This window comes from Lissotriton vulgaris, chromosome 1_2, assembly GCF_964263255.1.
Source record: "Lissotriton vulgaris chromosome 1_2, aLisVul1.2, whole genome shotgun sequence".
NCBI lineage: Eukaryota > Metazoa > Chordata > Amphibia > Caudata > Salamandridae > Lissotriton > Lissotriton vulgaris.
In genome coordinates, this window is record NC_141686.1 from 188,176,185 (window position 1) to 188,464,542 (window position 288,358).

At 47.2% G+C, this 288,358-nt stretch overlaps 1 protein-coding gene across 1 annotated transcript; it reads right to left on the bottom strand.

The window, feature by feature from the left end:
• Nucleotides 1-15,487: 15,487 nt before the first annotated feature.
• Nucleotides 15,488-241,326, bottom strand: LOC147734874 (alpha-N-acetylgalactosamine-specific lectin-like). The gene is made up of 7 exons (XM_086953087.1): nucleotides 241,200-241,326; nucleotides 236,805-236,852; nucleotides 202,489-202,592; nucleotides 141,828-141,968; nucleotides 79,504-79,618; nucleotides 47,867-47,942; nucleotides 15,488-15,658 (listed from the first exon to the last, which is right to left on the bottom strand). The coding sequence occupies exons 2-7, from the start codon at nucleotides 236,845-236,847 to the stop codon at nucleotides 15,631-15,633; spliced, it is 507 nt and encodes a 168-aa protein (XP_086809213.1). The 5' UTR covers nucleotides 236,848-236,852; nucleotides 241,200-241,326; the 3' UTR covers nucleotides 15,488-15,630.
• Nucleotides 241,327-288,358: the final 47,032 nt, after the last annotated feature.

Consider the following 288,358-nt stretch of genomic DNA (forward strand, 5'->3'; position numbering starts at 1 on the left):
GGTGGTCAATCCAAATATTGGCATTCAAGTCGTGCAAATCCACACACATCCTGAGGGACTTATGAGGCTTACGTGCAAGAACAATGGGAGCCAACCATTCTGATCCCTCGATGCCCTCAATGACATCCATGCGACACAAACGTTCCAGCTCCTCTTTAAGTTCGGCATACAAACTCAAAAGTACTTTACGCACTTTGTGTGCAACGGCTTTAGCGCCATCTTTTAAAACAATGCAATGTTTAAAACCTTTTAGTTTCTCAAGATTATCGCAAAAAACATCGGGATGCATCTCGATCCACTGATCACCAGACAAGTGTTTCACGACTACATCATCTAGTACGTTAGGAGATGAAGGAAATGAGTAAAACTTGGAAGCTTCATGCCTGGATATAACCATGTCAGGGTGGTTAGGATCAAGGATGATTCCCAGTTCCCCTTGTTCTTGCCAACCCAGCAAATTTGCACCATCATTAACCACAAACACAGGACCTGAGGCTGTATCTCCACTGAATTCTAAACTTGCATCAAGTTTGCCCAAGACTTCCACTCTTTTTCTTTGATAAGCAAAAATGTTGATATCGGATTTCTGGAACTTGAAGTCGCCAGATGTACCAAGATCTTTGATATTAACAAGAGTGAAAGGAGACCCCGAATCAGCCAAGAAATTCACACTCACGCCATTCACAAGAATTACACAAGTGGGTGGTTTTCTCTTGCGTAAACAACTCATGGATGCAATCTCTACAACACCATCCGAATATGTAATGGATGAGGACAACATTAGTAACATATTATAATTTTCCTCACTGGAATCAACAAACTCTTCTTCAATTGACTTGACTTAGGCAGCACTTTTGTTGAATGTTGGATTGAACACTGTAGCTTTGCAAAAGCGAGAAAGATGCCCTTTTTTACCACACTTAAAACGCGTTTGATTCAGAGCATAACAGTACTTTGCGTTAACAAGATGGTTCCTGCTGCCACAACGAAAACAAAAAAACTGTGCTCTGTCCGTCTTGGACTTAGATGGTAAAGCAGAATTACGCAAAGAGTTATCTGAAGGAACTTTTGTGGCCTTGAGACTGTGTTTTGTTGATAAGAGTTTCACCTCCGAAGATTGAGAAGAATTACTCATCTCCTTCATGCAAAATTGTGAATGTTCGATACTTTTGGCAAGAGTAATTGTGGTTTCAAGGTCTGGGTCATCTGAAGATAAGAGTTTCTCCTGAATTTTCTTGTTGCAAGTACGTTCGATTAATTGATCACGTATGATCTCATCCCTGAACTCTCTGTAATTGTACGTGAGAGACAAAGTTCTGAGAGCAGAGACAAAATTATCAATAAACTCTCCAGAGATTTGAGCACGTTGTAAAAATCTATGGCGTTCAAGAACAAAATTCTTTCTAGGATCGAACCTTTTTTCCAAGGTTTTTATCAAAGATGCATAGTCATCCACAATTAAGGAATCCCCATAATCACTACGAGAGCTAACAACTTCAGGAGTTAAGCTTTTCACAATACTTCTACTCTCGGCATCCAAATTGTACATAAGAAGTGCCTTTTTCTTTTTGTTGGTGAATGTGTCACCATCAATGGCCTTCAAATAACTTTCGAAAGTGTCTTTCCACTGTTGCCATAACATAGGAGGTGTACCAGGAGATTGAAGAAATGGTGGAGGGGCCGCAATATGATCCATGGTCACAGATAACACGTGGGTGAGTTGCTGCCCACACTAATAAAGATAGAAAAGCACTGTAGCGAAAGATAATTCACAAAATAACGTCAAAACTGTGTGCACCATAGAAAAGAAACAAAAATGAAGTTGTGTGCATCAGCGCTGATTCTAATTGAAACAATCCAAAGGAAAATACCCAATAAATCCACAAGATGGCACAATTGGAAAAACTATCAGCAAAATTGTCTTAAAAATAAATACAACTGTCGTGTCAAATGCTGTTTACTTAATGCTGTTCATGCAGTTTAAATTGGACATTGATGGATATGGCACATGAAAAATGCCTTGGCAATAAGTCTTCGCTTACCAAAATTACGAGCAACCTTGAGGAAATTGTGAGAAGTTGACCTGGTATATGATGCTCACTAGTTCTAGTGATCACCTTGTACCATGCCAAGCAACCCTTATGATGATTGGTTGTAAGTCAACCTTATAGACCAGCTATCCTAATAGCGTGGACAAAGCAGTCTTAGGCTAAACTCTGTAAAGGCATGTGAAGCAAGCTGTTTTACCATACACAATCCCCTTGAATACCAAATGAAAGGACACCACACAGATATATATTGAAAATATATATATATATTTATTTACTACAAATATCCCCTATACTCTTTATGAGCACAGAAGCAAATGCGTTAAAACAAAACACAGTTTAAATATACAAAAGTTGCACAATATGGATGAGCCCTAGGGACCACCTAAACCATATACTAAAATAGTGGTATAAGTACCACGAATCGGAAAGGAAGTAGGCCTAGGGCCTGGAGAATCGCTGGAGCTGTTCGGGACTAACAGTGAAGAAGTCGGGAAAGGCCCGCGGTACTCTGGTGCAGCACTTAAAGCACACGCATGCACCAATGCAAAGTCAATGGTACGTAAAAGTTACAAAGTTAGTGAAAAGGGAACCTTCCGGATGACCTAGAACCTAGCAACTTGGAACATAGACACTAGAGGTGTATTGCTACACAGGGGCACTGGAGTGCCAGGTTTACCTCACCCACAAGAAGCGGGTGCAGTCTCAAAGTGTGTCGGGTTTCGTTGCGCTGGTCTATGGAGCCTGTAGATGAAGATGCTGCAGGCGGGTCGTCGTGGAGAGTTCCGGTGGATCCAAAGGTGGATCTGAAGAGGTGAAGACCTGAAGCAGAGGGGACAATGTTCAAAGTCACTAGCCAGTGACCACCGTGGAACCAGGATGGAACCAGGCGATGTTGGGTGCAAACAGGCGATGAGGTGCAGCTTGTCTCCTCAGCCACGTGGACACGTGGACACGAAGAGGTCGAGGACGTCCAGGCGTCGGTCAAGAGCTGTCCCACAAAGGCTCTAGCTGATGGCGGTGTCGGCCTCTTGATTGGAGCAAAGAGGCCTTGACTAATGCAAGCCACGCAGGAGACGATGCAAGCTTCTCACTCGGACCAGCAAGGTCAGAGGGGGTGCTCCTTTTTACAGGAGCGAGGGCCAGTCTGGAGCAACCAGACCAGTGGTGTAAATGTCGGATTTCAACGCCAAGATGGCCACTAGCCAACAGACTACTAACCGGGATGGCGCGTTGAGTGGCAAAGTGCAAAAGGGCTCCACGCAGATCGTGGAGATGATGGGGGCTGATCTTCGGTGCAGATGCTGCTCGGTGGTGGGGCTTCTCAAACCCCAAAGCACAGCGTTGAGGGTGCCTCGGGTGCTGTGCAGTCAGCTTCTCGGGGGTCTTTCGAGATGGCGGGTCCCACGTCTCTCGGTGCCTCCACGGGTCTCTTCTTTTCAGGGACTGTGGATCGGGCTGGGAGTCTGGGTCTCGTTGGGCTCTGGGCTCAGGCTCCGGCAGGAGGCTACGGCAAAGCAGACGTCAAATTGCTGGATGGTGCCTGTAGTCACAGGGTGGTCACTCCTTGGCCACAAGGGAGATGCTCTTCAGTCTTCTGTGCAGCAGAATGTTGAAGTCCAGTTTTCTTCTTAGTTTCAAGTTGAGTTCAGGATGATCTTGGGACACAGCTCCTACTCTTATTCTCAATCTGGGGACCGGATCTACTGCTAGGTCCCTCCTCTGGGTGGGGCCAGGAAGGGGGGCGGTTACACCCCCTTTCCTTTGTCCAGCTCCGCGCCAGGACTGGGGCTGGAAAGCCCCAGCACCAGTTTGGAATGGCTTATGCACGGGGACACCTTGTCCCCGTGCATAAGCCATTCTATTCAGCCCTATCCTACCCAATACACAAAATCCTGTCTGGGGTGGTGCTCGCAACTGCCAAGGCAGGAAACCCTTTGTCCAAGCCTCCCTCGCTGGAAGGACTCCCAGCAGCAGGAGGTCCGACTTGTGTCTGTTGTGGCAGCATCCATTTTGTGATTCTGAGGCTCGAGTTTAACTTTAACCAGGGATCAGGTTATGTACATGCTGTATCCCTCTAGAAGGGTGGAATGCTAACCCCGTCGCCAGAATTGGTGAGGGGGTAGTATCCCAATTCGTATGACACCTTACTCGGTATGTTTTGATAAAGCCAAACCAAAGTTAGCAAGTAACCGCGAGGATTATATTGCACTCCAATTCGTAATGCACCTAGAGTGCATTGGCATTAATTTAGAGAGAGAACAGCAGGCTGTGGGTCTGATTAGCAGGCCCACAGCCACATTAAGTCATAAACCAGTGAAGCAAAAAGCAAAAATTTGGGGTGACTGTAGGATAGCAGACCCTACTCTCCTACACAACCCCCCCAAAACGCAGGGACATTGGACTAACCTTGAACAGTTGTGTCTTCATGTTCTAAGTGGAAGTACCTGGAGAGACCATCTTCATTACCATGGTCAGTCCCTGGGCGGTGCTCCACTGTAAAGTTCATCCCCTGTAGGGAAATGGACCACCTGAGTAGTTTGGGGTTTTCACCCTTCATCTGATTAAGCATAAGAGGGGCTTATGGTCGGTCTGAATCTTGAAGTGAGTGCCAACAAGTGTGGTCTCAACTTCTTCTGGGCCCACACCACAGCAAAGGGAACCCTCTCAATAGCTGACCAATGTTTCTCCCTGGGGGTCAGCCTTCTGCTAATAAAAGCAATGGGCTGGTCTTGACCATCTACATTAAGGTGTGAAAGCACAGCTCCCACTCCCAACTCAGAAGCATCTGTTTGGATAATGAACTCTCTTGAGTAGTCAGGACTCTTCAGGATAGGTGCAGAGTACATGGCCTTCTTCATCATCAAATGCCTTTTGACAGTTTACTGTCCACTGAACCTTTTTGGGCATCTTCTTGGATGTCAGATCATTAGGAGGAGTCACAATGGACCCATAGTTCTTAACAAACTTCCTGTAGTACCCAGTCGGGCCCAAGAAAGCTCTGACCTGAGTCTGGTAGTTGGAGGGGACCAGTCCTTTATGGTCTGGATCTTACTCTCCAGTGGTTGCACTTGGCCTCCACCTACAAGGTGGCCCAAGTACACAACCTTACTCTGCCCTATCTGGCACTTTTTGGCCTTGATAGTGAGGCCTGCCTTTTGCAGAGCCTCTAGCACTTCCTTCAGGTGGACCGGGTGATTCTCCCAAGTGGAGCTGAAGACAGCAATATCATCCAGATATGCTGCGCAAAAGTCATCCAACCCAGTAAGGACTTAATTCACCAACCTTTGGAAGGTGGCAGGTGCATTTTTCAAACCAAAGGGCATCACCACAAATTGGTAATGACCTCCTGGGGTAGAAATTGCAGTTTTGGCTTTGGATTCCTCAGCTAACCTGATTTGCCAATAGCCAGCTGTCAGATCAAATGTGCTCAAATATTTGGCAGAAGCCAACTTGTCAATGAGCTCATCTGCCCTTTGAATAGGGTGTGCATCTGTCCTGGTGACAGCATTGAGTCCTCTGTAATCCACACAGAACCTCATCTCTCTCTTGCCATCTTTGGTGTGAGGTTTGGGGACCAGAACCACTGGGCTAGCCCAGGGGCTCTCTGAAGGCTCAATAACACCTAATTCCAGCATCTTTTGCACCTCAGTCTTTATACAGTCCCTCACATGGTCAGGTTGCCTGTAAATCTTGCTTTTCACAGGAGGACTGTCACCAGTGTCCACCACATGGGTACACCAGTTAGTCTGACTGGGTGTCAAGGAGAACATATGTCTGTATGACTGTAAAACTTATCTGCAGTCATTTTGCTGATGTTCAGTGAGGCTGCCATCTAAGGCCACACCATCAACTGAGCCATCTTCAGGGTTCTGAGTCAACAGGTCTGGGAGAGGGTCACTCTCTTCCTCCTGCCCCTCATCTGTAGCCATGAGCAAGCCTATGTCTGCCCTGTCAACATATGCCTTCAGTCTGTTGACATGGAGCCCCCTGTGGGGGCTCCTGGGAGTTCCTAGGTCCACCAAGTAGGTAACCTCTCCCTTATTCTCAACAATTGTATGGGGTCCAGACCATTTGTCCAGGAGTGCTGCTGTGGCCACTGGCTCCAACACCCATACTTTCTGTCCAGGCTGGTACTCAGTCAAGACAGCCTTTTGGTCATGCCAAGCTTTCTGTAATTCTTAGCTAGCCTCAAGGTTTTTGGATGCCTTCTCCATATACTCAGCCATCCTGGTCGGAGACCAAGTACATAGTCCACTATGTCTTGCTTAGGCTTTTTGAGAGGTAACTCCCATCCTTCCTTCACCAGACACAGGGGTCCTCTTACAGGGTGCCCAAACAACAATTCAAAGGGGCCGAAGAGAGGTCCCTTTTGTGGATGTCCCATCTCCGCCTGAGCTTATCAGGTAATCCTTTGATCATACCCTTTAGGGACTTGTTGAATCTTTCAACAAGCCCATTACACTGTGGATGGTAAGGAGTGGTGAACTTGTAGTTGACACCACATTCCTTCCGCATAGCTGGTAAGTATCCTGACATGAAGTTGGCATCTCTATCAGATGCTACCTCCTTAGGAAACCCCACTCTGGAGAAAACTCCAATTATGGCCCTGGCCACAACAGGAGCTGTTGTGGTCCTAAGGGGAATCACCTCTGGGTACCTGGTGACATGGTCTACCACCACCAGTATGAATCTGTGCCCAGATGCTGTAGAGGGATCCATTGGACCTACAATATCAATCCCCACTCTTTCAAAGGCAACCCCCACCACAGGTAGTGGTATCAGGGGGGCCTTTGTTGTGCCACCTGCTTTACCACTGGCTTGGCAGGTTACACAGGGGCCACAAAACTCCTTGGTGTGAGGCCAGTGAAAGTGAGGGACAAGCCTGTCCCAAGTCTTGTTCTGGCCTAGGTGTCCTGCTAAAGGAATATCATGGGCCAAGGTTAGAAGGAAGCCTCTAAATTGCAGAGATATAACCAACCTCCTGGTTGTACCAGGCTTGGGGTCTCTACCCTCTGAATAAAGGAGCCCATCATCCCAATATACTTTATGGGTACCTTGAGCATTCCCAGCAGCCTCAGCAGCAGCCTGCTGTTTGAGGGATTCAAGGGAAGGACAGGTTAACTGAGCCTGCCCCAAGTCTACCCTAGAAGGTCCCCCTGTCCCCAGAAACTCAACCTGATCAGGTTCAAGTTCTTCAGGGGCAGTTCCTTCCGGGGTCTCAAGATCATCTTCCTGTGAAGGCTGATCCTCACTTGTAGGCAGGTGGGAAGGCACAGCCTTTACCCTCCTGTTCTTCTTCTTGGAAGATGCTTGGTCCATTGTTCCAGGATCCAAGACTTGAGGTTCAGAGAGGCACTTTTTGGCCTGTGACCTGGTCCCAGCAAGGACATGTGATGATATCCCTAACATCTCTGCATGAGTCCTGTACTCAACCTCTGACCATAGAGAGCTCTCCAGGTCATTGCCCAACAAACATTCACCTGGGAGATCAGCACTAACCACAACTCTTTTTAGGCCAGTTATCCCTCCCCAGGAGAAATGAACAATTGCCACACTATGTGTAGTAGTGACATTGCTGGCATTGGTCACCAGGTAATTATCACCTGGTATGTATTGTCCAGGGTCCATAAAGCTAGGTGTCACCATAGTGACACTGGTACATGTGTACCTGTATGCTTGAGCCACTTTTTCATTAATCAAAGGTGTCTGTCTGTACTTGCCCAGATTACTGGGACGTATAGTAGGGGTCAAATCTATGTCCCCATCACAAATCAGAACAGCCTGTGTAGGGGTTCTGACTGGGCCAGAATCTCCCTCAGTTCCCAAGGTGATACCCACTACCTCCTTAGTTTGTGAACCAACACTGCCAACTGTACTAGTGGGTGCAGGTGCCTTAGGGGCTGCAGTGTTGGGGGCTCCACCCTTTTTACACTCACTGGTCCAGTGAGAGGTGTTTTTACATGTACTACACCAGGGCTTTCTTTGACCTTCTTTCTTCTTCTTCTTGGAAGTTTGGGACCTACCCTCTGTATTAGTTTGGGGCCCTGTAGAAGACTTCTGGTCTTTAGCTTTCTGCTCCCCACCCTTCTGGTCTGTTTTCTTTTGGTCACCACCCTGGTTCTGGTTCTGGTTCTTTTGCTTAACCCTGGTTCTAACCCATTTGTCTGCCCTCTTTCCCAATTCGTGGGGAGAGGTCAGATCTGAATCAACCAAGTGTTAATGCAAATGCTGGTTCTGACAATTATTTAAAATGTGTTCTCTCATAAGCAAATTGTACAATCCTTCATAGTCTGTAACCTTACGTCCCAGCAACCACCCCTCCAGAGCCTTAGTGGCACATTCAACAAATTCAGACCAGTCCTGAGTCTGTGTCTTCTGGGTCTCTGTCTCTCTGAACATTAACCTGTACTGTTCATTGGTTAAGCCTAACCCATCAATCAGAGCACTCTTCAGGACCAGGTAGTTTCTAGAATCCCCATCACTAACTGTGAGGAGTCTGTCTCGGCCTCTACCTTCAAAGGAGAGCCACCAGATTGCTGCCCACTGCTCCTGAAGGATCTGCTGTACTCTGCAGGCTCTCTCAAGTGCAGTCATCCATTTGTGGATATCATCCCCAGCTTTGTAGGGGGGCACAATCTTACTCAGGTTTCTATTGTCATAGGACCTGTCTTTATCCTTAGGGATAATGCTGCCACCAGTGGATCCTAATCCACCCTCTCTAGGCTGTCTTGCTCTAGCAAGTTTCTCTTGGGCCAGGGCAACTTCCAGTTCTCTCTTCTGGATCCTAAGCTCAGCCTTTCTCATGCTGGCCACATGTTCCCTTCTCTGAGGGCTAGTCATCCCCCTTCTGGAGTGACCATGAGAACCTCTAGAAGCTTGGGAGGTGTTGGATTCACCTGAGTGATTCCCCCTCCTCCTGTGCTCCTGGTTAAGTCCACTTGGGGGTCTGAGTGGGGTTACCCCTGACTCAGTCCCAAATAGCCTTAAGTTAGCCATGCTAAGCCCTCTGGCTGGCATCTGACTTTTTCTGCCATCATCAGAATCACTGCTCTCCCCTTCTGTCTCCTCTTCTTCCTCCTCCTCCTCAGGCTGAGTATCTCCAGTGACTTGGTCTTCCTCATCTATCTGGACAACAGGGACAGGGGGGTCACTACTATCATCTTCAGTGGGAGAGCCTCCTTCAGCATTCCCTGTGGGGTCTACTTTAGAGGTCTTTTGAGCTTCAGACTGTTCTAAAAGCTCTCTGAGGTGGTCTGCGGTAGGGGTTGGACCCGTCTTGAGACGTCTTAAGGTACAGACCTGCCTCAGTTCTTTAAAGTTTAAAATAGCAAATTTTGATGGTGCCCTTGGAGGGTCACTCTCAACAGGGGCAGGTCCAGTGGACCCCTCTGCTCCAGACATTGCTCTAGTGTGGGTGGATATGTTGCAATCTACCTACACTGGTGTTTACCTACTAAACCTATCTAGTAGTTGTAGTCAGGGTGTGCTACTCCCTATCCTCTACAACAATTAAGTTCAGTAGAAATTAAGTATACTAGTCTTGTTTTATATGTACCTAACAGGTACCTGTATGATCTTTCAAATGATACTCTCAAAGATTGTAATGGTAAAACAACAGCAAGCTCAAATCCCAAACGCTGCTCACCAATGTGAGAAGTTGGCCTGGTATATGATGCTCACTAGTTCTAGTGATCACCTTGTACCATGCCAAGCAACCCTTATGATGATTGGTTGTAAGTCAACCTTATAGACCAGCTGTCCTAGTAGCGTGGACAAAGCAGTCTTAGGCTAAACTCTGTAAAGGCATGTGAAGCAAGCTGTTTAACCATATACAATCCCCTTGAATACCAAATGAAAGGACACCACACAGATATATATTGAAAATATATATATATATTTATTTACTACAAATATCCCCTATACTCTTCATGAGCACAAAAGCAAATGCGTTAAAACAAAACACAGTTTAAATATACAAAGGTTGCACAATATAGATGAGCCCTAGGGGCCACCTAAACCATATACTAAAATAGTGGTATAAGTACCACGAATCAGAAAGGAAGTAGGCCTAGGACCTGGGGAATCGCTGGCGCTGTTCGGGACTAACAGTGAAGAAGTCGGGAAAGGCCCGCGGGACTCGGGTGCAGCGCTTAAAGCACATGCATGCACCAATGCAAAGTCAATGGTGCATAAAAGTTACAAAGTTAGTGAAAAGGGAACCTTCCGGATGACCTAGAACCTAGCAACTTGGAACATAGACACTAGAGGTGTATTGCTACACAGGGGCACTGGAGTGCCAAGTTTACCTCACCCACAGGAAGCGGGTGCATATGTCCAAAGTGTGTCGGGTTTTATCGCGCAGGTCTATGGAGCCTGTAGATGAAGATGCTGCAGGCAGGTTGTCGTGGAGAGTTCCAGTGGATCCAAGGGTGGATCTGAAGAGGTGAAGACCTGAAAGCAGAGGAGACAATGTTCAAAGTCACTAGCCAGTGACTACCGTGGAACCAGGATGGAACCAGCCGATGTCGGGTGCAAACAGGCGAAAAGGTGAAGATTGTCTCTGCAGCCACGTGGACATGAAGAGGTCGAGGACGTCCAGGCATCGGTCACGAGAAGGCTCTAGCTGATGGCAGTGTCCTCTTCTTGATCGGAGCAAACAGGCCTTGGCTAATGCAAGCCACGCAGGAGACGATGCAAGCTTCTCATTCGGACCAGCAAGGTCAGAGAGGTTGCTCCTTGTTACAGGAGCGAGGGCCAGTCTGGAGTAACCAGACCAGTGGTGTAAATGTCGGATTTTGTCGCCAAGATGGCCACTAGCCAACAGACTAGTAACAGGGATAGCGCGTCGAGTGGCAAAGTGCAAAAGGGCCACACGCAGATAGTGGAGAGGCTGGGGGGCTGATCTTCGGTGCAGATGCTGCTCGGTGGTGGGGCTTCTCAAACCCCAAAGCACAGAGTCGAGGGTGCCTCGGGTGCTGCGCAGTCAGCTTCTCGGGGGTCTTTCGAGATGGCCGGTCCCACGTCTCTCCGTGCCTCCACACAGGTCTCTTCTTTTCAGGGACTGTGGATCGGGCTCTGAGATGTCTGGGAGTCTGGGTCTCGTTGGGCTCTGGGCTCGGGCTCTGGCAGGAGGCGCCGGCAAAGCAGACATTGAGTTGCTGGATGGTGCCTGTATTCACAGGGTGGTCACTCCTTGGTCACAAGGGAGATGCTCTTCAGTCTTCTGTGCAGCAGAATGTCGAAGTCCAGTTTTGTTCTTAGTTTCAAGTCGAGTTCAGGATGATCTGAAGTCTTGGGACACAGCTCCTACTCTTATTCTCAATCTGGGGGCCAGATCTCCTGCTAGGTCCCTCCTCTGGGTGGGACCAGGAAGGGGGGCGGTTACACCCCCTTTCCTTTGTCCAGGACTGGGGCTGGAAAGCCCCAGGACCGGTTTGGACTGGCTTATGCACGGGGACACCTTGTGTGCCCCAGGCATGTCTCATTCTATTCAGCCCTGTCCTACCCAATACACAAAATCCTGTCTGGGGTGGTGCTCGCACCTCCCAAGGCAGGAAACCCTTTGTCCAAGCCTCCCTCGCTGGAAGGACTCCCATCAGCAGGAGGTCAGACTTTTGTCTGTGGTGGCACCATCCATTCTAGGATGCTGAGGCTCGAGTTTAACTTTAACCAGGGTTCAGGTTATGTACATGTCGTGTCCCTCTAGAAGGGTGGAATGCTACCGCCCGTCGCCAGAATTGGCGAGGGGGTAGTATCCCAATTTGTATGCAACCTTACTCAACATGTTTTGATAAAGCCAAACCAAAGTTAGCAAGTAACCGCGAGGATTATAATGCACTTAAGAGTATATGGTATGTATGGCAATATCGCGGAACAGCTTAGGGAGTTGTTCCCGACAGCTGCAGACGGGCTCAGCTCATGCCAGAGCACCATCTCACATGAAACCAAGGACTCTGCATCCAGGATTGTTGAGGCCTTCCATAGGAGTGGCTTTTAGGTTAACATGTGTCCAGATAGGTTTAGACATAGGGATACTATATCTAAGTAAGAGGTGATTACACCAACTTACTCCAGCTGAGTGATCAGCCAGTTGTGTCAAATATGGAGGCCAGGCCAGGTGTGGCACAATACATGCTGCAGCCCCTGGTAGGCCTTGGATACACCTATGCCCTGGGTACCTGAGGTACATTGTTACAGGGGCCGATAAGGTGAACCAGTTCCAATTCGTAATGCACCTAGAGTGCATTGGCATTAATTTAGAGAGAGAACAGCAGGCTGTGGGTCTGATTAGCAGGCCCACAGCCACATTAAGTCATAAACTAGTGAAGCAAAAAGCAAACATTTGGGGTGACCATAGGATAGCAGACCCTACTCTCCTACACAACCCCCCCAAAACGCAGGGACATTGGACTAACCTTGAACAGTTGTGTCTTCATGTTCTAAGTGGAAGCACCTGGAGAGACCATCTGCATTACCATGGTCAGTCCCTGGGCGGTGCTCTACTGTAAAGTCCATCCCCTGTAGGGGAATGGACCACCTGAGTAGTTTGGGGGTTTCACAGTTCATCTGATTAAGCCATAAGAGGGGCTTATGGTCGGTCTGAATCTTGAAGTGAGTGCCAAACAAGTATGGTCTCAACTTCTTCAGGGCCCACACCACAGCAAAGGCCTCCCTTTCAATAGCTGACCAACGTTTCTCCCTGGGGGTCAGCCTTCTGCTAATAAAAGCAATGGGCTGGTCTTGACCATCTACATTAAGTTGTGAAAGAACAGCTCCCACTCCCAACTCAGAAGCATCTGTTTGGACAATGAACTCTCTTGAGTAGTCAGGACTCTTCAGGAAAGGTGCAGAGCACATGGCCTTCTTCAGGTCATCAAATGCCTTTTGACAGTTTACTGTCCACTGAACCTTTTAGGGCATCTTCTTAGATGTGTTCTATTCCACCGCTTTGCCTACCTCAGTATTACATTGACCGAAATATTTCCTTTGTTTTTTCACTTTTTAATTTTTTATGTATTTGTCATGTATTTATATGTATTTGTTGTAATATACCAATGATTGTAAAATATAACAAACAGTATGAAAAAATGATCTAATGTATATATATATATATATATATACACAAAAAAAAGAATATATAAAATAAAATGAACACAAAGTTCTTCGAACTTTTAATATGGTTGTGATCTGTTCCTTAATCATTGAAAGTCGCTTTGATATTTTTGAATATTGATCATTTAAAGGGCAGTTGTTAAACAGTTGTTTGCTATAGAGAGGTTCTCTCTTTTTCCCTATCTAACCATAGCCACATTAAGTCATAAACCAGTGAAGCAAAAAGCAAAAATGTGGGGTGACCATGGGATAGCAGACCCTACTCTCCTACAGAAATTACACAAGTTCATTTAATAGCGTTGCGCTCTTGTAATTCCGTTGTCATGGAAACAAAAGGACACGGAGAAAAGTGAACAAAATGGGTGCCACGTCGTTCTGATTTCCTTTTGTTGGGAAATTGACCTTGTTTCACAGGCGTGGTATCGGTGTGGTTTCAGCAGGCAATTGGGCTCACGTGACGTAATGCTGCAGCAACTCGAGATCGCCACAGTTCGCCACCACCAGCTCGCGCCCAACACAGTATCGACGGCTCCTCTTCTCCAAATGCGGTTTCACTGGCACTCTGCAAATTTAGCCACACAAAGCACTTCCAAGACAGTGTAGCCACAGGACGCAAAACACAGCGTCTGCACAGAATCGTCGGAAGAGAAGTCGAGCTCCACACAGCACTAGATGCGAAGCAGAAGCCTGAAGCAGGAGCACAGGAGGATTGCTAGGAGACAACACAGAAACGGGAGAGCAGGACTGGCCAAATCGTCACCAATGAAAAGAAGAGGGAAACTCAGGTAAGTTAGAGCCTCTTTATTATTGACTAGTCCCGACAACTCCCAGGCAGCAACTGCCAGAGCCCCCACATTCCATATTCCACGCAGGGAACATGGATGTAAGAAGGTTCCATGCAGACACAAAGGAAGGACCCAACGGCTATGTCACAAAGGCAAAGGTACGGTATTTGATTAACACTAAAATAGCATTAAGTTCAAGAAGTCATTTAGTACCATTTCCAATACAATTTAGTCAAAAGAAGCAAAAAGTAGTGAATAGCTCAATAACCAAATGCCAACAACTGGACAATGGAAAAGGGGATAAGGTATTTTGAAGGCAATATTATTAAGCCCACAGGATGCAAAGTTGATATTAAAGCTATTGTATTGTATTGTATTTGAATTTATATATCGCTTACTACACCTGACAAGGCGTCAAAGCACTTTTTTAGTGAGTAGCACGCTACTCTGGAACCCAATAAAGGATTATTAGAACATTGGAATGTTGGGAGCTCCATTGAAGACAATGAAGTGCTCTGGGCTTCCAATATGGCCTTATACCCCACCCTAGCGGGCTATACCAGTTATTAAAGGCCCGCAGCAGCATTAAAGTTCTGAGCCGAAGGTGAGGGACTTTAACAAGGCAGCTGGCCTTTATTAGCCTGTATAGCCCTGCTACGAAGGGCTATAAGGCTATTAGAACATTCTGCCACTAGAGGAAAGAATGTTCTAAACAAATTACACAAAGGCTTGAGGGAGCGCAAGGGGATTGAAATCCCCTCAAGCTCCCTTACACCTTTGTTCACAGCCACAAAGAAGCATTGGAATGTTGGATCCCCGGGCTTATACCAGCCATTATAAGCCCAGAGCTACTCCATTGTTTTCAATGGAGCCTTCAAAGTTCCAATGTTCTAATGGCTGGTAAAAGCTCTTAGCTCCAACATTCCAATGTTTGTCAACCACAGGTGTTGCTGTGAACAAAGGCCTCATGGAGCCCGAGTAGATTGAAATCCCCTCAGGCTCATTGAGACCTTTGGTTTATTTGTTAGAACATTCTGCCCTCTAGTGGCGGAATGTTCAAATAGCCATATAGCCCTCTGTAGCTGGGCTATTGGGCTATACCGGCCATTAAAGTCATGTTCCCTTGTTAAAGCCCTCGATTAGGGCCTTTAATGCTGGAGCGGGCCTTTAATGGCCGGTATAGCCAGCTACAGTGAGCTATAAGGCTATAGCCAGACTAGTGAGGAGTCAGTGACCCAGACTGTGTGAGTAACGTAGTGGAGGGTACATGGGAATGACTAAGTAGAGTTGAGTATTAGGGGAGGTGGAACAAGCAGGGAATGTGATAGAGCAATTATAACTAGTGGAATTGAGGTGTCTAATGGTAGATAAAGAATGTAGCAAGCATGAAAAAAATGTTTTTTTTTAAATTTATTAAAATTTCATAGAGAACATATATATTGACTATGATTACTCTGACATATTGACTATGATTACTCTGACTAAAGAAGCACATGATTTAAAGACGGATTTGCTTCGCAAGGCTCTTCTTTGTGCTAAAGGTGTATCGAAAAGGTAACATGAAATTTCGGAACACAGCCCACATTTCATTTACAGTTGCATGCATACTTCAATAGCAGATGTATTCCGAAGAGAATCTTGAGTGATTGTTACTTCTTTTTTTGATGTGACCCATGGACATATCAGTTGTACCATTCAATACGGCATAGGCTATAACAAAAAAGAACATAGAAAGATGGATGATTAATGTCCAAAGACAAACATGGGACCATATTTTTCAAGGTGTGGTACAAATAAGACTTGTTACCCTCACCTAACATGATTCAGTTTAAAATGTACCTCATTTTAATAACTATTATTGAGATTATTATATATTCGTACCTATTTGCAAAATGTTTTAAATGCATCATGTCCCAAAGGTCAATATGAACAATGGTCTACGTTCAGTAAATTGTATGAACTCTGTGTGATCCTTATGTAAACATCTTCAGAAGCAACAAGTTAGAAGCTAGGGAACAGCAGCCAAAAGGAAATGTATTGCTCAACCTTCAGTCTGTTTCTTCCAATAAAAAGCCCAAACCCTGCATTGTAAAATATGGTTGATAGGGATGAAATAAGCAGATAACGATGATAAGATCCTCCCTGTATGTTTTTCAAGTGAATACCATTTCTGGCAAACTGGCTTTAGCGAATAGAGAATCCTCATCTATTTGCATATTTAAAATGATATTATGAATTAGTGAGAGTTATTATACTTTGAGAAATTGGCTTCATGATTGTATAAAACTCTACCATGCTTATATATGAAAAGTGAGGAAATTAGTCATATCTTCAACTGACAGAATGGGGACTTGCCCCTCCCTACTTGATTTGTCAGATATAGTGTGAGAAGTTGGCCTGGTATATGATGTTCACTAGTTCTAGTGATCACCTTGTACCATGCCAAGCAACCCTTATGATGATTGGTTGTAGGTCAACCTTATAGACCAGCTATCCTAGTAGCGTGGACAAAGCAGTCTTAGGCTAAACTCTGTAAAGGCATGTGAAGCAAGCTGTTTTACCATACACAATCCCCTTGAATACCAAATGAAAGGACACCACACAGATATATATTGAAAAAATATATATATATATTTATTTACTACTAATATCCCCTATACTCTTTATGAGCACAGAAGCATAAGCGTTAAAACAAAACACAGTTTAAATACACAAAAGTTGCACAATATGGATGAGCCCTAGGGCCCACCTAAACCATATACTAAAATAGTGGTATAAGAACCACCTAGCTGAAAGGACGTAGGCATAGGGCCTTGGGAATCGCTGGAGCTGATCAAGAATAGCAGTGAAGAAGTTGGGAAAGGCGCGCGGGACTCGGGTGCAGTGCTGAAAGTGCACGCATACACCAATGCAATGTCAATGGTGCGTAAAAGTTACAAAGTTAGTGTTTAAGGAACCTTCTGACTGACCTAGAAGGACAAAACTTTAGATCTAGGCACTAGAGGTGTGTACCAGTGTAGGAACACCGGCATTGCTGAGTTACCTCACCCACAGGAAGCGGGTGCATAGGTGCGAAGTAGTGTCGGGTTTCGTCACGCAGGTCGATGGTGCTTGTAGCTGAAGATGCTGCAGGCGGGTCGTTGAAGAGGGTTCCGGTGGATCCAAGGGTGGATCTGAAGTGGTGAAGACCTGAAAGCAGTGGGGACAATGTTCAAAGTCACTAGCCAGTGACTACCGTGGAACCAGGATGGAACCAGGTGATGTCGGGTGCAAAAAGGCGATGAGGTGCAGCTTGTCTCCTCAGCCACGTGGACACGTGGACACGAAGAGGCCGAGGACGTCCAGGAGTCGATCACGAGCTGTCCCACGCAGGCTCTAGCTGATGGCGGTGACGGCAACTCGTTTGGAGCAAACAGGCCTTGGCTAATGCAAGCCACGCAGGAAGTGGAAAAAGCTTATCACTCGGACCAGCAAGGTCAGAGCGGGTGCTCCTTTTTGCAGGAGCGAGGGCAAGTCTGGAGCAACCAGACCCGCAGTGTAAATTGTAGGTTTTGTCGCCAAGATGGCCGCTGACCACGTGGCAAGTGGCCGGGATCGCGTGTTGAGTGACAAAGTGCAAAACGGCCCCACGCAGATCGTGGAGCTGCTGGGGGGCTGATCTTCGGTGCAAATACTGCTCGGTTGTGGGGCGTCTCAAACCCCAAAGCACAGCATCGAGGGTCCTATGGGTGCTGTGCAGTCAGCTTCTCGGGGTCTTTCAAGATGTCTGGTCCCACGTCTCTCGGTGCCTCCACCGGTCCTTTCTTTGCAGGGACTGTGGATTGGGCTGTGAGAAGTCTGGGAGTTTGGGTCTCATTGGGCTCTGAGCTCAGGCTCCGGCTGGAGGCGGCGGCAAAGCAGACGTTGAGTTGCTGGATGGTGCCTGTGTTCACAGGGTGGCCACTCCTAGGCCACAAGGGAGATGCTCTTCAGTCTTCTGTGCAGCAGAATGTCAAAGTCCGGCGTCTTCATATGTTTAAGTTGATTTCAGGATGATCTGAGGTGCCATGGCACTGCTCCCACTCTTATTCCCAATCTGAGGGGTGGATCACCTGCTAGGTCCCTCCTCTGGGTGGGACCAGGAAGGGGGGTGGTTACACCCCCTTTCCTTTGTCCAGATCTGTGCCAGGACTGGGGCTGGAAAACCCCAGGACCGGTTTGAACTAGCTTATGCACGAGGACACCTTGTGTGCCCCGGGCATGTCTGATTCTATTCAGCCCTGTCCTACCCAATACACAAAATCCTGTCTGGGGTGGTGCTCGCACCTCCCAAGGCAGGAAACCCTTTGTCCAAGCCTCCCTCGCTGGAAGGACTCCCAGCAGCAGGAGGTCAGACTTGTGTCTGTGTGGCAGCATCCATTTTGTGATGCTGAGTCTCTGGTTAACTTTAACCGGGGTTCAGGTTATGTACATGTCGTGTCCCTCTAGAAGGGTGGAATGCTATCCCCGTCGACAGAACTGTCTAGGGGATAGCATTCCAAATCGTATGACACCTTACTCGACATGTTTTGATAAAGCCAAACCAAAGTTAGCATATAACCGCGAGGATTATAATGCACTTAAGAGTATATGGTATGGCAATATCCCGGAACAGCTAAGGGAGTTGTTCCCGACAGCTGCAGACGGGCTCAGCTCATGCTAGAGTACCATCTCACATAAAACCAAGCACTCTGCCTCCAGGATTGTTAAGGCCTGCCATAGGAGTGACTTATAGGTTACTATGTGTCCAGTTAGGTTAGATATAGATATACTATATCTATGTAAGAGGTGATTACATCAACTTACCCCAGCTGAGTGATCAGCCAGTTGTGTCAAATATGGAGTCCAGGCCAGGGGTGGCACAATACATGCTGCAGCCCCTGGTAGGCCTTGGCTACACCTATGCCCTGGGTACCTATGGTACGCTGTTACAGGGGCCTATAAGGTAAACCAGTTCCAATTCGTAATGCACCTAGAGTGCATTGGCATTAATTTAGAGAGAGAACAGCAGGCTGTGGGTCTGATTAGCAGGCCCACAGCCACATTAAGTCATAAACCAGTGAAACAAAAAGCAAAAATTTGGGGTGACCATAGGATAGCAGACCCTACTCTCCTACACAACCCCCCCCCCCAAAAGCAGGGACATTAGACTAACCTTGACCAGTTGTGTCTTCATGTTCTAAGTGGAAGTACCTGAGAGACCATCTGCTTTGCCATAGTCAGTCCCTGGGCATTGCTCCACTGTAAAGTCCATCCCCTGTAGGGAAAATGACCACCTGAGTAGTTTGGGGTTTTCACCCTTCATCTGATTAAGCCATAAGAGGGGCTTATGGTCGGTCTGAATCTTGAAGTGAGTGCCAAACAAGTTTGGTCTCAACTTCTTCAGGGCCCACACCACAGGAAAGGCCTCCCTCTCAATAGCTGACCAATGTTTCTCGATGGGGGTCAGCCTTCTGCTAATAAAAGCAATGGGCTGGTCTTGACCATCTACATTAAGTTGTGAAAGCACAGCTCCCAATCCCAACTCAGAAGCATCTGTTTGGACAAAGAACTCTCTTGAGTAGTCAGGACTCTTCAGGATAGGTGCAGAGCACATGGCCTTCTTCAGGTCGTCAAATGCCTTTTGACAGTTTTCTTTCCACTGAACCTTTTTGGGCATCTTCTTGGAAGTCAGATCATTAAGAGGAGTCACAATGGACCCATAGTTCTTAACAAACTTCCTGTAGTACCCAGTCAGGCCCAGGAAAGCTCTGACCTGAGTCTGGGTAGTTGGAGGGGACCAGTCCTGTATGGTCTGGATCTTACTCTCCAGTGGTTGAACTTGGCCTCCACCTACAAGGTTGCCCAAGTACACAACTTTACTCTGCCCTATCTGGCACTTTGTGGCCTTGATAGTGAGGCCTGCCTTTTGCAGAGCCTCTAGCACTTCCTTCAGGTGGACCAGGTGATCCTCCCAGGTGAAGCTGAAGACAGCAATATCATCAAGATACGCTGCGCAAAAGTCATCCGACCCAGTAAGGACTTGATTCACCAACCTTTGGAAGGTGGCACGTGCATTTTTCAAACCAAAGGGCATCACCACAAATTGGTAATGTCCTCCTGGGGTAGAAAATGCCGTTGTGGCTTTGGAGTCCTCAGATAATCTGATTTGCCAATAGCCAGCTGTCAAATCAAATGTGCTCAAATATTTGGCAGAAGCCAATTTGTCAATGAGCTCATCTGCCCTTGGAATAGGGTGTGCATCTGTCCTAGTGACAGCATTGAGTCCTCTGTAATCCACACAGAACCTCATCTCTCTCTTGCCATCTTTGGTGTGAGGTTTGGGGACCAGAACCACTGGGCTAGCCCAGGGGATCTCTGAATGCTCAATAACACCTAATTCCAGCATCTTTTGCACCTCAGTCTTTATACAGTCCCTGACATGGTCAGATTGCCTGAAAATCTTGCTTTTCACAGGGAGACTGTCACCAGTGTCCACCACATGGGTACACCAGTTAGTCTGACTGGGTGTCAATGAGAACATATGTCTGTATGACTGCAAAACTTGTCTACAGTCATGTTGCTGATGTTCAGTGAGGCTGCCCTATAAGGCCACACCATCAACTGAGCCATCCTCAGGGTTCTGAGTCAACAGGTCTGGGAGAGGGTCGCTCTCTGCCTCCTGCCCCTCATCTGTAGCCATGAGCAAGCCCATGTCTGCCCTGTCAACATATGCCTTCAGTCTGTTGACATGGAGCACCCTGTGGGGGCACCTGGGAGTTCCTAGGTCCACCAAGTAGGTAACCTCTCCTTTTTTCTCAACAATTGTATGGGGTCCAGACCATTTGTCTTGGAGTGCTGCTGGGGCCACTGGCTCCAACACCCATACCTTCTGTCCAGGCTGATACTCAGTCAAGACAGCCTTTTGGTCATGCCAAGCTTTCTGTAATTCTTGGCTAGCCTCAAGGTTTTTGGATGCCCTCTCCATATACTCAGCCATCCTGGAGCGGAGACCAAGTACATAGTCCACTATGTCTTGTTTAGGCTTTTTGAGAGGTAACTCCCATCCTTCCCTCACTAGACATAGGGGTCCTCTTACAGGGTACCCAAACAACAATTCAAAGAGGCTGAAGCCAACCCCCTTTTGTGGGACCTCTCTGTAAGCAAACAGAAGGCAGGGTAGAAGGATGTCCCATCTCCGCCTGAGCTTTTCTGGTAATCCTTTGATCATACCCTTTAGGGTCTTGTTAAATCTCTCAACAAGCCCATTACACTGTGGATGGTAAGGAGTGGTGAACTTGTAGTTGACACCACATTCCTTCCGCATAGCTGGTAAGTATCCTGACATGAAGTTGGCATCTCTATCAGATACTACCTCCTTTGGAAACCCCACTCTGGAGAAAACTCCAAGTAAGTCCCTGGCCACAACAGGAGCTGTTGTGGTCCTAAGTGGAATTGCCTCTGGGTACCTGGTGGCATGGTCCACCACCACCAGTATGAATCTGTGCCCAGATGCTGTAGGGGGATCCATTGGACCTTCAATATCAATCCCCACTCTTTCAAAGGGAACGCCCACCACAGGTAGTGGTATCAGGGGGGCCTCTGTTGTGCCACCTGTTTTACCACTGGCTTGGCAGGTTACACAGGAGCGACAAAACTCCTTGGTGTCTTCAGACATGTGAGGTCAGTGAAAGTGAGGGACAAGCCTGTCCCAAGTCTTATTCTGGCCTAGGTGTCCTGCTAAGGGAATATCATGGGCCAAGGTAAGAAGGAAGCCCCTAAATTGCAGAGGTATAACCAACCTCCTGGTTGTACCAGGCCTGGGGCCTCTACCCTCTGAATAAAGGAGCCCATCATCCCAATACACTTTATGGGTACCTTGAGCATTCCCAGCACCCTCAGCAGCAGCCTGCTGTCTGAGGGGTTCAAGAGAAGGACAGGTTAACTGAGCCTGCCCCAAGACTGGCCTAGAAGGGCCCCCTGTCCCCAGAAACGCAACCTGATCAGGTTCAAGTTCTTTAGGGACAGTTCCTTCAGGGGTCTCAAGATCATCTTCCTGTGAAGGCTGAGCCTCACTTGTAGGCAGTTGGGAAGGCACAGCATTTACCCTCCTGTTCTTTTTCTTGGAAGGTGCTTGGTCCATTGTTCCAGGATCCAAGACCTGAGGTTCAGAGGGGCACTTTTTGGCCTGTGACCTGGTCACAGCATGGACATGTGATGATATCCCTAACATCTCTGCATGAGTCCTGTACTCAACTTCTGCCCATAGAGAGCTCTCCGGGTCATTGCCCAACAAACATTCAACTGGGAGATCAGCACTAACCACAACTCTTTTAAGGCCAGTTACCCCTCCCCAGGAGAAATTAACAATTGCCACACTATGTGTAGTAGTGACATTGCTGGCATTGGTCACCAGGTAATTATCACCTGGTATGTATTGTCCAGGGTCCACAAAGCTAGGTGTCACCATAGTGACACTGGCACATGTGTCCCTGTATGCGTGAGCCACTTTTTCATTAATCAAAGGTGTATGTCTGTTCTTGCCCAGGTTACTGGGACTTATAGTAGGGGCCAAATCTATGTCCCCCTCACAATTAAGAACAGCCTGTGTAGGGGTTCTGGCTAGGCCAGAATCACCCTCAGTTCCCAAAGTGATACCCACTACCCCCTTGGTTTGTGGACCAGCACTGCTAGCAGTACTAGTGGGTGCAGGTGCCTTAGGGGCTGCATTCCTGGGGGCTCCACCCTTTTTACACTCACTTGTCCAGTGAGAGGTGTTTTTACATGTACTACACCAGGGTTTTCTTTGACCTTCTTTCTTCTTCTTCTTGGAAGTTTGGGACCCACCCTCAGTATAAGTTTGGGACCCTGTTGAAGACTTCTGGTCTTTAGCTTTCTGTTCCCGACCCTTCTGGTCTGTTTTCTTCTGGTCACCACCCTGGTTCTGGTTCTTTTGCTTAACTCTGGTTCTAACCCATTTGTCTGCCATCTTCACCCAATTCTTGGGGAGAGGTCAGATCTGAGTCAACCAAATGTTGATGCAACTGCTGGTTCTGACAATTATTTAAAATGTGTTCTCTCATAAGCAAATTGTACAATCCTGTATAATCTGTAACCTTACTTCCCAGCAACCATCCCTCCAGAGCCTTAGTGGCACATTCACCAAATTCAGACCAGTCCTGAGTCTATGTCTTCTGGGTATCTCTGAACATTAACCTGTACTGTTCAGTGGTTAAGCCTAACCCATCCATCAGAGCACTCTTCAGGACCAGGTAGTTTCTATAATCCCCATCAATAACTGTGAGGAGTCTGTCTCGGTCTCTATCTTCAAAGGGGAGCCACAAAATTGCTGCCCACTGCTCCTGAGGGATCTGCTGTACTTTGCAGACTCTCTCAAGTGCAGTCATCCATTTGTGGGTATCATCCCTAGCTTTGTAGGGGGGCACAATCTTACTCAGGTTTCTATTGTCATAGGACCTGTCTTTATCCTTAGGGATAATGCTGCCACCAGTGGGTACTAACCCACTCTCTTTAGGCTGTCTTGCTCTAGCAAGTTTCTCTTGGGCCAGGGCAACCTCTAGTTCCCTCTTCTGGATCCTAAGCTCAGCCTCTCTCATGTTGGCCTCATGTTCCCTTCTCAGAGGGCTAGTCATCCCCCTTTTCGAGTGACCATGAGAGCCTCTAGAAGCTTGGGAGGTATTGGATTCACCTGAGTGATTCCTTCTCCTCCTTTGCTCCTGGTTAAGTCCACTTGGGGGCCTGGGTAAGCTCATCCTTAGCTCAGTCCCAAATACACTTAAGTTAGCCTGGCTAAGCCTGCTTGCTGGCACCTGACTAAGTCTACCATTATCAGAATCACTGCTCCCCCCTTCTGTCTCCTCTTCTTCCTCCTCCTCATCAGGCTGAGTGTCTCCAGTGACTTGGTCATCCTCTTCTAACTGGACTACAGGGACAGGGGTGTCAGTATTGTCATCTTCAGTGGGAGAGCCTCCTTCACCATTCCCTGTGGGGTCTGGTTTAGAGGTCTTTAGAGCTTCAGACTGGTCTAAAAGCTCTCTAAGGTGGTCTATAGTAGGGGTTGGACCCGTCTTAAGACCTCTTGAGGCACAAAGCTGCCTCAATTCCTTAAAATTAAGCATAGCAAATTTGGATGGTTCCCTTGGAGGGTCACTCTCAACAGGAGTAAGTCCAGTGGACCCCTCTGTTCCAGACATTGCTCTAGTGTGGGTGGATATGTTGCAATCTACCTACACTGGTGTTTACCTACTAAACCTATCTAGTAGTTGTAGTCAGGGTGTGCTACTCCCTATCCATCTACAACAACTAAGTTCAGTAGAAATTAAGTATACTAGTCTTGTTTTATATGTACCTAGCAGGTACCTGTATGATCTTTCAAATGATACTCTCAAAGATTGTAATGGTAAAACAACAGCAAGCTCAAATCCCAACCGCTGCTCACCAATGTAAGAAGTTGGCCTGGTATATAATGTTCACTAGTTCTAGTGATCACCTTGTACCATGCCAAGCAACCCTTATGATGATTGGTTGTAAGTCAACCTTATAGACCAGCTATCCTAGTAGCTTGGACAAAGCAGTCTTAGGCTAAACTCTGTAAAGGCATGTGAAGCAAGCTGTTTTACCATACACAATCCCCTTGAATACCAAATGAAAGGACACCACACAGATATATATTGAAAAAATATATATATTTATTTACTACAAATATCCCCTATACTCTTTATGAGCACAGAAGCATAAGCGTTAAAACAAAGCACAGTTTAAATACACAAAAGTTGCACAATATGGATGAGCCCTAGGGGCCACCTAAACCATATACTAAAATAGTGGTATAAGAACCACCTAGCTGAAAGGAAGTAGGCCTAGGGCCTTGGGAATCGCTGGAGCTGATCGGGACTAGCAGTGAAGAAGTCAGGAAAGGCCCACGGGACTCGGGTGCAGTGCTGAAAGTGCACGCATACACCAATGCAATGTCAATGGTGCATAAAAGTTACAAAGTTAGTATTTAAGGAACCTTCCGACTGACCTAGAAGGTCAAAACTTTAGATCTAGGCACTAGCGCTGACTACCAGTGTAGGAACACCGGCGTTGCTGAGTTACCTCACCCACAGGAAGCGGGTGCACAGGTGCGAAGTAGTGTCGGGTTTCGTCACACAGGTCGATGGTGCTTGGAGCTGAAGATGCTGCAGGCGGGTCGTTGAAGAGGGTTCCGGAGGATCTAAGGGTGGATCTGAAGTGGTGAAGACCTGAAAGCAGAGGGGACAATGTTCAAAGTCACTAGCCAGTGACTAACGTGGAACCAGGATGGAACCAGGCGATGTCGGGTGCAAACAGGCGATGAGGTGCAGCTTGTCTCCTCAGCCACGTGGACACGAAGAAGTTGAGGACGTCCAGGAGTTGATCACAAGCTGTCCCACGCAGGCTCTAGCTGATGGCGGTGTCGTCAACTTGATTGGAGCAATCAGGCCTTAGCTGATGCAAGCCACGCAAGAAGTGGAAAAAGCTTATCACTCGGACCAGCAAGGTCAGAGCGGGTGATCCTTTTTACAGGAGCGAGGACAAGTCTGGAGCAACCAGACCCGCAGTGTAAATTGTAGGTTTCGTTGCCAAGATGGCCGCTGACCACGTGGCAAGTGGCCGGGATGGCGCGTCGAGTGGCAAAGTGCAAAAGGGCCCCACGCAGATCGTAGAGATGCTGTGGGGCTGATCTTCGGTGCAAATGCTGCTCGGTTGTGGGGCGTCTCAAACCCCAAAGCACAGCATCAAGGGTGCCTCTGGTGCTGCGCAGTCAGCTTCTCAGGGGTCTTTCGAGATGTCCGGTCCCACGTCTCTCGGTGCCTCCACGGGTCCCTTCTTTGCAGGGACTGTGGATCGGGCTGTGAGAAGTCTGGGAGTCTGGGTCTCGTTGGCTCTGGGCTCGGGCTTCAGCAGGAGGCGGCGGCAAAGCAGATGTCGAGTTGGGGATGGTGCCTGTGTTCACAGGGTGGCCACTCCTAGGCCACAAGGGAGATGCTTTTCAGTCTTCTGTGCAGCAGAATGTCAAAGTCCGGCGTCTTCTTAGGTTTAAGTTGATTTCAGGATGATCTGAGGTGCCATGGCACTGCTCCCACTCTTATTCCCATTCTGAGGGGTGGATCACCTGATAGGTCCCTCCTCTGGGTGGGACCAGGAAGGGGTGCGGTTACACCCCCTTTCCTTTGTCCAGCTCTGTGCCAGGACTGGGGCTAGAAAGCCCGAGGACCAGTTTGGACTGGCTTATGCACGAGGGCACCTTGTGTGCCCCGGGCATGTCTGATTCTATTCAGCCCTGTCCTACCCAATACACAAAATCCTGTCTGGGGTGGTGCTCGCACCTCCCAAGGCAGGAAACCCTTTGTCCAAGCCTCCCTCACTGGAAGGACTCCCAGCAGCAGGAGGTCAGACTTGTGTCTGTGTGGCAGCATCCATTTTGTGATGCTGAGGCTCTGGTTAACTTTAACCGGGGTTCAGGTTATGTACATGTCGTGTCCCTCTAGAAGGGTGGAATGCTATCCCCATCGACAGAACTGTCGAGGGAATAGTATTCCAAATCGTATGACACCTTACTTGACATGTTTTGATAAAGCCAAACCAAAGTTAGCATATAACCGCGAGTATTATAATGCACTTAAGAGTACATGGTATGGCAATATCCCGGAACAGCTAAGGGAGTTGTTCCCGACAGCTGCAGACGGGCTCAGCTCATGCTAGAGCACCATCTCACATAAAACCAAGCACTCTGCATCCAGGATTGTTAAGGCCTGCCATAGGAGTGACTTATAGGTTAATATGTGTCCAGTTAGGTTAGATATAGATATACTATATCTAAGTAAGAGGTGATTACACCAACTTACCCCAGCTGAGTGATCAGCCAGTTGTGTCAAATATGGAGTCCAGGCCAGGGTTGGCACAATACATGCTGCAGCCCCTGGTAGGCCTTGGCTACACCTATGCCCTGGGTACCTATGGTTGTTACAGGGACCTATAAGGTGAACCAGTCCTAATTCGTAATGCACCTAGAGTGCATTGGCATTAATTTAGAGAGAGAACAGCAGGCTGTGGGTCTGATTAGCAGGCCCACAGCCACATTAAGTCATAAACCAGTGTAGTTAACCTTTGCTCATGGTGGTCCATTTACTTGCAATGTTGAGATACTCACCATTGGCAGCTGATTAGGGGCCACACTAATAAGTCCATATAGACTGTTACATATATTGAGGCTACCCTCAAAGTTTGTGGTGAATATTCCCATTAAACCTGCTTTTCTATTGTTGTTCCTATTTTTTTCAATTTAGTTTAACTTTTTTATTTTAATATTTAGTTCTTCAGTTCTACAAGAAATTTCATAGGTGACTCTGGAGGTGGAACCTTTAGAAATTAAATTATGGAGGAACTTTAGTTGTTGGGAATGTAAATCTATATATTTTTTTACTGCTGTTAACACACACCAAGGGCCTTATTTATCATAGTGTTGCATCACGTTTGCACTATGCAACAGGGTGCAAAAGCAACACAACCTGTAAAAAGCAATTTATCAAGCCATGCAAGGCCCTGAGTGGCTCAATAAATCCAGAGTAAGGCAATGCAGTGCAAATCACTACGATGCATTACTCTGCCCAGGGAGGTGTTCCATGGGTGGTGTGTGGGAGTTCCCACACAGAATCCATAGATTTTGACGCAATCCCAGATTTACCGTAAGTGGTAGACCTGGGATTGTGCTAAAACTGCTACCCCTCAACAGGTGAGGCGTAACAAGAACAAATATGTTTATTTCTCCTTGTTATTTCCTCTTTCTAAGTGTGCTGCATTCTGCCACACACACAGATAGAGGAAAATGCTTAATGGGATTGTTTTTGTGCAGGAAGAAGACCCTTCCTGCACATAAACAATCATGCTTACAATGTAGACACTCTTGCACCATGGCGCACGAGTGCCAGCTTTGGCTCTAGGAAGCACATTGTGGGCCAGCACAGCACATTCCTGCCCTTTCCTAATCATGCAGCTCAGACCAGCAAGGTGACTTGTTGAGGGCTTTAATGATAAATATGCCCCAAAGTCTGCAAGCCACAGTGAAAGATGTCATGGTTCATGTTAAACATATCTAAAACTGTCTGAAAAAATCTGCTGTCAAGCCCTATAACACTGGACGTTATTGATAGGCTATTGCACAACAGGAGTTAAGGCATGCATAAAAAGAAGCAAGAACCAGAGAGTATAACAAATAGGTGTCAGACTTTACTGAAGGTTCAGCTTAGTGACCATCTTAGATACAACATGAACACTACAACTAAATACATTATTAGGCAATATAAAGTTATTTCCTTCACCGAGTGACAAAAATGCACTTATGCCTATGACCATGATAAAAAGTGTCCTTAATATAACATTTCATGATAAATGCATTGCTACAATAAGGTCCTGGAGTGACTGCCCACATAGGCATCATAGAAGAAATCACAGACTTCATCACAACTATTACTTTGCAACACTCACACACCACCTTACTTGGAAACTTCGATGTTCACGGCACCCTCAGCACCAAAACCATGGAAGATGCCCTTCATTGTGTATTTAACATATTGGAAACAAAACAACACATCATCAAGTCGACTGACTCCAAATGCAACACAATGGACCTCATCCTCTCTGTGTCCATCCGCTGCCAGGCCACTCTACTCTTGGACTGAACTGATATCTTGCTGTCCCTTTGCCTGAGTCACTTAAAGCCACATTCTATAAAGATGATGGACTTCTGTCCCCATTATCAATTCACTTTACGGAAAAGCTATCACTCTTACTTATATTGTCAACACCTTGATATTCCAGCAAACCTTCTCAGAGATCCTCAAGACCGAATAGATCCTCCTCCTGCTTAAAAAGCCCACTCTTGATCAAGCAACCTTGACAACTCAAGTCGTACAACCCAACTCCTATTTGTTCAAAAAAACCTTTGAGAAGGCAGTAGCCACCCAGCTACAGAATAATATCACAAGAATAACCTAGTGCAAGACTCCAATAGGTCTCAGACGATGTTGCAGCATTAAAACAGCCATACTCCAAGTAGCCAACAATTCCCTCTTCCTCTGACCCCAAAGAATGACCCTTGTCTCACTGTCCTGCTCAACCTTTCCACATCTGTGAACACTGTCAACCATCAACCATTGACCCACACCCTGAAACTTGCATGACCGTAAACAGCACAATCACGCAATCATTTATATCATACCTCACGGGCCGACAGCCAGATAGAAGCTGCCAAATGTCAGAGTCCCCCATATCGTTCAGAGTCCCTCAAGATTCCATCTTGTCACATTTTCAACCTATATTGGGATCCCATGAGAATCCTTGCAGACATCAACAACAAGATCCACCAGCATGCCCATGGCACCAACTTCGATCTCAAAATCTTCTCAACTAATAACATACAAAGCCTCAACCTCTGTCTTAATCTCCTCCAAACGTGTATGTCAACAAACTACCTGATGGTAACCTCTGCAAAGATGACATTCCTTCTGTTTGCCCACAGCGCCAAACATTCAAGATAAACTCAGGACTCTCGGACTTAAACTTAATGAGCTTCACACCCTAACTGACAGAACAGGCCAAATCCCTAGGAGTCACCTTTGTGACTCAGATCTCTCACCCAGAGAACTCATTTGCAAGAATTCCAAAACAGCCTGGTACCAACTCACTTTCTTGAAAAAAGTGAAATCTTTTCTCCCATGTCTTCAAGTCCTAGTCCTCTCTCACCTAGATGATGGCAGCGTAACGGCTTCCCAGAGACCATCTTCGTTCACCTGAGAGGCATTCTTCACACGGCTTACTCATTGAGGGGATGAAGAAACCCAGTCACACATCACCCCTATGTAAAATAATTTACACTGCCTCGATCTGCAAACCTGGATCTAAATTAAGGTCAGCTTCAACACTTACAAGCCCTCCAAATCCAGACCCTGTCTATCTAGCTAACACGATATGTCTGGAGATATAGCTGGAGAATATCTGAGCTCAACTCAAGCACAGGATACCCCTCAACCATTTACATGCCCTCTAGAGCTGCAAAGGCTTATTCATGTCGTTGTTTTTTTTTTAAAACATATGGTTTAATATACTGCAGGTACATATGCTGCTCACTTTTAAATTATAATATTTATTTATAATAAAATGCATATAAATCTTAACACTGCCATTCCTAAATGCTGTAAATTGTGCTACTGAATTTATCTCCCTCTAAAGGATGGAATGCTGAGCATGCCTTTCCTGATATTAAAGCTCTTGGCCTTATGAACACTGCATAAGGTCCAGATTAAGACCCTGTCTATCTAGTTAACACGATATGTCAGTAGATATATCTTGAGAATATCTAAGGACAACACCAGCATAGGATGTCCCTCGACCATTTACATGCCCTCCAGTGCTGCAAAGGCTTGCCTATGTCATTGTTTTTTTAAGACATAAGGTTAAATATACTGCAGGTAAATATACTGCTCCTTTTTAAAGTAAAACATTTATTTTTTAATAAGAAGTATGTAAATCTTAACACTGAACGTCTGCCATTTATAAATGATGTAAATTATGCTACTCAATTTATCTACCTCTGAAGAATGGAATGCTGAGTATGCCTTTCCGTATACTGGAGCTCATGACCTTAGGAACACTGCAGGGGTTATTTAGTAACAGTTTGCACTGATGCGTCCATGGTGCAAAGCAACACAAAGAATTGCAAAGGCTCACTGCTTTCCTGGAAGTTAAATATGAACAATTAATTTAAATGCCTTTGTACATATTAGATGCTCTTTTGTTTTGCGGAGCTCATCTAGGACTCTGTTCCACCAGTATTCCGACAAAATATCGAGTACAAAAGATCGTAATATGGAAATATCTTATACAAGAATATAGATATCTAGAATGTCGATTTTAAGGTAAGTAGTATCGATTTTTAAAATATTGAAGTCATTAATGTTGTTTGCAAAAATATAGTTGTTTAAAATATCGTTTTTTAAATTATTAATATGTGTATAAGTATATATTTAAAATGTATAGGATGTAATTGTTTTGTATAAATATTGTTTATGTTTTTTAATATATTAGTACATTTTTTAGCATTTATCACATTTAATTTAATTAGATTGTGTTTTTTAGTTCAGCAGTGGGCTGTGGGTTTATAGGCATACAGGGTGGTAAGTCATTTAATTGAAATGATGAATTATTACTTTTTATTTATTATTATTTATTTAATTATGTTAATTGTGCTATTATTGTTTTTATTAATGTTTTTTGTGTCAATTTTATGGCCGGTTGTGGGATTATAGGGCTAAAGGGTGAAAGTAATGTCGTTTTAATGAACAAATAAATTGTTGTTAATTGTAATGTTATATTCATTAATGAATTGATAATTAATTAGGTTCATTTTGAAATTCATTTTTTAGGTGTGGGTTGTGGGGCTTAGAGGGGTAAATGGTGGGCGGGAAGTAAATTAAGTTTAATTTATTAATAATTAGGGGCCAATTTCAATGCGGTTTAAATGTCCTGTTCAGATTCCTTTCCGACCAACCCATTACGATGTGCTTGTTCAGAAAGGAATCCCAATGGATTCCAAATGGCTTCCGAAGGGCTGCCATTCAGAAAGGGGCCCGTAATCCCAAGGGCGGCTCTTTCTGCACGAGGGATTACGATGTTGAATTTCAACTGCCTTTCTGTACAGGCCTATTCGACACAGAAAGGCTGTCAGAATCCGACTTCGGGTTCCCTCAGCAGGGCCCCCATGGGTGTAAGGCCTTCAGATGGTGGATGAGGGGGCACCTATGGTGCCCCCCTGTTGATCCATGCACCCGGTGGCAAGCACCATGAGGTGCTTGCCATGGAGTGCAGGGATGAAGTGCACCTCAGTTCTTTACAATGAGAGCATGCATTCCGATCAGAATGCATGCACCCATTGTAAAGAATAGGAGTGGTTGCATCCTAATTTTTGGTTTGGGACCACCAACAGGAAGTTTGCCGGTTCCAGTTCCAGATCAATGTTCGGACGGACTTAGGTCCGTCTGACATTGAAATCAGCCCCTAAATTGTTAAATACTATTCATTATTTAATTGACAATTGATACATATTATAGTGTAATTTTTTGTAAAAAGTTTTTAGCTGTGGGTTGTGGGTTTTGTAGGGTTATGGGGTCGAAGTAAATACATTTTAAGTAATCAATAATTTGTTTTAATTAATAATTATTGATTTGATAATTGTGTTAATTGTGTGAAGAATTATCTGTTAAATGTTATGAGTGTGTTGTGTGTTTTGTAGGGGTAAATTGTTGAAAGTACATGAATTATAATTAATTCATAGTTATTATTTAATTAATGATAATTAGTTTGTTGATACATATTTATATTAATAGTGTAAAAAATATTTTTTTTAAGTTACATTGTAGGTGCAGGTTGTTTGTTTTGTGGGGTTATACGGTGGGAAGTAACTAAATTAAATGTATGTAATACATATTTTTTGGGTAAGAAATAATTTCCAAAGAATTGTTATTTGTATGAAAATGATTGTTGTATTTTATTAATAGTAATATTTGAAGGTATTTATGATATGTGTGTAACATTGAAATATGTTTTTATTTTAAAAATATTTTAATACTAAATATATTTGTATTTTTAGCAACATATTTATATTTCTCTTAAATTACTTTATTTTTAAAATAGTATTATTTGTTCAAGATATTTTGATTGATGTTTGCCTTTTCCTTTGAAAAACCTTTAAAAACAAATTGTTATTGGATTTGATATTTGTTTGCCTACTGTTGTACTAACCGGAGTGGGAATAGTACATTTTGCCCCTCCACAATCCAACACTTTCCCTACTGCTGCACTTATTGGAGTGGGAATAATAAATGTTACCCCTCGGCAAACCTACACTTTCCCTACTGTTATACTGGCTGGAATGACTATATTAATATTATCTATTCACAATCAAACACTTTCACTACTGTTGTAATTACTGGAGAGTGATGTTTTACATTTTACCCACTTTTATTATTTTTGCGTTGTGTGAAGTAGGACTAGTACATTTTTTATAATTTTCTATATTAGTTTGCATAGTTTTGTATACATTATAGTGGGAATAGTATATGTATTAAATGTTATAATATATTTTATATTATAATTTATTATATGTTTTTGCTTATTTAAAGTTATATTTTTCATTATTCATGTTTTAAATCTGTAAAATATTTTTTACTACGTTTTATGAATTTTAAGTTGTTTACGTTTTTTATTTAGTTAGAAATTTTTATTTTTTAAAGATTTTGGCTCTGATTACGATGTCTGGTGGAATAGCATCTGCCCAACACCATATCAGTCTGGAAAGGACTGCAGCACAAGCTGCCATAGTGAAATTAATGTTTGTAAACATCCCTGCACCGTGTAGCAGCCACCATAGCCCCACAGTCCCCCAGACCTCATAACCCTCTAGCAATAGGGGAAGTGGGTCCTGCTAGGGGCCCCAAAGTAATTTTCTGACAGCCTTTCCATGTCGGAAAAGGCCAACATGGAAAGGCTGTCGAAAAATGACATCATAATCCATAAAGTGGAACCGCTGTCACTAAGGTATTATGGTGTCTTTCCGACGCAAAGATGAGCTCCTTGAGCCAGTCGGAAGTGCGGCAGACTGCCCCTCTTCCTGCTGCAACAAAGGTGGACCGTAGGAGCATATGTCGGTGGGTCCGACACTGATGGACCCACCGACATTGTAATCAGCACCTAAATGTTATTAGTATATATAAATATACATATATATGTATTTGTTATATTTTTACATTATTTTTTTTTTTTTAAATATAATATAAATTAAAATTATTAGTTTAATGGTTGTGTTTTAAGTAGATATATGTTAATATACAATAATTATTCTACACATGAGTTTAACTTTTTTAGATTAAGATTATTTTTTATTTTTTTAAATGAGTGTTACTATTTAATATTTTTAATATGTATAATTGTATTTCATATCTAGTTAAAAAATTATGTTTAATACAACTAAATTAATTACATTGATATTCAAGTAGATATATGTAAATATATATATATATATATATATATTACGTATTATATGTGTTTAACTTTTTTTAAATTACGTTTATTTGTTATCATTGCTAACATATATATTAAATCTTTTTTATATTGATGTTACTATTGAATATATTTATTATTTAATTTGACATATTGAAAACACGATATTTAATACAACAATATTAATAAAATCAATATTATTTTTTCAATATTGTGGAGAGGTGTGGCTCACTGGTTAGAGGCGGCAGACCCGAGAGCAGAGAACGGCCCGGGACCAGGGTTCGATTCCCGACGCGGCAGGGTCTTGGACTAGGATCAGCGGACTGATAATTCTCGCATCGGTGCCTACTCCGGCCAGGGATCACACTCGGCAACTCTGGGCATTAGCTTGCCTCATCTCCACAACGGCCCCACACAAACGCCGGGATGCCTGGTTTCACCTTGGAGACCCCCAGGAGGGACTATCTCACAGGGAAAGCCAGGACGGGTTCCCCAGCGGTCTATAGCGCTACGAGGCCTGCGGTGCGGGTAGCAGTGCGCTTTACAAGACACAATTTACAAATTACAATATTGTTATACTTACCATTCTGAGTATAGGATGACAATAGTTATAACATCGATATTTTGGTCACAATATTTTTGTATGGAGATATTTTAAAGGTCGATATTTTGTCAGTGACCAGTCCCAAAGCTTTGCTGTACAAGCTCTCAAGAGCTCTAACATCTCAAGATTTGTTTAAATTTGAACATTGCTATAAGAGTTACTGCTCCCAATCCAAGGTTTAGCCCAGTCACATAAATTAGGAGTGTCCCACTTGACAGACTTCGTGGAGGACTAAATAAAACAGCTTACTCTCAACCCAGGAAACCAGCTGGTGGCGTAGAGGTGCTAGACACAATGCTAAAATGTGATGTACTCCTATGATGACCGCTAGAAAGTGCCTAAGGCACTGCAGTAATCTGCAGAAAGGACTTCTGTCTGTTTTTTTTTACTGATTCTTGTTTAAATTCTGTATTTCGGTCAAAGACCTCATACGCAGATTTTTCTAAAAAACATTACATTGTTTTTTTGCTAATTCTCTGCATCGTACATAAAGCATTAATCATAAAGGGGTCGATTACAATACAATTTAGTGCTGCATCGTAATGGGCCACTCAGTTTCCTTTTCGACTGCCTCATTATGTTATGTATCGGGAAGTAAGTACGGGACACCGGAAGACACCGGAAGTAGTTTGCTCATCTTCCTGGTCACACCAGGTTTCTTTCATTCGAATAAAAACCCCTCCCCCTAATTAGAACATTCACATCACCTGGGTATATATACAAGAGGCGGTTCACATCTACCCCTCCGGGTACGGGACCGTCCGTGACCACACTACACTCCTCCTTAACCCACAAAGAAAAACAAACAAAAGAAAAAACAAAAGAAAACAAAAACAACCACCAAAACATAATCTCCAAAAATTAGAAATGCAATACAAGTTCTACTTTGAGATGTCACATAGTCTTTCAACCTCAAAGATCTGGTAGGGCATGGTCAAAGCTTGGAACCAGACACCCCCTCGCTGGGATCCAGATTCAGGCCCCGGCGAGCCAGCAGGACAAACATTGGCACAGATTCACATAACACACTAGAAGATGATACAGAAGGAACGACACCACCTTGTTCGGGCGCCACACCATTATCCACTACCGGCCCAGGAGGCAGTCCCCCACCATCTGGATCCATACCATCTATGGATGCTTCATCAGAAAACAGAATACCACTACTTGGTGCCATAATGTTCTCCACCAGAGTACAGCTAGGAGTCCGGCAAGCTTTGAAGAAGGACACATTCCGAGAGATGCTCATACCATTTCTCACCGCAGTGATCTTAGTTCCATGAATGAACAGGACAATCCAGGGTTCAGGCTCAAAGGGCAGACTACATTTTCCTTTTGGATGTCGATTCTGCACCATCCCAGTGTCCCCCACTTTCATAGAACCAGTTCTTGCACTGCGCCTCAAAGAGACCTTATCATTCTTCAGCTTCCATTTCTGCAGTTCATCTGCAACCAAAGCATGTTCACTGGACACTGCCTCCATCTGTGGGACAAAATCACCATTGGCCTGTTCATGCACAAAGACATCGGACTAACTTGAGGAGTCATCCGATATTCCCTCAAGAAAGCATGCAAAGCACAATCCAGATCCTAACGGTCAGCCACAGCAATCCGAATAGCTTTGTTAAGGGTGCGCATAAAACGCTCAGCCTCCCCATTGGCTTGAGGCCACAAGGGAGTAACTTTCAAGTGACAAACACCCCTGGAACGTAAATAGGCTGAAAAGTCCTGACTGGAAAACGGAGGGCCATTATCAGTACGGAGTTCAGTGAACAAGCCATGGGTCACCACGATCTTTTCAAACAACGGAAAAGTGCGGCAAGCTGTGGTGGTGTCCAGTAACTCAACTTCTGGATATGTAGAAAAGTCATCAATAACCACCAGCATATGACGCCCTTCCGGCAAACACCCAAAGTCAGCGCTTGCTCGCTGCCAAGGAAATGAAGAAATATCTTCCGTGATTATAGGAGCTGGAACATCACCAGCCCCAGTAGCTTGACAGAGTGCACAACGCAATACAGCATTCTCCATTCAGGCCAGGAAACCAGACCTTGCACCTCATCTTGGATTTGGTTCACAACACCCCTTGGTGAGCCAAATAGGCCAAATCCACCACTCTTTGTTGGAGGCAACGAGAGATCACCAACCGTGGACCCCTCATTAGACATCCCTTCGGGGACATAACCAGTTCATCCCGCACATTATAAAGAGATCTCAAAGTTGATCTAGCATCCTCCGTATGACGTTTGGCGAAATCAACCAGCACATTCCATTTTCCAGAACACACAGCCATGATACAAAGCTGGAGACACTCATCCTGTTTTGTAGTTGCCAAAATCTCCTCCAATGAAATAGGTAGAGGTCTAGACTGCTCCACTACCAAACGTACATTCTCCTCTGTATCCTCAGCATCAGACTCCTCACCAGGAGTAGCAGGACAAAGGTGCCGGGAAAGATAGTCAGCAGGATTTAAAGTCCCAGGACGAAACACAACAGTGAAACAATAATCCTGCAACTGCAAGATCCATTTCCCGATCCATGGGGGAGGTTTAGATGAAGAGCCCATGTATAGCGGAACAAGTAGCTTAAGATCCCTATGCACGACAAATGGTTGACCATATAAATACAAATGGAAATGACGACACCCCCAATGAATGGCAATATGAGAATACCATTGTTCAGTTGCAGTTAATGCACGACTGGCATACGCCACGGGGGCCCTTTCTCCATTTCTCTGCTGCTGAAAAAGCACAGCCCCCAAATCCAGGGGACTGGCATCCACCGACAACTCAGAATCCAGTACACCAAAGTGGTATCCGCAGAAAGGGCCTGCTTCGTGGCTCAAAAAACACATTCCTGCGCTGGGCCCCAATCCCACGTAACATTAGCCTTAGTAAGGTCCCTCAAAGGAGCAGTAAGATCAGTGAGATTGCGAATAAAACGGGCCAATAGTTCACCATCCCCATAAAACTCCACACACCTGAAACATTAGTGGGAGCGGGAGCAGTCTGAATATCACACACCTTCATGGGACCCAGTGACACAACATCCTGTGAAAAACAATACCCAAAAAACGAGATGTCAGTCTTCAGAAATTCACATTTCTCTTTATGAAGTGTGATTCCATTGTCCACCAAACGCTGAAACACACCTTTAAGACAACAAAAATGTTCATCCAAAGTAGGGGCATGCACCAAAATGTAGTCACTGACATTAATCACACCATCCAAGCCAGAGAGAACCCCCCGTTGGTATCCTGAAAAACTTCTGCAGCACTGGAGACTCCAAAACTCAACCGCTTATACCTTCGCAAACCTACATGCGTAGAGAATATAGTAATTGAACGGGAAGCGGGGTCGAGCATCAGCTGATGATAACCAGCACGAAGATCCATCTTGGAAAACCAACGTGACCCACTCACCTCCACCATATTATCATTCACGGTAGGGGTGAGGTGTCTCTCACGTTTGATCGCAAGATTAGGTATCCGCATATCCACACAAATGCGGCCTTCACATAGGCTGCTTAGGCTTACGAGCCACCACAATAGGGGATACCCAGGGAGTGGGACCATCCACCCGTTCAATAATGTCCGCCAGTTCCAACTTCACCTGTTCTGCTTCTACCTTCGGCCAGAGAAGAAAAGCCACTCTCCTATGGCGAGAAGCGACCAGCTGGACGGAATCATCAATATGTAGTTAGATCATACGATCTTTTAAACAGCCAATCCCATCAAACAGAGATGAAAACTGGGCCAACAACTCCTCCACATTCCATTGATGCACACTCAGAGCAAAAGCAACTAATTGTACACTTTCTGCTGTCTGACAACTTAACAACATTCCATGACCCCCTGTTGTGACACATATCCTTATCCGTATCACATGAGAACCATGTGCCACATCAGCGGTGAAACCCCCCCCCCCAGAGAAAGGGTTTTAGAGGATCCATAGGCAATAACCTTTGTAGCAGTCGAGGTCAGAATGGGAGAAACAGGCAATGTTAGCATCATCGATTGAGCCATTACATTTATTGAGGCACCCGTGTCAATCAAAGCAGGCACCTGGTGACCGTCCAACATCACATGGCACTTAGGGATACCCTTCCTCACATGACCTCCAGGTTGTAAAGCATGAATGACATGTATGGTCCCCTCCGCATCATCATCATCCATGTCTCTATCGGCCGGCAACTGAGCAGCAACATACACCCGACCAGATGATCCAGGAGTGGAACCACGGGCAGGGGCAGAGCAACACATCTTCGCAAAATGGTTAAGCCTATTACAAGTGGAACATCTCTTCCCAACCGCAGGACATGTCTCTTTGTGAGGAAAAGGACCCCCACAACCATAACAATGCCGGGTACGTTCCACTGTCCCCTGGTTCTGCTGCTTCCTCCTGTCAGGAACCCCAGCCAAAATAACATTCACCGGCTCAACTTTCACTACCTTCTGGAGTGCCGCCGCCGTATGAGATGCTCTCACTTTGGAAAGTTCTTTAGACCTGCCCCAGGTCAACATATCAGCCATCGACAGACCTGGCACCTGCATTATGGCTTCACTCAATTTACTGGAAGAACAACCCTGCCTAAACAGGGCTGTGATCTCATACTGAGCATCAGGTAGCGTACAAGTACTGGCCAGCTCACGCAGACGGGCATAGAATGTATCCACGGACTCATCCGGTAACACCGGGCCTGATGCAGTAAAAATCGCTCATAATCCTGATTAGCCAGTGGTTCAGTGTGTGGTAAGAGCCTGCTTCAAAGTTCCATAAGTGTATGGTGGTCCATCTTCAACCACCGACCGCCCTAAACGATAAATAGCTGCTCCCCCCAAACGCAGCAGCATTGGGCGCCGTCACTTCTCCTCCAAAATTGATTGCATCAAAATAAGTCTCTAAACGGTCCACCCACTCCTTCCATCGGGCTGCCTGGGCAGACAGAGGTCCGTCCACCAAGAAATGCTCCACAGGAGGGACGACTGACATGGCACCTCTGTGCCGGATGCACCACACAGGTCAAATACCGGCAAAAAGAACCCAGCTCACCTGCCAGGCACACAAAGCCCCACACCAGTTACAGCAGGAGCACCTCCACAGGGCCGTTTCACAGACGCCCTGCGTCCAAACAGCGAAGAGGAGAAATTTCCATACCCAGCAAAATGCCGGGCATCAGCAACACAGAAAACCGGCTGGAACACTGCAAGGCAGCTCCGTCCCCCGCACTAGCAAACAGCAACAAGACGCCTCCTGACGCCGAGAGCCATCCGGCCTGCTCCAACACTCAGCACGTCATCAGCAGGCCACGCCCCCTGGATGCAGCCGAGGCAAAGCGGAAAATACAGCAGAGCAGAACCCGACACTCCACCCGACACCACCAGCAGCATCAGGGAAAGGAGGCAAAACCGCCAGGAAAACAGGAGCAGGGCACAGGAGCAGAACAGACACAAGATGTTATGTATCGGGAAGTAAGCACGGGACACCGGCAGTAGTTTGTTCATCTTTCTGGTCACACCAGGTCTCTTTTATTCGAATCAAAACCCCTCACCCTAATTAAAACATTCATATCACCTGAGTATATATACTAGAGGCGGTCCACGTCTACCCCTCCGGGTACGGGACCGTCCGTGACCACATTACAATTATGATGGAGTAGGTCGGAAAGGAAACCAGCCGGTCATTCTGGCTGGCTTCCAACAGCCTCAGAGAGCCCACCTGCCAGTCGGACGTCAGCTAGTAATCTCAAGGGCGGGCCTTTTCACCATTGAGATTGCAATGCACGTTTCTGACAAGGTTTCCAAATTGTACAGTATTGAACCATGAAGACTGGAAAATACTGATAGACGTACCATTTGAAGAGCCAAGTCACATAATACAAATTGGTATTGATAGTTTATTATCTCTTTCTTTTTCGTTTGAACCATTTGCACTATTAGAACTACGACTCCTTCCACGTTACTCATAAGGAATGTTGGTTGTGGATCACATATTGATTTTATGTGGTCACTTTGGTAAAATGGGCACTGTCCTTTTTTCCCCCCTGTAGTACTTATAGTTTTGGTGTATATTTTATTTTGCACATAGGTGTGTAATATGTAAAAGATGCCTTACCACTCCGAGGATTTTTAGAATGACTAGACATTGTCTCCATGTATAGGAGTTGTGTATATAAGAAAGATCATCAGTCCCTGTTGTATATATGGTGATTTGTAAATGTATTTGTTTTTTGATTCTTTAGGCGGAACCTTGAACGCCCTAGTCCTGATGAGGCCTGAAAATTAGAAAGGCTGAAACTCGTCAACACTTTTGTTTTAAGGCACCAGTAAGAAATATTGAATATAAAAAGTAAACTATAGGGAGTATAAAAAGTAATAGAGGTTTAGGAATATACCTCTCATACTCTCACTTTGGTTTGGTGACCTTTGTTAGCAAGGAATGCTTTTGTTTATATGTGGTTTGGAAGCATCCTTTTGTTAAACATTTAAGGGCGAAGACTCTTGAAGGTTAAAAAAAAATATATATATATGTATGTTAATTTGTGAAATACAGTGTGTGTTTGTATAGAATGTTGTTTGTATATATATTGTATATTTATATGTATTAATGTTGTGTATTTATATATATATGTTTACAAAATAGTGAAAAAACGATATATATATTTTTTTGAAAGAGAGGGTGAAATAAATAGAACAAAGCCTTTATAATTTGGAAAGTTCTATCTGGGTTGCCATTGTTTGAAGAGGTTAAAAATACAGATTTATTTCATAAGTGAGTGAACACAATAGGAAGAGATTATTAGTGGTATCTTTTTCCGTGACTGAGTTGTACTATTAGCCCCAAGGCATCATTTTCATTGTTCTTTAAATTATTACCCAGGTCCCGTAGGGTTACTTGGGTTCCCCCTGTATTATAAGTAAGCATGGGCAAATTTTGCGAATTCGGGATTCGCGAATTTGCGGATTTGCGAATTCGCGATCCACAAAATTTGCGAATTTGTGCGGATTTTTGGTTTTTGGCTTGTTCGCTGGGTTTTTTGCGTGTTTGCAGCGTTTTTTGCGTGTTCGCAGGAATTTTTGCGTCTTCGCGAGCCGCTTGCATAGAGAAGTTACCCATGCAGTCGTTTATGGGAGAGGGAGAGATACATAGATAGATAGATAGATAGATAGAAAGAGAGAGAAAGAGAGGGAAAGAAAGAGGGAGAGAGAGAACGAGAGAAAGAAAGAGAGGCCGGATCTCTGAAGGGCCAGATTCCTGAGTTGCCCCTACAGAACATACAGCTTTTTATTTTTAGCAAAATGCATATGAAAATTGTGCTGTAAAGGTCTCTTTTAGTTTAACCCCTCCTGACAACTCAAAATGGGTGTATTTGCCATCCTCTCCCTTCTTCCTGTTTTTTATATCTGTAAGTGCTTCCTGATGAGGTTTAATTCCTTGGACAGGTGCCTCGTTGCCTACTTGTAACTATTCTATGACCCTGCTTCAAGGGTCAGAGCAGGGTCAGAGAATAGTTGCAAGTAGGCAACGAGGCGCCAGGAAGCAATTAGCAGCAAGTGTCCAAGTTGAAGTTAATTTGTTTGTAACCCTTTTGTAAACGGTTACAAAGAAATTAGGTTCAACTTTTGCACCTGCTGCTGTAACCCTTGCTTGGCTGAAAATTCGTCCCCGCTGATTCGCGGATTTTACCGCGGTTTCGCGAGATTCGCGGATCGCGAAATCGCGGAAAATCCGCAAATTCGCCCGCGAAACGGATTTTACGCCCACCCTTAATTATAAGGCAGCTGTACTACTGTGGCTAGTTGAGTGGAATATTTTCCATTCATGATCTCAGAAAGCATTTTTTACCTTTTTGCAGAGGAGGTCCTGCTGGACTCAGAACATTGTCAAAAATCAGGAAATCCCAATATATAAAGGGTCTGTTTGACATACTTTAACCCTTGCAGTGTGGCAACACTCCTGGGCATACTAAAAATATCCCTCAGTCCATTCCTAATATGTTCCAACTCGGGAATCAACCATAGTCAGTATAAAATAGGTTTCAATTGTGCCACGGCAGTAATCAGTTGGATGTCCAAATTCAATTTAAAAAAGACCAGGGGCGTCCTTTGAGGGAGTTTTAATGCTACTCTCAGAAACATGTTTTCATCTACCTCCAGAGTCTGTACGTTACTGAGGCCCCATCATTCAGAACTGTAGATAGCTGCAGTCACGGCTTGAGCTCTCTAAATTTCCATTAGTGGAGACATTGGATGAAAAGTAGCATTTGTTTGCGAAGCTCAGCATGGCTGCTGTTCTATGGTTATGGAGAAACTCACTCTTAATAACCTGACTATTCCATAACCTGGTACTGGATAATCGAATACCCAGGTAGTCGAAATCTGCAACCCTCCGCAGGTTTGCTTCCCCCAACCTTACAGTTTCACAAATTTGAACATGGATTGCCATGAATTTTATTTTATTGGCATTTATAGCTAACCCCGTAGTTAGTGCAAAATAGGCTGAATCTAGTCAGCACAGTTTCAAGATCCTTTGGAGTTTTTGACACCAATAGGGTATCATCAGCAAAAGAACAGGGCTGGAATCTTGGTACCACCCTAGACCAGAGAATCATTTTCACATTCCATTAAATATTCAACACAATTGTTTATAAATAGTAGAAAATGAATTTGGGAAATTACACAAGCCTGTCTTACACACTAATCAACCAACATGTGGTCTGCTGTTTCACTTTTAGGGTCCCATCTTATTTGCGTGAAATTCTCAGTGTAAAGTCGTACAATAATTTCCAATAATTCAGGTGAAATACCCAGATCCCTCAAGACTGCCCAGAGTCTAACGTTGGGAACCTAATCAAATGCAGCCTTAAGGTCCACAAATGCTGCATAGAGACTTCCTCTGTATAATCAGACTGATGTTTTCCACCTCAACACTTGGTCAACAGTGCTAGTTTTTGTCCGAAAACCTGCTTGGAATTGGGACAGTATGTTATTGTCTTCTATCCAGGAATTCATGTGGGCCAAAACCTATTCATTAAACATCTTCTGGGCAATGTCAATCAGGCTTATAGGTCAATAGTTAGCTGGGTAAGATTTCAAACCCTTCTAATGTATGGGGACTAATTCTGCTTCCCTCCAAGTATCATGGATTGGCGCACCAGCAAAAATGGCATTGCAAATTCTATGAGCTCACAAATACCTTGCTGTATCTCTGCAAAGGTGAATGACACTGTAACATTAGTCAGCTCTTGTGGTAGCCCACGAAAGTCATCTGTTTGGATGTTTAAATCAGCAGACAACATATCTCGTCGACCACATCCAGGTCGACATAAGTAGTAGTATCTGTACTATAGAGGGATTGAAAATGGACAACCCAGTGCTAAGGTAAGATTTTAGATTCAGGTCTAATCATAGTGGTGTTCTTCCACAACTGAGAACATGCCAAAAGGTTGCCTGGTTCTTATTCCAAATAACATCTAGGACATCCCCCCATATGGAAGATGTCTTGGAATGTTTAAGGGACCCTTTGTATCTAACCTAGCTGCCTGAATTTGGGATTGAGGCCCACTTTTAATACTTTTGACCAGAAGGGTTTTTGCTTCTTTACACTCTTTATCATACCAATAATGATTCTCATTATATGTTTGGCATTATGTCTCAATGTTGTTTTGGTAAAACAGGTGTTTCTCAGTATTTCAAATCAATCATCATGGAATTTCATAACAGCAAGAGTTGAGAGATCAGGATCACCCAGTGCTGACAAAAAGAAGGTAGGCAAAAATATATTTGGCCTAGGAAAATATGCTTAGTAACAACAGTGTCCCATCTAACAATACTCCTGTTGTTGATGATAAACAGTTCCTCCCTGGGAAAGCCGGAACAAGAGGCTACAAACAATAGCTGGGCTTCCCTTAAGGGTTGAAAACAGAGAAAAGGATCACTTTCCTATCTAGTCTGAACGTCCCTATTAAAAAGTGCTAGCCACGAGTTGAGATCTAAAAGAAAGTAATCAATATTACTCATGGAAGCTCTCCTTCTAAATATCGGTCCCCTCATTAGATCCAAGGGGGTGTGACCGTTACTGGCTCTCAAATTGCATGAAATTGAGAGTTCTATCATTTGTAAGGCAACTTTAGATGTAGTTGGAATACAGGGCCCAAGTTGTTGGGTCATTCCCTTTTGCTGGTCTTCATGACTTGCTATATCCCTAGTTAAAGCTGAGGGTTCAAAACATTTATTAAAGTCACCTCCAACTAGAATAGAAATATTTCAGTTAGCTAGTGGTATGCATCTTCTCAGTGGAGCTATCACCATAGATTCCATTGCTCTCTAGTTTTTCTATTATAAACATTGTCACAAGTGCTAACTGGACATAGGTTCTGCTTGATATTTCTCCGGATCCGTACAAGTAGCTTCCTTTTGCGGGATACTAGAGCCAGCTACAAGAACTGGAAGTCAATCCACCTCAGATAAAGTGGAGAGTGGTGTGAAATGGTTGGAAGTTGCATCCTCCAAAGACTGGTCTCCTTTTGATCTAACCGGGAGGGGCCTCGGCACAAGAGCCAAAGTGTTATAGAAATAAGAAAGTGGCAGAAGATGGATTGATTTTGTTTGGGGTAGGCCCCTGTTAGCCTGGGACAGCAACCCACCCACTTGTTGGGGACTCCAGAAATTCACTACAACACAGTCCCCCTTAAAACACTTTTGCTTGGCCCCACCCACCCAATCCCTTAAACAGTTAACATATAATTGACAGGGCAATCAGGGCGTACTGGCAAAAATTAAGCTTGTTCTTCAGACAACAAGCAATCATATTTCTCATTTCAGCGGTTGTCTCACCATTCCTCAAAGGTAACACAGGAACATTAGCCAAAACGACCACATAAGGAGATGAAGCAGGCGGGAGATGTAATGTAGAGGTTCTGTCGCTAAAAGGTAGTGAGGCACCGACCCCCAATGGCTGTGATGTACCGAAGTGTAGCGTCCTTTCTCATGCCAGCCTTGGTGACCTCATATCGATCCCTGGGACCAGGCCTTCTGATTGCGGCAGGGCAGTAACCCAGACCAGAAGTAGAAAGAGTGCTAGTGCTACTTGAAACTGCGTCAGTGGTATGGAGGGTAGCATTTTCAGACTTTCGCTGCTCCGAAGTGGCACCCACTCCTATCTTTTTGATGTACAAATCTTTTGAGTCCACACGGCGCCTCAAGTTTAGCTCAATAGAGGACACTTGAGAGATAACTGGTTTCATTTAGCTTTCAAAATAGCCTCAAATTTAATTTTCAGTGAGATAATTAAAACCCCACATCATTCAAACCATGTTAGGATGGAATCCGAGCACTAAGAGATAGTCTGTCTGGCTTGGTTTCCCTGTACTGTCAGCGGACCTCCACCTATCCTTTATCGCTGGGATGGAGCTTGGAAATACACCAGGCGCCTGTATTAGCGGAATTGTGTTTGAGGGGAGGTCGGAGGACAAGTAGGTTCTCACAGGGCTAGACTCGTCAGCGGACTCTGACAACTCCCTCCTAGTCAGTAGCTTAAGATTCTTTCTGCACAGTAGGGGACCATCCCCCGACAGAGAAAATATGAGCTCATACAGCTCTATCTTTTTTAGAGACTACCACTACCGCCCAGGCCAGAAAATCATTGATAGAAGAGACTTATAAGCACTGGGGAAGGTAACAGTTTGGCTGGGGCAGCCTTTCTTATCCCCTTGCATCAAGCAATAACTTGTGGAGTAGCAAAATGTTCCCAAATGTTAGTTTAGTGGAACTAGAACTGCACATTACCTACCTTTACCCAGAGCCCAGAAACAAACCAAGGGGTTGGCCCAGCCCAGCCTCTTCAAGTCGATAACTGGCAGAAGATGGGCCTGCCATTAACCTGGGCGAGGCCCTTGCTGCAGGAAATTATCTGGGCTTTTGAAGCACTACTCCTCTCCCTGCCACACACTAGAACCTTCTGGTGTGCCGGAATGTGTGGCAGAGAGTCTCCTTACCTCTGCAAAGGCATTGAGTGCCCTGTGGGAATTGTCAATGCCTATCAAGTGCTGCAGGCTCCTCCCCCTCTCAGACACAAGCACCTTCCGGTGTGCTGGAATCTGGGTCAGAGAGTCCCTTTAGTGATACATAGGTGTCCTCTAACTCAAAGACCTATATCTGACTCTTGGGACCTCTCCTACAGCCTAAGGTACTGCAGCCGGCATTATTAAAAATCTAGCTGCAGCCATTCAAAAAAGAGAGGACATGTGAATGCCAAATTTGGAGGAGGATCTTTGTGCGCTTTTTGTTTATTGACATTGCATGTCTTTTGTGGGTGCAGCATATGAAAACTAATTAGTAGGGCTAAGTGTGCAACATGAAAACAATATTCCAAAGCACATTATGTCTAGCTTGTATTTTCAGTTACAAGCCAAACCTACTGACCTTGTCAAGTATTGTCAGTGCTTGTTTTTAAGTAAGACATATTACCATTGCCAACGGGTGTTTTTTTTTAAAGTTATTTTTAAGCAGTAATCCTCATTGCATCACTTTATGTCTTGGTGGCCCTGCAAGGTGTATTTTTCCAAAATGTTCTTTGCTTTTGATATCTAATCAAAAAAACAAAATAGGACAAACAAAAGGGGTAAAACTGAGGCCTATGCCAAGACAAAAACTTGGAGTTTGGTGCATTGAATACTCTGTCACAAATATGACAGATATCCTGTCTTCAGTAATAGAAGTACATTGTATCCCAAGCCACTGTAATACGGCTGATAGGACATCCATTGTGCTTGAAATGGAGTATCTAAGCCACACAACTCTAAATAGGGATCTAGCATTTGAAGATGAAGTGTATGAATATCTGTGGCAGGCTCACTCAAACTGATGGTGGTTTACAAATGGCTTCCTCCTCCACCATCAATTGATGGATCTACACTTTGTCCATCACCACAAACTGATGTAACAAGCTTATCATTGGTGCTCCTAATGATTAAAGAATCTAAACCTCTCTGGCAAAGGGTATACTCTAACCTATTTAAACCTCACATGATATCAAATAATAATCCCTATATGAAATAGGCATCATAATAGATGATTTATGTAATTTGAACTGGGCTATAAAAACATGATAAATTAAGGGATTACTATTGAAATGGAAAATGTTTCAATGTAATGAAAATCCTAATCATTATAAGATTGTGCATTTTTTTCCAGAAAACTTTAGAACGTAGAAAAGCCTTACCGATTGCCCAGATAATATTTGCAGACAAAAGGAAATACAAAAGGAGTCAGAGGGTAATCATTCCAGGTCACATGCCCTATTGGAAATGAAAAATATATGTTATTGAAATTGCAACCAAAAGCATGAAAAGGTCTGCATGGATACTTGCATTCATTTACAGAATTATTCTGAGCATGCTATATATTTTTGTTTATACAAATGTACTACTTTTTTTTAATGTCTTCACCTATGTTCTGTGCTCGTATAGAGATTGTTATTGTTCAATGTAGACACGAGCAAGAAGTTGTTATGTTCATCTCTGCTTTTGTATAATGCTTATGATGAGCGGTTTGGGATAGGCTTCTTTTGAAACACAGGTTGTATATATGTCGGAGATGAGTAAGGGGGTTTGGGGGGCAGCCGGGCCCCGTGAGTTCTACCCCCGGGCAGTTTGGGAGGGAGGTGGCCGGGGGTTTTTGGGCTAAGTTTGGAATAGCCTGTTGTAATTTGGCAGCGATTGGGTTAGCATTAGCAGAAGCCATCCTGTATTTAGAGGTTATCTTATCCGTTTTGTAGAATCCGTTTTGTATTTCTGGCAGCCATCTTGTTTGCCATGTGCTACCACGTGCGTGCCATGTGCTCTGTCCTACCTTGCTGTTGTCTGCTCTTGGAATCTGCCTAGAGACAGGTTATATTTAGTTTCTTCTGCTTCGCACATGCTCAGTTGAGCTTGCAGCTGTCCATGCAGCTGCTGTTAGTCGGTAACTGTCAGGATGTGTTCACTAGAATTAGAAACTGTTAGCTCCTCCCACTTGTTGACTGTGCATTTCCTGTATGGCCTTATATGTACCTAAAAGCTTCTTTTTGTACTTGTATCGCCTTCTTTTGAGCCCCTGTGTGGGTATAAAAGGACCAAGCTCCTTCCATTCAGTGTGCTACTTCATACATTACCGAAGGGTGTTGTGTGAATGTAGTTCCACCTCATGAGGTTTAATAAATCTTGTATTTTCTATTCCAGTTTCTGTGCCAACTTTTATTCTATGGTCTGAGGACTATGTGCAGAGAAGGGCGAACCCCCAGCAATGGTAGGCCTTGCTGAGGCCCACTACTACAAGCCCACACGTAGCCCAACTCCTTTTGATAGCCCAAGGGCAATAAGGGGTTATCCCTCCCTCTCCCAGCCACCACGTTAGGTTTTGGTGACCTGGTGGCTGGGAGCGTAGCAGGGATTCCCTTTTTGTCAGGGATTAGATTTTTGTGTTAATTGGCTTTGTGATTAGTTGAGGGTAGAGCATTTGACTGCAGATAGCAGGAGAGGACTATAGAGTCTTGGAGGCAGTTTGGTTGCTGAGTGAGGCCGGCCGGCTTTATTTGCTGATGCCGGAGGCCTAGGGGAACACGCGCCCTCTGAGGTGTGCATCTGCGGGGTGGCGGCCGCAGTCGCGGTCTGCTCGTCCTCCAAAAGGGTGAAGCGAGGTCCGTTACCCGGGCTGCAAGGGTAGTGTACAGGTGGCCTGGAGTGTCGTCCGGAGCCGCAGCCTCTGGCGTTGAGGCTGCGGCAGGGCCCGCCGGCGGAGCAAGTCATGCATCTCCCCGGTCAGTCTCCAAAAGTTTGGGGCTCCTCCAATACATGGAGAGCAGCCACACTTGGGGGGGAATGCACCGGAGCCTCTTGGCAGATTGGAGGCTTCGGCAAGTGAGAATATGGGCGGGCCCGTCGGAGGAGCGGGCCGCATGGTTCCCCGGCCGGGCCCCAGGAGAGCAGTGTGCGGTGAGGAGAGGAGAAAAGGCTCCCAGGGCACGGGTGCAGTTTTTGAAGGAGGAGAGGGGGGAAGTGGACACTTTGTACCACCAGCAGGGCTGCTCCTCATGAGGAGAGCTTGCCGAGTAGGGGCGAGCTGGGGGACCTCTTAGGGCCACGTTCAGGAGGGGCAGAGGAGGGTTTTAAGCTGAGCATGCTGTCTGCTCCTTTTGAGTGAGTGGAATCAATCAATCAGAACTTTTGTAAAGCGCACTGCGCACCTGTGAGGGTCTCAAGGTGCTGGAGGAAGCGCGGGATGTGAGGGTAGGGTGGGGGGATGCTAGGTGTTTCCCAGGAGCAGCTGAGGGGGCAAGGAGGTAGAGGGGCAAGGGCCTAGATATTTTTACATCATGGAAGGAAGAGGTACTGGGCTTGACCAGGGTGGGGCATATTGATGCCTATATGGCTCAGGAGGGGTCGCTGGGCCTGGGGGCCAGGCAGGGGGAGCAGGCTGGTGAGAGGTCAGGGGTGGTGGGAGTCTGGTGGGGGTAGATTTAGGAGCCTTGGGGGGTTAGAATGGAGCGACGAAGATGAGGTAGACAGGGTTGGGGGGTTGCTTTAGACCTTAGCAGAGTGGGGTGTCATTGGGCGGCTGGTACTTTAGGAGTGGGTAAGAAGAGGAATTGGGAAGTAAGGGATAAGGAGATTAGGCCCAGCACATCAGACCATCCCATTTTGTTGCAGGCTGCAGAACAGCGGCGGGACCCAGACTTGTCAGAGCTGGGAGTGGCTCATAGGCGCTGAGGCGAAGTGAGGGTGGAGCCTCATCCGGCGTGCCCAGTACCGGCGTGGGAGCCTGTAGCAGCCGGCGCAAGTAGGCCCAGAATGGTCTCACTGGCCCCAAAAAACGATGGCCATAACGGGACACGGGACATCGAGAACACATGACCATGCATAGCATTAATGTTGTGGGTCGAAGGAGAGTGCAGTCAGAGCCTCCTTTAGAAAGGAGTTGGGGGCAGTTTGAGCCCATGGAGTTAGACTATGAGCAGGATAGTCTTGAGGGTGAATTGAGAGAAAGTGAGGTGGGCAGTGCGGGGGTCCGAATAATGTTTTTTCTAGTACATTACAAATGTCACGACACCCGTGGAGCCCACATGTCGGACAGCTAGGTTGGAGGACGCGACTGCTCCTGTGGCAAGGCGTACTGCAGCAAGACGGGCACCCTCCTTGGAGCCAGGTAAAACGCAGGACCGAAGGGTGAAACCTGTGATGGTTTCGGTGGGGATTGGACGGGGGAAGGGGCAGGTAGGAGGGGGAGGTTAAGCAGAGGTAAATACGTGTGGGATGTGGCAGTGGGCACGAAAGACGCAGGCAAGATCGCAGTAAGTGTAGGGGACATTTCGAAGTCAAAGGAGGCAGGTGACACAGGGACAGCAGGGATGGGAGAGTCGGACGTAAAGTTAGAGAGCAAAGAAAATGAAGAAGCTGCCCTATATGGGGGTAACAAAGCCATTGGATGCGCATCCAATGTTGGCCACTAAAGAGCGCATATGAAAGGGGGAGTATGTGGAAATGCTCAAGCTGCTGCACAGGGAGGTGCGCGCTGAAGAAGGATCAAAAGAATTGGAAAAGCGGCCAAGGGTGCCCCTCACTATCGAAAACTGGACGGCAGCCTTTCTAATATATGCCAGCATATACTGCGACACGCCTTGGTTAATTGCTTTGGGTGGAGGGCCACAGTCAGGGGGCCAGCAGTGGTACCAAGGGGGCCACAAGCGGGGGGACAGCAGCAGCAGCCTTCGGGTGGGTCCGGAGGCTAGAGGGGCTGGGCCAAAGGGTTGGTACGCCAGTTAGAGAGGGCAAATTATTTATTTTTTTTGTTTTTTTTTGTATGTTCTTATATAGCGCTCGACTACCCGGAGGCATCTCGGCGCTTGCCTTGGGAACCCGTCCTGGCTTTTCCCTGTGAGATAGCCCCTAACGGGCATCCCCAAGCTGAAAGCCAGGCATCCCGCCGCGGGGGCGTTGTGGAGATTAAGCAAGCTAATGCCCAGAGTTGCAGAGTGTGAACCCATGATTAGGTCAGGCACCGAAGCGAGAATTATCGAGTCCGTGGACATTTGAGCTCAAGACCCTGCCGCGTCCCGGGTCTGAACTCTGCTTCAGGGTCTGCCTGCTCTAACCAGTGAGCCACACTTCTCCACCAGCACACTTCTCTTATCAGCAGCCTTACAGGGTTAGAACAACCAGAAGGCTGCAGAGGCGCTACAGGACGGGTTTACAGACGGTTTTCATTTAGGTTGCATGGGCCCCAGGGTGGGGTAATGGGCAGACAATTATACAGTCAGCAAGGGAACACCCGGAAGGAGTGCAAGACAATTGGACAAAGAAATGCGTGAGGCTCGCAGGGCGGGCCTATTCGTAGGATGGCCGTGGAAGAATTTGATTGGCTTTCCAGTTGGCGTGGTTCCAAGGAAGGAACAGGGCAATTCAGGTTAATCCAGCATTTGTTATTGCCAGAAGGCCATTCGGTTCATGATTTTATCAACAACACAGAGGACACTGTGTCCTATTATTCGGTTGACGTGGCCATGTCAATGGTAAGTGACCACAGGAGCAACAGCGGACGGGGCAAAATGAACAGGGGCAATTGAGGTTAATCCAGCATTTGTTATGGCCAGAAGGCAATTCGGTTCATGATTTTGTCGACAACACAGAGGACATACTGTGTCTTATTATTCTCGAATATTTCAGTACGTTCCTCCAGTGTTTTTTTCCCAGGCACACGGGTCACCAGTTGGTAACGCACTATCTGGATGACTTTTTCTTTGTCAGCACTACAGACTACACGGAATGCCAGGCAGCACTGGACAGCGTCAAAGAGTTCATGAGGTAACTTGGAGTGCCGTTGGTGTAAAAATAATTAAATAAATGATTCCCACTTGAGGGAGGTTCGTTTGCTGATTTTTAAAAGCAGCAGATGCTGGGGCTGCTCGAGACAATGATGGCCAGAGACAAAGGCACAGTTCATGAGATGCAGGTTTTGTGGGGACAAGAGTAGGGAGGACTTTTTGTAGATGACTGAGTAGGGTGCTGACAGGACAGAGACCTCTACATTACCATGTTCAACTGCCGGTGGAGGGCATGACTGGCCTACAAGAGAGTAACTTTCAGGATTGATAATAGGGTAGTGGAGGAGATGGTCGATCGGCAGTCCGCTAGGGATGATTAGGTAGGGAAGCTGCGGAGGGGTTTGTCTTTGGGACAGCATGGGCTTTGGGACACAGTCTTTTAGGATTGGGGTGGCGCCTGATGCCAGGAACAGGGGGCGGGGGAAGGGGGACATTATGAGGTTGGGGAGTTGGTATTCGGACTGTTACTAGAGTTATGTTCGTGGCCTTGCAGGATGGATATAGCGAGGTTATGTTTTTTTGTCCGTTCGCACAGTTTTTCTATTTCAGGTTCAGTTACTGGCCCCCTCGCCAGGGAGATGACCATATGGATAGTGGGATATTCATTTGTGAAGTGGGCCCAGGTCCAGGCATGGGCCAGTTATTTCGGAGAAAATTTGGGTTTTAATAAAGAGTTATTCAAGGTTTTGTGGAAAGGTCAGGGGGCATGCTATGGAAGGAACTTCTTCGTGTATTGAATGGTATGTTGGTGGCTGGTAGGTGCCCTGACATTTTGTTGATTTACCTGGGGGAAAATTATATGGTCAGGGAGAAGGGTATGGTCCTTATGAGAAGCATGGGACTCGGCCCAGTTGAAGCGCCAGTGGTCCGGGTGCTCTGTCATATGGATGGAGTTCATTCCGCATAGGGTTTGGAGAGGTGCTCTCAATCCTGGGGCGGTGGACAGGGCCAGGTCAAAACTTAATACAGAGATGGTGCTTTATTGCAGAGAGTTGGCTTTTTTCAGGATTGCGCATAGAGAGATTCAGTTTGACACAGCAGAGTTTTTTAGAGGCGATTAAGTCCATTTGTCCCGTTTGGGTATGGACTTGTATCTGCTGGAGATTAGGGAAGTGCTGGCCAGGATGCTGAATGTCCGGAGTCGTTAGGGGAACATTCCTATTAGGGCGGGGGCAGAAAAAAGGGGAGGCGCGTCACCGCCTAGGCTCCAGCTTTTTACTGGGTGGCGGGGTTGTTCAAAAGTTGGCCAGATTGGCAGAAGTTTTTAGTTAAATTTTAGAAGTTTTGTGGGCAGGGCCAGAAAACGGTTAGGCAGGTAGGATACCTTTAGAATAGAGGGTAGGTAGTTACAGTTGCAGAAGGACCAATAGGGTTGTAGGTTTTCTATTAGATGGCAGGAGTTTGAAACTGCAATACTGCAATACTGTGGAATGGGGCTGTTATGGAATGTTATGTTATCGGCAGGGTGGGGGATTTTATGTGGGGATTGTAGGGGTGGGGGTGGGGAAATGGAGGATCAGTTATTTTATGTACAAGTGAGGTTTTAGTTTGTAAGGCAATGCCCTAGGTCGGACATTGTGATATGCACCTGTTTTCAATAAAGCGGCCATTTTGTCACACAAACATGGGTCTCGGTGTTGGCTCGCCCCCTCACTCCCAGGAAGGGCTTGGGGGGCAGCAGAGCCCTGTGAGGTCTGCCCCCTGGGCAATTTGGGAGGGGGAGGGGCAGCCTGCAGTGGCCATTTTTGTAAAGTTTTTCGGATATGTTGGAATAGCCCAAACGTAGCCCAACTCATTTTGATAGCCCAAAGGCTATAAGGGGTTATCCCTCTCTCTCCCAGCCGCCGTTTTATGTTTTGGTGACCTGGTGGCTGAGATTGTAGCAGGGACTAGCTTTTTGTCCCTCCTGCCCACCCCCTTTATTTAGGTGGTTTTTAGTAGGCGTGGTTCGGAGAAGTATGTTTTAGGGTTTGGCCATTTTGTTAGGGACAGGTGCATAGGGTTCTTGTGAAATTTGTATATGCTGTCGCTTGAAACAGGTGCTGTGGGGTTGTTCAAAAGTTGGCCAGATTGGCAGAAGTTTTTAGTTAAATGTTGCAAGTTTTGTGGGCATGGCCAGGGAAAGGTTTGGCAAGTAGGATAAGTTTAGAATAGAGGTTAGGTAGTTACAGTTGCAGAAGGACAGATAGGAATGTAGGTTTTTATTAGATGGCAGGAGTTTGGAACTGCAATATGGAAAGGGGCGACCACTCGGTCCCCCCGAACGTATGGCAGAGTGCCTCGATCCCCCCGGGAAGCCATTTTGGGCGGGAGGCGCGTCTCGGCTGGTATGCCCGAAGCGGCGTAGCCGGGACGCGCTTTTTTCCCGCCCTAGAGTGGGCTGGCCTAGACACTGACGCGGCCGGCCATGCCCTCGGGGCAGGCAGGGGCGGGTTTACGCCCGCCCTGAAGATGGATAAAAAGGGACGCAAGACCAGAAGACATCCTCTTGTTCCTGTGCTCTGAAGCTGCACCTCCTCGCTGCACGTGAGCTCGAGACGGAACGAAGAGCCAATTTTGAGCGTTTTAATCGTTCTTGTTTGTTTTACAGTTACTTTGTTGGAGAATGCCGAAGAAAATGGGAAAGCGCATGACTACTGACCAGATGCTGCGTGTTCTCATGAAGGAGATGTCCGAGCTAAAGAAGCGGGTGGACAAGAATGAGGAAGGGGGTCCAAAACGTCCTTTGGCGGGAGCAGCCCCGGGAGGGAAAAACAAGAGGCCCAGGAGGGGGGCAGCGGGTGAAGACATCCCGGGTCCCAGTGCCCCGCTCGAGGCTCCAACTCCCGTGCCGGAGGAGGGGAATCCAATTCCCGTTGTGGTCACCCCCGTGTCCGAGGATGATATGCCGCCCGAGCTGGCAGCACAATTGGCAGCGTGGTTGGGAAAAGGTAACGAGGGCGCCACGGCTGTCGATGCGCAGGCGCTGATAAAGCAATTGCGTGAGAAACGGGAAGCAGCCAAGGTGCCCGTGCCGGCTGCAGTAGGGGACAAGACACCAGGGACGATTGCGACCACAGAGGCAGCGTCAGGTGCAGGTAAGCGGCCATTGCCGATTGCGAGGGATGAGTCAACACCCTCTCGGAGAGAAAAGTTGGGGCAACATGTTCCTTTGGCAATTAAGGAAAAGATTTGGGCGGGGGAGTATGTGAACATTTTCTCACTGCTTGTTGATCATCATGAGGTAGAGCATGTGAAGGGTCAGAAGGATCTCATGCATCCGAGTGTTTGGCGCGCAAAAATGGCCGCCTTTAAAGTGAATGAGAATATCGGCAACTGGGGCAATGCTTGGGGAATCTTTACATCAATCCTGGGGGAACGTAGACCTGAGTTGCTTTCCGAGTTCCCAATCTATCAATCACGAATCATGGGGTACTCGACATCGCACCAGGGTAATCATTGGTTTTGTTACGATAATCTGTTCAGAAAGGAAAAAGAGCATAATAAAAGTTTGACCTGGGATTGTTATGATTCCTTGACTTGGGATAAAATGAAGGAGTCAGGAATGTTGAAAATGCCGTTGGTGGGAAGTAATGTTGGTGAATCCTCCCGGCAATATGCGGGGACGCCCTTTCGATCAGGTACGGGTGCCGACGATTACTCGAAACCCGCCGGCAATACCGGGAAAAGGGGTTTCTGCTTTAATTACAACAGAGGTAAATGTACTAGACCCCAGGGATCGTGTAAATTCAAACATGAATGTAGTGGTTGTGGGTCGTCCCATCCTGAGTCCTCGTGCAGAGCCAGAACGGGTGATAATGGGGGGAGAGGAGGTGCCAAACAGGTCTAATATAGTCCGAGGGGCACCTTTACCTACCCCAATTGATACCCTGGCGATGATTCCCTGGCTCAGTGAATACCCGGATCGTACTTCTGCTGGGGTGCTGCGGAACGGTTTTTTGTATGGTTTCCGCATCCCGGTAGGGGACTTTCAGGGGGTGGAAAAGTGTAAAAACCAACTTTCCGTCCTGCAGCATACGACCGTAGTACAGGATAAGATCCGGAAAGAGGTGACTCGAGGTCGGGTCGCCGGCCCGTTTAGTGTACCCCCGGTCCAGAATTTTGTTTGTTCTCCCTTAGGGGTAGTCCCCAAGAAAGACCCCGGTGAGTTCCGACTGATTCATAATTTATCAGCTCCACGAGGTCTTTCCGTAAATGATGCAATCGATCCAGAAGTGTGTTCGGTGCGGTACGCATCTTTCGATGAGGCCGTAGCCATTTTAAATCGCCTGGGGCCCGGGGCGCTGATGGCGAAGTCAGATATCGAATCAGCGTTCCGATTGCTCCCGGTACACCCAGACGACCAGCGTCTCCTAGGATTCATGTTTCAGGGTTGTTATTACATGGATAGGTGTATGCCAATGGGGTGCTCTATATCCTGTGCTTATTTCGAGAAATTCAGTAGTTTTCTACAATGGGTCTTCACAAAGAAAACAGGTTTCCAAGATGTAATGCACTACCTTGATGATTTTCTGTTTCTTGGGGCAGCCGGGGATCTTGAGTGTGGCCGGGCCTTGGCCGAATTTTGTGTGTTAATGAAACAGTTTGGTGTGCCATTGGCGCCGGGTAAAACAGTGGGTCCTACGACTTGCCTCGAGTTTCTGGGGATCGAGTTGGACTCCATTGAAGGGTGTTTCCGTTTGCCAGCTGAGAAAGTGTTGAAATTCAGGGCTGCGCTGCAAGTGTGTATAAATGCATCAAAAGTTACGCTGCAACAATTACAGCAGTTGGTGGGACAGTTGAATTTTGCCCTGAGGGTAATACCAATGGCCCGCCCCTTTTCCCGTTCAATTGCCCAGGCGATGGTCGGCCTTAAAGAGAGCCATCATCGCACGAGACTATCGGCCGAGATCCGCCAGGACATGCGTATTTGGTTAGCATTCCTGGCGGACTTCAATGGTACAATCGTCTGGAATGAACCAGCCGTGTCTTCTGAAGAGCTGGGGCTGTGGACAGATTCAGCAGGAAGCATAGGGTTTGGCGCCATCTTCGGCACGAAATGGTCGGCACAAAGATGGCCGACATGGTGGCATGAGAATGGCCTGTCGAGTAATATTGCTTTCCTGGAACTGTTTCCCATCTTGGTGGCCTTGAAAACATGGCCCGATGGGTTCAAAGATCACTCTGTCATATTTTGGTCTGACAATATGACCGTGGTCGAGTGCATCAATAGTCAGGCAGCACGTTGTAAACTGATTTTAAGACTGCTTAAGGAAATTGTTTTACTATGTATGCAATTGAATGTACTATTCAGAGCAAAACATGTTCCAGGGGTGATGAATCAGGCGGCTGACGCACTGTCTCGTTTTCAAATGCAGGCTTTTTCAGGTTTCCTCCCCTCAGCGGACCCAGAGCCGGCACCCTTTCCCGAAGCTCTCTGGTCTCTCGGTGCCCCGAACTTCGTCACCTCGTGGGAGAGAGTCTAGCACCAAGGACGAGGAAGGCCTACGAAGGGGCGTTTCGGGCCTATTTAGCCTTTTTGGGGAGTGATAGAGAGCGACTTTGGGGTCACGAGGAAGGGGTAGTGAATTTCCTGATGTGCTTACGTAGGGCTGGGAAATCGGTGGCTACGGCCCAGAGGCATCGTGCTGCCATTTCCTTTGTTGCCAGAGCACACGCTATCCAGGACCCAACAGCGTCTTTCGTTGTACAGAAAGCACTGCGTGGGTGGCAACGCCTTGAGGGTCGCAGAGTAGATGAAAGGCGCCCGATAGGTTTGGATAGATTGTCCCAGTTGTTGGCCACCCTCCCGGCCACATGTTCATCTCAGTTTGAGGCGGTGCTGTTCCGAGCCGCTTTTACGCTAGCATTTCACGGAGCAATGCGGGTAAGCGAACTAGTTGCAAGGAACAAACTGGATGTGGCAGGGGGTTTGTGCCAGGAACACGTTCAGATCAGGGGAGAAACAATGACTGTCTCCTTTGTAAAATCCAAGACTGATCAAGATGGGATGGGTGACTGCGTCATCATACGCAGGATTCCTGGGTCCTCCATGTGTCCGGTAAAGTGTTTAGAGGATTACCTAGCACGAAGGGTGGCATCATGGGGGGGGACTTTGTTAAGACACGCTGACGCCACCCCACTGACGAAATTTCAGTTTCAGCGGGTGCTTGCGATGTCAATTGCCGCTGCGGGCTTGAACCCGGGCGAATTCGGGACCCATTCCTTTCGGATAGGGGCTGCTACGGAAGCTACAGCCAGGGGTCTTAATGTTGGGCAAGTGAAACGAGTGGGGCGTTGGTCCTCCAATTGTTACAAAAGATACGTGCGGTTGCACATGTTGTGAAGCTGTAATAATGTACTCACGCTTCTTGTTTTTGTTTGGTTTTCAGTTACGCAAGCCTACGAGGCGGGGCGGACTATGCAGTCGACCCTACACCGGGCCAGCGGTCAGACATCACCGGCTGTGAAAAAGGAGGTGTGGGTCGTGGGCCACTCATATGTGAGGCGTGCCGCAGACGTATTCAAAGCAGGTGACATGATTCACGTAGCTGGGGAATACGGGTACAGGATGTCCTTCTACGGAAGGGGCGGTCTCTGTATTGACCAGTTTCAAACATTTTTCGAGGGTTTGTTAGGGCGGACAAGGTCACCGCCGTCTATAGTTATAGTGCATGTTGGGGGTAATGATTTGGTCACCATCGGTAGACGACTACTCCTGGAGGCAATGCTTTCCACCGTAAGTTGGTTGGCGAGGAGAGTTCCGGGGTGCACGATTGCATGGTCCCATTTGATTCCACGAAAGGTGTGGCGGGGGGCTATCTCTATTCCTGCTTTGAACCATTCTGTTAGAAAGCTTAACAATAAAGTGAGTAGGTTGTTCCGTTCCAGGGCATTGCATTCTATTTCTCATAGCTGTATTAATGATGACAGTATGTATTCGGGGGATGGTGTGCATTTGTCTTGGGTGGGGAATGAGTTACTCTTAGGAGACTTCTTAGCATGGTTAAAATCATTGAAACATGACCTTTAGGTAGGAGTTGTGTGGGGGGTCCGGATAGCCGGTCAACTATCCGGCCTGTGGCGGTAAGGTCATGATCGGTGAGCACTAATTGGAAGATCCCTATGAGTGGGCGTCACCCAACACGGATGGGAGCGCTCGGGGGAGGTGGCCTTTGGCCCCTCAACGGGGAGGCGGTCCCTTCTAAGGATGGGTCGCCGAAAGAAGAGGAAAGGCGGTCAAGGCCCCTTCCTGTGTAGGAGGGGTTACAGCCCCCTCCTGGGGAATTTCCCGGGGCCAGTGACATCTGCGACGGCAGATGCGGTAAGTTGTGTGGGGTTGGGGGGAGGTCTACGATACCTTCTAGATACCTCACACGAGTCTTCGAACGACCTTTAACTGGCGTCGAGTTGATAAGTGCCCCCGTCAAGTCAAGGGAAATTGGTAGTAGTTGCACTTGAGTACGCCTCAGTGCTGTCGCCCCTCCAAGTGGGGGGGGTATGTCTGGTTAGGGATCTTGACACCGGTTACGACCTTGCCGTTGGCCCTTAAACGTTAGGATGTACAATTTCAATATTTCAAGTAAATGTTTTGTAGGATGTTAGTTCGGCTAGGAGAACCTCTGTATTAGAGAATCTGTTAAGGTTAGCCAAACATCGCAATGTGGTATGAAATTGTACATTAATGTTTAAAATGTTTATAATTTTTTGTTTTAATAAATACGGCCGGGAGGGTCACTCCCTCCCACTTCCAAAAACTTCAAGAACTGTTTCCGGTTTCCCTCCTTTGGGGATTGTGTTGAGAGGGGGTGGCGGGTATCTCAGCCATATGGAAAGGGGCGACCACTCGGTCCCCCCGAACGTATGGCAGAGTGCCTCGATCCCCCCGGGAAGCCATTTTGGGCGGGAGGCGCGTCTCGGCTGGTATGCCCGAAGCGGCGTAGCCGGGGCGCGCTTTTTTCCCGCCCTAGAGTGGGCTGGCCTAGACACTGACGCGGCCGGCCACGCCCTCTGGGCAGGCAGGGGCGGGTTTACGCCCGCCCTGAAGATGGATAAAAAGGGACGCAAGACCAGAAGACATCCTCTTGTTCCTGTGCTCTGAAGCTGCACCTCCTCGCTGCACGTGAGCTCGAGACGGAACGAAGAGCCAATTTTGACCCACCCACCAGCCCCTGAAGACAGCCAGTTGTGTTTAATAAAATCGATCGATAATTCTATGTCGTTTACAGGTGGTTTTAGTATTGTGTTGATGTTGAATGTGTAATAAAGATTGGTCTAATTTTACAAGTTTGGTGATTAAAGAAATTCGGATTTAAGGTCCATTTATAAACAGGCTTTTTCGGTCATAGTGGCCAATGTAGTTTCGTTTAGTTATCATTTGTCGTATTTATTTTGGTCGGGCGGTAAGGTCATGATCGGTGAGCACTAATTGGAAGATCCCTATGAGTGGGCGTCACCCAACACGGATGGGAGCGCTCGGGGGAGGTGGCCTTTGGCCCCTCAACGGGGAGGCGGTCCCTTCTAAGGATGGGTCGCCGAAAGAAGAGGAAAGGCGGTCAAGGCCCCTTCTTGTGTAGGAGGGGTTACAGCCCCCTCCTGGGGAATTTCCCGGGGCCAGTGACATCTGCGACGGCAGATGCGGTAAGTTGTGTGGGGTTGGGGGGAGGTCTACGATACCTTCTAGATACCTCACACGAGTCTTCGAACGACCTTTAACTGGCGTCGAGTTGATAAGTGCCCCCGTCAAGTCAAGGGAAATTGGTAGTAGTTGCACTTGAGTACGCCTCAGTGCTGTCGCCCCTCCAAGTGGGGGGGGTATGTCTGGTTAGGGATCTTGACACCGGTTACGACCTTGCCGTTGGCCCTTAAACGTTAGGATGTACAATTTCAATATTTCAAGTAAATGTTTTGTAGGATGTTAGTTCGGCTAGGAGAACCTCTGTATTAGAGAATCTGTTAAGGTTAGCCAAACATCGCAATGTGGTATGAAATTGTACATTAATGTTTAAAATGTTTATAATTTTTTGTTTTAATAAATACGGCCGGGAGGGTCACTCCCTCCCACTTCCAAAAACTTCAAGAACTGTTTCCGGTTTCCCTCCTTTGGGGATTGTGTTGAGAGGGGGTGGCGGGTATCTCAGCCATACTGTGGAATGGGATTGTTATGAAATGTTATGTAATGTTATGTTAGCGGCAGGGTGGGGGATTTTATATCAGGATCGTAGGGGTGGGGGAAATGAAGGATCATTTATTTTATGTATAGTGAGGTTTTAGTTTGTAAGGCAAGGTTCTAGGTTGGACAATGTGATATGCACCTGTTTTCAAAATATTTGCCATTTTCACACACAAACATGGATCTCGGTGTTGGCTCGCCCCCTCCCTCCCAATGGTTAGTCTTTTGTGACTTGCAAGTTGTACTGCTTACTTATGAAATAAACCATGTGTACTTTTACCTCTCCCGTTTTTACTTGACTGTATTGATTAAAAGCCGGATCTTTTACCACACTGGCGACACTTGAGGCATGTTCCCATGTGTTTGCAGATCTCCGGTTTATTTCACTTATTCACAGAGGGAGTTGATTGCAGAACGGATCCGCCCACTTATGTTTCGATTGGGTAGTACATCTTTCTCTCGGCTGCCTGAGATTTAATTGGATTTTCAAGGAGGAGGCTGTTTTCATTACGATCTGCTCACGGATCCGCCCACTATCGGTTGGATTGGGCACTTTCCTTCTCCTCTCAGCTGATTAGATTAATTGCTACCAGGAAAGTATGAATAAGTTTGGTTGCATTCCAACACAGCAAATATTGGATGATCACAAATGTATTACAAGCTCTGCTGCCTTAACATCTAGCATGTTTCTGTTGGTTATGGAGGTTATTCTGTGAAGCGCACACATGACTGCTGCCTATCAGCTGAAAGAGAAGTACTTTGTTTTTATCTGTTTTCCTTTCCAAGTTAAAGTCATGTGTTTGAGAGACAGTTAGTTAATTGGAGAAACTGATAATTGTTGTACATCCTGAAGTAGACTGTACTTTGTTTCTCTTTTCTGCGTGACAACAGTGATTCATTTTGTAGTTTTTTTCTTCCCTAACATTGTTTGTCGTATTTTGGTATTTTGTAGCATAATGTCAGGAATCGTTCCTCAACCATCATTTATAACGGTGACAGGAGAACCACCCGTGGATTGGGATACACAGAAAGCATTTTTTTCTAGCTTATGTTGATGTTTTCGAAGGGTAAGAATGTGAACCAGTAAGAAAACTAGCATTGTTGAAACATTCTCTAGGGAAATTGGCTTAAAAGAGTTTAAGAATTTGCCAACTTTAGTGAATCAAGTAACATTGATTCTTTCCAGTATGCCTCTAAATAGCTATCGTTACGTTATGGAAGAAAAAACTATTGTTGTCATGGAGCGTTTCACATTTTAATCCAAAAAACAGGGGTCAGATGAAATTCTAGAAAGTTATGTATCTGCACTCAGATCATTAGCTGTTTCTTATAATTTTGAGCTCATTACTTATGAACAAGTGTTGAGGAACTAAATTCTTTTGAGGACCAACAAAAAGAAGATACAGTAAAGGTTATGGACTACATCTGACATGTCCATTAGTGCTGTGATTGAGATAGCTAAAGCTATTGAATGCTCTGAGAAATGTGTGCAAGAAAATAGAGGGGATGAGAGGATGAAAGTGCATGTAGTAGCAAAACAGGGAGATAAGTTAAAGAAATCAGTCGGGGAAAGGAGTGAGCGTACACAAAATGCTGATGTGAGGACAAGATGGCAAAAAACTGAATGAAAAAAGCTGTCTTTTTTTCAGATGTGGAATTAGTTTCCACCGGGGAAATTCAAAAATATGTCCTGCTACTGATCACGTTTGTTCTAGATGTAGGAAAAAGGGGCATTTTGCTAAAGTATGTAAGTCAGCACCTAGGTGAGTATATGCCATACATAACTATGAGGAGTGTGATGTAATGTGAAATGCTTATGAACATGCTGTAAATACTGTATTGAATATATATAGTGGTTCAATGTTGATGACATTTCCTACATGTGAGATTGTTGTAGAGGGAGTGAGTGTACAATTTTTAGTGGACTCGTGCTCTTGGTATACCATTTTAGCTCATGAATTAGTTAAAAAGAATTGGCCAAAAAAAGAACACATTTCCACCAGATATCAGTCCGGTTGGGTATACAAGACATAAAATTAAATTGCTACGTTTTTGTTTGGGCAAACATAGTGTTCAAGGAACGTAGTATATTTGGGAAAATTTACAGAGCAAAGGCTGGTCAATCATCATTGGATGGGCCACATCAAGAGAAACTAAATATCAAATTGGACCCTAGTGCTGATCCTTCTGTGTTGTCCACTACCAGCAGTGTGAGAGTTGAAGATGAGTCTGGTTTTATTAGGAAGTTGTGGCACAAATTTCCAGAATTGTTCACCAATAAACTTGAAGAGTACAAGGGTTTTATATATTGCATTAAACTGCATGAACATGTTATCCCTTATTGCCGCAGGGTGAGAAATGTTCCACTGTCATATAGAGGTAAACTGAAAGACACAATACAGGACGAGTCAAAAGGAGATTATTGAACCACTGGAATCATATCCTTGGGTTTCTCTGGTTGAGATTTCAGTTAAACCCAATGAGGAACTACACTTATGCATAGCCTTACGCAGCCTTAACAAGGCCATTTGGGTGGATACAGACAAAGGTAAAGTCCCTAAGTTTCCAAAAGTGGAGAAAAAATCATATGTTACCCCTCATAACTCAAAAGCCAATTCAATAGCAACCATATATCCAAAAACACAAATAACAATGTAATGAGCGACATTTAAAAATTGTTCTATTTATTACATACAAAGCAAATCTAGGTGGACAACCTAGATTTTATTGTTCTTCATGTGAATTGACACATTTTTAAACACTTTACACTTTATTGTTTCAGATGTAAATTGACTGAAATGTTAATCTTAATGTATGGCACTGTATTTTTGCATTATGCTATGTATGTAATAAATTGTACCATTTTTAAATTTTGCTCATGACATTGTTATTTGTGTTTTTGGATATATGGTTGCTATTGAATTGGCTTTTGAGTTATGAGGGTTAACGTATGGTTTTTTATCCACTTTTAAAAACCTAGGGACTTTACCTTTGTCTGTATATATTTCTCCTTGTCCCAGACTAGAATATTAAGGAGACCTCTTTTCCTTTTGATAACTTCATTTGGGTAGATAGCTATCCACTTTTGAATTTGTATAAGATGGTATCTACCATGGCAGAGGCGCAAATGTTCTCATGTTTGGAATTGGCTATTGCGCATAACCAAGTGGTGTTGCATGAGGAGGTTAAGAACATAACTGATTTTATTATTCCAGGGGGTCTATATAGATTTTGTAGAATGCCTTTTGGATTGGCAAGTTCTGCCTCTGTGTTGCAGAGATTAATGAAGGAGAAGGACTAGATGGTGCAGTGGCTTTCCAGGAGGATATCTTGTTTTTTTGAAAGAATGAGAGAGAGCATGATTGCAATCTGGAGAGGGTGTTAGATGCATTGGCAACCAAAGGTCTTACGTTACGGTCAGATAAGTGTAGATTCTGGAAACGGGAGATTGAGTATTTGGGGCACTGTATAAGTGGAGAAGAAATTAAACCTAAGACATCTCTTGTTGAAAATATCAGAGAGGCACCTGTTCCCAATTGTAAGGAGCAGTTGAAGCATTTCTGGGGTAAGTGGAATTCTACGCTAAATCAATGCACGATTTTTCCTCCATTACGTACCCTTTTAGGATTTAATTGAAGAAAAATGCTAAATTTATGTGGACTGATGAGATGTATACCATCTTTGCTGCTGTTGAGGATTTGATTGTGAAAGCCCCATGCCTTAAACTGTTTGTATTTGGGAAGCGTTGCGTTGGTATGGTGGATGTTAGTAGTTGTGGTTTAGGTGCTGTGCTGATCCAAGAAGAGTATGGTAAAAATGGATTGTGGCTTACTTGTCGAGAACTTTGCGTGAGACAAAGATACATTATTCTGTAGTAGAGAGAGAGTTGTTAGCATGTGTATGGGGAGCTGAACGTTTTAGATAATTTTTATGGGGTACCAAATGTGTCATCAACTCTGCTCACACTCCTTTGGTATACTTTGGCGTATGTTCCTAATAAAACCAATGTGCACACTGACTGTATGTCCAGCACAAGAGTCTGATGAGGTAGATATAGATGAATGTGAAGTAGCTTATATTGTGCAAGATGTGAATTTACTTGGTACTGATAGTGCCATTATTCAGGAGGAGGAATGGCTTATTGGAACGGACCATGATAAGGAGCTTATGCGTGTGAAGACGTTTATTTTAAACGGGTGGCCAGAAGAGTGAAAACTTTCTGGTGGTTTTTTGAGCTATTTTAAAATATGTGAAGAGCTTGCAGTGGAGGATGGCATTGTTGTGAGAGAGGAAATTTTTATTGCCCCTTTTTGCTTAAAAATGTCTATTGTGAATTTGGCCCATGAGGGTCACTTATGAATTTCAGCTACCAAGAGGCATCTTAAAACAAATTTTTGGTGGCCTGCTGTCGATGCATATGTGGGGGTGTGATGTCTGTGCTAATAGTGACAACCCCCCAAAGTTCTTTCTACTGATCCTCAACCTGTTGTCTTCCCGACCTCTGCGTGGCGCAAATTAGGTCTGGATATTTTTTGGTCCATTTTTGGGCTTAACAAGGCAAGGAGCTTTTGGGATTGTTTTGATTGATTACTTCACTAAATGGCCCGAGATCAAGATAGTTAAGGACCTTACATCTGAAGTGGTAATACCATTTTTGGATGAGGTGTTTTGTAGAGAGGGCATTCCTCAGGCGTTAGCTACAGATAACGGACCTCAATTTGTGAGCTATTTGAATAAGTGTGAAGTTGTTTACAAAAGGATAGCTGTGTTCCATCCTGAAGCAAATCAACAGATTAAGATATTTAACTTCGGTGGTAAGGAAGCTGTTCGGTTGCCTGTCCAAAGGGGTTTGGATGCATTGCAGTCCATGGTTTTACCCTATAGGACTTCTCCTAATTCCATTACGTTGGTGAGGCCTTTTGAGTTATTGAGAGGTCAAAACCTGGAACCAAGCTTGTCAGGTGGTGGTTAAAGGACAAAATTCTGACACAAGACAATGTTGCTGAACTGGATTTCAAGGACATTCAAACCAAATTGGAAGCTTATAAGGTCAAGATGAAAGAAGATTTTTTAAAAAAAAGGAAGAGTTGGAGGAATGCATGAGGTGCAAGTGGGTGACATGGTGCATCTTAAGGAGGGTACCATTATTATTTATTTATTTATTTGAAAGGTTTTATATAGCGTGAACATGAGGGTATCAGAGAGCTTCACAATGTATCAATCACTAAAAGTTTTGAAGAAGTAAAAGCAAATCAGCAAAACAACATACAATCTTAGCAGTCTCATAGAACTGGCGAGTCTTCGAGAGCATTGGAAGCTATGGTTCCAAGGCAAAATGTTCTTCATCAATATCGTTTTTGAAAAAGGAAATAGAGGCATTCAGTCTATATCGCAAAGATGACCAGGGGGTGTAGGGGGCTTGCTAACTGGTTGGACCTGTTGCTGATCATTGAGGTATTCTAGAACGCTGTGCGTGTGGATGGTGGTGGGGTATGGAATTGTAGCAGAGTGTCATTATTCAAGGGTAGGCTGTTACCTGCTGACAATCATACCACAAATGTATTTTTAGATGAGGGAGATGATCTCTCTTAAGTCCCATACGCAGATGAATCTTCAGTTAGCAAAAGTAGGGTTTGGTTTAGTGATAACACCACAAGTGAGAGAGCGTAGGTTTCCTATGAGGTTCAAAGATTTAGGGCCAGATGTAGGTCGGTAACGGACAAAATTACCGAATTTCGGCCGTTGCCGACCGGTATTGGGTTTTTGAGATGTAGGTGGCATTCTTTAAGGATTCGGTATTTTACCAAATCGGTAATTTAAGGATTTGGTAAAATATCGAATTCTTAACATACCGATTTGGTAAATTACCGAATCCAGGATGTAGGAAGCACTCAAGTTAGTGCAATCCTCAGTTAAGGATTCGTTATTTACCACCAACTAGAAGTTGGTGGTAAATAATGAAAACCCTTGAAAAAGCATTTTTTTTTGCTTTTCCAACAGTGCCATGTTGCAGACATACATGCCCTTAGGGCATGTATGTCTCCAACATGTGCACCCATACACAATTGAGGGGTGCAACAGGGTGTCAAAGTGGCACCCTGCCACCTTTCAATGTTTCCCCCAATTACCGAATCTGTATTTACCAATTCGGTAATTGACATTCATTCCTTTGGGCCTCCTGGCCCATAGGAATGAATAGCAATTTCGGAATCGGTAAATACCGATTCGGTAATTTTTAAAGAAAAATTACCTACATCCCATTTGCCTGTTCTTAAATACCGAATCGATATGATGCGGTATTTAAGAATCAGTAATCTGGGATTACCTACATCTGGCCCTGTGTTTTGATGTAAAGGAAAAAAAAAGGAAGGGGGTGTGTTTTGTGTACGAGAGCGGAGTTTGATTTGTTGCTTGTGTGTGTGCTCACATGTGAGCGCTGCGCTTTTTCTGAGGTTGTGTAGGGATTGTTCCTGTTCAATGTACACATGAGAGGTTGTTACGCTTGTGTCTGCTTTGGTGTAATGCTTGTGCTGGTGGCTTATGATCCGCAAGTCGGGGAAGAGATCTTTTGAAACACAGGCTATGTATATATGTCGAAGATGGGTAATGGTTAGGCATTTGTGACTTGCAGGTTGTACTGCCTCTTCATGGAATAAACAATGTGTAATTTAACCTTACTGCTTGCCCCCGTTTTCACTTGACTGGATTTAGTAAGAGCCGGATCTTTTACCACAAAAACTACTCAAATTCACCAGTTAGAGTTACTAAAACGCACAACCTCAAGTAAATTGCACTCTTGCCATGCAGTGTTGTTATCAATTATGCCATTTCAGATGTTAAAGTTATGAATGATGTGATATAACCTCTCCTTAGTAATGTAATACGTGAGATGATAAGCAGTGCATGGTGAGTGTGTGAGGTATATATACTATAACTCCCAGGATACTGACAAAATCCACCTCCTTGCATGCACTCTCGCTGGCTGGGAATACACGTGTACTCCCACCTGGTGGGAGGCGAAATAAAAACAAATGCTGCCCACTCCTACTGCACACGGGATGGGTGCAGGCAGGGGAGCCATCTGGGCCACGGAGGCCCGTGCAGACCCAAGGCCTCTAATTCTGTGGTTTGGGATGGGGCACCCACAGGAAAATTATTGTGTTTGTGCTACAGGGGATGGGGTCACCTAGGCCTCTTAATGGCTTGGGGGGGCACAGGCCATGCTATGATGAGGCTCATGGGTGCCCAGGGTCTTGTAATGCTCAGGAAAAGGGGTCGCATGCCCCCTTCTCTTTAACCCCTTGACTGCTGGCCCGTTTCCGCCCCTGTGCTGTAAACAAATGAACAGGGGCGGGCCATGACGACCCCCAGCCGTCATCAGCACACGAGCACCGTAGTGCATGACGGCTGGGGTTCGTCATCAGCATGCAAGGGGTTAATATTATGATGCAGCCCCAAAGGATGGGGTTTCTGGGTCCTCATAACAGCTCTGGGAGTGTGGTCAAACTAGATAGATAGATTGATTTTTGGAAAGCCAAAGTCTCGAGTGAGTCATATTGCCCCCTCCTCAATAATTGTAGTAAATTATATATTACACTTGTAACATCACATTGAAGAGATCCTGTGACTATAGTGGAATTGTTTCCACGGGTAAAGTTATTGTTACCTGCAATCTGTAGGCAGTAATTAGTGATCTTTTTGTGTCAGTTTGCTGTTCTGTGAAAACTAAGTCAAATTTGTTGTTTGCGGTGCAATAAAAAACAAGTGATTGCACGTTTATTAGTGCAGTTTCTCCAAATACCATGTTGCAAAGGCTATATTGATTTATACCACCATGACATAAATATATACGCCTTGGTGCTTTAACTGCATAAAATGCACTGATATAAAACTTATATTTAGCAGATAACTGTGAAACATTTCACAGCTGCCTGTAAAATACATATTTCATCATTATAACAACAGCACTCTGCAGAGCTTTAACATTGTCATGGCTAGTAGGCATATGTGGCATGGCTGACCAAATTATATAGCAGAGAAATCTACATTTTGGGTTAAAAAATGCTAATTGAAATGTTGCTTCATTTTGAATTCCCTTAAAAACTGAAGACAAGAGCCGTTTGGCAAACCAAGAACAGTTTGTTTAATTAAACATTAAGGGGGTCATTAGGATTGCGATTTTTCCGCATCCTCCGGGCCGGCGGAAGTGCCTGCCGGCCCTGAGGATGCGGAAAAACCGCTGCGGAGCCTTCAAAGACCCCCCGCCAGATTAGGATGGCTGGGGGGTCAGGAAGACCGTCCTCCGCTTTTCCGCCGCCGTTGCCTTACGACCGCGGCGGAAAAGCCCTAATATGGTGGCGGTGTCTAGCAGACACCGGCAGCCATATTAGGATGGTGGGAAAGACATGCTTTTCCGCTGCGGCTTTTCCGCCGTGGAAAAGCATACGGACTTTCACTTTGGGGGCCCGTTGCCGGCCCCCTGTGTGAAGGGGAGGTGGGGGGTGCACATGGGGGGTACCTATGGTACCCCCCTGCATTTGCATGCACAAAGCAGCAGGCACTGCGCGGTGCCTGCCGCTTTGTGCCTGCAAATGCTATGCATGCATTTTTAGGTCTCGCCTGTCGATGCGCATGCGCATCGAGCAAGGCGAGAGTATTGCGAGTTATCCACTCTTTATCCACACTGCAAGGAATCGTGGCGATTCCTTGCAGTGCCCGTGACTTTTAAGGTCAATGCGCATGCGCATTAAGCTTATTCGCATGCGCATTGACCTTAAAAGTCACGGGCGCGTGCATGTCCGTCTTTGTTTACCCGCTCCGCCCCCTCCCGCCGTGTCGCCTTGCCTACTCTCTTCCACAGCCTCCCCCAGCTCCGCCCCCTCACTACTTGATTGCACGGCCGCTAGGCCGTGCCTCCCCTACTCTCCTCCCCCCTCCTCCTCTCCTCCCCTGCCTGCCTGCCGCTAGGCCGTGCCTCACCTACTCTCCTCCCCCCTCCTCCTCCTACTCTCCTCCCCTGCCTGCCTGCCGTGTCGCACCTCTCCCCTCTCCGCCCCCCCCCCTGCCCGCCCCCTCCCCTGCCCGCCGTGTTACGGTGAAAGGCTTGTTTCCGTTTGTCTCTCTCCTTTCAGGTATTCCCTTCCTGTATTCTTTTTCCTCGTTTTTTAGGCGATGCACGGTGCTAGGAGTAGATTGTCACATCCTGTGGATCGCCTCGCCCCCGGACATCATGGGCCAGCCTTGCTCTGCACAAATGTTTCCCAGCACCAGTCCCAGCATCTCTCAGCAGCTCCGCTCTTCCTGCACTGCTAGAACGCAGAGTCTCCCACCACTGAGGGTAAGACAAGGAAGCGATCCCTGAAGACTGCGTCCAAGGGCCTCCAAGGCAGCCTGCCCCCAGCCATTTGGTTTCCGCACTGGTCTCTGCTCACAGAGGGGGTGCAGCTTCCAGGGCAGAAGGATCTGTGGCTTCCGCGTTGTCCTAACATGAGTGGCATCCAACACGACGAGGCCCCGGTCGCCGTACCCACCTCAGAGCCTACGTGCAGCCTCACGGAAGCGAAATCACCACCACTGGTCGGTTCCCCCTCACCTCAGACCCTGGTCTTTGCAGACTGATCCAATCTGCTCCAGGGGACAGCAGGGCCAGGCTTGAATATGCCACTTTTTCGTTTGAGTTTTGAGTTTCACTATATATTTAAAATAATCATACTTTTAAAGATATAACCGTAATTTTGACTGAAGTCTAAATTGATTATAAGGCTACGAATCCAGGTCATCCTTCAGTCTCACAGATTGCTTGGTATGTTATTAATCACAGTGATAAACCTTCTACTGCATGCCCTTTTCAACGTTGTTTGAGAGCAGGTTTGAAATGTTCGCTATAGCCCACTAATGAGCTATTGCTTGTGGCCTAGGTTTCTTGGAAGCAGATTATATAATTATATATGATATGTGGTTCAGTGCTTCTGAAGTTAAGGTGATTCTTGTAATACCCCTGATGTTTCATGAAAAGATTATCATTGAGTGGTCTTGAAATACTCTTTTGCTACGAGTAGTGATTTGATTACACTAATTCCTAGCTCTGTTCTTTATCTGGGTTTACACTTTTCTTTCGTGTTTTGGCCTTTTATATTTTATTCATTTTGTTTCAAAATTGCCATCACATTCCAGAGCTCAATTTAAAAGGGAGACTATATTATTATTGGTTCGCAACTGCAGTAATTGTGGGGCCAGATTACATTCACATAAATGAATATATCTGACCGGTTCCCGGAACAGGATCCTCCTTCACCAATTAAGGGGATGTTGTTTGATTTAAAGTTTCGTTCCTCGCAAGCGTAACGGTGGTGAGTTTGCTTTGCACTCCAAACTTTAATGGTTTAAAAGTTATTGCCATGGTGTCTTTAAATTCCTTACCTTAAAGTGCTAGCAAAACCGCTAGGCGCCCTATAATATTGCCATGATTCCGAATTTCGCTACCGAGATTTGTATTCTGGTTGAGAGAGCTGCTTAATGTTTTCACTCATTATTTCTTCTCTATAGTGGCAAAGGAGGGAATTTCATGCTTAATATGTCAAGGAGCCAGCAGTCTCTGCCTCGCGCCCGCCATTGCCCCCTCCCCTTCAAGGGGACTGGGCACGTGCTCTCATTATCTCACCTCCCTTTATAATTCATTTACGGTCTTTGCAACTCCCCAGCCATATGTTGCTTTGTTTTCGCTGCTTCTTTGTTGTTGTGTCGCCACACATCCGCCCCTCACTCACCCTCAACCCCTCACCCTCAACCCCTCACCCTCACTCACCCTCACCCTCACTCACCCTCAACCCCTCAAACTCACCCTCACTCACCCTCAACCCCTCACCCCCTCACCCTCAACCCCTCACTCACTCACTCTCACTCACCCTCAACCCCTCAGCCTCACCCTCACCCATACTCACCCTCACTCACCCTCAACCCCTCACCCTCACTCACCCTCAACCCCTCACTCACCCTCAACCCCTCACCCTCAACCCCTCACCCTCACTCACCCTCAACCCCTCACCCTCAACCCCTCCCCCTCAACCCCTCACCCTCACTCACCCTCACTCACCCTCACTCACCCTCACTCACCCTCACTCACTCACCCTCAACCCCTCACCCTCAACCCCTCACCCTCAACCCCTCACCCTCACTCGCCCTCACCCTCACTCACCCTCAACCCCTCACCCTCAACCCCTCACCCTCACTCACCCTCAACCCCTCCCCCTCAACCCCTCACCCTCACTCACCCTCAACCCCTCACCCTCACTCACCCTCAACCCCTCACCCTCACTCACCCTCAACCCCTCACCCTCACTCACCCTCAACCCCTCCCCCTCACTCACCCTCACTCACCCTCACTCACCCTCAACCCCTCACCCTCAACCCCTCACCCTCAACCCCTCACCCTCAACCCCTCACCCTCACTCGCCCTCACCCTCACTCACCCTCAACCCCTCACCCTCACTCACCCTCAACCCCTCACCCTCAACCCCTCCCCCTCAACCCCTCACCCTCACTCACCCTCAACCCCTCACTCACCCTCAACCCCTCACTCACCCTCACTCTCACTCATCCTCACTCAACCACCCTCAACCTCACTCACCCTCAACCCCTCACCCTCACTCACCCTCAACCCCTCACCCTCACTCACTCACTCACCCTCAACCCCTCACCCTCAAACCCTCACCCTCACTCACCCACCCCCAACCCCTCACCCTCACTCACTCACCCTCAACCTCACTCACTCACCCTCACTCACCCTCAACTCCTCCCCCTCGACCCCTCCCCCTCAACCCCTCACCCTCACCCTCACCCTCACTCACCCTCACTCACCCTCAACCCCTCACCCTCAAACCCTCACTCACCCTCAACCCCTCACCCTCAACCCCTCACTCACCCTCACTCTCACTCATCCTCACTCACCCTCAACCCCTCACCCTCACTCACCCTCACTCACCCTCAACCCCTCACCTTCACTCACTCACCCTCAACCCCTCACCCTCAACCCCTCACTCACCCTCACTCTCACTCACCCTCACTCAGTCTCAACTACTCCCCCTCACTCACCCAAAACCCCTCACCCTCACTCACCCTCACTCACCCTCAACACCTCACTCACCCTCACCCTCACTCACCCTCACCATCACTCACCCTCAACACCTCACCCTCAACCTCAACCCCTCACCCTCACTCACCCTCAACCCCTCACCCTCACTCACCCTCACCCACCCTCACTCACCCTCAACCCCTCACCCTCACCCTCACTCACCCTCACTCACCCTCACTCACCCTCACTCACCCTCAACCCCTCACTCACCCTCACTCACCCTCAACCCCTCACTCACCCTCACTCATCCTCACTCACCCTCAACCCCTCACCCTCACTCACCCTCAACCCCTCACCCTAACTCACCCTCACCCTCACTCACCCTCAACCCCTCACTCACCCTCTCACCCTCAACCCCTCAACATCAACCCCTCACCCTCACTCACCCTCACTCACCCTCACCCTCACCCTCACCCTCACCCTCACTCACCCTCACTCACCCTCACCCTCACTCACCCTCACCCTCACCCACCCTCACCCTCACTCACCCTCACCCTCACTCACCCTCACCCTCACTCACTCTCACCCTCACTCACCCTCACTCACCCTCACTCACCCTCACTCACCCTCACTCACCCTCACTCTCACGCACCCTCAACCCCTCACCCTCACTCACCCTCAACCCCTCACTCACCCTCACTCACCCTCACCCACCTTCACCCTCACTCACCCTCACTCACCCTTAACCCCTCACCCTCACACAGTGCAATAGGTCTCGGAGCATTTGAGTTAGAGCTTTTAGAAATGTTTATGGCTTTTTTTTTTAATTCTTTAGCATTGGCTACAGGAAACAAAAATGCTAAAGATTTACACAAAGAACCATAAACAATTCTAAAAGCACTAACTCTAATGCTGCGAGACCTATTGCATTTCCAATGCTTGTTAACCTTGCGGCGGGTGCAGCTTGAAGCTGCACCCGCCGCAATGTTAAAGATAGAGGATGTGACCGCCACCCTGGCGGTCACATCCTAATCTGCTCGGAGGGAACGCCGCAGCCCCTGCGGACGTTCCCTCCTCCTCAGGGGTCGCAGACGGACTCAAGTCCGTCCACGATACTAATCGCCCCCTTAGTCAGGAAGAACAGTTACAGGCACAGAGTATAAGGACTGTCTCAATTTACATTTTTTCTTTGTCCTTCCCTTAGTATTAAATCTCTTAATTGACATGTCACGATACATACATAAACAGCAATGGCCCCAACCCCGTATTTCTTTATAGAGTAGAAAGCTCAGGCCATAAAACAGAGCCAGGGTATGTTATAGAGCCTGTTGCAAAAACAGGCGCACTGTAGATGCCAACAGTTTTAACCAATAACAAAGAAAACAAAAAACACCCAACATCCCCGCCACACCCCCCCAAATCCCCCTCGACCCATACACCTCCCAAGTTCCAAGTCCACTCTCCCCCTTCCTCAGAGGCTCTGCCTCCTCAACCCTTCCTCGACTGGTCCCCCTCGGATAGACGCAATGATCGCAGATAGCGAGGACAAGTAACTTCTCGGAACTCCAAGGCTAGCAAAGACAAGAAGGGTTACCACAGCTCAGAGGATTTAGCACCCTCTCCCGCCAATGTTAGAGAAAGCTTCTCCATGCCCAACACATGCCATAAACGATGGAGCCAGCCCTGGAACGTGGAAGTGTGTGCAGTTCGCCAGTGCAACAGGACATTCTGGATCGCAGAACCTTCTTTTATACAAAATGTGAACAGTTGGAAAAGTTTCCGGCATGTCATATATGGTGAGCAATGTCGGTTGCTGTTTTTGTGGTCATAAATTAATTATCTAATGGTTACCACAGGTGGGTCTCTACCTGTTATGGACACAATGTGGCCTGGGGTGAAGGAGTCCAGATGTCCAGCATGGGAGCGCTTGATCACTATGTGTGCTAGGTCCTGATTGGCTATGTGTTCCTAACTCATGTGTCATCTGACTTTAATAGTGTTTGTAGGAATGCGCGTACCCCTTCCAGCCTTGTGTGCTTTATTGGGGGCATTCTCCCTTGACACTTTGTAATGTTGCTGCGCCTATCTGTGGGATTGATCAAGAGTTTCCTGTCTGAGCATTAGCCTGCCAGCTATGCACCCTCCCACCTGTGACCTATCAATCAGCAATCCCGGGCCATTGTCTGACGGCCTGCTTCACTACATATTTACGAGTCAGAGTTGATGTAAAGTTCACAATGGGTGAATCTGGTAATAAGGACAAGATTTCAATTTCATGGATAAATGCATCCATTGCCAGATTAACAGAACTGCACATTGTCAGTCAGTATTATTTGTATTCTTTTGGGGTAGACACAACTTCTCCTGTGAAATCTGCAAATTATGTGGTAAATGATGTGGTTAATGTAGTTAACCCATAAATGCTCCAGCAAACAAGTTGACTAAATTCATGCACCCTTACCATTGTCCACTGCTATTAAAAATGTATTCAAGAAAGGTACATAAAACCTAAACATTCTAAATCCACTCTGTGCCCATTGTTGACTGTGTGGTCTGTTCATGGAGAATCTATTGTGACCTGCACAGTGAAAACAGCTTTGAATACCCAGTGGACACAGGCACTCAGCACCACCCAACCCAAAGCTTCATCAGACATCGACCAGACCGTTCTCTGCACAGACCACAAATTGCGCTGATCAAGTCACCCCAAAGAAACCAGCTAAAAATCAACAAAACAAGGCAGCTGATACACTCAAGAGCTTAGAATCACTAAGCCCAAATACTACCAAAATGGTGGCACGACACAAGGAACCCCTCCAACAGAGCAGCTCACAAAGCAGCCCTCAACAACTGCCATCTGCACATCAAAGAAGCCAAGATTGCAGCACACACAGCCTGCATCAATACAGCAGTCAACCACATGAAAGAACTCGAAGAACCCATTCCACTCCTCCCAAGAACTCTGGAGTACCCACTAGGACTACTTTCTCAGCAAGATTGTCACCATCTACAACAACTTCATTCCGTAGGCCATCATTCTCAACCTCAACAGCCTCAACCCACCAGTGCACAACAGCTGAATGATCACCACCCAGACCACCACAACCATCATGTCATCCTTCCACTCCTGAGCACCTACCGACCTTAGCCCCCACCGTATCTTCGGCCTCAGAACCAATCCCATCAGTGCTGAATTCACCTGCATCATCAACACCTCAACTTTACAGCAGCCTTCTCAGACAGATGTAAACATGCAGAGGTCAGACCCCTCCTAAAGAAACCCTCCACCAATCCCAGAGAAATCAAAAATTGTCGACCAATCTCCCTGCTTCCTAACCTGGACAAAGTACTCGAGAAAACCAACAGCTCACTGAATACCTGGAGCAAAATTACCTACTGGTCATCTCCCAGTCCTAGGTTTCGGATCAACCACAGCACCGAGACAGTGCGGATCACTACCAGAGATGACATCAGAATCCTCAAGACTGTGGTCCTGATCCGCGTTGACCTCTCTGCTGCGTTTGACACCATCTCCCATCACACCCTCATCAATAGGCTCTACAATATCGGCATACAGCAAAATGCCCTCAATTGGATCGCCTATTTCATTACAGGACCCACTCAGAGCATCTGGCTGCCTCCCTTCACCTCCAAACCAAAGTAAATGATATGCAGCATACCCCAAGGATAATCCCTCAGCCCCACCTTGTTCAACACCTACATGGCCCCCCTCACAGACATCGTCAGATCTCATGGCCTCAACGTAATTTCCTTCACAGAGAGCACCAAACTTATCCTCTCACTCACCGAAGACCCCTCCAACGTCTGCAACGCCATGACCAACGTAGTCAGCTGGATGAGAGACACTGCCTTTAACTCCACTTCGACAAGACAGAAGTACTGATCTTCAGAAATAACACCTCCATCTTGCACCACAGCTGATGGCCAGCAGAGCTCAGATCAACACCCACACCAACCAACCAGGTCCGCAATCTAGGCATCATCCTTGATGGCGAACTGACTATGAAATGACGAGTCAACACAGTCGCCTCCTCCTGCTTCCACATCCTTCCCATGCTCCACAGAATCTTCAGATGTATCTCAGTCAACACAAGAGAGAACGTCACTCAAGCCCTCAGCACCTCTAACCTTGAGTTCTGCAATGCTCTCTATGCCAAAATCTTCACCCTGCACCTCACAAGACCCCAGACAATACAAAATGCCACAGACAGACTTAAACTGGACCTCTCCAAATGGACACAAATCACCCCCCACCTCAGAAGCCACCTCTGGGTCCCCTTTCAGAAGAGATGCCAGTTCAAGATCCTCACACACACATGCCTACAAGGATTTAAATGATCAAGGATAGTCTTATATCAACTATCTACTGAACTTCTATATACCTGGAAGACACCGGAGATCCTCCTCACTTGCCCTTGCGTACACACCCCACATCCGGCAGAGCTGAAGCAGAGACCTCTCCTCCTACATCGCTGACAAGATCTGGAATGACCTGCCCTTCGAACAGCAGAAAGAAACTCAAGACCTGGCTTTTTGACTGAGATATCACACCCACAGTTCCCAGATACACCCACAGTTCTGCGCTGTACAAATGCTGATTGATTTTATTATTATTTTATGTTGATAGCTGAGTGGACCGGTAAAGCCACTGTTTACCAGTGCTTCAAGACAAATGAAACCTGAGTGAGTGAAGAGCTATGCAGAGATCAGAGGCACTTTTGCCGGATTGTACTGAGTGAATCCGAGGAGAAGGTCATGTAGGGGGCGGCAAAAAAGACTGTTGCACCAGGCGCCCCCAAGACTAAAGCTGGCCCGAGGTGTGGCGATGAATTTAACCTACTGATAGTCAAAGAGATAAACAGGCCTTACAGCAGTGAAAAACAGGTCCTTCTTTATAAATACAATGCCCCCTGCCCTATGAACCTTTAGCACCTACCTTAGGAATGCCTTATAAGTATTAAAAAGAGAAGGTTTAGGCCTAGCAAAAGGTTTATTTTGCTAGGTCGATATGGCAGTTTCAAAACTTCACAATAGGCTGCAGTGGGATGCCTGAGACATGTTTTAAAGTGTTTCTTTATTGGCTGACACAATGCGTGCTGCGGTTCACTAGTAGCATTTAATATACAAGCGCTGGTACATGTAGTACCATATACAAGTACATTAAATGTACCAATTAGGTATCTGCCAATTGGACTACGTTTTAAGTAGAGACCACAATAACCTTAGCACTGGTTAGGAGTGTTAAGGTGCACAGAGTTCTGAAAGCCCTAAAAAAGGGGGGTTCAGCAAAGGAAGGGAGTGAAGGCAAAAAGTTTGGAGTGACCCTTGAGAGAGGGTCAGGTCTAAGATAGTTAAATAAATAATTAATGTGATTATTTGTAGGCTGGTGTGAACTTTCTGATTTGAATTTGACCACTACGCTGATTAGGTATTTTGATGTCATGCAAGCAATATTGCAAATTAAATCAGATCAGCCTTTTATCATGAATAATGTGTTGCCTCTATTAACATTTCACTTAAAAAAAAATCTTGGATCACAAAACTTGATTTTTGAGAAGCCCTAGGCAACAGACAAACTCAATTTACATCTTTAAATTTCTTCAGCAAAATCAGCCTGATGTCCTTAAATCTAAACCATATTTTATTTAAACTTATAACACTAAATAGTTAGTTGATTGAATTATCTTTTAGAGCGTTCAAATCTTAAATCCAGGCCTTGTCCACCTATGAATTTGGAAATTATAATAGGAACCTGCTTACCATTCTCTATGTACCAGGAGCCGATGAAGTCTTCGTTGTTAAGATTGTCAGGTTGCCCTTTACCAAATGGCAGCATTGTAATTTTAGATCCATCGGAATTCATATACTGTCCCTCCTTCAAGGAACAAAAAAACTCACAGTGGTAAATCAAAATATTGTAGCCAAAGACGTATAATAGTGAACTGCACAAGTTAACACAAGCTTGTTTGTAATATATTCCAGTAAACTCAACAAGTTGAGTAAGCAACTTAGACAGAGAAGTTTCAAATATTCATATAAGCCTGTTTATGCCATAAATACATTGTATATGTTTAATTGCATTTTGTTTCATGATAAGCCTATTTCTTAAGTTCACTATCCTTTTCAACAAAGCCTCTGGGCAATGACCCTGATTTTAACATTCCATCCTTACAGAAGAGGTTACAAGCTAACTGTGTGTTAACAGTCCGAAGAGAGAGGAAGACCCAACCGCATAGCTAGGGAGGTGCGGGGGGCGGTCTGCCCCAGGCGCACTATTTGTAGGGCGGCCGCACGTCACTGGTGGCCTGTTGCAGCGGCCTTTATAATTTATATGGGGACACTCACTGACATTACAGTAGTGTCAGTGTAACCATATAAATTATAAGGGCCGCTGCAACGGGCCACTGGTGCCACACGCGCTGTCCCATTTCCTTTTGAAAGTGCTCACTACTGCTGCCAATTGCTGCCACCGCGGCGTACCCCCTGATTGGCCAATGACCAGTGTGTGTACCTCCCACCGCACTGCACGCACTGGCACCAGCATAAGTTTTTTTTTTGCCTGTCGGTGTGAGGAATGAGTGATCTGGTGTTGTCGCGGCCGGCACCCACGGTCTATGGTGCTGAGGGTGGGCTGTGACGGGAAGAGAGGCCCGCAGCCAGAAAATCCAAACGGAGCTATGGGGACTGCCAGGAGACTCAGCTCAGCCCACAAGTACACGAGAGAGCGGCAAGCTCGAGCTGGGGGAAGAACCGCACCACCCAGGACCTCAATAAGGTAGCGCGCAAATGTGCTACCAATGATGGCTGGGCCCTGCAATTTATTTTGCAAACTATACTTCGGAGCCCGCCTGCGGCAGTGAACCATGCTGAAATGGAAACGCACGTGGTGGTGTGTGCATGCCTCCAGGGATTAACATGAAATAGAACTTATTCCCAGTTTATGACAGGAGCGAGTCACTTGTTTCACTTGTCGCTCTAAGTGAGTCGGTTGGACCTCGGGTGTCTGCCCGGGCTGGGGCAGATCGTGTTAGAGAGACATTGACTCTCGACTCTTGTGGTGGTGTGTGCTGATCTTTGGGCGGTTGAAGCAAAAACAAGTACGTTTTATGTTTTCTCCATTGATTGTACACTGGTTTTGATTTTGGCACTTCCGAAAATAACTAGATGCACGTCACTTTTGGTGATGAGGTTAGTGAAAGTACACAGCACCGAATGGAAATGCTTCCAGGTGTAGAAGGAGTGTGTTGCAGGTTCTGGCCTTGCCCTTGGACATGGCACAGTGTATCAAATGGGCGGGTACTCACCAGTACGGAGTAGCAGCACTTTTTAAGTTTTCTTCTTGTGAGTCACGGAGCATATCAGTAGACACGGAGACTACGTACTCACAGGGGCCTTACAGCATGCAGGTATTACTGCCTCCAGGACAGGTCTACTTTGGCTAAATCATAGGTCACCTCACTCGCTGGCTACAGCATGTGCTTGCGCTGCAATCACCAGAGAGCAGTGTTGTTACTTGCCTCTATGATTGAGTAGTGTCCACGTTAATTGTGTCTTGCATTGTTATTCCCCACACAACTGCCAATACCCATTGCCTCATTATATGAAGAGGAGGCTTGATGCACAGACTGTTGTATGCACAATCTGTCTGCCCGTCCTGTTCTATGCAGTGTGCCTTGGAGCAGGCCGACTGTGAGCCCCGCCATAGGGCGCACTTTAATATCCACAGGTATTCTGGCTGCGGATCGGCATAATTTGAGAGTTGCTTCCAAGTTAGGCAGTCAGCAAATTGCTGCATGACATGTGCCATCCATAGATGCCAAGGTTTCAGATTGCTATGTGTGACATGTTCATAATTTCAGTGTGGTTATGAGTGACATTTCAACCACTATGAGTAACACTTTCTTGCAAGCTAAAATCAAGCAATAAAGATGAGGAAACCTAAATATCAGAAATTAGACCCATTTGAGCAACGAGAAACTATCAGAACATCTAACACTGCTGCAAATGCTTGTTGCAGCTGACTCTAATTAAAATGACAGCTATGGACCTCTAGAAAGCAGGTCACGTAGTTCCACTAAGAATGAACACCAAAAAGAGCAAGGACCTGCGGTTAGGCTGTAGAACCACTGGATTAAGTTAACATTTAGCGGCGATACTATCTGTCTCTCGGCCCTCTTTCAAGTGCTCGCTGTTCTTTTTCCCCACTCCCCCCCCCCCCCCCAGGGGCGCCAATCTGAAGGATAGCCCCGGGCGCCACAAGCTCTAGCTACGCCCCTGGGAAGACCAAGCACTAAGTGCCAGAGAGATGGTGCTTGGTATGGAAAGAAGTCCTGCTGAGCTGAGTTGTGTCAGAAATCTACCAGAATATTGAGATTTAAAAATGTACGCGCCAAACTGTCCGCTCCAGAATATCATAACGGTCAGTAGAGGATAACTATACTTAACGTCATATATAAGTACCTTTACAATATCTATCTTGACATACATACATACATATACTTAATTTACCTTCATAATATTCTGTTAGTCCAAACTTTGGCATGTCTGTATTCCATGTCCTCAATATGCTGACATGCCAGCTTAGAACCGAGGTCGGGTTGCTGAAAAGTACTCCTCGGGTTTGGAGAGGTTCATGATGCCTGAACAGGTAAAGACCACTACAACGCGGCCGTTTCCATGCATAACTTATTCATGCATGCATTACAAAGCATGTGTGGTTACAATTACAGCCTTTACCACGCATACCTTTACTACGAAATACGTAGTAAAGGGATGTGTGGTAAAGGCTACAAATAAGCAAGCATTTGCAATGCAATAGGTCTCGCATTTCTTAAAGTTAGAGCTGGTGGCGTTTTAACTAACAATGTTTTTTTTATTATTTGCAGTGGATTTATTATATAAAAAAAAAGCGTGCTGCCGCTAGAATAGTGTGTTATGCTGCAAAAACATTTAGATGAAAAAGTGCAAGCAAAGTTGCCCCGTTGCAGGAAAGTATGTTGTGCCTGCAGTAGGAGAAACCATTAAAGAAAATAGTGCTTACAGACTAAATAAAACCTACAGTGTAACAAATGAAGTAAAAGGGCCAATCCTCAAGGGAGGATACAAATGAAGACAAGGACTCACAAGCCTAATAACGAATCAGCGTTTCAGGGCGAGACAGGAGCCCGGCAGGTTTCTGCAAAGAAGATGCGTTTCAGGGCGAGACAGGAGCCCGACAGGTTTCTGCAAAGAGGAAGACGCGTTTTCAGTGCGAAACAAGAGCCGCAGGTTTCTGCAAATTGAAGAATGTGTGCTGGGGTAAGAATGGAAAGGGGCGACCACTCGGTCCCCCCGAACGTATGGTTGGGGGCCCGGATCCTCCCGGGAAACCATTTTGGGCGGGGGGCGTGTCACGGCTGGTATGCCCGAAGCGGCGTAACCGGGGCGCGCCTTTTTTCCCGCCCAAGAGGGGTTGTCCTAGACACCTACATCGATGGCCACGCCCAGTAGGCGTCCGGCGGAGGGTTCACGCCCTCCCGAAGAGGAATAAAGAGAGCGGGAATCCGAAGAAGCATCCTCTTGTTCCTGTGCTTGGAAGCTGCACCCACTCGTTGCACGTGAGCCCTCGACGGAACAAGGAGCACTTTTGAGAACTTGTAATTCTTGTGTTTCTCTTTCAGCGACTTCGAGGATAAGGATCCAGGACCGTGTTGATCAACTTGGATCGAATATTCGATAACAATGCCTGGCAAGAAGGCAGGAAAGAAGTCCGAGACTGTCCAGATGCTTCGCATGCGAACATGAAGAAGCAGATGGCTGCGATGAACAATCCGGGTAAACCAAAGAAGGTAATAGGCCTGGCATTGCCGGGAGTTGCCCCCGAGGGTAGGGGGAAACGGGTCAGGAATAGGGCGGCAGGGGGGGGTGGTTCCGATCCCCGAGGTACCCCCGGCGAGCCCCGCCATTCCAGTCGAGGCCCCGGTACCAATCCCGGACGCGGGTCAGCCCATTCCGGTTGTGATTACGCCCGCCAACGAGGAGGACATGCCTCCTTAATTGGCCGCCCAGTTGGCCGCATGGCTCGGCCGAAAAACAGGGGGTGCTACGGCACCTGGAGACACGGCTGAAGAGGCCAGGTTACTAATGCAGCAGTTGCGGCAGTCGCGAGATGCCGCAAAGGCGAATCTCCCTCTTGTCCCCCCACAGGTGACCCCGGAAGGATCGGCAGCTGGCGTAGAAAAAACAGCGGGAACGTCAACCGAGCCAAGCAGGCATTGCCATTTGCGGGGGGGGCTCTTTGCCCTCAAGACGGGAGAGAGTGGTTCAACATATCCCGTTGGCCACGAAAGAATTGATATGGGCTGACAAGTATGTAAATATGTTTTCTCTGCTGACTGACCATCGCGAGATGGAGTATGCTAAGACGCAGAAAGATTTGTGGCACCCGAGTGTCTGGCGAGCCAAGATGGCGGGATTCAGGGTGGATGAGACAATCACAAATTGGGCCAAGGCCTTTGCGATGTTTACTGCAATTATTGGGGAACGTAAGCCCGAGGTTTTGCCTGAATTGTCTTGCTATCAGGCACAAATAATGGATTTTTATGAAACGTATGAGGGGAATGAATGGATGGGTTACGATATGAAATTCCGTAAGGCCAAAGAGTACGATTCATCTCTGACGTGGGATTGTCTCGACTCGATTTCTTGCAGAAGCAGCTCCTGCCGGGCGCGACGAAGACGTCCTCGCCAGGCGGGAATGGGTCGGGGTTTTCCCGCCAACAGCCCGAGGTGCCCTTTCGAGCGGGCGCCGGTGGCGACCACCAAGCAAAGACTGGTGGGAATGGGAGAAAGAAAGGGGTCTGTTGGAGCTTTAACAGGGGCAACTGCACCAGACCACAAGGGACATGTAAGTTCAGACATGCGTGTGCGGGTTGTGGGAATTCCTCGCACCCGGAGAGTTCATGCAGATCCAAGAATGGCGGGTCGGGAGGTAGAGGAGGGTCCAAACAAGACTGAGGTGGACCACTGTGTACCGTTACCTACCCCCGTTGATGTCATGGCAATGATCCCCTGGCTAAACAAATACCCTGATCATGTCTCCGCTGGGGTGTTGAGAGATGGATTCTTATATGGTTTCCACATCCCGGCGGGGGATTTTCGTGGGGAACCACTTTGTAGAAACCAACTATCAGCTCAGCATAATCCAGCGGTGGTGGAGAGGAAGATTGCAAAAGAGGTTTCCCTGGGCCGGGTTGCCGGCCCATATGGGCACCCGCCAGTAACAAATTTCATCTGTTCCCCGTTAGGAGTAGTCCCCAAGAAAGACCCAGGGGAATTTAGGCTGATCCATAACTTGTCGGCTCCGAAGGGTCTCTCGGTGAACGATGCGGTTGACCCGGGAGTTTGTTCGGTGCGGTACGCATCCTTCGATGATGCCGTCACCATGTTGAATCGCCTGGGGCCTGGAGCGCTGATGGCGAAGTCAGATATCGAGTCGGCGTTCCGGTTGCTCCTGGTACACCCACGGGATCAGCATCTGTTAGGCTTTGTGTTCCAAGGACGTTACTACATGGATAGATGTATGCCAATAGGTTGCTCCATCTCTTGTGCTTATTTTGAGAAATTCAGCTGTTTTTTGGAATGGGCATTCACCGAAGCCACTGGGCATAGCCATGTTATGCATTGCTTAGATGATTTTCTGTTCTTGGGGGCAGCCGGCGACACAAAATGTGCGCAGGCGTTACAGGATTTTTGCATCCTCATGAAGGAATTCGGAGTGCCATTGGCACCAGGTAAGACGGTGGGACCATCTACTTCACTGGAGTTTCTGGGAATTGAACTCGATTCTGTGGAGGGATATTTCCGTTTGCCAGTAGGGAAAGTAGCGAAATTCAGGGCTTCCCTGGAACGGTGCCTTAGTAAGGAGAAAGTGACCCTGCATCAGTTACAACAAGCAGTGGGTCAGCTTAACTTTGCCCTGAGAGTGATGCCAATGGCCCGCCCCTTTTCCCGCTCTATTGCACAAGCTATGGTTGGTCTCAAGGAAGGACACCACCGCACGAGACTGTCTGCAGAGGTTCGCCAGGACATGCGCATCTGGTTGGCATTTCTGGCGGACTTCAACGGTCGAGTGGTATGGAACAAGCCACCAGCGTCTTCGGACGAGCTAGGTTTGTGGACTGACTCGGCGGGGAGCGTGGGATTTGGCGCCATCTTTGGTAATCGATGGTCGGCGCAAACATGGCCGACGTGGTGGCACACCAGCGGTCTCACAAATAACATTGGGTTCCTCGAGCTATTCCCTATTTTTGTGGCTCTGATGGCATGGCCGGACGAGTTCAGAGACCGCTCTGTGGTATTTTGGTCCGACAATATGACTGTGGTTGAATGTATAAATAATCAGGCAGCACGCTGCAAGTGGATATTGAGATTGTTGAAGGAAATTGTACTACTTTGCATGAGACTGAATGTGCAGTTCAGGGCGAAGCATGTGCCGGGTGTACTGAATCATGCTGCTGATGCACTCTCTCGTTCACATATGCAGGCGTTCAGGGGTTATCTACCTTCTGCGGACCTAGCGGCGGCACCATTCCCCGAAGTACTCTGGCTACTCGGTGCCCCGGATTACAAGACCTCGTGGCAGCAAGCTTAGCCCCCAGGACGAGGAAGGCATACGAAGGAGCGTTTCGTTCCTATTGTGCATTTTTGGGTCCGGCAGGGGATCAGAAATGGGGTCAGGAGGATTGCTTCCTAAAGTTTCTGGTAGCATTACACAGGGAAGGCCGATCAGTAGCAACGGCCAATAGGCACCGGGCGGCCATTTCATTCATGGCGCAGGTGCATGGCATCAAGGATTTGACATCTTCCTTTTTGGTAAAGAAAGCCCTTCGTTGATGGGAACGCCTTGAAGGTCGTAGAGTAGACGAGAGGCGCCCGATTGGGTTAGAAAGATTGTCCCTGCTTATGTCGATACTACCCACGACATGTTCCTCCCATTTCGAAGCAGTTCTGTTCCGGGCCGCTTTCGCATTAGCGTTCCATGGGGCTATGCGGGGGAGCGAACTGGTCTCAAAGAATAAGAAAGATGTGGAGGGAGGTCTGTGTCGGGATCACATCCTGATTAGGGGTGATTCAATGGTAGTCACGATAGCTAAGTCCAAGACTGACCAGAGAGCTATGGGAGACAGTGTTGTTGTCCAGCGCATGCGAGGGTCCCCCATGTGCCCGGTAAAGTGCATTGAGGAATATTTGGCGCTGAGGGCAGATACATGGGGTGGGAGTCTGCTGAGACACTTTGATGCCACCCCACTGATGAGGTTTCAGTTTCAGAGGGTGCTAGCATTGGCAATCGCAGCGGCGGGCTTGGACCCGTGCGATTTTGGGACCCACTCCTTCAGGATAGGGGCGGCTACTGAGGCTACAGCCAGGGGTCAGAGTGCCGAAGAGGTGAAACTGTTAGGACGATGGTCCTCGAATTGTTTTAAAAGGTATGTGCGGTTGCACATGTTATGAAGTCAAGTTCCATGCACTCACGCTTCTTGTCTTCTGTTTGATTTACAGTTTCGCGAGCATGTTATGCGGGGCGGAATTTGCAGTCGACCCGGCACCAGGGGACCAGCGGTCAGAGATCACCGGCTGAGGAGAGAGTGGTGTGGGTCGTGGGCCACTCATACGTTAGGCGGGCCGGGGACGTATTCAAAGCAGGTGACGCGACTCACACAGCTGGGGAATACGGGTACAGAGTGACCTTCCACGGAAGGGGTGGGCTCTGTATTGACCATTTTGAATCTTTTGTCGAGGAACTCTTAGGGCGGCAGAGGTCACCGCCATCTGTAATCATAGTACACCTGGGGGGCAATGACATGGTGACACTCGGTAAGCGAGTATTGCTCGAGCGAGTTTTGTCTACCGTTAGCTGGCTGGCAAGAAGAATCCCGGGGTGCACGATTGCATGGTCCCACATGATTCCCAGGAAGGTGTGGTGGGGGGGCCTCTCGGTGTCAGCACTGAACCATTCAGTGAAGAAGGTCAACAACAAAATTGGTAGGTTGTTTCGCTCGGCGCAGTTGCACAGTATTCCGCATGGGTGTATTCGGGGTATCTCGATGATGGGGTTCACTTGTCCCGGGAGGGGAATGTCTTACTCATAGGAGACTTCATAGAGTGGCTAAGGGGTTTAAGAAAGCATGACCTTTAGGAGGAGTTTATGCGGGGGCCGGATAGCCGGTCAACTATCCGGCCTGTGGCGGTAAGGTCATGATCGGTGAGCAGTAATTTCAAGGTCCCTAGAGGGGGGCGCCACCCACTATGGATGGGAGCGCCCGGGGGGAGGCGGCCATTGGCCCCTCCCACGGGGAGGCGGCACCCACTAAGTATGGGTCCCCTAGGGGAAGACGGCCATAGGCCCCTTCCAGCGGAGGAGGCGGCTATATGCCCCTCCTAAGAATTTCCCGGGGCCCGGATATCCGCGACGGCGGATGTGATAGACAGTGTGGGGTGGGAGGGGGAGTCCAAGCTGCCTTCTTACAGACACCTCACACGGGTCCTCGGACGACCTTTAAGATGGCGTCGAGTTGAAATGGGGGGCCCCCAACAAGACAAGGGAAATTGGAGTTGGCACAGAGGGTACAGTCCTCTGAGCGGCCGCCACTCACACCGTGAGGGCGAGAGTTTTGGTAGTAGGGATCTGACACCGGTTGCGACCTTGCCGTTGGCCCGTAATGCTAGGATGTACAATTTTAATTTAGAAAGTATGCATTTGCAGGATGTTAGACTCGGCTAGGAAAACCTTTGTATTAGAGATTTGTCAAGGTTAGCCAATGAGCATGTCTTCATCGAAATGTAATAAATGAAAATTGTACATGATATGAAACTTTTATTTAATGTTTTAATTTTGTTTCATATTTTAATAAATTTGGCCGGGAGGGTAACTCCCTCCCGCCTTCCAAAAGTTCAGAACTGCGTCCGTCTTCCCATCCTTGGGGATTGTGTTGGGAGGGGGTGACAGGCATCCCGGCCATATGGAAAGGGGCGACCACTCGGTCCCCCCGAACGTATGGTTGGGGGCCCGGATCCTCCCAGGAAACCATTTTGGGCGGGGGGCGTGTCACGGCTGGTATGCCCGAAGCGGCGTAGCCGGGGCGCGCCTTTTTTCCCGCCCAAGAGGGGTTGTCCTAGACACCTACATCGATGGCCACGCCCAGTAGGTGTCCGGCGGAGGGTTCACGCCCTCCCGAAGAGGAATAAAGAGAGCGTGAATCCGAAGAAGCATCCTTTTGTTCCTGTGCTTGGAAGCTGCACCCACTCGTTGCACATGAGCCCTCGACGGAACAAGGAGCAATTTTGACCCACCCACCAGCCCCTTATGGCAATATTAGTTCTGCAATAAAGAATTTTTTCTGATAACATCTTCTTCCCCCTGTTTAGCGTTATATGAAGGTCTAGTTGAATGATATGATTTCTGTCTAAAGGTACTGTTTTCCTGTAGTATAGACAAATATTGCAAATAAACAGGATGATGTTTTCTCCCTTAGTAGGTAATCAAATGTCGTATTTATTTTTTGGTTGGGCGGTAAGGTCATGATCGGTGAGCAGTAATTTCAAGGTCCCTAGAGGGGGGCGCCACCCACTATGGATGGGAGCGCCCGGGGGGAGGCGGCCATTGGCCCCTCCCACGGGGAGGCGGCACCCACTAAGTATGGGTCGCCTAGGGGAAGACGTCCATAGGCCCCTTCCAGGGGAGGAGGCGGCTATATGCCCCTCCTACGAATTTCCCGGGGCCCGGATATCCGCGACGGCGGATGTGATAGACAGTGTGGGGTGGGAGGGGGAGTCCACGCTGCCTTCTTACAGACACACGGTCCTCGGACGACCTTTAAGATGGCGTCGAGTTGAAATGGGGGGCCCCCAACAAGACAAGGGAAATTGGAGTTGGCACAGAGGGTACAGTCCTCTGCGCGGCCGCCACTCACACCGTGAGGGCGAGAGTTTTGGTAGTAGGGATCTGACACCGGTTGCGACCTTGCCGTTGGCCCGTAATGCTAGGATGTACAATTTTAATTTAGAAAGTATGCATTTGCAGGATGTTAGACTCGGCTAGGAAAACCTTTGTATTAGAGATTTGTTAAGGTTAGCCAATGAACATGTCTTCATCGAAATGTAATAAATGAAAATTGTACATGATACGAAACTTTTATTTAATGTTTTAATTTTGTTTCATATTTTAATAAATACGGCCGGGAGGGTAACTCCCTCCCGCCTTCCAAAAGTTCAGAACTGCGTCCGTCTTCCCATCCTTGGGGATTGTGTTGGGAGGGGGTGACAGGCATCCCGGCCATAAGAACTCCAGCAGATTCATGCAAAGTGAAATATATGTACCATTAGAGCCATGCAAACGTACCTGAAGTGAAGGTTATGTACAAAGGATGAGACAATAGCACGTCAGATTCCCTAAAGATGTCTAAGGGCAGTGCAGGAGCTGTGCAGATTTCTGCAAAGTAAAGGGGGCGTGCTAAGGTAAGAAGTAGTCCTGCGCGTTACTGTAAAGCGAAGAGTGCACATGGAGTGAGAAAAAGCTCAGCAGGTTTCTACCACGTGAAACATATGTGCTAATAGATGCCTGCAAAATTCTGCAGGGGAAAAGTTGCATGCGAAGCATGAGACAGGATCACTGCAGATTCTGCAAAAAGAAAGTTAGGTGTCTCAATGGTGGAAAAGATCAAGTAATCAAGCTCGTCCTCCTTCTACCAGAACTCCTTGAACCTGGATGAGAATCGAGACCCTTTAAACCCAGACTTGAAGGATGGGGCTGATCTATGACCCTCCAGATGCAGTTGGGGACAGAAGTGTGCAAAAAGGAGGAGCTGGGAAACTTAAGGTTGCATTAAAGAACCAGTCCATGCCATCCTGAGCAGTGTCTGGATCACGCGGCACATGCTGGGTCAAGAAGATGCAGGAAAAGCAATCTGTACGAAAGATCTCAGTGCACTTTAACTTCCTAATGCCACATCTGTGAAGCATCATAGGCAGCACCCGTGGTAATTTACACTCTGCAGACCTCACAGCATAAGTAACAACTGATATCACTTGTACACGTGCTGCACTATTTTATTTAAGCAGAATCTGGGGTCCCTTCTGTAATACGAACGTCTCAGGCACCTGTGGACCATGCACATATTAACTAGGGTGTGAATGGCCATCACATTACCGCCTTTGACCAACTTTTCAGTTTAGTAAATCTACTTTCCTTTTGTTGATTAGACAAATGCATACCACAACAACATTTTAAAAAATAAAAATTGATAGGCAGATTCCTATCTGTGCTAAACCACTGAATCCAGCCAACAAACCACCGCTCCCTGATTTAACGCACAGTGTATCGGTGGATTTACAATACAACACCTGGTTTGCCAAATAAATTAGTAAATAAACATATCACAATAAAACGATACAGCCATAGTCCCGAACAGGGCCGGCTCTAGGCTCATGGTGGCCCTGTGCAGGGAGCGTAGGTGGGGGCTCCGGAAGAGGGGGTCCGGACGGGGCGGAGCTCAGGAAGGTGCTTTAATAATACATCCAGAAAAGTCGTTAGATGATTGACCAGTACCTGCGGCTGCTCCTACTACCCTTCCGAATTCGTCTCAGAACGATACAATTTAGGAGGAGGAGGGCATTGTGACACACGACATGAGGGACTGGGCGCATCTGTGACCTGCATGGTGCATGCTTCACTTTGCAGCTGGGACATCACATTTAACTCTGTCTCTTTATACTTTGTATGAGTGACTGAGGCCGGCCTGTAACTAGACTGCACAGAGATCTCGCCAGTCGCCAGCAAGTGTATTCACCACCAAAGTTATCTTACAGCTACAATGCTTTGGAATTTGTTGGGTAAACAACGATCTAGGTGTCTACAGTCTAATCCCCTGCAATAAACTATTTTAAAGTGAAGCCTGCTCGAGAGAAAACAAAGTATAATTAGAGGAGGTATAATACAGCAATATATGGTAGACACTCGAGCACAAGAACAAACGTTACGTTCGTAGGCAAAGGCAATGGTGGCACTTGTGCAAGTATCAAAGCAAACAAAATGCCATTACCACGCAGTCCCAGGCAACACTCACTCGAAAGATCTGCCAAGGTGCCCTTTTTGTCAACTGGAGAGCATCATTATATTCCCACCCAGCCAAGTAGATTTGTCCACACACGCCCACTGCATTAATCTGAAGAGGATCAAGTGCACAAAATCTGATAGTCTTCAGAGCATCACCCCCATTGGGCACACCATGCCATGCAAGTCGTAGATGGCAAGGGGTCGGTCATCTCTGAGGGGGGACTCTCTATGCAGGCAGTAGAAGGCAAGGCGTCTTCTTTTCTGGGAAGTGCTGTGCCGAGAGTAGAAGGCAGACAGAGGTCATCTCTGTGAATAAGGCATATGCGTGGTTACGGCAAGAGTGGTTCGGCTAGCGGGGAAAAGGCAGGTGTGGCTCAGGTGTGTTGGTTATTAAGGCTGTTTCCCATTGTTACCATATCAAAGCAGCAAAGCTCTTTTTTTTCTTGTTTGGTGTCAGAATTTTGGCTATTCTTGAATTTATTCTTTGCATTTTCAGTTCTGTAATTTTATTTTTCCTTTTATAGGTGCAAGACTGCGATGCTCAGAATGCAGAGTAATAAACTGGTCTGGATGAAATACTTGTGTCTCTTGTGGCACTATTTGTGATCTCTTTAGCTCAATGTTGGCCTGTTCATGGAGTTAATCCGAGCAAGGTTGCTTTGTCATTAGCAGCATAAGGATTCAGGTGCAATACGTGATGAAAAGGAAGCACCTATAATCTAGAAACTAGAATTTAGGACTGAAGTCTGTTTGCATTACTTCCGGCCGATTCAGAGTATCCAGGTAACTAGCAGAGACGCAGACATTTGAAATCGCTACATTGTTTTGATGGACAGCATATTCCCAGAGTGCAAACAGGCATCATTCCCTGGATGCCCACAAGATTCAAAGAATTATTACATTGTGCCAGGGAGATTGTTTTCAAGGGGGTGTCAGAGATGTGTGGCAATAATATATACACAGCAAATGCAATATTGCAATTTGAAGAGATGACCTCCCCTCCATAGTAGCGAGCATCTAATGCTAACCTCTCCCAAATCTGCACGACTTTTCTAGGTTTTATTCGAGCATTCAAATGAGAGTATATATGGCACAGGAAGGAAAAACAGATTAACAGATGAATAGCTACTAATGAGAAGAACAAAAAAACAGGACCTCGAAAAACATGCAAGAACTACATTTAAATTAGGTCGAGCATTTGAGACCTCTGTCTTAGTATATACTTATGGCTCTGAGATCGCACCTAGACTTGTCTGCGTGATATACTTATGGCTCTGAGATCGGCCCTAGGACTTGTCTGCGTGATGACGCTGCTCAACAGTGCCTGTAATATTCACACTCACAGTCACAGATTGAATTTAATATATACCTGCAAGCAGGTCCGCGCTGTCCGCTGAGACTCTCACCTTTCGGGTCGGGGATTCGGGAAAGAGTCGAGATGCCAGATTGCCAATGCCGGAGCAGGACAGTGTTCTCTGAATGATGATCGTCGGACTGTGGTATTAATGTTTATTCTCACAGTCACACACACGTCGATGACGACGCACTCACTCTCCCTGGCGCGCCGGGACTCGTGACCAGCACCGTGACGCGTCACACTAGCGAGCTGCAGGTGCAGTTGCGCACTGCGCACAGCGCGGGGGCTGTCCCAGGGCCGTCACGTCATTGGTAGTAGGCTAAGATTGACGGCCCTGGGACCCAAACTGCTGGCTGGCTGGGCGGCAAGTTAGTGAACAACACAACGCTTTTACACTGCAGCCGGGGTCAGAGCCGGAGGCCGCCAAATCCTGCCAGGGGGCCGCCACTGCCACGAACGATCCTTCCGATCCGATCCTCGTCCGTCGTGGTGGCGGCCCCTGGGGTTTGGCGGCCCTGTGCAGGTGCACAGTTTGCACATGCCTAGGGCCGGCCCTGTCCCGAACCTTTCACGTGCCTTTCTGGACAAAGCTGTGAAACAAGAGCGAGAGTATATTAACACCTGGTTTAGGACTGGGAAGGAAAGACCCCTAGATTTAGCCAATTTAACCATTCCACTTGTGACCTGTTAGACCTGAAAGCTATTATGGGCAAGAGGCCACCACAACGGAGGCCACGGATGGGACTTGCACCGCTCCATAAATCAGTTTCATTTCACAGAGGGGACCCAGAGATGGGACTTGTGCAGCATCACTCCACAGATCAGTTTCACTGCACAGAGGGGCCCCTGAGAGGAGACTTGTGCAGCACCACTCACAGATCAGTTTCATTGCAGAGAGGGGGCAGCAGACCCACTTCATTGAAGCTGTGGACACAAGGGCATCCTGGCTATTTGCCTTTAACAATGGCCACACTGAAGCCACTTGATGTTCTGATGTGCAGCAAGGAGGCCTCGAGCTGCCCTGTAAGGACTCTATCTGTTAACTTAGGCCATCCACTCACATGTGATTGGTTCTACATGTATCACAAAAAAATATTAATAATCAGTGGTCTAGCAAACCAGCTGCTGATCTAGATGTATTTCTAGAACAAAGTACACAAGAGATGCTATCAAACTGAGTGTAACCAAAAAAGGGGGAAAGACCAGATTAATGAAAAGAAAGGACTCATTCAGGATTGTTGGAGTCCAATCATTCACCAAAGTGATCATCACCATCATTTGGGGTTCTAACCAACCTTCTTTCCTTCCTCGACGATCACTGACGAATACTAAAAGAGTTGTATCCTCTGTTGGGTCTTATCAAGGGAAAGAGAGCATAGAGGAAGGTTTAGGAGTTGTATTTGGCCTCTTGGGTTACTTCCAAATTAGAGAAGTACAGTGCAAAAAGTAGAAAAGTGGAAATGGAAATGGATGTGGATTTATAGAGCGCAAATTGCTGCCCGGAGGCGTCCAAGCGCTAGAAATAACCAAGAACCTACAAGGGGGGCTAGCTGGGATTAGTGGGGCAGATTGAAAAGGAAAGTTTTTAACTGTTTACGGAAGGTGGGAAGATTGGAATTGGCTCTCAGATGCAGAGGAAGGTTGTTCCAGGCCATGGATGCGTTGTAGGTGAATGTCCTGCCGCCAGATCTGGATCTTTTTATTCTAGGTGTCAACGCCAGGAAGGTCTGGCTGGAGCGGAGGTTTCTGCTTGGAAGATAGTGGGTGATTAGGTCCTGGGTAATCCTGGGGCCCGTGTCCCAGAAGGCCTGATGTGCAATGCACATGGCCTTAAACAGAATTCTCTGGCGCACTGGTAGCCAATGAAGGCTGACCAACCCGGCCCTCACTGATTGTCTGCGAGGGATCTCGAGCAGCAGGCGTGCTGCGCAATTCTGCACTATCTGGAGTCTGCGTATGGTATATTCTGGGGCACCGAGGTAAAGCACGTTGTTAAAGTCTAGGCGTGATTGTATTAGACCCTGTACATCCACTTGTTTTGCCTCCATGGGAATGAGAGGGAAGATTTTATTTAACATCCTCATGAGTCCAAAGCAGGTGGCTGAGAGTTTTGTGGCCTGGGTACTAAAAGATAGGGATCTGTCCAACCAGACCCCAAGGCTCTTGATGTTATTTTTTGGGGTTGGAGGAAGGCCTAGACACGGGGGCCACAGAGAGTTGGGGAGACGGGGATCAGGGGAACCTAGGAGCATCAGCTCCGTTTTGTCCCCATTCAGTTTGAGGAATGAGGAGGACATCCAGCCCTTGACCTTTTCTAGGAATTCTTTGAGACCGCCTGACGCAGGCATGTTGGCTTGCTGCACCAGTGAGACCACCAGCTGCGTGTCGTCCGCATAGGAGATGATCTTAATCCCAAAAGGGCGGACGACCTCAGCCAGTGGCCTCATGTATATGTTGAACAGTGCGGGGCTCAAAGAGGAGCCCTGAGGGACACCGCACTTTAAAGGTCTACAGGGGGACACAGACTCACCCTCGAAAACACGAAAGGATCTATCCTCTAAAAAGGATTTGAACCACAGCCAGGCTTTGTCCCTGATCCCGGCGTTGGATATGCGGTGCAGCAAGATGTCGTGGCTGACCGTGTCAAATCCGCACTGAGGTCAAGGAGGATCACTGCCACTGATCCTCCTTGGTCCAGGATCTTTCTGGACTCCTCTGTGACCATAAGGACGGTCTCGGTCCCATGTTTGGGTCTGAAGCCCGTCTGGGTGGGATCTAGTAATTGCTGCTCTTCTAGAAAGTTTACCAGTTGGAGATCTATATATTTTTCCAGAAGCTTACTCACCCATCAGAGCAGGGAGATGGGCCGGTAATTACCAAGGTCAGTCGGGTCTAAGTTGGGTTTCTTCAATAGTGATCTGACCATGGCCTGCTTCCAGGCGGGTGGGACAATGCCAGCTGTGCTGGATGCATTTAAGACATCCCTAATGGTCGGCAGAGTGAACTGTGAGGCTGCCATTATGATGTCTGGAGGGGCTGGATCGTCAAGGGATCCGGACTTTACTTTTCGGGCTATGGATTCAAGGGTTGCAGGTCTAGGGAGGGAAAATGGGTCAGGGTAGTTAGAGATTGCAGTGGGGGGAAGATTGAGGCTTCATTGGGTAGGGCTGAGAAAGTGATGTCCCTAGGGGGAAAGCTGAGTAGATCTTGTTCACTTTTTGATAAAAGAACTCAGCAATGTTATTACAATGGGTAGAAGATTTAGTGATTTGTAGGTCGGGTGGGGGTTTTGATAATTGTTTCACAATTTGAAAAATTTCTTTAGGCTTTGATTTAGCACGCAAAAAAGTGGATAGTTAAAATAGGATTAGCAAGTGAAGGAAAACATATTTTCTTTTTAATGACCTCCAATGCATTCCTACATAAAAACAGAAGAGAAGGGATGTATTTGTGGAGCACAAGTTCCCCTCGAGGAGTTTCAAGGTGGTGTGGAAAGAAACAGAAAACAAATGTTTACTGTTATCCCACTAGATGGTATTCATTCCATCAACCTCAGGAGGTTGAAAGGCTGAGTGGACCCGCTGGAAACTGAATCTGATCATGAAGTCAAGCCCAGATCCTTGCAGTGGATGCATGAGTCCATGGGCCCCTAATCCAGCAGAATGCAGCAGTACACCTCCAGCTCAGATTCACAAGGAGATGTTACCTGCTCCACTCTGGCTACAAGAGGCCTCGGTTCTACTCCCTGCACATCATCCAAGGAGCTTTCCAAACCCGGAGCTCATTCCTTTCTGGTCCAATCTGAGAACAGTTCTGTGGCAAATCCCTGGTTCTAAGTCTCTGGGTTCAATCCATTTACTTTCACCGAAGAGGTACATTTTGATGCACAATCTCATGGTCGAATTCTCCGCCCCGTCGAGATGGTGCCTCTGAGATCTTATAAATGAAAAGCTCTCCGTTCAACCCACCGTAGGGCACTCACTGACATTTCAGATGAGAAGGGTGCTCTGGAGCCGGAAGCAGCCCGCTGAAGGTGTACTTTAAACTTCCTAAATGTTACTTTCTCTCTAAATGGTAAATGAATGACCACCCTTCCTAGAGAGGCCCGTTGTGCCAGCGTATGTTACCAGATGTGGTGGCTACAAACCAAACAAGTGAATGTGCGAGCAGAGATGCACGGACAGAGCAGCTGCTGCTGGACAGACCTGCGCCCTACTCGATGCAAATGCAAGGAGTAGCAGCAGGGGTTGCCAGGCAACAGCATCAGATTCAGGAAGGAGGCAAGCGCCGCTGCACGTCACTGAATTAGAGAACCCAGAGAGCCATGCATGCCAGGGGCAAAGCCTACCACCTTTCATATGGCATAATGTCACTGCGAGCGCCTGGCAGCCTCACTTACTTACTACAGTCAGCGTCTCCCTCACCGAATCATATCTGTGTGTTGGTGCAAAAAGCCGCTCTGTCAGACGTCACTATTGTTGTGTCACTGTGTGTTATTTAAGCATTCTAACAAACCATGCGGCGCCTCAAATCATTCTCAAGGCGCAAATTTCGACAGTTACAGAAATGCTGGAGACGAGTCTCTGACCGAGGTCAAGCAGAGCTGCAAATATATCCCACTTTGTAAAGCTGGAGTAGACACGTTTATCCTTCCTCTACTAAAAGGTCAAGTTGTCAGTATTGCGATGGGTGAATTACTGAGGACCGTGAGTAAGGACTTCCATATATTGTCATAATTGAAGGAAGGTGAGGGGCTAGCGGGGGGACACCACAAAACCGCGTGACGCAGACTCCACTCCCGCCGCATTATTAAGAAAAGATCATTTCCATAGGACTGTGAAAAAAAATAATCAAGATATCCCCAAGTAGCAGATATGAGTTCATGTTTTAATTATTTACTGAGTTCGTATAAGGGCAATAGGGCTCGATGAGTGAAACGCTCGCCGCTAGCAACTGCTGTGCTATTCGATAGCAAGTTTGAATCTCGACAAAACCAACCAGTCGCCTACCCTTCTGAGCTGTGTCCACGAGTATATATATATATAACTGGTACCACTTGCTATTTACATCGCTTAGAAAGCATAGACTACGGTTTGAAGCGCAACTTAGTAAGAGTTAGATATTAGTAGTAGTAGTAGAATTACATTTAATATTGTAATTATAAATTTACCTAGCATTTGAGAGGCGGAGATTCTGAATGCGTGTTCGGTGTTCAACTATGAAAGAATGTCTGACATAATATCGACAGACAGAATATCGAAATGCAAAAATATCGGAGCAAAAATATCGACATCAAAAATATCGGAATCCTATCTTCATAAAGGTAAGTACAAAAATATCGAAAAAATAATATCGTAGTACAAAAATATCGGAATCAAAAATATCGTTTTTTTAAATGTATTAATAATAATGCAAAAATAATTTTAAAATACATATAATTTTACAAATATTAAATAAAAATATTAAAACAAAATTAAAACTAATACATATACATTTAAAATAAATAAAACACTTAATAATTTAATGTCATTTTTTTAATGTTATTTATTTGATTTAATGTAATATTTGTTTGTTTTTACCCTGTACGCCTGTACCCCAAAAACCCAAAACTGACCCTGAACCCTAAAAATATCTCTGTACCCCAAAAACCCAAAACTGACCCTGAACCCTAAAAATACCCCTTTACCCAAAAACTGAAAACTGACCATTATCTCTAAAAATACCCCTTTACCCAAAAACTGAAAACTGACCCTGAACCCTAAAAATACCCCTTTACCCAAAAACTGAAAACTGACCCTGAACCCTAAAAATACCCATTTACCCATGAACTGAAAACTGACCCTGAACCCTAAAAATACCCCTTTACCCAAAAACTGAAAACTGACCCAGAACCCTAAAAATACCCCTTTACCCAAAAACTGAAAACTGACCCTGAACCCTAAAAATACTCCTTTACCCAAAATTAATTAATATTATTTAATTACCAATTAATTATTAATTAACAATAACAATAAAGTAAATATATTAGCAAATTAGCTGTAATTAATTTAATTTAATAATTAATATTATTTTTCCAAATTAATTAATTAAGAATAACAAAAAATGATATATAAAGAAATTACTATAATTAATGTAATTAAATAATTAGTATTAATTATTTACCAACTAATTAATAATTAAAAATATGTACAAAATTATATTAGTTAATTAACTAATTAATATAAATTAATTACCAATTAATTATTATTAAAATATGTACAAACATATATCAATTAATTAATTATTATTAAATTACTTCCCACCCTATTCCCCTATAAACCCACAATCCGCTACAATAGTAAAAGACAATATTTAATTAAATTACATTAAAAACAAATAATAAAACATAATAAATACAATATAATATACACTAAATTTATTTAAAAATTGATATTAGTAACATCGAAGTTATTTATTTCGATATTATTGACATCGATATTTAAAACTTCGATATTACTGATATCATACTAATATCGATATTAAGACTGTCGATATGACTTACCTTCGATATTTTGTCCCATCGATATTTAAACTTCGATATTTTTGTATATCGATATTTAAAAATCGATATTTTGTCTGTGTACCTTCTAAATAGATCAAAGAGACCAGCACTTATTGAATACATGGTGGAAGGTGTGCACTTGTGTATATACTTTTGTTGAATAATCCAGTGGAACAGCTTGAGGTTTGAGCTGGTTTAATATGCAGCACAGCAACATAAGAAGCAGTCTCTTGGTCAACAGGAACAGTGCAACTGACCTGAAACCTAGAAGACAGTGGTGTTCTAAGAACACTTAAAGAATAACATGCAAGATTTAAAGGCACAGTGAAAAACAAGAAAGTAAAATGTAACAACTTTGTGTGTCATTTGTAGGCGCGTCCTTTCAACAAGAGTGAGAAACGCTCCTTCGAGCCGGCAGAGAAGGTTGGAGGAGCAGATACAAAAAAAATAATCACCTGCTTCGAAGGATGAAAATCTGAAAGACACTAGAGATCCCGTAGCGCTGCTGCAAAAGACAAACAAGCCTGCGAACGGTGCGAGTGATGCGCACGCGCCACTGCAACACACGTGACGGCCTAATGGGCCGTGGGCAGAGCAATGCGCCCACATGTGGCCTATTGCGTGCAGTCTTTTATTAAAAGACGCACGCAAAGGCCAATAGCTGCCCACAGAAGGAAAAGCACACGCAGTTTGTGATTCCTAGGGCAGCTTACAAACCCCGTTTTTTAATTACAAAATGCCTCGCGCTGCAAAGAACTGCTACGCTGTGCAACGCAGGGCGCAAGCCCTAAAAAGGGAGCTTGGGGGGTCTCCGCCCGCCCAAAAAAAAGCATGAAAAAGAGGGCTGGGGGGGTTTCCCCCCAAATAAAAAATGCACCTTTTGCAGTTTCCATGTGGAGGCAATCTGTGTCGTTAGAGGAAACGGAAAGACAATTCCGTTTCCTCTTAACGACTTGTGACGTCAACAGGAAGAAAAATGAGAAGAGCTGATGTCGAGAGGTATAGGGGGATATTAGATTAAAGAAAGAAAAAAAAGGGGTTCGATTTAAGGGCTAAGGGCAGGGGAGCGGTATTTGTAAGAAGGGTTTAGGGGTGGGGGAATAACCGTTACCAAGAGTAAAAAGGAATATTTGCGGTAAAGGTTATGCACGGGAAAGGCATTCCGTTGTAACGCATGCATGGAAAAGGCATGCATTACAACGGAATGCGTTGGTTCAGGCCAGTTGCAGAGAACAGCGGTGCTGCCCCCAGAATAAAGGCTGGGACAGTTGAAAGTTTGTTGCTGGCATATAACTATAATAACCTATGCAGATCCAGGATTTCTCTTAGGAATTATAAATACAACAATGACAACTATGTTGAGTTTAATATTAAGGAATGATAGTGTATGTTTGAATTATTACATTTTATTTGAGAGACTAGCATTTCTATAAGCTTTGTTTATTTTAAAGCTGATTGCACTAGCTAAAGGTTTTTCAAACTGAGAGAACAAGAAATAAAAAATCCTCATGAAGACCACAGATTATGGAACTCTCTTTTCCATGTAGGTTCCCTGTGGAGAATACCATGCTGATATTGAGCAAGGCCTAGCGCGACCTAGTGCGGGCCGCCACTATGGTGGTCGCGTCAGTAGTTGGGGCCAGGAGGAGGTGGGGGGACGACGTGCCCTCTGACGTGGGGCCCCCACCTCCCCCGAACAACCAATGAATGCGCCCGGGAAAAAGACAGGACGGTGGAGTCTAAGCGGCGAAATTGCAGTTTCATCGGATTTGCTGTCTGTCGCTGGTGCGGGAGAGCCGCGGAGTGCTTGGGACATCAGCTGATGCCGTTTGCCAGGGCGTACATGGGCTACGAGGTCCCGATGGTGCTCGGCGGAGGACACAAAGACCAGCGGTTATTAAACGTGCGCTGACTGAGGGGTGATCGCACTGTGGGTTTCAAGAAACGTGCCTGTAGTAGTCCCAGTGTGCTCGTCGTTAGCAAACGGGGCTGTAATGATGTGGGGGTGACTGGCCCACATGCTGGTAAGTGATGTGACACAGACACAGTGGGGCACTGGGTTAACTGGCCATGAGAACGTGCGATCAGCCCCTTTTATTTAGCAGGGTCATCTGACTGATGACGCCTGTGGTGGGTGGGTGTTCAGTGTGTGACAAACATGCTGAACACTAGAACATATCTCTGTGATACTACATCTCTCCCAAACTTTAATGAAGGTCCAAAGAAAATGAAGTCCGAACCTGCGGGAGAAAAATACAAAACTGCAAAACAAACATAACTCGATGTGGACGAATTCCACATAGCCTCTTCACTGCTGGTCATCTGCCGGCGAGGGTATCCTTGCAGCCGGGACCATTAGTTCTCCTTGGCACAATGTTCTAGTGCGCTGTGGGCGTGCTCCTTTGTGTACTTACACCGTGGAAGTGTGCTTTCCCGTTCCTTTCTTCTGACACTGCAATCGGTGAAAAGTACAGATGGAATGATGGTGGCTCATTGGTGTTCTGCTGTCCACTGTAATACTCCTGGTTGAGGTGTTCTATCTAACTGGTGGCTGTCCCTGACAGGATCTGCAGTTGCAGGGTATCACTCTCACCGATACCCCTCTCTTGTGGGTGTCCCCTTTCACTGGACGACCCGGAGGCCCTTTGCTGCCAGGCTTCCACTGGACCGGTGGGCTGCTGCCTTGACGCTCCAATCGCGTTGGAGGAGTCGCTACGGGTTCCTTCTCTGTGTCCGAAGCTCCGCCTGAAAAGGGTGTTGTTGGCACTCATTCCGTTGTGTGCAACCCTTGTTCTCCCTGGATCTCCAGAGCAAGCTTCAACGGTCCATCTCGCGTTTTGGGATCCACTGCCACCTGTGTCCCTGAGGCCTCTGCCCCTTGGATATCCATGGCCCTGTGTCCGTTCCATCCCAGAGGTGGTTGTTCCCAACAGACCGGCCTGATCGCCTCTGTCGTTCCCGGGTGATCTTCGGGTTGCACATAGATGTGTGCTCCCAGTGGTGCTGATGTTTTCCAGGTACTGTGTCTGGATGTCCATGCATCTCTTCACTTTCCCCATTGGGTGTTCCCCATCTGGTGTGTGTTGTGGTGTTCCGTCACGCACCCTTCTGTGCTCTTCTCTTTTCCTCTTTGGGTGTTCTCCTTCTGGTGTGTGTTGTGTTGAACTGACTCTAACACCTCTTTGCTCTTCTCCTTTCCTCTCTTCTTCCTTTGTCGTGGCGTTGTGCCACTCAGGATTGGTCTTCTCATCCTTTCTTACATTTCTCTTTTCTAAATGGCGTCGTGCCACTCACTCGCCATCGTTTCTCTCCTTCCCTTTAACGACGCTGTCCAGTCTCCTTGCTTTCCTTCTCATCCTGAACAGGCTTCGCCGAGCAGCGGGCCCTCTGCTCGTTTCCCTCTGGTCTTGTCCCGGCACTAGGACACTGTCTTTACTTCGCTCCGTGACTGGACCTATTATCGCAACCTTCTGTCACATGATACTTCTGATGTCAAAGTGATGTTGTGGGACTAGGCGCCCTTCACCTTCTGGTCCTCCTCGCGGACCTCTCTCGGGGTCTCCTTTTGTCGATGTCCCTACGATTTTCCTCTTCACATTTGCTCTGACCACTTGGTGGGTCAGCATCCTCCACTGCGACCGTCTGACTGGTCGTTTTCATTGGTGCGACCTGCTGGGTGGTCAGAATCTTCCTTGCAACCAACAGGGTGGTCGGCTTCTTTCTCCGTGTGACCAGATTGGGTGGTCGGCTTCCTTTTCCATGTGACCAGACCGGCTGGTCGGCTTCTTCTCCTTTGCGGCCAGACTGGGTGGTTGGCTTCCTTTTCAATGCGACCAGACCAGGTGGTCGGCTTCTTCTCCTTTGCAGCCAGACTGGGTGGTCGGCTTCTTCCTCCTTGCGACCAGACTGGGTGGTCGGCTTCTTCTTCCTTTGCGACCAGGCTGGGTCGGCTTCTGGATGCGCCATTCATTCGCTTCCGTGACTTGCTGCCTTGGGCTCCTGTCTTGGCTTCTGCCCTGCTGCGCATTTGAGTCATGCACCTTCGTACTTTCCTGTTGCCAAGTTTCAGAACCACCGTCGGTTCGTGCGGTGGTGCACCTGTCTTCGCCATACTGCTGCAGCGATGGCCTGTGGCTACCCGGCATCGCTGTACTTTCTTCCGGTGTGGTTTAGGTGTTTCTGGAGTGTTTGCTTAAGTGCTTCTGGAGGGTTGCGTCGCCGCTCCGTCGAACTTCTTCTGGTCACTCCCCTTTGCGCGCTGATGGCTGCGGTCTTTGTTTGCTTTTCTTGGGCGCACTTGCTGCGCGTTCTCTTGAGTGTTCTTTGTGGAGTTCCTGCACTCCTGGTGCATTCCTTGCACTTCTGGTGCGTTCCTGCGGCGTCTCCTGGCGTGTTTCTTGTGTTTCTGGTGCACTCCTGCACTGTCTCCTTTTATCCTCAAGAGGCTGTGTAATGACTTGGCACCATTCGGGCGTGGCAGTGTTCTTGCGCTTTGTCAGTTTCTCCTAGTGTCTCTGCCAAGTAGGTCATTTCTTTCTCCTTATGTAAGCTCTTTGTACAACTGCAGACGACTATCAGCCAGCCCTGTGTTGCTGCTATGCTCCTCTGGCTTCCCTTTGGCCTGTTTTACCTGTTGGCTGCAGTACCAATGGAGCACTTTTCAATGCATGGGCAGTCAAGTCAAGTCAAAAGATTTATATAGCGCACTACATACCCAGAGGGTCTCAAGGCGCTTGGGGATGGGTGGGGAATTACTTCTCGAATATCCAAGTTTTAAGTTGCTTTCTGAATGCTAGGTGGTTTTGAGTGAGGCGAAGGTGCAAGGGAAGTGAGTTCCAGGTTTTGGCCGCTAGGTAGGAGAATGATCTTCCTCCCATGGTGGTTTCGTCACTCTGAGCTTTTGAAACTGGGTGCAGGTCCTCGTGCATACCCTCTACCTGGCTGCCCCCAAGTCCCTTTGCTGGACACACGCCTTACAGCAGGACTTTCCTGCACCATCGGTGAGTCAGTCTTTCATTGCATTCTTTCCCCGGGTTGTGCAAGAGGGCAGAATGCACTTGGTGTTTGGGGAGGGAGATCTCAACCCCCCCCTGACCTCGCCGTCCAATTTCTTCAGCGGCGCTGCCCGCATACAGTCTACCGGCAGCCTCTGCCCTCGTTCTCCACGCCCGCAGCAGCCTCTCAGTTTCCATGCTGCGCTGGGTGGGGGGGAGTAGGCGCGGCTACTGGGGCCGGCCTTTTCCGCCTAGGGCAAACTCCTTTCCTCATACTATGCGAGGGGGGTGTATGGCGCACAAACGCTAGGTCCAGGGGGCAAACGCTACTCCCCTCATGCATCCTTTCTTCGCTTTTGGGCGTCGCCGGGCACACACTGTCCCTTGGTGCCCTTTGTTCCGCACGGCTATGCGGGGACACGCTTTGCTATCGACGGTCTCTGCACTTAGCAGGGGGGGGGGGCTCTGCAGCATATTTCGGGGCGGCGCTAGCCGCATGCAGTCTCTCGCCGTCCTGTCCTTCGCAGCTGGCCCCGTTACTTCTCAGGCTGCACAGGGGGGGGTGTCAGCGCCTCTCCTAGCGGCCGCGGGCCGCATGCTTACCTTCGGAGACACACATCCCGCCGCAGCAGCCTCACATTTGCATGCTGCGCTGCGGAGAAAGGGGATTGCTGCTGATGAGCTGCGGGTGGGCTCCGCTTTCAGCTGTTCACACGCCCTTTACACTGTCGGGCATTAGGTGCCTCATTAGCGGGGCTCAAAGAGCGGGGTGGGCACCCGCTGTCCTTGCTTCTCTGAGGGGGTCGCTTCACGAATCGCGCAGCCCCCGTCCTCAGTCACTGGCTCACCTCCGGCCAGCGGGCCTCTTTCCTCTCCGCCACGAGTCACTCTCTCGCGGCCGACGCGGGTGGGCTCCGGTCGATCCGCTGATCTCCTCCGGGCACTTCTTCACCAGGGTAGCCACAGCGGCTCGAGAGGTGCGGGGTAGGCTCCCGGTCACCTTCTCATTAGCATATCGGCCCGGGGCTCAGCACACGCTTGCAGTCCTCGCAGCGCGTCGTGCCCTCTCACGGGGGTGCCTTAACGGCAGGCAACTCACTCCCCTTTCTTTCCCCCCAAGATTTTCAGCTGTGGCACACTGGGCACAGCTCCGCCTTGTCGCCAATGTAATGATGTGGGGGCGCTCAGCCCACATGCTGGTAAATGATGTGATGCAGACACAGTGGGGTACTGGGTTAACTGGCCGTGAGCATGTGCGCTCAGCCACTTTTATTTAGCAGGGTCATCTGACTGATGACACCTGTGGTGGGTGGGTGTTCAGTGTGTGACAAACATGCTGAACACTAGAACGTATCTCTACGATACTACAGGGGCTTGGGGGACTCTGCATGCTGTTCGCCCTACAGTTGCGGGCGTATTGGTTGAGTGTGCTGATGGAATTCCGTATTTTCCTGTCTCACGAAGGTGAGGTAATTTATTTTGTATTGAACTGAAAAACTGAATTCCGTTTTATTATATCTTGAAAAGCAGTACCAAGCTCAGTAAAGCAGGCAAGTGTTTAACGGCAGTGGTGTCTTGCAAGAGTAAATACTGGCTTTTAGTGGCTCCTGTGAAATTGGATGTCCCTTAATGCGTTCTTCTAGGAAAACACATTCTTTGCAAAGACCTTGTGCAGTTTGCACGCACCCTGAAAATATTCAGGTGCAGACTTCTATTAAAAAACTTGAGAGAAATGGCCACTTTTTCCGCTGCCTGATTCAAGAGCAGTAGGAAATGCGGCAGTGAAATGGACTTGTTAAATCTCCAAAATGTTCAGGTTCTATTTTGTTGCACGAATACTTCAATTCCCATCCATCACTGACTGCAGCATGTGTTTCTCACTATAATAGGAGTTCGTTATTGCAAAGCAGTGGCGTAACGAAACCTGAGGCCCCCCCTGCAAAGTACATGGAGTGGGCCCCGGACGCACCGCCCACCACTCTGCCCCACCACCAACAAATCTGGTATATTTTGATTTGAAACCTCCAACATTAAATGAAATGTCTCTATATTTGCGTACTCAAAGTTCGAATAAGAAAGTCAGAAACACTCTTAACATATAAGCTACACCATTCGGAATCAGAGAAATGCCAAGGAGCGGTCCTATTGTTTGAGGAACTGCCTATCGCTACAGAACAAAGAACAACTACATAGGGTCTGAATTAGAATTGACATTGATGGAAAATAACTTTAAACTTTGAAAGACAAACCCAAATCTGAAATTTAACAGACTCGACTAACAATATACATGAGCAGTACACAAGATATAACCCAGTATCCTGCCTGCTCCAAGAGAAATAAACTGGTGTGAATTATCTGCTTGCCACACGCTTGCGTCTGTCAGGGATTTTGTATCATATTAACCTCTCTATAGTATTTAAAATGAACTGAGGATGAAATTTCAATATCTACCTTCAGGGATTTATTAGTAAGCAGGGCATAAACAGGCAGGCACACAAGGCTGAGGATGAAAACTGCTTGGATGCTTCAGAACATTGATGCAGATGTGTGTCTGCATTCATCACTTCTGGATTGTAAACAGAGTTAATTACACGATTTCAGGTGCACATATTATAGAAAAGTGCAAACAACACCATTAATAACGCATCATGTAGGATAACAACAAACCATTTTAGCAAGTACCTAATGACAGAATCTATACTAACTGTAGCTAGTGAAGCTAAGGAAAAAGTGCAAATACTTTCTAAGCGCATAATAAATGAATAAGCAATATACAAACCTCAAGCGTGTTTTGTAAAGCAATCCCCCTTTCTTCTTGCATCAAAAACACTTTAAAAATACGTGATGTAAACAAATACAGCAGTATGCAGAAATGAAGCCAGGTTGGTCAAACAATTCCCCCTTTGGTTTGTGTATGAAGGCGCAAATACTTCAAAGTGACTGGTCAAACAATAACTAGCACAACAGCCTACAAAAATCGAATCTAACCAATTTAATCGTATGGGCAGGCTTCTGGAACATCTATAGATGGATTCTTAGCCTGATTTTTATAGGTAGGGATATCTTCCGGAGCAGTTGCTATACTTGTAGTGACAGGGGCCGGTGGTGCAGGAGTGGCTGGCACTAGATTTCGTGACTGACTATTACTAGTGGTCCCATTACCAACGTCTGCATTTGACAGGGGCATCAGAATGGGAGTGGATTTAAGAGGGTGACTATCCTTAGAATTGCCGCACTTATCACATGCAGCGTTAACAGTTGGAGGTGTACAGACACCACTTGCCGTTAACATGCCATGGTCAGTTACTTCCATTTGTTTATTACCCACCCCAATTTTATCAACAATAGTGACATTATTTTTCTTTGTGTCTGGTTTCTTGACTAGGTTTTCCAGTCTGTCCAGCCATTTAAACAAAGCGTTGAATTGTTTATCTACTAATAATTTTAATCGATCATAGACAGAGTCCATTATAGAGGCAATTGGAATATCACCCGATCTTCCCTGTATACCTTGTACAATCATATGTTCAGTTTGTGTATGTGTGGAGTTGATATCATCTTCAGCTGTGGTCAAGTCTACGGTGTTATCCTGAGTTTGCTCGATTGGGCCTGTTGTAACAGCAATGGATCCTCGCCTCCACATGCTATGGGGAGTAGGTTGAGTTTTTAGGCGAGCAGGCTGTTTCCTCTTACTGCTAGTGGGTTTAGTTACTCCTCTCTTCCTTTTTCCCCCCACTGTTTTAGTGACTGAGGCCAAATCCCCACTACTGACATTGACTTGAGACCCAATTGGCGTTCTAAGTTGTCAGCATCAACATCAGCAGTCTCAGTCTCATTCTCAAGGCCATTGGACAACATTTCTCGCTGACTGGGGGAGGTAATCAGTACATTTGGGGACAATGGGAGAGTGATATATCAATTGCCCTGTTCAGCTCCGCCCGAAAAATGCAGATGGGGTGCCGGTAGGCTCATGCAGAGTCTTCTTTCATTTAACTCGATCTCTGTTGAGACCATGTTAACAGCTTCTACAAGCATGCTTTCAATGGTGGTGGTAGTTGAGGTCTTAGTACCAGATAAAACTGTACACTTCCCCATGGTGTTTTGATGTCACTTACCTTCTAATGATGCTTAGGGGGTTGCCCGGCCCGGGCTCTTCTGGCCCCTGATGGCCACAGACAGCCCGCCCTTTGCCCGGGCTTAGCACAGCACCGCCATTGCGCGTCCCCGATGCGTGGGGGCGGAAGCGCTTTTGAGTGCTGGTGCCGGCACAGGAATCACGTGTCTCCCCTGCAAAGACTGCTGGGTGATGTAGGCAATTCTGGAAGCTGTCCCCCTCACGGCGCGGCCCAGCGGAACCTAAGATCAGCCGTTCCCCTACTGAAGGATGGTGAGTCTACAAGCACGTTTTAATTAGTATTGTTGGTATCGCCGTCCCATATGGGGTTGCTTTCTATAACATTCATCGCACTAAGTATATTAGTGATACTTCCTGACCTGTATCCTATCTTCCATGCCACAAAACTTATCAGAGCGTTTCAAAGCATGTACAGTTATGAACAAGAAATGTTGGGCGGTAAACAGGAGCAAAGAGCAGAGAGAGAAATAAGAGTCTTCAGATCAACAACTTGAGAGCAATATGGAACAGAGTTCAAGAGCACATCTTCAGGCTGTGGGATTTTGAGAAGGGGAGAAAGCAGTCCTTCCCCTAGTCAATCGTGGATTTCTCATTACGGTTGAGAGCGCTCGAGGAAGAGGGCTTTGAGTAGTATCTTGAATTTTGGGAAGGAGGTGGTCATTCTGATATGGGGGGGTGGTGGAGTTCCAGATCTTAGGAGTGTTTCCAGCAAAGGATTTATTCGAGGTTTTGTGTTTCCGTGATTTCAGTGGGATGAGTAGAAGCAGGTTGGAACTTCTGAGGTTCCTAGACTGACCGACCCTTTTGAGTTTGGCGGCCAGATATTCTTTCCTGTGTGCAAGGCTTTGTGTGTGATGCAAGCTATACGGAAGCTGGCTCGTTGGTCGATAGGGAGCCACTTCAGTTCCTTGAGTGCCCCGGAGATGTGCTCGTATTTCTTCGTTCCTGTGACCATTCTTGCTGTGGCGTTGAGGGTAGTGGTAAGAGGCCCTAGGTGAGATTTTGCTGATCCGGTCAGTGCTGCGATACCGTAGTCAATTCTGGAGAGCACCAATACCTGAGTGGCATTTTCAGATCTTTCAGGGGGGACAAAGGGTTTTATTTTGTAGAGCAGTTTCAGGTTAAGGAACGCACTTTTGGCGGTTTTTGAGATGTGTTTTTTCATGTCCAGATTGGAGTCGAGGGTAATCCCTAGGGATTTCACTGAGTCCGTTGGCGCAAGGGCACCATTGAGGACCTCTATGGCTTTGAGCCATTCTACGATTTGGGGGTTCTCATTTCTATTCGAGATGAGGAGCACTTCTATTTTCTCTTGGTTGAGTTTGAGGTGGTTGGTTGAGAGCCATTGTTGGACCTCAATGAGCGTGACATTAAGTCTGTGAATGTCTGCGATCAAGGTGGTTTCCAGATAAAGTTGTGTGTCGTCCGCATAGAGGTGGAAGGGGATGCTGGAGTTCCTTAGAAGTGAGGTGAGGGGTTCCCTGTAGATGTTGAAGAGTTGTGGGGAAAGTACTGAACCTTGTGGAACTCCTCTACTAACGGGGAGGGGGTCTGACCCAAAGCTATTGATTTTTATTATTTGTGTGCGGTTGTTGACAAAAGAAGAGAACCATTTTAGAACCGTCTTTTACCCGCTCTCTCCTGGAGGATTTTGAGGAGCAGGGTGTTGTCAACTGTATCGAACGCGGCCGAAAGGTCTAGGAGGAGGAGAAGGCTACATTGGTCGGATTAAATTGCCATGTGGGTCTAGTAGTTTGATGTTCTCTGGGTGTTGGGTTAAGTGTGGCAGAACACATCTTTCTAGAATTTTGGATAAGAGAGGAAGGTTCGATACCGGTCTAAAGTTGTTCATGTCCTTAGGGTCAAGGCCAGGTTTTTTTAATAGCGGCGTGACTTGTCCTACTTTGAGGCAGTCTGAAATGGTTCCCTTGCTCAAAGAGCTGTTGATAATCTTGCACCAAATTGGGGCTAGTGTAAGCTTCAAGTCTTTAGTCAGTCTCGTGGGTAGCTGATCGAGGGAGTGGGAAGAGGGTTTAGCGGAGGCGAATAGATTGCTTATCACTTCTTCCTGGACGGGACGGAAGGATGACCAACGAGTAGAAGTGATCATTGGGGTATAGCAATTTGTTGCTGCAGTCGGGATCTCCGTGGGGGAGTAGGGCTTAGTGCTGAGCGACCGATCAATTTTGGCGATTTTGTTGTTGAAAAAGCTTGCAAAGTGGTCGCAGTGGGTTGTGGACGCCACCAAGTTGGCTGTCACTGGGTTGGATGTTTATCTCCTAATGATATTAAAGAGTTCTTTGGGGCGGTTTTTAGCATTGTCTAAGGCGGAACAGAAGAAGGTTGTCTTTTTGCTCTTGATGTGTATATAGTAGTTTCTGCGTGCTGCCTTGAGATGATTCAGGTGGAGGGAGGAGGGGATATTCCTCCAGGTTCTTTCTAGGGTTCTGAGGTGTCTTCTTTCCTCATTTATGTCTGTGGTGAACCAGGACCTGGAGGGGATGCTTCTGGGTTTTTTAAGTTTCAAGGGTGCCAGCCAGTCCAGGGTGAGCGCCAAGTTGGAATGGTAGAGCGAGGTGAGTTCCGTGGTTGAGAGGTGCTCCGCCATGTTTGGGAGGAGCGTGCTTAGTCCTTCTTCTAGCTTGTCTCGGGGGACTCAGGCTGGGTTCCTGACCCATTGAGGAGAGGCCTGAATAGTTGGTTGGGATTGGGCCGGTTGGTTGATATGAAAAAGTATGATGTGTTGGTCAGACCAGTCCACTGGGATGATGTGGTCAATCGTGATTACATTTTTGTCCGCAATGATTGCATCCAGGATCGCTCCTCTATGGTGTGTTTCCTCTGAGCAGTGTTGGATCATACTGTTGCCTTGCAGGAGGTTGTTGAGAGATTGGATGAACGGATTTTTTGTTTCGTTCCATCTTAGGTTGAGGTCACCCAGAATTATGCTGATGTCGCTGTTGAGTGCGGATTTGGTGATCAAGGTCCGACAGCTGAGCTTCAAATTCGTTGGAGTTGCCTGGAGGGTGGTATAGGAGGTGACATTGTAGTGAACTGTTTGTGGGCGATTTGATGTTGACCCATAGGCATTCGAAAGAGTTATACAGGCAGGAGGGACTTTCTAAGATGGAGATATCACTTTTGTGAATAATTGCTATGCCGCCACCTTTGTGCTCAGGCCTGTCTTTGTGGATATTTGAGAAACCAGGCGGGACCAGCAGGTCTACATTGCGATAGGACAGGGGGTTCAGCCAGGTCTCCGTGATGAAAGCTACATCCAGGTCATGGGAGAGGATGGCTTCTGTTATTTCCATTGCATGTTTGACAGCAGATCGGCTGTTGATAAGCATACAGTTAATGGAAGGTTTATCATTTGTTTTCGGATTGTCAGGCTGGGCTCTGGGAATGGAGGAAAGATACGTTGGGAGTCTGGTGGCTCTTCGGTGGGGAGGGTCCCTACCCATTCCAGTAATGACTTGGATCAAGGAGATGGGAGTAGAGTTTGGCGACGGAGCCTGAGCTAGCTGGTTGATGGGGTTTTTGTATGATGAGGCGAGTACGGTCGCTTCCTGGAGGGAAAGGATGGGATTTATTCTTCTGGGTCTGTCAGCTCGTGACTCAGTCCAGGGTTTGGTGAGTGATGGCCGAGAACCTGGGGGGTCAGGGTCCGATTGGGGGGGGAGGAGATTCATTCCTTCTGGGAAGCGGTGGGATGGGGGTGTTGCGGAGTGAGGGGTGGGCAGCTGGATTTTCCCTAGGTGTGATAAGGTTTCCTTCAGGCCGTGAATCAGGCATGCACTGCATCCGAATGACGCGTTCCTCCCAAAATAGTTGTGCTTTAAAGGTAGCTCTTTTCTTCTGGAGAGCAATATCAGCGGTGAGAAAACAAATTTAAGTTTTTCATATGTTAAAGCGAGTGGCGGCTGACAGGGGAGAATGGGGAGCCGAAGTCTCCCAATCCCGAGAGTTCGCAGCAACTGGCTTTCCAGTCAGCTTTCATGCTTGCATTACATGCCTCTCACGGTGCCGGCTTGGGGGCGAACTGCTGAATAGAAGCCATTCCAGTAAGATATGATCTCGAAATAGATATTATCTTGAAAGAAGCGCTTTGCCACTGTGTTTATGGCTCCAGGTAGCTGCTTAATGGAAGCCTTTCCATTAAGATATGATCTTCAAATAATGCGATGTGCCACTGTTTATGGCTCCAGGTAGACAAATGTGTCCACTATAGGGGCCTGTGTTTGACCTCATGGTTGCAGGTTCAAATCCTGGTGGGGTTCATTCAGCCTTTTATCCTTCTGCGGTTTTTTAAATGAGTACCATAGAGTTTGGGTAACAATAAACATTTGTTATTCAGCGCCAAGTTGCCCTCTGGTGAATGTGAGCTTTGCATATACGTGTTAGATTAAATGGTGGCACAACTCCCAAAGATGGATATTCAGCGGTTTAGTTGAGGGTAACATTTTCTGCATCAGAGTTGCAACCAGTGGCAGACTTCCTAAGATCATCAACAATGCCAACCAACTTCCAGAAGGGACCAGCTGAAATCAGAGAGAGTTATATGTTCACATGCTTTAATGCAGGTATACTTAGAAACTCTACAGAAAGCAACTTAATTGACACAGATAATATGGTGCGTAAAAGGTACTTTTTTACACCACAGTGCCTCACTGTCTGTGTTTTCAATGTTTTTTTCATATTTTGCGCTGGCAACGTATGCATTTTGTGTCCCTCGGCGGTTTTTGTTTTTCTGAAACTAGTCTCCCTGCTTTATTTTGAACAATCCAGCAGTCCTTTGTTTACTGCCCTCATGCTTTGTCGCGTTGATGACATAGCTGAAAGCAGCACGCCTCCTGCCTGATCTCCAATTCCGGGCTCTTTGTGCACATGGAAACACAGCTGTTATCAATTTAACCGGATAACCCAAGCGTAATTGTAATTTGTGTTGAATCACTAACCGGGGTCAGTTTCAGGATGCTGGGCATGGTGACAACAAAGTATTGATTACGTCACTGAACTGCCTTTGTGCAGAAGCATTACAACATTGTGCAGTAGCGTAAAAGTGCTAGGCCCAAGCATATATTGCTATAATGTTCTCTCAGTGAAAGTTTGTCCTGTAGCTTGCTCTCTGCCTGCAAAGAGCTGCAATTTTAGTTGTTCAAAGCAGGTGCTTAGCGATACTATGCTGAGCAGCAGAGACCAATGAAAAGTAACAACATGGAAAGTGAAGTGGCAGCCAGGTTGTTTGCAAAATAATGATGGGAGGGTCATGTGAGTAGCTGAAAAATCCTGTTTGTCTAGCTTCACGCACAAACCATCCGCAGTACAGGAAGAGATGGTGAGGGCCACCTGTCAGGCTCACAGTTACGTCGGTCTTGGCCTTCTACCCATCATGGGCAGAGGCAAGAGGCCTTTAGATTCAGGGGCAATACTGATCAGTGCAGATAGGGCATATGCGCTCGGTATGAATGGTGGCAGTGATTGGTTTTACCATGAGTGGCATATGGGATCTACTGGCAAAACCCTAAAAAAGTGCAGACTGTGTGTCAGGGCCTGAAAAAACAAATGCTACTGGTGGGATTACAGCTGGTTTTGCCACCCACATTAGTAGGCCGGCAAAATGTATCACAGGCTTACCACCGTTGGGTTGTTTTGGCGCGTGATTTCTATCTGTTTAACAAATGCTAAGAGCAGTAAGCATCTGTGCTTGTGTTTATTTATTTATGGAACGGATTCCGAGTGATAACGGGGAGGAACCACATCACGAGGACGGCAAGATGCTTGCAAAAAGAATTAGGCCAAAGGATCCGGAACAGGTATGGTCTAGCGCCGAAAAATCTCACTGGTCAGGTGTTCAGCCCCTGCTATGCTGTCATGTTGCCCTGAGGTGGCAAAGTTGTTACATACTGCATTTAACAGATGTTAGTAGCGAATGTTAAACACAGTCTTCTACTGCAAGGCTGCTGGTTTGTCCTATGGTGGCAAAGGTGCTCATACTGCTTTTAAACAGGATTTAGGGGCAATTGTTCAAACACGGTTTTAACTAAATTTGTTATTAGCAGAAGGTATTCAACAGTCATCTGCGAATCAGGGTGAATGTCTTGCTTTCATGACCAAACTGGGGAGGCAGCTTACATCTGCAGCCTCCAGGTGGCCAGTTTAGCGGGTGTCTGCTAGAGGGCAATATTCTGCTGCACATGCGCATGCAGGGGCGATTAGCAGTTCTCCGCAATCCGGGGGATAGATCTGGCCAGCATGCCTAAACTCAGGCGGCCGCGTACAGAGGCAGCACATTGGCAGCTTATTAAATGGGAAATAGTGGTGACTGAAGGGTTAAGGCGATGGACGACAAATCCATTGGAGTCTCCCCGCGCAGGTTTGATACTGTTGAATTAGAAAAGCAACAGTGGCAATGTGGTAGACCAAACAATAACCAGCACCTCTGTCTCAAAGTCTCGATCCTGTTGAATATGGGTTCAGTTAGGTCAGAAGGCTGAAGGGGTGTTGGGGCCTGGGAGTCACTCTTTCAGCAGGAGCAGCTTTTAATAAATTCAGCATTTGAACCGGGCGAGCTGGGGTTTTCCTGCGTGAATCATTCCAACAGGAGGATGGGCTCCCAGCAGTTAATGATTGCAGGGGCAGTGATAGGGGAAACAATGCCCCAAGTCACGTAATAGGAGATCAGACACGACCCCCATATCACAGTTGAAGGAGTGAGTCTATCTGGGCTCCTGCATCAGGCAGGAGCATGATTCGGGAGTAAAAAAAAGTGGGCAGTAGGGCAGTAGTGCCTTCACAAGAAGTAGTTTAGGCTGCAGCATGGGATACAGCTTCTCATGATAGGGTGAAGAAATAATTTTGAAAGAAAGTTTGCTGGCAGGGTTTAAAAGTGGCAAGGGTGTAGGGATGACCTTTCTAGTAGGCAGTAAAAGGAGGCCAGATTGTCGAGCAACTATACTGGCCAGTGGCAGTAAGGGCCTGATTTGTGAGCATAGTTTCGGTTCGTAGCGGACATCACCTGTTATCAAATTGGGGATGCTCCATGAGGAGGTGACAGAGGTTCTCGCATTGGGTAGGCTGCCGCATGTGCACAAGCGTGCAAGGATGCAGAATTGCAACCCGCATTTATGGTGTTAAGGCTCAGGGCGTAGGGGGGGGGGCGGGGGGTGATGTCCCTCCAGTTGTCTGGACCCCCTACGCAACGTTTACAACTCATGGGGCAGTGACAGCCGGTTGGTAGGCTGTCGGAGTGCGGGCTCCAGGAGAGTCACACTTTCCAGTATGCCTTTGGCCACTCTCGCACACGTATGTGCATCAGGGCGCAAATATGCAGAATTGCAGCTCCCGTTATGGACTCTGTGCGTAGGGGGGCCTGGGGGAAAATATCCGTCCGATAAGCTGTACCCCCTATGCAGGCCTACTCCAGTGGAGTCTTTTTGTCGTTTTACCTGGATCTAAGGGCTGACAGTCATTGACCTTGCCGTAGGCTCTAGTGGGGCCACACAGAAAGTAATGTAGATACATGTGTAGGTTACGATAGGAATGATGATGTATTAGAAATATGTTAAGGTTAGTCAAGTAACCTAGTGTATTGATCAAGGTACCCGGACTTTCTGTGTAATTGTACATAATGTAAATAATATCAATGTTTTAATTATGTAATAAATACGGCCGGGGGTTACTCCCCTTAATCCAAAAGAGTGTGGTCTGAAATGCGTGCCTTGGAGTAGGGAGGGATTCCTCATCTTAGGGTGGTCTTGGGTGTTAAAGAAAAGGGGACTTAGGCAGTATGAGGCCATATGGTGTGATCACAAAAATTTCTCCTTGGTATTTCTGAACCAAGGCCTTTTTGAGGGCCTAACTCCACATTGCTTGAGGTGGTGGATTTGTTGACTACGTTACCCACAGTAATTCGGCATAATGTGTAATTGAGTATCTCAATATACAGCTTTTTGGCCAGAAACTCCTGTTACCTGCCAAATTGGTATTAAAAAGGGACTCATATTAAGAATTGTAGGGAGATGGGCTTCTGTCCTTATTTCTGGGCTAGAAATGTTAGTAGTCTGCTGCCTGGATAGCCAGAGCATTAAGCCACGCAATATCACCCGTTTCAGATGGACTTGAATGAAAGTCAGCGACTACCTGTGATTCATTTGGAATCGCTAATCTCTGCACCCCTTACATTTTCGCAATACATAAGATAACATCAGAAAGACATGCATCTGTCTCACAAAATGCGACATTCGGGAATGACGCAATAAGCAGACACAGAGGTCACAGGAAAGACAGGTTGAACAGAAACACAAACGTGTGTGTGTGTGTGGGTGAGGGGTAGTAGGCTTGCAGAGATTTTTTTTAAATATTTGTTTTGTGTGTAATTTAGAGAATAATGTCCATTAATGTGCCGACAAAATTATTTTAAAAGATGTACGATATGACACATTAAAATGTGGTAAACAGATAAACAATGTCTTTGTACATTCCTCCGCATATTATACAAAAAACAGGAGCTAAGAAAAGAAAACAAACATTCAATGTACATGCCAGTTTCAAGTGCAGATGGCTATTAGCATGATCATATATGTCATTGAGCGATAGTCCTCAAGAGATGTTTTAACAGTTCGTCCATTTCGGTTCTAGGTTTCTGAGGGTGAATTAAAATGTTTAACTGCATTTAGCAGCATCTCCAGAGTAAAAAGATCGGTGCAAGTGTACCTGAGATTTTACATTGTCGCAATATTATATTAGGGGCCTGATGTACAACCATTGATTTTTGCGACTCACAAATTACAACAAATCGCGAGTCTCAAAATTCAATGTACAACAGTGTCTCAGCCACTGTTTGCGATTCCAGATGGGATCGCAAATGACATGCCTCATGAATATTAATGAGGCTGTCACAATTTGCAACCCCATTGGGAATGGCAAGCACTCCCATGGATGGTGGCCTGCTGGGGTCAGCAGACATTCATGTCTGGGACTGCTTTTTCAATAAAACAGTATTTTTTTTTCATGCAGCTCGTTCTCCTTAAAGGAAAACGGGATGTATTTAAAAAAGACAAATACAACTTTTCAGTTTCATTTTTTAAGGGCAGGCAGTGGTCCCTGGAACCACTGCCTGCTCTTAAAAAATATTTGTGCACCCATTCACAAAGGGGAAGGGGTCCCCTATGGACCCTTTCCCGTTTGCGAAAGGTGGTAAACTGCAAGTTTTTTCTGATCGCAAATGCAGTCGCAAAACATTCATACATGGGATTTGCACTTGCTATTAGAAAGGGACACCCTTGGCACGCTCCTTCCTAACAGCGAGCCCCTAACCATATTTTGCTCATCGCTAATAGGTTAGCGACTCACAAAATAGGGTTAGTACATTGGCCAGACATTTTTTTCAGTCACAAACAGGCAGAAATCCCTTGTGCAACTGCAAAAAAATGGTCGTACATCTGGTCGTACATCTGGCCCAAAGGGCTGTGCTCTAAAATGGTAAAGTGCTGATTCTAATACTGACCTAACAATAAAGAGTATGCGTTTCGCCATTTATTAAGTAATTTGCTCTTAGGCACCTAGTTGTTTCCTTTTTCTGCCAAATATTATGTCATCTCATTTAAAGTACTGTGCTTGTATAGTGTGCTGATCGATCTTTGTAACCCCGTCACCATTTCACATAAATGAACTACATCGTCTGCATAGAGAGATGTAGTTATTGACTGATAATAACTAGTTTGGTGCATAACTGACAACTGAGTACAGTGCTGGTGCAAGGTCACACATATACAGATTAGAGAGTGTCAAGGCTGGTATGCACCCTTGTTTGATGCTGGGTATAGTTTTTATTTTACTTGAGATTGAAGTATTATTCTGCCGTTTTACTGTGGCCCACGTATCAGAGTACAACAATTGAATGCCACTCAAAAGTGGTGCTGTTATTTGCCAGGATGTGGGTTTGGACCAAAGCAACTGGCAGTTTCTGTGATCAAAGGCCATGCTATAATCAATAAAACAGCATTAAAGAAGCTTGCCTTTCCTTATTTGTTATACAACAAGCACCATGATGGCTACTAGGTCATCAGATGCGCCAAGAAAGCTCTAAAGCCGGTTTGGTTGAAGGGTATCAGATTCCTAAAATTTTCCCGTGCATCAAAATCTTCCAAGAGGAGCGAGGCAAAATATTTGGCTTCGACATCCAGAAGGGCAATGTGCTGTAGCTGGCATGGGCTGCGACTAGGCCTTTTTAGGTCTCGTGGGCGTTTTTGGTTGCCGCCCTGTTCGTTTTCTGGATGGCCCCTCCAGACACCATCCCCTGCTTAGCAGCCGCCGTGAAGACTTTTCTTATTTACTTTTGTTTCCGCGTTAGGCGCGTTTCCCTTGCTGGGATTGCATCTTTGTTTAAGTCGCTTGTAGCTTGTTGGATTCAGTCCCGGTATTCGTTCTGCCAAACCTGGCAGAACGAATACCGGGACTGAATCCAACAAAATTCATTCCTGCCAGCACCCGCACTAAGAAGACAGCGTGATTGACATCCAGAATAACGCCCACATACCTTCACATTAAAGTCAAGGTCAGAAAATCCAACTACATAGATGAATCGCGTACTTGAAACAAACAGGTACCCAGGTTTGCCCTGAAGAAAAACCCGAGTAATCACACCGGGTTAGGAAACGCGTCGGCATTTCCACATGTGATCCATTCCCAAATCCACTACAAGGCAATAAATAGAAAGGACGTCCCACGTCGCAGGACGTTTTGAACTCTTTATAAACTATATGCCTATAGTGTGTCAGTCTTAAAAATTTACAAAAGGAATGAATAGAAGAGACTGATCTTTAAAAATTCTGGTGTACCTTTCCAATAAGTTAATTTATGTTTATGTGTGTAATGGTTATGCAAATCACTCATGTTATGATTTCTTCATGTGCAATTGTTTCTTGAATTATGATTTATGTGTATAAACTACTTTAGGACGTGTTACAACCTCTTACTGCAAATGTATAAGTAAGATAAATACTTGAAATGAGTTAAATAATAATGAGTCTCCAAACTAAACAAATATTTCAAGATACAGCAAGCTGAGAAAATGTAGTTAATCATTTTGCTCAGAACTCCTGCCAAGGCAGTTTTTGCCACCTATCTGACTTTTACATTTCATGTGTACCTTCCTGCCATAAAGTTCTGACACACATTTTTTTACCAAATGCTTTTTATTAGTGTTTTGTATATGCTTTCCATCAAAATTCTATTTGCATACCTGCGTTTCTATCCGCCATTTTTGAGTAAACTTATTTATATTGTACTAACCCCCTAAAACAACCAAGTGAACTACCCTCTGAAAGACCAACCCAGAGCCAGAGAACCAGGTCAGCAGAGCTGCTTTAGAGCCAGAGAACCAGGTCAGCAGAACCGCTCTAGAGCCAGAGAACCAGGTCAGCAGAGCTGCTTTAGAGCCAGAAAACCAGGTCAGCCGAGCCGCTGTAGAGCCATAGAACCAGGTCAGCAGAGCTGCTCTAGAGCCAGAGAACCAGCTCAGCAGAGCTGTTTTAGAGCTAGGGAACCAGGTCAACAGAGCTGCTCTAGAGCCAGGGAACCAGGTCAGCAGAGCCGTTGCAGACCCAGAGAACTAGGTCAGCAGAGCTACAGTAAAGCCAGAGAACCAGGTCAGCAGAGCTGCTGTAAAGCCAAAGAACCTGGCCAGCAGAGCTGCTTTAGAGCCAGAGAACAAGGTCAGCAGAGCCACTGTAGAGCCATAGAACCAGGTCAGCAGAGCTGCTCTAGAGCCAGAGAACGAGGCCAGCAGAGCAGTTGTAGAGCCAGGGAACCAGGTCAGAAGAGCTGCTCTAGAACCAGAGAACCAGGTCAGCAAAGTTGCTGTAGAGAGTGGTTCCAGTGCAGGGAGTCCCACTCCCAGAGCCCAGGAGATGGTGCCTGATTCCCAGGAAGAGGGGGACGGGTTGGAGTTCAGGGGCAGGGGAAAGCTGTCCCACCAGTCTTGGGGTGAGTTTGAGGAGGAGTATTGGACTGCCTTGGAGGGTGGTGAGTAGAGCAGTCGAGGATTGGGAAGGCCTGTGCCCTGTAGTTATCAAGGAGCACATGCTGAGGAGTTGTTTCCCAAGTCTGCGTCACCACTTGTTGCAGGGTGGGTTCTCAGACCCCAGGGAACTTGCACGGGAAGCAGACCTTTGGGTAAGTGCCAGAGAGTCTGAGAGGGAATTGGGGAGTGATCCTGAAGGGATTGGTGCAGGGATCTTCCGAACCAGCGAGGCGGGAGAGGTGAGGAATAGCGCAGCTTGGTCCCAGGCTAGTGAGAGGGTTGTAGGGCCTTATATCCTATCTACAGGAAGGAGTGAGACGGGGAGGTGTCCCAAGGTGCCCCAAGCGCAGTCACAGGGCCTGGAGAGTTTCAGAAGGGAACCCCAGGTTGGGAGCCTAGGCTGTCCTAATGTGCCTTCCAGTGAAAGGGATCCCCTCAGGTCAGGAGAACCCGGAGCATCAGTAATCAGAGCTCCAGTGGTTCGGGGGTCTGCTCAGTTGCAGGGTTTAGATCCTGGGCTGGGGTTCCAGGTTCAGGGGTTGCCTGACCTGGAGGTTGGGGCACTTGTAAACAAGGTCCCTACCCATTTGACTTCCAGGGGTACTTCTGTATGCGGGAGGGTGCGGAACTCTGGAAGGAGGTGCAGAGGGAGGAAGGTCTCTCCTCTGGCACCTGCTCAGCCACAGGGCGTAGATCCAGGGTTGGGAGGCCAGGGGTTGCCTGACCTGGTGGGTGGGACGTCTGTAATCAGTTTCCCCCCAAAATTTACTCTCAGGGGTACTTCTCCAGTTAGGAGGGTGCAGAACTCTGGGAGGGGGTGCAGGAGGAGGGAGGACTCGCCCCTGTCACTGGTTCAACCTGAGGTTTTCGACTCCAGGATGGGGAGAGAGTGGTGTTCTGAGGGTGTCCTGCATAGGAGGAGAAGGCGGAACCCCAGAAGAAGAGGTAGGGGGAGGAGAGCCTCGACCCTGGTGGCTGGTCAGCCTGAGGGCTCGGACCCCAGATGGGAGGACCAGTGGCAGTTTGCGAGAAGGAGAGTGGTCAATGGGTACTACGGGCCTGGGGCTAAAGCCTCCCAATCTGTGAGAGAGCAAGGGCCAGAGACTTCCGGGTGACCTAGTGGCCAGTCCTGGCAACATCCCACTAGAGAACACCAGTGGGGTGGTTTGGTTGGTGAAGAGAGGGTTGAGCGAGGGAACCATCGGGTTCCAGCATGGTGAAGAACCTGCAGATGCCCCTGCAGTTGCGGGCATGCGTCCACCTTTTTCCCCCCAAGCAGGGAAGCCCATCAAGGCATTGATTGGTCTACCCTGGCTTTTGGCTGGGGGGGACTTGTTTTGGATTTGGCCCTTTTCCCCAAAATGTTTCGCTTCTCGCCCCCCTAATTTAAGGATGTCTCCCCCATGGAAAAGGTTACTGTATAGGCCATGTGTGGTGTGAGACGCCATCTTAATGTGATAATGTGATACAATGTGCTGCACTTATTTTCCCCCATTGTGTAAAATGTACCCTGATGGAATGCTGCATTTAAAATGGATGCCATGGCTGTGTGTGTTGTGCCACCTGACAACAGTAGGTTAGCGGTCTAGATGTTAGGTACCCAGCCACCCCAGAATTTGGAAGGAAAGCCTGGCACTCAGGCTGTTCTACTCCTCCCCCTGAGCCAGTTTAAACCAGTCCCCCAGAGAATTCCAGAAGCTGCTGGCACTAGGTACACCCTAAAACTATCTGACCTGGGTCAATAATTAGGTACATATGAAGGGGTCAGTGTTAATTTCATTCAGAACATCAAATGTCAAATATATACATTATGTATCTCAAATCTTAACCAGTCCAATGTATTCAATGCACAATTTATTTAGAACAGAAGTGAACGGAAACTTAGCATCAATTAATAAGTGCCGTAAGTTATTCATTCCATTTCACTTATAGCGAAAAACATAGAGAAATTATTTTGAAAAAACTGTATGAACTTTTATCAATCAAAGTTGTAACTAGTATTTGCATAAATGTACATCGGCGCACTCTTAGTGAAAAAGAGAAAGGTAGTTAGGTGGGATAGGTGTGATGGGATAAGAGTGGGGACTGAGTAAAGGTGTTGTGACCATAACACAATCACAATAAGACTCAATAGGACCTTTACAGTCTGATTTAGATCAACAGTTCCATATATCTCTCTTTACATAGGATAGGTTTTATTCCATTTGTTTTCTTCCTATGTTTGGAAAAGTAATGTAGTCTGGTCTACGTTTCGACCCCGCGAGATGTAAGGGTTAGTTGAAACCTCATTCTGGGGTCTTCATCAGGACATTGAAAAGACAATAGTGCTTTACATTAGGCCATCCAGTGGCCATTGTGGTAGGACCATCATCGGTTCCTATAGTGAACGATTCAACTGGGGTATGGCAATCATCCAGTTCAATCTGGTTTCTTTCCAAATGTTTAGAAGTAGCTAAAGGGGCGTGTTAGCCGTCACAGTTCCCCGGTGATTCTAGTCTTCACCAAGCCGCGTTCCAAGACCAAAGACCAAAGCACTGTCTGGTAGGTGGGGTGAGGGGGTTATAAATAGGGGGGATGTGCCACCATGTGCAGAGACAGAGCTGGGACAGGAACGTGAGGGGACCTGCTGCCAGGGCATACCGCCACTTAGGCCTGTGTGCTGGACCCTACACCCATCTATCACCCCTCTACTGCCCCCTAGGGCTAGTGGAAGCCCCACTTCAGGAGTTCAGGCGGCTGTTCAGGCGGAGGGCCACGCTGCACTGGAGGATGGTGTCAGCCTACCGCCCTGTATTGATGAAGGCCCCAATGACTGTTGACCTGGCCCAGTAGTCCCTGCTGCTCTGTCCCCTGGCCCCCTGAAGCTGCTGGGACCCTGTGCCATGCAAGCGCTGCCCATAAAAGCACCTGGAAGGGATGGAGCGCCTTGGACTGGACCCCCACCACCGAGGAGGTGAGAAGAGTTACCATGGGGCTTACTGCTGGGACCTTCCGCCCCCCTTGCTCTGTGTGCCTGGTAATGCGCTAAACTGCCTACTTCTCAGCGCTATACTAGGGGAACTGCGGCCTCCCCAAGTGCTGGACTGCTGCATGCGCTGTGTGGCCCAAAGAGGAACTGTCCTATTGAAGAGCGCTGCGGGTGCCTACCCCGCGTGTGACACGATTAATTAACCCCAGTATTGCTGCCTCCAGGAGGGACTACGTGGAAACCAACGGGAGCCTACCCCGTGGTTTGAACATCAAAGCGGAGGGAGCCTACCCCTCATTGCCGCCAGGAGGAAACTCACCCCGATCACCGTCGCTGCCCGGGTCCCTGTGGGTAAGCACTGTGGCAGAGGAAGCCATGCGTGACCCCCGATCACCGCTGAGGCCTGGGAGAGATAAGAGAGGCTGGAGGGCACCGCTGAGGATTTCCTTGCCGCAGCCCCTGAAGCGAGGGCCGCTGCGTTATTGTTGAGGGCCATGCTAGGCCTTGAAGCCGCCACTTCCCTCACGTGACGGGGGCGCCCAGCTGCGTCATCGGCCGTGCCCCTGCCCTTGCAGTCAGCCATTGGTTGGCTCTGCCACACCTCCTAGCCAGCTGCGCTGGGATTGGCGGTCGGCACCACACCCCTCTGGGAGAGGCCTCTGATTGGGCCTGTCACCGGGAGAAGTCCTGGAAGCCCGCGAACCGGCACCCGTCAGGAAGGGGAGCTTAGCAGGAGAACGCAAGTACCCTCCCTCTGCCAGAAGACCCGGGCCGCCCGGAACACCGGCGAGGGGAACTCCCAGGAGATGGAGAGGCCCCACCAGCCTCAGACCTGCCAGGAGCTCACAGTCTAAATCAAGGAGCTGCAGGGAGCCTGCTTAGCCTGCACGGGCTCTCGCATTAGCTCTGAGGCAAAACCCAAAGGTAACACCACCGAGGGGGGTGGAGGGCGAGAGACCGTGATGGCGGTGGGGCTGCAGAGAAGCCTGGGAAATCTTTCCCGCCCAAGTAGGAGTTTATAGTTGGGCCTGGTTGACCGGGATTAACCCTGTGGTGGGTCTAATTAGGACTGCAAGGGCCTGGGGGAAAGGAACTAAGCCCCCTGAACTGGGCGATAGCATGACTGATTGCCGGTTGTGATGCCTGCTATTCTGGTATCTTGGTGTAGGCAATGTGAATGATGCCATGTGCACATGACTAGGTCCACTGAGAGTACCTACTCTGTTCATGCCGGGGTGCTCCTGTTACAACCTCCCATGATCATGAGTTGTTGCCCCTGAGGCGGGTACCGAGTGCTATTGTTATGCTAATGGTTCATGCCCCATATGAAATGTGGTCAGGCTAATGTAGGGTTTGCGAATAATGTTTTCCCCATCTCAATATGGTTTTGCTTACAGTGTTGAGTATGCATGATGTGGTCCATACCCAAGTTACATCCCTACGATCGCTTGCTTTGTACCAAGGAGGTGTTGGGAGTTTATAGGCCTAAGAGATTGCCCACTCTTTGACTGACGCTGTTGACATGTTTTTACATACGTTTATTCCAAATGTTAATGCTTTTCTATATCAGCATTGCAACTAATGGACTCACCTTGCTCTTCTCATTTTCCCTATAAATAATCCCCCTGGTATACATTGCCCTGGCGCAAGTTGGCGCCCCTTTGCGATTACTGTGTCTTATTTTTGCAGGTTGGAGACAATACATGAGTTATTCTTTTACATCCAAGTCGGTGTTGTGTCTCTTTTTGTGGTGTGCCTGGTGTGTAGTCTGTGCGTACTGCGCAGATGCTTCACACATGTCCTCAGGAGTTTGGCCTGCCCGCTCTGCTCCATGCTACCCCCTGTAGAATTGGTTACCCCATTTCTAACACCATGTCTGCAGAGCTGCTGTAGAGACAGAGAACCAGAGCTGCAGATCTACTGTAGAGCCAGAGAACCAGGTCAACAGAGCCGCTGTAGAGCCAGAGAACCAGGTCAGCTGAGTCGCTGTAGAGCCAGAGAACTACGTCAGCAGAGCTGCTTTAGAGCCAGAGAATCAGGTCAGCAGAGCTGCTCCAGAGCTAGAGAACCAGGTCAACAGAGCCGCTGTAGAGCCAGAGAACCAGCAGAGCCGCTGTAGAGACAGAGAACCAGGTCATCAGAGCCGTTATAGAGCCAAAGAACCAGGTCAGCAGAGCCATTGTAGAGCCAGAGAACCAGGTCAGCAGAGCCGTTGTAGAGCCAAAGAACCAGGTCAGCAGAGCCATTGTAGAGCCAGAGAACCGGGTCAGCAGAGCTGCTCTAGAGCCTGAGAACCAGGTCAGCAGAGCTGCTCTAGAGCCAGAGAACCAGGTCAGCAGAGCTGCTTTAGAACCAGAGAACCAGGTCAATAGAGCCGCTCTGGATCCAGAGTCACAAGGTCATAGGTCAAGCACTGTCCTCTCAGGTGGGTTTGTAAAGCTGCCATGTGGAAGAAGCACATATACAACAGGAATGCGCGAGGGAGCAGTGTCTCCTATCGCGTTTTTCTTCGTGGTACACGCTATCGCCTAGAAGTTATTTAAATGTTCGGGGCGTTCTGTTTGATACCTCCTCTTCCGCTTGGCTCACATGCTGGGGCACCGACGGACAGGTGAGTGTCTGAATGCTCTGACCTCCTGATAATTTCAGACTAGACAGCTGCCCTAAGCATTTTAAGACTTAATGGAGCCTGTCAGGTCCCAGCTCTCTGTATGTTTGGGAAGTCTCAGGGAACTTACTTGATCCACATCCCATTTCACCTCAGAAGTTTCTGGGCAGTCTAATTTAGTCACCATTGGACTACTTCCAAACCTTTTCCTATAATTTGAGCATATGTTTGGGATGTAGCAGTTATTTAACTGGAACAGAAATTGTTATACATAGACACTCCCCAGGGTCTATATTGAGTCTCGCCACATGAGACATTTCGCAACAGATGCGATTTTACTATGTCGCTAGTGTTGGTATGTGGGGACCTGGGCTTGGCGGAGGGGTGCGCACTACAGTTTAGTTGGGTTCAGTGTGTAGAGCGATTGGCTTGGGCACCGTAAAGTTTTTACTTACTGTGTACTTTTTCTACACCATAGAGCGGGGCCTCCTACTCCCGAGCGGTTGCCGGGTGAGGTGAGGCCTGCACCCACACAAGGCTGGGTGAGTATCACTTAGAGGAAATGCCTCTAGGCGATTTAGCTATTATGCTTTTTCCTATATATGCGGAATATAATGTATTCACGCAGGTGTGTTCCTGTATGCGGTCTCTCTGTATTCAGGTAGTTATGTAGGTGTAATTCTATGTTGTTGTACAATCATCTTTTGTTTGTCGACAGGAAGAAGACAGTCTTCTCCCACTAGTGGACGCCTAAAACGTATGGATTGATAAGTATCAGTTTCTTACCCAACACATTGATTATGGTTACAGTTGCAGTAGCTTCCTTATATCTATGGTCCTGAAGAAAGCCGGGAGAACCTCCCATAGGCTGAAACATGTCGACCGTCCTGCACAGCGCCATAGGGTAGATTTTCTCACCAGGCGTTTTTAATTTTTTGACACTAAGGTTTATGTATGTACATTTTGCCAGAACTAAGGTAGTCAATTTTATTTCACTTTTATTTCACTATTATCACTTGAGCACTGCACATTAGTATGTCCACTTCATGGCATACACTATGGCTAGATCACTGACATTCATTTCCACTGCGGCACTACATGGCCATAAGTGTTATGATATGATCAATGACTCCCACATGACGCAAACTCCACCAAGAAGGGTGGTCTGATGGGATTATTTCTAGCTATAAGTTGCCATTTATTACCTTCGGCACAGATGCGCACTTGCATTCTATTGGTTTTCAGTCACTGGTACAGTTACACACCATTGCTTGACCTGGTCTGCTTTGTTGTATGTTTCATAGTTTAAAATAGGGGTGTTAGCAGACAGGTCGGTAAATATGCCCCTTGACCCTCCACACACCTTTTTGTTTTTGTTGGGTTTGTAAAGCTGCCATGTGGAAGAAGCACATATACAACAGGAATAGCTGAGCAGGGGCACTTTCACACTTCAGTGAAAGTGCCATTGTGCTGTAAAGCCAGCAAACTCTGTTTAATCTATTCCCTTTCATCTTGGCCCACAGCAATGTAAATGGGTCATTTGCACACCTCTGTGAAAAGCATGGAGTTTCCCCAGCTGTAAGATTTTCTTGCAGGTTTTAAAGGCAAAATGTGACAGAGTATTTTGTGTTTCTCTCACAGCAGTGAACACATGCTAACGTCCCCACTCCCCGCTGACATTCGAGGAGATAACTCCCATTTTAAGCCCCTGGGTTCCCATCAGCGTATATAGAATAGGCATGTTTTCTGATGTTATTGTTTTTTTTATTTGCGACTGTATAACACCATAGACTGGGCAGGTTGATGGAGGAGTTGCTCTTATATAAACAATGTTACAGCAAATAGCTTCGCATCAAAGAATACTTGTTTTTCTTTCGTTTTTTTACTTTAATGAGCGGCGAAGCCGTCTTCGCGGACACCGCGCTATGCAAAGCAATAGGTGTTGCTTTTGTTATTATAAATAACAATGGCAAAAGGCATTGTCATTTACAATGCCAATTGCTCCAAAACTCACAGTTGCGAGACCTTTTACATTGTAATTGCTTGTTTATAGATGGGATGCAAAACCGGGCCTTGCTAAGATGATGGATGGATTTGGTGACCAGGCATGTTATAAAGAGCTTTTTCAGTGATGTGGAACAAATATCTGCGTCCTGCTTCTAGACTGAAGCAGGTATACTGTTGTGGCCAGGGCCTCCGTCAGCTCTGCTGTTATGGATCAATTTGATGATCCTTGTGGTCGTGAAGGTTAGAGTCTATTGAGGAATTTGCCTCCTCCGGACTTCTGTCCTCAGAGTTTTGCCAGCTGTTGATGATTTTCAAATTAAGGCGTTTTGTCGAATCATTCTACTGTGAGCTAATGTGTGTGAACCAGTCATCAGGGGGAACGTTGTTCCCATTTACACTAGAAATGTCCGATCCCCTGCTGCAGGCGGTTGAGGATGACCCAAAACTATTTCGGGCTTTTGGTATGACAGGCCAGGACAGGCCAGGAAAAGTTCAATCAGAAGCGATTCCTAATAGTTTTTTGATGTGTGTGTGTATGTGTGTGTGCAAGTGTGTCTGTGTGTGTCTGTGAAAGAGAAACAGAAATAGAGAGAGAGAATTAGCAAGATGAAGAATTTGTGCACATGTTTATGAGTGAGAAAGAAAGAGTAAAAGCGTATAGGTTATATAACCTCGCTGGAAAACAGTCACCTCACACTTTCAATCTAAAGTGATGACATCCAATAAAGGTAAAGTACGGGAGAAGATGGTTGGTTCATGTTGCTTTATTTTGTTGCGACCCCTCCTCGGTGTCTTCACCCACCCCCTGAACAGCCGTTTTTTCATCCCCTCTGCCACCACACATGCCTGGGGACAGATTTACAAGAACTGACGCATCTCTTGCATTTTAGCAGAGACGCGTCATTTCAATTGCGTCACACAAATAACCCATTGTGCCACCATGGATGCGTCGCATTTACAATGCGGAGCACTGTGGTGCAAGGATTGACAGATGCGTCACGCAACTGTTTCCGTAAAGGTAACGCATTGCTGGAGTTGTGTCACAAACATGATGCAACTCCAGTAATGCTCAGGAATGCCTATTCCTATTGTGCTGAGTCACTCCTTAAGCCTGCTTCAAGCAGTGGTAAGGTTTTTACTCAGTGGCGTAGTAGAAGAGACTCAGTGAAATCTTGTAGATTTCACTGCATCACTTTGACTAGGCTTTCTTGTGTCGGAACGCCCACCCTGCATACTTTATACCTGACACAGGTATAACGTGATACAGGGCTTTGCAACGTGACACATCTCCCCAGATGCGTCACATTGTAAATGTGTTGCAACGTGGCGCATTGTTTACGCCGCTGCTGTGTCACAAAAGTGACGCAACGGTGGCGTAAAAGTGTCGCAAGGGGCTTGTAAATCTGCCCTCGATGTTTTGCCTCACTCACTCAAGGTCTGGCGACTCCAAACAAATGGCTAAGCTGGAGCTCCAACTAGGAGCCACAATTAGTTCTGAAGGCTACTTTGTTTTGTTTCAAACCAGCTTTTCTAAAGAACCTTGCATCTACGTGTTGGTTGCTTATTGTCAAGCTTAGAGCTTCATCTTGTGGACAGACTTTGAATCTGAAAGCTACCTTGTAATTCTGACATCTGATGCAGAAACGTTGATCTACATTACATGTGTGTCTATGATCCTTTTTTTATGTACTCTTCTCCAACACCTTATTTACTCCTTGGGTATCTATAGGCTACCTTGTAAGACTGACTTTTGCTGCAGGTACTTGAAACTACATTATGAGTGTCTTTAGTTGTTATGTACTTTCTACAACATCGTACTTCCTCCTTGTGAAAGTGACTTACTGCCTGGGTTTAATTAACACTACCCACCTCACTAGGGCCCTTCACGCTTCTTTACGCCTCTCACCGCACCAGTCTCTGACCGCGGTCGCACTCCTGTTTGTTGCTTCTTCAACTGGAAACCAACCACAATAATGCTGATTACAATGCTCCGCCATAAACCTCTCGACACAGAACTATTCAGATATGGGCCCAACTCTTGGACTATCGAATATCTTATAAATGTCTCAAAAATGAAAAAAGAATCTCAAACACAAACTTCTAAAACAACACTCTGAAACTTTAATTCCGTATACCTACCACAATTTGGCCAAGGGCTCCATGAAACCAAATTTTGTTTTCTATTCTAAATGCCGTCAAAATGGAAAAACAGCTTCCTTCTCCTCCTGCAAGTAACCAAGACCGTAAAGATACCCTACGGAACTAAAGTGACAACGTCCCCCTCCTCTTCTTTTAAAGGTGAAATGGATATATGGCTCTCCATGTAATATCTTATACAAGCGACTGACCTTACCTCTTCTTATTTGACCTTCACTTTCTGTCATTTTTTTTAACCACACATCCTCAGAGAAGCTCCCCTGATCCACCCCGACTTCTTCCTCTCTCCAATTCACCTTCCGGCCTGCAGCTACCCAGGATCCTGACCAGCACCCTTACTTCCCCTTCTAGCTCTCACAGCACAAGTACATCTCCCTGCGGGTTGACACCTCTGCCCACCCAATCTAACAACCTCCTGGTATCTAATCGCAATGTTGTGCACCTTAATCCTAACAGCTCAGACTTCATTGTGAGACTTGCTACACACATACCCATAGCCAACGAGCCCCTCCCCACCACAGACTTACCTACTCAACCCATACAGGCTAATCACAAACCTAGTCCAAAAGATAAGGAACTCATACATATTAAAACACAGTATCCTCAGAGTCTCGAAGGATTAGACTCTCATCCTCCCCTGGGCATTGCTGACAATGTCCACATCACTTTCACTCAGATCTTGTCCCGCTTGGAACAGAAAATTGACTCCCTAGCCAATGACATAGCTCATCTAAGACATGACATATCTCGAAAGACCAAACGACCAAGATAGAACACCACAGAGATTTCTAAATTAACCCCACTCACTGGCCCGCCCATCTCAGCTGCATAAGCTATCACCTGGGCCCTCACTACTAGTCATTTTACCCACAGGCCCCTTCGTGCACAACGCACCCTCTCTGGTCTTCAAGCCACGGCTTTCAGTGAATCCTACTCTACAAAGCACTTGACAAAATCTCCTCAAGCCCCCTCTGCTATCCCAGTAATTGTTAGCACAAATAGACCACCCTCAACTATAAATAAGCCCAGACCACCAGCTCAACTCACCATCATTCTAAATCTTCCTTCCTCGATGGATAAGCCTTGCCCTCTCTCTTGCATGCTCCTAAACTTTAGATCAGCAGCTAAGCACGCAACCAATATCGCTGAATCTAACATCAGAGAAAAAATAAACATTGCTTTCCTCACAGAATCCTGGCTAAATGATTACTCCACACCCATACTCAACCTGCTTACCCCATCCGGTTACACCATCATCAGGCAGGTCAGACCTGAAAGATCTTGTGGGGGTCTAGTCATTATTCACAAAATTGGAATTCAACTTGTCATTGCGCGTAAGGCAGAATACTCGACCTTCAAATAACTCGTGGAGGAACTTATTAACAAAGGCACCCATCCTATCAAATTCCACACCATCTACCATCCTCTTTGTTGAAGAGTTTTCAGATCTAATAACATGGTACACCTTAAGAGACCAGAGAAATGGGCTCTTGGGTGATTTAAACATCCATTGGAACAACACAGAAGACACTGCAATCCAACTACTCACAAACCTCCTGGAAATTAACAACCTAAATTAACTCTGTAAGGAGCCTACTCACAACAAAGGCTCCACCCTTGAGGCAATTATAATGAAAAATGACCTTATCTCCATCAGCTCTATCTCACCTATTGACTGGTCTTTTCAACATCAATTTCCCTAGCAGATCGCGCCCTGATGTTATAAAGAAACCAAAGCTGTTAACCAGAAAAATCAATCAGATCCCATTTCTTGAACTTGAATCCAAAATTCGTGATCAACTGCAGCATCTCCCCTTCTTGTCCACTGCAGAAGAGCTCACTTCACACTACAACTCATCGATATTGGATGTTCTCAACCAAGTTGCCCAGCATAAACTAAAACAATCAAGATCTTCAAAATTAAAAGCTTGGTTTAATTCCGATCTCAACAGTGAAAGAAGAAAACTCAGACAAGCAGAAAGGATTTGGGGACAAAACTACTCAACGTATCACCTAGCAATAGTTAGAACAACAAGGCTGTCCTACAAATAACACATCTTTAAAAAAAATCCTCCTTCTTCCGCAATCGCTAAAACAGACCTAGGGAGCGCTTTAACATTGTTGAAGAATAAACTACATCAGCACCCCCTCCTGCTATAATCGCCACAACGAAGGATGTGAAGAAATCGCAAGGTTTTTTGCTGATAAAGTTGCAAAAATTGAGCAAACCTTCTTGCAAGTTCCTCTCCTCCCTCTATCTTTCCCAGCTTCGCCATCCCACCTCCCCACACATCTGATCTACCTCCAGAGCCCTTTTTGAACCAAACGACCACGATAATAGCAAATAACTTCATGCATCTTTGCCAAACTGAAAAACAATGCCAACTGGTCGGACTTCAAACCCTTGACTGAAAAGGTAGTCTTCAATATAATAATGAATCTAAAGCCGATGACCCATACCAATGATCCCCTCCCATCCAGGATGGTGGAAAATCTCAACCACATCATTGCCCCATTCTGGACTCTCATCATCAACACACCTCTCACCACAGGTTGTGTGCCGATCTCGCCCCAACTAGGACAAATCACACACATCCCCAAAAATACCAGGCTGATCTCAATGATATCAACAACCTCAGACCTATCTCCAACCTCCTGTTCCTTGCCAAGACTTTGGAAAAATGTGTCTTACAGCAACATAATCATCATATACAAAAATTCTCCCTCCTTGACACTTTTCAATCCAGTTTTAGGAAAGGCTGTAGTATTAAAACGGCTATGCTGAACATATCTGATGACATCCACAAACCCTTAGATGAGGGTGACGACTGCCTAGTTATTCTGCTTGACCTATCAGCAGCATTTGATACGGTCAATCACCAAGCCCTACTTGAGTCTTTGAAGTGGCGTTTCAGTTTGAATGGCACTGTACTAAAATGGTTCTCTTTCTTCCTTCAACACCTCTTGCAACAAATCACAATCAACTCTTGCCTGTCTAAACCTACTTGGAACAATCTTGGCGTACCTCAGGGCTCAATTCTATCCCCCTCCTTTTTCAATCTCTTTATGGAGCCCTTAACGGTCATCTTGAAACAGTCAGGGATCAAATACCACCTATATGCTGATGACACCCAAATTTACTATAAAATAAAATCACCCAGTGACATTCGACATATTAACGACACATTGAACAAATTACAATCCTGGTTTCACACGAATCACTTAAAGCTAAACCCCATCAAGACAGAAGTTATTCTTTTCTCCCCTAAAAGTAACCGCATTCCAATACACGAATGGCTCATCGACCTAAATGCTTTAAAGTGCTCTCTTACTTTATCAAACTCTTCAAAATACTTTGATTTCTTCCTTGACAACAACGTGTCAATGAAAGAGCAGATCAAGAATAAAGCAAAAGGAGCCCTGTACACACTCAAAAACCTCTAGAAACTTAAAGCATTTATTCCTGCATATTATTTAAAAAATGTGGTGCAATCTCTGGTCCTCTCTAAACTAGACTATGGTAATGCCACTCTCACTGGGACACCTAAAACTCACCTCGCCCCCCTGAGATCTGTTCTTAGCATGGCAGCTCGGCTCATCTCAGATGTTAAACGGTTTGAGCAAATCACTCCTGTGCTCAAGAGCCTCAGCAGGCTTCCTATTGAAGGAAGATGTACTTACAAGACTGCATGTATCATCCACAAAGCCCTTCACTCTCATACACCTGACGTCTTAGAAAACAAGCTGACAAAAGCAGGAACCACTAGATCATTGAGAAGTTCCAATGCTCTTCTGCTCTTACCTCCCATTCTAAAAAAGAAAGCAACCAAGTTGCACTCTTTTTCTGGAAACTGCTCTAAGAATATGGAACTCCTGACCATGAGACCTTCGATGCAACCCTTCCTTCCCTTGCTTCAAGAGAAACCTGAAACTCCTACTCCTCTAATAATACTTTAATTCCTAGTCCAAGGATCTTAGTAAAATATCGCTTTATCAGACCTAGACCTTCTGTCTGATGCGGCAGGTCTCTCTTTATTTTTGTGCTTCTCTGACTTTTAGATCCACTCAAATTGTACCTCTATTGTTGGTCATTCAACTTGCACCTTTGGTGGGATCTATTTGTTATGTTATGTTAATTAGAACTTGTAGAGCGCTCGTTCACCTACAGGTTTCTTGGCACTGGAAATTTGGACTAATGTCTCATATGTTCATTGCATGCCTGCATTTACTGTTTCTTATCATGATCTTGTAAAGCATTCTGACAACTATGGGTCTACCTAACGCTATATATAAAATGTATATGAATAAAATAAATAAATAGGGAAATATCAGCCTTAAGTAAAATAACACTTTAGGTCGGATGTACATCATTCTAGTTGCAAAAAAAGGCCAAATTTGCCAACATTGTTGTAACCAGAAACTTATTTTGCAAACCGACCTATCTACTATTAAGCAGGTTCACAAAATAAGGAATTGGAGTGAGTTGTCGTCGGATCTACCTCTTTAATATTTGTACGATAGGTTTCAAATGTAGGCTCCCTGCCATTGGTGATCTATAAGGGTCAGCAGACCACCAAGCAGCCCAATTTCCATAAAGGGAATATGGATGCTTTAATATGGGAGTCAGTAACTTTTCACTGGCTTGTGGCAAGAATTGCAGTTGCAAACCATTGATACATATGGTATAGATTCACAATTTGGAGGGGACATGCACAACATGCCTCTTTCAAATAGAGAATTGGTATGCAGGCACAACCCATTATAGAAGTTGATAAGTCCGAGTCCTAAAATGAATCAAGTATTTAAGAAATACCCTTTTGATGTCCAATTATGTGGATTCAACTATTTGAGATGGCAACATGGATTAGTACATCAAGGGCCAGATGTAGGTCGGTCGGTACCGGCCGAAAATCGGTACCGGTATTCAAGAATTGGCATGTAGGGGCACAATTTTACAGAATCGGTAAATTTACCGATTCTGTAAATTTACCGATTCTGTAAAATACCGAATCGGTATTTTTACCGATTCGGTAAATCTCAGATGTAGGTGGGACTCTTCTGAGTCACAAAGGGCCCGATGTAGGTAAAAGGGATTTTCCGATTTCAAAATACCGAGGCGGGCCGAATTGGTATTCTGAAATCGGAAAACGAGATGTAGCAAACAAACGGCGAAATAATACCGAATCGGTCGGCATCGGTAATGTGAATCGGTACCTACCGAATCGGCACGGACCGAATCGGAAAATACCGAATCGGCTACCACCGAATCGGAAATAGCCGAGTCGGTAAAATCCGATTCGGCAATTAACGAATCGTAGCTATGAAAACACACCCATGGCCAAAAAGCCCATAGGAATGCATTGAAGAAACCGAATCGGTAAAATCCGATTCGGATAATACTGAATCAGATTTTACCGATTCGGTAATATCCGAATCGGTAAAAGCCGAATCGGCAAAAGCCGATTCAGCCAATGAGGTGGCTCCCCCTCCCCCACCCAAACAGGGAGTGGCAACCCTGGCAGGTGCAGCTAATTAAGAACTTTCTGGAGAGCCAGCCTGAGCTGAACACTCACAGTTAGCAGCAGTGGGAGTAGGAGGTAGTGAACTGTTCTGAACAAAATGGCAAACCAGAGTGAGAGCCAGAAGTCCTCCCAGAAGAGGAAGCCTAAGTTCAGCACCACCGAGCTGCAGGTGTTGGTTGAGGAGGTGGTGAGGGTGCACCGGCAGCTATTTGGAAAGCTGTCCCTCAATGTGCCAGACAGCACCAAGAGGAGGATCTGGAGCGAAATCGCCCAAAAGGTGAATGCTGTGGGTGTCACCCCCAGGTCCCTGGATGAGCTGAAGAAGCGATTCTATGACATCCGCAGCCTCACAAAACGGAAGATGGCAGAGATCCAGAGGCAGGCTGGAGGCACTGGTGGAGGCAGGAACCCGGCGCCACCCCTCACAGACCTCGAGGAAATGGTCTCCACCACCATTGAGAGGGAGAGTGTAACCGGAATTGGGACCCTGGACAGCTCAGCCAGAGCTACAGCTACAGGTAAGAAGCATGCGCATCATGACACACCCTACCAGACACCTCCCCATTAGACACAATGCATAGCCAAACCCCAGCACAGTACTGTAACCAACATACAAGAGACAAGCATCATGGTACATGTAGTCAGCAGAAGTTAGCAAACTATGGCAGTGCAGAATCACAAGACAGGAAACAGTGGAACACATTGTAAGGAGATGCAAGGACATGTGGAATGCTTTAATTGTACTGACTGTAATACATCGGCACTCAATTTACAAATGCTTCTTTGAACCTAGGGGCACCATCAGGCGGACAAACAATGACAACAGAGGCAGCAGCACCATCTAACACTGCACTCGCAGGGCCGAGCACCAGTCAGGCTGCCGAGGAGGAGGAGGACGAAAACACCATAGGGCTTGGTACAGAGGGAGACCTGGTAATAGACTTTGAAGCACTGCACTCCCCACAAATGCCGAGCACACCCCCCTTGCAGTTCTCCCCAGAGAACTCCCCGACAAGGGACTTCCTTCCACCTACACCAGCTCCTGCCACGATCATGGCTGTGGCACGAGTACACCCTGTCCTGGGAGCAGGGGCTCGGGCCCCGGCCAGCACCACACACCCACCAGTGGCACCCCAGCCCACTCAGCAGGCCGGCAGCAGCAGTACCCGGCGCCGTGCCATTCCAACCACTGCAGCACCAGCACCGGAGGGCAGTGTCTTCCTGGGCCTCGAAGGAAACATGGTAAAGATACAAAGGCAGCAGGCCAAATCCATCATGGCCTGCCAACGCCAGCTCCTGCAGCACAACCTGCAGATGGGGGAAATGGTAAAAGGATTTCAGGCCTTCGTGGATTGAAACAAGGAGGTAGCAGCAGGTTTAGGCAGGCTAACCACTGCCATAACCCAGTTATGTGGCAGACTGGAGGAGCATGAGCTGGTGCGCAGGCGGGATGCCCGGGTGCAGAACCGCTCCATGAGCCGCCTTGCTGCGGCAACGGCACAACTCTGCCAGCGCAGTGCCAACATGGAGTGTAGTCTCACACAAAATACGGCAGAGCTCACAAGGGGAATGGCCCGCATCACGACTGCAATGGAGGCCATGATCATCTCTAACACTGCCGCAAATCCTGCCCTGGACCTGGGGGATGCTGGGGACAGCAGCAGCCGCAGCAGCCCGGCCAGCGCTGCGTCTGAGCCACGCAGGAGCACCAGGCGCTCCGCAGATGCCGCTGGTCATTCTGAGGGGGCTGAGGGACACCCCAGTGGGGCTGCCAAGCGGTCAAAGAAATAGCCTTGCAAGGGCGGGTGAGGCAACCTGGACCTTGGACTTTTGTTTACTTTGCCATTACACCTTTTTTTTGTTGCACATCAGTGCAGTAACTGTGTTGCAACAGTATTAAAAATTGTTTTTTCACAACAACCATTTAGCTGTCTTTGCATCTGTACTCACTCAGAAATAGTTTTCCGTAATCTCCTCACGTCTGTATCTGCCATCACTTGGCGTACACACCCCAGCTGGCTGTGTCAGTGGCACAGCTTCGTCGTCGTCATGGTCCTCGTAGTCAGACAACTCCACCTCAGTGCCCTTCTTCACCGCAAGGTTGTGTAACATTGCACATACAGCTATGATCTTGCAGCAGGTGATGGGGGTATACCGCCTTGCACCTCCACTCTTGTGCAGGCATCTGAATCTACTTTTCCAGATGCCAAAGGTCCGTTCGACGACATTCCTTGTGCGTATGTGGGCACGGTTATACCTCCTTTGGCTGGGTGTGGAGGGGTTGAGGTAGGGGGTGAGTATGAATGAGCGGAGGGCATATGCACTGTCGCCTGGAAGAGAAAGGGGTAACATTACACACATGCATACATGTATTCCACCTAGCTACTGTGTGTTATGGGGGTCTGATGATGTGTCTCACCTAGGAGGTATCCTTCAACAAATTCGCCAGCCATCAGCCGTGCATAGATGCCGCTCTGTTGGAAAATATAGGAGTCATGGGTACTCCCTGGAAATTTTGCTACCAGGTCTGTGATGGTGCACTTCGCATTGCAGATCTCCTGCACGTTGATGGTGTGTGTAGACTTCCGATTGCGGTATATGTATTCTGTGTCCGCTGGTGGGCAAATCGGAATGTGCGTGCCATCTATGCAACCAATGATTTGGGGAAATTGTGCCATCTGGTAGAAGTCAGCTTTAGTTTGTAGCAGTTCTGCGTGGGTTGCAGGGAAAGAGATGTATTGGTCCATCCTGTGTATCATGGCGTCAAGGAATGTGTGGAAGAACCTTGACAGGCTGCTCTGGCTCACCCCTCCTGCCGCTGCAACTCCACTTTGATAGCTGCCAGACGCAAGCAGGTGTAGGCTGCATAGCACCTGGACGTGTGCTGGGATGGCGTGTGCCCTTGGGGTGTGGTGGTCCAAGAATGGTTTGAGGTCCCTGATGAGCTCAAGTATGGTGTCAGAGTCCAGCCTGTATCTCTGTAGGATCTCTGCCTCTGTGAGCATGAACAGGGTTATCCTCTGTCTGTAGACCTGTTCATTTCTTAGCCATTCCCTCTGTCCTTCCTGCTGTAGCCGTAGCCGCCTCGCAATGACATAAAAAGCTGCCATCCTGCAAGTTGCAATGCATTTTGGGGCTGTTTATATGGGTTGGAGTTGGTTACCACCTGATTGTAATCCATGGTAAATACCGAGTGAATTCTACCGATTTTGAGCCGATTTCGGTGTTTCTGTGCCTCCCTACATCTCCCCATCTGTTGGAATCGGGGAATTTCCCGATCGGTGATTCATACGAATCGGTATGTTCTCCGATTCGGCTCATGTCCGATTCGGTCTATCTACCGATTCGGTACATGGACCGAATCGGCTTCATTCCGATTCGGTGTGTCTACCGAATCGGTACATGGACCGATTCGGATAATTTCCGATTCGGTGTCACTACCGAATCGGTACATGGACCGAATCGGTTATTTTCCGATCAGATGTCACTACCGAATCGGTACATGGACCGAATCGGTTATTTTCCGAATCGGTGTGTCTACCGATTCAGTACTTTGACCGATTCGGTGTTTGCATCCGATTCGGTGTGTTACCGATTCGTTACATATCCGATTTTCGGTATGTACGTATCGTATTCTTTTCCATTCGGTACTCATTCCGAATCGGTTTTCACTCCGATTTTGATTTTTTTTGTTCCCTACATCTCGATGGCTGTTTACCGATCGGTAAGGGCCAAAAATCGGTATTTTTGGCCGTTACCGATCGGTAACGGCCTACCTACATCGGGCCTAAAGGCCCTACAAAATCGGTATTTTACCACTCACTCCTATTGTGTGGTAAAATACCGAATTCAGGTGTGCATGCACATGTGTGCATGCATACCTAGCCATGTGACAGGCAGACATGCCCTTAGGGCATGTCTGTGTGCCACATGGCGCACATGCCTATTTGTGGGGTGCCAGAGGGTGTCAAAGTGACACCCCCTGCACCCTTGTAAAATTCGGTATTTACCGATTCTGTAAATACAGAATCGGCATTTCCCATTGATTCCTATGGGCTTCAAAGCCCATAGGAATCAATGGGAAATACCGATTCTGTATTTACAGAATCGGTAAATACCGATTGTTACAGAATCTGTATTTCCACATCTGGAACTACCTACATATCCACCCTTTAGATTTACCGATTTTTAATTACCGAATCGGTAAAATTCGGTAATTAAAAAAACAGTAAATCTAATTTACCTACAACTGGCCCCTAGCCTTTGTTTCATAACTGCCACTGCAAGAGTGGTCATGCTTTTCTGCATGATATCTAAGCCCGGGCGGGTAACTATGCTCCGCCAGTGTAGTTTATGTTGTTTTGCTTACTCAGCGTTCTGTTGCGAACGTACGGTTTAGGCAAATCTACAACTCCATGGTAGAGCGCAGTTAGCCAGCCCCTCCACCCACCCAAAGTAATTATAAAGTAATTAAAAAGGCACTCTACTTACTCCTCGCCGTCCCTCTTCACTGATAACCCCTACATTGTACGTCTTGCGAGTGCGCATGTGCACACACAAGACGTACAACGTAGGGTTTACCTAAGAAGGATGGTGAGGACGAGGGAGCAGCCATGGAGAAGAGGTGGCAGCCACGGCAGGTAAGCGCCTTTTTTTATTACTTTATAATTACTTTGGGAGGGGGAAGGCAAGTAACGGAGCGGAACGAAGTTCCACTGAGTTGCTTTCCAATTCCGTGGAATTTCGCATAGAGACACTACGCCTGCTCCGCCCAGGGTTAATGAGAACCTTGATCAAAGAGGCCATTGAACACCGCTGGTATATTTGCATTCTGATGGATGGTTACAATATCGTCTGGCTAAGGAGAGAGTGAGCTTGTAGACAAAGGGCCCGATGTAGGTAACAGGGAAATACCGATTCCTAAATACCAAATTTTACTGATTCGGTATTTAGAAATCGGTATTTCAGATGTAGGTAAGAATTCGGTAAAAAATACTGAATTCTTAATATTTGTTATTACCAAATCGGTAATTGAGATTCGGTAATAACGAAAACCTACTCATTCATTCCTATGGACTTGGAGGCCCATAGGAATGAATGTGAAGACATTCGGTATTATCGAATCGGTAATACCGGGAGGTATTTCAAGGGTGCCAGGGTGTCCAAAGGACACCCTGTTGCACCCCTGCAATGTGCATGTGTATACATGTGGCACACATGTATACACATGGCACATTTCAAAAAGCAAAAAAGTGCTTTTTGAAAGGAAATAGCTACTTACAACCAAATTTGAAGTTGGTGGTAAATAGCGATTCCTTAAGACTGAGGTGCACTGTTTTAAGTGCTACCTACATTGCATTTAAGGAATCGGTATTACCAAATCCTTAAATGCAAAGCCAATTAGGAATCGGTATTAAGGAATTGGGATTTACCAATTCCTTAATACCAAATCCTTCCCTACATGACAAATGCCTAAATACCAGTCGGTAACGGTGAAATTTCACCATTACTGACTGGTATTTGGGCCACCTACATATGGCCCAAAGAGACTAAATTACCAATAAGCATGAAGTATCAAGCATAACATAAAAAGCTATATATGTAAGACATTTGAAATGTGCATAAAGATTGACACACCCCAAACTAATATTCATATCAAGAAGAATGAAAGTCACTCACCTTGAAGCTGTCATGAACTCCTATCCAGTAGGCGCCTCTATTGTAAGGATTGACTGGTTTTCCCATCAGAACAAATACAAAATCATTTTCTTCTTTGCTGTGAATGGAGGCCAAGTGAGAATTGTGGGAGAGACAGGTTGACTTGAAAAGACAAACAAAATGTACATCAGATTAAACACTGGGGATGGCACCTGATTCTATAATGTGGTGCTATGCTATAATACAATCATAATTCTTGACTTTAATATTCAGCCAGAAGTACTGATGTGCTGGATTGAGTGGGAGAGTGAAAGGAGAAGCAGCACCAGATTGATGAAGATTTGGTGCTATCTTCCAAAAGCTCTGATGAACTTGTAGGCAGCCAAGCACCTCATATACACTTTTGCATCATAATGCAAAGCTCTGTGTGAGATGTCTAACATCGATTTTGTACTGCAAGGGTACTCTCACAGGACAAAATGATACCTTTAGACATACTTTACATGTGTGCTACCTAGTACAGCACAAACAGACATTTTGAATAGTTTAGAGGAAAACATGTTTCTACACTTTGTATCAAAAACCATGAGTGGTTTTGTGGGAATGTTCATGCAGCAGCCATTGGATGCCTCCTTGAGGCAAAAGTAATGCAAAGTAGTGCAAAGCTTTGCTTCATATTTCTTTTAGGCAAATTTTCAGGACAAAATACGTTTTGCACTGAAAAGTAAATACCACATCAACACTGTGCCCTTGTGTACTTCACTTTTGGATACTTTTCACTGGTACAAGGTGACATATTAAAAGCCATCACAACAACACCTTTCAGGACAAAGTCTTTGCAGTAAAGATATGGAAGCGGATAACCACATGTAAACATATCATGATGATACAAGAGGCCTGGAGTTTCTTCCTAAACATAGCGAGATGGTATGTGACTACTCAACACTGATTGTATATGGCTTCATTGATTTTCGATATCTTACAAATCACAAACAGTGGAGCTCGCACAGTACAAAATGCACTGCCACTGTGTAGCAATACTGATAGCTACTGGATTTTATTGGTAAGAGATTACAAAATGCAAGATACCTATTCCATCTTAAGTCATGTTGCTATAAAATCTGGTTAAAGAAGACTGGAATATGCTTTGCAAACCTTACCATGAAGAAAGTGGCAGGGGTTTTTATTAACATTTGGTCTGCCACCAGGCTGACACCAGCATGAGACTGGGTTGCGCAGATAACTACTTTCTCGCCCACACTGAAGTTGGTCCTGGAAAGAATAAAGTTTGCAACACCAGCTCCCAGGATCTATGCAGTGGGTGTAGTTCTCAGTAGTACAGCAGGTGTCTGGCACCGTGGCCCAGCTATAGCTGTATTTGACTACCCAACTGAGGCACAGTTTCCATTTTTCATCCTTTAAGTAGGGTTTATGATTCTCTTGCTATGCCACTGGTCTCTGAAGATACAATCGCTCCCTTCCCTGATTCTGACCCTGGTCATGCACATTTTAGGCTGTTGCGTAGTCTTAGCTTAAATGTGCTGAGCAGCGAAGCATGTGAGACATTGCGTCTTGGTAGGTATCATGCCTGAATGCATGACGCCTCAACCAGGAATGCATTCAGCTGCAGTGCAAAGCACACATCTTGGCCAAGATTGAGAGCTCTTCAGTAGATTTTCATCACATGTGAGCACAGAACAGCAGCAGGAAGCCACCCATTGCTATTGACACGTAAATACATTTGTGTGCTGAGGAGCGTGCATGTCACAATGAATTCTTGACTACCCACGTCGACGATCGGCTCCGCGATGATGTTGTCTTCGGAGTCGAGGTGGCACAGCGGCAGGTGTTGGGCCAGCGCCGCAATTCGGAGCAGTGCTCATGACTTTGTTGCAGATTCCGGCATCGAGGTTGCAGATTCCCTCTGTAGCACTAGAACAGCAAGTTCCAGATGAAGGCAAACAGAAGGAGGGGAAGTCTGGTATCCCTGAGACTTCGGTCAGGAGGCAAGCTCAAATTAAGCCCTTGGAGTAATATTCAGCAAGATGATGAAGTTCTTAAAAAAGTTCCTTCTCCTTTCCTTGGCAATGAAGAGACCACTGCAGGACAACCCAGCAAACAGCACACTGCCAGAGGGGCAATCCAAACTCATGCAGCTAACTTGGTTCTTCTCCTTGATAAAAGGTGTGTCTTGTTCCCAGAAGTAATCTTAAGTATTGGGGTCTGGATCCCCATATTTATATTACTTTTCTCTTTGTTATCTGAAGGCAGAGAGACCTCTGCCTAGTCCAAACCAGTTCTGGTCAGTCCTGGAGCACTTCGTTGACAGGTCTCCTTCTTTCGTTTCACAGTGTAGGCCAGGGACATCAGACACACCACAGGAGGTAGAGCCAGCATTGTAAAGGGAAGTCCCAGCCCTATTCGGGTCCCAGGTGCAACTCCTCCCTCCCATCTATATGCAGATCTCTCTATCCAGCACTCTGCTGACTCACCCTGTCTCCTGGAATCCCTCAGCCCTTGTCACTCAAACTCCAGACATGGAATGCACAACCTAGCAGAGGCAAGCTTGGATAGTTAGGCATGAAAATACCTACTTTCTAAAAGTGGTATTTTCAAACAAAGAATGTTAAAACCAACTACACTAAAAGATGTATTTTATCATTCTGAGTTCAGGCATACTAAACTCAAATTTCTACCATGTTCCCTGAGTCGGTTAGGATTATAAGATGTAATAATCAAACTGCCCATTCTGGCCTCTTGGGAAAAGTTAGCCTTGCAATAGTGAAAAACAAAAACGACTGTAATTTACTATTAGGACATGCCACACCCACCAGAGCATGTCCTACCTTATCCTTACAATGCACCCTGCCTTTGGGTCTACCATTGGGGTGTCTGATATGAAGAAAAGGGAAGGTTTAGGGACAGGCAAGTGGGTGCACTTGTCAAGTCAACATGGCAGTCACAGACTGCACACAGGCACTGCAATGGCAGGCCTGAGACACACTTTACAAGTTGCTTCTGTGGGTGGCACAACCAGTGCTGCAAGCCCACCAGGGTATACTCAGACATGAGTCCCTTTCTCACTGCTCCATCAGGATTCAAGCAAGCCGGGCCGAAGAAGGCTGAAATGCCAGAAACCGGTCCCCGGTAGCTTGTCTCCTTTCTGGTGAAGAATTGGCTTGGTAGTTTAGTTTGCCCTGTTCCCATGATGCACTGGGCCAGGGACAGACTGATTTGCATATAGCCAGGTTCTGAGCTGGGATGGGGCAGTGAGATAAATAACGGTGATGGATCAAGCCCTGATCTTTGGACTGGGTAAGAGTGGTCTGTTTAACTCAGACACTCTGTTCATCACCACCCCCTTTTCTAAATCGATTTTGGCCACTATAGGTGTGGCAGGGTATACTCAGACATGAGTCCCTTTCTCACTGCTCCATCAGGATTCAAGCAAGCCGGGCCGAAGAAGGCTGAAATGCCAGAAACCGGTCCCCGGTAGCTTGTCTCCTTTCTGGTGAAGAATTGGCTTGGTAGTTTAGTTTGCCCTGTTCCCATGATGCACTGGGCCAGGGACAGACTGATTTGCATATAGCCAGGTTCTGAGCTGGGATGGGGCAGTGAGATAAATAACGGTGATGGATCAAGCCCTGATCTTTGGACTGGGTAAGAGTGGTCTGTTTAACTCAGACACTCTGTTCATCACCACCCCCTTTTCTAAATCGATTTTGGCCACTATAGGTGTGGCAGGGTATACTCAGACATGAGTCCCTTTCTCACTGCTCCATCAGGATTCAAGCAAGCCGGGCCGAAGAAGGCTGAAATGCCAGAAACCGGTCCCCGGTAGCTTGTCTCCTTTCTGGTGAAGAATTGGCTTGGTAGTTTAGTTTGCCCTGTTCCCATGATGCACTGGGCCAGGGACAGACTGATTTGCATATAGCCAGGTTCTGAGCTGGGATGGGGCAGTGAGATAAATAACGGTGATGGATCAAGCCCTGATCTTTGGACTGGGTAAGAGTGGTCTGTTTAACTCAGACACTCTGTTCATCACCACCCCCTTTTCTAAATCGATTTTGGCCACTATAGGTGTGGCAGGGTATACTCAGACATGAGTCCCTTTCTCACTGCTCCATCAGGATTCAAGCAAGCCGGGCCGAAGAAGGCTGAAATGCCAGAAACCGGTCCCCGGTAGCTTGTCTCCTTTCTGGTGAAGAATTGGCTTGGTAGTTTAGTTTGCCCTGTTCCCATGATGCACTGGGCCAGGGACAGACTGATTTGCATATAGCCAGGTTCTGAGCTGGGATGGGGCAGTGAGATAAATAACGGTGATGGATCAAGCCCTGATCTTTGGACTGGGTAAGAGTGGTCTGTTTAACTCAGACACTCTGTTCATCACCACCCCCTTTTCTAAATCGATTTTGGCCACTATAGGTGTGGCAGGGTATACTCAGACATGAGTCCCTTTCTCACTGCTCCATCAGGATTCAAGCAAGCCGGGCCGAAGAAGGCTGAAATGCCAGAAACCGGTCCCCGGTAGCTTGTCTCCTTTCTGGTGAAGAATTGGCTTGGTAGTTTAGTTTGCCCTGTTCCCATGATGCACTGGGCCAGGGACAGACTGATTTGCATATAGCCAGGTTCTGAGCTGGGATGGGGCAGTGAGATAAATAACGGTGATGGATCAAGCCCTGATCTTTGGACTGGGTAAGAGTGGTCTGTTTAACTCAGACACTCTGTTCATCACCACCCCCTTTTCTAAATCGATTTTGGCCACTATAGGTGTGGCAGGGTATACTCAGACATGAGTCCCTTTCTCACTGCTCCATCAGGATTCAAGCAAGCCGGGCCGAAGAAGGCTGAAATGCCAGAAACCGGTCCCCGGTAGCTTGTCTCCTTTCTGGTGAAGAATTGGCTTGGTAGTTTAGTTTGCCCTGTTCCCATGATGCACTGGGCCAGGGACAGACTGATTTGCATATAGCCAGGTTCTGAGCTGGGATGGGGCAGTGAGATAAATAACGGTGATGGATCAAGCCCTGATCTTTGGACTGGGTAAGAGTGGTCTGTTTAACTCAGACACTCTGTTCATCACCACCCCCTTTTCTAAATCGATTTTGGCCACTATAGGTGTGGCAGGGTATACTCAGACATGAGTCCCTTTCTCACTGCTCCATCAGGATTCAAGCAAGCCGGGCCGAAGAAGGCTGAAATGCCAGAAACCGGTCCCCGGTAGCTTGTCTCCTTTCTGGTGAAGAATTGGCTTGGTAGTTTAGTTTGCCCTGTTCCCATGATGCACTGGGCCAGGGACAGACTGATTTGCATATAGCCAGGTTCTGAGCTGGGATGGGGCAGTGAGATAAATAACGGTGATGGATCAAGCCCTGATCTTTGGACTGGGTAAGAGTGGTCTGTTTAACTCAGACACTCTGTTCATCACCACCCCCTTTTCTAAATCGATTTTGGCCACTATAGGTGTGGCAGGGTATACTCAGACATGAGTCCCTTTCTCACTGCTCCATCAGGATTCAAGCAAGCCGGGCCGAAGAAGGCTGAAATGCCAGAAACCGGTCCCCGGTAGCTTGTCTCCTTTCTGGTGAAGAATTGGCTTGGTAGTTTAGTTTGCCCTGTTCCCATGATGCACTGGGCCAGGGACAGACTGATTTGCATATAGCCAGGTTCTGAGCTGGGATGGGGCAGTGAGATAAATAACGGTGATGGATCAAGCCCTGATCTTTGGACTGGGTAAGAGTGGTCTGTTTAACTCAGACACTCTGTTCATCACCACCCCCTTTTCTAAATCGATTTTGGCCACTATAGGTGTGGCAGGGTATACTCAGACATGAGTCCCTTTCTCACTGCTCCATCAGGATTCAAGCAAGCCGGGCCGAAGAAGGCTGAAATGCCAGAAACCGGTCCCCGGTAGCTTGTCTCCTTTCTGGTGAAGAATTGGCTTGGTAGTTTAGTTTGCCCTGTTCCCATGATGCACTGGGCCAGGGACAGACTGATTTGCATATAGCCAGGTTCTGAGCTGGGATGGGGCAGTGAGATAAATAACGGTGATGGATCAAGCCCTGATCTTTGGACTGGGTAAGAGTGGTCTGTTTAACTCAGACACTCTGTTCATCACCACCCCCTTTTCTAAATCGATTTTGGCCACTATAGGTGTGGCAGGGTATACTCAGACATGAGTCCCTTTCTCACTGCTCCATCAGGATTCAAGCAAGCCGGGCCGAAGAAGGCTGAAATGCCAGAAACCGGTCCCCGGTAGCTTGTCTCCTTTCTGGTGAAGAATTGGCTTGGTAGTTTAGTTTGCCCTGTTCCCATGATGCACTGGGCCAGGGACAGACTGATTTGCATATAGCCAGGTTCTGAGCTGGGATGGGGCAGTGAGATAAATAACGGTGATGGATCAAGCCCTGATCTTTGGACTGGGTAAGAGTGGTCTGTTTAACTCAGACACTCTGTTCATCACCACCCCCTTTTCTAAATCGATTTTGGCCACTATAGGTGTGGCAGGGTATACTCAGACATGAGTCCCTTTCTCACTGCTCCATCAGGATTCAAGCAAGCCGGGCCGAAGAAGGCTGAAATGCCAGAAACCGGTCCCCGGTAGCTTGTCTCCTTTCTGGTGAAGAATTGGCTTGGTAGTTTAGTTTGCCCTGTTCCCATGATGCACTGGGCCAGGGACAGACTGATTTGCATATAGCCAGGTTCTGAGCTGGGATGGGGCAGTGAGATAAATAACGGTGATGGATCAAGCCCTGATCTTTGGACTGGGTAAGAGTGGTCTGTTTAACTCAGACACTCTGTTCATCACCACCCCCTTTTCTAAATCGATTTTGGCCACTATAGGTGTGGCAGGGTATACTCAGACATGAGTCCCTTTCTCACTGCTCCATCAGGATTCAAGCAAGCCGGGCCGAAGAAGGCTGAAATGCCAGAAACCGGTCCCCGGTAGCTTGTCTCCTTTCTGGTGAAGAATTGGCTTGGTAGTTTAGTTTGCCCTGTTCCCATGATGCACTGGGCCAGGGACAGACTGATTTGCATATAGCCAGGTTCTGAGCTGGGATGGGGCAGTGAGATAAATAACGGTGATGGATCAAGCCCTGATCTTTGGACTGGGTAAGAGTGGTCTGTTTAACTCAGACACTCTGTTCATCACCACCCCCTTTTCTAAATCGATTTTGGCCACTATAGGTGTGGCAGGGTATACTCAGACATGAGTCCCTTTCTCACTGCTCCATCAGGATTCAAGCAAGCCGGGCCGAAGAAGGCTGAAATGCCAGAAACCGGTCCCCGGTAGCTTGTCTCCTTTCTGGTGAAGAATTGGCTTGGTAGTTTAGTTTGCCCTGTTCCCATGATGCACTGGGCCAGGGACAGACTGATTTGCATATAGCCAGGTTCTGAGCTGGGATGGGGCAGTGAGATAAATAACGGTGATGGATCAAGCCCTGATCTTTGGACTGGGTAAGAGTGGTCTGTTTAACTCAGACACTCTGTTCATCACCACCCCCTTTTCTAAATCGATTTTGGCCACTGTAGGTGTGGCAGGGTATACTCAGACATGAGTCCCTTTCTCACTGCTCCATCAGGATTCAAGCAAGCCGGGCCGAAGAAGGCTGAAATGCCAGAAACCGGTCCCCGGTAGCTTGTCTCCTTTCTGGTGAAGAATTGGCTTGGTAGTTTAGTTTGCCCTGTTCCCATGATGCACTGGGCCAGGGACAGACTGATTTGCATATAGCCAGGTTCTGAGCTGGGATGGGGCAGTGAGATAAATAACGGTGATGGATCAAGCCCTGATCTTTGGACTGGGTAAGAGTGGTCTGTTTAACTCAGACACTCTGTTCATCACCACCCCCTTTTCTAAATCGATGCAAGCCCACCTGCAGCATTTGATTTACAAGCCCTGGGCACACATGGTGCAGTGTACTAGGGTCTGACAAGTAATTCAAATAACCCAATCATGGAGTCACTAATTAGTACATCAATTTAACATAGGGAGCACTTGCACTGTGTCACTGAATAGCAGTGGCACAGTGCCCAAAGCATCTAAAACCAGCAAACAGATCGAAAACAGAGGAGACAATTTGAAAAAATGGAAGGGAGACTCACGCCAATGATACTAGGTCTAACACGCGATATGAGATATCTGATTGGAGAAGCCTTGTTCTTCCACATGCCTACAGGAACAGTGTCAGCTGGGCAGATGATATGCCTGTTTCTTGAGGCTATTGAGGTACACGTACTGTTGTAGGTCTGCACTTGTTCTAGATGAATGTGTTACTAGTTCCCCAGTGCTCAGGGCTGTGGGAAAGGGTCCCTCATACTCTTGGACATTAATGATTAATCTTTTGTGGAATTTGTAATTTTTAGATATTTTAAAAATGTTTAGATAGGAGGCTGGATAGGGTGCCTGAAGGTGGCTACTAGCAGTCAACCCAGAGTGCAATTCTGGGTGCCCGTTTGGGGGGGAGGAAGGGATGCAGGCATTGGGCCAAAGCACTGGGGAGACAGAATAGTATGGGAGATAGAAGTTCATTTGTAGATATCGTGAGTATCATTTGTATCTAGTAGATATTTTGAGTATCATTTGTATCTACTTGGCTACTACAAGAGGAGAGTGCTGCATAGTCTGTGTGGAGGAAGTTTGAAGCTTTGCGCTACATATTATCCATGCGGGGGGAGGGAGGGCTGTAATTGCTTCCTTTTATTTCTTCATTTATTCAGTCTATGTCCCAGAGGAATGTTGGTTGCAAACTGATCATTTTGCATGGTGTGAATAGGTCCCTTTGTTTGGTAGAGAGCCAGGTTTTTTATTAGATCACTATCTAGGAACCATCTTTCCAGGAGTATAGGGTTAGGCAGTGAATGTTACTAGTAGCCACCATGTTTCTCTGACATGACAACCTATTTAGTGGGTTCATTGACTTGAATTGTGCAAGGCATAGGTCATTTTGAAAAAAGAATGTTTTCCTTATCTTTATTAAAAATGTAACCACCACCCACCATTGAATTGGGTTTTTAATAACTATAACTACAGTTGTATAATCTTTTTTGTGGCTGGTCATATTCCTAAAATATAGTATTAAGATTGTATTTTTAACTCAGGTTTCCTAAATTGGGCAGCTAGTCCTGCCATGGTGACAAAAGTGAAAAATAGTTGTTGGGTGATAGTCACTGTAATTACATATTAACCTTACATTTCTACATGTTCTGCTTGGTTGAACTGCAGTTTTTACACTGCTACAGTCAGGCTGCAGTGGTAGCCATGAAAATAAATAAACAGTAAGAATACACCAATAGGGTGATGTGTTCCCTACTGTGGTGGGGAGCACATAGTGTTTTTAAAATACCCCTCACACACCAAAAGGACCCTTGGTGTCATGCTTCATCATTGGGGTATTCGCACCCCTCTACGAGATGCGGCGTGCTAGGACCTACGACTACGCGGGAGCACTGGTAATGCAGACTATGCGTGGTGCATGTGAGGGTTGGGTGTGAGTATGTGGTGGGGTAGTGTGAGTCGGTGAATGTTAAAAAATTACCTTGATCGTGGGGTAGGTCAGAACTATTTTAATGAGCCCCCAGGCTGGTACCTTTAAAAATGGTGCAGATTGAGGTGATTATGTGTAATTAAGCACATCGCCTCATGGGTGCTTCGACATGTTTCGGAGATCAACTCCTTCTTCAGGACAGGGTGCACCACACCCCACCTTACTCACGTTTTCTTAAGTAAAAAAGTGTATTTACAAAAGAGTGGAGATGTAGTACTATAATGTGCCTACAAATGTAATGAAATTATTTGCCAATATACAAACAACCTAAAAAAGGAAAAAGAAGACCACAGATGTAGCGCTCCACTCCTCAAATTCGTCCATGGTGCAGTGACCTGTAACAAATGTATCAATGGTGTTGGGTCACTAGACAAAAATATGTCATGCTACTTGTGCAGGTGACCCTGGAAAAAAGAGGACAAAATACAGTACAAACATACACAGAACATGAAACACACACTCTAGAGCATTAGATTCCTTGTGCCTTTAGGACATAACTTAATAGAGTGGAAAAAATAAGTCGTAGAGGGAAAATAAAGGCATACTTCTTGGTCTTGGTACAGTGCCTCATGAGCCTCCAAACGTTGGGGGTAGCTCTGGCTCAATGGCTCCTGTAAATGATATATAGTATAACAGTTGTAACTACTTACAGGCTGGTGCAGCACAATGGTCCTTTCTTTATGGGGACATTTTACTCATGAGTTACAGCAGTCGTAACGTCCTTCTTCCCCCGAACGTGGCTCCGCAGTGAATGCCGTAGAGCGTCCTAAGGGCAGTATTTATGGTGTTTGCCACCCTCGTTTGTTAACTAAATTGGTAAATTGATAGTTGGAAGGGCCTTGTCGTGTTCTATCTAGGACCCCGATCAATATTGTGACCTTATGCCCCTATACGGCTATAATCCATCCATACCCCTATAATGGCATAAACGATCAGAGCCATTTTTCAGAAACTCGGCTCTGCAGCTCATTGCAGTATATGACACAGCAGAAGCCACTATCTAAGATTCCTAGATTACACACCGAGTTCTTTCAACAGATAAAACCCCCAGCAACCTGGGAAAGCCCCGCTTGCTATGTTTTGATTAGTAATAGAACTCTAATGAGCACTGCAAGAACGACCGGTTCTTAGTGACATCTTTATTGACGTCTTATGTCCAAAAACTTACGTCAAACAAGGCACCTTCCAGGTATAAATAATACCAACGTTGCCTTAAGTAAACACAGCGGTGGTGATAGAGAATACAGGAGCAGAACAGCTGTCCCTTGCAGAGCCCAGCAGATGCGAGAAGCCCACGGACGCTGCCCCTTCTCCTCCTTGACGCGCTGAGAAAGACGCAGTCTTTTCTCCTGCCGAGAAAATCCAGCCCCGGCGTTTCCAGCCTACCCTTGCAGGTGACTGGGAAATCGAGTCCTGAGAGGAGATACAAGACCTCCAACATTCTATTCCAGAGGTACAGTGTTGACTAAACCCTTAGAGAGAATTCTTGAAGCAAACTCTTGGCAAAACCAACTTAACTTAAACTGCTACTTACTTACTCCTTCCCACGTATTAGGCTTAGGTCAGGTACACTGGGGTAGGCGTAGTTAGAAGCACCAGTTGAGTACGTTAGCTAAATGTATATATGAATGTATATATTTTATTCATTTTAACCATTGTATGGCTAAGAAACCATATCAATGCTTTTACAGTATTATTTCGCAATCCTCCTTTTACTGTACGCACTTTTTATAATAACAAGTCTTGCAATTGTGGCAATTCATTTCTCTTGCACGAGAAGAAAGACTGTTCAATAAATAATACCTTTTATTGAAAACGCCTGTCTCTCTATTCTCTGCATCCTGTGAAAGTAATTCTTGCACAACTAACTGAGTGAAATAGCTGTCTATTGTTTCACACGACTCTAGAGATTGACTCTTATTCTAAGGAGCAAAGTTGTCATGTTTATGCGGTTGTTGGAAAACTGAATCCCTTCTTGTCTGAGCCAGGGGAGCTGATCACTTCCTATTCAGTCAAGAAAGTTTCTAGTGACCTCTGAGCTAGTTGGTACAAACCCAATTAAGTTTAGCATAGTCAGTAGAGACCTGGAAGACCGCACTTCTACGCCTACACTACTGTTTATGTTATTCCAATGCGCAGGGCCTATAGGGAAAATAGGAACTACACTACAGCCTAATAAGGGTATTCCGCTGTCCGGAGATATTGGTGTTTTGTTGATTGTTCCTGAGTCTCAGGGGCTCATGCGCGACTGCTGAAGCGGTAGCGTTCAGATGGACGCGCATGTGCGGTAGTTCGATTGGGCCGCGCATGCACAACTGCTTCTACCGCAGTGATCAGAAGGACACGCATGCGCAGAAGTTGTATGGGGTCGCACATGCACGAGAGGGAGAAATCTCTCTCGCGTATCATTGGATAATGTGAAGGGAGTAGTCGGACATGAGATTACTCCCATTATTATAGGCTGCAAATGGAAAATGATACAAGCTGCTTATTTACTTAATAAATGATACACTATGGTTTTTTGTAGAGGCTTACACCTTAAGTAGACCCAGGGCTACTAGGTTTTTAGCAAGTCCTCAATGTATACATAGTTATATGGGTGACTTTATGAAAAGTAGGTGACAGACACTTGTGTAATCCGAGGGTAGTGGTATTTTGTATTGAACTGTGGATAGTCAATCAGGTTACTTGACCCCAGAGGATTTTTATCATTGAGTCCGTCAATGTGTGTACCCAAACGGAACACCCAACGCTGCTCCTTCTGGAACAGACCTTTATCCGTTGGTAGTTGCTCGATTATGGTCCATTTGATGTGGTTTACGCAATGTTGTGCTTCCAGGAAATGTGTAGCCATTTTGGTGGTGCTTTTTCTACACCTTATGTTACTTGTGTGTTCATTCATCCGTGTTTTGATGGCTCTGGCTGTCATTGCCACGTACTCCAATGCACACGGACAGGTAATCATGTAAATTAACATTTTTACTGTTACAGGTGGTAAGACTCCTTTGTTCCCATGTTGTTCCATTTTTGAATGTTAGGTGTAAACTCTTGCTAGTCAGGTGGCAACTGCTGCAGTTTCCGCATGGGAAGTGTCCCTGTATCCCATGTATTGAGGGTGTAAATGGCTGGCTTTCTTTAGGGCGAGTATGGACTAACATGTCCTTGAGATTCCTCCCACGTTTGTGTGCGAACATGGGTTTTTCAAGGGCCAGTTCGCCGTAGGTCAGGATTCGCCAGTTTTTATTGATGATTTGATAGCCATGAAACCATGTTTGCACTGCCACTGTAGTGGCGGACACAATAGGTGCTGCAGCCACTAGTGGCATAGTGGCATTTAACTTCCAGACCTGGGTACACTGTGTACCATATATTGTGGTCTTATAGTCAACTTAAATATGCCTAGTGACCACGCAGAAAATGTGGATTTCCTACACAGATTTATAACATAACATCCCATACATATTAATAAAACACATATTCACCCAGAAGCATAACTTGGTGCTGAACCCCAGATGATTATTGTTCCCCAGCTCAATTGTACAAATTTTATCGAATAAAAAAAATAAAGGTTAACTTGACCTGCCAAGATTTGTACTTATAGCCATTAGGTCAACTATAGTTCTCTTCCAGGGGATCCTCATCAATAGTCATAAGCATTAGAATATTCCCGCCCATGCGCGGGACCCCGGAAACAATATATTATATGTGCCCCACATATACATATACATATATATATAAATAAATATATATAAAAATAAGCAATTGCAGCCAAATAAAACAGTGGAGCTGGAATATGCTGTGAAGAATTTCCACCATACATTTGTATTAGCATTAGAAACATGAGAAACAACACCAATGCTTGTTTAGAAACTGTTTTAATGCTTAGAAAGCAGTAGAAATTCTTATAACACACTGTAAGCATATACAGCTCCCAGGCTGCATTGCAAATACCCAGTCTAAAAAGACTGAAAAGCTAACCTGTAGCTGCATGTACTAGAACTGACGCTGTGCCTTTAAGGCACCTCTGCCCCTAGCTTCCCATCATGCCTCAGGGGTTACAGTTAGGTCAGTTGTTCTTTCCGGCTCCTTCAGGAAGGACCCTGGATACACAGCTCCACATTTTTTCTGCCTTTTTCAGTCAGAAAATCTTCAAAAGAACAATTTTTTGATTTACTTTGACTTTTAACATCAGGGTCAAGTAAATAACTACTTAGCAGTCGAATTTTTCTGAGGTTTTCCTGTCAGGATGCCCTCATTATTTGATGATTGCCCTTCTTGTGGCCACAAGAAGGCAAAAACGGACTCTCATGAGGTCTGTATTTTATGCTTGCCAGAAGATCATGATCCAAAGGACTGTTCTCATTGTCAAAATCTGTCTGACAGTACTTTAAAAGACAGAGAGAGGAACAGGCTCTGTGGTCTGGCCCAGAGATCCATGAGGGGAAGATCTACAGAGAGGAAGAGTTCAAAGAGACCCAGAACTCCCTCCAAAGGCAAGTCAGAGCGTCCATCAACCTCAGCGCTGGGCTCGGCTCTGAAAAAACGACATCTAATGGACAGTTCGAAAGAAAAAGCTCCGTCGACGTCGGGACCGGCGTCGATGAGGAAATCGTCGTCGAAAAAAGATTCAACAACGTCGAAGAAAGCTCCGCCGTCGTCAACTAGGCGACGATCGGCGTCGAGAGAAGCCACGAGATCTCCGTCGACGAGAAGATCGGCGTCAAGACGTAAGTCAACTCCGCCGCCGTCAACCAGGCGACGGTCGGCGTCGAGAGACAGAATACACTCGCCGTCGTCTCAACGTCGACAGGCTTCGAAGAGTGTGACACCTCCGCCGACGTCTCCACGGAGGCGCTCGGCGTCGAGGAGCAAGAGCCCCCTCGGACGATCGTCGTCGAGGAAGGGATCATCGTCGAAGGCGTGTCGGCGCTCGACGTCGAGGATGTCCGATCCTCCTCCGTCACCACATGCCAGGTCGACATCAAGGGCATCGTCGACGACAGGACACCGTCGAATGCCATCTCCGTCGCCGACAGACCAACGTCGGTCGACGTCGAGACCTCTGTCGAAGGCAGGGCAACGCCGTTCGACGTCGAGACCTCCGTCGACGGCAGGGCAACGCCGTTCGACGTCGAGACCTCCGTCGACGGCAGGGCAACACCGTTCGACGTCGAGACCTCCGTCGAAGGCACGGCGACGCCGTTCGACGTCGAGGGAGAAGACTCCGTCATCGGCTCGACATCACAAGTCGACGTCGAGAGAACACAGGTCGTCATCGAGGTGTTCGACGTCGAAGATAATCACTCCGTCGACGACGCAGAGGCGTTCAAAGGGAAAGACTTTTAAGACGTCTGCCAACACCGGTGAGACGAAAATCCTCTTCAGTGCCTTCAACTATTTTGGTGACTCAATCGGCTTCTCACCATTCCTCCTCAAGTGCCTCTAGCTCATCGAGGTCCTCTTCAAGGAGTAGAAGTCCGTTGCCCCAGCGAAAGATAACACTCTCGCCAAGATGGTATGCTCCGTTGAGCAAGTGGAAGGATTCTGGAGCGACGGAGAGGCTGCAAAGATATATAAGCCCACTCCACAGGTCACCTCTTCAGAGACTGATAGAAGAGGCAGACAGACAGAGTTCTATCAGGCACCGATCACGCTCTCGGGAGAGGAGAGCGGAAAGGTTGCATACCCCCAGGGTCTCCCGATCACCACGGAGGGAGCATCCCAGGTCTCGAACACCGAGAAGGGAGGTACGAACTGAGAGGTCGAGATCTCCGCGAAGGGAGCATCGGAGAGAATCACGTTCTCCTCGAAGGGAAGATCGACCGAGAAGATCGCCAGTGAGGAAGGAAAAATCTCACCACAGGAGAAGGAGAATGCCATCATCCTCCTCCTCATCTTCTTCGAGATCTTCTAAAGGGGATTACTCCCCAACGCTGGCAGACAGCCCTCGCTCCAGAGCTTCCCCGCTTGACGACGTCAACAAATATCTGGACGTTTTACAAAGGGGCGCTCACAAACTTCAAATAGAAATGGCTGTTCCAGAAGTTTCCACTACTGTGATTTTTGAGACCCTTCGTCACAAATCATATTCACGGCCTTTGCTCCCATTGGTTCCAGGGATAATGGACCCAATCAAGGAGGTTTTCCTCACACCAGCAGCGATCAGGGCGGTACCGGCACGTATCCAGAAAAAGTATAGGCCGGCCGACTCAGATCCAATCTTTGTTAAAGGAGAGCCTGCGGCGGACTCAGTTATCGTAGCCTCAGCTAAGAAGAATCACACAGTCGCTCCTTCTTCTTCAGTTCCTCCTGACAAGGACAGCAAGACCCAAGATTCTTGGGCACGCAGAGTGTGCAGCACAGCAGCTTCATCCCTGAAAGTCTCTAGTGCATCAGCACTTCTTGGCAGGTACGATAGAGCTCTGTGGGACTCCATGGAACGATTCAAAGAAAAATTGCCCAAGGAGGACCAGAAGGACTTTGAGGAAACAGTGACGGAGGGCTGTTTGGTGGCAAACCAAATGATCAGTTCATCTGCAAATAACGCCCTTCTAGCAGGACATGCCTACTCACATGGGGTATGTGCGAGGAGATCGTCTTGGTTGCGTTTAACTGGTCTCAAACCAGATGCCCAGCAACGCATCCTCAATCTGCCCTTCTCGGGATCTTCACTCTTTGGGGAACATGCCGATCAGGAAATGACCCGCATGAAAACCGAATTGGACACGGTGAAGGCGGTTGGTCTGGAGAAGAAGAAAGAGCCGTTCAAGCGACGCTTCAAGACCAACAAGAACCGGGGAGGCCAACAGAGGGTTCAAACCCCTCAATGGTCTCAGAACAAGCCACAAGGGAAGACACAATACAGAGGAGGGAAATCGGGCAGAGGCAGAGGCGGACATCATCAGTCCTCTACCACGCCTAGAGGAGGCAAAGCCTGAGCAGTGGCTTCCTCTGGCGCCGTTACCCACTCCAGTGGGAGGAAGTGCTTCGCAACACCTGGCAGAGTGGGTCAGCATCACAAAAGATCAGTGGGTGCTGAATATACTGCGCGATGGATATGCGCTACGTTTCCGGAAGAGACCACAACCGATTCCTCCAAGAAAGACTCGCTCGTACCATCTAAACCTCCTCAAAAGGGAGGTGAGCGTCCTCTTAAAGAAAAACGCAATCGAAGAGGTACCCCCATCCCAAAGGGGGAGAGGAGTGTACTCAAGGTATTTTCTAGTCCCCAAAAGAGACCAAGAGGACAAGTTCAGACCGATTTTGGACCTTCGGACCCTCAACAAGGTGGTGGTCAAAGAGAAGTTTCGCATGCTGGCACTTCATCAGATATGTCCTCATCTACAAATTGGAGATTGGATGTGTTCGGTGGATTTACAGGACGCGTACTTCCACATTCCTATAACACCAGGTCATCGGAAGTACTTGAGGTTTCTGGTAGGTAACAAGCATTACCAGTACAAAGTACTTCCGTTCGGACTAAAATCCGCACCAAGGGTGTTCACCAAGTGCATGGCAGTGGTAGCGGCATGTCTACACAAAAAAGGTCTTTTTGTGTACCCATATCTAGACGACTGGCTCCTGAAGAGTCCATCCCCTCGTCAAGCCACCAAAGACTGTCATCTGTGTCTTCAACAACTACACAGGCTTGGGCTCCACGTGAACACAGAAAAGTCAGTCCTGCATCCCACGCAAACTATCCACTATCTGGGAGCAGTTCTAGACACAAATTTAGGAAGAGCGTTTCCTTCGCAGGAGAGACTATCTTCCATGGGGCAGAAATGCAGAAAGTTACTTCAGTTTCCTCGTCCAAAGGTGCGAGAAGTAGCGTCTCTACTGGGCTCCATGGCGTCCTGCATCTTCCTAATTCCAAACGCCAGGTTGAGGATGCGACCTCTACAAGAGTCTGTGGAAGATCAGTGGGACCAAGCGACTGGAGATTGGGAGGATCGAATCATCCTATCTCAAGCGGCACTGACCTCAATACAGTGGTGGACTCGCCCTCGGAATGTCTTGCAGGGAGTCCCTTTTCAGCAACCTCTTCCTTCGCTGTCTGTGGTAACGGACGCATCTCTGGAAGGTTGGGGTGCTCACATGGGTCATCTTCAGATTCAGGGTCGCTGGTCGACCAACCTTCAGACATACCACATCAACATGCTGGAACTTCGAGCAGTTCATCTGGCGCTCAAAGCGTTCCTTCCAGCAATCACAACGGACAAAATCCTGGTTCAGACGGACAACACTACAACTATGTTCTATCTGAACAAGCATGGAGGAACTCGGTCTCGCCCTCTGTCTCAGGAGGCCCAGACAATCTGGCACTGGCTTCTGGCTCGGGGACTGTCGGTGGTGGCAGTACACCTTCCAGGCGAGCTAAACACAAAAGCGGACGCACTCAGCAGGCACTTCGAAGATCAGCCAGACTGGGTGCTAAATGACGAAGTAGTCGAAGAACTCTTCCGTTGCTGGGGTCGTCCAGACATAGACTTATTCGCGGGCGGCGAAAACGCCAAATGCCACGCCTTCGCGTCCAGGTTCCACCGGCCAGGGACACAAGGGAACGCTCTCCTGCTGGAGTGGACAGGAATGTTCGCCTATGCGTTTCCTCCTCTGGCACTGATTCCGAAGGTGGTGGCCAAGCTCATCAGATCGAGCATGGACATGATCCTAGTTGCTCCGGATTGGCCGCGACAATGGTGGTATCCAGACCTATTACATCTGTCGCTGTGTCCACACAGACGTCTGCCGTGCAGGCCAGACCTGTTGAGCAAAATGAACGGGAGGATCCTGCATCCCAACCTCCCGTCGCTGAACCTGACTGCATGGCTCCTGAGTTCTTGCAATACGGACACTTAAATCTGCCTCCAGAATGTATGAATATTTTAAGAGAGGCAAAGAGACCTTCCACAAGGGCGTCTTATGCGTTCAAGTGGAAAAGATTTTTCATTTGGTGTAAGGACCATGGCTTTGATCCCACCAAAGGACAAGAAGAGGTAGTCCTCCCATACCTCCTTTATTTAGCGACATCAGGGTTGAAATACGCTTCTATTAGGGTTCACCTATCTGCCATAGTAGCGTACAGAAAATCACCTACACAAACATCGTTTTTTCAGGTCCCAGTGGTTAAGGATTTCCTTCAGGGATTGAAGAAGGTCTATCCCCCTGTGAGAAATCCTTCTCCTCCCTGGGAGTTGAACCTGGTTCTCTCCAGGCTGATGTCTACACCGTTTGAGCCTATACACAAGGCCTCCTTGCAGCATCTCACTTGGAAGGCGGCCTTCTTGGTGGCAATAACCTCTGCGCGCAGGGTTAGCGAGATTCAAGCACTCTGCACCAAAGAACCTTACACTGTGTTTCACCACAATAGAGTGGTAATGAGGGCTCACCCATCTTTCCTTCCAAAAGTGGTATCGGATTTTCATATAAACCAAACGATTACCCTTCCTTCGTTCTTTCCTAACCCATCGACCCCAGCTGAGAGGTCGTTGCACTCGTTAGATCTTAAACGGGTGCTAAAGTTTTACCTAGAAAGAACGAAGGGCACCAGAAAGACAGACCAACTCTTTGTCAATTATGGTTCAATGAGGACCGGGTTTGCAGCAGCCAAAAGGTCCATCTCCAGATGGATTGTCTCATGTATCAAACTTGCATACCAGCTGGCTGGCAAACCTTTGTTACAATCACCCAAAGCTCATTCCACTAGAGGGAAGGCAGCCACAATATCATTTTTACATGACATTCCCATGTCAGAAATTTGCAAGGCTGCGACATGGAAATCAGTCCATACCTTTACAAGGCATTATTGCCTAGAGTCTGATTCCAGAGCGGATTCTCAAGTAGGGCAAGCCTCCTTGAGAAACCTATTTGGGTAGAATATGGCCTACTTTTGGGCCTATGACTATGAATGTTATCTGTTGATTCCTTTGCCCGCAGGGATGAGGTGAGGCTCGCTACTCTATTCTAATGCTTATGACTATTGATGAGGATCCCCTGGAAGAGAAGGATTAGTTACTTACCTGTAATCCTAGTTCTCTTCCAGGGGTATCCTCATCAAAGTCATAAGCAACCCTCCCGCCTCCCCGGGCAAAGGACTTTGTTTATGAAGTAGGAGATGTTTTAACCTGTTATTACCATGGTTTGGTTTTAAGTCTCCGAAAAGAACAACTGACCTAACTGTAACCCCTGAGGCATGATGGGAAGCTAGGGGCAGAGGTGCCTTAAAGGCACAGCGTCAGTTCTAGTACATGCAGCTACAGGTTAGCTTTTCAGTCTTTTTAGACTGGGTATTTGCAAAGCAGCCTGGGAGCTGTATATGCTTACAGTGTGTTATAAGAATTTCTACTGCTTTCTAAGCATTAAAACAGTTTCTAAACAAGCATTGGTGTTGTTTCTCATGTTTCTAATGCTAATACAAATATATGGTGGAAATTCTTCACAGCATATTCCAGCTCTACTGTTTTATTTGGCTGCAATTGCTTATTTTTATATATATTTATTTATATATATATGTATATGTATATGTGGGGCACATATAATATATTGTTTCTGGGGTCCCGCGCATGGGCGGGAATATTCTAATGCTTATGACTTTGATGAGGATACCCCTGGAAGAGAACTAGGATTACAGGTAAGTAACTAATCCATCTCTGGAGTAGATGCATTAGTCCATGGTGCCACTATGACCTATTTTGTATGTGCTGAGCAAATGCTTCAAGTTGGACAACCCGTAACATGCTAATTTCTCTTCATTCCAGCAGTAGATCAACATACATATTGATAAGGGAGATCTTTTAATAATAAAATTCCTATTTTTTCATTTCCCAATCCAAGTGGCATTCATCATCTTGGATCATCTTGGATCTGTTAGTAGAAAAGGAAAGCAAATGGCCCACTCATCATTCCACAAGTGCTCGCATATGGTATTACACATAAGCGTTCCATCAAAGTGACGCTATCATTAGCAGCGGTAGCATTATTGTACCTTTTATTGTTGATACAGTATAGTATCAGTATTTTGCTTACTCCCGGCACTGTGCAGCATCATGAAATGGCATTATCAAAGCCACTTGGCCACAAACTTTAGACCTATTGGCTTTGCCATAGCTTGTTTCTTGTATATGTCCCATTAAATATGTTTGGGGTCAAATTTGAGTTACATAGGAGAACCAAAACTATGTCTGATAGTATCTTTTACCCACGTTTTGACATGTGTAATAAACTTTGTGTTGTTCACTGCATGAAAGAATATGATTTAAGGATGAATCCTCTTCGTCCTCTGGGTGTTGATCAATTGCTTATTTCCTTTGTTAAACCTCATAAAGGTATTTCTTCAAGTTCTATAGCAAGATGGGTTAAAATTGTTATGGGCCTTGCTGGCGTCAATTTGGATCTTTTTAAACCATACTCTATTAGAGGTGCTATGGCAAGTAAGTCTTTCTGGTGTGGTGGTAAGTTGAAAGACATTCTTAAATCTGCTGATTGATCAAATTCTAGGACCTTTGCTCATCATTATTGCAAACGTATTACTCATATGTCTGATGCTGTTGTACATGACTACCAACAAGCATAATTGTAGCCTCCGGTCTTGTAATGAAATTGCGATTCTCCTTTTAACATGACCAGAGAATCTGGATTTCATTAAAGATATGGAGGCTAACATTATCCCTCCCACCCATCCCTTGGGTGGTTGTGCTTAACTTCATGATTGTATTTAATTCCATATCTACTGCACTTATATTTTTTATTCTCATGTTATACCACATGCTTGCTCTATCCTTTATTACAGGATTTATCTTCCATTGCTCTGTGATTTACTGCACGAATTTTGTTTTATTATTCATATCTCTGAATTCATTTATACCTTTCTCCTTTTCAGATAACCTCTCATGAGTTTATTTTGTGGGTCCTGTTCTACATCCTTTGGATTTGCTTCCTGTTTTATCGGATTTTGAAGTTCTTCTATCCTCATTCAAGCTCGACTTCGTGGATGCTCCTTGGACATTTCCTTCTTCCTTTGCTCCACATTTAAAAGAGTCTGATTGCCTAGTGATTACTGCTATTGTTTGGTCTGTTATGTTCTAGTGTAGAACTTTTACTTTATGACATATGCGGCTCCTTGGGTCTGCATTAAAAGTTGTAAGCATAATGTTAGCCTCCGTGTCTTTAATGAAATCCAGATTCTCTGGTCATGTTAAAAGGAGAATCGCAATTTCTTTCCTTCTCTTTTTCATTTTTGCAGCCCCTCTGATAGTCCTGCAGGGCCGGCTGATTTCCACTCTTTACATCTGCGGTGTGATGAATCCTCTGTGGCCACAATTTCTAAGCTGTGCAGCCTACTTGGAATTATATTGTTCACAGTATACCATTATTTTACAGTTTCAAGATAGCCATCATATATAGAAGCATTGATTTAGCCACCTTGGATTAGTACAGCAGGGATGCACAACATTATTTAGCATTTGAAGATGTAATGACAGTGTGATGCTTATGGATCGACTGTTAAGCCTGTCAACCTTTAGGTGGTCTTTCCCCAAAGTTTTGGGCTTCACCCCTCCCATTTTTGCTGAATTTATTTTTGTGGGTCCAAGGAACTAGTGTACTTTACCACTGCTACTGTGCTTGTCCTCCTTCCCCTCAATGTGGAAAAATTAATTTATAATTGGTACGTTAAATTTACTTATACATCCTTAGTAAAGTGGCCTGTGAATTAAAGGATACTGGTGGGCCTGCAGTGCGTACTGTGCCACCACCTTAAGTAAGTAATGCTTTACTGTACATGGTTATTCGAAACCTTTACAATGTAGAAAAGAGTTCAGTTAATAAAACAAAGGTCAAAATCTTACATATTAAGACAATAAGTTCTTCAGTACAAATCATACTAAGACAGCAGCATCAAAGTTAAAATAAAGTATGATTTCAGTTAGACAGCCTATTTATCATGATAAGATGTGCAGTAAGTTGATCCTTGTTGCCGGCCGAGGGGTAATATATAATAAAGTGCCAGTTCAATAAGAGCATTTTTTAAATTTGTGTTAAAAAAGAAAAGGTGATTTCTTATGATGACAGTTTGGGCTATCCCTGTAATGTGGTGGGTGTTATTCAGTATAGTTCAAAGTGGCTGTTTGCTTTCAGCATTACCCTCCATCTAGTGAAAATCATGGCTTGGCGGATGACAACATGAGGCTTGGGTAACATTCGGGGGCCTTGGTTTTGGCCCTTCTGCTTGTATTGGACCAAGAGATGCAGCATATTATTTGTCCTCACCAAGGGGCAGATTTATGTTAACTGGCGCATCCCGAGGGATGCACCAGTTAACATGCGCCACAGTGCGCCACAGCTACGCCACCCATGGTGCGCCGCATTTATGATGCGGCACACCATGGGGCAAAAACGGCACAGATGCGTGACGCATCTGTGCCGGAAATGTGGCGCATTGCTGGAGTTGCGTCGCAAGCGCGACGCAGCTCCAGCAATGCTCTGGGAGGGCCTATTCTTTCAATGCTGCCTCAAGCCTTACGCCTGCTTCAAGCAGGCGCAGGGTTTTGACGCAGCATTGCCCTGAAAGTGACTGAGTGAAATCTCATAGATTTCACTCAGCCACTTTCAAGAGGCGTTCCTGCGCAGGAACGCCCTCCCCTGCGCAGGAACGCCTCCTCATGGCGCAGTGCTGTACAACGTGACGCATCTCCTAGATGCGTCACGTTGTACAGCACTGCTGTACGTCACGTTGTCACGTTGTAAATAGGGCGCAGGGATGCGTAACGTTTCCGCGCCGTTGCGTCACGCAACGGCGGCGTAAACGTGGCGCAAGCCCTTCATAAATCTGCCCCCAAATGTCTGGCGCAGGCTCGACCTTAGTACAAGCGCGCTTTAGATCTCGTTACTCGAGGGGCTGATGTGATTAAATACGGTGCAGTGATCCTGAGCATTCTCAGCAGATGGTTTGGTGGAAACTGGATAGTCCACCACCTTAAGTAGTTCCTTAAAGCATGCCTCAAGGCTGCTACTGAAAACCTATGTAAGCAGTTTTTACCTGCCAATTCAATCTGGCAAATTAGACCTTTTACCAGGCCTAAATCTTCCTATTTCATGCATATATGTCACCTCTAGGGAAAGCCCTAAACAGTTTTTTCAATACTGCAAGGCCTGCTTCTCCCATAGGATAACATTTGCTTAATTTATTACATTTAATAAATGATAAGTTTTAATTGTGATCAGGTAGCGTGGTCGAGTTTGGTATCTAACATTTTTTAATTAAAAACATTCTTTAATGGTAAAGTCGGATTTCAAGTCACAACTCCGTAAATGCCACTTCTAGCAAGTTAGCAGTTTCTTGTCCTAAACATTTGGGGGCAGATTTACAAGAAAGTGACACATCTGTAAAGATGCTTCACTTTCCCTGCTCCACCCTGAGAAACCCATGCGCCACTATGGATGTGCCGTTTTACAATACGGCGAACCATGGCGTAAGGATTGACAGATGCTTCAGAAATTCTGATGCATCTGTTGACCCAAAAGTCATGCATTGCTGGAGTCGTGTTGCAAGCACGACGCAACTCCAGCAATGCATGATGAGGCCTATCCTCATTGTGCTGCATCAATCCTTACGCCTGCTTGAAGCAGGCATAAGAATTTGATGCAGTGGTGTCCTAGAAGTGGCGCAGTGAAATCTTGTAGATTTCACTACGTCAGTTCTACAAGGCTTTTTTGCATTGGAACGCCAACCCCACATACATTATACCTGACACAGGTATAATGTAGAGCAGGGCTTTACAATGTGACACATCTCCCTAGATATGTCAAGTTGTAAATGGGCCACATTTTTACTCTGCTCCACAAAAAGTGACGCAAATGCGCCGCAAAAAAAAAAAAGCAAGGGGTTTGTAAATCTGCCCTTTAGTCCCTGCAGCTTGTATCGTGGGTCACATGACTACGTGTGGCTGGCAGCTAGTCTTTGTTTATTGCTCCCAATCAGTGAGAGAAAGGAGGAATAGGTGTTAGCAGGATTATTCATTACTGGCAGGATGAGGGGGAGGAGCAGTCACCTACCACACTTGCACACTCACAAATGGTTTAACACTTGTCTTTTGTGTCCCCAAGGAAGCTGGGGCCATGGCAGGGAGGAAGGAAACTTCAAACACCTCGGGGGTGGAAACCTCTAGAAACTTCTCATACTTCAAATCTGACACCGAATATAAAGCCCCTTGGATTCAACTCTTCAGAAAACATCTGGACCTGTCGAAGACTCAGAAGAAGGACAGCTAAGCTACCCTGATGCCCTGTTACTTTGCTGCCCTGCTGCATGACTGAGAAGGACTGGAACTGCATATTGACTACCAGGACCATCGGAGTGACTCCAATGGCTAGTTTGTAAGCATCCTGATCAGAGACTCAAGGACGGAAAAGGCTCCAACCAACTTAAACCCTGTACCTGGAGTCTGCCTGCTGTAAGTCATGCCCTTCAAGTGGTGCCACCCCAGTCCTGGACCCTCTGACAGCCCAGCAGAACAAACGCAGCATGATGCATTTCCTCAGAGACCCACATTGGATACTGCTGTGTGATGTATCCCCAAAGCAGGACCTCAGCAGCTACTCTGAAACGCTGATGCATGACGCATCCTTAGCTTCACATTTTATCCCTGCAGCACCCAAATATTTCACTGCACAACGCCTCCTGAATGCAGGACTGTACATCTCAGGCCGCAGCTTGTCAGAACCAGTGCATCACCACGTATCCTCAATCCTGTATCTTGCACCAGCTCGCAGCCAGGATTAAAAGTACTTTGTTAACAGGCCTAGCTTGGTCCAGTATGTTGCCTGCACTCCATCGCGGTCAACCTGAACTTTTGATTTCGTCCTGGTCTGGAGTGACCAGAAGACCACAGTTGGCGCTTTGTGCTTTGCAGCACTGTTTTCACTTAAATCCTTCAAACTGCATATCTCTGAGGCTACTTTTTTGATTTTTGTCATTTTTGTTATAAATTATTTATAAATTTGATCTAAATTTTTCGAAGTTGCTTTGGGATTTTTCTTCACTTGATTATTATTTGCACTCCTGCATACATGCTTTTTACACATTGGCTCTAAGTTAAGCCTGTCTGGTTTTCTATTTAGCTAATCGGCAATTAAGTACCGGATAATTTGGGTTTGCTTGTGGCTTCACCCTGACAAGGATTTTGGTTGCTGTTTGAGTAGGTTTTCACCCAGCAGAACCAGTAACCCAATTTGTTACAGCAACTATCCTGCAATTGTATAGTGCATAGTGTATATTTTTCTATTGCTCTAAGTGGGCCAACGCATGCTTCTAATCAATCAAGACATTTGTAAAGTGCGCTGCTCACCCCTGAGGGTCTCAAGGCGCTGGGGGTGTGGGGGGTGGGGCTGCTACTGCTCGAACAGCCAGGTCTTGAGTCGCCTCCTGAAGGTTAGTAGGTCGTTGATCTGGCGTAGGAGGATGGGGAGGGTGTTCCAGGACTTGGCGGCGAGGTAGGAGAATGATCTGCCACCTGTGGTCGCTCTCCTGATACGTGGGACAGTGGTGAGGGCGGAGCTGGTGGTTTGTGTTGTAGAAGGTGAGCAATTTGTTGAGGTATGCTGGTATGGTGTTGTGTAGTGCTTTGTGTGTGTGGGTGAGGAGCTTGAAGGTGATCCTCTTGTTGACTCAAAGCCAGTGTAGGTCTCTCAGGTGGGGTGTGATGTGGCTGTGGCGAGGGATGTCAAGGATCAGGAGTGCAGAGGCGTTCTGTATGCATTGCAGTCGTTTCAGCAGTTTGGCCAGGGCTCCTGCATAGAGGGCGTTTCCGTAGTCCAGTCTGCTGCTGACAAGGGCCTGGGTGACCCTTCTTCAAGTGTTGGTGGGGATCCACCTGTAGATCTTTCGGAGCATGCAGATGGTGTTGAAACAGGAGGATGAGATGGCGTTGACTTGCTTGATCATGGAGAGTGTTGAATCGTGGTTGGTGGGTGTTGATGCCGCTCCCAGGGTGGTCACCAACCAGGAGTCATCCCAGGCAGAAGGGGTGGAGCCAAGGATGAGGCCCTCCGTTCTACATCCATTTGGCGACGGCTTTCATTCCGTAGTGGAGGTTGGTTTTGGTGGTGAGAGGGTCCTTGGTGAGTGAGAGGATCAGTTGTGTGTCATCGGCGTAGGAGATGTTGTTGAGGTCGTGCAGTCTGGCGACGTGGGCGAGTGGGGTCATGTAGATGTTGAACAACGTCAGGCTGAAGGAGGATCCTTGGGGTACGCCACAGGTGATCTTGGTGGCTTCGGATCGGAAGGGAGGGAGACGGGCGTTCTGTGTTCTGTATGTGAGGAAGGAGGTGGTCCAGTCCAGTGCTTTATCTCCGATTCCTGCGTCATGGAGGCGAGTGCCTAGGTTGCGGTGGCAGACTGTGTCGAAAAGCGGTTGATAGGTCCAGGAGGATGAGGGCCGTGGTCTCGCCGTTGTCCAGCAGGGCTGTGATGTAATCTGTGGCGGCGATGAGGGCTGTTTTGGTGCTATAGTTGCTGCATAACCTGGACTGGGACGGATGTTGTTCTCCTCGAGGTAGCGGGCCAGCTGTTTGTTGACTTTTTCTCAATGACCTTCACCGGGAACGGGAGCAGGGAGATGGCCGGAAGTTCTTGAGGACCTTGGGGTCTGCTTTGGGTATCTTGAGCAGGGCATTGGTCTCGACGTGCTTCCAGCTCTCCGGGAAGATCGCTGTCTCAAAGGAGATGTTGATGGCTTTGCAGAGGTGAGATGCGTGCTTTGTTGAAGATGAGGTGTGGGCACGGGTCTGATGGGGAGCCGGAGTGGATGGTGCCCATGGTTTTGATGGTGTTGTCATTGTTGATGTTGGTCCAGGTGGGAAGGGGGTCGCCGTGGGTTGTGGTTGTGGGGTATGAGCTGTTGTTGGCTGCAGCGTGGCCTGGTTGTTGAAGCTGTCATAGCTGTCCTGGATGTCTGCGATCTTGCGGTGGAAGAAGGAGGCCAGGGATTTGCACAGGTTTTGCGAAGGTGGGATGTCGTTGGTGCTGAAGCTGGGGTTGGAGAGTTCCTTTCTCAATGTTGAAGAGCTCTTTGCTGTTGTGTGCATTGTTGTCGAGGCGGTCATTGAAGGAGGTCTTTTTGGCGGATCTGATGAGGTGATGATGTTGGGGCATAGCGTTCTTGTGGCTGTTAGGTTCTCCAGTGTCTGTTCATGGCGCCATTTCTTCTCCAGCTTTCAGCAGTTTTGGTTGGAGGTCTGGAGGTCCACGGTGAACTAGCAGGCAGTCTTGTTGGTGTGACTGTTGGAGGGGTTCTTGATCGGGGCGAGGGTGTTGGCGCAGTCTTCGATCAAGCGTCTGAGGTGTGGCGGCAGCGTCGGGTTGGTGGGATCTGTGGGTGGGCTTCGGGCTTCGGGCGGTGTGTAGCTGGTCTTTGGTGATTTTGCTCCAGCAGCAGCGGGGGATCTGTTGGGTGTGGTGGTGCGTGGTAGGCTTCTCGTAGGTGAAGTAGACGCAGCGACGATCGTTTCAGTGGAGTTCGGTGGTGTGGCTGAAGGAGACGTGGAAGCTTGCAGAGAAGAAGGGATCAAGCTTGTGTCCGGCAGAGTGCGGTGGGAGTCATGACGAGCTGTTTGAGTCTGAGGTTGGCGAGGTTGTCGAGCAGGGTGGTGGAGTTGGTGTCATTGTTTTTCTCGAGGTGGAAGTTCAGGTTCCCGAGGAAGATGTAGTCCGTGAACACAGGGCCGTGCGTGCTGACGAAGTCGGCGATGGAGTCACTGAACTGTGGCCTGGGTCCCGGGGGCCTGTAGATCAGATTTCTTCTGAGGTTAAATCAATCAATCAATCAATCATGAAATTTGTATAGCGCACTACTCACCCGTAAGGTCTCAAGGCGCTGAGGGGGGAGTCGCTACTGCTCGAACAGCCAGGTCTTGAGTAATTTCCTGAAGGAGAGGTGATCCTGGGTCAGCCGTAGGTGAGTGGGGAGGGTGTTCCATGTCTTGGCTGCCAGGTAGGAGAAGGATCTTCCTCCGGTGGTGGATTTTCGAATTCTTAGGACGGAGGCGAGGGTGAGGCTGGCGGATCGGAGTTGGCGGGTGGGTGTGTAGAAGGTGAGGTGGCTGTTGAGGTACTTCGGGCCCAAGTCGTGGAGAGCCTTGTGTGCGTGGGTGAGGAGTCTGAACGTGATCCTCTTGTTGAAGGGGAGCCAGTGCAGTTCTTTCAGGTGGGCGGAGATGTGGCTGCGGCGCGGGATGTCCAGGATGAGTCGTGCTGAGGCGTTCTGGATGCGCTGGAGCCTTTTCTGGACTTTGGCCGTGGTTCCAGCGTAGAGGGTGTTTCCATAGTCCAGATGGCTGGTGACGAGGGCCTGGGTGACGTCTTCCTGGTTTCGGTGGGGATCCATCGGACGATCTTTCGGAGCATGCGCAGGGTGTTGAAGCAGGATGATGAGACTGTGTTCACTTGCTTGGTCATCGCGAGGGAGGAGTCCAGGATGACGCCCAGGTTGCGTGCGTGGTCCGTTGGTTTGGCTGCGCTGCCCAGGGCAGGCGGCCACCAGGAGTCGTCGCAGGCAGAGGGCGATGATCCCAGGATGAGGATTCCGTCTTGTCTGAGTTCAGTTTCAGACGGCTGTTCTTCATCCATTCGGCGACGTCTTTCATCCCTTTGTGCAGGCTGGTTCTGGCGGTGGCGGGGTCGTTGGTGAGGGAGAGGATTAGCTGGGTGTCATCGGCGTAGGAGATGATGTTGAGGTTGTGTTTGCGTGCGATGGCTGAGAGAGGGCTCATGTAGACGTTGAAGAGTTTTGGGCTGTGTGATGATCCTTGTAGTATGCCACAGATGACTTCGGTGGCCTCGTATCTGGACCGGGGGAGGTGGACTCTCTGGGTTCTTCTGGCGAGGAACGAGATGGTCCACTCCAGTGCCTTCTCTTGGACTCCGATGTTGCTGAGGCGCTGCACTAGGGTGCGGTGGCAGACAGTGTTGAACGCTGCAGAGAGGTCCAGGAGGATGAGGGCCGCTGTTTCCCCGTTGTCGAGCAGGGATCTGATGTCGTCAGTGGCTGCGAAGAGGGCGGTCTCGGTGCTGTGGTTGGCTTGGAAACCGGACTGCGAGGGGTCGAGGGATCCATTTGTCTCGAGGAAGGCGGCAAGCTGTCTGTTGACGGTCTTCTCGATGACTTTGGGGGGAAAAGGGAGGAGCGAGATGGGGCGGTAGTTCTTGAGGTCGGTGGGGTCTGCTATTGGTTTCTTCAGGAGGGCGCTGAGTGCTTCGTGCTTCCAGATCTCCGGGAAGGTGGCGGTGTTGAAGGAGGTGTTGATGATGTCCCGGTTGGTGTTGGGATCAGTGTGGATCTGGAAGTGCAGCTGTTTAGCGGTGTTGAGGGTGCCGTCGGAGTTTGTTGCGACCTTGAGGGTGGATTTGTGGATGATGGTGATTCCATCTCCTACTATGTTGGCGCGGTCTCTGCCGGTGATCTTGTAGCCGTCCGGGAAGGTTATGGCGATGTAGGGTGCCACGGAGTAATTCATCCAGGTCTCTGTCAGGAAGGCGACATCCGGGCAGGATGTGTCGAGCAGGTCCCAGAGTTCGACGGCATGTTTGCGTGCGGAGCAGGTGTTCAGGAGTATGCATCTGAGGTTGTTGCGTGCTGTCCTGGTGGGTGGATTGGCGGGTCTGCTGATGGTGAAGCTGCAGTTCAGACAGGAGAAGGGTCCTTGGGTTCTCTTCGGGGCGGCCTGGAAGCAGGAGTGTGCTCGTCCGGTGTTGAGTAAATGGAGGGTGCTGGCATCGTATTGGAGTCGGGCGTCAAGGCGTTTGTGGGGGCCAGGGGTTCTGGCGCTGGGCGCGGTCCTGGTACAGACAGGCTTGACTAAGGCGCCATAAGAAGGGGAGGTGGGAGGTAGGAGCAGCTGGGAGGGGGGAGCGGGCGCATGGGTGAGTGGGGGACGATGCTGCAGGGGACGCAGCATGGAAAAAACAGGAGTGAGGGACAGCGAAAGGGAAACAGAAGGCAAGGGGGCACAAAGGAATGGGAATTAATAAAAACAATCACAAAATACAATGTACAAAATACAGTGCAGTTAACAGAAAAAGAACAGATGACAGTAAAAACAAAAAACAGATCGGATAACAGAAGAAAACCTATGGCAGGCCTCAAACTACAGTCAGCAGGAGTGACCACTGACTGCAGAGCACGGGCACAGACAGGTGGAGCTGCACGGCGTGGGGAGCGAACTGCCTGAAAACAGGGTCAAGGGCCCCTCCCCTTCGCTTCTAAAGGTGGTGGCTATGTTGGAACTTTAAAATAATAATGCATTATATGTTATGTTATGCTGATTTTTTAGAGCGCACTCAGTCTCACCCAGGAGGGTATCATGACACTGAGCAGGTGTGAATGTAGCCCAAGCCTAGAAACTACTGAGACTGCTTGAAAATCCAGATCTTGCAGAGTTCAAAAAGTTAGGAGGAGGCTCTTTCATGTAGCAGCAGGTTGTTCTGTGCTCTTAAAGCAATGTAGGAGAAGGCACAAGCATGAGTGGGATGAGAGGGATGTATGTAAGTAAGATTATTGGAGAGTGGATGTGTCAGAAACGTTTGTCAAAGCAGCAGAGATTGTTGAGCTATGCTGGCCCAGTGTTATGTAGCTCCTTGAAAGTGAGTGTGAGTTTTAATTTTGCTCAATAGAGTATTGGGAGCTAGCGAAATTGCTCCATGAATTGTGTGATGTGAGTGTGGCGTGGGAGGTTGAGACTGATTCTGGTTTCTGAGTTCTGCATGGTCTGCAGCCTTTAAGTGATTTTTTGTTGATCCCTGCATACAGAGTGTTCCCATAGACCAGCTTGCTTGTGACAATGGCATATTTGAAAGTTTTCCAGGTGCTGCTTGGAATCCATTTGAAAATTAGCCTTACCATCTTCAGGACATGGAAGCATGATGCAGTGATGGTATTGACTTAGGTGATCATGTTGAGATTGCTGTTGATGATGATCCTAAGGTTCTTGGTGTGAGTGGTGGGCTTGGGAACAGCATCCTGGACCCGTCCCAGTCCAGATTCTGCAGCAAACATAGAACTGAAACTGCCCTCATCGCCGCCACCGATGACATCAGGACCCTGCTAGACAATGGAGAAATAGCAGCCCTCATACTCCTGGACCTGTCAGCTGTCTTCGACATGGTCCGCCACCGCACACTACGAACACGTCTACATGAAAACGGGATCCAAGAGAAGGCCCTGGACTGGACCACATCCTTCCACTCCGGCAGTCCGCCTTCCCCCCTTTCGCTCCAATGCCACCGAGATCATCTGCGGCGTACCCCTTGGCTCATCCCTCAGCCCGACGCTGTTCAACATCTACATGGTACCCCTCGCCTACATCGCCCGAGAGCACGACCTCAACATCATCTCCTACGTCGATGGCACCCAACTGAGCCTCTCCCTCACCAAATACCCTCACACCGCCAAGACCAACCTCCACGAAGGAATGAAGGCCGTCGCCGAATGGATGAGGAACAGCCGACTGAAGCTGAACTCGGAAAAGACAGAGGTCCTCATCCTCTGACCCACCCCTTCAGACTGGGATGACTCCTGGTGGCCGACCACATTGGGAACAGCCCCGACACCCACCGACCACGTACGCAACTCAGGGGTCATCCTCTACTCCACTCTCTCCATTACTAAGCAGGACAAGGCTGTCTCCTCTTCCTACTTCAACACCCTCTGCATGCTCCGCAGGATCTACAAGTGGCTCCCCACCGTAACGAGTCCGGCAGACTCCTGAGACGGCTCCAATGCATCCAGAACGCCTCTGCACGTCTGATCCTCGACATACCCCGCCGCAGCCACATCACCCTCCACCTGAGAGACCTGCACTGGCTCCCCGTCAACAAGAGGATAACCTTCAAGCTCCTCATCCACGCACAGAAAGCACTCCACAACACCGGACTAGCATACCTCAACAGAGGACTCAGCCTCTAAACCCCCACCCGCCAGCTTCGCTCCGCCGGCCTCGCCCGCGCAGCAGTCCCCCGTATCCAAAGAATGACTGTCGGCGGCAGATCCTTCTACAATCTCGCCACCAAGACCTGGAACACCCTCCCAACCCACCTACAGCAGACCCAAGACCTGCTGGCCTTTAGAAGACTCCTCAAGACCTGACTCTTCGATCTTGAGACCCTCACGGGTAAGTAGTGCGCTTTATAAGTGACATGATTGATTGAATAATTGATTGGGGGTTGAGTTTCAGTGCTAGTTCTTTTGGCCACCAGGCAGATTCCCACGGGGAAGTGCCTTTCCGAATGATCATGTTTTCAGTCTTGTCAGTGTTCAGCTTCAGACAGTTGCTTTCCATCAAATGGGCAATTTCAGTCCGGGTACTGGCATCTCGTTCATGAGGGAGAGAGTGATTGTCATTGGCATTGGAGAGGACATTGATGTTGTGAGAGAAGATGATGCCAGATAGAGTGATCATGTGTGTGTTGAAGGGCTCAGTGAGGAACTATCCGGAACAATGCAGGTGAGGCCACAGGCATCCAAGGTTTTATGGCACCAAGCTGACGGACAAGTTCCTTTAAATTTAGGAAGGAGCAGATCCATCGGATTGCATGTCCTTCGATTCCAATGCGGTTTCCGCATTAGAAAAGTATGGGGCGGGAGACTATGCCAAATACGAGGTCCTGGAGGATGAGTGTTGCCGGGTCACCTCCATCCAGAGCCATGTGAATCCATCCATGGTGGCGCTGAGGGTGGTTTCAATGCTGTGGTTGGGTGTAAAGGCAGACTGAGGGGTGTTGAGGCGTTGTTAGTCGTTGAGGTATTTAGTGAAGCATCTATTGGTGATATTCTGTAAGTCCTTGGCCATTGAGAGATGGCCGCTGACTACTTTGTTTCCTTTTTTCCACTATATAATTCTATGTGCTTTTGGCAGCTTGTGTGTTAGTTTTACTGAGCGTGGGTAAATTGGTGAATGAAGCACGAGTCAGTCAGTGGCTGAATGAATGTATCTGTGCACAGGTGAGTGACAGTGTGCATGTGATCTTATACAGTGATTGCTGGTAATTTAAGATGGAGGGGGCATACATCCACCGATCTACATGCACACTCACACCACATGCATTCACTAGTATGCACACATAAACACACCATACACAACCACACATGCACACACTCACAAATCCAAATACTTTCATGCATGCATACATCAAACAATAAAATAAAACAAACATCCTGGATGCAACAGAGATCTTGACGTCGAGCCTCCTGCAGGATTGGTTCTGCAGTCACTTCTTATTGGATGGAGGAATTGGCAGTCCCTTTCTGTCACAGAGTGGCATAGGGTCAGTAAAGCTTGCTAGCCCCACCCCATTTTGTGGCAATGTGACAATGAAAGGTGCTCTGCCTTGGGTACTTCAGGGATTAAAACCCTGAGGATTGAGGCTATCAGTAATGCTACCCCTTATCATGAGGGGAGGTCCTCCCAGTGCTTTGCCAGGCTGAAAAGGTCATACCCGCAGAGCTGTGACATCTTCAGCACTGCAAAAATCAGCTCAGGCAGGCACCTGCCTGGCCATTTAGAGCGGCAGTATGGGCTCTCAGCTCTTAAGAACGGGCCACTCCTGATCTTATCATTGACTCAAGATGCACTTTCTGTAATAAATGAACGCTGCTTTCATTGCTGATGCTTGTTTAAGGAAGGTTCTATTGGAGCAGCAAACTTTTAGCTCCACCCTTTCATGTTCTAGCCAAGCCATATATATGTACACATGGTCTATGTAATTGTGTGTTTACTATTATTAACGTAAAGTGGTGCACTTGACCGTGATACTTGCTCTATAACCTAGGGATGTACGTTGTTACAACGCATGCTTTTACCACGCATGCCTTTACAACGCAGGTTTTTCAACGCAAGTCGTTACAACAACTTGCGTTGGGGGGTGCTGGATTATGAAAAGTTTAATTTACTATTCCAACTCCAGCCCCCATTGATAGTAGGGAAGGTGTTGGATAGTAAATTAAACTATTACCTATCCTACAGCGCTCCCCAGTGCAATTCGTTGTAATGACTTGCTTTGAAAAACCTGCGTTGTAAAGGCACTGCGTGGTAAAAGTTGTCGTAAAGGATGTTTCCCATAACCTAGACACTTATATTAGTGTGTATACTAATGTTTTATTCATATTAATACATATTTGCAGTTCTCATTTATATCTGCATTTGGCTTAAATACATTCACATATTCAGTTAAATAGTACCCTGCATTTGTTTTATAACCATATATTGTGCATTCAATTGTGCATTGAAGTATTTTTCAATGTTAGCTAGACCACAGGGCTGAAGCATTCGCATTTAACGTTTAACCTTCAATGAAAAATGATTTGCTTTGCATGTTCTCTCCTCTGCAGGTGCAGTCTCAAGGCATTCATTAGTCATTGAAAGGCATATTTTGTATGCAAGCTCGTGATGCTCAGAGAAGAACACTGGCAAGGACTAGAGGCACTAACAAACAAAGGGAGTAGCACCATTCAGGTGATATCTGGAGACGGGAAAAATCCAACGGCATTTCTGATGCAGAGACCAGGAGATTGGAGTAGTAATGGAGGGTGCCAAGCTTCACAGAGAAAAGGGGAGAAGTACTGGGACTCATGATTTACGACTCTCAAATGTTCTTTGGAGTTTAACAGATAATCACATTTTCAGTTTAGGCAGATTCCCCTCAGGCTTGGAGAGTTGCCGACCTCTCTGCGATATCTCTATTTGGCGTTATGCTATACAATATTCTTTAGTTTGGAGAACTTCTACAGGAGTTCTACAATGATCACATTTTCCTACCTTACTGGATCTCATTACGGTTTTCCAACTAGTGTTGCCTAGATTAGATTTAGTTTAGATTATCTAGATTTCCACATGCATAATTGGCAAGAGGACTTCAGATCGTATAGTGACCATCAAATTATTTTCCTTATCTTCAGCAATGCTAAGGCTATTACTGAATTTCTTTTATGTTGAGACTGAGCTTTGTTATACGATTTGGTCTGCCGGCATTGATTTGTGTACGTCAGTTTGGTTTTGATTTGGTAATAAACCCACATTTAACCTCATCTATCAACTTGGGTTTTCAGTGTGTAGCAAATTTGGAAATTGAACTTGCGGATGTTGTCAATTCCTCTTCATTCCTCAGGCGCTAAAAAGTTTCAATGCATGGAATTCAGAGATCAGCCCAAAGGTGCTGAAACACTGTAGTCTTTATGACAGTAGCTTGGGAACATGTATAACAAGCATTGGCACAGCCAATACGGTTCGCCTTTGGGGCATGTGTTTTGCCAGAGCTATTGGCTTTGTTAATGTGTTTAAGCAATGTTGTAGAGCAGTGTGATTGCTCTGCAGCATGTTGAAAAGTTATAAAAAAGTGTTATAAGCATTTTTGTTGCCTTATATAAGCAAGTAAACATGTACAAATGAATATCCTATTATAAAATAACTAACATATTTAATGTCTTCTAGTTGACCTGTCCTGGTGCTCAGGTGATGCTGAGTCACACTGACCTGGTGTTGAGGTGGTGGTGTGCTGGGCGGAGGTGGGGTGTGCTTGTGCACAGGCGGTGCTCAGTGATGCAGAGGTGGTGCTGAGTGATGCTGAGTTGGGGCTGTGTTGTGGTAAAGCTGAATTGGTAATGCATTGATGCTGAGGTGGTGCTATGCTGATGTTTTTTGGCAGCCTATGCAGCACCCCTAAATACATGCCTATTCCCTGCTGACGAGAGGTAACAACCTCGAAACACGTGTCCAGGGATGGCCAACGCGACTTTGATTTTTTGCTCAAGACCCTGGCTGAGGCGCACCCGCTGATGCTGACTACATGGACCACAATGCTTTGGGGCAACACGCTGATAGGACAAGCAGTGTGCGACCAATTGGACTTTTACTTATATTCAAGCTCCTTGGAGCTGGTGGGGCTGACGAGCCGGGTTACGCACCTGCGTGCCACGAGTGGTACCGGACCTGAGGATATTTTTTGGCAGCCTATGCAGCACCCCTAAATACATGCCTATTCCCTGCTGACGAGAGGTAACAACCTCGAAACACGTGTCCAGGGATGGCCAACACGACTTTGATTTTTTGCTCAAGACCCTGGCTGAGGCGCACCCGCTGATGCTGACTACATGGACCACGATGCTTTGGGGCAACACGCTGATAGGACAAGCAGTGTGCGACCAATTGGACTTTTACTTATATTCAAGCTCCTTGGAGCTGGTGGGGCTGACGAGCCGGGTTATGCACCTGCGTGCCACGAGTGGTACCGGACCTGAGGATATTTTTTGGCAGCCTATGCAGCACCCCTAAATACATGCCTATTCCCTGCTGACGAGAGGTAACAACCTCGAAACACGTGTCCAGGGATGGCCAACGCGACTTTGATTTTTTGCTCAAGACCCTGGCTGAGGCGCACCCGCTGATGCTGACTACATGGACCACGATGCTTTGGGGCAACACGCTGATAGGACAAGCAGTGTGCGACCAATTGGACTTTTACTTATATTCAAGCTCCTTGGAGCTAGTGGGGCTGACGAGCCGGGTTACGCACCTGCGTGCCACGAGTGGTACCGGACCTGAGGATATTTTTTGGCAGCCTATGCAGCACCCCTAAATACATGCCTATTCCCTGCTGACAAGAGGTAACAACCTCGAAACACGTGTCCAGGGATGGCCAACGCGACTTTGATTTTTTTGCTCAAGACCCTGGCTGAGGCGCACCCGCTGATGCTGACTACATGGACCACGATGCTTTGGGGCAACACGCTGATAGGACAAGCAGTGTGCGACCAATTGGACTTTTACTTATATTCAAGCTCCTTGGAGCTGGTGGGGCTGACGAGCCGGGTTACGCACCTGCGTGCCACGAGTGGTACCCGACCTGAGGATATTTTTTGGCAGCCTATGCAGCACCCCTAAATACATGCCTATTCCCTGCTGACGAGAGGTAACAACCTCGAAACACGTGTCCAGGGATGGCCAACGCGACTTTGATTTTTTGCTCAAGACCGTGGCTGAGGCGTACCCGCTGATGCTGACTACATGGACCACGATGCTTTGGGGCAACACACTGATAGGACAAGCAGTGTGCGACCAATTGGACTTTTACTTATATTCAAGCTCCTTGGAGCTGGTGGGGCTGACGAGCCGGATTACGCACCTGCGTGCCACGAGTGGTACCGGACCTGAGGATATTTTTTGGCAGCCTATGCAGCACCCCTAAATACATGCCTATTCCCTGCTGACGAGAGGTAACAACCTCGAAACACGTGTCCAGGGATGGCCAACGCGACTTTGATTTTTTGCTCAAGACCCTGGCTGAGGCGCACCCGCTGATGCTGAATACATGGACCACGATGCTTTGGGGCAACACGCTGATAGGACAAGCAGTGTGCGACCAATTGGACTTTTACTTATATTCAAGCTCCTTGGAGCTGGTGGGGCTGACGAGCCGGGTTACGCACCTGCGTGCCACGAGTGGTACCGGACCTGAGGATATTTTTTGGCAGCCTATGCAGCACCCCTAAATACATGCCTATTCCCTGCTGACGAGAGGTAACAACCTCGAAACACGTGTCCAGGGATGGCCAACGCGACTTTGATTTTTTGCTCAAGACACTGGCTGAGGCGCACCCGCTGATGCTGACTACATGGACCACAATGCTTTGGGGCAACACGCTGATAGGACAAGCAGTGTGCGACCAATTGGACTTTTACTTATATTCAAGCTCCTTGGAGCTGGTGGGGCTGACGAGCCGGGTTACGCACCTGCGTGCCACGAGTGGTACCGGACCTGAGGATATTTTTTGGCAGCCTATGCAGCACCCCTAAATACATGCCTATTCCCTGCTGACGAGAGGTAACAACCTCGAAACACGTGTCCAGGGATGGCCAACACGACTTTGATTTTTTGCTCAAGATCCTGGCTGAGGCGCACCCGCTGATGCTGACTACATGGACCACGATGCTTTGGGGCAACACGCTGATAGGACAAGCAGTGTGCGACCAATTGGACTTTTACTTATATTCAAGCTCTTTGGAGCTGGTGGGGCTGACGAGCCGGGTTACGCACCTGCGTGCCACGAGTGGTACCCGACCTGAGGATATTTTTTGGCAGCCTATGCAGCACCCCTAAATACATGCCTATTCCCTGCTGACGAGAGGTAACAACCTCGAAACACGTGTCCAGGGATGGCCAACGCGACTTTGATTTTTTGCTCAAGACCGTGGCTGAGGCGTACCCGCTGATGCTGACTACATGGACCACGATGCTTTGGGGCAACACACTGATAGGACAAGCAGTGTGCGACCAATTGGACTTTTACTTATATTCAAGCTCCTTGGAGCTGGTGGGGCTGACGAGCCGGATTACGCACCTGCGTGCCACGAGTGGTACCGGACCTGAGGATATTTTTTGGCAGCCTATGCAGCACCCCTAAATACATGCCTATTCCCTGCTGACGAGAGGTAACAACCTCGAAACACGTGTCCAGGGATGGCCAACGCGACTTTGATTTTTTGCTCAAGACCCTGGCTGAGGCGCACCCGCTGATGCTGAATACATGGACCACGATGCTTTGGGGCAACACGCTGATAGGACAAGCAGTGTGCGACCAATTGGACTTTTACTTATATTCAAGCTCTTTGGAGCTGGTGGGGCTGACGAACCGGGTTACACACCTGCGTGCCACGAGTGGTACCGGACCTGAGGATATTTTTTGGCAGCCTATGCAGCACCCCTAAATACATGCCTATTCCCTGCTGACGAGAGGTAACAACCTCGAAACACGTGTCCAGGGATGGCCAACGCGACTTTGATTTTTTGCTCAAGACACTGGCTGAGGCGCATCCGCTGATGCTGACTACATGGACCACAATGCTTTGGGGCAACACGCTGATAGGACAAGCAGTGTGCGACCAATTGGACTTTTACTTATATTCAAGCTCCTTGGAGCTGGTGGGGCTGACGAGCCGGGTTACGCACCTGCGTGCCACGAGTGGTACCGGACCTGAGGATATTTTTTGGCAGCCTATGCAGCACCCCTAAATACATGCCTATTCCCTGCTGACGAGAGGTAACAACCTCGAAACACGTGTCCAGGGATGGCCAACACGACTTTGATTTTTTGCTCAAGATCCTGGCTGAGGCGCACCCGCTGATGCTGACTACATGGACCAAGATGCTTTGGGGCAACACGCTGATAGGACAAGCAGTGTGCGACCAATTGGACTTTTACTTATATTCAAGCTCCTTGGAGCTGGTGGGGCTGACGAGCCGGGTTACGCACCTGCGTGCCACGAGTGGTACCGGACCTGAGGATATTTTTTGGCAGCCTATGCAGCACCCCTAAATACATGCCTATTCCCTGCTGACGAGAGGTAACAACCTCGAAACACGTGTCCAGGGATGGCCAACGCGACTTTGATTTTTTGCTCAAGACCCTGGCTGAGGCGCACCCGCTGATGCTGATTACATGGACCACAATGCTTTGGGGCAACACGCTGATAGGACAAGCAGTGTGCGACCAATTGGACTTTTACTTATATTCAAGCTCCTTGGAGCTGGTGGGGCTGACGAGCCGGGTTACGCACCTGCGTGCCACGAGTGGGACCGGACCTGAGGATATTTTTTGGCAGCCTATGCAGCACCCCTAAATACATGCCTATTCCCTGCTGACGAGAGGTAACAACCTCGAAACACGTGTCCAGGGATGGCCAACGCGACTTTAATATTTTGCTCAAGACCCTGGCTGAGGCGCACCCGCTGATGCTGAATACATGGACCACGATGCTTTGGGGCAACACGCTGATAGGACAAGCAGTGTGCGACAATTGGACTTTTACTTATATTCAAGCTCCTTGGAGCTGGTGGGGCTGACGAGCCAGGTTACGCACCTGCGTGCCACAAGTGGTACCGGACCTGAGGATATTTTTTGGCAGCCTATGCAGCACCCCTAAATACATGCCTATTCCCTGCTGACGAGAGGTAACAACCTCGAAACACGTGTCCAGGGATGGCCAACGCGACTTTGATTTTTTGCTCAAGACCCTGGCTGAGGCGCACCCGCTGATGCTGACTACATGGACCACGATGCTTTGGGGCAACACGCTGATAGGACAAGCAGTGTGCGACCAATTGGACTTTTACTTATATTCAAGCTCCTTGGAGCTGGTGGGGCTGACGAGCAGGGTTACGCACCTGCGTGCCACGAGTGGTACCGGACCTGAGGATATTTTTTGGCAGCCTATGCAGCACCCCTAAATACATGCCTATTCCCTGCTGACAAGAGGTAACAACCTCGAAACACGTGTCCAGGGATGGCCAACGCGACTTTGATTTTTTGCTCTAAGACCCTGGCTGAGGCGCACCCGCTGATGCTGACTACATGGACCACGATGCTTTGGGGCAACACGCTGATAGGACAAGCAGTGTGCGACTAATTGGACTTTTACTTATATTCAAGCTCCTTGGAGCTGGTGGGGCTGACAAGCCGGGTTACGCACCTGCGTGCCACGAATGCTACCCGACCTGAGGATATTTTTTGGCAGCCTATGCAGCACCCCTAAATTCATGCCTATTCCCTGCTGACGAGAGGTAACAACCTCGAAACACGTGTCCAGGGATGGCCAACGCGACTTTGATTTTTTGCTCAAGACCGTGGCTGAGGCGCACCCGCTGATGCTGACTACATGGACCACGATGCTTTGGGGCAACACGCTGATAGGACAAGCAGTGTGTGACCAATTGGACTTTTACTTATATTCAAGCTCCTTGCAGCTGGTGGGGCTGACGAGCCGGGTTACGCACCTGCGTGCCACGAGTGGTACCGGACCTGAGGATATTTTTTGGCAGCCTATGCAGCACCCCTAAATACATGCCTATTCCCTGCTGACGAGAGGTAAAAACCTCGAAACACGTGTCCAGGGATGACCAACGCGACTTTGATTTTTTGCTCAAGACCCTGGCTGAGGCGCACCCGCTGATGCTGACTACATGGACCACGATGCTTTGGGGCAACACGCTGATAGGACAAGCAGTGTGCGACCAATTGGACTTGTACTTATATTCAAGCTCCTTGGAGCTGGTGGGGCTGACGAGCCGGGTTACGCACCTGCGTGCCACGAGTGGTACTGGACCTGAGGATATTTTTTGGCAGCCTGTGCAGCACCCCTAAATACATGCCTATTCCCTGATGACGAGAGGTAACAACCTCGAAACACGTGTCCAGGGATGGCCAACGCGACTTTGATTTTTTGCTCAAGACCCTGGCTGAGGCGCACCCGCTGATGCTGACTACATGGACCACGATGTTTTGGGGCAACACGCTGATAGGACAAGCAGTGTGCGACCAATTGGACTTTTACTTATATTCAAGCTCCTTGGAGCTGGTGGGGCTGATGAGCCGGGTTACGCACCTGCGTGCCACGAGTGGTACCGGACCTGAGGATATTTTTTGGCAGCCTATGCAGCACCCCTAAATACATGCCTATTCCCTGCTGACGAGAGGTAACAACCTCGAAACACGTGTCCAGGGATGGCCAACGCGACTTTGATTTTTTGCTCAAGACCCTGGCTGAGGCGCACCCGCTGATGCTGACTACATGGACCACGATGCTTTGGGGCAACACGCTGATAGGACAAGCAGTGTGCGACCAATTGGACTTTTACTTATATTCAAGCTCCTTGGAGCTGGTGGGGCTGACGAGCTGGGTTACGCACCTGCGTGCCACGAGTGGTACCGGACCTGAGGATATTTTTTGGCAGCCTGTGCAGCACCCTTAAATACATGCCTATTCCCTGCTGACGAGAGGTAACAACCTCGAAACACGTGTCCAGGGATGGCCAACGCGACTTTGATTTTTTGCTCAAGACCCTGGCTGAGGCGCACCCGCTGATGCTGACTACATGGACCACGATGCTTTGGGGCAACACGCTGATAGGACAAGCAGTGTGCGACCAATTGGACTTTTACCTATATTCAAGCTCCTTGGAGCTGGTGGGGCTGACGAGCCGGGTTACGCACCTGCGTGCCACGAGTGGTACCGGACCTGAGGATATTTTTTGGCAGCCTATGCAGCATCCCTAGATACATGCCTATTCCCTGCTGACGAGAGGTAACAATCTCGAAACACGTGTCCAGGGATGGCCAACGCGACTTTGATTTTTTGCTCAAGACCCTGGCTGAGACGCACCCGCTGATGCTGGCTACATGGACCACGATGCTTTGGGGCAACACGCTGATAGGACAAGCAGTGTGCGACCGATTGGACTTTTACTTATATTCAAGCTCCTTGGAGCTGGTGGGGCTGACGAGCCGGGTTACGCACCTGCGTGCCACGAGTGGTACCGGACCTGAGGATATTTTTTGGCAGCCTATGCAGCACCCCTAAATACATGCCTATTCCCTGCTGACGAGAGGTAACAACCTCGAAACACGTGTCCAGGGATGACCAACGCGACTTTGATTTTTTGCTCAAGACCCTGGCTGAGGCGCACCCGCTGATGCTGACTACATGGACCACGATGCTTTGGGGCAACACGCTGATAGGACAAGCAGTGTGCGACCAATTGGACTTTTACTTATATTCAAGCTCCTTGGAGCTGGTGGGGCTGATGAGCCGGGTTACGCACCTGCGTGCCACGAGTGGTACCGGACCTGAGGATATTTTTTGGCAGCCTATGCAGCACCCCTAAATACATGCCTATTCCCTGCTGACGAGAGGTAACAACCTCGAAACACGTGTCCAGGGATGGCCAACGCGACTTTGATTTTTTGCTCAAGACCCTGGCTGAGGCGCACCCGCTGATGCTGAATACATGGACCACAATGCTTTGGGGCAACACGCTGATAGGACAAGCAGTGTGCGACCAATTGGACTTTTACTTATATTCAAGCTCCTTGGAGCTGGTGGGGCTGACGAGCCGGGTTACGCACCTGCGTGCCACGAGTGGTACCGGACCTGAGGATATTTTTTGGCAGCCTATGCAGCACCCCTAAATACATGCCTATTCCCTGCTGACGAGAGGTAACAACCTCGAAACACGTGTCCAGGGATGACCAACGCGACTTTGATTTTTTGCTCAAGACCCTGGCTGAGGCGCACCTGCTGATGCTGACTACATGGACCACGATGCTTTGGGGCAACACGCTGATAGGACAAGCAGTGTGCGACCAATTGGACTTTTACTTATATTCAAGCTCCTTGGAGCTGGTGGGGCTGACGAACCGGGTTACACACCTGCGTGCCACGAGTGGTACCGGACCTGAGGATATTTTTTGGCAGCCTATGCAGCACCCCTAAATACATGCCTATTCCCTGCTGACGAGAGGTAACAACCTCGAAACACGTGTCCAGGGAGGGCCAACGCGACTTTGATTTTTTGCTCAAGACCCTGGCTGAGGCGCACCCGCTGATGCTGACTACATGGACCACGATGCTTTGGGGCAACACGCTGATAGGACAAGCAGTGTGCGACCAATTGGACTTGTACTTATATTCAAGCTCCTTGGAGCTGGTGGGGCTGACGAGCCGGGTTACGCACCTGCGTGCCACGAGTGGTACCGGACCTGAGGATATTTTTTGGCAGCCGATGCAGCACCCCTAAATACATGCCTATTCCCTGCTGACGAGAGGTAACAACCTCGAAACACGTGTCCAGGGATGGCCAGCGCGACTTTGATTTTTTGCTCAAGACCCTGGCTGAGGCGCACCCGCTGATGCTGACTACATGGACCACAATGCTTTGGGGCAACACGCTGATAGGACAAGCAGTGTGCGACCAATTGGACTTCTACTTATATTCAAGCTCCTTGGAGCTGGTGGGGCTGACGAGCCGGGTTACGCACCTGCGTGCCACGAGTGGTACCGGACCTGAGGATATTTTTTGGCAGCCTGTGCAGCACCCCTAAATACATGCCTATTCCCTGCTGACGAGAGGTAACAACCTCGAAACACGTGTCCAGGGATGGCCAACGCGACTTTGATTCTTTGCTCAAGACCCTGGCTGAGGCGCACCTGCTGATGCTGACTACATGGACCACGATGCTTTGGGGCAACACGCTGATAGGACAAGCAGTGTGCGACCAATTGGACTTGTACTTATATTCAAGCTCCTTGGAGCTGGTGGGGCTGACGAGCCGGGTTACGCACCTGCGTGCCACGAGTGGTACCGGACCTGAGGATATTTTTTGGCAGCCTATGCAGCACCCCTAAATACATGCCTATTCCCTGCTGACGAGAGGTAACAACCTCGAAACACGTGTCCAGGGATGGCCAACGCGACTTTGATTTTTTGCTCAAGACCCTGGCTGAGGCGCACCCGCTGATGCTGACTACATGGACCATGATGCTTTGGGGCAACACGCTGATAGGACAAGCAGTGTGCGACCAATTGGACTTTTACTTATATTCAAGCTCCTTGGAGCTGGTGGGGCTGACGAACCGGGTTACGCACCTGCGTGCCACGAGTGGTACCGGACCTGAGGATATTTTTTGGCAGCCTATGCAGCACCCCTAAATACATGCCTATTCCCTGCTGATGAGAGGTAACAACCTCGAAACACGTGTCCAGGGATGGCCAACGCGACTTTGATTTTTTGCTCAAGACCCTGGCTGAGGCACACCCGCTGATGCTGACTACATGGACCACGATGCTTTGGGGCAACACGCTGATAGGACAAGCAGTGTGCGACCAATTGGACTTTTACTTATATTCAAGCTCCTTGGAGCTGGTGGGGCTGATGAGCCGGGTTACGCACCTGCGTGCCACGAGTGGTACCGGACCTGAGGATATTTTTTGGCAGCCTATGCAGCACCCCTAAATACATGCCTATTCCCTGCTGACGAGAGGTAACAACCTCGAAACACGTGTCCAGGGATGGCCAACGCGACTTTGATTTTTTGCTCAAGACCCTGGCTGAGGCGCACCCGCTGATGCTGACTACATGGACCACGATGCTTTGGGGCAACACGCTGATAGGACAAGCAGTGTGCGACCAATTGGACTTTTACTTATATTCAAGCTCCTTGGAGCTGGTGGGGCTGACGAGCTGGGTTACGCACCTGCGTGCCACGAGTGGTACCGGACCTGAGGATATTTTTTGGCAGCCTGTGCAGCACCCCTAAATACATGCCTATTCCCTGCTGACGAGAGGTAACAACCTCGAAACACGTGTCCAGGGATGGCCAACGCGACTTTGATTTTTTGCTCAAGACCCTGGCTGAGGCGCACCCGCTGATGCTGACTACATGGACCACGATGCTTTGGGGCAACACGCTGATAGGACAAGCAGTGTGCGACCAATTGGACTTTTACCTATATTCAAGCTCCTTGGAGCTGGTGGGGCTGACGAGCCGGGTTACGCACCTGCGTGCCACGAGTGGTACCGGACCTGAGGATATTTTTTGGCAGCCTATGCAGCATCCCTAGATACATGCCTATTCCCTGCTGACGAGAGGTAACAATCTCGAAACACGTGTCCAGGGATGGCCAACGCGACTTTGATTTTTTGCTCAAGACCCTGGCTGAGACGCACCCGCTGATGCTGGCTACATGGACCACGATGCTTTGGGGCAACACGCTGATAGGACAAGCAGTGTGCGACCGATTGGACTTTTACTTATATTCAAGCTCCTTGGAGCTGGTGGGGCTGACGAGCCGGGTTACGCACCTGCGTGCCACGAGTGGTACCGGACCTGAGGATATTTTTTGGCAGCCTATGCAGCACCCCTAAATACATGCCTATTCCCTGCTGACGAGAGGTAACAACCTCGAAACACGTGTCCAGGGATGGCCAACGCGACTTTGATTTTTTGCTCAAGACCCTGGCTGAGGCGCACCCGCTGATGCTGACTACATGGACCACGATGCTTTGGGGCAACACGCTGATAGGACAAGCAGTGTGCGACCAATTGGACTTTTACTTATATTCAAGCTCCTTGGAGCTGGTGGGGCTGATGAGCCGGGTTACGCACCTGCGTGCCACGAGTGGTACCGGACCTGAGGATATTTTTTGGCAGCCTATGCAGCACCCCTAAATACATGCCTATTCCCTGCTGACGAGAGGTAACAACCTCGAAACACGTGTCCAGGGATGGCCAACGCGACTTTGATTTTTTGCTCAAGACCCTGGCTGAGGCGCACCCGCTGATGCTGAATACATGGACCACAATGCTTTGGGGCAACACGCTGATAGGACAAGCAGTGTGCGACCAATTGGACTTTTACTTATATTCAAGCTCCTTGGAGCTGGTGGGGCTGACGAGCCGGGTTACGCACCTGCGTGCCACGAGTGGTACCGGACCTGAGGATATTTTTTGGCAGCCTATGCAGCACCCCTAAATACATGCCTATTCCCTGCTGACGAGAGGTAACAACCTCGAAACACGTGTCCAGGGATGACCAACGCGACTTTGATTTTTTGCTCAAGACCCTGGCTGAGGCGCACCTGCTGATGCTGACTACATGGACCACGATGCTTTGGGGCAACACGCTGATAGGACAAGCAGTGTGCGACCAATTGGACTTTTACTTATATTCAAGCTCCTTGGAGCTGGTGGGGCTGACGAACCGGGTTACACACCTGCGTGCCACGAGTGGTACCGGACCTGAGGATATTTTTTGGCAGCCTATGCAGCACCCCTAAATACATGCCTATTCCCTGCTGATGAGAGGTAACAACCTCGAAACACGTGTCCAGGGAGGGCCAACGCGACTTTGATTTTTTGCTCAAGACCCTGGCTGAGGCGCACCCGCTGATGCTGACTACATGGACCACGATGCTTTGGGGCAACACGCTGATAGGACAAGCAGTGTGCGACCAATTGGACTTGTACTTATATTCAAGCTCCTTGGAGCTGGTGGGGCTGACGAGCCGGGTTACGCACCTGCGTGCCACGAGTGGTACCGGACCTGAGGATATTTTTTGGCAGCCGATGCAGCACCCCTAAATACATGCCTATTCCCTGCTGACGAGAGGTAACAACCTCGAAACACGTGTCCAGGGATGGCCAGCGCGACTTTGATTTTTTGCTCAAGACCCTGGCTGAGGCGCACCCGCTGATGCTGACTACATGGACCACAATGCTTTGGGGCAACACGCTGATAGGACAAGCAGTGTGCGACCAATTGGACTTTTACTTATATTCAAGCTCCTTGGAGCTGGTGGGGCTGACGAGCCGGGTTACGCACCTGCGTGCCACGAGTGGTACCGGACCTGAGGATATTTTTTGGCAGCCTGTGCAGCACCCCTAAATACATGCCTATTCCCTGCTGACGAGAGGTAACAACCTCGAAACACGTGTCCAGGGATGGCCAACGCGACTTTGATTCTTTGCTCAAGACCCTGGCTGAGGCGCACCTGCTGATGCTGACTACATGGACCACGATGCTTTGGGGCAACACGCTGATAGGACAAGCAGTGTGCGACCAATTGGACTTGTACTTATATTCAAGCTCCTTGGAGCTGGTGGGGCTGACGAGCCGGGTTACGCACCTGCGTGCCACGAGTGGTACCGGACCTGAGGATATTTTTTGGCAGCCTATGCAGCACCCCTAAATACATGCCTATTCCCTGCTGACGAGAGGTAACAACCTCGAAACACGTGTCCAGGGATGGCCAACGCGACTTTGATTTTTTGCTCAAGACCCTGGCTGAGGCGCACCCGCTGATGCTGACTACATGGACCACGATGCTTTGGGGCAACACGCTGATAGGACAAGCAGTGTGCGACCAATTGGACTTTTACTTATATTCAAGCTCCTTGGAGCTGGTGGGGCTGACGAACCGGGTTACGCACCTGCGTGCCACGAGTGGTACCGGACCTGAGGATATTTTTTGGCAGCCTATGCAGCACCCCTAAATACATGCCTATTCCCTGCTGATGAGAGGTAACAACCTCGAAACACGTGTCCAGGGATGGCCAACGCGACTTTGATTTTTTGCTCAAGACCCTGGCTGAGGCACACCCGCTGATGCTGACTACATGGACCACGATGCTTTGGGGCAACACGCTGATAGGACAAGCAGTGTGCGACCAATTGGACTTTTACTTATATTCAAGCTCCTTGGAGCTGGTGGGGCTGACGAGCCGGGTTACGCACCTGCGTGCCACGAGTGGTACCGGACCTGAGGATATTTTTTGGCAGCCTATGCAGCACCCCTAAATACATGCCTATTCCCTGCTGACGAGAGGTAACAACCTCGAAACACGTGTCCAGGGATAGCCAACGCGACTTTGATTTTTTGCTCAAGACCCTGGCTGAGGCGCACCCGCTGATGCTGACTACATGGACCACGATGCTTTGGGGCAACACGCTGATAGGACAAGCAGTGTGCGACCAATTGGACTTTTACTATGCTGATGCTGTGATGGGGCTGCGCTGGTGCTGAATTGGTGCTTTGCTGGTGATGCTGAACTGATGCAGAGGTGGTGCTGTGGTTGTGTTGTGTGATGGTGAGGAGATTCTGCGCTGGGTCTGAGTTTGTGCTGAGGTGGTGCTGAGTGATGCTGAGGTGGAGCCGAGTGATGTTGTGGTGGTGCTACTCTGATGCTGAGGTGGTAGTGCACTTATGCAGAGGTGGTGGTGCTGCACTAATGCAGATGTAGAGGTGTAGTGATAGGGAGGTGGTGCTGCATGTTAGAAACGGGACCCCCGGCTGGCCAGGGCTCACGCCAAAGTCAGTCAGAGATCACCATTTCTAAGTCAGGGCAAGGGAGTTACACACCAAGATAACCCCTGCTCACCCTCTAGGTAACGTGACGCGAGCAGCTAGGCTAATCTCGGAGGCGATGTGTAAAGCGTTTGCGCGCGCACCCAGCAACAACACCCAAGGCTCACCACAAAGGAAACTCCACACAAGGTTATATAAAAAATAGCCTTTGTATTATAGCAAAAACACATTAGATAAAACACACACTTTACAATGTGCCAACAGGCACGGGCAGAATTTACAGGGGATTATGTACAGGACAGGGCCACATGGACCACTGTCAGGGGTAGGCACTTTTAGAATTAGTACTTGTTGTAAAAGTAATACTTGTAGGTATAACACTTAGCACATAGACATATAATGACTGTAGCACCAGAATAGTAAATGTAGCACATAACCAGTAATCACTGGTAAAGGGTAAATACCTCCTACGCAAGCCTAACCACCTTAGGACAATATTACGCAGGGAACTAGGACCTTATCAGCAGGACCTATAGAAACATAAAACAATCACCTAAGCAGGTCACATTTAGCAAAGGTAATTAGACATAAACAATCCTCTAAGCAGGTCACTTTTAGCAAATGGGAAGAAACATAAAACAATCCTCTAAGCAGGTCACTTTTAGCAAAGGGGAAGAAGCATAAAACACATTGCACATGAGGCTTAAAAACTTATTCAGAGGTGCAGGTAGAACATTTGCGCAGGAATCACATAAGCAAGTAAATCACAAATGCGCAGAATGTACATAACACAACACTAGATCTGTCCCCCAGGCCAACTGGCCTCGCAAGGGCTGAAATGCCCTTAGTCCAAAATGTCAGGGCAGGCTGCGCTGGCAGCAAAGAACAAACCTAAACGTGGCAACTGCCCACAAAGTGCTCGGCAGTTGTAAATACTGATGAGCCAATGTTGGAGCCTTGTGGGCTCATAAACAATGGTGGGGAGAAACACTGCGTGGGAGACTCGGGGCTCTGACCACCTGACTGTGTCCCTCAAGAGCCTCTCAGGGCTCGCAAAACCAATAGAATGGCACTTAAGATCTTCAGCGCTCTTAAACAATATGGGCGGTGAGCCTCTCGGGCTCAAAGAACAACTGGGGCCCAAGAGCCTCTCAGGGCTCGAAAAACAAAGAACAGGCACCCGAGCCTCGCCGGGCTCGTAGAACAACTGTGGCGTGGAGCCTCATGGGGTCAAAAACAGGAATGCCCCTGAGCCTTCTCTGGGCTTGCAAAATCACTGTGGCGCCGTGAGCCCCTCTGGGCTCTTAAACAAAGAATTGCCCCTATTGTTGGAGTCACTAGGGAAGTAACTGTGCCCGTTGGTGCGGCCCGCTGCCTCTTGGGCCACTCTGTCAGCCCCGGAATGCCTTGAGCCGCTCGGGGCGCGGAATCAACAATGGGGGCCGCTTATGAGAACCAACAAGGCCCGCCCACACTCACCGGCTGCTCCCTCTCCGGTGCTCGGGCGGCTCTCCTTCTGGCTGCGGCAGAGGTCCGGGGCTCTCCTCTCACTCTGGAGCCTCGGCAGGATACGGCAGGCTGCTTCCTGCTTCTTCGGCCTCCCCCCAGTCAATCCGAGCGCGGCGCTGACGCTGGGGCCAATCCCAGCGCGGCGCTGCTCGTGACGCTGCGGGCAGGCTTCTCAGAGGCTGGGGAGACTCGGGCTTGCGGCGGTGAACACGGGGCAATGCCGGGTGGGCACCGGCTTTAAATAACTAAATAAAAACGGGGCAAATAAGCGACAAGGTCCGTGGCAGCACGAAATGCAGGGTGGGCACCTGCCTGGACCATAAAGCGCTTCCCAAGCGCTAGGAGCAATTAAAGCGCTCTTAGGCAAGTAGAATACAGCGCTCTTAAGCGCAAGGGGCCAAAAGTAAAGTCATGAAGTCCTTCAGGTAGGCAGGGGGGCAAGGTTGGGCCCAGAGCCAGCTCACTGGGTCTCCACGCAGGGAGACAATCCAAGTGGCGGTCCTCCTGGCCCCAGCAACAGCAGCAGCCCCCTCTGGCAGAATCCTGGAACAGAACAGAACCAATGTAAGGGGATACAGCCCCTTCTTATACTACTAAATCCTTTGTCTTTGTCACAGGGTGAGGGGAGAAACCAGTCGCAGCTGGTTTTGGAGCACCCTTGATGTGCTCAGCCCCTCACTCTATTCACTAGCAGGGCTAGGGTTATCAGTTGCACCACAGGGGGCGCAGCCAGCATTGTGTGGTTAAAGCCCAGCCCTATTCAGGAACCAGGTGCAGCCCTCCCCAGCCATCAGCATGCTAATCTCCACACTCACCACTGGGCAGACCCATCCAGACTTCCTGGAGCCAGGCTCACCAGCCAGCTACACCCAATCACACTCCAGGCATATTTTACACTAATATGCCAACTCCTAGAAGTGGCATTTCCACACAAGACACAATCATGCCACATACATAATTGCGAAGCATTCAATCACACAAGTCCGCACATAGCAAACTCGAGCATGTACTCCCCACGCATCAGGAACTACCAGGGACACACACATTCCCCATGCATTCCTTTGGGAGGGCAAGCCAGCCTTACTACACGCACGCACTTTACTCTGGGACACAGGGAAAAAGTGCGCAGAGACCAAAAATCATCAACACAGATCACATATTAAAAGCAAAAAGATTAGGGGTGAACCTGCCATAAGGGCCAAGTCCAACACTGCACTAGTGCTGTGTTGGTGCTGAGGTGGTGCTGTGCAGGTGCTGAGGTGGTGCTACACTGGTGCTGAGGTGGTGCTGCGCTGGTGTTGAGGTCATGCTCAGTTAAACTGACAGTGCTAAGGAGGTGGTGTGCTTGTGCGGAGGTGATGCTCAGGTGGTGCTTTGGTAATGCTAAGTGATGCTGAGGTGGTGGTGTGGTGGTGGTGAGTGATGCTGAGGATATGCTGATGCTAGTGCTGAGATGGTGGTGAGTGATGCTGAGGTGGTGGTGCTGCACTGATGCTGAGGTAGTACTGTGTTGGTAGTCAGGTGGTGCTGCGCTGGTGCTAATGTGGTGCTGAGCTGGGGCTGAAAAATGTTGAGGTGGTGTTGTGCTGGTGTTGTGGTAGTGCTCAGCTGCTGCTGAGGGAAGCTCAGGTTGTGCTGCAGTGGTGCTGCTGAAGTGGTGCTGAGCGACCCTGCCTGGTGCTGAAGTGGTGCTATGCTGATGCCCACAAGGTGCTGAGGTAGTGCTTCACTTATGCATTGGTGCTGCGGTGCTGCTGTTGTGGTGCTAAAGTGGTGCTGTCCTGGTGCTAAGTGATACTGAGGTGGTGCTCTGCTGGGGCTGAGTGAATCTGAGGTGGTTCTGTGGTTATGGTAATGCTCAGGTGCTGCTGAGTAAAGCTCAGGTGGTGCTGCTTTGGGGATGCCTGCTGTATTGGTGATAAGTGACGCTGACTGATGCTGAGGTTGTGCTGAGCTGATGCTGTGCCGCAAAAGTGGTGCTGTGCTGGTTCTGAGTGATGCTGAGGTGGTGCTGAGTCATGCTGAGGTGATAGTGCTATGCTGGTCTATGACATTACTTTTCAGAAATTCCGTCTGCTTACAGTGTCTTAAACCATCTGAAAAAGATAAAGTGCAACACATTGGCAGCCAAAAAAAATCTAATAAACATACATATAAATCAGATTAAACACAACTTCACCATCATTACAATTTTACAGCTTAAAATAACTACGGTGGAGGTGAGCGAAGAGAAAGGGCTGCAACAAAAACAAGGCTTTTTAACACTTAGACAAAAAGAGAAGTTCCTTGTTTAACCCCTTCTATGCGCACGCCAGCCGGGAGCCGTGATGCGCAATGGTGCTCGTGTGCGCACAGCGGCTCCCTACCTTCATGACACATGGCCCCGTAGCCTGTAACCTCAGGAGCTGCGGAACAGCTTCCCCATCTCCCGAGCCCCCCCCCCCCGTTTCAGTGAAATGACAATCAGCGCACACATTGCGCTCCCTCCCCAGCAGGGCGATCCCCAAGCAGTGATCCACCACCACTAAACACCATGGAGGGGGGGAGGGGCCCTTGGGAAAGGGCCTTTGCTTCCCCCAAAAACATTTGGGCCATATTCAGACAATCTGACCCCTTGGGGGGCAGATGGTGGCAGTAGCCCCCAATCTACCCCCCAGGGAGTTTGGGGGAAGAAAGCCCACTGGACGCCAGGGATTGTTTTGTGTGCATTTTCAATGAGAGTGGGGGCTGCCCAAAATGGAGGGGGAGGGGGGCGGCCACTTGCGCCCTTGGGAAAGGGCCTTTGCTCCCCCCAAAAACAGTTGGGCCATATTCAGACTTTCTGCCCCCTTGGGGGGCAGATGGGAGCAGTAGCCCCCAATCTGCACCACTGAGGGGGGGGGGGGGGGCAGAAAGCCCACTTGACACCAGGGATTTTTCATTGCCCTATATAATTAGGGTGGGGGATGCCAAAAACAGGAATGCAAATGCCCCCACCCCCACCACCATTACAGCCTTTCTGCCCCCCCTGGGGGGAAGATGGGGCAGTGGCCCCCAATCTGCCCCACCCAGTGGCAGAAAGCCCACTTGACACCAGGGATTTTTCATTGCCATATGTAGTTAGGGTGGGGGCTGCCAAAAACGGGCATGCCAATGCCCCCACCCCACCACCATTACAACCTATCTGTCCCCCCTGGGGGGCATATGGAGGCAGTAGCCCCCAATTCGCCCCCCCCCCCGGGGGGCAGAAAGCCCACTAAATGCCAGGGATTTTTTTTTGCGCATTTGTTTTTAAGGTGGGGCTGCCCTGAACAGGCTCGCCAATGCCCCCACCCCCGCCACCATTACAGCCTTTCTACCCCCCTGGAGGGCATATGGGGGCAGTGACCCCAATCTGACCCCCCGGGGGGCAGAAAGGCCACTTGACGCCAAGGATTTTGTGTAGAGGTAGGGGCTGCCCAAAATGGCCATGATAATACCAACCCGCCCCCAGATAAATTCCAGTCTTTCTGCCCCACGGGAGGGCAGATGCTGGCAGTGGCACCTGATCTGCCCCCTGGTGGGGCAGAAAGCCCACTAGGTGCCAATGATTACCCCGGCTTTTTTATGCATGGGGCTGCTCAAAATAGGCACACCAATGCCCCCACCCCCACAATCAAATAGCCACAGTCTTTCTGCCCCCACTTGAGGGCATATCAGGGCAAACTCCCTGTTAGATTTGGGGGTCTCCAGTTGGCACAGGTAGGTACTTGTGACAAATAGGGACCCTTGCCTCTAGTCAGGGAAAGGGGGTACACTCCTAAAATAACCCCTGCTCACCCCCTTGGTAGCTTGGCACGAGTAGACAGGCTTATCTCAGAGGCAGTGTGTAAAGCATTTGTGAACACATACAGTAATCAAGTGACAACACTACAGATGGACACCACACAGGTTTTATATAAAAAAATAAGTATTCTTTATAAAGACCTACCACAAGACCACAAACGACAAACATTCACAATACTGTATTTAAAATGGTAGTTTTAGCTTAGTTCTGTTCAGTTCTTAAAATCCGACACTTTAAGTCAATGTAACTCACTATGCATTACGCTTCCACAACAAAAGTGTTGCAGCGATGAAAATGTGACAAAGTTCTGGTGCAAAGAAATAAAGACTTGAAAATCTTCCAGATACGGCATGCTTCTCCAATGATGCGAGAAGTCTCAATTCGATGTGTCAGCTGCAGCGCTGACACCCTTGTTCCGCGATGCAACAACAACAGCTTTGGCTGCGACACTCTTCTCCGACGTTGCGAGACGCTTCCTTACAATGCGACAACTACAGCGGCGACATTCAAGATGCGACGGCAGCAGCTCCGATGGCGGCGCGCTTCTCCGTGCATGTGAGGTGCTTTTCTTGATGCGGTGCAATACGACAGCTACAGCGGCAACACCCAAGATGCGTCAGCAGCAGTAGCGATGGTGACACGCTTCCTCTTCGTTGCGAGACGCTTCTCTCGATGCGGTGCAATACAACAGTTACAGCGTCGACATCCAAGATGCGCCGGCAGCAGCAGCGACGGCGACACGCTTCCTCTTCGCTGCGAGATGCTTCTCTCGATGCGGTGCAATACGACAGCTACAGAGGCAATATCCACCATGCAACGGCAGCAGCAGCGACTGTGACACGCTTCTTCCTCTTGAGTTGCGCTTCCAGCTTCTTGCGACACGCAGTCCCTCAGAAGGCCCAAAACAGCAGCAGGCACTTCCAAAGAACATTGGGTAGCTGGGGGTTGAAGTCTGTTGTCCCTGAGGCTTAAGCAGGAGGCAAGCTCTGTTCCAAGCCCTTGGAGATCCATACAAGTTGATGAAAGTACACAAAGCCCCTTGCTCCTCTCTTTGGCAGTCAAGCAACCACTGCAGGCCAATCCCCCAATCAGCACTTCAGCTTAGGGATAGTCTCTCCTCAGTTTCTTCTGGTTCCACTCCTCAGCAAAGGTTTCTTCTTGTTTGTCCAAAAGTGATCTAATTTCTTGGGATCAGGGTCCCAATATGTATACCCAAAATCATTTGTCCTCTGAGGGCAGAGGGGCCTTTGCCCAGTCCAAACCAGTTCTGGAATAATCTGTTGACATGACTCCTTCTTTCTTTTCACAGTGCAGGGCAGAAACATCATTCGCACCCCAGGAGGTGGAGCCGGCATTGTGGAGGGAAGGCAGAACCCTATTCAGGTCCCAGGTGCAACTCCTCCCTCCCATCTAGATGCAGATCTCTCTATTCACCACCGGGCTGACTCATTCTGTCTCCTGGAATCCCCCAGCCCTGTCACTCAAACTCCAGACAAGGAATACCAACCTAGCAGAGGCAGGCCTGGATAGTTAAACAAGACAATACCTACTTTCTAAAAGTGGTATTTTCAAACACAGAATGTTAAAACCAACTTCACTAAAATATGTATTTTATCATTCTAAGTCTAGGCATTCTAAACTCGAATTTCCACCATGTTCCCTGAGTCAGATAGGATTAAAAAATGTAATAATCTAACTGCCCATTCTGGCCTATGGGGAATAGGTAGCCTTGCAATAGTGAAAAACGAAAATGGCTGTAATTCACTATTAGGACATGCCACACACATCAGGGCTTGTCCTAGCTTATACTTACAAGGCACCCTGCCTTTGGGCCTACCATAGGGGTGTCTGATATGAAGAAAATGGAAGGTTTAGGGACTGGCAAGTGGATGCACTTGCCCAGTTATCATGGCTGTACCAGACTGCACACAGGCTCTGCAATGGCAGGCCTTAGACACACTTTTACAGGCTGCTTCTGTGGGTGGCACAACCAGTTCTGCAAGCCCACTAGCAGCATTTGGATTACCAGCCCTGGGCACTCCTGTTGCACTGTACTAGGGTCTGACATGTAAACCAAACCAGCCAATCATGGAATCAGTAATCTATACATCAATTTACAATAGGGAGCACTTGCTCTGTGGCACTGGACTGCAGTGGCACTGTGCCCAAAGCATCTAACACCAGCAAAAACAGATGAGGCAACAGCAAAAATGGAAGGGAGACCCACGCCAATGGTGCCAGGGCTAACACTCCCGCTCCCCCGATTCCCTTCCAAGGTGGCAGAAAGCCCACTAGGCACCGACATTTTTTAGAAATGTGCCTACCTGTGGATTGTTGGCCCTAGCGCAGCTGGCACATAGGGAAACCTAGCAAACCTGTACATTTTTTTAAACTGGACAAAAAGGGGAATCCAGGAAGGGGTGACTTGACTGGATCTCACCAGGCTCTGTTACCCAGAATCCCTGGTAAACCTAAACAATTGTCAAAAAAACAAACTTTCCTCACATTTCTGTGGTGGAAAGTTCTGGAATCTGCATGGATCCACAAAATTCCACTCACCCCGCATTTCCCAAAGTCATCAGAGAAAAATGGTACCTCACTTGTGTGGGAAGACCTAGTGCCCGCGACAGGAAATGGCCCAAAACACAACATGGACACACCACATTTTACAGTGAAAGTTGACACTATTTTGCAAAGTGCCTAGCTGTAGATTTTGAACCCTAGCTCAGCTGGCAGCTAAGGAAACCTAGCAAACCTATACACTGTTTTAAACTAGACACCCAGGGAAATCCAGGACGGGGTGACTTGTCTGGCTCCCACCAGGTTCTGTTAACCAGAATCCCTTGCAAACCTCAAAAGTTGTCCAAAAAAACAAAACAAATTTTCCTCACATTTCTGTGGTGGAAAGTTCTGGAATGTGTGTGGATCCACAAAATTCCACCCTCCCCGCTTTCCTCAAAGTCTTACGAGAAAAATGGTACCTCACTTGTGTGGGTACGCCTAGTATCTGCGACAGGAAACGGCCCAAAACGCAGTGTGGACTCCCCACATTTTACAGTAAAAGCTGACCATTTCTTTTTGCAAAGTGCCTAGCTGTAGACTTTGAACCCTAGCTCTGCTGGCACCTAGGGAAACCTAGCAAACCTATACATCTTTGAAAACTAGACACACAGTGGAATCCAAGATGGGGTGAGTTGTCTGGCTCTCACCAGGTTCTGTTACCCCGAATCCCTTGCAAACCTCAAAAGTTGTCCAAAAAAACACATTTTCCACACATTTCTGTGGTGGAAGGCTCTGGAATGTGTGTGGATCCACAACATTCCACCTACCCCGCATTCCCCAAAGTCTTCTGAGAAAAATGGTACCTCAAATGTGTGGGTGGGTCAAGTGCCGGCGACAGGCAAGGGCCCAAACCCTATTGAGGCGACTTCAAAATTACCTATCACAAAACAACCTGGTTTTGCGAGGGGGGTCCCATGAGTTTTTGTCCCTGTGTTCCGCAGCCGTCTAGGGAAGCCTACCAAACCCACACATTTCTGAAAACAAGACACCCGGGGGAGTCCAGCGAGGTATGGCTTTGTAATTATTAATATTCACGTTTTGAAATCCGTTGGGTCAATCAAGTGAAAAGGATTTTCGATGACATCTGGCTTTAGAGGAGGCCGTCAGTAAACACTGATGTACAGAGTCCAGTCTCCATTCCTTTGAAAGTTGTGACATAACATCACACAGCAGCCCCTCGACAAAGTGTGGATACACCTGGAAACACTGCAGTAGCTGGCACTAGATGACGCGGAATAAACATTTGTGTTTCTGAGGAGGGGTGGGTGGTGAGCGGGGGGGGGGGGGCGGAGGGGGCGGGATGTAAAGCAGATATTTTTTTCCTTTACTCTTTTTTGGCCTGGCATTCTGAAGCTCTTTGGAATGAGATCAGTTTCAAGTTGTGCTTTACACGCCTTCCCCCCTTTCCCAAGGAGGTCCCTGCGCTCTTCAGGAGGGGAGAGCTGATATTACACAGTCTGCCTGCTGCTAACACCTGCCTGGCCAGCTGTTTATCTGGCTGGCTGCAGAGAGGCAATTACCTCTGTCTCAATTTAGGCCACAGCTTCTTCTTGTAATGCCTTATTTTATTAAAAGAAGAAAATTATTTAAGGTTTCTTTCCTGTTTAAAGCTCTCTTGCGCATTTTACAAAAAGAACGAATAAAATCTGCTAGGAAAAAAGTTTGGAAATGTACATTTAAAAAAGCTTGGGGGCACAGTCTCAGGTTAGTAATCTCAATACGCCCCTTCCGCTCTGTTTACTTTCACTTGTTTCTTAGTTATATTTTTGAAAAGATTGCTAACAAAATTGTCCCACCTTGGTGAAAGGCATCATGACAACAGTTTGTAACTGCGGAAATATTGTGCACTGTAATTCATTCTAAAATGTTTATTAGTGAGCTACCGGAGGAGGTGATGGCTAACTTAGATGGTTAATGCACCTGTAGTAAAGATGTAAGACGAAGGTCACGCGCTTCTAAAGCACGGTAACTGATCGCAAAAACCAGGTGTGTGTACATAGAGCAGGCAGGTTATATAATTTGCGTTTTAAAGTGATTGCTTGTGCTACTTAAGGCTAATGCTAGTGCTGTTGTTTTGAGCAGGACACGTGTGTCTGCGTTACAGGGTACTCCTAGTCTAGGGGTCACGGAATTCTCATTTTTGGGCGAATATAGACCTTTTCCGAACCTCGCTCGGCAAGCTTGACTTGTCTCTTGGTGGCCTCTGACACTTTGCCTGTCTGTCTACCTTCTCGCCTGAGCTTCTCCAGCGCTGCTTAAGAGAAACTAGTTGCAGAAAATAGTGCTTACAAATAAAAACAAGGGGGAGTGGCACGGTCATACAGCCACATGAGAGGGGGGAAAGCTCCAGTGAAATGTGAGCAGTTACTGGCACCGAGCTGAACACAGGTTAACACTAATAGGAGCAAGAAATGAGAAAAAAGTCCCCAAACTACAAATAAACAAATAATACTGTACTTAGGTGCTCATTATGATGGCGGACGGACCTGCATCCATCCGCCACCCCAGAGGAGGAGGGACCGTCCGCAGGGGCAGCGGTGGCCCCTACAGTGCAATTAGGATGTGACCGTCACATCCTCAAAATTTAACATTGCGGCGGGTGCTGCTTGAAGCAGCACCCGCCGCAAGGTTAAATATGCATGCTTCGCATTTGCATGCACCGCGCGGTGCCTGCCGCTTCGTGCACGCAAATGCAGGGGGGTACCATAGGTACCCCCATGTGCACCCCCCACCCCCGTCACCCTGGGGGCCCGCAAAGGGCCCCCAAAGAAATCACCGTATGCCTTGCCACGGCGGAGAAGCCGCCGCGGAAAGGCATCTGTTTCCCCCTATCCTAATATGGCTGGCGGTGTCTGTTAGACACCGCCTCCATATTAGAGCTTTTCTGCCGCGGTCGTAAGGCGACCGCCGCAGAAAAGCGGCAGACGGTCTTCTTGACCCCCCAGCCATCCTAATCTGGCGGGGGGTCTTTGAAGCCTCCGTTTTTCTGCATCCGCCGGCCCGGAGGATGCGGAAAAACCGCAATCCTAATGACCCCCTAAGTCCCTGCTCTGTGGAAGGAACAGAAACACAAACAAAAGGGACAAAGAGAAGGATTGAACACTAGTAAGAGAGGATTTTTAAAGGACACTGAAACAAACAAATTGCCAGCAGGGGGATGACTTTAACCTCACAAGAGAAATTAATATTGGTCTTGAATGCTTGACCTAAAAATTACGCCTACACACAGCACATTTTGAATTGTTCTCATAAATCTTACCATATTAATGGCAGTGTTGGGCATAACTAATATGCATACCTGGAATGCAGATAGAACTTACATAACTATCATAATTATTAATAAAAACATAATTAGAGCAATGTAAAAGGTTGTCGTGTATTATATAAAGGACATGGAGATGTGATCAGCATCGACTATCATCATCAACACATTGTGGCCCATCTATACTAAAGGTTGCACATTTAGGTAGTTTAGCACTGCATCTGCGGGCCTTTAAAATGGTTAGTAATTCATCTAGCCAGAATCCATGTAAAACCTTAGTAAATAAGACCATTCATATTTATTAGAGCATGCATGGAACTCTTACCTCTGCTTCCGGCCAAGAAACTACGTTATTGAATCGCTTGTAGCAAGCAATCTCATACTGCACCCATCCGTGATCACAGGAGCCTTGAGCATCCGGGCGGGAAACTAAAGTAGTGGACAACAAAGGAGAGCGATAGTGTATCAGTGTCTGTGAAACAGTTGTTTTTAAATCAACTTGTTTATTCATGTTCGTAAGGGCATTCACATTGGTTGTTTCTGTATACTTGTTTTATATGTTTAGGCACTTTAAATCATGGAAGTCCAATTTGTATACTCACACACGGTACTTTTTACTAATCTATCGCCACAAAAGGGGTGACAGGCTTTAAGTTTTATGTTTAGACACCGGTTTTGACATGATGCAGAATACTTCTCCCATTGTTGTGTTTTTAACCAATCAATTCTTTCTTGCTGGTTATAGACTCTTCCCCTGACGAAGGGCGATCCGCCCGAAATGTAACGGGAATTATTTTTGAACTAACAGATGGATTGCTACACAGACAATTGATTTCTTTTTGAGATGAAGTACATATATTTCATGAATAAATTCAGCTCATGAAAGAAGATTTGATCAGCTTCTCACTTTTTTTTAAACCATTGTTGAACATTCAGATCCTGCTTTTCACAGGCACAAGGTTGTGCCCAAGGGGATGTCGCTGATTTGAGCACCACTACCCATGTTCGATTTACATTTACACCCCAGTCAGAGGGGGTTACCCCCGTCGCACGCCACAACTTCACACCTTTAAGAACAATATAGTTGTGCGTGTTCAACCCATCTATGTTATTGTGACACTGCCACCCTTCAGGCGAATAAAAACATGTTTGTCAGAAGGCATTTATGCGTTTCTAAATCCTTGCCCTTATTCCTTTGTCACATGGAACTAGGCTTGTTAAATGTAGAATATTGAATTAAAAAGGCACAACTTAAGTTCTGGCCCTCAGTGTGGGCAATAGAAGAAGTAGCCTTAAACCAGGACATTATAAAAGATTGTTTAAGTTTTGTAATTGCCCAATGTATAACCTGGTTTGGATATGTGAAAGACCAATTTCACTTGCTAGACAGAGCTGATCTTTTAGAGTGTCCACAAGCTAATATATCTTTCTCTGAACAACAACTAAAGATAGATTTCCTGGCCTTTTGCTAGCGGCGAAAAGTAGCCAGTGAGTTGGGGAAGTATAGAGTGTCTGCCTTTATCCCAGGAGTGACTATTGACCAGATGGAACTTTATCTATATTTTACTCCACAGCACTCACAGAGATTTTATTTGATATGGTTTAGATTGAATATAGTGCACTTCCTGGTTTCTTATCCTAGCAAAGCTTCTCATGAATATGAGCTCATGCCATGTCCTTGTGACTCAAGCTCTCTGCAGAATACACTTTGTGAGAAAGTCATCCTTTTTGCATTGTTCACCCCATTTGTTTACTTATACTGGTGGTAACAGACTCTGACTAGGCCCTGGGCTCTGCGGTTCAGACCCAGGGCTAATACTCTGATTAAAACAATATATGATACTTAGGGTGATTTACAATTGGCAATGACTGACCCCTGTAAGCCACTAGTATTTATTAAGGCAAGGGATATTCAAACTACCTATAAGTCCCTAGTATATAATAAGGCAGGGAGGCTTAGAAACTCGGGAGATTTCCTGCACTGGAGGATGCACTGCTGTGTTGCCTGCTATCATTTTTAAAGGCAGCCCTGCTTTGCAGACTGTCTTTAAAAGTACATTATATGCAACTTTGACTTTGGAATTAAAGGTATTTCCCAAGTGGTAATCTTCCTTATATTTACATATAGGTCACCACTAAGATCCCCTTTAGGTGCCCCAGGGGTGGGGTGCCATGTACCCATAAGCAGGGACATTGTAAAAGATAACCCCCGGGGAGGGGAAAACTGCCAATTTCATTTTCTGAATTGTGGATATTTAGCTCCATAGGCTAACACTGGAATATTTTATTTAAGTATACATTTTACTAGGAAGGAGCTAAAAAAATGTCATTCAAGATTGGTAATGCTAAATAAAACAACGTGCCACTGTTGAATTTAGCATAACTAATATAGAAGAGAAGTTAAAGGACTTTCTTTTCCACGAGCCACAATCCAGATATCTAGCAGCCTCTCTTGATTAGTCATACATAACAAGCTCAGCCAAGCTGCTTAGATAAGGTGATAAGTGACCTGCACAGAGCAGACGTTATCTGACGGGGAGAGCTCTGCAGCTGCAGAGAACAGGTCAGAGCGAGGACTGGGTAAATCAGCCTGGGCTTCAAAGAGAGCAGGACAGTAAGAAATGACAGCCTGGCCTACCCCGTCTTCCTGTACCTCCCAACCAGATGGCAGGCCCGGGACTGGAAATTGCTGGAGGTCTGGAGGAGGAGTGTGAACGGAAATGAGCCACACCAAAAGGTGTACCCAGGTCTAACTCTCCTGAAGAGGATTTCTCCATTTTGAATTTTAAAGTTCAGTGCTTTGTGGGGCAAGAATATGCCCCACTTTGGAGGAAACTGCCATGCTTTTGGGTAGCACCCTGCACCTCATTAGACAAGTGTTCTCCCTGCATGTCACCCAAGATCATTGAATAAATATGTGAGAGTTGCATAGTGTAAGAGAGTAGGGTCTGCTTCCTATGGTCACCCCCACTTTTTGCTGTGATTTTCTGGTTTTTCGACTTTAGACTGGATGTGGCCCTGCTAATCAGGACCACAGCCTAGCTGTTCTCTCTCTAAAATGATACCATGTACTTTAGGTACATACCAGATTGGGTATTGGGTCACCTTTGTGTGCCCTAGTATAGTGTACAATAAGTACCCAGGGCATAGGTGCATCCAAGGCATACCAGGGGCTACAGCATGTACTATGCCACCCCTGGCTGGCCCTCCATACTGACACCACAGGTCTGTTCACACAGCCTGGGTAAGGTGGTGTAATCACCCCTTACTTAGATATAGTATACCTATATCTACCTATATATATAGACACATAATAACCTATAAGTCACTCCTATGGCAGGCCTTAACAATCCTGGAGGCAGAGTGCTTGGTTGTATGTGAGAGGGTGCCCTAGCATGAGCTGAGCCCCTCTGCAGCTTTTGGAACCATCTCCATATAGCTGTTCTATGATATAGCCATACCATATACTCTTATGTGCATTATAATGCTCATGGTTAATGCTAACTTTGGTTTGGCTTCATCAAAACATGTTGTGTAAGGTGTCAAACACTTTGGTATACTACCCCCCCTCCCCCACCAGTCCTGGTGGCAGCGGCAGCATTCCACCCTTCTAGAAGGAGAAGACATGTAGTTACTGGTTTACCCGGTTAAAGTTAAACTGAGCCTCATCCTCACAAAATGGATGCTGCTGCCACAGACACGAGTCTGACCTCTTGTTGCTGGAGGAAATTCGAGCAAGGGCAGCCTGGACAATAGGTTTCCTATCCAGGGAGGTGCCAGCACCTTCCCAGACAGGGGTTTTGTGTATTGGGGCAGGGAGGGCTGCATTCAGTGAATGCATCTAGACACTGCCTGGGGCACACAAGGTGCTCCATGCATAGCCCGGTTCAAACCAGTTGCTGGGGCACTCCAGCTCCAGCTCTGGCACGAAACTGGACAAAGGGAAACGGGCATAACCACCCCCTTCTCAGGTCCACCCATAGTTGGGACCTAACCAGGTAGTCCAGCCCCTAACCTTAGTATAAGTATAGGAACTGTGTCCCCAGGACATTAGATTACCCTGGACGAATCTTCTCAAGACATATCCTGGACCTTCGACATTCCATTTCGACTGGAAGATTGAAGATATCCCCCTTGTGGTCAAGGAGTGACCACCCTGTGAAAACAGGCACCATCAGCAACTTTGCTGGTCTGCATTTTCAAGGCTCCCGCCGGATCCCGAAGAATCTGCGACACAGGAACTGGACTTCCAGGTTTCTCTGAATCCGACCCACATCCACAGTAAAGCTGAGACACGTGGCGGACACGAGAGATGTGGGACTGGACACTCTGGACATCCTGCATATTGCTAATTGCTCGACTCCTGAGGTACCTTTAAATTGTGCATTGGGGTACAAGAATCCCCAGACCCGAACACCATTTGAACCGAAGCTCAGCCCTCCACACTCCACGAGTGCCGCGTGGGGCCTGCTCTTGCATTTCAGCTTGACGCATCTTCCCAGTTCCTTGCTCATTGGCTAGTGATCCCCCTGAAGACATTTCATTAAAACAAACTTGCTTTCCTGGTTGCTCCTGGTTTTCTCCAGCTTCCCTCCGACAGAGAAGCACCACAAACCTTGCTGGTCTGCAACAAAGCCAATCTTGACATCCTGCGTGGGTTGTATTTGCCAAGGCTTGTTGGGTCCAATCTGGATACTGACACCGCAGTCAACTAGATCCTTTATGGGACAGCTTGAATCCAGCACCTGGTCATCATCGATACCTCCTGGACCCCGTAGCTGAAAAGACAAACTCACCTTCTTCTCCTGAGATCATCTCAACATCGTCTGGTTCCTTCCTGGTACCTTCCTGGTCACTGGCTAGTGACCCAGACTCTGTCCCCTCTGCTTTCAGGTTCTTCAGATCTTCGATCCACCCTTGGATCCACCCAGACACTTTTCTTCTGGTCGCCTGCAGCACTTCTTTGCAGATCTCCATAGAAAATGATGACGAAACACAACACCAAAAGGCACCTATGCACCCGGTTTCTCTGGGTGAGGTAATACGAGTACTCCGGTGCTCCCGTGGGTCTTGACTCTCGAAGTATCCTAGTCTAAAGGGGTTTTGTCCTAGTCCATCCAGAAGTGCCCTTAAACAGTAACTTTGTAATTTCTTCACTTCCCATTATAGGTCAATGGTAACTCGCAACTGTGTTTAGACACTGCACGCCTCTCCCGTGGGCCTCCTACTGCCTAACATTTGGTTGTTTAGTGTAGCCCCAGCGATTCCCTAGGCCCTAGGCCAACTTTCTATTCCAGATGTGGTTCTTATACCACTATTTTAGTATATGTTTTGTGAGGCCCCTAGGGCAGTACTGTATATTGTCAACTTGTCGTATGCTAATTGAGTAACTTGTATTGCGCTTTTACCTCTGACCTCATAAAGAGTGCAGAGGGGTTGTGTTTAGAATAAATACATATATTTTTGATATATACCTTGTGTGGTGTCTTTTCATTTGGCATTGAAGGGATAATCATTGGTAAAACAACCAGCTTCACATGCTCCCTGAAGTCTTAGCCTATTGACTGCTGGTTCATGCTACCACTAGGATAGCTTTCTATAAGGTTGATTTTACAACCACCATTAATAAGGGTCAATTAGACCGGTGCAAGTTGCCCACTAGAACTAGTGGACATCATATGCCAGGCTAACTTCTCACATTGGTGTGCAGCGGTTGGGATAAGAGCTTGCTGTTGTTTTACCAAATAATCTTGAGGTATAATTTGAAAGATCACATTAAGGTACCTGTAGGTACATATAAATCAAGTAATTATAATACATAAGTTCTACTGAACTTAGCAGTTATAGGTGGTAAGGGCCTAGCACACCCTGACTACAACTCCTAGAGAGATTCTAGTAGGAAACAAGTAGTGTAGGTAGGTGCACACACCACGCCTCACTAGCAATGTCCTTGGAAGCAGGGCTTAGTGGGCCTCTGCCAGAAGAGAAATTAAGGGTACCTTCTAAATATGACACATTCACTTTTCAAGAACTGAGAAGTTTGTGTTCATTCAAAATACTGAGACAAGGACAGAGTCTCACCTTTAACCACCTGGTAGATATACTAGTGGCTCATGATGTAGAGAATGCATCAGACCCAAGTAACCAAAGTAGTAGAGAGGGGGGCCATCCTTCTACTGAACAGGATAACAATGGGCACCCATTGGACTCTGAAGGAGAGGGTGTGGACCATGTAGAGGTACATGAACTGAACCAGGTTAACCTAGGACTACATGGGACTGGAGAAGGAAGGATCCAATCCATACCCCCAAGTAGGCCTGACGGTGAGCACAGAAGACCCAGATCACTTTCCAGTGCATCTGACCATTCTGACTCATCAGTGGGGTCCAATGCCTCTGTTCTGAGGAGAATGTCTTCACCTCAGAGAAGGGAGCATAAAGCTAGGATGAGAGAAGCCAAGCTTAGGATCAAGAGGCAAGAAGTTGCCCTTGCAAAAGAGAACTTAGCTCTTGAGAGAGAGAAAAAGTTGAGTGGTACTAGTACAGCTAATAGTGGTGGTTCTCAACAGAAGTGTGTAGTAGGGTTAACCCTGGGAACTGAGATGGATTCTGGCCTAGTCAGAATACCAACTCAAGCTGTTCTTGTCTGTGATGTGGACATGGCTATGTCCTCTACTGTGAGTCCCAGTAACTTGGGCAAGTACAGACAGACTACTTTAATTAATGATAAATTGGCTCAGGCCTACAGGGACACGTGCTAGTGTCACAATGGTGACACCCAGCTTTTTGGACCCTAGACAGATCATACTAGGTGACAATTACCTAGTGACCAATGCAAGCAATGTCACTACCACCCATAGTATGGCAGTTGTTAATTTCTCCTGGGGAGGGGTAACTAGCCTAAAGAAGGTTGTTGTTAGCTCAGACCTCCCTGTAGAATGTTTGCTTGGCAATGATTTAGAGACTTCAGCCTGGGCTGAAGTGGAGTATAGGACCCATGCAGAGATGTTAGGAATATCAGCATATGTCCTTGCTGTGACTAGGTCACAGGTCAAAAATAGCAACACTGAACTGGCACTAGATTCTGGAACAATGCACCAGTTGCCTACCAGGAGGAGAAGCAGTAGGGGTAAGGCAGTGCCTTCCCCCTTGCCTAAGGAAGAGGATCAGCCTTCACAGGAAGCTGATTGTGAGACCCAGGAGGAAACTGTCCTAGAAGAGCTTGAGCCTGATCAGGTTGAGTTTCTTGGGACAGAAGGACCCTCCAGGGTAGATCAGAGGCAGGCGCAGTTAGACTACCCTTCTCTTGAACCCCTCAGACAGCAAGCTGCTGCTGAGGCTGCTGGGAATGCGAGTAGGACCCACAAAGTCTATTGGGATGATGGGCTCCTTTATTCAGAGGCTAGAGACCCCAAGCCTGGAGCTTCCAGGAGGCTGATCATACCTTTGGCATTAAGGGGCTTCCTTCTCACACTAGCCCATGATATTCCCCTTGCAGGACATCTTGGCCAGAACAAGACTTGGGACAGGCATCTCACACTTTCACTGGCCTCACTTGTCAGAAGACACAAAGGAGTGTTGTCTCTCCTGTGTCACCTGCCAAGCCAGTGGCAAATCAGGTGGCACTACAAAGGCCCCCCTTACACCACTATCTGTGGCGGGGGTTCCCTTTGAAAGAGTTGGGATTAACATTGTTGGACCAATGGATCCCCAAACAGCATCTGGGGACAGGTTTATTCTGGTGGTTGTGGATCATGCCACCAGATACCCAGAGGCTATCCCACTTAGGACCACAACAGCACCTGTTGTGGCAAGGGCCCTGTTGGGAGTTTTCTCAAGAGTGGGCTTCCCTAAGGAGGTTGTGTCAGACAGGGATGCAAACTTCATGTCTGGATACCTGACTGCAATGTGGAAGGAGTGTGGAGAGAACTACAAGTTCACCACACCCTTTCATCCGCAATGCAATGATCTAATCATGCCCTTAAAGGACATGATTAAGGGTCTCCCTGAAAAGCTCAGGTGGAGATGGGATATCCTACTGCCCTGTCTTTTGTTTGCTTACAGAGAGGTCCCACAAAAGGGGATTGGCTACAGCCCGTTTGAACTTTTGTTTGGGCATCCTGTAAGAGGACCCCTTTGTCTGGTGAAGGAAGGTTGGGAGTTACCTCTCAAAGTTCCAAAACAATACATTGTGGACTATGTAGTTGGTCTCCGCTCCAGGATGGCTGTGTACATGAAAAAGGCATCCAAAAACCTTGAGGCTAGTCAGGAATTACAAAAATCCTGGCATGACCAAAAGGCTGTGCTGATTGTTTACCAGCCAGGGCAGAAAGTGTGGGTGTTGGGGCCAGTGGCCCCAGCAGCTCTCCAAGACAAGTGGAGTGGACCCTACACTATTGTTCAACAGAAGGGAGAGGTAACCTATTTGGTTGATCTTGGAACCCCCAGGAGCCCCCAAAGGGTGCTTCATGTCAACAGACTGAAACCATATGTTGACAGGGCTGACATGGGCTTGCTCATGGCTACTGATGAAGGACAGGGGGAAGAGAGTGATCCTCTCCCAGACCTGCTCTCTCAGAACCCTGATGATGGATCAGTTGATGGTGTAGCCTTGGCAGACAGCCTCACTGATCAGCAGCAGAGGGACTGCAGACAAGTTCTGCAGGCCTACAGACATATGTTTTCACTGACTCCAAGTCAGACTACCTGGTGCACTCATGAAGTGGACACTGGGGACAGTCTGCCTGGTAAAAGTAAGATTTACAGGCAACCTGATCATGTCAGGGACTGTATCAGGACAGAGGTCCAAAAGATGTTGGAGTTGGGAGTCATTGAGCCCTCAGAGACCCTTGGGCCAGTCCAATAGTCCTGGTGCCTAAACCTCACACCCAAGATGGTAAGAGAGAGATGAGGTTTTGCGTGGATTACAGAGGTCTCAATGCTGTCACTAGGACAGATGCCCATCCAATACCCAGGGCAGATTAACTCATAGACAGATTGGCTTCTGCCAAGTTTTTGAGTACATTTGACCTGACAGCTGGCTACTGGCAAATCAGACTAGCTGAGGATGCAAACGCCAAGAAATCATTTTCAACCCCAGGAGGACATTATCAATTTGTGGTAATGCCCTTTGGTCTAAAAATGCACCTGCCACATTTCAAAGGTTGGTGAACCAAGTCCTCACAGGCCTGGATGACTACTGTGCAGCTTATCTTGATGATATTGCTGTCTTTAGCTCCACCTGGGAAGATCAACTGATCCACCCGAAAAATGTTTTGGAGGCCCTGCAAAAGGCAGGCCTAACTGTCAAGGCTACCAAGTGCCAGATAGGGCAGAGTAAGGTTGTATACCTGGGCCACCTTGTAGGTGGAGGTCAGGTTCAACCATTGGAGAGCAAGATCCAGACCATAAAGGAATGGACTGCTCCCACCACCCAGACACAGGTCAGAGTTTTCTTGGGCCTGACTGGGCATTACTGGAAATTTGTCAAGGAGTATGATTCCATAGTGACACCCCTTAATGACTTAACTTCCAAGAAAATGCCAAAGAAAGTTCAGTGGACAGTAAGATGTCAAAAGGCATTTGATGACCTGAAGCAGGCCATGTGCACTGCAACACTTCTGCAAAAAGTCTAGACTACTCCAAAGAATTCATTGTTCAAACAGATGCTTCTGAGTTGGGGGTAGGTGCTGTTCTTTCACAACTGAATATAGATGGTCAAGACCAGCCAGTAGCTTTTATTAGCAGAAGGTCGGCCCCTAGAGAGAAACGTTGGTCAGCTATTGAGAGGGAGGCCTTTGCTGTGGTTTGGCCACTGAAGAAGCTGAGGCCATACTTGTTTGGCACTCACTTCAAGATTCAGACAGAACATAAGCCCCTCTTGTGGCTAAATCGATGAAGGGTGAAAATCCCGAACTGCTTAGGTGGTCCATTTCCCTACAGGGGATGGACTTTACAGTGAAACATAGACCTGGGACTGACCATGGCAATGCAGAAGGACTCTCCAAATATTTCCACTTAGAACATGAAGACTCAACTGGTCAAGGTTAGTTTAATGTTCCTGTGTTTCGGGGTGGGGGGGGTTGTGTAGGAGAGTCGAGTCTGCTTCCTATGGACACCCCGAGCCCGATTCACAGAATGAACTTAAGACTCAATCCTAAACTTACTGCTATTTTGGCATTCACAGAATGAACTCACTACTTTTGGTATTCACAGAAGTTAGGATTTTGTCTTAAGTCTGTCTTAAGTCTGTCTAAAGTTTGTCTTAAGACAAACTTAAGACAAAATCCTAACTTCTGTGAATACCAAAAGTAGTAAGTTCATTCTGTGATTGCCAATAGTAGTAAGTGCATTCTGTGAATACCAAAATAGTAGTAAGATTAAGATTGAGTCTTAAATTCATTCTGTGAATCGGGCCCTCCAATTTTTTGCTGTGATTTTCTGGTTTTTCGACTTTAGACTGGCTGTGGCCCTGCTAATCAGGACCACTAGCTGTTCTCTATCTAAATTGATACCATGTACTTTAGGTACATACCAGATTGGGTATTGGGTCACCTTTGTGAGCCCCTGTATAGTGTACCATAGGTACCTAGGGCATAGGTGCATCCAAGGCCTACCAGGGGCTGCAGCATGAATTATGCCACCCCTGGCTGGCCCTCCAAACTGACACCACAGGTCTGTTCACACAGCCTGATTAAGGTGGTGTAATCACTCCTTACTTAGATATAGTATACCTATATCTACCTATATATATAGACACATAGTAACTTATGAGTCACTCCTATGGCAGGCCTTAATAATCCTGGAGGCAGAGTGCTTGGTTTTATGTGGGAGGGTGTCCTAGCATGAGCAGAGCCCCTCTGTAGCATTCGGAACCATCTCCTTATTGCTGTTCTATGATATAGCCATACCATATACTCTTAAGTGCACTATAATCCTCGAGGTTAATGTTAACTTTTTTTTGGCTTCATCAAAACATGTCGTGTAAGGTGTCAAACACTTTGGAATACTACCCCCCCCCGCCCCCATCACCAGTCCAGGTGGCGGGGGTAGCATACCACCCTTCTAGAGGGAGAAGACATGTTGTTACTGGTTTACCCGGTTAAAGTTAAACAGAGCCTCAGCATCACAAAATCGATGCTGCTGCCACAGACACGAGTCTGACCTCCTGTTGCTGGGGGAAACTCCAGCAAGGGTGGCCTGGACAATAGTTTTGCTGTCCAGGGAGGTGCCAGCACCTCCCCAGACAGGGGTTTTGTGTATTGGGGCAGGGAGGACTGCATTCAGTGAATGCATCTAGACACTGCTTGGGGCACATAAGGTGCTCCATGCATAGCCCAGTTCAAACCAGTTGCTGGGGAACTCCTGCCCCAGCTCTGGCGTAAACTGGTCAAAGGGACAGGTTCACCCATAGGAGGGACCTAGTCAGGTAGTCCAGCCCCTAACCTTAGTATAAGTATAAGAGCTGTGTCCCCAGGACTTTAGATTACCCTGGATGAATCTTCACAAGACATATCCTAGACCTTCGACATTTCATTTCCACTGGAAGAGGGAAGATATCTCCCTTGTGGTCAAGGAGTGACTACCCTGTGCAAACAGGCACCATCAGCAACTTTGCTGGTATGCATTTTCAAGGCTCCCGCCGGATCCCGAAGAATCTGCGACACAGGAACTGGACTTCCAGACTTCTCTGACTTCCACCAACATTCATAGCAAAGCTAAGACCAGTGGCGGACACAAGAGGCGTGTGACCGGACACCCTGGACACCCTGCATATTGCTAACTGCTCGACTCCTGAGGTACTCTTGCAGTTGTGCATTGAGGTACAAGAAGCCCCAGACCCCAGCACCATTTGAACCAAAGCTCAGCCGTCCACACTCCACGAGTGCCGTGTGGGGCCTGCTCTTGCATTTCAGCTTGATGCGTCTTCCCAGTTCCTTGCCCATTGGCTAGTGAGCCACCTGAAGGCTTTTCTTTGAAACAAACATGCTTTCCTGGTTGGTCCAGCCTTTCTCCAGCTTCCCTCCAAAGGAGAAGCACCACAGACCTTGCTAGTCTGCAGCATAGCCAATCTTTGCATCCTGCGTGGGTTGCGTTTGCCAAGGCTTGTTGGGTCAAGTCCAGATACCGATACCGCAGTCAACTAGATCCTCTGTGGGAGAGCTCGAATGTCATCGTTGATGCCTCCTGGACCTCGTGGCTGAAGAGACAAACTCACCTTCTTCACCTGAGATCATCGCGACATCGCCTGGTTCCTTCCTCGTACCTTCCTGGTCACTGGCTAGTGACCCAGACTCTGTCCCCTCTGCTTTCTGTTACTTCAGATCTTCGATCCACCCGGACACTTTTCCTCTGGTTGCCTGCAGCACTTCTTTGCAGATCTAAATAGAAAACGATGACGAAACCCAACACCAAAAGGCACCTATGCACCCGGTTTCCCTGGGTGAGGTAATACGAGTACTCCGGTGCTCCAGTGGGTCTTGACTCTCGAAGTGTCCTAGTCTAAAGGGGTTTTGTCGTAGTCCATCCGGAAGTGCCCTTAAACAGTAACTTTGTAACTTCTTCATTTCCCATTATAAGTCAATGGTAACTCATGACTGTGTTTAGACACTGCACGTGTCTCTTGTGGGCCTCCTACTGCCTAACCTTTGGTTGTTTAGTGTTGCCCCAGCGATTCCCTAGGCCCTAGGCCTACTTTCTATTCCAGACGTGGTTCTTATACCACTTTTTTAGTATATGGTTTGTGAGGACCGTGGGGCATTACTGTATATTGTGCAACTTATCGCATGCTAATTGAGTAACTTGTATTGTGCTTTTACCTCTGACCTCATAAAGAGTGCAGAGGGGTTGTGGTTAGAATAAATATATATATATTTGATATATACCTTGTGTGGTGTCCTTTCATTTGGAATTCAAGGGATTGTCATTGGTAAAACAACCAGCTTCACATGCTCTCTGAAGTCTTAGCCTATTGACTGCTGGTCCATGCTACCACTAGGATACCTTTCTATAATGTTGACTTTACAACCACCATCAATAAGGGTCAATTAGACTGATGCAAGGTGCCCACTAGAACTAGTGGACATCACATGCCAGGCTAACTTCTCACACATAGCCACTTGAATTTGCTGCCTGAATCTACAAGGAGAAGAAGGACTGCCCTGCTGGAACCCTGGTCTGCACCAAAAAGAATTGCAAACATGAATGACTGCTCCATGTGATTAAGGAGTGTGCTCCCTAAAAGCAACAGGTTAACAGAGCTTCCCTGCACCGTCTCCGTCAAGAAGTCCCCAGCATGGGCACGTCCAGTGGATTTAAGGATTTGGCCAGATGCATTGTGGGAACTGTAAACATCAAACTTTCAAGGACCATCTCAGAGCTTCGAGACCTTTGGATTTGTGTTTTGGACACTTTAAACCCTCAGGAGGAACTTGAGGGTTCCCTGCTTATGGGAAGATATTCAAGAAGTTTGGAACAACTTTTGGAAAAAGCTCTAGAAGCTTACTGACCTGAAGTTGAGTCAAGCCAAAGAACCTGCTGTGATGAAGTGCCTTGCTCGCCGTCAAGAGAAAATCCTCCTGAAAAGTTTCTAAGTGTGAAGGAAACATTTTGACCAGTGCCTCCCACTTGGTGTATCCAACCAGGGTTCCATTGCGGTCGGCCTCTAACTTTGACTATGTGCCAGTCAAGTGTGACCGGATGTCCCATGTTGACGCTATGTGTTTTTAAGAATTATAAAGTGTTTAATCTTTAAAAATGTATATATCTGGTTCCCTATATTGGATTTTTGTTGTTTTGGTGTCATTTTAAAGATGACAATATTTCCTATGTGTATACATTGGTATGGGATTTTTATTGTGTTGTAGCATACTTATTTAATTTATTGGTGTTTTAGTTTTAAATGTATTTTATTGAGCCGATATGCATAGTAAGGCATCACATTACATTGTAATTGTAACAGGAAAGCCAATCGAAAGAGACTGACAGGCAAGTCTTCATCATGCTGTGCGATATGGCAAATGAGGTGGCTTCCTGATGAGAGCGATTTGATGCTCAAAAGGCAAATGATAGGCAATATCAGCAAACAAATTTGAAAAAACGATTCCCACAATCCCCTCCACCCCCCCAACTTTCCCATCCACCCCCCTCCCTCACCAGTGTGCCGTATGTTGGAGATCCATCGTTCTCCGGTCAAAGTGGAGTTGTTGTGATCAATCTCGAGGTTCCTGAGTTCCGGTGGTAGTGTCTGTAAGGCGCAGCAATCGGAGATATCTCGGGCAAGTTATTTCATTGAACTCCTTAGATAGGAGGGATATAAACGGCTGCCAGGTCTTTTGGAATGTGTCTGTTGTTTGCGTGAGGGTAGCCTGAATGCGTTCCATTCCCAGGGTAAACCAGAGTTTGTGGAGCCATCCTGTATGTTTGGGTTTGTTTGGCGATCCCCAGAGTGACAGAATGTGTTGTGTAGCTGCCTGCATGGCAATGCCCATCTGGCGACCCCGGGTAGATTTCAGGGGAAAAGTGAGTGCGTTAGGTAATCCCAGGATGGCGTATGCAGGAAATCTTGGAATTTCGGTGTTAAAAGTTGCATCTATGTCATTCAGAACCATGTCCCAGTAGCTTCGAACCTCACCACAGTCCCAAAGGATATGCGTCAGAGTGCCCAGTTCCCCGCACCCTCTCCAACGTAGGTCACTCCAGGATGGGTTACCTCTGTGAAGCCGGACTGGTGTGAGGTGCCAATATATCGCTAATTTCATGGCTGCTTCTCTGCCCATTGTGTTACGTGTGGTATATGATGCCCTATAGTACACTTGGCTCCATTCCTTAGTTGTTAGTGTTCTGCCCAGTTCATGTTCCCACCTTTTCTGACCCGCTGTTTTGCCTGACGCTAAGGGGGGCGTAAGCATTTTATATATGTCTGATATTAGATGTTGATCAGTCTCTTTCGTCAGTAGCCACTTCTCGAAAGCCGGCAAGGGGCATCCCACTAGGGTAACAATGGCAGGGTCAGTTAGCCAATGCAGTAATTGAAAGTACTGAAAAAGATGAGGGTCTGTGATGTCATAGCCTTGCTTGATGTCTGAAAGGGTGAGGAAGCCTTGTGTGTCAAAGAGGTCCCCTGCGCACCTGCATGTAGTGCCACGCCATTGTGTCAAGGCACGGGGGTTGTTGCCCGGTGGAAAGACTGGATTGTCTAAGATAGGGGTGAATGGAGAGGGGAAGGTGGTCAGACCTCTCCTGACTGCTACCGCGTCCCAGACTTTAGTGACAGTGCGTGTTATAGGTGAGTTGGTGAGGTAAGTGGGTCGGTGTCTTCTGGGTAAGAAGGGAATTCCCAGAGGGGCCTCTGAGCCATGGCTCTGTCTTGAAAGAGCCACCTTTTCTCTGATTCGGGCCTATACCATTCCACCAGGTATCTGAGTTGTGCGGCTTGGAAGTGCTGTAGTAGGTTGGGAACCCCAAGGCCTCCCTCATCCATACTCCTGTGTACCATTTGTTTGTGTAGACGCGCTCGTTTCCCTTCCCAGATGAAATGATGTAGTGCTGTTTGTAGTTCCGAGATGGTGCCCCTCGGGGGTGCTACCGGCAGGGTCTGAAAGAGATACAGGATTTTGGGCAGGGTCGACATTTTCAAAGCCGCGACTCTTCCCAGAAGGGACAGGGGTTGCTTGGACCATCTTGCTAAGTCCGCTCGAATCTGAGTGGTGAGGGACTTATAATTGAGAGCCACTGTCGATTCTGTCGAAGAGGTGAGGGTAATCCCCAAGTATGGGAGTTCTGTGGCTATTAGTGTGGCTCACTGGTTAGAGGCGGCAGACCCGAGAGCAGAGGACGGCCCGGGACCAGGGTTCGATTCCCGGCGCGGCAGGTTTCTGGACCAGGGTCAGCGGACTCGATAATTCTCTCGCCTCGGTGCCCACTCTGATCAGCCATCACACTCGGCAACTCTGGGCATTAGCTTGCCTCATCTTCACTAACGGCCCCACCAGACCGCCGGGGATGCCTGGTCTCACCCTGGAGATACCCATTAAGGGATCATCTCTCAGGGAAGCCAGGAAGGGTTTCGCAGCGGTCGAAGCGCCTTGGGACCCTCCGGGTAAGTAGTGCGCTATATAAATGCCTATACATTTACACATTTACATTTACATTTGAAGTTCACACCCATATGTGGGGGTCAGTGTGGTAGGGTGAGTGTTTCCCCCCAATGGTAATATCAGGGATTTCCCTCTGTTGATCTTGAAGCCTGCGACAGTGCCGAACGTGTCCAATTCCTTCAAGAAGGCGGGCACTGAGTGGTTAGGACGATCAAGAGCGACTATGATGTCGTCTGCATAAAGGCTAATTGTATGTGGCTCTCCGACAAAGGTGACATCACCAATGTCGGGGTTGTCTCGGACTTTCTGCGCCAAGGGTTCAATGTAAAGGGCAAACAAAAGGGGAGACAGGGGGCAGCCCTGTCTCGTTCCTCGTTGAATGTCAAATGGGTCAGAGCGCATACCGCCTAGGCGGACCCGAGCCTGGGGATGATGGTAACAACTGGCGATCCAGGAGTGAAAGCGGTCGCCAAGACCGAAGCGCAGCAGCACCTGCTGTAAGTATGTCCAGTCGACGCGGTCAAATGTTTTCTCTGCGTCAATTGCCACAAGCACAGCGTCAGAGTTTTGGAAGTTTGCCTTATCAACGAGATGCAGCATTCTCTTGGTGTTATCGCTTCATTGGTGATTGGGCACAAAGCCTGATTGATCAGGTTCCAGGATCCCTGGTAGGAGCGGGCCCAGGCGTGCTGCTAGAACTCCGGTGAAGAGCTTTAGATCTAGGTTCAGCAAGGAGATTGGTTGGAATGCCGAGCAATGTGTCGGTTTCTTGCCCGGCTTGGGCAGGACGATCACTTCAGCCGCCAGCATATCAGGGGGAATGGAGCCCGGTCCCTCGAAGGAGTTAAAGCGCCGGGTGAGGATGGGAGCCACTAGTTGGCAAAATGATTTGTAAAACCCTGCCAAAAAGCCATCCGGTCCGGGGGATTTAAGTGGGCGTAGTCGGGAGATAGCCACCGTCACCTCCTCTAAGCGGATGGGGGTGTCCAGCGCGGTATGCACCTGTTACAACGCAATTTTTACAACGCACTACCACTACAACGCAGGCATTACAACGCATACCATTACAACGCATTGCGCTGGGGGGCGCTCTAGGATAAGAGGTAAGTTTAATTTACTATCCAACACCTTCCCTAGGGTCCACGGGGACTGGAGTTAGAATAGTAAATTATACTTACCACTATCCAGCACCCCAAAGCGCTATGCGTTGTAATGGTATGCGTTGTAAATACCGCGTTGTAATGGTATGCGGAGTAAAAGTATGGGTTGTAACGTCATACATCCGTCCAGCGCGTCCGCGCTAGTCTGGGACAGCTCTGTTATAGCCGCTGAAGATAGGTATGCGTCAATACCCCGGGAAGATGTCGCGTCTGCGCCGTATAGTGAGGCGCAGTATGTTCGAAACGGGTTTGCGATCTGGGTTTCCTCAGTGAGGGTATTCCCAGAGTCATCCGTGAGGTCAGAGATTTTCGTGCGTTGTGATTTAGCTTTGAGGGCGCTGGCCAACAAGCGTCCTGTTCTGTTGCCTCCGACATAGTATGTGTGTCGAAGGCGGAGCGCAGCAAATTCTGCCCTATCCGTATCAAGGGAAGCCAATTGAGTTCTAGCAGTTTTCAATTGTCTCCAGATCCGTGGAGCGCCGGTGCGGCTGTGTACCCTCTCTAGTTCGGCAACTTGAGCCGTGAGATCGTCCCTCTTCTCCTTCCGATCCTTAGCCTCTTTGGCAGCAATTGCAATCAATTCCCCGCGGACCACTGATTTTAAGGCTCCCCATAAGGCCGAAAGCGACACCTCCTGTGTGTCGTTAATAGCCAGGTAGTCAACAATGAATTTATGTAGGCATTTGTGGACTTCTGGTTTCTGTAACATGGGCTCACCGAGGCGCCATGAGCCCCGGGGGCGGGAAGGCGTAGGGGCAGTGATTGTTAGTTCCACTGCGTCATGATCTGAAAGCGCTGCAGGCACAATGTCAATCTCAGCCAAATTAAGGACCAACTCGGATGATCCTATGAAATGGTCTAGCCTGGAGTAGGTATGGTGGACGTGGGAGTAGAAGGTGAATTGTGTTGCGTTCGGGTGCACGGATCTCCATAGATCCACCAGGCCTCTATCTCGCAACCACTCCGCGCCCGCCTCCGTGATAGCGCCGGTGTCCCCATAGCGGTGCCCTGATCTGTCCTTGTTGGTGTCCATGACTAAATTAAGGTACCCCCCGATAAGTAAAAGTGTGTTGGATGATTGAAGGGATTCAGAGAGTGCGCCCTTCAGAATGGCTTCCTGACCTGTGTTGGGAGCGTAAACGGACGCTATCGTAAGGTTCATGTCTCCGAGCTGGAAGGTGTGTGCGAGAAGACGGCCCTTAACCTCTCCCGCCTTGACTCCTACCCTCCTGCTAAAATGTCTAGATACCAAGATGGCCACCCCGGCTTTCTTTGTTGGAAGGGAAGAAAAGAATTGTTGGGGAAAGGCACGGGAACGCATCCTGTCCCAATCTTTGGGCAAGAGGTGGGTCTCCTGTAGCAAACAGAGGTCGGCCCCGGAGTTCTCCAAATAGGAGATTATCGCCCTTCTTTTAATGGGGTTGAGTGTCAATAACTTCAGTTTGGGGTTAGCCATTGTCATGAATTGGGATCTGGACAGCGTCTAATACGGCGGTGCCTTCCTTCCCAACAGATGAGGAGTAGACTTGACAGAGCGAGAGGAGCTTTGATTGCTGCAAGATGCATAGAGAGTGTGTGTGTATTTTCCAGTGTGACTGTGCACAACGTCAGAAACGCCCGAAGGGTGAGGTGTAGCAATGAGTTACGAATATGAGGCTTAGCTGTTCCATTAGTATCAGTTCCCCCTCGGCACACTGGTTCCCACCCCAACTTTACCACCAAAACACTCCATCCGCTCAAGGTCAAACTCCATGGAATAAAACTCCTGTTATAATTCCCCCCCACCCCCACCCCCACTTCCCAAACCCCAACACCTAAATGTGAATAGGTATAGTCCCAGTCCTGTTAGTCCACACAGGACTGTGGTAAAGGTCCTTATCCGGGTCATGTCCAATGGCGGTCGTTTCGGCCCCCCGCCCGGCTCCCACCCACCTCATGGGGATGATGCAAGCTGTAGATGATCTCCCTGATTAGGCATCAGTCAACTAGGGGAAGAGGTCTCCTTGGCCACCTCCGCCACCGCCGTAGCTCGCTCCTTTGTGATGATAGAGGCATCCGGCTTCAGGCGGTGCGAGGGTGACCGCCTGCGGTTCACAGTTTGCCAGCCCCCCCCAGAAGGCCCCTGAGACGAGCTCAGAGTGGGCTCGTCAACGTCCTGGTGAAGGCCTAGGAAGGTGCAAGTGTCTTTAAGCAAGCGCAGCTGGTGTAATTTCCCGTTCCATCTGAATATTAGTCTAAACGGGTGGCCCCAGGAGTATGGAGTTTCATGCTGCCTTAGGAAGTCTGTTGCCTTTCTAAATTCTTTACGTTTTTGCAGGGTGATGGCCAACAGGTCCTGGAATAAGGCTATAGAGTTACCTTGGAATTGAAGAGGCTGAGCCCGTCGGGCTTCTCGAAGGATCCGCTCCTTCAGTGGGAAATCAGGAAGGAAGGCCAAAATGTCCGGTGGCGGGGCGGAGGAGCGTCTAGGTAACCCAACTCTGTGCGCCCTGTCAATGCGAATCTCGAAGTCTGCTGGTTATCCCAAAACGGACCGGAATAAGTTTTTCAGATACCCAGTGATATCAGACCCCTCCTCTTTCTGAGGAAGTCCCCGGACCCGTACGTTATTGCGACGGGAGCGGTTCTCAAGGTCCTCCGCATGGGCCTGGAGGTCCATCTGTTGGTAAGTGAGCCGCACTATTTCCTGCTGGAGTTGCGTTATATCCATGCTTCTGGTCTGATCTGCTTCCTCGATGGCTACCACCCGCTCCCCAAGGCCCTCCACATCTCGTCGGAGCTCTCGGACCTCGCCCGCCACCTCCTGCTTTAAGGACCTGAAATCGTCTCTAAGGGAGTTAAATAGCGTCTCCAGGAATGTTCTGGTGATGGGCGTCTGGTCGTCCGCTGGCGTAGGCGATGATTTCACGGCTGCCGAGGAGGGTGGGTCTTTGCTGGGTTTCGGCTGAGTTTTGGCCAAGAGTTCAGGGAGTGTCTGGGACCCTTTCTTCCCTTGCTGTCCCGCCATGTCACAGCCGGAGCCCCGGCGGCTCGCAGGCACTGTCAGTTGGGGTATCGGGGTGCGGTGATTCGAATGTAAAGGTGAGACTTGCTATCCCGGGGGGGGGTCACCTCTCTGTCCCCGGCAACCCAGCCCGCGGAGGGCGATGCGGCACCCCCTCCGCAATGGTTGGCGGAGTGGTCGCAAGGAAGTCCGCGCCAGGGAGCAGCCAGGTAGTGGGCCAGCGGTTAGGGCGGGCAGCAGTAACATGCACTAGTGGGTTGGATCGCAGTGCTTCGGGGCAGCGCAGGACCGCAATTGTCAAGCTTAGGCCCAGGCGGGGGTGCGTCCGCTCCATTGTATTTATGGCTTAACTGGTGGGCCACCAGGGGACCTCAGCGGCGGAGTCTCGATTTTGCCCCCCGAATCCCGCGATCGTGCCCACCTCCGCTCTCCTCACCTGGATGTGGCTGCTCCCGAGGGTGGCTTAAGGGTGGTCTCTCCTTTCAGTCACGCTCCCTCAGCACCCCTCGGCACCGCAGAGTGATGCTGTGCTGCTTTCCATCTGTTTCGGCGATGCAGGCCACCGGGCGGCCCCAGCCCCGGAGGCACGGCTGCGCCTCCCGACCCCCTGTCGTGGCGTCCACCTCCGTTCTCCACACCTAGATATTATTGTCCCAAAGGGTGGCTGAGGGATGGTCTCTCCCCGCGGGCCCGGTCCCCCAGCACCTCCCAGCACAGTGGATTGTCGCCCCGGTATGCCCCGCCTACCCCGGTGAAGCAGCTGGGCGGGCAGAGGTCTCCTAAGGCGGCTCAGGAGATCTCGGGAGGACAGCCTCGTTGTCAGCTTCTGTCGGGCCTACTCTCGCTCTGTAGGGGCTAGGCCGCGCTGGAAGGCCTGGAGCCGGGGGGTCGATTTTCACGGCTCCTGGCCGGCTCGCACCTCACCGCCGGCCGGGTCACGGAAGCAGACGTGCACAGCAACCCGGGCCGCGGAGTCCGCGGTCGCGACGAGGGCTCCCCCAGCCAGGCTCTCCGATCAGCAGTAGGACCCCTCTAAGGCCGGGGACGGTGAGCGCACTGGCGTTTACAGGGTCGGAGCGGCCGCCATTACGCGGTCGCGGTCCGGAGTCCTTGGCGCTTGGAGCTTCGCGCTCGGCACAGACAGCAGGCAATCGGGCTCCGGGGGTCTCAGTGCGGTGCCGATGTCGTTTTCTGCGGATTCTCTTGCCGCAGGGAGATCTGGCTGTGCAAAAAGGTGCTGCTAGGCGGGATCGGGCAGGGAGCCTTCGGGACCTGCGACGATCACGCCGCCATCTTAGACACGCCCCCCCCAATTTATTGGTGTTTTTAAATTATGTACATACCTGTCTCCTGAGTTGTCTGCCTGCTTGCAGCCAGCTACCAAAGGTTGTGCCAGGGGCTAATGTATTAAAACCTTGACTTGACCATATCTTGCGTTGGTGGCCTTATTGCTAGTGATATGTGCATACTCACCCCTACTAATAATCCACCTTCCACCACACTTCAATTCTTTTTCTTTCGCAAGTTATATGTTACTCCTAGGAAATGATTTTCACTCCCACTATTGAGGGCCCTAAGTGTTAGGTTATGTCAGCCCGCTAGGCACCAACTACAGGTGATCATCCCACTACACCTGTTTGATGGTGTATAAATTAATCTCTGAGGCTGGTAGACTGAGAAAAATGGTGGGGAAATAACTGCATATCATACTCTGGTGATGTAAGTATGTGGGGGGATGTTGATGGATTATCGGTGAAACGTTATTAATTTGTACCTTTTTGCACATTGTGGTATTTTTTTTAATTGTATAAGCACGTTTTAGTGGAAATTTCATTTAAGGGGTATATTGAATCATCTTTGGTATTTTAAACATGATACATGGCTTTGTATGTCTTTGCTTTTATGCTTATATGGCTTTCTATCAACTGAATAAAGCTTGTCATGCCTGACTGATGCATCAATGGAATAGAACGTTGAAAGGGTCTTTGGATGGTTACAAGATGAACGAGTACAATGACTAACGCTACAGAGGATTGAAGGGTGAAAGAAACTGTTCTGGGATGTGTTGAGTTTCACTCACATAAGCTCATGGGAGATATGATTCAAAGTGGAGTCGAGTGTTTTTCATTCATTTGGAATGATTCTCATGGAGCAGCTGATTTGTAAAATAGAGAAAACATTTTTACAGAGCACATGAGGCTGCAGGAGCACAAGAGGGACCAGGGGGGAGGGGCAGGTGTTTAGGACAGGATCATGACTGGCTGATCTCAGGACTGGTCTGATTTAGGGGTAGGCAAAGTTGTGCAATGTTTTCCCTTTTTTTTAACTTTTTGAGATTTTGAGGGTAGGAGCGATCCGGTAGTTTAAAAAAGTGATGGCCAGGGTTAACCCCCCTCTGCTTCAACAGGAAACGGTTCCCAGCGCTTAGAGAGGCTCTCAAGAATCTTCACTTCCAGCTCAGACCCTGGAAGGGAACCAGGCAGCAGTAGGGACTACCAAAATCTGTAAGGATTGACAAAATATGATGGCGCTTGCCTCCTCTGTTTGTGTCTGAGGCTGATAGGTCGATTCAGGGTGTGCTTAATTTGAGCTGGTGGTTGCCGGTGTGAGGAACCAGCATTCATTTTTGGGTACTGGTACTGGCACTTATTTTCCCACATCACATAACTGCCTGAGAGCAAGGAAGATAAAAATACCCAAATCGGAAAGGCAGAAAGAAAAGCAAGACACAAAAAGTTATTAAGAGAGATATCAGGAACCTGCAATGGTGGAATGAAGGGGCAGGGAGTGTCTGTTAGTGCATTAAAAAGGGATGAGGTGAATTGAAGACCATTCAGCCTTGATATTCAGTGAATTAACGCTTAATTGCACTGGCTGCGGGATCCTGGGTAGAGCTTTTGGCACCGGCACTCAATCTTTTAAAAATAAAGCACTGGTCTCAGGCATTAAGTAGTTGAGGGAATACTTGACTGTGCAAGTGTGAAAGCAGAACTCCGCACTTTTCATAGGTAATGCCGCCATCTTTCTCTATTACATTCACACTGCATGCGGAAGTATAGTGATTGCTCAGCCTCCTTCCAACGACATGACGTACATGTCTGTGATTGGCCAAGATGAGAGCCTCATTTCCGGCCTGACTGCATGAACAAATATTTGCGTGACTGACAGTCTTCCTTGAAAAGAAAGGCAGCGTCTGCATGTAGCTTCACCAATCAAAAGTTAGAAGGGATGAAGAGGTGAGTTAATAAAAATGGGCAGATAAATCCGGAGGCGTGTTAAAACAAATTAAAGATGTCCCGCATGGGGGGCTTGGGGGAGGGCAGCCGACCCCGGGAGGTCTCCTCCCCCGGGCTCTTTGGGAGGTTTGGGTGGGGGCCATTTTTGAGCAGTTTCCAATTTTGGGATTCTTTGGGCTTCTTTTGGTTGTTTTTGGAGCCCAGCCTATAAATGTGTTGGGCTCCTCCCCCCGGCCACCATTTTAGGCTTAGGTGACCTGGTGGCCGGTTGGTTCTGCAGCTAGTTTTTGTCAGTTAGATTTCGTAGGACTTTTCAGTCGCGAATTTGTAGTTGATTGTTTATTCAGATTTCGTGATGGCTGGCGAAGATTATCGTGTGCTTGAAGCGATACGCCTGCTTAGCGAGGCGGGCCGCTTAGATTTGGTCATAGGTGACCGAGAACAGGTCGGGCCCCAGCGTGCCCAGCGTTTGGCGTCAGCAGGGGTGTCGGCGATCGTGGCGGCATGTTTTTCTCCTAAACGACAGCGCCAGGAGGCGGTAAGTGAAAGGGACCGCTCCCGAACTAGGAGAGCGTCCCGGGTGTGAGGGCTCTCCGGGGGAGTGGTTTGGGGCCCTCTGAGCCGGTGGGTGCGGTGGGACTTGCTGTTGGCGGGCCTGGGATGGTTGGTGAGATTCAGGCTACACCGGTTGATGTATCAGTGGCAACATTACGTGACAGAGCTGCTTCGGCTCCAGTATTACGAGGTCGTCGTGCCTCTAGACAGCGCGGTTGCACGCGCCGCTCTGCCTCGGCCTCCGCGGTGACGGTTGGTGACGTCATTAGCGGGGGAGGGGCGGAGGCCATCTTGGAGCGCGAGGCCGTGGCTTTTTGACCGGTGCAAAGCGGTCAGGTTAATCCTGTGCCCGAAGGGTTTTCCCATGAAGTTGGTCTCAGGCAGGCTGATTTTCGGCGCCTGTGGACGTACAGGGTGAAAGTTTACTTACGCCTAGTCGCATACAGAGAGTTTCTTTTCCTACAGGTCATAAGACTGCTGATTTGCCTGAGGATTTTGGGGGTACTGGTGCAGATATGGGTCATTTTAGCCCCTTATTGTTTTCTCCTCCGGTATCAGTTAGGGGTGAGGTGATTTCTGTGTGCAGTGGTTCTGTGGGGGAGGGTGAGTGGGCGCAGATGGGGGGCCTTGAGGGTTCTTCTCTTTTGCATTCAGGTATTGGGCATAAGGGTTTGGTATTTCCCCTGGTTCCCTCTTTGGCTGAGTCGGGAGACAGGCGTGTGGAAGGGTCTTTTCCTGTGGCGGAACATTTGGGTGAGCCTCAATCGGGGGTCAGGGTTTGGTCCTGGGGCGGTCTGGATGTCTTTCCATCTTGGGAGGAGAGGCTCAGGGACGCCTCGGTCCTGCAGAAGAGTGGGGATATTGGGGGTATGCCTGCTATGTCTGGTGCGGTGAATTTTCCTGGTTTGAAGGTGGGTGGGAGGGATAGGGTATCGGGTGCTTTGGGGGGACGGTGGTTCAGGGTCCTCAGGTACAGGGTCCGGCGTCTGAGTTTATTCAAGCTTTGTTGAATTGTAGTACTGATGAAGAGGTATGCGCCTCTTCCCCCTCTCCCCCTCAGTTGAGCACTGTTCTTAAAGGGAAAGGCCCTGTTGGTTCAGTCGTCTTTCAAGAGAGTGGTCAGGGTTTTAGTAGGGCGGCAGGTGAAGTGTCTTTAGCTTCTGGTGTTTTATGTAGGAAGGGACCCGGCACATCAGTCCGGCCTTTTTCTTTGCAGGTTAGAGAGCGGTCTGGAGCAGCAGACTTGGTAGGGTGGCATGCAGCCCAGTCGCGCCAAGGTGAAGGGAGGGTGGAGCCTTGCGCGGCACGTCCCGTACCATCGAGGGATCCCGTCGTGGCCACCACAAGCAGGTTCAGCGCGACCTCGATAGCCCCAATGAGGGAAGTCACCACAGGCAGTGTAAGTAGGTCAAGCGCAACCTTACTGGCCTGATCGAGGGATTACAGCGCTGTTCATAGGAGCAGGTCCGGCACGACTTCTCTTGTGCCTCAGGTTCTTCAAGGTCATAATTTGGTTTTGCCGGTTGAAAAAGCTTTTGTGAGTGGTAATAGTGGAGGAGGGTACCGGCGAGTACAGTCGGCCTCCCCGCCACGGTCACAGTTAAGGGTTGGTAAGGCCCGTGGACGTTCACATACATTGGAAAATGTTCAGAAGACTGTGGTGTTACCTGCTCCTCCCCAGTTAGAGGAATCGTTAATTCTGGATTATGATGAGGATAGCCCTGAGGAGGGCGAAGTGCGGGACGTTGTGTCTGGGGGGGGGGCATTTTCATGTCTCTCGTAGTTCGTTACAGGCACCGGTGGTGCAGAGTCATGCGGAGTTGTCCAGACCACGTGTGCTCGGCCCCTCGGTGAGGGCTCCTCGGAGGGTGGATGACGAATCGCGTGTGGCATGGAGAACGGAGCCAAGTCAGCCTCCTTTGTTGCGTCCAGGTGAGAATGTGGAACATCATGTGCAACCTAAAATGGTGTCTGTTGGGATTGGGGTGGATTTGGTTTCTGGTGGGGCTGATGGTAAGTTGTATAAGGGTCGCATTGTGAAGGACCAAAGTGTAGGTACTGCTGATGAGGTTAAAGGTGTAGGTGCCAAAGTGGACAGTGGCACTTCCACAGTTGGTTTGGACACGTCCAAAAATGTCTTACATAGTAAGGAGTTAAAAATCATAAAATTGCCCTAAATGGGTGTTACTAAGCCCTTGGGGGCTCATTTAATGCTCAGTACTAAAGAAAGGATATGGAATGGTGAGTACGTGGAGCTGCTGAAATTGTTACACAGGGAGGTCCGGGCCAAAGAAGGTTCTAAAGAAGAGGAATACGAATTGGCTAAGCGCCCCAAGGTCCCTTTGAATATTGAGAACTGGACGGCGGCCTTTTTAATCTATGCCAGCGTCTATTGCGAGAAGTTCCCTGAGCGCTGTGTTTCATTGTTTAAATATATGGATGTTATTAGGAAAGCACAAATCACAAGGAATGATTTTGCATGGGCGCAGTATGATGAGGAGTTCAGGGCGTGCATGGCCTGGGACCCGGAGGCAAAATGGGGGGAACTAGACACAGATCTTTGGCAGTATACTATGGGTTCCTCTGCTAGTGGTAAGACTATTTTTACAGCTAGTGGTTTTCCTTTGGCTTATCGCCCCTTTCAGGCGCGACACACCCGGGGAGGGGTGGGGGCCAGTTCGCCAGCGCAGTCCAGTTTAGGCACATGCTGGGATTTCAATAAAGGGGCGTGTAATAGAGAATTTTGCAAGTTCCGGCATGAATGTTCCCAATGTGGAAGGAAAAATCACCCCTTGTCGAGATGCTGGGGACCTAGGCCTTCCGGTGATCACCAGGGGCCACAGCAGGGATCAGGATCTTATGTTGCACCACAGCCACCTCCAGCTCCCAGGGGAGGGAAATCTTCATCTGGCGTTGGGCCCAAAGGCTTGTACACCGGTTAATGTCCTTCATTTGGCTGCCGCTTTGCAGGATTATGAGCCTGCTGAGCTGCGGACGTTTTTATTATCAGGTTTTCAGGACGGTTTTCATCTGGGTTACGAGGGTCCTTGTTTGAGGCGTTGGTCTAAGAACTTGAAGTCAACAAGTGAACATACTGCTGTGGTCCAAGAGAAGTTAAATAAAGAAGTGTGTGAGGGCAGAATGGCAGGTCCTTTTGATGATTGGCCTTTAGAGAATTGAATTGTTTCCCCCATTGGAGTGGTCCCCAAAAAGGAACCTGGGCAGTTCCGGCTCATTCAACATTTGTCTTGGTCAGAGGGTGGGTCGGTGAATGATTTTATCGACAATGAAGCTGCTTCTGTGTCCTATTCTTCTGTTGACGTGGCCATGGCATTGGTAGTAACAGCAGGCCCTTCTGCTTTAATGCAAAATGCGATATTAAATCGGCATTTAGACTGCTTCCAGTCCATCCTGAGGACTGGAGTCTTCTTGATTCACAGACTATGCAGGCGCTTTTACCACTGGACAAGAAACGGAAAATGTAGGAATTGGTGGAGGTGATGTTGTCTAAGGATAAAGTTTTGGTGAGGGAGGTTCAAGTTTTGCTGGGTCACCTTAATTTTGCATGTAGGGTGGTCAGGGCGGGCAGAACATTCTGTATGCGCTTGGGGAGGGCTCTCTCTGGCCATTACTTGCCTCATCACCGAGTTCGATTGTCAGCAGGGGTCAAAGAGGATTTGCGTATGTGGGTCACTTTTTTGCATTCTTTCAATGGTGTACCTTTATGTAGGGAGGTTGACTGGTTGTGGGATGTTCAGATTTTCTCTGATGCGGCTGGCAGCGATGGTTTCGGTTTGTACTGGCAGGGAAAGTGGTGTGCACAACAGTGACCAGAGAGTTGGAAGAATGGTGGCAGGAGCATTGCCTTTTTGGAATTGTTCCCGGTTGTGGTGGCAGTTACTTTGTGGGGCCAGGAGTTGGCTCACAAGTAGGTTCTTTTCAGGATTGATAATATGGCTGTGGTGCAAGTGATCAACAGACAATCTGCTAAGGACATGCAGATCCTCAAACTCCTCAGAGTCTTTGTGCTAGGTTGCCTTAAATTTGACATTTGCTTTAGGGCCCTGCATGTTCCTGGTGTGGACAATGGCATTGCGGATGCTTTGTCTCGTTCACAGTGGGAGAGATTCCGTGGGCTCGCTTTGGAGGCAGACGAGGAGCCGACTCCCATGCCGGAGCATCTGTGGACGGTAGGCAACACAGGGTTGTTCAGCTGGTTTTAGGTTCTTTGGCTCCCTCTACTAGAATGGCATATGAGTTGGCTTGGAATGAGTTTTTGTCTTCGGGAGCTTGTAAGAGGGAGATTCTTTGGCAGAGGTCAGAAGATGTGGTTCAGTTCATTTTGTGTTTAATGGATAAAGGTTAATCCAGAGTTACAATTGCTGGGAAGTTAGCGGGTGTTTCTTTTATGGGTAAGTTGTTCTGGGGCTATGCTCCGTCGGCTGGGGAGTTGGGTAGGAGAATGTTGGAAGGGTGGTCCCGGGAGCGGGGCAGTGTTCAGGCGCTGAGGTCCCCTTTGTCTTGGCAGAAGTTGTTCAATATCATATCAGTGTTGCCTGTGGTGTGTACTGATAGGGTGGAAGCTTGTCTTTTTGCCACTTTGATGGTCTGGATGTTTTTTGGAGCGTTTTGGGTGTCTGAGTTGTTGGGCAATAAAGTTACGAAAGGTATTTTGTGGGGGGATGTTCAGTTGTCAGTTAGGGGAGTTCATATTTGGCTGTCTCATTCTAAGACGGATCAGAGGAATAAAGGCAAAGGTATTTGGTTGGAGGCGGTTTCCCCCCCGGAGACTTGCCCTTTGCGGTTCAGAAAAGGGGGTGGTGATGAACAGAGTGTCTGAATTGAGCAGACCACTCTTACCCAGTCCAAAGATCAGGGCTTGATCCATCACCGTTATTTATCTCACTGCCCCATCCCAGCGCAGAACCTGGCTATATGCAAATCAGTCTGTTCCTGGCCCAGTGCATCATGGGAACAGGGCAGACTAAACTACCAAGCCAATTCTTCACCAGAAAGGAGACAAGCTACCGGGGACCGGTTTCTGGCATTTCAGCCGTCTTCGGCCCGGCTTGCTTGAATCCTGATGGAGCAGTGAGAAAGGGACTCATGTCTGAGTATACCCTGCCACACCTATAGTGGCCAAAAACGATTCAGAAAAGGGGGTGGTGATGAACAGAGTGTCTGAATTGAGCAGACCACTCTTACCCAGTCCAAAGATCAGGGCTTGATTCATCACCGTTATTTATCTCACTGCCCCATCCCAGCTCAGAACCTGGCTATATGCAAATCAGTCTGTCCCTGGCCCAGTGCATCATGGGAACAGGGCAGACTAAACTACCAAGCCAATTCTTCACCAGAAAGGAGACAAGCTACCGCGGACCGGTTTCTAGCATTTCAGCCGTCTTCGGCCCGGCTTGCTTGAATCCTGATGGAGCAGTGAGAAAGGGACTCATGTCTGAGTATACCCTGCCACACCTATAGTGGCCAAAAACGATTCAGAAAAGGGGGTGGTGATGAACAGAGTGTCTGAATTGAGCAGACCACTCTTACCCAGTCCAAAGATCAGGGCTTGATCCATCACCGTTATTTATCTCACTGCCCCATCCCAGCTCAGAACCTGGCTATATGCAAATCAGTCTGTCCCTGGCCCAGTGCATCATGGGAACAGGGCAGACTAAACTACCAAGCCAATTCTTCACCAGAAAGGAGACAAGCTACCGGGGACCGGTTTCTGGCATTTCAGCCGTCTTCGGCCCGGCTTGCTTGAATCCTGATGGAGCAGTGAGAAACGGACTCATGTCTGAGTATACCCTGCCACACCTATAGTGGCCAAAAACAATTCAGAAAAGGGGGTGGTGATGAACAGAGTGTCTGAATTGAGCAGACCACTCTTACCCAGTCCAAAGATAAGGGCTTGATCCATCACCGTTATTTATCTCACTGCCCCATCCCAGCTCAGAACCTGGCTATATGCAAATCAGTCTGTCCCTGGCCCAGTGCATCATTGGAACAGGGCAGACTAAACTACCAAGCCAATTCTTCACCAGAAAGGAGACAAGCTACCGGGGACCGGTTTCTGGCATTTCAGCCGTCTTCGGCCCGGCTTGCTTGAATCCTGATGGAGCAGTGAGAAAGGGACTCATGTCTGAGTATACCCTGCCACACCTATAGTGGCCAAAAACGATTCAGAAAAGGGGGTGGTGATGAACAGAGTATCTGAATTGAGCAGACCACTCTTACCCAGTCCAAAGATCAGGGCTTGATCCATCACCGTTATTTATTTCACTGCCCCATCCCAGCTCAGAACCTGGCTATATGCAAATCAGTCTGTCCTTGGCCCAGTGCATCATGGGAACAGGGCAGACTGAACTACCAAGCCAATTCTTCAGCAGAAAGGAGACAAGCTACCGGGGACCGGTTTCTGGCATTTCAGCCGTGTTCGGCCCGGCTTGCTTGAATCCTGATGGAGCAGTGAGAAAGGGACTCATGTCTGAGTAAACCCTGCCACACCTATAGTGGCCAAAAACGATTCAGAAAAGGGGGTGGTGATGAACAGAGTGTCTGAATTGAGCAGACCACTCTTACCCAGTCCAAAGATCAGGGCTTGATCCATCACCGCTATTTATCTCACTGCCCCATCCCAGCTCAGAACCTGGCTATATGCAAATCAGTCTGTCCCCGGCCCAGTGCATCATGGGAACAGGGCAGACTAAACTACCAAGCCAATTCTTCACCAGAAAGGAGACAAGCTACCGGGGACCGGTTTCTGGCATTTCAGCCGTCTTCGGCCCGGCTTGCTTGAATCTTGATGGAGCAGTGAGAAAGGGACTCATGTCTGAGTATACCCTGCCACACCTATAGTGGCCAAAAACGATTCAGAAAAGGGGGTGGTGATGAACAGAGTGTCTGAATTGAGCAGACCACTCTTACCCAGTCCAAAGATCAGGGCTTGATCCATCACCGTTATTTATCTCACTGCCCCATCCCAGCTCAGAACCTGGCTATATGCAAATCAGTCTGTCCCTGGCCCAGTGCATCATGGGAACAGGGCAGACTAAACTACCAAGCCAATTCTTCACCAGAAAGGAGACAAGCTACTGGGGACCGGTTTCTGGCATTTCAGCCGTCTTCGGCCCGGCTTGCTTGAATCCTGATGGAGCAGTGAGAAAGGGACTCATATCTGAGTATACCCTGCCACACCTATAGTGGCCAAAAACGATTCAGAAAAGGGGGTGGTGATGAACAGAGTGTCTGAATTGAGCAGACCACTCTTACCCAGTCCAAAGATCAGGGCTTGATCCATCACCGTTATTTATCTCACTGCCCCATCCCAGCTCAGAACCTGGCTATATGCAAATCAGTCTGTCCCTGGCCCAGTGCATCATGGGAACAGGGCAGACTAAACTACCAAGCCAATTCTTCACCAGAAAGGAGACAAGCTACCGGGGACCGGTTTCTGGCATTTCAGCCGTCTTCTGTAATGCCAGAAACCGGTCCCCGGAAGCTTGTTTCCTTCCCAGTATAAGAATTGGCTTGGTAGTTTGGTCTGCCCTGTTCCCATGATGCACTGGGCCAGGGACAGATTAATTTGCATGTAGCCAGGTTCTGAGCTGGGATGGTGCAGTGACCTAAAAAATGGTGATGGATCAAGCCCTGATCTGTTGACTGGGTATGAGTGTTCTGTTTAATTCAGATACTCTGTCCATCACCACCCCTTTTATTGAATTGCCCTTTGCGGTGGGCCTGATGCTGGTGGGAGCTTTCGGGTGGTGCTGTTGAGCATCCTGTTTTTCAACACCTGGATGGTTCTGTGGTGACCAATTATCAATTGCGCATGGTACTGCGTAAAGCGCTGCGTCATCTTGGCCTTGATGAGTCTTTATATGGCACACACTCTTTTAGAATTGGGGCCGCAACTGAGGCTTTTAACAGGGGTTGGTCGAGGGAAGACATTATGGGCTTGGGGCGCTGGACTTCAAACTGCTTTCAGCGTTATGTCAGACAGGAGACTGGGGGAGCGCTTGCGTCTGCTTCTGTTTTGCCTCTCTGATACTTCTTTCTCTTTCAGGTTCGGTGGCTGGTCCTCGCGCTGAGTTCTTGACTGTTTGGATCGTGGGGCATTCATTCATAAAGAGAGCACAACTTCAAGCTCGTCCGAGTTATTTTGGCACGATGCTGGGGTTTAATGATCGTTTATTTAATGTTTGGATGGGGAAGGGGGGTATGTTGTGGAAAGACTTGATTCCAGCCCTTAATTCTTGGTTGGTAGGTGGGGTTTGTCCAGATGTTTTGGTTATTCATCTTGGGGAAAATGATTTGGGCTTGGTTAATGGTGTTGTTCTTCTTCGTGCTATGAAAAAAGATCTTTCTTTGTTGCATCAGCATTGGTCTGGGTGTCACGTCCCGTGGACTGAATTGATTCCTAGGAGGGTTTGGAGGAATGCTTTAAAACCCAAGGCCATTGATAAGTCTCGTAGGAAAGTCAATCTTGAAGTTTCTCGGTTTTGTAGGGATTTAGGCTTCGGTCGTATTGTACATAGTGACATTCGTTACGATGCTGTTGAATTTTTTAAGAGTGATGGAGTTCATTTGTCTAGAATGGGGATGGATTTATATCTCTTAGAAATGCGAGAGGTACTGTCTCGCTGTTTGACGATTCAAAGTTTCTTGGGTGAGTAGTGTTTCTTGTTTGGTGTTTTTCTGCTTCGTCTCAACCTCCCCACTCCCCCAGTTATTTAGCTTCTTTGCGGGGGGCAGAAAGGTGGGGGTTTCCTTCGGCCTCTTCCCCCACTGCTTTCTGGGTGGCGGATTATTTTGGTTTGGCAGTTTTGGGCCATGATGGGAGCTGATAGTTTTTGAAGTTGGATTTGTTGGGGGAAGTTGTACAGGTTGAGTTTGTGTTCGGAGACATGGGTTGGGGGATCTGGATTGGCTTGGGGTGTAATTGGGGTTTTGAGTTATGGCTTTGGGAAATGTTGAAGTTATAATGTTGTTGTGGGATTGTTGTATGGTTTATTATGTGATTGGGTATGTACGGGTGGGGGCGGGTTCGATGAAGGGTGAGGGGCGGGGGCGGGTTTTGGGGGTTTGAAAAATATACAATCATTTGGTAAGGTTTAGATTGTTAGGCATTTGCCGAGGTTATTGTTGTGTAAATGTGCACCTGTTTCATTAAAGCGGCCTTTTTCACACTCTACTGGTTTCTTGGTCTGCTCACTCTCCCCCACCCCTCCCTCCCAAGGGGGGCTTGGGGGAGGGCAGCCGACCCCGGGAGGTCTCCTCCCCCAGGCTGTTTGGGAGGTTTGGGTGGGGGCCATTTTTGAGCAGTTTCCAATTTTGGGCTTCTTTTGGTTGTTTTTGGAGCCCAGCCTATAAATGTGTTGGGCTCCTCCCCCAGGCCACCATTTTAGGCTTAGGTGACCTGGTGGCCGGTTGGTTCTGGAGCTAGTTTTTGTCCCTCCCTCCCTCCCTTTATGCGATTCTTTTCTGTTTCTTCTTCTTTTCTTTTGCATTTATTAATTATTTTAGGCGGCTGGTTGCAACAGGTGGACATGGTTTTTTTTTTATATTGTTATGCTTTGTCGCTTGGAACAGGTGCGGTGCGGATTGTTTTGGTTTGGCAGTTTTGGGCCATGATGGGAGCTGATAGTTTTTGAAGTTGGATTTGTTGGGGGAAGTTTTACAGGTTGAGTTTGTGTTCGGAGACATGGGTTGGGGGATCTGGATTGGCTTGGGATGTTATTGGGGTTTTGAGTTATGGCTTTGGGAAATGTTGAAGTTATAATGTTGTTGTGGGATTGTTGTATGGTTTATTATGTGATTGGGTATGTACGGGTGGGGGGGGGTTCGATGAAGGGTGAGGGGCGGGGGCGGGTTTTGGGGGTTTGAAAAATATACAATCATTTGGTAAGGTTTAGATTGTTAGGCATTTGCCGAGGTTATTGTTGTGTAAATGTGCACCTGTTTCATTAAAGCGGCCTTTTTCACACTCTACTGGTTTCTTGGTCTGCTCACTCTCCCCCACCCCTCCCTCCCAAAGATGACTTTCCAGACCCTGGAAGATGAGAATGTTTGATCACCAACAACCCCACTCAGGAGTTCTTTTCTGTGGTGAGTCAGAACTTGGAATCACTGGTTTGGCAGACGCAGGACTAGTCCTTAATACCTAAATCTAGGCTCCAAGCGCAGTATACTCCTGCTACAGATAAGACTGGTCAGTTGTTTAATGCGAAATGATAGAGAACGTGATGTGTGGCCCCTCAGGTTTTCATACCGCACAGATATAGGTTTTAGGCTGAATGGGGCCCTCTGAAGGCAGATATGCTCCATCATTGACACCCCCACCCCCTCCCACTCCCAATGACACAGTAGAAACACTCCTTCCGGGGCACTAGCAACATCAGACTTCATAGATCACTAGAAGAGACACTCAACCCAAGGGTGGAGAAATGAGACACCTTCCCTTTCATCAACGCCCCACAGTCTAACAGATATTAACTGCTTAAATATTGCTGTACCTGAATGATGCAAATATTTCATTTAGCAAATCACTTGATAAAAATAAGCTACATTTTAAAAATTGTAACAAACCTCCCACAGCCAACAAACTAAGTAGCAGGATAAATGTCATCATGGTTTCTGAAAAGGAAAAATATAGGAAATAAATTAGTTATTTGTTATGGTTTTGCTGTGCAGCACATGAGAAACCTAGGGGCTTATTTACAAGCCTCTTGCACCACTTTTGCGTCATTTTTAACATTGGAAAAGTGACGTTCTGGTGGTGCAAGGGGCTTGTAAATAAGCCCCTAGCACTTAAAAGGCAATGTCATGTTCTGAGATATTCAGAAAGGCCCCCAGTTCAAAATCTTTTGGATTATAGGGTAGTTTTGGGAAGGACAAGGACAGGAAACTAGAGGTAGGCCTTTCAGAGCCCTGTTCACTGACTTGCTCATGCAGTGCCATGGATAGCAAAAGGGCAAGGCAGGGGTATAGGGTGTGCTACCCTGGGCTCTAAATGACAACCATGTTTCTCTGGTGTAAACCTGGGCGCTTAGAGAACAAAAAATATCTTTTAAATGTCTGCACTGCCTCAGCATACCTCTGTGCATGGTCATTTGTTACCTGACCAGCAGAATCAGACCTTAGGGAAGAAAAGGCCTATAAGTGTGAGCTGTGATATTTGGAGCAGGAAAGGTTCACTTGGCCTTTTTGGGCTGAATACAATTCTGTGATTCTGTGGGTAAAGCTCATTTGAACCAGCTTCCAGCAAATGGTTCATAAAAGAAACAGCCCCTTTGAGGATGGGAGCAGTCTGAAGATAACTATACGAAAGATGACAGACAAAAAAAATCATGACATGAGAGGTGTGGAGAGTGACTGCAGCTATGCGCTGAACAAAAATATGGATCTAAAGAACAAATGTCAGAGGTGGTAGAAGAGGAGGCATGGTAGCTTGAATGGTAGTAGAAGAGGTGTGGCAACTTGAAGTGGTGGTAGAAGAGGAGGTAAGACAGCAATGTGATTCCAGAGACACCGGACTTGGGGGTCGTATCTCTTCCCAATTGGAAATCACACTTATAAAATGGTGAAAAATTACTTAGGGGGTTTTTCGCTACCAAGACATGTAAAACTTAGAGGTACATGTCCTGCCTTTAAATACATTGCATCCTGTCATTTGTGGTGTGCAGGGCCTACCGCCAGGGTGGCTTATATTTATAAAAAGGATGGCTTGGGCCTGGCAAAAGGGTTGTTTTGCCAGGATGACATGCAGTGTTAACTGCACACACTGGCTCCACAATGGCAGGACTGAGGCGTGGTTAACGGGATACTTACGTGGGTGGCACCATTAATGCTGTAGGCCCACTAATAGCATTCAATGTACAGGCCCTGGGCACAACAGGTACCAAATTACTAGAGCCTTATAGGAAAATTAAATATGCCAATTGGGTATGAACCAATATTACTATGTTTAGGGGAGAGAGAACAAGCACTTTAACACTGTTAGTCGTGGTAAAGTGCGCAGAGTCCTGATTCCAGCAAAAACAAGATCAGAAAAATGGAGGAGGCAGGCAATACATTGGATGCAGGGGAGGACCACACTAAGGCTGTCAGGTCTGACAGAATCTATGCATGAGGGGGCACTCACTGAGTGAGGAATACCAAGGTAACATCTGATGGGCGTCCCTGAAGCATTTACATGCTGTGTACATATACAACCTAGACAGCCCTTCAAAAGGCAGCTAATCCACCCGCCCAATAAGGCTATCAAGAAGAACCCCTGTGGCCCCTCCTGTATGAAAAATAAACACAACATTTCTCTAGAAAATGCCTGTAATAGACTCACATATCACACACATTAAAGATACAATAAAGGCAAACAGTATTTGAAACAATCTGTTTAAGAATTATTCAAGGTCACCAGGGCAAGACTGTCTGCAGAACAGAGCTGGCTCTATCAGGGGACCCCATGAGAGGCTGGTACCCTGGACCCTTCTCAAAACGGCTCTCGCTGGTTTTAGACGTTATTAGAAAGCACATACATTAGCTAAATGCATCCCATAGACTTTGGCGTGAGCTGTGCTGCCAGAGCTTGCGTTGCCTGCTATTGGACTTTACATGTTTCCCAAGTGATGTCCATGAAGTGTGCGGATCGTTAATTCTGGATCTAGGCTACTAGGAGAATGCTTCAGAAGGGAGTTTAAACCCCTAGAACTCAAGTGCAAAGTCTTGCAAAGTGACACAAACAGTGCTTAATTTGAGCTGGTGGGTGACGGTGGGTGCCAAGGGCTCATATGTTTGGGGATGGCACCTTTTTTACTGCTTTAGATTCTTACAGATAGCAATAAGGAAAACAGACATAGCACAATGGAGGAGGTGGAGAAAGACGGAAAAAGCATCACAAATGGAGAAAGCAGGACAGTGCAAGAGTGAGATAAATGGCCAGGGAGTGTCCGGTACTGGATTAAAGAGGCCAGAGGTGAATTAAAGACTACACAGCTTTGATTTTGTGCGTGCGACATCTAATTACATCAGCTGCGGTCTTCCGAGTGGAGCTTTGAGCACCCGCACTCTGTCATTTACAAATTAAGCACTAGACAAAAGGCAATGCAAAGTCATGCAAGGGCATTTACTTTCCAGTGCAAAAGATACTTTGCAATTGAAAGGTGCCCTTTTCTCAGCACAAACAGCACTTTGCACCTCTTTTCAGTTTAATGGATTTTTTTGGGCAGTACTTGAATGGATATGACAAGTCCTCATGCCTTTGTACAGAATATTGATCTGCAAAGTTAGGCAGCCCAGCTGTTTGTGCCATAAACTAATGCCTTCTTGAAGCAGCAGCTAACCAGGAGAAATGTTGTCATTTTGTGAAATATTCTACACATTGCAGTTGTGTTGCACTGCACAGAACACATAGAAGGATGCTGTACCGAAAGGGTAAGCTACCTCTACGGATCCTATGCAGCAGAGGAAGCATACGCATCTGCTCCACGATTCAAAGGGCGTGCGTGGCACAAGGCAGCCTTTATAGACATTCAGGGTTGACATCTATGTTAATGATACTTTTAAACCAATCCTGAGTTGATTCAATGGTGATGAGCTTGGGGAGAGTGATGTACAATGCGCTGTCGTAGAGTCTGACACGCATCCATTTGAAATCCTCCTCATCGATCATCAGTCACTCCTCTTTCCTCCGCCCTCATTCGTTATCCCTCATTTCTCAGCTGTCACTCATCACCCCCCATTCCGAACTGCTCATCCATCATTTCTCATCCCTGACTCCTAAAGCATCATTCCTCGTGCCACATTCCACAGCCCTGAACCCTCTCTCACCACTCCTTGTCCATCATTGCTAAATCCTTATGCCTCATCCCCCGGCACGGATCTCGCTCATCACTCCTCATTCCTCATCCCTGACTCCTTATGCCTCTTTCCTTGTGCCACATTCCACAGCCCTGAACCCTCTCCCACCACTCCTTGTCCATCATTGCTAAATCCTTATGCCTCATCCCCCGGCACGGATCTCGCTCATCACTCCTCATTTCTCATCCCTGACTCCTTATGCCTCTTTCCTTGTGCCACATTCCACAGCCCTGAACCCTCTCCCACCACTCCTTGTCCATCATTGCTAAATCCTTATGCCTCATCCCCCGGCACGGATCTCGCTCATCACTCCTCATTCCTCATCCCTGACTCCTAAAGCATCATTCCTCGTGCCACATTCCACAGCCCTGAACCCTCTCCCACCACTCCTTGTCCATCATTGCTAAATCCTTATGCCTCATCCCCCGGCACGGATCTCGCTCATCACTCCTCATTTCTCATCCCTGACTCCTTATGCCTCTTTCCTTGTGCCACATTCCACAGCCCTGAACCCTCTCTCACCACTCCTTGTCCATCATTGCTAAATCCTTATGCCTCATCCCCCGGCACGGATCTCGCTCATCACTCCTCATTCCTCATCCCTGACTCCTTATGCCTCTTTCCTTGTGCCACATTCTCCAGCCCTGAACCCTCTCTCATCACTCCTCATTCTTCATCCCTCACTCCTCATTTCTCACGCCTCATCCCTCAGCACCGATCCCTCTCTCATCTCTCCTCCTCCATCTCTCCTCGTCCCTTCAGTTCACATCTATTTATTTCCAAATAATCCTTTTCGCAATCAAACATGACAGTCTTTTTTGTCTTCCAAAGGAGGCCATTCCTGAAACACTGGTGAGCATTTGCTAAGGTTTGCGTAGATACATGACAATTTAAACGTCCCGTTCTTTTCAAGGATGGAGCCTCCTTACTGAAGCAGAGTGGAAGGCCTGGACAAAAACACATCCAAAAATGCACCTCGACAAGACACAATAAGCAGTTTTTTGGGACCCTGAGTAGAAAAAGAATGGGTTTTGTGAAATGGTTGTAAGCGCTGAGTCTGTTTACAAGTCATACATGCAGACACACAGCCTGATACCCCCACTCCCATATAGACGACAGACTTACCTCACAGAGCTGCCTGTGTAGTGCAGACTTCAGAAGAGCTCAGCAACCTTTTGGCCTCAGAGCTCTCACTGCCCTCTTATATTTGCAGTCCTGGGCACTACCTAGAATGACTTCCTCCTTCGTGACTGTTGTTTTGCATTTCCTGGATTATATAATGCCTTACATTGTATAGAACGTAAACTGTAACCGTTCAAATTCCCCTTCTCGTCCTTACTTCCTCTCTGAAGACTGTAAACTGTCTCCATGTTGAAGAGAATTTTCAATTAAGATTTTCCCAAATTGACATTTCCTTGATGTATCTCACGATAAAACTGTTATGTAGGCATTGGCGTATGTACAAAAAGAAGCATTGGCTTGTGTGAGAATGGAAGTTAGAGCCACTCTAAGTTAGAGCAAGGTTTTTATAGACAGCCATCATTAAATGTCTTTTCTTTTAGAAGTCAAATTTCCTGGCATTTGACTACTGGTATCCTGTGCCACTACCCACTGTTTAAAAAGGTCACACTCTTGCCCAAGCCCTGGCACCTGCTTTAGCTAAACTCCTTTCATTTCCTTATGTCAAACCAAACACTTGGCCTGCTGCGGCTAATGCGAAGAAAGCTCCCAGCTGTGTTTAACCTCAGAGCCTGGTTTTCCTATAGTGGGTAAAAAATAATGTATTTATTTTATTTGAAAAGTTTTATAATGTGCGAACATGACCTGTACGGGTATCAGAGTGCTGTACGAAGGAAAGGAAGCAAGGGGAGGTAAAAAACGTGAGAACACCACCAGGGCACTTAAAAAACAAGAACAAGCAACAACCTACAAAAGTAACAACCCATCTTGTGGGACACGTAAAGAACCAGGGGCCTTATTTATGAAAAGTGACGCATCGCTGCGTGAAAACAGCGATGCGTCACTTTTCACTGCGCACTCCTTACGACATTCCTGATGCGTCATATTTAATGTATGACGCATCATGTCGCAAGGACTTACAGATACGTCAGTATTTCTGACGTATCTGTAAGCGCAAAAGTAACGCATTGCTGGAGTGTGTCACAAAAGTGACGCAACTCCAGCAATGCGTCCTTTCACATGGGGAAAGCCCCATGTGAAAGGGCTTGCGTCAGTCTTACGCCTGCTGTGAGGCAGGTGCAAGATTTTGACGCAACAGTGTCCTAAAAGTGACGCAGTGAAATCTCATAGATTTCACTGCGTCACTATTACGAGGCTTTTTGGGGGGGAATGCCCCCTCTGCATACATTATACCTGACGCAGGTATAATGTGGGGCAGGGGTTTAAAAAGTGACGCATCTACCTAGATGCGTCACTTTTTAAATATGGCGCAACGAGGCGCATATTTTACACCGCTGGTGCGTCACAAAAAGTGATGCACCGGCGGCGCAAAACTAATGCAAGGCCTTCATAAATAAGGCCCCAGGAGAGCAGCAAGTCTAAAAGGCACATGGAAACACAAAAATGAAAACATATTTGCAACGGTATAAAATAATGTCAGCGGGAAATAAAAGTTAGTGAAGCTGGCTTCAGGCTACTGCTGTAGATGGTCATTCATGAGTAACCCTTTGACTTGTTTCTTGAATGAGGAGGTAGAGGGGTTAGATCTGATCTCTGGAGGAAGAGCATCTAAATTCTTGAAACAAAACCAAAAAATGTACAATTGTAGGTTCTTTTCTTTTTGAATTTTGGGGTTTCAGCAGTAGGGAGTTAGAGCTCTTAGGGCCCGATTCGAACCTGATAGTTTAATTTTTTTTTTGCCAGGTGGACGGGGGTATTGTAGTGAATAGCTTTTTGCATCAAGCAATCTTGAAACTGATCCTTGCTTTGAAAAACAATCAGTTTAGTTGAATTAGGTCAGGTGTCATATGATCATGTTTCCTGGAACCAGTGATGAGTCTGGCCACAAAGTTCAGAGTGGCTATTAGAGGTGCCAAACTAGCTTTAGTAACCCAGCCATGGTCACCATTCCATTCTCCATGCGTGATATAACTAGCAATTGGACTGCAGACTGAATGTCATCAGAGGGCAAGAATGGCTTGACTTTCCCTAAGATGCTGAGCAGATGATTGGCTCCCCTTGTAGTTGCATTGAAGTGATCTTGCATATTCAGGTATTTGTCCAGAGTTATGCCTAAGGATGTCGCAGGGTCAACAACATGAGGGATGCAGTTGAAGGCTGTAGGTTTTTAGCAAAAGATGATTATGAGTCCACCATTGTTGAATTGTTTGTAGCGCACAGTTTAGAGTTTTTATTTCATCTGGCGAGGACATTTTTTAATACAGTTGAGTGTAATCGGCATACAAATGGTGTTGAATGTTAGAGTGGTTCAGAATTTCAGATAGTGGTTCCATGGAAAAGTTGAAAAGCTTAGGGGAGAGTGTGGAGCCTTGAGGCACTCCAATAGATACCGGGGTGCTGGTTGCAAGGGGGTGGTTACGTTTGATTCTTTGCATTCTGTTTCGAAGGAAAGAGGCAAACTAATTTAGGACAGGGCCAGATAGCCCCTTTCTTTTTAGAAGCAGATCAACCAGGTTTTCATGGTTGATTGTGTCAAACGCTGAAGACAGATCAAGAAGGATCAGTAGACAGGGAACATTCTGGTCAAGAGATCTAAAGGCATCATCAACAATGTGTGTTAAGACAGTTTCAGTACTGTGACCTGCTCTGAAACCTGACTGGTAAAGATCAAGGAGCTGAAACCTTTCAATGTGGTTTCAGAGTTGTGTGTGAAAACATTTCTCAGGCAATTTGGCCAATGTCATGATACTGGTAATTGAACAGATATTGTTAGGGTCCACTAAGTCTGCATGTGGATTTTTAGGGATGGGAGTAACTCGACCCATCTCGAGGCAATCAGGAATCTTACCTTGCACAAGAGATTCATGGATGATCCTGGACCAGAGTGAAGGAATAGCCGATTTGAGTTTTTTGAAAAACGTGGCCGGTAGCGGGTCGTTGAAGTGATTGGAAGGTTTTAAGAAGCCATAGATTGGAGGAGCTCTGCATCATCTGGTATTAGAAAGGAATTCCAGGATGCATTGTTTTATGGGAGGTAAACTTTGGGGTAGGAAGTAGGTGCTCTCACTACCATTGGCCAAGATGATGGTGAGATGGGGGTCATAGGCAGCAGATTAGGTGAGGCACGTTCAAGTTCAATTTTTCTAGCCCTACCGGTGAAGTGTACTGAGAAATCCCCCCCACTGGGAAAAGAGATCTTGGGTGCAGAGTTGGTTGGAGGAGTGTTTAGCTTGTTTTTCCTTTATTCCAAATAGTGCTTTTGGTCTGTTTTTGGTGCTGTCAAGCTGTGTCCTGAGGTGATCAGTTTTGGCATTACTGATATTCTTGTTATATGTACTTCTAGACATCCTCAACTGTTTGAGGTTTGTGATGGAGGGTGAGTTTCTCCAAAGTTTCTCGGTAAGCCTTAGTTTGTGACGTTCCTCATTAAGTGAACCATTAAACCAGGGTTTGAACTGTTTGATCAGTGTCATTCTGAGTTGCTTCAGTGCTATTGAAACAAAGATATTTGTCTTGGTGAGAATGTAATGATCCGTAAGATAGTCTAGGTTTGTCATGTCAGGGGGTGGTGGATGTAGAATATTTCCAATGGACGTTGGGTCTTTGGTGTTAATGTCTCTCAGATTTTGAGTCAGCTGTTTAGTTTTCAGCAGTTAACTATGTCTGACCATAACCTTTACTAGGATGTGAAAAGAGATTTGGTAGTGATATCTCCAGTCGCAGGGTGAAATGTCATCCAGTTGTATGATGTTATCTTTAGCTATGATGAGCTCAAGGGTGGAGTCCTTGTTGTGGGTAATGAAGAAAGTGGCCCGTTTAGTGTCACCCAGGTCACTAATGACCACCTCTCAGCCTTCTGTACCAAAGGAAGAGTTGGACAGACAGTCCAAAATACAAAGCAAAACTAAAGGGGATGATGGACGGAGTGTTGAAAATTACAAGCACTCACCCCCAGTCAACTGACCTTGCTTTAATCCATCATCCTTCTTTAGCTCACTCTGCCACCCCAGTTCAGACATTGCCATATGCAAATCAGTCTAACCCTGTGAATCATGGGGACAGTCCAGCCCAAACTGCCATGCCATGTCTTCCTTGGACCGGAAACAAGCATCCTGGGACCAGTTTCTGGCTAATCAGCCATCATCAGCCAGTTGAAAATACAAACCAATAACTGTTTATTGATATACACTCAGAGAGTGGCCCGGTCTGCCCAGCTCTAGGAGTGCTGGAGAGAGGACTGAAACCGTCAAGCATGAAGATTCATTATGTACGTTTCATAACTGGGCAAGAACACGCCCAGAATGGAATTTTCCAGGCAGGTGCAGCTAAACAGTGAATTACACAAAAAAGGTTTTGCTCAGACTGTCTACAATCCAAGGTCGTTCCATCTGGGCCTGCCACTAGACAAATGGGAGGGGGCCTCTATCTAGTGCGAAAGGTATGCTCTAATAGGAACAATGGGGCATATGTACGTAGGCGTTTGCGATTCGCAAACGCCAGAATTCACAGAATTCCGGCGTTTACGAATCGCAAATGGCGAATTGGTATGTAGGTGCCCCATATCAAAATAAGGAATCGCAAAAATTGTGATTCCTTATTTTGCTCAAGCATTTAAGGAATCACAATTTTGTGATTCCTTAAATGCTATGTAGGAGTGCCTTTGACATTGCGAATATGTCTTAAGGAATCGCAAAATACCACCTACTCCAAGTAGATAGTATTCTGCGATTTCCTTTCAAAATGATTTTTTTTTTAAATTCAAAGTGCCCTGTGGCGCACAGACATGCCCTTAGGGCATGCATATGCATCACATGTACTTACAGGCACATTCCAGGGGTGCAACAGGTGTCCTTTGGACACTCTGGCACCCTTGGAATTGTGATTCTCAAATTGCGATTTTTTCATCGAGAATCGCAAATTGAGAATGTATCCCCATTCATTCCGATGGGTCTCTTGGCCCATAGGAATGAATGGGACAGTAATTCCTTAATTGCGATTCGCAATTTACTGATCGCAATTAAGGAATTTTTGAAATTCGCAAAAAAATTGCGCATTTTTACCTACATTCCATTTTGCAATTCTCAAATACCGATTCTTTAAAAATCGCCATTTGAGAATCGCAAAATATGAATTACCTACATATGCCCCAATGTATTCATTACTGAAACACAACAGAAATGAAGAAAACAAAAAGGAGAGTATTTCTTGGAATTTAAACAAGATCAGTTTCAAGTAGCTTAAAATGGCGCCAAGAAAATGGCGCAGCAAATGCTAACTTACATAAGGAATGTGCAAATGTGAACATTTCTATTCTAACAGTGGGTCCTTTGCAAGCCTGGGTGAAGTTGAGGTCAGAAAGGAAAGCTTTGAAGGAGCAAAATAAGGGAGCATTTGTGTTGTTGCAATGTAGGTTAAAGTCCCCAATGAAATTATGGTTGGGGTGTTCATCAAAGTATGAGGCAATTGTCTCCATGATTTGCTCGATGAAGAGCAAATTGTCACCCAGTGGCTGATAAATTATGTGGAGCAAACAGATTATTTTGCCACTGCATCTGATTTCAATGTCTAGGTGTTCACTGACGGAAATAATAAGAATTTGAACCAGTCTCAAAGTGAAGATGGATCGATAGATGCAAGCAATGCCATGCCCACCCCAACTTTAGCAGGTCTATCGAGTCTGAAAATGTTATATTCGAGAGTGAGTAAGATGTCCAGAATTGGAGAGTTGGTGTCATTAGGCCAGGTTTCAGTTAGGATGAAGAGATCCAATTCTTGTGTGAGGATGAGGTCAGAAATATCCGCTGCATACTTCACTGCTGACCTGCAATTGTGCAACATAGATTTGATGTGAGAGTTAGTTGCTAAAACTCTTAGGTGAGAGGTAGCGACCAGTAGTATGTTATTCTTGTTCATTGATCTCCGATTAAAACTTGGCTTTCTAAACGGGTCGGATAATATAATTTGGATGTTGACTGGAGAGTGTGAGGAGACATTGCAAGAGCTGTTGTACGATAAAAGTAGAGAGAAAATGTCCTCATCAGACAAATGGTGAGTAGGCTTATGGGGTCTGGAGTGGTGGTTCAGAAGAGGCTGTGTTTTTTAACCTAGGCAGAAAGGGTTATTGGAGGAGGAAATTTAACACCTGCAGTGTTAATCCGTTATTGGAGGTCTGGGTTGATTAGTCTCAAGGGTAGGATATGGTTTCCAAAATGTTTTCATTTTCAAAGAGAAATGTATGAGAGTCTGCAGTCTGTCCTTAACAGTTTGAAGATTCTGCTTGAGGTCAGCCAACTTATCCTCAATATAGGGCAGGCTATCACTGTCTCTGGTAATTCTGGGCTTAGATGGCAGATGGGACCCCTCATGGAGAGGGGTGTTGGAAGGCAGGATATACTCCTCTACGGTGTGAGCGAAAGCATTGAAGGAGGGGATGGATTCCAGGTTGAGTCCGCCATAATATCCTCAATGGGGGAGGGATGGCACTGTGGAAGGCAGGTTTAGGGGTGACTAGTTGAAGAGACAGCCCTTGGAGAAGAGTGGTGGTGGTGGGAAAAATAGCGTTATCTTGTGTGAGTAGGAAAGAATTTGGGGAGGAGACGGGATGATGAGGGTTTGAGGAAGAGGTACTATAGTGTGAGGCTGGAAGCGGTGTGGGCATGCCTCTCATTTCAAAATTCAGGCTCACTTGATATCTCCAGGTTAGGTTTGTTGGTATTACATTCACCATCAGTGTCAGATGATTTGTCAAACTGACTCATATGGCTTGATGGGGATGCAGAGTGGGTGGAGACGTAGGAGGACAAAACAGAAGATTGAAACAGAAGACAAAACAATGGCCACCAAAGTTCATGGTTGCAACTCATTACCCTTGCAACTCATTACCCTTGCAACTCATTACCCTTTGATCCACAATATGTATATATTTGGATAAGGATCACAGTATACAGATGATAGTATTAACAGGTGTACAGCTGAATCTGAGACCACTGCCTACATACAGTCACCAAGAGGTTTAGCACTGACACTAACCACCATTTTGGGGACCACCATCTCTCTTATTCCCCCAATCCTCCCACAACACCTCTTGAAAACATGTGCCCATCCATCACTCTGACGCTCAGCATTTCAGTCTTGTGTCACAAGGATGCAACTTAAACTACACTGGAATCTAGTAGAGCTGTGTGACCAGCTAACAGAGTAATGAAAAGGATTGAATGGAAAGAACACGTTTCTAGACTACTGACCCGCAGTACTAAACATCACAGATAAGCATTGAACATGTTGGGGGTCCTAAAAAAATTGTTTGAAGAATTTAGCACTTCACCAAAGATCTACCTCAGTGCGTTATTAAAGGTCATGAGTTTGAATCGCAATAAGTTACTACAATTTTAATTTTTTTATAAATTTGGTAAAATGAGTATCACTGAAGAGATAAACATCTACTTTTTACTTTGTTGCAAAACAAGCCTGATACCTGCTTTAGACAAGTATCTAAGGCCCTTGAACCTAAACAGTTACAAATCATGTTCATGAAAATCCAAAAGAATTTCCCAAGATATTTCCTAGCACGCCCCAAAGCCAATCTGACTTTAAAAACGGTACTTCTTTTTTTCTACCTTGGTACCTCAGGACAGAAATAGCCATTCCACCACTGCAGGCTCCCTCTAAAGTCAAGCGGAACAAGGACACTATGCAGTCCTTAAACACACGCTCAACTCAGCTTTTGGACCCTATCACCTGTGAGGATCCATGACAGAATTTCGACAGACAGAATTTCGACCTTCACAAATATCGGCGTAATTATATCGATTGCAAGAATATCGATGCCCTATGTACAACATGGTAAGTACCAAAATATCGAAAAAATAATATCGATGTTAAAAATATCGTTGTCAAATATATCGGTTTTTCTTGGGTTTAAAATAACATGAAAAATACTGTAAATAATACTTATAAATTACTTAAACATATTTAAATATATTTAATAATGGTAAAAAAAATAATAATACATATTTAATAAGAAAAAAATATTAACAAATCATATATAATATATACTTACCTAACAATAATTACTATTCGCACTCCAGTGGGTGCAACAGTAGGGAAAACTGACCCTGAACCCAAAAAAATATCCCTTTACCCAAGAACTGAAAACTGACCCTGAACCCTAAAAATACCCCTTTACCCAAAAACCCAAAACTGACCCTGAACCCTAAAAATACCCCTTTACCCAAAAACTGAAAACTGACCCTGAACCCAAAAAATACCCCTTTACCCAAGAACTGAAAACTGACCCTGAACCCTAAAAATACCCCTTTACCCAAAAACTGAAAACTGACCCTGAACTCTAAAAATACCCCTTTACCCAAAAACTGAAAACTGACCCTGAACTCTAAAAATACCCCTTTACCCAAAAACTGAAAACTGACCCTGAACCCTAAAAATACCCCTTTACCCAAAAACTGAAAACTGACCCTGAACCCTAAAAATACCCCTTTACCCAAAAAACCAAAACTGACCCTGAACCCTAAAAATACCCCTTTACCCAAAAACCCAAAACTGACCCTGAACCCTAAAAATACTCCTTTACCCAAAATTAATTAATATTACAATTAAATTACTTCCCACCCTATTCCCCTATAAACCCACAACCCGCTCCAGTAGTAAAACATATAATTTAGTTAAAAATATACATAAATTATCAATTAATTATTCAATTATTCAATTAAAATAAATCATTGCCAATTAATATTTATTTGCAAAATAAATTATTCATTAAAAAATAATTATTTAATTACAAATAAATTACTTCCCACCCTATTCCCCTATAAACCCACAACCCGCTCCAGTAGTAAAACATATAATTTAGTTAAAAATATACATAAATTATCAATTAATTATTCAATTATTCAATTAAAATACATCATTGCCAATTAATATTTAATTGCAAAATAAATTAATCATTAAAAAATAATTATTTAATTACAAATAAATTACTTCCCACCCTATTCCCCTAAAAACCCACTACCCGCTCTGGTAGTAAAACATATAATTTACTTTTATATATTTTTTATTTATAAAAACATATTAAACACATATTATAACAATTAATTTAAATACTTAACTGAAATTTCTAACACATATTAGTAAATCGAAATTACTTACATCGATATATATGCTATCGATATAAGTAATTTCGATATTACTTACCTTAGGGTCGATATTCTTGCCATCGATATTCTGGACATCGATATTCTGTCCCTTCGATATTAGCAACTCGATATAAGTGTAAGTCGAAATTAAAGATTCGATATTTTGACTGTGTACCCACCTGTGAACCATGATTTCCACCACTTCAATAGACCAACAGTACCCACATCCTCATCAAGGCCCCATTGATGAAATTAAAGATTTTGAGTGAACAGGTTTTATGGAAATTTGGAAATTTGGAAATTTGGAAAGGTATTTCTAAAGCGCAGACGGTCGCTCCGGAAGGAGCATCATGGCGCTATGAGTCCTGTTTCCAATTCACAGAGTGAAGTGAGGGAGGCTAGATGGCAGCTTTAGACCAGTCGTCGGGAAGATTGAAAATCCAGGTTTTGAGGAGCTTCCTGAATGGCTTCTCGACTGTTTGAAGCCTGAGATGCCTTGGCATACTATTCCAGGCTTTAATAGCTAAGGTGCTTAGAGTTTTGCCGCCTTTAGATTTCAGGTTGAATTTAGAGGGGGTCATGAGGTTATCTTGTGAAGATCTGAGGGAGCGGCACGGAGTATAATGGGGGAAGCGTCTAGTCATGTAGGAAGGACCGGATTTGTTGAAGGCTCGGAAGGCTACAATGAGAATCTTGAAGAGTATTCTCTTGTGCAAGGGGAGCCAATGTAAGGTTTTAAGGGCTGAGGAGATTGAAGATTTACGTGGAAGTTTTAAGACAAGCCGGGCGGCAGTGTGCAGGACACTTTGTAGTTTGGCGAGAGTGGACTTTTTGGCCCCTGCCATAAGTCCATTGCAGTAGTCCACTCGAGAGAGTATGAGGGCTACCGCCACCGTTTTTCTGGAGTCAAGCGGGAGGAAATCGAAAAATTTCCTTAAGGACTTTATTATGCCGAAGCATTTTCCCACTGTGGTCGAAGCATGGAGATCGAAGGAGAGCTCGGAGTCGAAAAGAACCCCGAGGTTCCTGGCTGATGAAACAGTTTGAGGTGGAGCTGCAGAATTGTCCGGCCACCACAGGGCAGGGCAGAAAGAGGCATTTTTTCCGATGGGAAGAATCTCGGTTTTATTCGAGTTGCAGTGCAGATGGTTGGTGTCCATCCATTGGAAGACTGCTGTAAGGCAGTGTTTCAGATTGAGCTCTGCCGTGTTAGAATTGTCGTCTAGGGGGATGATTAGCTGAGTATCGTCGGCATAGGAGGTGACGGTTATGCCGAACGATTCTATGAGGGTAAGAAGAGGGATAAGATAGATATTGAAGAGGAGGGGACTCAGAATGGAACCCTGAGGGACTCCACAGGACACCTTTTTCTCATTGGAATGGTAGGGGCCAAGGGTGACAGTTTGGTACCTGTCACTGAGGAAAGAACTAATCCAAGATAGGGCAGAGTTGGTGACACCGATGTCCATGAGTCTATTGATCAGAATGGAGTGGGAAATGGTGTCGAAAGCTGCCGTGAGGTCAAGAAGGATCAATATAGCCTTCTTCCTTTGATCTTGAAGGATTTTGATGGTATCGGTCAGTTCGATCAGGGCCGTCTCGGTGGAATGTTTAGACCGGAAACCGGATTGCTGGGGATGAAGTAAGTTATGGGAATCCAGGAAGGTCTTGAGCTCCTTGTGGACCAACTGTTCCGTTATTTTACCCAGTGCGGGTAGCAGGGTAATCGGGCGGAGGTTAGTCAGGTCTGAGGGGGGTTTGTTCGACTTTTTCATGAGTGGCTTGACCACCCCTTTTTTCCAAGAGCGGGGAACAGAACCGGATATGAGGGATTGGTTGATTATTGCATTGATGGAGGGGTTGACATCATCAATGATGAGGTGAAGGATCTTAGGTGGACAGGGGTCAGAGGGGGAGCCAGATTTGCAGGAGAGGATCGCTTCTCTGGTCTGAGACAAGGAGACCGGAGTAAAGCTTTTGAGACTATTAGCAGGCGGGCAAGATTGGTCCGGGTCCGGGATTGAATGAACAGGGGGAGGGGGGGGAAAGTTTTTGTGGATGGAGGTGATTTTGTCATCAAAGTAGTCGGAGATTTTGTCACAAAGTTCTTCAGATGGGGGGATTTCCGGTTGAAGAGCTTTTGGTTTGGTAAAGGATTTTACTATTGCAAAGAGGGTTTTTTGCTTTTTGGCTGGCATCCTTAATGGCGTTGACGTAGTAAGTTTTTTTAGCTGATTTAATGGATGAGAGATAGATTTTCCTCTGTAGGATGTAATTGCTGCGGTCGCCGTTATCATAGGTTCTACGCCATTTCCGTTCCGCTTTCCTGCAAAGGAGGTGTGCAAAGACGATGCAAACAGGGTTTGATTAGTACCTCCAGCTCCCGGCTTCCGCCTCAGGACTGGGTCAGGAGTAGGAACGTTGCGCTGAAGGTCAGCGTTTATATATGCTTGAAAGGGGGCGTGGCCTCTAGTGGGCGTGGTCGGCGAGCGCGCCAGGTGCAATGGCGGCCGCTTTGTCAGGATAATAGCGCGACAGCGTCAACAGCGCTGTGAATTAAAAAGAGGCTTTTTTACTGTTTGTGTCAGGAACAGTGATAAAGGTGAAGCAGGTTATTCAGTGACACCACACAAAGTTAAAAGACGATGCAAACAGGGTTTGATTAGTACCTCCAGCTCCCGGCTTCCGCCTCAGGACTGGGTCAGGAGTAGGAACGTTGCGCTGAAGGTCAGCGTTTATATATGCTTGAAAGGGGGCGTGGCCTCTAGTGGGCGTGGTCGGCGTGCGCGCCAGGTGCAATGGCGGCCGCTTTGTCAGGATAATAGCGCGACAGCGTCAACAGCGCTGTGAATTAAAAAGAGGCTTTTTTACTGTTTGTGTCAGGAACAGTAATAAAGGTGAAGCAGGTTATTCAGTGACACCACACAAAGTTAAAAGACGATGCAAACAGGGTTTGATTAGTACCTCCAGCTCCCGGCTTCCGCCTCAGGACTGGGTCAGGAGTAGGAACGTTGCGCTGAAGGTCAGCGTTAATATATGCTTGAACGGGGGCGTGGCCTCTAGTGGGCGTGGTCGGCGAGCGCGCCAGGTGCAATGGCGGCCGCTTTGTCAGGATAATAGCGCAACAGCGTCAACAGCGCTGTGAATTAAAAAGAGGCTTTTTTACTGTTTGTGTCAGGAACAGTAATAAAGGTGAAGCAGGTTATTCAGTGACACCACACAAAGTTAAAAGACGATGCAAACAGGGTTTGATTAGTACCTCCAGCTCCCGGCTTCCGCCTCAGGACTGGGTCAGGAGTAGGAACGTTGCGCTGAAGGTCAGCGTTTATATATGCTTGAAAGGGGGCGTGGCCTCTAGTGGGCGTGGTCGGCGAGCGCGCCAGGTGCAATGGCGGCCGCTTTGTCAGGATAATAGCGCGACAGCGTCAACAGCGCTGTGAATTAAAAAGAGGCTTTTTTACTGTTTGTATCAGAAACAGTAATAAAGGTGAAGCAGGTTATTCAGTGACACCACACAAAGTTAAAAGACGATGCAAACAGGGTTTGATTAGTACCTCCAGCTCCCGGCTTCCGCCTCAGGACTGGGTCAGGCTGCTTTATGCGTCCCTGTCACAGCATTAAAATGTAGTTTTCTTGTCTGACCTTCATGAGTAACCATCAGTCCATACACGTGAACATATACCTCTGCAGCTAACTCATAGTCTCTAACCTGTGCCTTTCATGCATGATGGAATTTATCAAAGAGCCTGTAGTTGCCCACATTTTTTACTTCCCAACATGTTCCTGCTGGGAAAAGGCAATTGAACAGCATGGCTTAGCATGCCTGCTGGTAGTCTACGAATAGACCGGTTTTATGTGCTATAATTCTGGCACACAATAAAGACCAACACTGTGATACACATAATTTATTGCGTGTGATAGTTATTCCTTATTCCGAGGGCTGTCCTTGAAATGGGGCACAATATGCCTATTGCAAAGCTTACCATACACAAATCTGAATTGGCCGGCATTTAACACCCCAATAAAAGTTGACAAGTTTGAACTTCCAAAATGTATCTTGGAATGTGTTTTTTCATACTCAGTATTTATTGGGTACAATACATACCTCACAATTCATGAGTCTATTATGTACAGTTATAGAATTTAATGTAATATAGGAATTTATCAGGCCATTTATAAAGAGGGTCATAGTTCCAGTTTGTGAGAAGTCAACATTCTCTCCTTAAGGGGACAATTTATAGGGTGAGGATTCAATATCCCTCAAAGAGCCCCCTGTCTTCATCTGGTCCAGAGCACAGTTTCATCATCAATTGCAGATAAATGCCCATTTGCACACTTGATAAACCTACCTCACTATTGCTTACACAACTCAACTTCATCATATTTAGTAAAACACAAGACTCCATCACATTGTAGCCATTTTGTTTGAATTTAGAGCCCATCCAACTCTAACACTACAAGGAAAAAACATAATTGCATCACCCAGCAAAACATTGTTAGTTGCAGAGAATAATGCTTTCTTCTATGCATCTATTACTACCTGAAATCCCATAATTTGTTAAAGACTAGATTCACAACATGGATTGCAGATTCCACATAAACTCATGCTCCATGCCTATCCTATCGTCAGGAAAAGGGATCCACAAATTGAAGACTGCTACAAGAAGACCTTTGAGGAGTTCCTTTAAGACTTGGGTGCACTGACTTTTGGTGGCTGGGTTGCTGTGTGTATAAGGCCAGTAGGACGTCCAACTCATGAAAGGCAGAGGAACTATTTACACAACCTGTAAGCTTAAGGAAGCTGCCAGGCAACTATCAGTATTGCATTGGTATTCTGCTTGCTGTATAGTTCATTCACAGTTTCACCTCCACCCCATGGTAATGTTCCCTCTGCTGTGGTTACAGCTTATAGCTACCATAGAGCCTCAGTTCACAACCATGCTGTACCCAGAAATGTAACTCCTGAGAGAGTGGTTGTAGGAAGGGGGAGTCTCTAGTTGGCGCAGTGCAACACTAGCGACAAGCAGGGACTCTCCTCTTCCTCGTCAGGGCTGAGGGTTACCTTCCAGACAACCTCTGCTTACCCTCTAGGTAGTGTGGCTTAAGCAGTCGTAGGCTAATCTTTGGGGCATATAGGTTAAACACTTGCAATAGTACACCTTTACAACCAACCCACCACACAACGAGACCAGACTGTATTATGTCAAAATATATATCTTTATATAGATTTTAAGCAGGCTTGTGAATACAGTCAACGTACTTTACGATAACGGTTGCAAGTTACTCAGTTCAGGTTACCACAGTTCTTTCTAGCAGTATAAGCGTTCTCTTAGGGCCCTCAGGCCGGTGTCAACAAAAGTTCTTGTGGAGCAGGCGGCTTCCAGGGGATCTGTCCCACGTCGCGTTGCCTTCCCGGGGTCGCTGTTCGTTGCGGCTCTCAGCCGAGCAGTTCACGGGTCATCCGGGGCAGTGGTGTTCTGTGGCGGCAGGGTCCACTCCTCGTCGTCCGCTCCGACCCCGGAGGCGGCGGCTGTGCGGTGGCGGCAAGTGGCAGTACGGTCCCCAAGTGCAGGACGTACCCAGCCAAGTGCCGGTGCAGCTGTGCGCTCACAGCTGGGCTGTCGGGCAGGCTACCGACCTTGCGGATTCTCACAGGGCAACTGTCCGTCTTTGCAGGTGAGTGGCTGCTCGTTGCGCAGTCAACTCGAGAACTCGGACCGGACGGGTCCTCCTTTGCTTTGCTCTCGGGCTTCCGGTGCAGTTGCGGTCACGGTGTTCGGGCCAGCGGCGGCTGGTCCTCACTTTGCTTTCGCTGTTGCTTTGGGCCCCGGTCACGGTGGTCAGGTGGATGTCGTTGCCTTGGAGGAGATTCCTCAGTCGGTACTGCAGTGATGGCCAGCACCCGCAGTCGCTTCCTTTCAGGGTGTAGCGCCCACTGGTCCTGGGGCGCTGGTCAGGGGGCAAGTTCAGTTGCAAGCCCTTGGAGATCTCTTTAGCAGAGTTTGGCACAAAGTAAAGCAAAAGTCTTCTCGTAGTCTTTTCTCCTTCCTCTCCTTCGGCAGCAAGGCACCAGACACAGGCAAGTGTCAGCACCCTTCCTTGTCTCTCACGGTCCTTCTCGTCGGGCAGAGTCCTTCTTTGGCCCAAACAGGATCTAATTTTCAAGGAGCAGGGCTCCTTCTTTTATAGGCCATTTCTTTTGTTCTCGCAGGCCAGGGGGGCCTTTGCATAGCCACTCTCAGTCCTTGAGTACCCTGGCGGGTGTACTCCGGCTTCTGCTTTCAGTGTGAGGGGCAGGCGCATCAGACGCCCCACAGGAGGTGGAGCCAGCATTGTGCGGACAGGGGCGACCAGAGTACCTTGTTGATGGGGGCTTTGCCCTTCCTGGGCCAGGTGCCGGCCGAGTCATCCGCCGCTCCCCAGGAGGGTGGAGCCAGCATTGTGGTGGCCGAGCACAGCTACAGTTCGAGTCAAGAGGCACTCCTACCTCCCACTAAGGTGTAATCTGCGCATTCACCACCTGTCATCAATCCAGCCCTGTCACTCACACGTCCCAGACAGTCAGATACACATACCAGCAGAGGCGGACTGAAATGGTTAAGCAAGCAAATGCTAACTTTCTAAAAGTAGCATTTGCAAACCCAGGATACTAAAATAAACTTTACTAAAAGAAATATTTTATCATCCTGAGTTCAGGCATACTAAACATGACTCGCTACCATGCTCCTTGAGCCTGCTGGGATTATAGGGTGTAATAATTCCAGCAGCTCAGTCTGGCCTAATGGAGCAGGTAGCCTTCACTAGTGAAATACGGTTTTGGTTGTAAGTCACTACTAGGACATGCCACACACATCAGGGCTTGTCCTACCTTACACCTACAACGCACCCTGCCCGCAGGCCTACCATAGGGGTGACTAATATGTAGTCAAGGGAAGGTTCGGGCTGGCAAGTGGGTGCACTTGCCCAGCTAGCGTGACAGTACGAGACCGCACGCGGGTTCTGCGGTCGCAGTTCCCGGACACATCTTTACGGCTGCTTCGGTGGGTGGCGCAACCAGCGCTGCAGGCCCACCAGCAGTATTGGCATCTACAAGCCCCGGCACTCTCTAGTGCGCATTACTAGGGACTGACAGTAAATCCAATGCACCAATCATGGATACCAATCGCATGTACAATTTACAGTAGGGAGCACTTGCACTGCGGCACGGGTCAGCCGTGGCGCAGTGCCCTGAGTATCGGAAAACCAGCAAAACATCGGAGGCACATCAGCAAAAAGTGGAAGGGAGACTCACGCCAAGGTGCCAGGTCTAACAGTGGTCCTACAGAAGACCAGAGCATTCTGTATGCCACTCTCTTTCTATCTCTCAATCCCATTCCCCTTGCTCTCTGGTATTTGTTTGTGTCTGGTACTTCTTCCTCTGTATGCATAGAGTTCCATTCTGGAAGGTGGAGCTGATTGTAATCAGAACTTTAGGAAAATACTCATACATTTTGACACATAAGCATCAAGACTTCCATAAGTAAGATTACAAATGTAATTAGTTTTCACTGTTTACAGCATTTTACAGTAGAGTAGAGATCCAGCAGTAACATGACAACAGTTCTTTCAAGCAGGACAAACGCAGATACCTCCATTGGACCACAGGGCATGATGTTTGTCACAAAATGAAACAACCAAGTAGCATAGCAAGACTGCATTTCCTTATGTAATCTGAATGAAAGTGTTATTGTGCTGCCCAGAAAATTTGGGTTTGTTATAGCGTGGGACCTCAGTTCTGTACAGCTGAGGCAGAAAGCCCTGTGAATGGGCTAAACACCAATGCAAGTAATTAACAATGGTTGAGACACGACTCTCACTGACAGGCTTGTCCCCTGTTCTGAAAGTAGTAAGAATGACCTGTCTGCATCAAGAGCATTACTTCATTTGGTTCCTTAAGACCAGCTTTCTGGATAGTCAGCTTGTGATGGAAAATGCACCTCCAAAGCCTACTTCACTCTTCGTGATAATGTCGCATGTTAACCTAGTTTAAAGGAGATGATTTAAATTACATGAGGTCAACTGCATTAAGATACTGCTCACAAAATGTGGTCATAAACGTCAACCAGACTTTTTGTAACTAGTATCTAATTTTCTGATCTGACCTATGTAATAATCGGGTAGTTGCAAAGTAGAGAACTGTAAATGTTGGAAAGTGAGTTCTTAGTAGTGGCAAATATGCATCTGCCACTGACAATAAGGCAGCTGAACCCCGAGTCTAGGGCTCAGATAGGTCTCAGAAAGTTATTCCCATGCTCAACCCTTGGTAGCTTGGCTGCGAGCAGGCAGACTTAACTTCAGAGACATGTATGGAAAGGATTTTAAAATGCCAATTCAGTAAATAAGACACAAAGCAATAAAAATTCAGCACCAATTTATAGAAATAGGAAATATTTATATCTTTAACATGACACCAAACCTAAAAAAATGTAATGTAGGGAACTGTAGATATTAATTTTTAAAGACCTATCATGGAAGTCAGAGAACCACCTAACATTGAGAAAGCAACTTAAAACTTGGATATTCGACAAGTAGTTCCCCACCCCTCTTCAAGCGCCTGAGACCCTCTAGATATAGTGCGCTATATAAATATTTTGACTTGACTTGACTTGACTTCCGGAGCTTTCCAGTGAGACAAACCAGATATTTTGGCTGGATTTTCTCTAGAAGGTTGGCAGTTTGACTCTCACCGTTGTTCCCAGTCGTCTTTTCTACATTCAGACTTAGCAACAAGCTTTTCCTCCTGGGGTCCTCTGATGCTCTTTGCCAGGCCGGATTCAGTGAGCGTTTGCCGGCTTGGGTTTCCACCACCTCCTGGTCAAACTCTGAAAGTCGGACCTCCGGAGCTTTTCAGTGGGACTCTGAGGGTCACTAGATTAGCTGGCCAGGTTTTGTTGGTCCACTTATGGAGTTTTTTTCAAAGCTCTTCAAACGTCTGGAACTTTTTCCTGAAGCTCCTTTGAGGGTCCCAAAGTGTCCAAAACTTACTCCAAGAGTCTGGAAGCTCCAAGATGGTTCTTGAAAGTTTGGGACTTCAATTCCCACAACCCTTGGACAAAACCCTTACAAATCCACTGGATGTACTCCAGGCTGGGGATTCTTGGTGATGATGGTCCAGGTGAGCTCTGTTAACCTGTAGCTTGCAAAAAGTCAACTCTTTAGTCCTTTTGAAGCAGGTGTGATCCATAGGGCTGTTGTTCCAGATTGTACAGCAGGCACAGTCAGTCAGAGTGCAGGACCAGGGTGGTGCAATTCAAGCAGCAGATCTGAGAGGCACTGCTGCTCTCAGATACGTATTCAGTGTTCTCTGGAGTAAAACAGGAGGGCGGTCCTGTCCAAACAGGTGCAGGATGACACCTCAGACAATGATCATTACCTCCAAAGTGTGGCACAGGTCTCCCAGAAAGCACTATTTCTCCAAAATTCTATCTGACTGAAGTCCCAGCAGAGAGCTAAGAGCTAACTAAACCAACCCCCAGGATGACTAATCTCCATATCCTCCCATCCCCTGACATCGGCACATTCCTTCCTTAACCTGCCTTATGGCTGGGTTCAAAGAGTAGGGGTGTAAATGAAATTGATTTCACCTGCCTCTCTTCTCCTTCTGTTGAAGATTATTGTTTACAACACCTCCCCTGGCTCTGGTAATTCTCTGTAGTAGAACTCTCTCCTCCTAGAATGGTTCCTTAACCCCAAGGGCTACTTATCACCTCTTCAAAGCAGCCAGGCTAATCCCACTTAACTCTGGCCAATCAGGACAGAGCCCTGGAAGGCTGATAGCATGTTGTTGGATTCATCAATATGATTCTAGTAGTTCCTTTAATGATATTTTAGTGATTCTCCTGTGTGGTATTATTAGTTAATAGCTTATTGCCATGTTAACCTTAGTGGCTGGGGTTCTGCAATGGGGTAAATGAACTGGGCAATTTCTCCAACACCAGGGCTCATAAAACATATTTTATAAGGACCCTGCCTGTATCTACAGGACCCTTCACCACGGAACACCTAGGGGAGACCTAAGAGGTTCTGAATGTGCAAAAATATTAAAGATCCTCACTCCACAGTGCTCCAAGGGCAAAATTCGATTTTGGGAAGCACTTTACTACAATGTAGGGAGTGAAAGGTGCAATTTCACTAAACAAAGGTATATAAAACATGTTTTCTAAGGGTCCTCCCTATACATACCGGACCACTCCACCACTGGGACACCTAGGGCAGATGCTGGGGGTAACTAAAATGCCAAAACATTGTAGTGTATTAATTCTTAGGTGTCCCAAACATCAAAGTAGAGTTTGGCACAATTTGTATTTTAAAAGCAGTCCAGCAAAACTGGGCTGCTTTTAAACTGACCTCTGCCCTCAGCAGTGCACTCATGCAAGTGCAGAAAGGGCTGCTTGTTGTAAATCAACGGCGATTGGGTTAAGCATTAGCAGAAGACATGCTGTATTTGACCATTATCGTAGCAAATGAACCGACTCCATTTTGTATTCGTAGTGGCCATTTTGTATGCCATACATCGCCATGTGCTCATCATGTGCTTTGTCCTACCTCCTTGTTAACTGCGCCGGAAGTCTGCCCGGCAGCAGGCTATATTTAGCATCCCCCACTTCCAGCATGCCCTGACATGCCCAGTAGGGTCTGCGGCTGTTACTATTTAGTTCCAGATAGGAATGTGTTTACTAGTTTCTGAAGACGGTTAACTCCGCCCACTTATCGATGGTGCTTTCCAAAATGTCCTTGTATGGTCATAAAACTGCTCTTGTATTCTGTACTGCCTTCTTTTGAGCCCCCTCATTGTGTATAAAAGGGGCCATGTGCTTTAGTTCGCTGTGCTACTCTATACAATACTGAAGGGTGTTGTGTGGACTGTAGTACCACCTTTAAAGGTTTAATAAACTTTGCTTTTGTATTTTCCAGTTTCATTGCCAACTTCTTCCTATGGTCTGAGGACTCCGTGCAGAGAAGGGCGAACCCCTTGCACTAGTAGGCCTAGCTAAGGCTTGCTCACGACAAGCTGGCTTCTAAACTGCCAGGCCCTATTTTTTACTAGGGGACTTAAAGGTAATTTTGGTCCCCTTCCCTATTATGTACTAGGGCCATATAGGGGAGGTCACTGTATTCTAGGTGTCTTTTCAGCATAGCCCTGGCCCTGGTCAGGCAGAGCCCAGGGACAATCAGAGTCAGTTTCCACCAGTACCAGTCAGCAAAAAATGGGGGTGCCCAGGTTTGACTTTGAAACCGTAAGGTTTAGCAGAGCGACCTGTGTAAGCTTATTAATTGGGACGACTCCTGGTGGCCGACCACACTGGGAACAGCACCAACACCCACCGACCATGCACGCAACCTAGGATTCATCCTTGACTCCTCCCTCTCCATGGCCAAGCAGGTCAGCGCTGTCTCCTCCTCCTGCTACAACACTCTCCGCATGCTCCGCAGGATCTACAAGTGGATCCCGACCGAAACAAGAAGAACAGTGACACAGGCCCTCGTCAGCAGCAGACTGGACTATGGCATAGCACTTTACGCAGGAATCCCAGTCAAACACCTACAACCACTACAACGCATCCAAAACGCCTCCGCCCGACTGATCGTCAACGTCCCCCGCCGCAGCCACATCACCCCCCACCTGAGAGACCTACACTTGCTCCCCGTCGACAAGAGGATCACCTTCAGGCTCCTCACCCACGCACACAAAGTACTCCACAACACCGGACCAGCCTGCCTTAACAGCAGACTCTGCTTCTACACCCCCACGCGCCAGCTCCGCTCCGCCAGCCTCGCCCTTGCCGCTGTCCCCCGCATCCAACAAACGACCTCCGGCGGCAGATCCTTCTCCTTCCTCGCCACCAAGACCTGGAACACCCTCCCTACCCACATACGGCAGACCCAAGACCTACTCGCCTTCAGAAGACTCCTCAAGACCTGGCTCTTCGAGCAGTAGCAGCACCCCCTCCCCTCAGCGCCTTGAGACCCTCAAGGGTAAGTAGCGCGCTCTACAAGTACTCTGATTGATTGATTGATTGACACCCACAGATGCCTTAACTTAGTTCAGTCCATCAGCACTTGAAAGCAAAAAGAAAAATAGGTAAATGCAGTCCCACATAAACTAACTCAGTACATAGTTGAGGTCATGCCCATGCTTTCTGGGTTACTATCAGTCCCTTACAAAGGTCTTATGGATGCAGGGGAATTTCAAACTCAATTTTGTGTTTTGCAATATCTCACACAAGCACTTCAAGATGCTTTACACTAAAAAAAGGTTTTATTTCCACATCCAAATCCTGTTGTTTTGCACATGCACAATAATCCCACAGAAAATTATTAAAATAGCACTAATGCATGCTGGTGAAAGTGAAAATAGGATGAACATTTCTACCATAGTGAAATATCATCAGGCAACATAACACCCTAAACCTACTTGTATAGGCTATACTGGGAGAGCATGCAGCAGTTTAACTTGCATCTAGAGTCTCGTAGGGGGATTCAGTGCTCTGCATGCCTGTGTACAGCAAGCAGCTATAATTATAAGTAGCCATGAGTGAGTGTTTAGCTCATCTCTTACCGGACTTCACTTGGTTTCAGCTCTCTGCTTAAGACGGGATGCTGCAACAGTACAGCAGTCTGGCAGTCTTTGTCAGGCTCTTCTGGCAGTATTCTGTGCAATAATCTGGGGTGAAGGACCTCTATCTCAGTGATCAATCGATGAGCCTTTTAAACCGTTGATCACTGACCTTATCTGATATGGGAAATTCTTGAGAAATATTTAAATGATCTTTGTGCATGAATATACTAGTCCTACACGCATTTGTAAAATCATATGTGGCAAATACACGTCAATTCAGACTACATTGCTTATGTTATCACTGTTATTTCTGTTGGCTGAACCTGAAGCACAGATAATAAGACGTTTGTCCAAGACTGCTTTTGTATTAACTTTTGTTTTAGGTATCTTATCAATGTCACTTAACACCTTACAATGTTCATGGACAGACAGCATTTACGTCAAAGGTAAACACGCTGATGACTAAGTAGAAAAGATGAAAATGGAGTCTCAGCCTGCTCGGAGTGGAGTCTTGCCTTATGATCTTTACATCATCCCTGAATTGTACTTTTGCATCTGACTACTTGTACATATATATATATACTAGCAGCCCGCCCCAGCGTTGCCTGGGGCAGAAAGGGGCTGGGGGCAGCATTTGAGGCGTGCGTGCACTTCTGCCCCCGGCCCACTCCCGCCCCGGCCCGGCCCACTCCCGCCCGTGTCCCGGAGAGCCTGATCCTTACCTTAGCCGCCAGTCCCGCTCTAGGCGCCCCGCCCGCACAGGCCGCCACTCTCCTGGCGCCCCGCCCGCACAGGCCGCCACTCTCCATGCGCCCCGCCCGCACAGGCCGCCACTTCGCCCAGCAGCAAGCAGGGCCGCAGCAGTCCTTAAAGCAGGTCACAATCTTCAGCGCCATTTCCGGAAGTGTTGCCAGGGAGCGCAAACGCAAATGATGTCATCACGCAGACGCCGTGGCCGGCGCTACTTGCAAGGGACTACTTTATTTTTATTTCGACATTTTTTTAAACAACATATATTTTTTATTTTTAATAGCCTATGTCCTTCTGCTTGCCCTGAGGTTTTCAAAGATGTCGTGGGTGTTTTGATTGGTGGTGTACTTTTCGAGTTTACCTAGCTCAAAGGGCACAGTTCCCTCTTTATAATAGTAGTATATTTCTCAAAGAAGATGGCCCGTTACGCTCCGCTCCTTCCCTGAAAGTTTGAGGGGGGTTCGTCAAGTGGGGGCTGAGATAAAAGGGGGGTCCCAAAACGTGTTTTCCCCATGCAAATTTCCATAGGACCTTTAGACACGGCTACAGCCCGAACGGCTGAACGGAATTATTTGAAATTTGGCAAAGTTGAAGAGACCGGTTCGCAGATTACGCTTTTCTTTAATTGGTGTAAATCCGTCCAGTATTTGCTGTGAAATTTGCATTCAAATTCAATTATATATCTATCGGCGCGCACCCGTGCGCGCACTGTCCCCCCCTGCCTGCCTGAAATCGGGCCGCCACGCTGCCCGCGGCGAACTGGAAGTGCTGGGGCCGGCCGGCCAATCCCAGCGCGGCTGGCCGGAAATGCCCACCCCCGCCGCGAGGGGGAAGAAGGAACATGGCGGCTGACTCTGCAGGGCTCCCGTGATGGGAGGGAGCCCTGCCACCTGGAACAGAAGCGTCGTCTGCGGCTGAGGCTCCCGTGTGCTGAGGGAGCCCCGAGGAGAGAAGGAAGCCGCCGGCACCTGGACGAAGAGGAGGCGGGACGGACAGGTGCGGGGCTCCCCTGTGCCGAGGGAGCCTCGGAGACCAAGAGGGAGGCTGGAGCAGTGGTGGAGGGGGCGCGGGGCACATTGTCGATGCCCGCCCCCGCCACAGTCCAGCCGCCGCCCGGGGAAGCGAGGAGCCCGCCCTCAGAGCAGCCGGTGAGTAACGCAGGCTGGGGAGGGCTCCGATAAGCTCATAGCTGCCAAGGTTTCCGATGGCTAGGTGTGACATTTGTATAATTTCAGTGTAATTAACATGTACAATTATACTCCCCATGCCTGAAAAGATAATGCTACCATATCACACCCCGCAATTCTAGATATAAACTCTCATAATGACTGTCAACAGCACACTACCATGACTTCTCTCGGATAAGTAGTCTAAGAATTTACTGACATTATGGTCTCTGAATGTCATAAGACCATAGTTAGAGACAGGCACAGAGAGGTCTGAGTTGGGAAAGAGAAGATTGAAGGACACATTGGGGCATCGAAAAGCCTTGAATGACCGTGGCTGAGCCAGACAAAGTGTTGGTCTGTTCAGTGAAGGAGACATTTCAGCACACAAAGGGGTCTATGAAAGGATGGGTGGCCTGAGGCAGAGTCCTGCAAGAATGAGTGCACAGGAAACTGGAAAGTAGTTTGCACATAAAATTGGCCTCTCTTAAGGCAGATGGTAGACCGGTCAGAGACATAAATAATTCTAAGCAAAAAGCTACAGATTACAGGACCCACTCACGACAGTGAGCACATCTCCACTTGGGCCGGAAGTTAAGTAATGACTGAACCTTTTTCGCAACGAATCATTTTATAAATGTGATACATATTAGCAGCTTCACCATATTTTGAATAGTAGCATAATTCGCTACTGTTATTAGAGATACCAGTCGAATGAAAGCTTGCTTGCAGATTTCTTTCAGAATTTCCAATACTTCACCATCATTGGAGTGCTTGCTCATTTACAGTATGAATTCACACAATCCATAATTGACCATGCACAGTCTAAATGCTCACGTATCAAACATATCTGTCACTTGTTCAACACAGGTTTCGGTAAAAACTAAAACCAGTCAAGCAGGCCTACCTACTTCTTAACCTAAAGAGAGGAATTTTCCTTTACGTTTCCTGGCAGGGCATTGTCAGTAACTATTAGGGTTGGGCATCTACACTGCACCTGCAAATTTGCAGGCTCAAACACCGCTTTTGGTAAATAAGGCTTTAACTTCCCAGGATATTTCTTACTAACTCTAAAAGCTCAGAGTTTACAACCTGTTCAGTTGTTCGGAGTTCTCCAGACTTTAGACAGATTCATTGATGTTTTTTCCTGATGGAAAGCAGTCAAAGAAGGAACATGCAAAGCTGGAAAGTTTTTTTGCAAACTTTGCAAAGTTCTATGCAAAGTTGAGCCAAAGAAAAGATGCAACCCCCAAACAGATTTTGGTTTATACGGCACTTTATAAAATTGCAATCACTCACTCACTTTCTGTGGCAGCTCATCGAGGGACTATTTTACCTTAATCTCCAAGAAAATGTCATGGAACAGAAAACAGAGTGCATCACTACATATTCACTATGGTCTTCATGTGATTGCGATAGGTATGCTACATTGAGGTGGCACATTATATTTCCCCGCTGCCACCCTGCCCTGCCCCGCCCTACAGCGTTTACATATACTGGCCACTGCTGACTATTTTGTTAAACTCTCACCATCGGGTAACTAGACATAACATAATGCACATATTTTAAAGAAATAAATGTTAAACTAATCAATAGAAAATGTTATATTGTATGTCATGAAACCTATATTGGTTAATGCATTCACTACAATTGTATAAGTGTGTAATCAGAGCTCCACAGAATTTAATCCTGTTTGGTGTAGTACGGAAAAGTGATGTGTATTTTTTAGTGCTAGCAGTTCCCTGAAAGCACTGTAAAGAATGTGCTTCCGTTTTTATGTGTCACTGGGCATTTCAAACAAAATGTAGAGAACCTTTCAGTGCACAACTTTTCAAAACACCCTCTCATTGCCTATTGGAGAGTGAATGTGCTGACACTTCTGAGGACTGGCAGAAGACAAGCAGCGCGGATTTGGGTAAAATCTGTTTTAACTGTGAATATTGCACCAATGTGAATACAGGGCTCACTGAAATTCAAAGCCATCTTAAAGTTATGGGCTTGCCCACAGCCTGTCATCCGGAACTGTGAAGTGACTTGACATCAGTTTAAAACAATACCGGTTCCAGAGCAGCCTTAACATTTGCTAATTGCGCACATTTGCATTTCTTTGGGGAAGCAGTCACTCTGGCTAGAAGGCGCCTTTCTTTTTAGCCGTCTGCCCCTCGCTCCAGAACGCAGCACAGGAGACTCCTTCCCGTCAGCTGGGGAATCACGGTTGTGGTAATGAAGTTTGGCCTTTTAGGGAGAGGTTACAATTACGGACAAATGGCGTCCGGTAATACTTCTATCACGGACAACGGACTTTAGGGCTAATTTACGGACTGTCAGTGAAAATTACGGACGGTTGGTCACCCTACCGAGGGAGGAAATAAACATCAGAAAGCACTACAACTGTGAACGCACACGAAGAAGTGTTTTAAGATGCAATTTATAATTACAGTTAATAGATTTCCTGCTCTCCCAGGCACTTACTGAGTCAGAGTCAGAGTCAAATAAGCTTTATTCGATTTATCAGAAAATCATAAAAGCGTACAAGTACAGTTTATACAATGGATCTAAAAACAATTTTCACATGAGCAAAGTTTACAAAAAATAGATAAAACATTTTTCCAAGGATTAAAAGTCTGCAGTAGACATTTGGACGAAAGGCAGTGTTTAGTTAATTTGAACGTGTGATACTTAAGTCATTGAATTTCTGTATTTCATCACTGACATTAAAAAGCGAGAAACAACAAAGATACCATACTCATCATCTAGCAACAGTAATTTCAAATATGCAGTTTTACATGTTCTTATCCCCCAGCGTTTAAGTAGTGGTAAAAGGAACAGTTTCCTCGGGCTGGTGTACAGGTTACAAAAGAACATGATATGGATGTTACTTTGTGTTGAATGATCATCGCATGGGCAAATTAGGTTCAAAGAGGCCCAATCATTCTGTTTTGGCAAAGTGACCATGCGAATAAAGATCCCTAAGTGCAGCCTAGTAAGGAGCATGCGAGGGTAGGGAGCAGTTTCAATCCTGAGATAAAGTTGTAGACCTTCGGTGGGGGTAATTTGCTGATAGCTCAGGGTAGTGCCTTTGAGTTTCTCAGTGTTCCATCTGGCACTTTCTAGGTGTGTAATTAAAAGTTTTTTGAGGGCCGGCCTAGACAAGGTTTCTAGAGTCTCTGGATCATCATAAAATTTGGGGTGTCCAATGTTAGAGAACATCGTCTGAACGTATCGTAGCCATTTGACTTTTGATGCGCCATCCAAAGTCAAGCAGTCTTTGATGAGGTCTCTGTTCAATTGGCATTCCACTGTAGTCCAAATTTTATGCCAAAGCAGACAAGGTGATAACTTTATAATGTCACTGAGGTATTTGAGGCCGGTCTCGATGTGGATCATAAAAGTCGAAGTGGTTTTGTGCACACCTAGTAAGTAGCAAATAAAAATGTTCTCGCAGGTTTGTAGTGAGGACACATTCTCGAAGCCCCATAGGCCTGCTCCATAGGTGGCCGTCGCTATACACTTTGCCCGGTAGATCTGTAACATCTCAGTGATAGGTTTACCTCCAATTTTGGCTGCGAAGGTTCGTAGGGCCCCTATGGCACGGCTGAAGGCGAGTTTCCTGGCTGATACTGCATGTTTCCACCTTCCTCTCCTATCAAAAACAACGCCCAGGTAGCAAAAGGTGTCCGTGATCGCAATTTTTTGCTGCTCCAGATATATTGAGCATTGTGGTCTCTTATTTTTTTGGGAGCAGGACATGGTGAAAGTTTTAGAGATATTCACCTTCAGGTTTCTTTTACCCATGTAGGATGAAAATTCAGTTACTGCTCTCTGCAAGCCTACCTTTGTACTAGACATAATTGCCGCGTCATCGGCATATAAAAGAATGGGTACAGGCCTACCATTGACAGCAGGGTAGTCGCTTGGCAAGTTTATTAGATTCTCTGCAATGGAGTTTATTTAAAAACTAAACAGCAGGGGCGCAAGTATTCAGCCTTGCCTAACCCCTCTATTTATGGCAAATTTTTGAGTACATTGCCCCTGGGTCCCGAACCTCACTCTAGCCCCGGCATCTCTGTATAATTCTTTTATGAATGTGATAATGGTTGGATCCACCCCAATGTGTTCCAATGTTGACCAAAGCTGCGCGTGGTCCACACAATCAAATGCGGAGCTAATGTCAACAAAGGTTACGAACAGGTCCCCTTTTTTGGCCTCAGTGTATTTAGAGACCAATAGAGACAGGTTTAAGCATTGTTCCTGTGTCCCTAATCCCTTTCGGAACCCATATTGAAGCTCCGAGATGACCTTTTTCTCTGCTTCCCAGTACTGAATCCTCTTAAGGACGATCCTTCCTGCGATTTTCATGAGTCCGTCCAATAGCGATATTGGACGGTAGCAAGCAGGATCGTCCCTGTTCCCCTTTTTAAAAATGGGCACTACAATTGCATCTGACCAGGTGTTAATAAAGCCACATGTGTTTCCCATATTTAATACGTTGGTTAACAGGGGAACCCAGAAATCCAGATTTGATTTGTAGACGTCCACTGGGGTGTGATCAGGGCCGGGGGCTTTCCCTGACAGGCTTTCCCTGAGGGCATCTTCCACTTCTAGAGTGGTAAAAACCAGTTCAATTGGATAGGGGGATGCTGGGGGGGGGGGGCTTAGCGGGTAATCCTCAGTTATTTTATCCAAGGATGAAGTCGCCTTTTGTTGGTTCGGGGCGTCACCCTGGCTGTTGGTATAAAGGTTGCCATAATGTTCAACCCAGAGCTCTGCCGTTATTGCTACGTCTATGGAATTGTCACTGTCTTTTGAGTTATATACAGATCTTATGACTTTCCAAAAGAGATTAGCGTCCTTATTCCTAGCGGCTTCCCCCAAGGCTTCCCAGGCCTCCTTCTTCATTGTCGCCCTCCGCTGGTTAATTGCCTACTTATACTCTCGTCTCGCCTGGCAAATTTGAGCCCTGTCTTTTGGGATAGCAGATAAAGCTTTCTTTAGGTTTTTCAAAGCAGATGTACACCTGGAGTCAAACCACCCACGTGTGTGCTTCCCATTCTCTTTATAACTCCTAGTTAGTGCATATTTTATGTGTTGCTGAATGTTAGAAAAGGCAGCCATGATGGCCTTTGGGTCAGTGTCTTCTTCTAAGCAGACAAATATGTCTGTAGAGCAGGACGATATGAAATTATGGAAGAAAGTTGTAGGGTTCATTTTCTCCCATTTTATTACATACCCATTGGTCTTAGTTAGGGTGACCTCAAGTGGATAAAGAACCCCGCTAGATTCCTTTACTTTCCCCTCTGTCAACTTTACCCCAAAGGTGATAGGATAATGATCGCTCATTGGGTCATCCCCAATTTCCCAGTAAGTTATAAAATTGGGATTAGTGGGTGATATCAGTGCAAAATCGATTGTGGTTTCACAGCCTCTTCCATTATATGTTGGGGCAAAGGGAACCGGGGGGGAGCATGCCTGGTTGATAAATGTGAGGTCAAAAGTGAATATGATGTTGTTGAGAAGAGACCCCAGATTGGTGTGTGAGAAGTGCAAAGGACCATCCTCCCCGAGGTCTGAAAGGCCGCACAAACCTAACTCAGAAGACGGACAGATGGCACAATTGAAATCTCCCACCCACAGCACTATGTGGTCCCCCGTGCTTTGATCTCTCAGTTTGTGGATATGATGGATCATTTTGTTCAAGATCAATTCCACTTCCTTAGCTGGCATGTTAGTATAAAAATTCACTAGTATCACCTTTTGTGTGGTGCCCCATTTAAATAAAATAATTTGGAAGTACTGATCAGAATGGAAATTATATACTTTTACATCCCCTACATTCGAGATGTATATGCACAGACCCCCCTTATTGCGACCCTGGGGTGATGGAACAGCGGGTGAGTGAAATGTTCGGTAGCCCAGGATATGGGTTTCCTCTACGAGCCAGGTTTCTTGCAGGCAAAGGATGCCATGCTTCTGCACGATCTCCAGCCAAGGTTTGTGGGTGATCTTGCTACCCAAGCCTGCTACATTCCAGGATAGGAGAGAGTGCATTGAGTTTCTATTTTTCTGATAAAGGTGACCCTCGTTCCCCATTATATCTTTCGGATCTTGGGAGTGTGCCATCTCTATCTGTTGTGTGGCCTGTACAGGAAGGGCATGCTGTTCAGGGAGGGATTGGTCTGCCCCCATTAGGCTTGAGTTTTTGTTAGTGGGTAATAATTTATCGTTCTTAATGGCATCCATTGGGTGGTTATGGGCACTAGAAGGGATTGGAGGAACAGTAGTTCCCAGTCAATCCACCTGGTCTAGGCACTCAAACCTATTCATAGTAGGTGCTCCTTCCCACCAGTTGTTAGTGGGTTGCCAGCCGTGCCCCGTGCCCCTGGCCTTTCCATCTGCGATTGTGAGCTATTGACCAGGCCCCAGGTAGCTCTGCAGTCTGTTTAGGAGGGTAAAAGAAGGTAAGGGGTCTGGTGACAATAGATTGGTCAGTATCATATGGATCCCATGTAGTGATGAGTTGGGCTGTATGGGGGTCTGCAAATGAGACCACAATGCAGTCTCCAGGTATGGATTTATGAGTGCGACCCACCCATGGGACTCGCCTGACCATTAGGACCCTGCTCCTGGTGGTGTTAGGGAGCTGCCTGTTGACGTTAAGCCAATAGATCACCTTGTTCTTTAGAGACCACTGGGTCTCCACAGAATGAGGATCGAGTGGAGGTACCCCAGCTAGGATGACAACATAGGGCCCGGCATCAGGGGGGAGATCGATGTGACTGGTGACTTTGGTGTTGGTTAGCTGTACGCTGTGGAAGAGGGCTTGTAATCTTATTCGCCTTCTGGGCTCCCCTAGGAATAGTTTTGGGCTGTGTCTGTTTTTTGGAGGCTTTTATCTCTGATTTTGATCGGTTTGATATGGGGGGAACAGAAACGTTTGAAATTGTCCGAGGTTTGGGAATTGGAGTAGGTTTTGGTAGTGGTGGGGGCAGAGCTGGGGGCAAAATTGGAGGAGCAGGGGAAGCAGCGTTAGGAACTGGAGCCGGTTGGATGCCATCATTGCCGTCCTGGGGGACACCCTCAGCGATAATGGGATATGTGGCTTCCAGTTGCTTTAGGCTAAGAGTGGCCAGGGATACTAAGGTCTTATCCATCTCGAGAAGATGATTCTCAATACGTGAAAGTCTGAGTTCCAAAGGTGACAATAGTTGTTTTAAAGTAACCCAGACTGTGTTGAGAAAGTCTTCATCGTTCCCCGCCTTCTCCATATCCCTCCCTGACTCGCTTTGCCCTCCCCTTTTAAGTTCTCGCCACAGACAGGGAGGTGCTCTGAAGTAGGGGCAGGAGCGATGTTAGGATGGCTGTGTTCGCTATCACCCCCTGTTAGCTGTGTGACCGAATTTGATATTTGTGTGAGCTCCCCTGTGTTGGGTAGTGTTCTTCTGTGATTGAAAAACTGCTGCCTTGCAATTTTTGCTTTTTTGCGGGCGTAAGCAGATCTTGCGTTATTTTTCTTTTTCAGGGCTGGGCCATCTAGGTTTTTGCTTTTGACTACAGAGGAGGGGGGGTCAGGGCTGTCCGGCAAAATGATGGTAGTTCCAGGTCCGGTGGGCACATGTCCCTCAGAAGGTTTAGAGGGCATTGAGGTTAAAGTGAATATGGACTCTGATGGGAGGGGAGAGGAAGGGGGAGGATGGTGAATGTCGGCATGAATTATCAGAGGGAGAGGGCGTGAAGCGTGTTGTGGAGATGCAGCAGACGCAATTTTTCCCAAAGAAGATTTTTTGGAATTTGCAAAGGTTTGAGAAAGCCTACGCGCAGCATCTAGCTCAATTGAAACCCTCTTCTGCATTTTAGTAATTTCGGCGTCAATTGCCAAATTTGTTTTCACAAGGAAATCATCCAAAGTCCCACTTGGCTTGCTCAACCCCATTGCAGTCTTGCTGCGACTGCCCCGTGTACACATGGTGTGTGACAATTACAGTTCCGGAAGTGTACTCACTGGTATCGATGTGCAGGCAAAAAGACACGAACCAAGGGGGGTGGGCCAGGCCAGTCCTCTTAGGCCTCGAACGGCCTCAAACGGTTCCGCCCTTGTCCCGGGCTTCTCCCGGCGCCCTCCCGCGCGCTCCCGCGCAGCGGGGATGTTGGTTTCCTTTTGTAGCTATTTGCTTGGAGGCCGAGGGGGTGGGGCCGGCAGGGAGAGCAGCCCAGGTGGAGACGGGTGCGCGGGGACTCCTGGTCCTTGGAGTCCCCCGCTACGAGCTCGCAGCCCTGCCGGTCGGTTTCAGCAACAACAACCCCCCTCACAGTGATTGAGTGGCCGCTGCTGACCGCGAAGCGGGATCTGCAAAGCGGGTCCGGCGAGACGTGGCGGCAGCAGCAGGCTCTAAGGGCTCCCACTGGTGTGCTGTGGTCCGCTGGTCCGCTGGTCCGTGAAGAGTTTGTGGCAGGTCGGTGAAAGAGGCAAGCCGCTGGTCAAAGGCACAACGCTTCTTTAAGCTGATCAGGTGGGGGTGGGGCCGGCAGGGAGAGCAGCCCAGGTGGAGACGGGCGCGCGGGGACTCCTGGTCCTTGGAGTCCCCCGCTACGAGCTCGTAGCCCTGCCGGTCGGTTTCAGCAACAACAACCCCCCTCGCAGTGATTGAGTGGCCGCTGCTGACCGTGAAACGGGACCCGCGAAGCGGGTCCGGCGTGGCGGCAGCAGCAGGCTCTAAGGGCTCCCACTGGTGTGCTGTGGTCCGCTGGTCCGTGAAGAGTTTGTGGCAGGTTGGTGAAAGAGGCAATCTCTTACTGAAAAATCATGATCCTCACTGGGCAGCTGAGTCCGGCTAGGGGTGGCGAGGCCCGGTGCGCTAGGTGAAGGTCCTGGTTGTCTTCGATATTAGGGCTGCTGCTGAGCCATAATCATTGCCCTGCGGCGCTGCCTCGGTGATACCGACTCGACCCGGGATCCGGGTTCAATTCCCGACGCGGCAGGGTCTTGAGCTTAAATGTCCAAGGACTCGCTAATTCTCGCTTCGGTGCCTAATCAAATCAGGGGTTCACACTCTGCAACTCTGGGCAATAGCTTGCTCGATCTCCACTACGCCCCCCGCAGCGGGATGCCTGGCTTTCATCTTGGGGGTGCCCAGTAGGGGCTATCTCACAGGGAAAAACCAGGACGGGTTCCCAAAGCAAGCGCCTTGAGACCTCTAGTGGTGATAAGTGCGCTATATAAGAAGCCATACACATGTAATGGTTACAGCTATAGATATTAGAACCAATGATATTCACTGAAAAAACCATAGGTTATAGACCATATATAGATAGGAATTTGCATTGTCATCAGTGATGTCACTGACCATGTCATGAATGATGTAATATGTGACATCATCAGCATTGGATTGCGGATGCGCGAAATATATAGTTAGTGCAACTAACTATATAGGGAATTTCATTGGTTTTATATCAATAAGGGGAATAGGGTGGGAAGTAATTTAATTATAATTATTAAATATGTTATTTTATTTATTGTTATTTATTTAAAAGTAATTGTTAATTAATCATTAATTGGTAATTAATTAAAATATAATTTGTAATTTATTGTAATTGATTATTGGATAAATATGTTACTTTTATTACATTATTTTCTGTAGTGGGTTGTGTATTTATAGGGGAATAACTTGGGAAGTAATTTAATTGTAAGTAATTATATTTTTTAAATATTTTTTTGTGTCTAATTTTTTTTAATTTTTATATTGTAAATTAATGTATTGGTAATTGGTAAATAATTAGTATTAGTAGGTAATTCTTATTATTAGTTATTTTTATTTGTAATTTTAATTGATTAATTAATATATTTTAAAAAATTGTAAAATATTTTAATTATTTTGTAATTGGTATTAATATTTATGTTATTTATATTTATATATGAAGTATTTACTTTCCCTACTATTGCACTCACTGGAGTGGGAATAGTAATTTTTACCCCTACGCTATCCAACGCTTTCCCTACTATTGCACTCACTGGAGTGGGAATAGTAATTTTTACCCCTACGCTATCCAACGCTTTCCCTACTGTTGCACTCTCTGGAGTTGGATTAGTAATTTTTACCCCTACGCTATCCAAAGCTTTCCCTACTGTTGCACTCTCTGGAGTGGGAATAGTAATTTTTACCCCTACGCTATCCAACGCTTTCCCTACTGTTGCACTCTCTGGAGTTGGAATAGTAATTTTTACCCCTACGCTATCCAACGCTTTCCCTACTGTTGCACTCACTGGAGTGGGAATAGTCATTTTTATCTCTACGCTATCCAACGCTTTCCCTACTGTTGCACTCTCTGGAGTAGGAATAGTAATTTTTATCCCTTAAGCTATCCAAAGCTTTCCCTACTGTTGCGCTCACTGGAGTGGGAATAGTAATTTTTACTCCTACACTATCCAACACTTTCCCTACTGTTGCACTCACTGGAGTGGGAATAGTAATTTTTACTCCTACGCTATCCAACGCTTTCCCTATTGATGCGCTCTCTGGAGTGGGAATAGTACATTTTATCCCTACGCTATCCAACGCTTTCCCTACTGTTGCACTCTCTGGAGTGTGAATAGTAAATTTAACCCTCTCGCTATCCTACGGAAAAAATATTGTATACGTTTTGTTAATAATATGTATAACCATACTAATATAATAAAGAGAGATCCCAAACCTTTGAGGCGGGTAATCTCAGGAACCACAGCACCAATCACAACACCCAATACAGCGTTGGAAAGGGCAGTTGCAGCAGAAGGACATAGGCTATGCAGACGCCCACCATATACATTTACAAGGTAAAAGTACCGTGCCAGAAAAGTAGTCCCTTTTGGGCGTGTCTGTGTTGTGCTGTTGGCGTGTGCTGGGGCGTGACAAACGCTGGGGGCTTGTGATACGTTTCGCCCTTCATGCAATGTCTCATATTGTGTGCTAATCCCACCCTGCTCCCTTTAAATACCACTGCACCCCATAATCATAATCATAACCCACCCTTACTCCTTAAAATACCCCAACACCCTTAAACACTAACCCATCTTAACCCTATAAATATACCCTGTACCCCAAAGCCCAAAACTATCCCTAAACCCTAAAAATACCCCTGTACCCCAAAACTCAAACCTACCCCGAACCCTAAAAATACCCCTATACCCCAAAACCCTAACCCAGCCCTGAACCCTAAAAATACCCCTGTACCCCAAAACTCAAACTTACCCCGAACCCTAAAAATACCCCTATACCCCAAAACCCTAACCTAGCCCTGAACCCTAAAAATACCCCTGTACCCCAAAACCCATACCTATCCCTAAACCCTAAAATACCCCTGTACCCCATAACCCTTGGTGGCGCACGTGCGGAATGGCCGCCACTAAGTGAGGCTCCCGCAGGCTGAAACCATTATCCGATATTTATCCTGGTTTACCTGTGGCAACATGCCCGAAAAACTAGGAGAAATGACCTGACATGTTCCACGGCATAGCGGTGTGAAGATGGGAGAGGACTGAAGTGTTGGACACCGAGAAACGGAGTTGAGCTTGCTGCCCAGGGACGGTGGCAGACGCGACCGGAGCTGCGGAGCGGCAGTGCAAGGAACGAAAGAACCGCGGTCCCCCAAGAGGCAGCTAGGCCAGCAGGCACTAGCGTAAGGGGAACGCTGCGCTAATTGAACACTATGAGGAGCGGCCCGGCCACGGAGATAGCCGCGAGTGACCTCTACGCACCAGTGACAGAGGTGGGCGGTAAGCGCTTCATGAGCGGTGCAGCGGGGGAGGAAACGGCGGCGGCCGGCGACTGAGGCCATCGTGGGGGCAACACCCGGGAGTAGCAGACCCACGCTACTAAATTCGCCGGGGGGGCCTCTGATAACACCAAACTGCAGCGAAGCCTCAGGAGCATGTATACGAGTGTTTCAACGGTGCACTGTGAGATTGACAAGATGACCTACATCCCCATTAAAGATTAGAAGAAGGACATACCGGGCTCAGTGCATGCACGAAAAGGCTGACACTATAGAAAGTATATGTAGCTGTCCCAAAATCAGCAGAAAGGTGTAATTGACCTCCCAGAACCGAGGTGGGGGTGCAAAGGAGGTCCTATTAAACAGCAGAGAGGTGGTACTGGACAAAGTACACATAAGAACAGGGCCACAAAGCTATACCGCCATACTGGGCACTTTGACACTTTGATGATAGACAAGTCTTAAGACATGCCCGTCTGGGCCCGTCCGGGGCATGGGGCTGGGAACCTGTCATCGACAACCTCTCAAACCTCAGGAATGAGCTCCACGCAACTAAAAGCTCTACTCCCTGCATCACATCGTGACTGCGTAGTGCTCTCGCCATTGGGCAACACACACTGTATAAATTGCAATGTTCATATCACTAATATCCAATCACAACCTGACCCAGAAACCCGGACTCAAGCTCCATCCAAACGCCCTAAACACAACAGTTGCAATTACTCTTTTTTCAGCGTAAATTGCAGATCCCTGCCACAACACAAACTCGACATCTTCACCTTTCTACTAGAAGAAGCACCTAGTGCTCTCTTCCTCACGGAAACATGGCTACACGAAAGCTCCGGCCCAGATGTAGCAACTGCCCTCCCAGCCAACTATGCCATCGCAAGAAGAGACAGACAGGGCCAAGTGGGTGGAGGTATTGCCATTATATTCCACAAAGATCTTACTTGCAATATGCTCCCAGTAAATATTCCCGACTGTGAAGCCGCTTCTTTTCGAATCACTCTGAGCCCCAATTTCACTTTTTCTGGCCTGCTAATATATAGACCTCCTGGGAATGCCAATACTTGGACCGCCAGCCTAGCAAACTATATAACTCCATTTCTGGTAGACTACAAAAATGTTACACTCCTAGGGGACTTAAATCTGCATCTTGAGGACTCAACAAATGTGGCATGCTGTAACTTAATTGACGACCTAACGGCTCTCAACCTATCACTCCTCAATTCAGGTCCCACGCACAAGGCGGGACACCTACTAGACCCCATATTTACAAATATCCCAGAATTAAAATGGACTCAAACCAGCCCTTTATGCTGGTCAGACCACCACCTTCTCAGTTTCAGCTTAATCCAAACTTTTCCCACTCTAAATACAGCATCGACAGCAAACTCCATGAGAAACTGGAAACTACTTGACATAGAAAAACTGAATCAAGCGTTAACAATCAGCACACCCCCTCACAATCAGAATGTGGAAAGTCTAGCTGAAGCCACTAACCAGTGGCTAGAAAATGCAGCCAATCAATGCCTCCCCCTAACTCAGGCAAAAAGAAACTTCCATCCTCCCCCAGCCCCCTGGTTCAATGAACTTCTTAAAACTGAAAAATCTAAATGTAAAGCCCTAGAAAGGCAATGGCCCAAAGAATACAGGGCCCGATTTACAGAATAAACTTAAGACTCAATCCTAAACTTACTAATATTTTGGTATTCACAGAATGCACTTACTACTTTTGACATTCACAGAATGAACTTACTACTTTTGGTATTCACAGAAGTTAGTATTTTGTCTTAAGTCTGTCTTAAGTCTGTCTTAAGTCTCTCTTAAGTTTGACTTAAGACAAACTTAAGACAAAATCCTAACTTCTGTGAATACCAAAAGTAGTAAGTTAATTCTGTGAATCCCAAAAGTAGTAAGTGCATTCTGTGAATACCAAAATAGTAGTAAGTTTAGTTCTGAATCTTAAGTTCATTCTGTGAATCGGGCCCACAATCATGAAAAAAAGATAACATACAATAAGGCCAGAAACGCATACCACTCCTCCTGCATCAAAGCCCGGGCCCTTTATGTGGCCAACACTATTAACAATGCTACAAACAAAGCAAAAACCTTATTCAACACTGTGAAGGACCTAGCAGGTGCTCAAACAACTGTTACCACTCGCCCTTTAACTAAAAAACAATGTCAAGACCTTGCTACATTGTTTAATGGAAAAATAGAAAAAATCATCCTTAACATCAGCTCTAAACCTTATGACAATTGCCCACAGAATGATATTCCTGTGTCATCGGACAAATTGAACACCCTTCAGAAATGGCCCCTTGTAACCGCGGACTCCCTAAAATCTTCCCTGAAGTCCATTTCATCAGGTTCCCCTCGCGATCCTCTTCCCGTGAGTATTCTAAAACAACTTGACACCACCCCCCTGACCGTTATAGCAAACATGCTAAATGCATCCCTCCAATCCTCCACAGTCCAGTCGAGTTGGAAACACGCAATGGTAACACCACTTCTGAAAAAACCATCAGCGGACCCAACTGTCCTTTCAAAGGTTCAAAGGTTCAAAGGTTTTTTATTTGCATAATTAGTTAAAATTATTACAAAATTCGCATAATAAAATAACGATACAAAATTTATTTTAAAAAAATTACTAAAATTGTTGTCTCTCGGCTATTGTTTTGTTTGGGGGCGGGGCTTGTGAGGTCCTAGGGTTAAGCTGGCCCTGTTTGCCCACGAACTGGATGGTCCTCATATTCTATTAGGTCTAAAAGTTTTCTTGCTTCTGCCAAGAATTTGACTCCACGGCATACTAGGATTATGTTGGAACCAACGAGCCAGCTTGTGACTGCGTGTCTGCAGGATCGAATGTTGAGAGCATTAAAGATGGGTTTCAATAAGAGTTGTCTCTGACTTGTCAGGGCCGGACATAAGCAGAAAAGGTGGACAAGTGTTTCGGTGTTGTACCCACAAAGGCGACATTGATTCGTCTGGTGTGATGATTTCCAGGACGGTAGTAAATCCTTTGTGACATGCATCCCCATCCGATAGGCTGTAAAAGACTTTTTTAGGTGACCACTGAAGTGGGATGTTAGATATGTGTGTGTTTTTGGGGTTGTGAAGCTGTTCAGGATGGTCCAGGCATGCCGCCGTTTTGCCAATAACTCTTTGTCCTCAAAAAAAGATTTCCATTTTGCTGCCGTATTGGCTGATTTTTTTAGACTTACTTTATCTGTCCCTGATTTCCAAGCGACTGCTAGCTCTAACTTTTCCACGCAGAATGTCAAATACTTTCCCCAATTGTTCATGGATTCAGTTTCCCCTCGTTTTTTAATTTCCTCCCAGCTTAGCCAGTCCAAGGAGTCTGGATCTGCAGATCTAAGTTTGTGGCAGAAGTTCACGAAGCCGCTCATGCTCCGGAACTTCTGATTTTGCAGTCCAAATTCGAGCCTGACTTGTGCGGCTGAAGCAGATTTGGGAAGATTGAAGACCGCTTTATAAATTTTAATTTGTAGTTCATTCAAAAGGTCCACCTCCTTACCGCACCACGTGACTAAGCCATAGGATAAAGTGGGCATAATCTGTGCAGCCATTGTTTTTAATAAATGATTGTAGTTGGGGCAGTCCATTTTTTCCTTTAGAGAGCGATACGCGAAGATTAAAGATTGTACTTTTGCTTTGAGTGCTATTTTGTGGTCCTTATAATTTGCTCCTTTTGTTATTGTAATGCCCAAGTACTTATAGTGTTCTTGTTCTTTCACTGGTGCCCCTTGGGCCATCCATTTGTACTTTAGGTTTTGCCGGTCAACTAGGCGGACCACTTTAGTTTTCTCTTTGTTAAGTGCTAGGCCTTCCCGTTCTAGGTACAGAGTTAATTTATTAATAGCTCTTTGTAAGCCAATGGGTGTCTTGCTCAATAATACAATATCGTCGGCATATTGTAAATAGTATATTGGATTGTTTGCCAAAAATGGAGGATGGTTGTCTGCTGATTCGATCGCGCTTGTGAGGTCAGAGAGAAAAAGGTTAAAAAGGGTAGGGGCTAGTACACAGCCTTGCTTTAAGCCTTGGGGCGTTTGGATGCTACTGGTGGTACTGCCGCCATTTCCCAACTTTACTCTTACCCAAGTATGGTAATGAAGAGCTTTGATGGCTCTTAGGAGTTGGTAAGGCATCCCCCAACTCTCTAGTTTGCTCCACAAGCGCACTCTGTTTACCCGATCGAAGGCAGACTTGATGTCTATGAAACAGGCATACAAGCGAGTGCCATTTGCTATTGCTTGGTCCGTTAGGATAGACAGGCAGGTTAGGTTAGTTGTTGTTCCCATTCCTTGCCTGAAGCCTGTTTGAAATTTTGGCATGATCTTTATTTCTGATATCCAGACTTGTAATTCACGTAGAATGCAAGAGGCGTAGAGTTTGGCCTCTACATCTAGTAAGGATATCAGTCTAAAATTTGCAGGATTGCGATGATCGCCATGCTTAAAAATTGGGTGGATGATACTTCCCTCCCAAGAGGCGGGTATCTCTGCGAGATTGTATATTCGATTGAACAGTGGCGTTAGAATTTCTGCCCACAGATCCGGGTCATGCTTAAATATCGCATTCGGTAGACCGTTTGGTCCTGCTGCACCCTCTGACTTTAATCTTGAAATTATACCTCTTAATTCAGTTTTGGTGATTAAGTCAGCCGGGTCTGTTGACCCCTTAAGGGGTTTTTCCTGGTTGGATTTCCAATTGTCCTTCTTCGTCACTCCTTTTGGTTCCTCCATGTTGGCTTTAACTGCCCCTGAATCTTTAACGAGACCTGTATTTGTATTGCTATATAGGGTTTGCACATGTCTGATCCAGGTTTCTGCTCCAACTCCGGCTTCTTGTAAGATTTTTGCCCCTTGGTTAAGCTCGTTTATGATGCCCCAGAAGACCCTGCTATTAGGTTGTTTTCGCGCAATTAGCAGTTTATTCCAAACAGATTCTTTGTATGAATACTTTGCGGCTCTCAATGCCTTCCTGTAGATGTTCCTTGCTCCCCTCAGGTTGGATTTGTTTACCACTAGCCCCGACATTTTTTGGTTTGCGACGGCCCGAACCTCCTTAGCGACCTTTCTTTTTTTGGCTCTTAAGTCCATATTGAACCAGGGCTCCTTCTTGATGTTAAAGTTACTGTGCTTCCCTTCCCTTGCTGGGAACTTTTGCTGCAGAACTCGAATCATTTGCTCCCAGCTTATTACGAGGTCCTCTTCATTTTGAATTCCAAAATTGGCTATATGTGATTTTACTGTGTCCGTAATTTTGCCCAACCCCTCTCCGTGCCATTTCAATTTTTTCAAGTTGAACTTTGATGCCTGATACAGAAGGGCGGTCGTTGTTAGCGCCATACTTGGTGCAATTTTCAAGGTTAGTATTTGTGGGAAGTGGTCGCTTTCTACCCGATGTTCTATATGGAATGATTTGATGTTAGGAGTTAATTCGTCACTTACTAAGGAGTAGTCGATTATTGAGTGTGCCCTGCCGCTCAGGTATGTAACTGCTGCCGGCATGTCCCCCTTAGTATTGCCATTCATAATCACCAGACCATAGTCTTTTAATCTGGATGCAAATTTTTTTCCGCTATCATTTCCCGTCATCTTCACCTTCGCCTTGTTTTGATCAATAAGGGCGTTGTTGAAGTCCCCGGAAATTACCATTGGGTATTGCGAGTAGGTTCTTTGCATGGACTTGATAAGTGACAATAACGTTGCGTGTTTTTCTTTTTGTACCTTTTTGTCTGGATGGATATAGACGTTAAATATTAACAATTTCCATGGTTCAGTCCCCGGTGGCGATACTTCGGTGATTTTGATCACTTGGGCCCACTTCAGGCTAACGCCTATTTCCTCAGATACCCAATTATATTTATGGGTTACGTAAGTTGATAGTCCACCACGGGGATGGCCGTGCATGGAGAGTCTTTCTGCATATATTTGATGTTCATGGAAACCTTGGACTGGGGTTGATTGCAGTTTCCAAGATTCCTGAATCAGAATTATGTCTTGTTGTTGGAAAAAGCCTCTGGTTTCACTATCATGGGCTATTTCTCGAAAACCATGCACGTTCCATGAACAAATTGAAACTGATGAATTCTTTGTTAGGTTCTGGGGGAGCAATTCGTTCTGCTGGTTTACGGGGAAGTTTGGATCTGGGTTAGGTAGCTTTATTGCCGAGGACATTAGGTATCCATGACCAATCCGTTCTAACAACGTGGTGAAAACCGTTTCTTTGCGCTTTACAACTTTCGCTTGATGGCTCTATCGTGGAGGCCCTGGCGCCACGTAGACAAGAGATGTTTTGACCTCTGCTCCCCTGTCCCTTGTCTTGAACAGTTTTATTTGATTGTAGGGGATGGGGGTACCTTGGGCGCTTGTGTCTCATTATAGATATTCCCCATGATTCAAACTGCGATTTTTCAAGATATATTCTTTCTACCAGATCCTTTGAGGCCCAAGTTGTAATTGTTTCCTCAATCGCCCCATTGTTAGCATTTTGTTGAAATTCAACAGAGTTGAGATCCTGGGAACTGATTTCTTTTAAAGCCGGTAGTTCGCTAAACAATTTTAACAAGTTGCCTCGATTTAAGAAATCCTGTGGCCCCCTAGTTACATATTCGGGGATAAAAGTTAGTTTTAAATCAAACAACTCTGGGTAATTAGTTGGCTCCATTTGTGATGTTCCGGTTTTGCAAAGTAGTGAGTTATAAGGTTGCGTTTGGGCCGTTCTTTGCTCCCTTCGTAATAACGAACATTTGCGTTCCTTTGCTAGAACTGTGATTTGTATGGGGCTTGAGGCTGTTTGAAATTCGGGTATTGCTGCTGGTCCTTGAGGTTCATATGCGTTACTTTCCGATATGGTAGAAAGTTGTTGCTCAATTGTAGTTTTTGTGCCGACATTGTGGCCCTCTTTGGAGTCACATTTAGAATCCAAACTATTTTTTACCCGGGCTGTGGTCGGCTCATGTTGCTCGATGCCTCCCTGTTTGACCACCTGTTTTGGCTTTATTTGTTCTTTTCCCGGTTCTGGAGCTTGTGATTGGTGGTTCAATATTGTGAGCGTTTTACTAATTTCCATTGTGGAAGGGGATTTGGTTAATTTGGCTCCTGACCGGGGGCCATCACCCCTTGATATGAATGGAGTGTTTGAGTGGTCGAGTCGGTCTATGTGGATTTCCTCACTCACTGACGGCCCAGTCAAAAGGTTAGATTTTTTTTCTCTGAGGGTATTGGTGTTAAAGATGGGGAAAGTTTTGCCCTGATCTATATGTTGATTGTTCTTGTATTTGAGCCTTGCCTTCCTTGCCCTTTTCCTTTGTCTCTTTGTGGGATGCTCCTCAAATGTGGATTGGTGAGATGGTTCGATTTCTTCAATATTTGGGTCTCCTTTATCTGGGCCACATTCGTTTAGTAATGGTACTTTATCCATTATTTGTTCGCTTTTCTTTGGGCCGTTTGAGAGATTTCTCTTGCGCGACTGAGAGTTCTCCGGGGTTGGCTTAGTTTCTGTCATCTGGCTGTGGCCACGAGATAGTTTTACTTCCCCTAAAATGTCCATCAAAATGGCCGGGAGGCTTGCCAGCTTTTCAATAATACTTTCACATCCGCAGATTTGTTGTTGGTTGCTCCAGCTGGTTTTGGGTTCTAATTTCCCCTGGGTTGACAGGAGCAATGAAAGGGAGTCCAATTTTGTGTTTATGCTTGAGATATGCCCAGCCATCAAAGTGATGAGGTCGATCTGGACTTCCATTTTGTTTGATTGAAAGTTCAGCACCCTAATTGCTTGCTCTAGAGTGCTTAACAAAGGTTGGGTCCATGATGCGGCGGGCTCGGCATTTTGGATTTTACTTGGGTCCTTGGACTCTAAGTCCGACGCGCTCCCTGATGAGATTGTAATTGGGTCGGTATGCGCGTGGTATGGTTGATTTGCCTGCATGATGATGCTGTCATTTACGCTTCCTTTTTGTTGGTCTCTTATTGGCCCTAGGCCACGCGGGGTTGAGACCCGCATAACCGGACTCAGATGTCGGCCATCAAAACCGTATTCTTCTCGTGACGTTCTTCCTTGTGAATCGATATACTTTATAATTCTCTCTGAGAGTTCCTCAAGTTGGGAGTCGTTGGATAGAAAAAGAGGCTGTAACCATGGGTCTCCTTCTTGCCCAGATGTGATGGATTGATTTTTGTGGTCTGTATTGACCTCCTGCGCGCTCTTGCTCGCCATTCCGTGATCTCTATTCTCTGTTGGCTCCTTGATTGCCTCACTTTTGTTCTCGCTCGACCTGATGTCCTTCTTGAGGCAATTATCTGTGGTATTCTTTTCTGCACTACCTCCCTCTGTTTCGTTTGTAGCTGCGGGTATGTTGGGGCCATGCACCTGGGCGATGACTAACTCTTGTTTGCCTTGACAGTTGGAGCCCAAAAACGGTGGTGGAGATACACACGCTGTATCGCTACATGGCGTATTCTGCAGAATATTGGCCCGGGGGGAGGGTGCGTTCAATGGCGCAATGGGGCTTGGTAACTTTCCCGCCTCCGCAGTCTGTGCGTAGATGGCCGCCATTGGATCCTTGAGATAAAAGAATTTTAGGAGTCCGGATTTCCTTCTGGGGTCTGATTTTAACTCAGGGGTTGGTACGGATACCAGCCTCTCCCTGGGATTTAATTTAGGCCCTATGCCTGATGACGTGTTGGGTTCCGTGGTTGTCTTTCTTAGCTTTTTTGGGGGTTTTTTGCTCTCCACAGGTTGTCGCATTTTTCCTGATCTCATTTCCCCAATTGGGTCCCTTTGACCCCCCGTCGAGACTCTGGTCGTGGTTGGTGGTAATTGTTACGATGTGGTCTTGACGAGGTCGGGGGATGTGTGAACAACTGCTCAGTTAAATGAGTGGCCCAGCCTAGCTAGGCACTTTGCTTCCCTGGGCCTGGCGCACAGGCTCTCTTGGACTCTCTCGGGCTCCCAGAAGTTCTATGTCCTCAGCTGCTCTTGTGCGCTGTCCCTTTGCTCTACTGGCTCCCCGTTTTGCTTTCTCCTGGCGGGCTTCGAGCGTTTGCTTCCTCCGCTCGCCGCTTCGTCCCTTCTCCTCTTTTGCGACACTATGTATCGTGTGGGGGTGTCGATGGCGGTGCGCTGCTCCACTGCTCCACCGCACCACCGCTCCCGTGACCCACTGCAGGGAGGCGTGGGTCCTCTGCCCGTTGTGCTGTCTCCCCTGTGCTACACCTGTACCTCTTAAACCGCCCTATCCGTAGTGTCCAACAACTGTCCTTTCAAACTATAGGCCAATATCTCTGCTCCCTGCCTTCTCCAAACTCATGGAAAGGCACATACATTCCGCCCTCACCCTCTTCGCAGAGGAAAATGACCTCCTCCATCCCTCACAATCAGGCTTCAGAGCAGGATACTCCACAGAGACCGCCCTGTTAGGCGTAACAGAAAAGATCCGGAAACTCTTGGATGAGGGACAAACGGTCGCACTCATTCTTTTAGATTTGAGTACAGCGTTTGATACCATATCTCACAAAATTCTCCTGGCCACACTGGAGAGAAATGGCATTCGCAGTGACGCCCTACAGTGGATTAAGTCCTTTCTTACAGAGAGAACCTTCCAGATCAAATCCAGCCTTGCCTGCTCAGATACTTTTCTTGCCCCACATGGAGTACCACAGGGCTCCATCATGAGCCCGCTGTTTTTTAACCTGTACCTTAGACCTCTGGCCGACCTAGCGGAGGCCTAACATTAATGACCTACGCAGATGACTCCCAAATTATTTTCTCACTATCAGAGTCAAATCCCTCAGCCCCTTCTCTCCTCAACATTGGACTCCAGAAAATCTTCAACTGGATGACCACCAACTAGTTAAAATTAAACGGTGATAAAACCGAAATCCTCCTACTAGGCAAAAATAAGGAGCTCTGGAATTCCTCCCATTGGCCCCCTGAGTTGGGTACCCTTCCCTCTCCAGCAACACAGGTAAGAAATCTAGGAGTCATTATTGACAATGCTCTGTCAATGAAACAGCAGGCAAACAAAGTCGCAGGCCTATGCTTCACCATAATAAAATGGCTGAAAAAAATCACATGGATGCTGCCCCTTGCCACACAAAAAACCGTAATCAACGCACTAATAACATCGCGTATTGACTACGGAAACATCCTTTACCTGAGCTCAAATCTAGCAGTGATCAAGCGACTCCAAATGATCCAAAACTCAGCCGCAAGACTCTTGTGCAGGATACCAAAGTCTGAAAGAATATCAAAATACCTGAACGATCTACATTGGCTCAGGATTGAACACCGGATTAGCTTCAAAACCCTGAGCTACATGTTGAAGATCAAAACCAAAACCGCACCTACCTATCTACAAGCGTTAGCCACCCCTTACCTACCAACAAGAAACCTACGCTCCCAAACTGCAGCAAATTTCGCTGTTCCCAGTTTTAGACTGCAAAGAACTGGCAGCAGATCGTTTTCTGTCAGAGGGCCAATTCTGTGGAACACACTCCCCCTACATATCCGGAAAGAGGAAAACTACGCTAGCTTCCGGAAATATGTAAAAACCTGGCTTTTCCAGAAACAACTGAGCTAAAATCTAACTCCGCTTATACCTTAGTCCAACCTAATGTCATAGGCGCCGGGAAACCCTTGTTGGGTAGCTGAGCACCATACAAATGTAAAAAATAAAATAAATAAATAAATAAATAACCCAAAACTATATCTGAACCCTTAAAATACCCAAACACCCCAAAACATATACCTCAGTCCCCCAAAACATATACCCCTATACCCATACTTACCTTATCCAAACATTTAAAAGAAACATGCTTTTACCATTCATGCATTTACATTGAATTTCGTTGTAACTATATGCGTGGTAAAAGCATATAAAATGTAATGCCATGCGTTATAATAGCATTGCGGAGTCATGGTACTTTCGTAATGAAAGTATGCGGAGTGATGGTATGCGGAAAGAAAGTTGCGGAATAATGGTGTTTACCCTCCCCCGGTAAGTACATTGGTGGCACGGCGGCCCACATCTCCAGCAACGTATTCATATTTTTTCACCACCCATTTGAAAAATGCACTGGTCTCTCTCATTGATGGCCAGCACCGACATACACTTTTAGACACACCTCCCGCCACAAGTTCTAGAATTGCGAACTTTAGAGCTGGGGAGCTACGTTCGAATCTCGGCATCAACTCAACATCTGTGATTCCAGGCAAATCGCTTTGTCTCCCCGTGCCTACCACAAATTAATGTGTTCTTCTGTAATGTAAATTGTGCTCATGCCATGTTGTCGAGTTCGCACTATATAATATTGCAAGGAAAATAAAGTAGGGAAACTCGAGTTCACACACTACTGAACGCGCACTCTTAAGTGCATCAGCAGTGCACTGTGAATCGGAGCGTTTCACAGGCCTGTCACAGATAAGAAATTCTATCAAAACTAAATCCTAAAAAACAATATACTACTGGCCGGCAGCAATTCATACTCGGACAACGTCGGGATGGGCTGCTAGTATATATATATATATGTTTTAAAAATAATATATACATTAATTATTTATTAATTTCAAGTTTATTTAAGTGTTTTAAGTATGTTTAAATTAATTATATTTATTATTATATTACTTTTAAATTACTTTTAAGATATTTAAAAAATTAGATATTTTGACTGTCTATATTTTTTCCTATCGATATTTTGG

What these genes read in the sequence shown, in the direction of transcription:
- LOC147734874 (XM_086953087.1), bottom strand. Translation starts at nt 236,847, where the DNA reads ATGATGACATTTATCCTGCTACTTAGTTTGTTGGCTGTGGGAG. An exon ending in CTCCTGGTACATAGAGAATG is followed by an intron (nt 47,943 to 79,503) that starts GTAAGCAGGTTC and finishes CATTTCCAATAG; the next exon opens with GGCATGTGACCTGGAATGAT. An exon ending in AAATATTATCTGGGCAATCG is followed by an intron (nt 15,659 to 47,866) that starts GTAAGGCTTTTC and finishes TTTTTGTTATAG; the next exon opens with CCTATGCCGTATTGAATGGT.